Source organism: Meriones unguiculatus, chromosome 3 (genome assembly GCF_030254825.1).
Source record: "Meriones unguiculatus strain TT.TT164.6M chromosome 3, Bangor_MerUng_6.1, whole genome shotgun sequence".
Classification (NCBI taxonomy): Eukaryota; Metazoa; Chordata; class Mammalia; order Rodentia; family Muridae; genus Meriones; species Meriones unguiculatus.
Genome location: NC_083351.1, coordinates 13,079,926 through 13,362,890, shown reverse-complemented (window position 1 = coordinate 13,362,890; position 282,965 = coordinate 13,079,926). Strand labels below are relative to the sequence as shown.

General features: G+C 49.8%; 8 protein-coding genes, 2 long non-coding RNA genes and 1 other non-coding gene across 34 annotated transcripts; 4 read left to right on the top strand and 7 right to left on the bottom strand.

Annotated features, from left to right (window-relative positions):
* Positions 1-7,686: 7,686 nt before the first annotated feature.
* Positions 7,687-54,306, bottom strand: Pla2g5 (phospholipase A2 group V). 4 transcript variants are annotated; one of them, XM_021630751.2, is made up of 6 exons: positions 54,245-54,306; positions 35,106-35,222; positions 20,426-20,475; positions 18,724-18,868; positions 12,300-12,406; positions 7,687-11,662 (listed from the first exon to the last, which is right to left on the bottom strand). In XM_021630751.2, exons 3-6 carry the CDS (start codon positions 20,463-20,465, stop codon positions 11,541-11,543), a joined length of 414 nt encoding a protein of 137 aa, XP_021486426.1. In that variant the 5' UTR covers positions 20,466-20,475; positions 35,106-35,222; positions 54,245-54,306; the 3' UTR covers positions 7,687-11,540. The 4 variants fall into 4 exon arrangements, 3 of the variants coding, with proteins under 3 accessions (XP_021486426.1, XP_060235190.1, XP_060235189.1); XR_009590542.1 differs by lacking the exon at positions 54,245-54,306 and adding an exon at positions 11,852-11,986 and having other exon boundaries at positions 11,526-11,662; positions 35,106-35,333; XM_060379207.1 differs by lacking the exon at positions 35,106-35,222 and having other exon boundaries at positions 54,245-54,296.
* Positions 44,236-44,398, bottom strand: LOC132653292 (U1 spliceosomal RNA). Its single transcript, XR_009591067.1, has one exon. It is a non-coding gene; the product is annotated as a U1 spliceosomal RNA (small nuclear RNA).
* LOC132652959 (uncharacterized) lies at positions 46,917-48,249 on the bottom strand. Its single transcript, XR_009590541.1, has 2 exons — positions 48,016-48,249; positions 46,917-47,790 (listed from the first exon to the last, which is right to left on the bottom strand). It is a non-coding gene; the product is annotated as an uncharacterized LOC132652959 (long non-coding RNA).
* Positions 47,229-51,110, top strand: Pla2g2a (phospholipase A2 group IIA). 4 transcript variants are annotated; one of them, XM_021630750.2, is made up of 5 exons: positions 47,303-47,391; positions 48,561-48,613; positions 48,829-48,973; positions 49,227-49,336; positions 50,670-51,110. In XM_021630750.2, the coding sequence occupies exons 2-5, from the start codon at positions 48,571-48,573 to the stop codon at positions 50,810-50,812; spliced, it is 441 nt and encodes a 146-aa protein (XP_021486425.1). In that variant the 5' UTR covers positions 47,303-47,391; positions 48,561-48,570; the 3' UTR covers positions 50,813-51,110. The 4 variants fall into 4 exon arrangements, with proteins under 4 accessions (XP_060235186.1, XP_021486425.1, XP_060235188.1 ...); XM_060379205.1 differs by lacking the exon at positions 47,303-47,391 and adding an exon at positions 47,395-47,493; XM_060379204.1 differs by lacking the exon at positions 47,303-47,391 and adding an exon at positions 48,328-48,410.
* A 33,540-nt stretch (positions 54,307-87,846) lies between the features above and the next one.
* Pla2g2e (phospholipase A2 group IIE) lies at positions 87,847-91,035 on the top strand. Its single transcript, XM_021630745.2, has 4 exons — positions 87,847-87,886; positions 88,828-88,966; positions 89,155-89,261; positions 90,893-91,035. The coding sequence occupies exons 1-4, from the start codon at positions 87,847-87,849 to the stop codon at positions 91,033-91,035; spliced, it is 429 nt and encodes a 142-aa protein (XP_021486420.2).
* Positions 91,036-98,564: 7,529 nt separating this feature from the next.
* Positions 98,565-120,850, bottom strand: Otud3 (OTU deubiquitinase 3). Of its 5 annotated transcripts, none has more exons than XM_021630754.2 (8): positions 120,512-120,850; positions 116,551-116,699; positions 112,055-112,167; positions 108,828-108,950; positions 105,304-105,435; positions 104,814-104,910; positions 104,001-104,182; positions 98,565-103,248 (listed from the first exon to the last, which is right to left on the bottom strand). In XM_021630754.2, the coding sequence occupies exons 1-8, from the start codon at positions 120,727-120,729 to the stop codon at positions 103,072-103,074; spliced, it is 1,191 nt and encodes a 396-aa protein (XP_021486429.1). In that variant the 5' UTR covers positions 120,730-120,850; the 3' UTR covers positions 98,565-103,071. The 5 variants fall into 5 exon arrangements, with proteins under 5 accessions (XP_021486429.1, XP_060235183.1, XP_060235182.1 ...); XM_060379200.1 differs by having other exon boundaries at positions 120,526-120,650; XM_060379199.1 differs by lacking the exon at positions 105,304-105,435.
* A 42,949-nt stretch (positions 120,851-163,799) lies between these two features.
* LOC132652723 (uncharacterized) lies at positions 163,800-166,884 on the bottom strand. The gene is made up of 3 exons (XR_009590294.1): positions 166,823-166,884; positions 164,279-164,377; positions 163,800-163,968 (listed from the first exon to the last, which is right to left on the bottom strand). It is a non-coding gene; the product is annotated as an uncharacterized LOC132652723 (long non-coding RNA).
* Positions 166,885-167,997: 1,113 nt separating this feature from the next.
* On the top strand, positions 167,998-169,232 carry Rnf186 (ring finger protein 186). The gene has a single exon (XM_021630836.2). The coding sequence runs from the start codon at positions 168,036-168,038 to the stop codon at positions 168,873-168,875; it is 840 nt and encodes a 279-aa protein (XP_021486511.1). The 5' UTR covers positions 167,998-168,035; the 3' UTR covers positions 168,876-169,232.
* Positions 169,233-173,252: 4,020 nt separating this feature from the next.
* Tmco4 (transmembrane and coiled-coil domains 4) lies at positions 173,253-249,321 on the top strand. Of its 12 annotated transcripts, none has more exons than XM_060379192.1 (18): positions 173,253-173,405; positions 182,002-182,142; positions 183,245-183,340; positions 185,138-185,262; positions 189,482-189,659; positions 194,792-194,815; positions 195,158-195,332; positions 196,676-196,703; positions 209,471-209,603; positions 217,642-217,739; positions 218,082-218,225; positions 218,890-219,009; positions 220,314-220,478; positions 221,366-221,502; positions 223,936-224,020; positions 243,286-243,403; positions 244,713-244,830; positions 248,273-249,321. In XM_060379192.1, the coding sequence occupies exons 5-18, from the start codon at positions 189,490-189,492 to the stop codon at positions 248,678-248,680; spliced, it is 1,923 nt and encodes a 640-aa protein (XP_060235175.1). In that variant the 5' UTR covers positions 173,253-173,405; positions 182,002-182,142; positions 183,245-183,340; positions 185,138-185,262; positions 189,482-189,489; the 3' UTR covers positions 248,681-249,321. The 12 variants fall into 12 exon arrangements, with proteins under 12 accessions (XP_060235175.1, XP_060235181.1, XP_060235171.1 ...); XM_060379188.1 differs by lacking the exon at positions 173,253-173,405 and adding an exon at positions 173,758-174,139; XM_060379190.1 differs by lacking the exon at positions 173,253-173,405 and adding an exon at positions 173,758-174,139 and having other exon boundaries at positions 185,135-185,262.
* On the bottom strand, positions 236,834-265,683 carry Htr6 (5-hydroxytryptamine receptor 6). Of its 2 annotated transcripts, XR_009590540.1 has the most exons (4): positions 264,970-265,683; positions 252,172-252,330; positions 251,462-251,977; positions 236,834-237,109 (listed from the first exon to the last, which is right to left on the bottom strand). XR_009590540.1 is itself a non-coding variant. In XM_021630740.2 (3 exons), exons 1-3 carry the CDS (start codon positions 265,681-265,683, stop codon positions 251,534-251,536), a joined length of 1,317 nt encoding a protein of 438 aa, XP_021486415.1. In that variant the 3' UTR covers positions 249,848-251,533. The 2 variants fall into 2 exon arrangements, 1 of the variants encoding a protein (XP_021486415.1); XM_021630740.2 differs by lacking the exon at positions 236,834-237,109 and having other exon boundaries at positions 249,848-251,977.
* A 6,436-nt stretch (positions 265,684-272,119) lies between these two features.
* On the bottom strand, positions 272,120-282,068 carry Nbl1 (NBL1, DAN family BMP antagonist). 2 transcript variants are annotated; one of them, XM_021630833.2, is made up of 5 exons: positions 281,863-282,001; positions 277,783-277,991; positions 274,819-275,013; positions 274,594-274,705; positions 272,120-273,413 (listed from the first exon to the last, which is right to left on the bottom strand). In XM_021630833.2, exons 2-5 carry the CDS (start codon positions 277,806-277,808, stop codon positions 273,156-273,158), a joined length of 591 nt encoding a protein of 196 aa, XP_021486508.1. In that variant the 5' UTR covers positions 277,809-277,991; positions 281,863-282,001; the 3' UTR covers positions 272,120-273,155. The 2 variants fall into 2 exon arrangements, with proteins under 2 accessions (XP_021486508.1, XP_021486510.1); XM_021630835.2 differs by lacking the exon at positions 277,783-277,991 and having other exon boundaries at positions 281,863-282,068.
* Positions 282,069-282,965: the final 897 nt, after the last annotated feature.

The window sequence follows — 282,965 nt, the reverse complement described above, 5'->3', positions numbered from 1 at the left end:
TCCATAACAGGAGAAAGGCCCTGGGTTCCATCCCTGTGTGTCAAACACAAGAGGGGGCTTTCAAATGGAGCCCTGCTTTACCCTGCACTCAGCCCCTTCCCAGCCTTTGGCTGATACAGTCCCCTAATCTTGTGGATTCAGACTCCTACCTCCATGGACCACTCAAAGTGAGGTGATTGGTGATGGCTTTGACCTGTCCCTGCCTGTTTTGTTTTGTTTTGTTTTTGTTTTTTTAAGCTGGATCCTGCCCCAAATACCTGTGCTCCTTCCATCCATCTTCCCCTCTTTATGACATGCTTACGAGTGGCTGGGCTCCTGCTATCACATACTCTGTCACAGTGCTCCCTTGAGGGAGACTGGGGTATAGGAGCATTTGTCACTTGGAATTTTTTCATCCACCTTCATTCCCAAGAGCTGGCAAACAGCCTCAGCACCTAGACTGCCTGCACAGCGTGAGGGCCCGGCTGTAGGGTAGCCCAGCTTTCTTGAGTCCTGCGGGTTGTTCACCTGCTGTTTTCTTTGTGGCAGGGTCGGTCTCAAGGAGCCTCCACTGAGCTTGAAGCTGCTCTGCAGTGGAAGATGACTCTGAACTCTAGATCCTGCCTCCACTTTCTGAGTGCTGGGATTACTGGTGTGTGCTACCATACCAATTTATGCCTAGGGTGATGGGCATCCACCTCAGGCCTCCTGAGCCCTGGGAAATCACTCCGACCTACATCCCCAGCCCTTCCTCTGAGTTTTTTGTTTTTAATTTTATTTTTTTAAATGAAAATAAAGAGGGTATTTTGAGAAAGCTCACAGCTGGCCACAGGCTGAGGCTTCCTCTTGTTTTGTTTTGTATTCCAGTTTCTGCTACCTCTGTGAGGGCTAAAGTTATATTCTAAGTTTAAATTACTGTGCTTAAGAGATCTATAAAACGAAAACGCCTCTAATCTCTAAGCCCCACTTCCCCAAAGACCGATAACTTCCTGGGACGCTGGGGCCGTAGGAAGAGAATGAGCCGAGTGGCTTAGCTTCTGTAAACAAGCTTGGTTGCTCCAACTGCGCAGGATGTACTTGAGCACATGCAGGTGGGCGGTGCTTAGGCAGCAAGTGCGTCAGGATGCATGCTTGCCCCTGATTGGACGAAGGCAGGAAGTGTGCAGCCTCGTGGCTTTTGCCTTTATAAGTCTCTGACTAAGGTTAACCTGGGGCCATACTCTGGGTAGGCTGGTATGGCCCTGCCAGTTCCCATCGTCCTGACAAGTATTTAGTAACGCCTGTTTCAAATTTGGCTAAAAAACTGTGGTAGTTTTTTAGTTATCCTTTCCCCTTGATTAACACCCCATTTCAGGGCCTCTCGGGGAAGTGTTTTCAGCTTAGCCAGCTCATCTCCCATCCCTACCCTTGACCTCCCAGAGATCAGCTGTCCCTCAAATAAAGTAATCAGCCGCCTCCCAGTTCCGGGATGTTTTCCACTCTGTTGGTACTCTGCACTGCACTCTGCTTCCTTCCTACCTTCGTTTCTTCTTTCCTCTTTCTTTCCTTCCCTCCCTCCTTTCATTTATCTTTTCCTTTTCTTTCCCCACCTCTCAATTCTCATCTTTCTTTCATCTTTTAAAATAGGATCTCTTTCTAACCCTAGGTTAGAGAGTCCTGACCTAGAACTTGCCTTGGAACTCAGGCTGACCTTGAACTTGTTGAAACCCTCTTTCTGCTTTGCATTTTCGAACTGTTCTTAATCCCTCACTCAGTCAGCCTCCCTCTTCCCCATGCCCAACTCTCAACTAGAAGGTGTAAAGGCAAGGCAAGGATGGACTGCAACATTCCCAGAGTCCACGCCAGCGCTGGGGGAGGGGGCTGGGGAATTCTTCTAGCCAGATGAACAAGTAAATGAATAAATCCATAAAGCCTGATGGGGAAGCCCGTGCTATTTCTCCCAGCTGGGCCGCTTCCTAAGCTGTGTGGGCTTGAGTTACTGGCCTTACTTCCCCGGTCCTCGGTTGTGTCTAGCTGAGATGGACCTTTTGAGTGAATTTCCACCTCTCTTCTTCGGGTGAGCACGTCCTGCTGATGGGAAGGTAGGATGGTGCTGAGACAAGATTCTGTTCTGAGTTACTCATGTCGCATAAAACAGCGTTTTTTTGTTTTTTGTTTTGTTTTGTTTTTGTTTTTTCAGGCAGACAGGCTGCAGGTAGATCAATGTACTGTTCCCTTAAACACTGAACATGGTGAGTTTTCCCTCTCCTCACAAGGGGAAACTGTTTTGTGTGGGACTTTCAAATTTCCCATACATGGGGCAGGCTCCTGTGGTGGGAACCGGACAGCTTCCCTTTCTTTGTGTAGATCATCCAATCCCCTTTAGTCACCAAACCATTCTGAGGAAGAGAGGGATCCCTTGCTTCCCAAACATGACAGTTTTGGCTTACCAGATGGACTTGGATTCCAGGTCTAGATATACGGACCCCACTGGGGAGTGTGTGTGTGTGTGTGTGTGTGTGTGTGTGTGTGTGTGTGTGTTTTCCACTTTCAATATAACATGGCTGAGTGCTGAGACCTTGTTTTTCCTGCCTTTTTGCTAAGTTGGAGGAGAAAGAATCCACGCCTGCAACCCTAGATAACATCACCCTGATAGCCTCAGTGCCTTGCCCTGAAAGACTCCATTTTGAGGGTGGAGGATGATTTGATTGGGCTTCCTGGGTGGACCAAGTAAACAGCACCATTTCTCTGTCACCACCCCTCTGCAGACTGGTAAGTGGCTTATTCCTGGTAGTAGAAAGGGAGCCACCCTATAAATTTACAGAGCTGAATTGAGATGATAGGGGCACGTGGGTGTATTAAAATCATATCAGAGAAATCAGGTCCAAGAAGTCATTTAACATATCAGACTCCGGGAAGGGTGTAACTCCCTCACCTGTACCCTATAAAGTAGTGGGTACCTGTCTTGTGTGTGTGTGTCAAGGACCAACGGGCAGAGAACTCATTGTTTCTGGAGTTTCAGCTGAGCTCAGCCCTGATCTGACCTCCAAGGTATTGACAAGGCCTGCTCAATTGCACTGGCCACATGCCTGCTTGCCCACCTAGACCTCAACCCTCTGGCCATGCTCCTTTTTCTGTGGCTGCTTTGGGGTTCATTATCTTATCAATACAGGCTCTACTTGAATTTCTGTCAGTCTGCTTCTGAGTCCTCTAAACTCTGTTGTAGCCTCTCAAACTTGTATTCAATCTGTTAACTACATATATCCAGACAGATAGCTAGACAAACAGAAGGACGATAGATAATAGATATAGATAGATAGATAGATAGATAGATAGATAGATACATACATACATACACACACATACATACATTACATACATACATACATATGTAGATAATAGAAAGAGTGCTGTGTGATTTGAGACAAATATTAGTTATTAAAACTGGAGTAAAAGTGGCTGCATTGGCCCCAGCCAAACTCCAGCGTAGGTGGGGATTAGATGACAAATTGCTGTCACTGAAACCTCTGCACCTCATGAATTCATTGTTGATCAACAAATCCCAGGACCCTGGTAAGACACAATTGTGCTCGTCCTGTGTTTCTGGCAAGTGCACTCATGACAGACAGGGTTGCCGAGGTGAGTAGGCCAATTGGAAAGGGATGTGTCTTATCAGCTCCCATGGTCCTCGCTCTGCTGGTGAACAGAGCGGCCACTGCACTACCCCAAAACCCCCGTGAAGCTGGAAGGGAGGCTCAAACCTTCTTTCTCTAGACTTGTTTTCAAAAACGTCTTCGCAGGCTGGTGAGATGGCTCAGCAGGTGAAGGTGTTTGCCTTCAAGCCTGATCCCTTGGACTACAGGAGAGAAAAAGAGAACTGAATTTTGCAAGTTGTCCTATGGCCTCCACAGATGTGCCATGGCATATAGTTGCCATGCCCGACAATCGCTCAATCAATTATTAGCTAACAAAACCTCTTCCCATATTGCTTTTGAGGACTGCCCCCCCCTTTTTTATTTCCACAACCATAGGATCCTTGTTCCCTAAATCTGAAGTAGATGACAAGAAACTCCTTCCCTTCCTCTCTCCCTCTCTCCCTCCCTCCCTTCCCCTGATGTTCCTTCTTCCTCCCCTCCTGGTTTCTGCCTTGCTCTCCTGTACTAGGGATCAAACGTGCCAGACAATTACTTCACTATTGAGTTATGTCACACCCTTCACCTTTGAGGGTGTGTGTGTGTGTGTGTGTGTGTGTGTGAAGACAGGGTTTCAGACAGCCCAAGGCTTGAGTTTGCTATGTAGTTAAGGTAGGACTTGAATTCCTGAACCTTCTACCTGCACCGGCCACGTGCTGAGATTTCAAGCATGTACCATCATGCCGGCTTCCCAGCCCTTCCTGTACGTTTTATTTTGAGTTTTTATTTCATTGTAAGTTTTGCTAAATTGCCCAGCTGTGTCTTGAACGTGGGATCCTCTTGCTGGAGCCTTCCAAATAGCTGGGATCACAGGTACATACCACTGTGCTAAGTCCAAGAAACTGCAGTGTGTGTGTGTGTGTGTGTGTGTTATATGTATATGTGTGGTGATGTGTGTATTCCTGTGTGTGTATACATGTGTGAGTGTGCAAGTGCAGGCACATGTGTGTGCACTCACATGGAGGTCAGAGGTCAGTATTGAGTGTCTTCGTTGGCTGCTCTCTGACTTATCTTTCAGCACAGCCTGTTGCTAACCCTGGAGCTCACCTCTTTGACTAAGCTGGCTGGCCGACAAGCCCCAGAGATCATCCCATCTCTACCTCCTCGATGTTGGGGTTACAGACACTCACTCATTCCTGAGCCTGGCTCTTTATGTGGCTGCTGGGATTCAAACTCTGCTCTTTGGGCTTGGACTGCCTCCCTCCCCCCCCCCCCGCCCCCACACGCGCCTCCAGGGTCAGAGAGCCTGTTTCGAGTCCTGTCTCCATCACAAATCCAAGCACAACCTTCCCCCAGACTCTCTCCTCCCTCAGGTTCCCTCTCAGCCAAGGGGGCTCCTGGGAGATTCAGCCTGAGTCAGAACACTTGGGAAAGAACAGCCTGAAGATCTGAGGCAGTCCACTCTGGAACGAGATTTCAGAATTCCCAACGTTCCACAAGGCGGCAGGCCTATCTAGACCGAGCCGGGGCCTGAAGGTAATGACAGCCTCACAGTTTACAGACCACAGGTTTATGAAAATCTGAGTAAGCTCAGCACCCAGCAGCTGGCTCGCTTTGACTCACAGGGAACCAGTTGTGCAACATTCTGCATTTAGTAGCTCAGCAGTTCAGGACTGATGACTCAATGGATTTTAGACACCGAGCAAAACAATCCTCAGGGTCTCCATGCCGGGCGCTCACACTTGACAAGTAGCTTGGCTCACTCCCAAATTCTGTCTCTGCACAGACAGATATGTGGCTGAAATGCAACCTTTATCTGAGAGTCATCTTATGCTCTCCTAAGCTCCTTGCCAGGCTGGGAAGAGATCAGCAAGTAGGGAGCATGCAGGAGGATTGACCTGACAACCTAGAACCATTTAGAAAGGGTAAGAAAGGGCTGGTGAGACAATTTAGTCTGTAAATCGCCTGCTGCACATGCATGAGGACTTTGTGTGTCCCAGTGATGAGCAGCTGTGACCCCAGCTGAGGAGGTAGGGGTCGGGTAGATAGTGCTGGCTGGCTAGCTGGTACCGCTGAACCGATCAGATCCAGATCCAGAGACAGTCTCGCAGCATCAACCTCCGGCCTCGAATGCATACTCACACATGGGAATATGCACACGTTGGTGCCTTTGAGTGTGCTCGTCCACATCTGAACACAGAGTTCCAAGGCTGTACATCACTTTCTGCCTGTGCACCCCTAGGGCAGCCTTAGAAACTCCCAGGCTCTGCCTGGGCTGAACTTTCTCCTCTCCTCTGGGTCAAGGGGGCTGAGCTGTGTCCCTTGAGCAAGGTGATTTCCCTGACCCAGGGTCACAGGGGCCCTGCTGGAGGCTGGTGCTGAGGAACAGAAACCAGGTCCTTTCATAGTCACTGGATGCAGCTCTGCTTCAGTGGACATGGAGCCCAGTGGTCCTCGGCAGGCCACTGCCTTCCTGCCCAAACAGCCTCTTGGTTCAAGGCAAGTCTTCTTCACTCAACCTCTTGTTTCATCACAAAGGGAGTACTTTTCTGTTGAGAGTGGCTCCCTGCCCTAGCGTGACCCCCCCTGAGGGACTGGCAGGTGTCTGAGTTCAGCCAAGCCTGGCACAGGTAGACTTAGTGGATATGGGATTAACCATGAGTGCTCTGGATGGAGAGAAAGAGAAAGAGTGGGAGACCTGAAGAGGAAGGAGGACCCCTGCTGGGGAGGATGGGGAGGACATCCTTTTTTAGAGGGAGCATTGGAGCCTTGGTGCAGTCAGTGCTGGTGAAGCAGTAAGGCCGAAGCACACTGGCCAAGCGCATTACCACCACAGCCTGCCCAAACAGCCAGGCCCTGCCAAGTGACAGTGCTCCGCTTGCAAACAGGGTCAGCGAGTATCAGCAAGGACAGACCTGGATCTTCTTACACAGTCCAGCGAGCACGCCTTGAGTACTGTGGCAGGTGTGGCGGTCAAGGCTTCTGTGCTCTCTGCCCACACTTCCAGCCCCATGTCCAGTGTGTCACTGCCCTTTGATGGTGGAATTGCGCATGGCTTTATGATCTGGTAGATCACAACACCAGAGCAGCAATGCCTATCAAAAAAGTATATCAGCAGACCCCAGGCCATGAGGCCCCACGAGATACTGCTGAGACAGCAGACTCAGCGTTGCTGTTTTCTAAGGCATCCTTGTGGCTTGAAGTACATTTCAGCTGAATATGGTGGTTCACACCTGTAATCCCAGTCTGGTGAATTCCAGGCCAGCCAGGGCTATATGTATATCAAGACCCTGTCTCCTCTACAATCCCTCAAGGCAGAAAGGATGAGGAATAGAAAGAAGAAAAGACACACAGACAGACAGGCAGACAAAAAGGAGAGGAGGGAGGGAGGGAAACAGGACAAGACAAGACAGGAAGGAAGAGAGAGAGGGAGAAAGAGAGAGGAATAAAGGAAGGACAAAACAGAAAGAAAAGAAAGAAAGGGAGGGAGGGAAGGAGGAAGAAAGGACAAGACAAGACAAAACAGAGAAAGAGAACGTCTCCCAGCCATCAGGTCCGCCCAACACAATGTGACCTGGGGGACAGAGCAGTGTGAAGTCTTGTGGATTGAGAAATGTTACTGTTTGGGTCCCTCCGGTCAGGTCATGACCAGGACGGAGAGTCCCTCTGCTGTGTCATTGAAAAGCAAGGGAGCACTGTGGTTCTGCAGTTTGTGACAATTCCACGACAGTCACAAGCCAAACAAGACCTGAAGCCAGACATCTGTGACACAGGACAGTGTTGATCTGCCCTGACCTCTTCGGAACAGCTGCCCCATCCGGAGGGCCCCGTGCCCTCCAACCCAGCCTCTCTGTGCATGCCTGTGTGCCCTCAGGCAGCAGGAAAATATACGTGTCCCGTGTAGGTCTTGAGGGGGAATTTAAAGCATCAAACTCATGGTTTTTTCCTATAAGATTTATATAAGATCCTATAAGCTCTCCTACCCTGTGTTTTTTTATTTCACTAAAGTGCTCTGTGGCCATCCAAGGACTACGTGCTTGAATGGGGCATGCGTACTAACCGATGAGGTCACTGCTTGAGCCCTGCAAGCTGTGGAAAATGCCACACGTCAGTTAGCAGTGAAATCCAGTTACAGCCAGGAGGTGGTGGTGCACTCATTTAATCCCAGCACTAGGGGGGCAGAGGCAGGCAGATCTTTGAGTTAGAGGCCAGCCTGGTCTACAGAGTGAGTTACAGGATAGCCAGAGCTACACAGAGAAACCCTGTCTTGAAAAACAAAAACAAGAAAGAAATCCAGCCATAAATGTACTTTAGTAATAATAATAATAACAAATCTCAGATAATCCCAAAGTAAGCCAGAAAGCCTTCCTTTGGGTTCTGTTCCTTGGGAACTACAGCTAGCGACAATCCCTATGCCATCCAGGGACCTAACGTGTGCTCGGGGCTAGACAGGACCCTGCAGTGCTTTGTGTGGTAGGGGGAGCCATTTCCTTTGTGCCTGATGCTCTAGCTGGTAGGAGTTAGGAGGGCAGACAGCCCGGGAGGGAAGATGATCGTGAAGTGGATGGAGAGGTCAGACTGGGAGCCAGGAGGGTGAGGGTGAGAGGTGCCCACAGGGAGAACTGGGGCCAGGTAAGTCTCAGCGTCCTCAGGCCAGTATGCCATGTCACATCCTGCAGAAGTCCCCTGCCCCCGTCACAGAAGTAAAAACATGCCTGGGCCCAGTGAGGAAAGAGAGAGCCAGCAGGAGAGACTGGCAAGCCAGTCTGTGAGAGCAGGTCTGAGCTGGGTGCCGATTTGACTTCCTCCCAGGTGCAAAGTGAGAATGTGCCTTCCCTTCTGCTTTCTAGACAGACTACACCAAAACACCCCACACACTCCCTTGCAAACCCAGGGCTCTGAAGGGAAAGGAATTCTGGGAAGCACGGCTTAGCCTCAGTTTCCCACACTCACCCTCCAGACTTGTCGCAAGACCTGGCCCTAGCTCCCAGCGTCTGAGGCAGGCGGATGCCATCTGCTCCAGCTTGAGCAGCCGGCAGCCGGCTGCTTCCTTCCTACTTCCCGGGAACCTGTGTGGCCTCAGGCAAAGCATTCTATCTCCCGAGCCTCTGGTGGCACGCTCACTGTTCCCTGAGACCATCTGCCTAACACATGGGTGCTCGGGGCTAGGCAGCATCCTGCCTAGTGAGTTCCACATACCTGCTAGCACACTAGCTTGGCTCATCTTGGTCCTCCCTGCTCAGTCACCACTAGAAGGCTTCCCCTTTGTCTCCATTTCAATCTGGGGATAGCTATGAGCGTGTGAACACACACACACATAGATACGTGTGTGCACTGGCATCCATGTGTAGATACATTTGGCCTATGTTGGTGTCACATTTGAATCCAAAGCCCAATTTCAGATGCTAGCACAGATCCTGTTGGGTGTGCCTTCATGTTCTCTACTGACTTACACACCCTGCACATATCTCTTACAGGATAGCCATGAGATTTTGGGTACATGACTCCTCTAATGGTGTTTCTGCCAAGGAGTTGGCAGGTCAAGCATGAGGAGGTTTCTTTGCAGCCTTGGGGGTTCACTGAGCTCTCTGCTTCCTCGGAGCTGTTCACGGCAGTGAAGGTGGGCCCAAAGTGGCAAAGACCAGGGGTGCTGCTCCACAGAGGCAGATGAATGCTAGAATCCCGCAGACTAACCAGCTCTGGAATTGGAAGAGGCAGTCTGAGCAGAGAAGAAAAGTGGTTGGCTTATGGTTTAAGCCCAGGGGCGTCTCCCGGAGTGGGGGTGGGCACAGAACTGCACTGCGTTCTGTTCTCTCCCTCAATGAACTGGAGTTGAGGATGGTGTGTGATGGTGGGCAAAGTGAAGGCTTGGACACAGATCCGCAGGTCTAATTCTGTGCTGGTATGGATACGCTGTGTGCTTTGAGATCAGGCTCCTGGCCTCTCCTGGCCCTAGTAAATAAACCAAGTTCCAAATGGTCCCATCTAGCTCAATGCCTCCATGCTTTGTTGCTGTTTTCCTAACCTCACAGCATCCCTGGCCTGGCTGAGCTTCTTTAGACACTGAGGGGTGGGGGTGAGGGCTCCGAGCTAGGAGGCCCAGAGAGAGGGACCTGACCATCTGCCCTTCTGTAGAATTTACCAGCAACACCACACCTAGCCTGCGTGACCCCTGACCCTGACAGGAGAAGCGGAATCCAGGGTCTCTTTATGCAACTGGTGACACCAGGCATCAGGGAGACACTTCAGGGTCCCCCACAAACCCGCTCCAGACCGAGCTTGAAAAACGGCTTGAAAAAAACAAAATTGTGTGTGTGTGTGTGTGTGTGTGTGTGTGTGTGTGTGTAACAACTCCAGGAGTGATTCCTCAGGTGGCCCTCCTTCTTGTTTGGGATTTTCGTTGTTGTTTGTTTGTGACTGGTCTCTCTCGGGCTGGAACTCACTAACTAGGAAGTCTGGCTCACTATTGAGCCCAAGAACCTGCCTGACTCACCTCCCTGCCACTGAGATTACACGCACACACCACCAGGCCCAGCTGTTTTTTTCCTGAGTTCTGGAGATCCAATCCAGGCCCTCATGCACACTCGAAGCAGGCTCTTGACCAACTGAGCCATCTCCCCAGGTCCCCCTGAGTTTGAAATTTTCATGTGTGAAACCAGCCTGTGAAGCCTACTCTGGTATTGTACACCAAAACGTGTGAATTTGGGGTAATCTCATATAATTAACTTTATTTAGAAAATGCTTGAACACTAAAGATCTCTAAATATAGATCTCATGTGTCCTGTGCATATTTTGGAGATGTGCGTGAAGAAGCCTACAGACCCTTCCTCAGGAAGGACACCTCTTTACGGATGAATACATCTTTTCTTCATGTCATGTTGGTGTGAGAAAGCTCTATGTTTTATAGAGTGATAGGTGAGTTGGGATTTTTCAGTGCCCTTAACTTGTTGAAAAAAATAAACAGGCAGTCACTATCTGTACTTCCAGCCCCCTTGAACCTTATTTAAACCATTTTCCCACTCAGCGACCCTGTATCTGTACCGGAGAGCTTCAGAAGCCTCATTTTAGTTAGTTAATCGATCCTTTCAGAGACGTAGTAGGCTACCTTCCTTGTGACGAAGTAGAGGCTGGCCCTCAACTCCTGATCCTCCTGCCTCCACCCTGCAGGTGCTGGAATTAGGGATGTGCACCAATATGCTCCCCCTGTAAGCAGTCTTGTTTTAGGTTTTGAGGAAAGGTAGAGAGGTTCAGTCTGTCCAGAGGTTCAGGGCCACACAGCTGCAGAAGCCAGGGCTGGGAGCTGAACGCTGCCCTCTGTAGCCAGGAGCCCCAGGTGGCTCCAACCTGTTCCTTTAACAGAAGCATGAGCCCCGGGTCTGGCTTAAAGGACCCTAAGGTTTAAGAAAATGAAAGGCATCTAAGAAGCCATGTGGAGGTTTCCTGACCTCCATGCCTGAGGGCTAGAATGCATGCAGATGCCTCAAGGGGGTTAGAGAGGCATGAGCAATCCTATCCCAGCCCTGTCAGAGGAAATGCTGGGGTGGTGTTTTACTAGCCTTGAGAATGGGTTTTATTTAATATCTACATAGCAGATTTATAGAGTTAATTTGGCTTCTTCTCCGGTAAAAGGTCCCTGGAGGGCGGTAATGACAGTTGGGTTCCAGAAACTGAAAGAAAAATCAACACAACGTTGGCCTGGAGCAGGGGGGAGCTCCAGGGCCCAGAGCCAACTTCACAAGTGCAGGCTCAGCCATCCTGGGAGTTTGCCAAGTCTAGACTGGAGTCCCTTCCCTAGGACTCTGAAGAAGAGAGGGTAGCCCTGGGGCTCTGTCCAGCCAAGTGGAACACAGACAAAGACAGATCCAAGATCTTGGGGGGATGCATCAGGGATACAGCAGAGGGGGACCTCCACTGTGGGAGGCACCCACAAGCCAGAGCACACAGAGGGCGTTAGCAGAAGAAGTTGAGGAAATACTGGTACTGAGGGTTGTAGCTCCAGAGGTTTTTCCGTAGGCAGTAGACCAGCTGCCGGTCACAGGCGCATAGCCTCACTGGACAGAAGGACCCGTGTTCTGCAAAAGGGATAGCAAGTGCTGAATGAGCATGGGAAAACTGTGCCCCACCAACACCGACTTGTTCAAAGTCATACTGGAGGATGGCTTCTGGTCTGCGTAGATGTCCCATCTGTGTCCTTCTCCGAGGAATGTGTGGAGGAGGAACCTGACCCAGGGTGATACACAGTAAGAGCTTCAGTTCCTGACCTAGGAAGGTGTGTAATCTGATGGCGGAGGCTTGGCTGCTGAACTAGATGCCCCGTTCTTGATCACGCTGATGTTTCTATTCAGGGAGGCCCCAGTCTAGTGGAGTAGATGCACCTCTTTGGGTAGAGCCAGTTTCTGTGGGAGGCGTTAAATAGAGATGCACCTGGTACCTGGTTTTGAATTCAAGGGCCCAAGCATGAATCCTGCTGCACACTGGCAAACGTTTGAGCTTCCATTGTGCGTGTAAAACAAGGGAGATGAAACCTGCTCTACCCAGGGAGGGGAAGTCTGCAAGCCCACAGTGCCTGGTGAATGCTGGGTCTAAACTATGCCCTCCCTTCCCTGGAAGTCTAAAGAGGCTGCAGCAGTCCCATACCCCTCAGCCTCACTCTCCCTCACAAGATACAGACTGGACCCCCTTCCAGCCCAAATGGGAAGCCACCCTTACCGCAGATGACTAGGCCCAGTGTGACTCTGTAGTCATAGGGCTGGGTCCGGATGTTACAGCCTTTCTCTTCCAGTTGCCCATAGCAACGGTCATGCATCAAACAGCACCTGCCAAAATGAAAAGATGGGGGATGCTGAGTAGAGAGGCACCCTCCTGACCCCATACCTGTGGGAGATTCCAAGGTGACAGAGTTCAAGTCAAATCTAAACAGAATCAGAGCCAAAGGTGACTAAGAGACATTGCTTAGATGTGTAGGTTAAGTTCTCACTAAGGGACTTTCTAACCCCACACCCTGACGAGAAGTTCTCTCCTTGTCCTGCATGGACGCCAAGCCTTATGCAGTTTTGCCTGTGAGCACAGAGGCCTTGGCAAAGATGGGCTTTCTCTAAGACCGTGGCAGTTCAGACAAGGTGCTCTAAATAGGAAGCTTGCCTAGCAACAGCATCCCACCAATGAGCTGACGACAACTCTTGCCTCTAGTCCCCACAACTGAGGAGCTTGGTATCTAAGCAGCTTATGTAAAAGTTTTGGCTCTCCTGCTAATTAAAACTTCTCCCTTAGGTCACCCTCCATGGTTTCCGCGGCATTCCTATTCTCACTGCAATGCACCACTGTCTCCAAATCAATAGCCATTCTTTGGAGAGTCTTTCGGAACGTTATCTAGGCTGACACCCCTAGCAGGTGTGAAACTACAGCCATATCCTTCTGCAGAAGGCTGTGGCAGGTAGATGTGAGCTGTCAGGGATGGTGTCTGGTAAATTAGCTCCTCCCACACACCAGAACTGCCACTACTCAGAAGTTTATTGACCTGTTTTTGCCTCCTAATGGCTAGATGAAGGGTAGGTGTGGTGGTTTGAATGAAAATGGCCCCCATAGGCTCAGAGGGACTGGCACACTTAGGAACTGTGCTCTTCTTGGAGTAGGTGTGGTCTTGGGGAAGGGTGTCATTGAGGGTGGGCTTTGAGGTTTCAGGTGTTTAAGCCAGGCCTGGTGTGGCATTGTTTTCCTGCTGCCTGCTAATCCAGATGTACGCTGCCATTCTTCCCGCCATGACAATAACAGACCAAACCTCTGAACTGTAAGCCAACCCCAACTAAATGTTTTTCTTTATAAGAGTTGCCCTGAGCCACGCTTGGTGGCACAGCAGAGGCAGAGATGGATGGATCTCTGTGAGTTTGAGGCCAGCCTGGTCTACAAAGTGAATCCAGAACAGCCAAAGCTACACACAGAAACCCTGTTGGGGGGGGGACACACAGGGGCAGAGTTGCCGTGGTCACGGTGTCTCTTCAGAGCAATAGAATACTGACTAAGATAGAAGTTGGTACCAGAGACTAGGATATTGCTGTGATAGGCTGGGCTCGTGCTTGGAAGAATATGGAACATTTCGGGACTGGACCTTTAACTGAGGCTTGATGAGCCATACTAGTAAGAACATGAAAGACAGTGGTGCTGAGGGTGATTTGAACTGTGGGGGCCTGGATCAAGAGGTCTCAGAGGAGAATTTTAGTATGTGGCCTAGAGACAGTTCGTGTGACTTTTTTTTTGGGGGGGGATGTGAAAAATATGGGCTGCTTTCTACTCTTGTACAAAAAGATCTGCCTGAAGCTACATTGAAGAGCTATGGATTAACAGCTTTGGCAGGGGACATTTCAAAACATTCCAGCATTGACCTGTGTTGCTTGGTCATTAATGGCCAATCTTATGCAAATCTATAATGAAAAAGGAGCAAGCTGAGCAAGCTCACCAGGCAGACATGGTGCTGGAGAGGTGCAAAACATACAGGTTGAAGAGAAGAGGCCCCAGGAAGCTAACCGAGCTAAGTCTTGTGTTGGAGGAGATAGAAAGATTAAAGAAAAGCCTGATGCTAGATGGGATAAAGGGAGTGGTGACCTCAGGGTAAGACCCCACCCAGCTAAGCTTCCAACTTGAGAAAAGGAATTAAGGAAGAGCTTAGGGCCAGGTGTGGTAGAGCACACCTTTAATCCCAGCACTGGGGAGACAGATGCAGGTGGATTTCAGAGATCAAGGCTAGCCTAGTCTACAGAGCGAGTAACAGGAAAGCCAAGCTTAGGCAGCGAAGGAAAGAAGCAAAAACAGAAAACTGGTGAAAATGTAATTGAATGAGGGGCCATGTTCCAGCCCCAGCAAGCACCAGAACTTGGCAGCTTCGGCCAAATGGTTCTGGCTTTAGAGTTAAGATTACAAGAAAGAGGTTATAGAATATCCCTCCTTGACTAGAAAAGCTGCAGAAGCCAGGTGTGTGTCAGGGGTGTCCCTGCATGGAAGCCTAGATAGATCATTGCCTGAAGCTGTGAAGGTGAAACCTGCATTGCCTTAGAGACCCCAAGATGCTGGAGACGTCAGAGCTGTGGGGTGCCTGCCAAGGAAAGCTGCCAACAGGGAGTGGAGCCAGCCAAAGGGAGAGAAGTGTGTTGCGGTCAACAAAACTGAAAGGAGTTTGAGTTCTGAAGGGCGGTTTGACATCAGACATGGAGATGCAGAGTTTGGAGTTTGTCCATCCAGTCTTCTGTCTTGCTTTGGTCCAGTATTTCCTCACTATTGTCCCTTTCCTCCCTTTTGGAATGGTAATGTATACCCTGTGCCACTGTGTGCCATGCAAGCAGACATGGTGCTGGAGAGGTAGCTGAGAGTTCTACATCTGGATTAGCAGGCAGCAGGAAAACAATGCCACACCAGGCCTGGCTTAAACACCTGAAACCTCAAAGCCCACCCTCAATGACACCCTTCCCCAAGACCACACCTACTCCAAGAAGAGCACAGTTCCTAAGTGTGCCAGTCCCTCTGAGCCTATGGGGGCCATTTTCATTCAAACCACCACACCTACCCTTCATCTAGCCATTAGGAGGCAAAAACAGGTCAAAAAAGTATGTGGTCTGCTTTTTGATTTTGATTTTATATGGGATTACAGTTAGGAGACTGCTTTTAGTCTCAGAAGAGACATTAAACTTTGGACAGTGTTGAAACTTTTAAACAGTGTTTAGACTGTGATAGACTATGGGGGACTTCCAAAACTGGACTGGGGGCTGGAGAGATGGCTCAGAGGTTAAGAGCACTGGCTGGTCTTCCAGAGGTCCTGAGTTCAATTCCCAGCAACCACGTGGTGACTCACAACCATCTATAGTGAGATCTGCTGCCCTCCTGTGGTGTGCATGCACACATGCAGGCAGAACACTATAAATAATGAATGAATGAATAAATAAATAAATCTTAAAAAAAAATCTGGACTGGATGCAGTTTTGCATTAAGATATGGCTATGAGCCTAGGAGAGCCAGGAAATGAAAAGTGGTGGCTTGAATGAAAACGTCCCCCCATCCCAGGGCGTGGGAGTACACACGTATGAAGACCAGAGGTCAGTGTCCTGTGTCTCCATCAACCACTCTCTGCCTTATTCTTTAAGATATGGTCTCTCACTGGAACTTGAGGCTCACTGATTCAGCTAGACTGGTTGACCATCAAGGCCCAGGGATCTGCCTGTCTCCTTCACCTCCAGAAGCATTCAGCCTTTTTTATGTGGATTCTGGAGAACCGAACTCAGGTCCTCATACTTGTACAGCAAGACCTTTATTGACCGAGTCACGACTCTAGCCTTCTATCTATAAATTTCTATATATTGTTGCATATTAAACCAAATAGGAATTTATGATGATGTGTTCAACTACAATCTGTTACCATATAGGTCAGTCTAGCCCTTTCCTTGCTTATTCATAGAGTCCTGCTTCAACTTAACCCCAATTCCCTGCTGTCCATGTGATGCCGCCCTTCATGGCATCCACTAGCATCAGAACTGTTGCCTCTGTGCCCTGAGTTTTCCAAAGAACAACATCTCCTGTCTCACACAGTCTTCTAGAATGGCGACACTCCCCTGTCAGAAGGCAGAATCCGGATCCTCTCTTTCTCTTTGAAAGATGACACACACAGTGAGTAGAGATATTGATGGGTACAGTGAGGTACTATACCTCATACCAGTGAAGTCGTTAATCTTGGCTGTCAACTTGACTGGATTAATAGTTGCCTAAGAAATTACAGAATCCCGCCCTTGGATGTATCTGTGAACTTTCTCCTGATACTAGATCATGAGGGCCAATGAATGGCTTCATGGGTTGATGGATTCATAATATGATGGAGTTATTGGGAAGTGGTAAAGGGTGAAAGAAGGACCTATTTAGAGGAAGTGGGCCACTAAAAATATATCCCTGGCAATGATACTCCTGCCCTGTCATCTTTCTATATCCCTCTCTCTCTGCTTCCTGTTCACCATGCAAGAGTGCCACACACTGCCACCATCATGATATCCTGTCTCAACACAGGCCCAGAAACTTGAACCCAAGTGGCCATAAACTGAGCCCCTTGAAACTGTGAGCCCAAATAACGGATCACTCCTAAGTTGTTCTGACAGTTATTTCATCGCAGTGAGAGAGAGAAAAGTAACTAAGACAACCGTGATAATTATGCAACCATCGCAGGGATGCAAACCCATCGCCTCAAATATGCATTTTGTTGTGGTGAGACCATTAGGGATCTCTCTTGAGATGCCCACTGCACCATTAGCTGCAGTCATCAGAGAACATCAGAGCTTATTACTTCTCTGATGGTAGCTGTGCGCCCTTTGACTAACCTAGATCTCTTCTCTCTTAAGCCTTTGTGGCTGGACCAGCTAAGACTGCATAAGCAACACTGGAGTTCCTGAGGTCTATGATAAAAATACCACCCTTTATTGTTGTTGAGACAAGGTCTTGCCATGCAGCTGAGGCCGCCTGGAACTTGCTATGTAGGCCATATCAACCTCAAACTCTTGATCTTCCTGCCGATACTTCCCCAGTACTGGGAATTTAGGCTTACATTCCTACATCCAACTAGCCATCCTCTTTTGACTGGTAGTCTGGGAATATTTGTGACAACCTGCAAGTGTCACCATGCTGCGAGATAGTCCACACCACCCTGCAAAGGACCCATAGAAAGGGTCAGAGCCTCTACCCACAGACAGTGACAACCTGAGCCACAGCCAGGAGCCACTGGTGTGAATCATCCAACTTCAGCCAGCTTTGCAAAAGGAGACCGAGCAGCTGGGTGTCAGTCTGCCATGGGCTCCCCAGACAGCAGGTTCATGAGCAAAGTGAACAGTCATGGTTGCATTGAGCCAGCACATAAGGATCGCTTGTTATATTTCAGTAAAGCAAGTGGCGTACACTGAGATCCTGGGGTTCTTGGGAGTTACATGGCGTACTCTCAAAAGCTTCCCCCGAGCCTTGGTTTTACTTATTTTAAAGATTTCTTTTCATCGAAAGAGGGAGAAAACAAGGAACAGGACAAGAGCCTACCACAGAGGGCCTCTGAAAGACTCTACCCGGCAGGGTATCAAAATATATGCCGAGATTCATAGCCAAACTTTGGGCAGAGTGCAGGGAATCTCATGAAAGAAGGGAGAGATAGAAAGACCTGAAGGGAACAGGAGCTCCACAAGGAGAGCAACAGAACCAAAAAATCTGGGCCCAGGGTTTTTTTCTGAGACCGATACTTCAAACAAGGACCATGCATGGAGATAACCTAGAACTCCTGCACAGAAGTAGCCCATGGCAGCTCAGTGTCCAAAAGGGTTCCCCAATAATAGGAACAAAGACCGTCTCTGACATGAACTCATGGGCTGGCTCTTTGATCACCTCCACCTGAGGGGGGAGCAGCCTTACCAGTCCACAGAGGAAGACATTGAAGCCAGTCCTGATGAGACCTGATAGGGTCAGATGGAAGGGGAGGAGGTCCTCCCCTATCAATGGACTTGGGGAGGGGCAAAGGAGAAGAAGAGGGAGGGAGGGCAAGATTGGGAGGGGTAAGGGGAGGGGGCTACAGCTGGGATACAAAGTGAATAAGCTGTAATTAATAAAAATAAAGAAAAAAATTTTAAAAAGATTTATTTTAGAAGCCGGACATAGTGGCAAACACCTTTAATCCCAGCACTCAGGGGGCAGAAGCAGGTGAATCTCTGTGAGTTCAAGGCCAGTCTAGTCTACAGAGTGAGTTCCAGGACAGCCAGAGCTACATTGTGAAACCCCGTCTCAAAAAGTTTGAAAATACTTATTTTAGTTTTAATTGCATGTGCTCATGTACATGAATGTACATGTGCCCAAAGCACTCTTTGAGTACTGGTGCCCAGAGAGGCCTGAAGCATCAGGTTCCCTGGAGCTGGAGTTACTGGTGGTTGTGAGCTGACCAACATGGGTGCTGAGAACTCTGGTCCCGTGCAAGAGCAGGGCGCACGCTAACGTCTCTGCATCTCTCTGCTCTCTCCATCTCTCCAGTCCTGAGCAGCCTTAGTTGTAATTGTCATCTTTTAGAACAGACATGGAATCAGAGGAGGTGACGAGGGTAGAGCCCAGAGCATTGAGGGTGGTGATGACGTCAGCTCACCAATCAGTGCCATCCTTGGGGGTCCCTCCGCCGCCCCAGCCACAGTAGCAGCCATAGAAGCCATAGCTCTTTATGGCATTCTTCCCAGTCACCTTCTCAATCATGGACTTCAGTTCTATCAAGCCCCCTGGCACTGCAGGCACACCTGGAAAACACCCCAAGCCCCGGAGGAGTGAAACCGGGCACTCGGCTGCAGACCCTCTGCCTGCCCCTCCCACCCTCTCATTGTCCCAGTTAATGGGAGGAGAGCCAGGCAGATGGCAGTGAGCGACCCAGAACAGAGGTGAACAGTTTGCACTTGGAGCCGAGGAATGTGGCTCAGTTGTCAGAGGGTTCACCTAGCAGGCAGGAAGCCCTGGCTTTGACCATCAGCACTATGTAAAGTGGGTGCGTGGCATGCCTGTAAGCTTAGCACTCAAAAGGCGGAAGCAGGGGGTTAAGAAGGTCATCCTTGGCTATGCAAGTTCAAGACCAGCCGGGGCTACATGAGATGCTTTCTTAAAAAAAAAAAAAAAGTAAAAAAAAAAAAAAAATTAATTTATAAGCAGAGTAGGCCATAGCTTGGAGCCATCTCCCTCATATTACAAATTGGGAAACTGAGGCTCCGGGGTTCATTCCCTGTGTTGGGTCTCAAGTTCCTCCTAGGATCATCAGATAGCTGGTAAGACATCAAAGAGTGGAGTAGGCCACCAGGGGCTTGTGGGGGGAGGGGGGGCTAGAGGGCTGCGGTGAAGCCTAAAGCCAGGTGTATTATATCAGACCTTAGCACAACTCTGTGACGGAAGTACCATTCAGACCATAAAACTCAGCATGTAGACAGCACCACCAGCCAAAACGAAAACAAAGACGTAATCCATCAAATCCTAAGTCTATATCCAAATGTACTAACCTTGCTTCTTAGCTTCTTCTGGCCAACTGTTCTTGTCAACCCAGAACGGTTGTGTGTGTGTGTGTGTGTGTGTGTGTGTGTTTAGGAGCTCACTCTGAGAAAGGCTAAAGGCTACACTGCAATCACCCAGACAGCTAATAAAGACTTTCTGTTGGCTTAAACCCATGTCCACTGTCTTCTCTGGTGACTACTCCACAACGTTTCAGACACCTTCCAGATGGGGTAATATGCAGTACTGAGCAGAGAATGACTCTGGAATCATCAACTAAAGTCCGTCCGTCTGTCTGTCTTTCCATCCGTCTATCTATCTATCTATCTACCATCTATCTATCTATCTATCTATCTATCTATCTATCTATCTATCTCCCCGCTTCCTTGCCTCATTGAACCTCATGCATCACCATGCCGTAACTGCTGAGATGCTCCCTCAGCCCTGAGCTGGGATATTTCCCAAGGGTTTTGTGTTCCACTTTGTTCTCATGGTTTGTCCTTATTCTCTTTTTACATGTCAGGGAAATATCTGCCTCCCACATTCACAAGCTACACATAGTCTGGCTCCTGGCTCTCACACCCTGACCTACAGTATTCAAATCCTGCCAGGGCACCATATCCACCAGCACAAAAGCAGGAGCCCAGGGAGACCAAAGCCTTTGCCACTATCTTTGCCTGCACTGTAAGGGCAGAGCTGAGACTCGGACTCGGGTCTCCCGAACATTGAAGGATGATAATCACCTTTCTTTCTACTACCCAGTCACTCCCAAGGCTGGGGGGTGGGGAGGAGCGGCATTCAGAGGTCAAGGAGGCAACACTTACTGCAAGCCAGGAACCAAGCTAGCACGAGGAGGCCCTTCATCTCTTGGGTTCTGGAAAACAAAACACATCCCATGGCGTCTTTTAAGTCGTCACTGCCAAGGCCTGTTCAGACCCCACCCGACTCCAAACTAGGTCTGCCTGTTCCCTCCCTTGTTGGGTAATCCACCCACTGCTCCGGCCGGAAAAGACAGAGGCGAGAGGCAAAGCCCCCAGAGCCTGAACCACAGAATTCCCTGGGGAGAGTCATTATTGTCTCCACCAGAAGTGGCCGTGACAAGTGCCCCCTACATCTGTCCCCTGGGCAGGTGGGTAAATGGATGTTGCTGGCACAAGATTAAGGGCAGCCAAACATCAGCGTGGAGGGCTGCTGGTGGGATGGCTCAGTGGGTAGAGGTGCCTGCCACCAACCCCGGTGACCCTGAGTTTGATCCTAGGACCTACATGGTAGAAGGAGAGAACTGATCTCCACAAGCTGTCTTCTGATCTTCTGTGCACACCCATACATACACGTAAACACCATTCACAAAATAAAAGGTAAAGGGCCGGGGGAAAGAGAGAGAGAGCACAGCACAGAGAGTCCCGTAACAGAGTGCTGGACACTGAGGCCAGAGAGAGTTGGAGCTTGAATCTCGTTCCTGTCGCTCATGGGGCTGACAGCTTGAGTGCCCTGATAGTGATTTAAGGGCTGTAGCTGTTGGTTTCCCTGCTATTCTTGCACTGAAAATGGTGGCTGCCCAGGAAGGATGTTCTGGAATGGAATCCAGCACCCACAGTGAGTCATGGCCATTGGGGGCTGCACTATGGCTTTGTGGCCCCCAAGGACACTACAGACCTTTTGACAGTCCTACAGGCCACTGTCCCTATTGACCAATGAGAATGGTGAAGCTCAGAAACTGCCCAGGATATGCCAGAGGTCACTCAGCCAATAGCGTGGAATCAGGATGTGAACCCAGGTCTTTGACATCCTCACAGTCCAGTGCCACCCCTCCTAGAGGGAAAAATTCTCTCAACCCTGAGGCTCTGTCTTCCACGAAGTTCATCTTCTAGGGCTCCCACCTTAGTGTCTGTCTTTAGCAAAAACAGGACTTCCAGTTGGAAGCTTGGAAGCAGTGGTGGCCATAGGCAGAGGAAATGCACGGTTTCCAATGTGGCCTCCAGGAGGTTCCTCTGATGGTAGCTGCCTACTCTTCTCCCCTCCCAGGATGCTCAAGTCCCCACACATCCACAGCTGCTTGGCTGGCCTGTGGTCAGCTATGACTTCCTTTCTGGTGCCACTCTGTCTACCAGCCCCCAAGGGGATAGCTCTCCGTTGCCCCGTGCTCTCTGCCCAGGCCCCTGGCACCTTCAAAGGCCTGGCCTCCCAGCACAGCACTCAGACTCCCAGGACTCCTGGCTCCTGAGCTGGCCTTTATCCAGGAGCACCTCTGAGTTCCAAGAACATTCCTGAGAGTTCTGTCCCCACACAGCCTCTGCCCTGAGGGCTCTAAGCACCCAGGTTAAACTGCCCTAGATGCTACTTTCCACACCAGTGTCTCTCTGCTGCTTTCCCGAGACTGTTTGGAAGCAAAGACACACTGGGTGTCTTTGGTGTGCCTGACCCCATCCATGTCACCCTCAAACCACCCACGGCCTTGACAGGTACACACTGGCAAGCCACTGTGGTCCCCTTCAGTGGGGATTTGTGGGATGAATGAACAACAGTTGCTGATTTTACAGACTGAGGAACTGTAAGGCTCAGGCAAGGGGCTGAGGAGGTGGCTCCATGAGTTAAAGCCTCGCTCGTGCAAGCAAGCCTGAGAATCCGAATTGGGGGTTCTAGCGCCCACATAAAGCAAGCTGAGTAAGCTTGCATCGGCCTCTAACCCCAGTGCTGTCAGGCACAGAAAGGAGGGTCCCTGGCCAGGCTGGCTGGCAGCCTCACTCCAGATTCTCCAGATCCAGTGATAGAGCGACCCTCCAATGTTCTTCTCGGGGAGAGAGAGACAGAGACAAAGAGAGACAGAAAGAGAAGAGAGTGCACAAACCCTTGTGGGGGGTGAAATAGTTTTCCAATGGTTTAGCCCATGCTAGTGAGTCCCCTTTTACTGATTCTCACCTCTGCCCTGATCCTCTCTTTCTCTGAGCTACCCTTGTAGATACCTCTGCTCTTCTTTTCCTTTTCATCTTTCTATCCCTCCTTTTTCTTTTCCTTTATTCTCTTGCTTTCTTTCTTTCCTTCCTTCCTTTCTTTTTCGTTTAGACAGGGTGTCATGGAGCGCAGGCAGGTCTTGAACTACGTAGCCAAGGATGACTTTGAATTCCTGATCCTCCTGCCTCCACCCCTCGAGAGCCCAAATTACAGGCATGCAGCACCATGCCCAGTTTATACTGAGCTGGGTGGAACCCAGGACCTCGTGCATGCTGGGTGAGTGCTCTGCCAACTGAATGAACTGCATTCCCAGAGTGTGTATCTTGTTTCCTAAAGCTTTGCCATCTCGAGGAGCTTGGTAAAAGAGAATGTGCCTCTGGCAGGCTAGCCAATTCCTACAGCTTGAACCTGGCCCTCCTCGGGGCATGAGGTTCACATAGCAGTCAGGCAAGGGAAGGCCTTCAATCCCAGCATCCACACAATTAACTCTTTCAGGCCAGGCCAGTCAGTGTTAGCCAAATTGTCCCTCGAGGAAAGCCTAGAGCAGCTGAGGCAAGTCTCCCCAGCCAAGCTGTTCTGCTTCCTTTCTCTCCCTTCGACCCATTCACTCTGGTAACAACCCCCCTTGACAATGTCGACCCTCTTCTCCTGCGGACTCTAAGTAGGGCATTCTTAAACAGTCATCATTTTTCTGGCCTGCTGTCCTCACACAGAGCTCCCCAGTCTGCACTGTTGCCGTTGCTGTGTGCACAGCAGGAATCCCTACAAAAAGAGTTGAAAAGATAAGACAAATTCAGGAGTCAAGATGGCAGTGCCTAGGCCTGGAAACAGCTGCCCAGGAGTCCAGGCCATCGCTGGAGCCCAAGGCAGCCCTGAGACAGGGCTATGGCTTGTCTGTTTTTAATCTACTGACCACAGGGACACTGCTCGATAATTTCAGGGGGTGGGGGGGGAGCAGGACTGCAATAATGAGAGGTAGGGAGGGCCGAGGCAGACAAGATGGAAGCACAGAGGCAGGCACGGAAACAGGGAGCTGCCAAGGCCCTGTGAGGAACAGATCCTTCAAGGCCACATGAGAGATTCCCCGAATGCCCAGGAACCCCTCCCCCATTCCCATCTCTTTCTGCCTAGAAAAGAGCCCAATGGTCCAGTCAGCTTTGAGATATCCGTACCGCTTGCTGACTCTGCCACCCCACAGAGGGGTAGGGCCCCCACTTGCCCCCATTGGGCAGCCCCAAGAAGGAGAGTCTCACCTGAGTGCCCGCCTCTGTCCTCAGCCGGGGAGAAGAGGCAGCAATCTAGTCCTGCTCGGTTTTATACCCGTCCTGTCGCCTCCCACACTGCTGCCTGGGCCAACTCCAAGATTCCTGGGAACTCAGGGAGCCCTACTTCAAGACCCCCTGTTGTTCCCCCCCCCCCGCCCCCAGATTCTTGATACAGGCCTCAGGGCTGGAGAGCTCTCAGGAGAGACATCCAGAAGGGGCTGGCTTGAGCTGACCTGGGTCCGAGATGGAGCCCTGAAATCCCTTCCCAGGCACAGCCTTACTTCCTCTGCCACAGTAGGCCTTTGTGGAATAATCCTTGTGGTTTCCCAGCCCACAGCAACTGCTTCTATTTTGTTCTGTCTTTGGCCTCAGCTCAGGAGCAGCCATGGGACACAGGGTGGTACTCATAATCCTATCTTCTTCCTCCCCTTTCCAACCTCTCAGCCCTAACTTTCTCAGAAGCCTGGAAAGCCCCCTCTGGGGACAATGCAAGATGCCACCTCCCTGTTGACATCTGACTCACTGGATCCCTACACCCAGCTTGTCCCCAGGAGCCACTTAGAAGCTGTGTAACCCTGGGGGAGCAACTCTACCTCTCTGTTTGTTCATGTGAAACGTGAACACAATGACCCCCACAAGCCCCGGTGAGGAGAGTACCAGACAAACTATGTCACACGGAGGAGCGTGTGGCTCAGTGGGTAACATCATTAGTTCTACATCCCTAGAATTAACCTAGGGAACAGGGTTAATAACCTAGACATCCTCCCTAACTGCAAAACTCCCTAACTGAACATCTCAGGTGGCTCACCTGCTTTGAGGAGCTGTTACGAGCCTTAATGAATCAGTGCACGTATCGACACTTCTAACGGTGGGAAAGGCTGAACTAAGATGGAATGTTCTAGAAATAGGACATTGTGTACTCAAGTGGAGCCTCATACCCATGCTTTATAAAGAAGCCTCCGCCTGCCCCTCTTCACATCTCTCTCTCTCCCTCTCCCTCCCCATCTCCCACTTCCCTCTCTCCTCAAGCACTGCTCTCTTTGGTTTTTGGAGTGTTTTTTTGACCTGGTCTGGAGCTCCCAATGCAGCTAAACTGGCTTGCTGGCCATCAAGCCCACAGATACCTAGGGCTATCAATGCACGCCCCTGTGCCTGGCTCTATTTTGATCCTAGGAACCAGAGCCAGGGCCTGTATGGCAAGCACGGTGCTGCCTGAGCTATCTCCCCCCACAGCACTCTCGGCTTTCCATCCCTCCTCCCTCCCATCTCTCCCAGCAGCAACAGCAGCAGCAAGAAGCCCTCATGACTACTTCTTTCCCTAGGACCTAACCACAGAGCCTTTCACACTGAGCCCTGAGAACTCAACTCAGTACAAAAATACTTGTCTGCTGTGTGCCAGACACTGAGGGGGATCCGGCAGTGGACGAGACAGAGCCCCTGCCTTCTGATGAAGAGAGATGGGGCTAGCAAAGGCACAAATACTCTGTCTGCAGTGACAGGTGCTGCAGCCAGAACCATCTTTTCTGCATCCTCCTTTCTCCTTCTTGACCCGTTGTCTTCTCTTCAGGGAAGGGGGGTGGGTGTAGCCATGCAGAGGTCAGAGGGCAGCTCACAGGAGCAGGTTCTCTCCTTTTCCCAGATGTGCTTGGAGATAGAACTCATGCAGTCAGACTCGACAGTGAGTGTCGGGACCTGCGAAGCCAACTTGCCAGCCCCTCAAATTATTTCCTCTGTCACGAACACCTGCCGGCCTTGTCATCTCAAACAGAGCAACACTGATTAAATAATGGGAAACAGGAGGCTGTGACTAGAGGCTCAGTAGAGTGGTTGCCTGGCCTGCAGGAAACTCTAGGTTCAGTCCCCAGCACCAACATAAGTTGGGTGTGGCGGTACTCAGCTATAATCCCAGCATCCAGGAGGCGGAGGCAAGGAGGGCCATCCTCAGCCACATTATCAAGTTCAAGGCCAGCCTGGGACACACAAAACTCTGTCTCAAAAACCGAAAACCAAAAAAACGTACCTACCACCTTTCCTTCTGCCTCCAACGGCCTTCTGTAGCTTTCATTTTCCTCTAAAATCCAAGAGACCTCCATGCCACCTGACTTTCACCCCTCCTGGCCTGCGTTCTGCTGTGCTGCAACCCTGTGCCCTGTGCCCAGCCTGTGCTTGGGGTTCACCCTGCACACACACTAACTTGCCCTCAGGAGTCTTTCTCTCCACCCATCCCCGGGTGAGCCCTTCGGCTCTCCAAGTTCTGAACAGGTGTCTAGGCAGGTGTGGGGGCTGGGCAGCGTTTGGCAGGAGTTTTGACTAGGCAAGACAGGCTTAATGACAAAAAGACAGAATGTGGAGATGAGAAGGCACAGTGCCGGCCCGGGAACGCACACTACCAGTCACACACCCCAATTCAAATGGGCATGTCCTCACCCAGGGGTGGGGGCAGGGACTTCTCAGAATCAAGGCTTCCTTACATCAACTACAGTGATGCTACAGCTGTCTCCAGCAGTGGCAAAAAAAAAAAAAAAAAAAAAGGCCTGGTGAGATAGGCTAGGCTCATGAGGGCAGAATTCCTGTGAGATCATGCCTAATCTCAGTTCCAAGAACAGCTCCACACATTAAAAGGGCCTCAGGAAATCCCCACCGGATAAGTTAAGCATCTCATAAAATATCTGCTCTCTGGAGCTTTCTGGGTGTCAAAGGAGCAGGCTGGTACCTAAGCCAAAGCAAGGATGCCTGGCCTGTTCCTGCCCCCAAGGACCTGAGCTCCCACACAATAACTCTGGCCTTGGAATATGGTTTTGTGGCCCCCAGGAGGCTGGCATCTAGAACAGTTCATCCAGGGATCCCTGGTAGAAAAATCTCCTTGGAGGCTTCCTCCTGCAGGATGTCTTCCTGGATTCCTCCAATAATCGCTCAGGCCATCTTACAGCTCAAATGCTGAGCCTGGTATACAGTGGTTGCTCATAGGGAGGCGTACCCACCCCGGGAGGAAGAGGAGACACCTAGATTGAAACCCACAGGGTGAGTTGGTCAGTTGGCAGAGCTTGCCAGCATGCTTGAAGCCCCGAGTCCAATCGGCAGCACTGCATAAACCAGGCGTAGTGGCACCGGCTTGTATTCCGAGCACTTGAGATGGAACCAGGAAGATCTAAAGTTCAAGGTCCCCCTCATTGTTGTATCAAATAACAGGCTAGCCTGGAATACACGAAGCCCTGTTTCTAAGGGCATGAATTGGGGGTGGAGGACAATTAAATTGAAGGGTACTCGAGGTGGAATGAACAGCCACTGCCAGACTCACGGGCACCTGGAGGAAACTGGAAATAGCTGTGGCAGCCCTGGTGAGTAATGACTAACTGTAAGGAAGAAAACCCTGCTTCAGCATCTTCCAGCTTCTGCAGCCAAGCAGTCCCATGGTGGACCATCCCCTGCTACCAACACCAGGTTCCTGAACACAGAGCTGAGAGGACGTGTAACCTCGGAGAAGCTGCCCAGACTGCCCCAGGTCTCAGTCCACGGTCAGGACTAACGAAGGCTGGTGATTCCTCCCTGTTCTGAGTTGACACAGACCAGGTGTTTAGGCACACGGGAAGGTGTTTGTAAACGTTGACTGTCTCCTCCTCCCCCCCCCCCATTACAGAAAGAAATATCTTTAAGGAGTGAGTCAGGATTCTGGAAGAGATTTGGGAAGGGCAGGCCTAGCACGAAGCTGGGGTGTCGGGACAGAACCGGGCAGAGGAGTTCCTTCTGACTGTCTTTCATTGTGGAAGACCTTGACCAATGTCCCAGGGATCTGAGTCAGTAGGAAGAGCCTTTGATTGTTCTAGGGTGGAAATGCACCAGGAGAGGGAGGTGACACAGCTCAGCCACCACAGGTGTGACACCATCCACCAAGCCAATTTCCACAACATCACCTGCAGGGGGCGCCTTGAACATGGTGGCAGAAGGACATACCTGCAGGGAGCCCAGCAGACCACAGACCTCTCCTGGAGGGCAGGAGGGAACCCAGGACCCAGCCTTAGGCTGAACAGGCTTCTGGAAGAGCAGGGGACATCTGGGTCACAGGACATGGGTTAGAAGAAGTGGCTGACTGGCTTCTGTGAAGGCGGCACAGGGAACCACTGTCCCAAATCTCTGAAGGGCTGAGGGAGTCAAGGAGATGGCAGATACACTGTGGGGCTCAGATGGACAGACCAACACCAGGTCCCCAGATCTTAGCAGCGGGATGGCATTTCTCACATATCCTGGGCAACGAATGAGCTATCGCAGGAAACTTTCTTGTCTCTACACAGCACTTTCTGCTAGTTGTCAGGAAAGGCAACACCTCGTGGAATGTGGGCCTAGAGCAGGTGGGACAAACCCCAGTTCTCCTTTCCAGCAAAGGAAAATTTTCTTTGAGGGTTAGAAACATCGTGCTCCCTCAAATCAACCATTGCAAGACCTCCACGCTACTCTGTATTTCTGTAAAACAAAGACCCAGGGGTGTGGTTCAGCTGGAGGAGGCTCATCTCCCCAGGACCGCATCAATGAGAAGTGGGAGTGCACACCTGTGACCCCAACACTTGCAGGTGGAAGCAGGAGGATTGGGAATTTAAGTTGATTGACAGAGAGACTTCAAGATGAAGTCCAGCCTGGGCTATAGGAGACAGTGTCTCAAACAAACAAACAAAAAATGGGGGTGGGGGATAAAAGGACAACAACAAAAAAACATTTTAGTGTTTTTGTAACTGGTTTCTGTTGGTTTGTTTTGCTTTGGGTGTTTTTTTAATTGTTGTCATTGATGTTTTGGCTTTCGGTTTTTGCTTTTGTGGCCCTGGCTGGCCTACTCACTATGTAGCTCAGGCTGGCACTGAACTCACTGCAATTCTCCTGCATGAGGCTCCTGAGTGTTGGGAGCACTACCACGAGCCACCACACCTGGCACTGGTGTATTATTGTTACTTTATTTTAAAGGCATGGGTGTTTTGCCTGAACATATAGCATGTATAGTGCTCCCCAAGGCCATTAGGAAGGTGTCCCGTCCCCTGAAATTGGCATTACAAATGGTTGTGAGTAACCATGTTGGTGCTGGGAATCAAACTCAGGTCCTCTAGAAGAGCAGTTGGTGCTCTTAACCACTGAGCCATCTCTCCAGCCTCAAGATTTTTTTTGTGGAGGGAAATTTCCCAGACAGGGTTTCTCTATGCTGCCTTGGCTGTCCTGGACTCACTTTGTACACCAGGCTGGCCTTGAACCTACATAAACCCTCTTGCCTCTGCCTCCTCAAGTGCTGGAATTACAGGCATGTGCCACTGTGCTTGGCTAAGATTTCTTTTTTTAAGAAGAAAAATCATGCAGCAGTCAGTAGCCATAAGACCCGGAAGGGGCTGTTAGATGCTTCATTCCCTCTGTGCCCGGGAACTCCTTCCCCACAGAGTCCTGTTTGGTGACATGGCAAAGAGTGACAAAGCAACACCCATGAAGTGAGAGCCAGCCTGGGCAGCAGGTGCCCACCAGGTCTGCTGTTCCACCAGCAGGGCATCCGGTTTGCTCTAGAACCTTCCAGGACTTTCTACTCCGATTTCTTCACAGCCTGCCCTCTAGAATAGTTTACAGTCATGGTGCTCTTGGTTTATTAACGTCTAGGCCTCACCTTCTCTGACTACCTGCCTAAGGTCAGCATGCTTTTTCTTTCCTTCAAAACACTATGCGCTCCTTGGTCGTGACATTGCCAGAGAACCCCTCCCTCCGGAACATGGCCTCAGAGGACAGAGGCATATCTGTCTGCTGTGCTGGATGAGATCTTGGACTCTGGAGGAAACTGGCTCCACCTGGTTGGAGCCCAGTGCCGGCCTGGCAGCTGGTCTTACAGATAAATGCTTCTGGTCCTCCCTTCCCAGCAGCTCACAGGGGCATGTTGTCAAGGCCTCCACTCAGTCTCTTTTGTGACCGGCCTGGGAAGGAATGTGTCACCACTGGTACCCCTTCCCTTTGGCTATCAGACTGCTGAAGCGATGGATCTCACTAAATTAAAGTTTCCTCAGAAATCTTAAGCTAGGTGAAAGAAAAGACTTGGTGGGGGTGAGGGGGGGGGGTTATTGCCTAGCCCTAGCGGAGGAAGAAAGAGGTTTCACAGTTTTGATGCAAGTCCAGACAGTGGTGAGGGGCGGGGACACACCTTGGTCAGGATTGTTTATCTCTGCATTTAAAGCTGCATTTAAAGCTAACCCTCAGGTTGGGACCCTGTGCATGGACACAGAGAGTACTCATTGGATCTCTTTGCTCTTCTCTTACTGATTTCCAATATCAATGCTGTCAGTAACTGGGCCAGTGAGGAGAGATGGCGAAGCTGGCTTGTTGCAGGTGAGGGCTGTCAGGGTCTAGGTTCTGACCCTAAACCCAGTAACTTTCACCCACACCTTGGCCGGAATGGCTGATTTCACCATCAAATTGTGCTTTATCTCTGAGAAGCTTATTAGTGGAAACATCTAAAAGAAATATCCCGGGAATGAGCCCTACTAGCATTTGCTACGTAGCCTCAGCTGCTCCAGAACTCACTGTGAAGCCTAGGCTGGCCTCAGGCTCACAGAGATCTGCCTGCTTCCACCTCCCGAGTGCTGGAATTAAAGGAGTGTGCTGCTACTACCGGATTGTGTTGTTTTATTCTACCAAACGGACAAAGCCCACTTGCTGTCCCCATGCAGAGGAGGGAAAGCCTTGAGAGTGAGCTCTTGCTTTCACTGCTGGAATCCCAGATGGCACCTAGGGCCCCAGATCCCCGAGCCTATGCCCGAAGTACCCACAGCTCCATTTAGCTTCATCTGGTTTGTTTGTTTGTTTGTTTGTTTGGGGCAGCGAGCAGTTCTTGAGAGATCCCCGCCCCCCACCCCCGGAAGCAGCTTCAGCCAAGCCCCGTCCAGACTCAGCAGCCCCGAATCACATGTATAAATGTCCTTGGGAAGAGCAGGGGAGAAGAGCCCTTCAGAATGCCCACAGTGTGGGATGACACTGAGTCCTCCCCAGGGCCCCTGCTCTTCTAATAGTCCCAGATGGCCACCCAAGAGGACCTGATCATCCTTCAAGCTCTCCCACCTCCGTGTCAGCACACAGCATGTCCTGCCCCCATTTTTTTTTCTTTCTCCACTTCTCATCCTTTCTTTTTGCCTCTCTTCCCTTAACCCCTCTTCACACGTTGGATTCTTAGCCATCTTCTCTCCTCCTGCTCCTCCTCATCTTTCTAGACACAACATACGATAATTACTTAGTGAGTGCTTAAACATGGCACTGTGAGGAAGCAGGCATGGGGCTAGCTTAAGAATGCTCCAGGCAGGGAGAACAAGTGCGAAGGCCCTGGGGTAGGAGCCCGCCTGTGAGCTGGAGAAACGAGCAAGCCAGGTCTCCCTTTGCCAAACGCCTTCCACGTGAATCCTTCTTAGCCTTAACTTCAAAGTCCCTAACTCTGAGCCTTCGGAGAATCCTTCAGCCCCATTAGACTCAGCTGTGATATGCCCTCTACCAGAATCCCTAGCGACCAGGATGGTGTGTTGTTTTGACATCTCTGTGGCCAGTGTGAGGCATGTCCTTTTTTTCTATCAGGAAGATTCTGTTGTATTGTTAAATCAAATGTTTTGTCTAATGCCGCCTCCATAAAGGTTGGTTCAAAGACATCTCTGCAAATAGTAAACTAAAGCTTGACTTTACACATAAATAACACAGATCTGCAATGAATAGTAGCCCACCCAACAAGTTATGGAGTCCAGCTAGATGGCCACCAATAGAAGAATGGCAGACATGCACAGTGGAGAATTATTCAGCCACAAAGAAGGATGCTACACTGGGCACAGTTTCGCACACCTTTAATCTCCGTGCTCGGGGAGGCAGAGGCAGAGGCCAGGCAGACCTCTGTGAGTTCGAGGCCGGCCTGGTCTACAGAACAAGTGTGAAGAGACAGCCAAGGCTACACAGGGAAACCCTGTCTTGAAAAACCAAAACAAACTACAAAAATAAAACAAAAAAAGAATGTCATTACATCATCTGCAGGAAAATTGACAGAAGTGGACATAATCATGTTAATTGAAATGTCAGGGACACAAAGATAAATAAAAGATAAATTTTCTCTTGTATATGGAATCTATTTATCCATCTGTCAATCAGTATTTATCAATAATTAGCTATATTACATGGAAGAAAGAGGGAGATTGGACTGAGACAAGATAAAGGACCATAGAGGAGGGAAGAGAAACAGGAACAGCTGATGGGTGGGTGGTGAATATGTGCAGAGTATGTGATACGTATCTATAAAAGTGTCACCATGGGAGCAGGCAGGGTGGCTCAGGGTGTGAAGGGTGCTTGTCACCAAATCTGACGACCTGAGTTCAATCCCCAGGACCCACATGGAGGAAGAAGAGAACTGACTCTCTCTCTCTCTCTCTCTCTCTCTCTCTCTCTCTCTCTCTCTCTCACACACACACACACACTGTAGCTTGTGCGAGTCTCCACACTCCCACAAAATAAATAAATAAGGACATAAATAAATACGTTATTACATAATTCATCACAATGACTACATGATAGTGAAAAATGAAAAAATATTCTCAGTGCAAGAAGCCAAAAGACCTTGCGTCTGTGAACATTTGGGCTGAAGGTTTAGGGTTTTTGTTTGTTCCATTTTGTTTGTTTTGTTTCGTTTTTGATATCCAGCCCCTGGGCCATCACAGGCTCCCTACTGTTCAAACCAGGTGCTCACAACTCAGTGAGCTCCAGCCGATCAGGCTGTCCCCCGTCACTTTCCACACCACTTTCTCTCCTCTGGCTATAAATACGACCTGCCCTTGAGCGGGTGGGGCACTCTGAACCACTTCTGGTCTGGAGGGTTGCCTGACTCAAATCACCACCACAGTGAAGGCCTGTGGCCAGCTGCTAAACCAGTCTTGCAGCCATTTTCTCCCTTAGCGGTAAGGTCCTGGCAGATCAGAACCAGCTCCTCCCAGACACACAGCCCTTGAGCTCTGAGTTGAGCAGTGAGGTCAAGGTCAAGGCCAACTGCCTTGCAGAGAGGAGTGCTCAGGGAACAAAGAGAGAGGTCTGAAGGATGATAGAGGAGAAAGAGCGCCTCCTTTGGGCCAGCAGTGGCATGGCACCCTTCTCTGGACTGCTTGGTTTGTGCTCTAGTAGCTGCTGGCACACAAGAGTTAAGGGGGTCAGTGTCAAGTAGATGTGAATGAACCCTTTCCCCAAAGGGGAATGTTTTCTTGTGGTTTGGATTTAAAAAAAAAAAAAATATCCAGTCTACAGGTTGGGAAAAGATTGCCACCTATCCTACATCCGACAAAGGGTTAATATCCAAAATATATTAAAGAACTCAAGAAATTAAATGCTAACAAACAAAATAATCCAATTTTTAAAAAATGGGGTACAGAGCTAAACAGAGAATTCTCAACAGAGGAATGTCAAACAGCCGAGAAGCACTTAAAGAAATGTTCAACGTCCTTAGTCATCACGGAAATGCAAATCAAAACGACAATAAAATTCCATCTTATACCCATCAGAATGGTTAAGATCAAAATTCAAGTGACAGCACATGCTGGAGAGGATGTGGAGTGAGGGGAACCCTCTTCCATCATGGTGGGAGTGCAAACTTTTACAACCACTTTGGAAATCAATCTGGCACTTTCTCGTAAAATTGGGAATAGTCATACCTCAAGACCCAGCTATACCACTCCTGGTATATACCCAAAAGATGCTCTACCATACAAGGATTTTTGCTCAGCTATGTTCATAGCAGCTTTATTCATAATAGCCAGAAAAACTGGAAACAACCTAGATGTCCCTCAACTGAACAATGGATAAAGAAATTGTGGCACATTTGCACAATGGAATACTAATCAGCTACTAAAAAAACAAGAAAATCATGAAATTTGCAGGCAAATGAATAGAACTAGAAAAGATCAACCTTGTACTCACTTATAAGCAGATTTTAGCCATACACTACAGCATAGACATACTACAGTTCAGACCCAAAGAAGATAAGTAACAAGGAGGACCCGAGGGAGGATGCTTAAATCTCACTCAGAAGCAGAAGTAGAATAGACATCAGAAGTGGTTGAAGAGAGGGAACAAAGCAGGAGCCTGGCATAGCTGTCCTCTGAGAGGCTCCACCCAGAAGCAGATCAAAACAGACTCGGAGACTCACACCAAACACTGGGCAAAATGCAGGGAGTCTTGTGGAAAAGTGGGAGGAAGGGTAGAAAACCTGGTGGTGCCAGGAGCTCCACAAGAAGACCAACAGAGCCAACTATCTAGGGCCCAGAGAGGCTTTCAGACACTGAAGCACCAACCAAGGACCATGCATAGGCTGGACCTAGGCCCCCTACACAGATGTAGCAGATGGGCAGCTCAGGCTTCCTGTGGGTTTCCTAGTAAGGGGAACAGGGTCTGTCTTGGACATAGACTCTGTTGCCTGCTTTCTGGTCACTACCTACCCATTGGTGGGCTGCCTCACCAGGCCACAGGGGAAGAAGATGAGCTCAGTCCTGATTGGACTTAATGAGCTGGGCTTGGTGGGTGGGTGGAGTCTCTCCTTATCTGAGGAATAGGAGAGGGGGGAAGAGGGAGAGAGGGTGGAGAGGAGGGAGAGGGCTATGACCAGAATATAAAGTAAATAAAAAATCCAGGGACTGGGGAGATGGCTTATCCAAACAAGCATGCAGCACACAGAGCTAAGCTTACTCCCCAGAACTCATGCAAATAAAACAAACCAAAACCCAGGCACAGGGTGTGTGTGTGCCTGCCATCCCAGCACAGGGAAGAGAAGCTGCCAGTGCATTAAGTCAGTAACCTGTTCAGTGGAAGCCCCTGCCTCAAATAAGGAGTCAGAGAAGCTGTGAGGTAAGGCCTCTGAGGTAAAAACCTCTGGCCTCCACATGCATGCACATACATATCCATGTATGCCCGTAGACATGTGTATACATACTCACAAACACACACATAAACGTATACATATGAGAAAGCTGGACAAGCCTTTGGATGGATGTGAGCATGAGCCATAACACGCCCTGTTTATAACCCTGCCCTGGTTTTGTTCATCTTAGGAATGACCACGAGTACTCTTCCTTCAGACACGACCTGCCATCAGGATCTGCCCCAGCCCTGATCTGACAAGAGGCTTGTAAGGGATCCCAAAGCCCTAGGAGATCCTAGGGTGTATCCACCTCTCCCCAAGCCCCTCTAGGGTTCTCCAGACCCTACCTGCCAGATTCTCTCTCTCCAGCCCATTGCCCCTCCCTGTTTTGGGCTCTTCCCCGTAACTGACCTCTTTGGCCTGGTCTCAGCTCCTGTTCCCAGGGCCTGTCCCCAAGAGCAGCTTGAGTAGACAGAGTCTGGATCCCCACGTTTTATGGCCCAGAGCCCGTGCACGAAGGACTACAAGCTGCAAAACAGAAGGGACAGATTCTGAGCGGGATGCTGTCTGTGGGAGCCCACAATGGACGGTGGCCTGCAAGCATCCTGCTCAGCCTGCAGCAGGCTTCATGGTGGCAGAAAGTCCAACAAAAGCAGAGACTGGCACGGCACTGGCCCTTCTGCCACAGGGTCCTGGGCAGTTACCCAGCACATTCCAGTGGGGAGGGGAGAGGAAGAGTGGCAAGTTATCCAGGTCACAGCCACAGCCTTATCCACTTCACAAGAATTCACTAATCCCTTCAGCGGCCCTGACTAACCCCCCTGGGGCCTGCATTAGAACTTTCTTAATTATCTGAGAGGCTGCTAAATGTCGTGGCTATCTGAGGACCGATATTGTCCTCAGATATTGTCCCTGCCAGGAGACAAACACAGGGGCAGAGGTTGGGATGGCCCAGGATGGCAGAGACATGGGTGCTGCTGAAGCTCTCCAGATGCTAGGTCTGAGCCCGAGAGCGGTGGCAAAAGAGCGCCAGCTTCAATTATTCTGAACTTCTCTTCTGCATAATGAGGAAAAGCTTCTGTGTGAGTCTTCAGCTGGAAATAAATTCACAAGGCAAAGCCATGGCCCCTGGGGAGCTCGGAGTTCAGTCCTGGGCACGGCACACAAATAAGCATGTCACCAAAAACATAGCCCAAGAGAGTGACAGATAAGCTTAGAGTAATAGAGGAAGCAGACAAACACTCCTTGCCCAGAACAGCAACAAAGAAAGAAAGAAAAAAGAACAAATGAACAATTGGAAATACTGGATCATCAAGTAGTCACATTTCTCCCAAAATTTCATTTTGAAAAATTTGAAATATGTTTATTCATAAATCCTTAATTATTAATATTTTGCTGTTCTCTCTCTCACACACACTTATTTGAGAGCAAACTACAGAAACTTCCCTTAAATCATTCCTGTCTCTCCCCTAATGAGAAAATGATAAAACAGGTAAAATTTAACACTAGGGAAGATACCCAGAGGCCTGCCTACCACGCAACCCAACCCCAGGAGGAGCCTGGGGTGTAGCATGTGTAAGTATGCGCTGGAGAGATGGGAGAGAAAGAGAAGCAAAACAATTTGAGGACTATGAAGAGAGGCAGAACTGGAGAGAATGCAGAGGAATGGCCTGATGCGAGTGGCCTGCCCTGCCACCTGAGGCCATGGTGAAGCCCCGGTCCATGCTGCCACTGAGGCCCATGTCTGGGTTCATGGCCATGAAGCAGCATTGGTCTGTGTCAATGTCTGTAGCTCATATTACTACCAAAGGCCATGTGGATGTCCCTGGTCTGAGCTCGCATCTGGGACCAGGTTGATGTCCAGGGGTGTGCAGAGTTGGCCCCGCCCCTTGCCAGCACTCAGGAGAACAGGACCTGCACCTTGCTGGGGGCAGCACGGTAGAGCTGGCCCTGGTGGTGTGGATGAGAGTGAACCAGCCCTGAGGGCAGGAGGGCAGGAGGGCAGGAGGGCAGGAGGGCAGGAGGGCAGGAGGGCAGGAGGGCAGGAGGGCAGGAGAGCAGGAAAGCTGGTCCTGCCTGTTGCCAACTGTGGCATTGTGTGAGCTAGCTGGGGCAGCGCTGGAGAGCCCACACTGGTGGTACAGATGCAGGAGAGCTGGAAGACTGACCAACTCAGCTACCACCCAGGCCCAGCTCCAGGGCTCTGAGTCGGCCCACCCCAACATCTACCCCATCTGTTGGAGTGCCTAAAGGGGCCAGTCCTGCAGATCTAAAGCCATGGGATGACCATGACACAGGGCAACAGCAGGATATCTCAGAGGAGTCCCTGTGAGGATCCAGTATTGGTGGTGTAGCAGAACCCAGAGGCCTCGAACCAGACCAATGACTCAGAGCAATGAACATTTGCAAGTAAAGATGTGTGGACAAAAGGGTAGACTGTGGGACACCATGACACACCACAGCTTCCGCAAGAAGATGGTTTTTGCTTGTTTATTTTTTAATTTTTGTTTTTATTTTTATTTTCTCAGGGGGGGGGGGAGGTTACAAGGATGAAGGGTGGATACAAAGGGATAGGGAAGTGAGTGAGATTGGGGTGCGTGATGTAAAAGTCAAAAAGAACCATCAAAAAGTTGAAAAAAACTAACATGATATTGTTTTCTGGTATCTATTAAACATCTAACAATCAAAAGTTTCCTGCTGTAAAGGCAGTAACTCCCTTAATATAATTTTCAACCTTGCTAGTCGTGCTTTGTCTTAGTTATGTCTCATCATTGGAATAAAGTGCCCGGCAGAACCCATCGTGGAGGGAGAGCATGGTGGAGCAGCTTCATGGTGGCTGAAGTGCATCTCAGAGGCTTCCTAAGGTCTTGGTGAATGGGGAAGAAAAAGCTCAGACAAGGATCAGGAATCTGCAGCCGTTTCAAGGCCATCCTGAGTGACTACCTTTAACCAGGCTGCTGAATCCCAGAAGCCCCACAAAATCTCCCTAAAGCACCACCAGCTGGAGACCAAGTGTTCAAACACACGAGCCTGTGGGGAACCTTTTAGACTCAACCCAAAATATTCTTCCAGTATTTTTCTCAAGAGACCTGATTCTTTTTTTCTGTTGCTGTGACATAAACACCATGAGCAAAAAGAGACTTGGGGAGGAAAGCGTTTATTTTATCTCACAGCTTATGGTCCATTATGGAGGGAAATGAAGGCGCAAACTCAAGGCAAGAACCTAGAGGCAGGAACTGAAGCAGAGGCCATGGAGGAGTGCTCCCTACTGGCTTCTTCTCATGACTTGTTCAGCTCACTTTCTTCCATTGCCTACCCAAGCCCACCTGTCCAGGATGGCACCATCCGTAGCAGCTGGGCCTCCCGTATCAATCATTTATCAATGCGTAAATATACATACCTATATCTCCCATAAATTTGCTCGTGGCCAATTTGGTGAAGACAGTTCCTCAGCTGACATTCTCTCTTTCCCAGGTGAACTAGTTTGTTGACAAAACTAGCCAGGGCACCATCCACGTTTATACCCCAGCAGCAGTAACTGTAGCAGTCACCCTCCTCAGCGCTGTGACCAAATACTGGCAAAGGCAACGCCATGCGGGAAGGATTTATTTTGGCTTCTGGTTGGATGCCATACAGTGCTACAGACCAGCTCCGGCACACAGAGTAAACCAAGGGGCAGCAGCGTTGGCGATGACCAGCTGGCGGCTCGTGGTTCTCTCTATCCCTTAACTCTTAATCTTCCAGGCTGGTAGCCTTGCTATTTGGGGCTCTTTCTATATATACAGTTTAACTCTATATAGAGTTTAACTCTCAGGAGCCACTGGTCACGACAGCCTCCAAAGGAATAGAGAGGCAGCAGGGAATTGAACCCTGAGCTTTCAGATTCAAGGTCTGAAGCTTTATCAATTGAGCTTTACAATTTACCAGGCCTTCTGGTTTCTCTGCCACCAAAACGGCTCTCCGGCTAAAAACTTTTATTGTTCAACATCAGAGGGTCTTAATCAGTTAAGCCAGGTGGTTCTTTTAACTCGGGCGGTGTACAAGCGGCCAGCCTCAGCCCTGACAGTTTCCTGGTATAAATACAGGGGGTTGTAAAAGGAATGACCTTAGTTCCTTTTACCTTAATGGCTCAGCAGTGAACAGCAGCTTCCCGGATACTAGAGTCTTAATTATGAAGACTGACAAAACACTCCCGACTGCTTATCACTTCCTAAACTTAGAAGCGTGCAAAAACATACACACATTGGGCCGACAAAGCACACACACATGAACGTCACACACACGTGCACACAGACAATCAACAGACAAAGCAAGAGAGCTCCCAAAGACACCATTCATCCACACATACATAAACATACAAATATAAACAGACACACAGACAATACATACTGGCAAATTAGACATAGACAGACACATTTTTGTTGGCCTCAACAACTGTTTAACTCTGTCTTGGGTTTTTATACTATCTAATACAAAGGTTCTCTATGTATGGAAAAAAATGACATCATTCAAAAATAGACACAACCATTACATAAAAGGGGAGTTACAGCAGGACTATTAAGCCTAATACCTAACTAGGTACTTTGTTTATTTTAAGTTTAGAGCAGTGGTTTTATCTATATGCTCTTATGAGTTCAAAGCAGAAGTCTTATCTTTTCATTTCAAATGTACATAATGTGTTCAAAGCAAGTTTTGTCATTTTTTTTTCCTAAGAAACAGGTGTCTGACTTGTCTTGCATGGCTAACCATTTATTCTTTGTTTCCATATTCATATGGTTTTTCTTATCATGGTGTACACCTGGGCTTTATTCTTGGACTAAACCTAGAATGAAGGTATCTCCTTTGATCACTAATTTGTTTCAATCTTCTTTTCCTTCTTGGTGTAATTCACACGGAAGTTCACAGAGATCCTAGCAGTTTTTGCTACACTGCAGGAGGGTTTTTACTTGAAATTACTTGAATCGAGTCAGAAATTCTTTAATATCATCATCAGGGGTTATGAAATCTTTAAGTGGTTTAAACAGCACTATGTCCTGAATAAAAATATCTTCAAGATAATCTGCAGGAAATCTGCCCAACAGAGTGAAGCAATAAGCAGTGAGGGTCTCGGCCATGCCAGAGACAGTATAGCAAAAATAAGCCTCCTTGAGGCAAAACCCTTGCAGCCTTACCCAAACCCAAGATACACCCATTCCGTCAGCTGTGCAAGAGCGAGTGGGCTGCCTCCAGGAGGATCACTTGATCGCTTCTGCCAATCCAGCATGTAATCGTTCCTAGCAATACAGTTCATTATGGGGGGGGGGCAGTGCTGTGCCATGGGGGTCTGATGCTGCCTACTTAGATCTTAGGAGATCAAGAGAGTTGTGTCAACAACTCAGCTGGTTTCCTTCTTTCCCCTTTTCATTCAGTCTGCCCCTCAGTTAGTCCTCTCTTAATTAATTAATTAATACTGTGTGTGTGTGTGTGTGTGTGTGTGTGTGTGTGTGTGTGCCAGGTACCATAGCACACGTGTGGAGGTCAAAGAACAATTTGGCGTTGGCTCTCCTTTCACCATCCTAGGGATTGTAAAGAGCGCTGGAAGGAAGCCCTTAGTGAGTAAAATCCTCAGACCCATGAGGAAATGGCAAAGTTTCCCCTGCCCTACAGGGTGAGGCTCAGAAGGAAATAGCAAAGTCTTCTTCTGGTCCATGACATAACCGGGAAGACAGAATCACAGTTGAGGAATTGCCTCCATCAGATTGGCCTGTGAGCAAGGCTGTGGGGGCATTCCCACGGTGAGTGGTTGACGTGAGAGGGCCCACAGCCCACTGTGGGTGGTGTCACCCCTGGCCTAATGGTCCTGGGTCGTATGAGAAAGCAGGCTAAGCAAGCCATAGAGAGCAAACAAATAAGCAGCCTCCCTCCATGGTTTCTGTTTCAGATCCCGTCGAGGTTCCCGCTTTGAGCCCCAGCTTCCCTCAGTAATGGCCTGTGACTTGTAAACCAAACAAACGCTTTCCTCCTCAAGTTGCTTTTGCTCAGTGTTTTATTGCAGCAACAGAGAAAAAACTAGGCCACTTATATGCACTAAACAGTATTACACTACTGAATATAAAGAGATAGATTAACCCAGATACAATACTATTGGGAGTTTTCATACTCTGCATTCATCAGTGCACAGATCACTCAGGAAAGAGAAAACAACCAAAGAAACTCCAGACTTAACCTGACAAAAGCAATCTCCACCAAAATTCCAGAGGCAGTCTCCATCAAAATAGAAAACATAATTCAGAGCACCATATGGAAGCAACAAGGATCCAAAACTCTCAAGGCCAAAAGGACCACTACAGCATATTAGGTTATGTGACTCCAACAACATGGAAATTCTTTTTTATTATTTTTTTTAAGATTTGTTTATTTATTAATTATACAGTACTCTGCCTGCATGTGTGCCTGGAGGCCAGAAGAGAGCACCAGATCTCATTACAGATGGTGGTGAGCCACCATGTAGCTGCTGGGAATTAAACTCAGGACCTTTGGAAGAACAGCCAGTGCTCTTAACTTCTAGAAATTCTTAATAATCTGGAAAGGTTCTAAAGACAGTGAAAGAGTCTAGTTAGCTAGTATAATGGTTTAGATTGTAATTGTCCCTTAAAAGACGTAATGATAAAGGTTTGGTTCCCAGCCTGTGGCGTATTGAGAAGAGATGGAAACCAGTGGACACAACCAAACACTAGGAGGAACAAGCAGAACCCCGAAGAAGAGAGGGATGAAGGACTGTAGGATCCAGAGGGGTCAGGGACACTATGAGAACACAGCCCACAGAATCGACTAAGCAGGGTTCGTAGGGGCTCACAGAGACTGAGTCAACAAACACGGACCCTGTACGGATCTGAGCTAGGTCCTCTGCATATACATTACAGTTGTATAACTTGGTGTTCTTGGGGGGCTCCTAACAGGGGGAGTGAGGAGTGTCTCTGACTCTTTTGCCTGTTCTTGTGACCCTTCCCCCCCCACATTGGATTGCTTTGCCCAGCCTTGTTATGAAGGTTTGTGCCCAGTCTTATCGGTTGTTTGTTTTTGGAGTGGATCTGGGTCTGGGGGAGAGGAGTGGGCTGGGAGTAATGGAGGGAGGGGAAACTGTGGTGGGGTTGTGACATATGAGAGAAGAATAAAAAGAAGAAGAGAAAGAAAGCTTTTTCAGTCATACATAAAAAGGACCAGTTAAGCGGCTGACGGTTCATCAGTGGGAGGGAGTTAGCCCTGGGTTTGGTCCTCAGCACTAAATTAAATTAAGAAGTGGCTACTCTTAGAATTATTATAACTTAATTGGATTAAAGTATCTTAAGTCGGGCTGGAGAGATGGCTCAGAGGTTAAGAGCACTGGCTGCTCTTCCAGAGGTCCTGAGTTCGATTCCCAGACACCACATGGTGGCTCACAACCACCTGTAATGAGAGCTGGTGCCCTCCTCTGCCCTGCAGGCACACATGCAGGCAGAACATTGTATACATAATCAATAAATAAATGTTTTAAAAAAGAGTATCTCAAGTCATATAAAAATAACACCAAGAAAAAAAAGAAGGTCTTTGACAAAAGGAAAATCCCTGGGATCATATTCTCTCTTTCTCTCCCTCTCCCTCTGCTTTGCACTCTTACTTATCTCTTGTGTTTATGATCTGGGAACGGCAGCCCAGCTTAGCCAGCTGGTGCTGGCAGAGCACTGTCACACTAATACACACATCACCACGTTAAGTGAGTGGTTCCGCATGGCTGCCTGCAGCTGGAGGTGTTCCTTCCTTTCCCCTCAGCGACTTCCACCCAAGTAAAACCCAATTCCTGGAATTTCAGGAAAATGGAATTGGAGTTCATTAAAAGGGCATATGTGATGAGGATTTTAAGCAAAGAGAGGTGCCCAGGGGACAGTGAGATATACCCACATATGGGTGTGTGCTTCTCAAGGGAGAGGCACTCCTTGTCTTGGCAATGGCTGCACAGAGGATCTTGTGGCTTTCTATTCCCATCACTGGGAGAATGTCATTCACAGCAAGTTAAAGAGTTTCCTTTTATAGACAAAGCTGATTTATTAGGGCTGTTGTTGGGAATAAGAAGTGCCAAAAGTCAGGATTAGAAATTCCCTGGGCCCTGAGTAGGCTCATTTACTTTTAGTTTACTTATTATCTTTAATGGTTTTTGTTTTTTTGTTTTTTTTTGTTTGTTTGTTTGTTTTTGAGATATCTTAAAGAAAGCATCCAAGCGTCTATCATCTCCAGAGCAATTCTGGCATTATCGGCAGCGTATGGAACTTCCTGACTCTGCCAGCAGGAAAGACAAACCAACCAGCTCTCAGGATGAAGGGTTTCCTTTCCCTCTCCCACCTTCTCAATTTCCTTTCTGTTCTGCCTCATTGTGAGTGGCAAATCCTTGTCTTAGAAACAGTTTCAAATTCCCTTAGTCAGGACATTGGTGAAGGGTTGTTTTGTTTTGCGGTGTTTGTTTGGTTATTGGTTTTTCAAAACAGGGTTTCTCTGTGTAGTACTGGCTGTCCTGGACTCATTTTGTAGACAAGACTGGCCTGGAATTCACAGCGATCTGCCTGCCTTTGCCTCCCAGTACTGGTATTAAAGGCGTGTGCCACCTGGCTCAGCTAAGGGGTTTTCTACATAGCCTTTAGGATTTTGAGGTATGTTCTTTTAATATCTGATTTGTGAAGAGTTTTCTTAATCATACAAATAGATTGTATCATATGAAATGCCTGCTCTACATCTGTTGAGATGGCTGAATGGCTTTTGCATCACTGTTGGCACACAATATATTCTTCCATCGATTTGCAGATACCAAAACATCCTGGCATTCTGGGAATGGATCCCACTTGATCCTGGTGTGGCCTTCTTAACGTACTGTTGCATCTGTTTGGGGAGGATGTTGCTGAGGGTTTTTGAGTCTGTTTACCAGAGAGCACATTTTGGTCTTCCTCACCTTCAACCAGCATGTGATTCCTGCGTGAGCAGACATCATGTCTTGTTCAATGATGTCCAAGGCCTTAGGTCAGACGACAGTGGGAAAAGCATAACCAAGAAGTTAGAATTTTGAGAGAAAAAAAATTCCTGAAGAAATGAGAGATGAAGAAATCCTGCCTGCTGTCTCCAGGATTCTTAGAATGGATGCAGTCTTAAATCCTGGATCTGGTGTGGTGGCCAGGACGTATGGAGGGAGAGGCAGCTTCTGCCTACTCTACTATGTAGCAAGTACTCCAGAGGCTGAGAGGTTGGACGGAAGGGGATTGGCCCACTGGAGGGGATGAGATCTCCCTGAACCAGCTTCACACCAGCTGCTCAGCAGAGGACCGTGGGCTGAGGGGCATGAGGGGCTCACAGACAGCTTTGGAAGCCCCATCGCTTTGTTGTGGCTTTCTTTTCTTTTCTTTCTTTCTTTCTTTCTTTCTTTCTTTCTTTCTTTCTTTCTTTCTTTCTTTCTTCCTTCCTTCCTTCCTTCCTTCCTTCCTTTCTCTATTTATCTATTTCTCTGTATTTATTTCTCCTTTTTTCTCTTTTTCTTCTTTTAAGGGGGGAGCACACAAATCCCCCCCGCCACTACCACAAATTATAGTCGAGTTCCCCATGTTTGGGTAAATCGCTGAGAACAGCTGGTCCAGAGTGCAATGGATAAGTCTTGCCCAGGGAAAACCATCTTTAAGATCCTGGTATCTCCCCTGCTGGGTAAGTGTTCACTGTGGCTTTCTAATAACAGCAAAGCTCCCCAAAATGAGTAGCCTAAAGGAGGTGAGATAGAAAGACCAAAAACTGGAGTGACACGGTTGGGTTTGTCTTTCCTGCTGGCACAGCCAGGAAGCCCCACACCCTTCTGATAACGCCAGAATTGCCTGCAGAGATGATGGGGTTTTTCCTAACGACATCTCAACTGAAAACATTAAAGACAAACTAAGCCATGCCTAATTAGGGCCAAAATGATTTCTAACCTTTTTTTTTTTTTTTTTTTTTTTTTATTTAGCACTTCTTATTCCCGGTAGTAGCCCTCATAAATCCACTTTACAAGTTTGCTTATAAAAGAAAATCCTTTAACCTCCCAACTTGCTGTGCATTACACCGAGTGATGGAAGTTAGAAAGCCACAGAGCCAAGGAGTGATTCATCCTTGAGAAGCCAGTACCCACACTGGAGGATGTCTCCCTCTTGCCCTGAACGCCTCTCTGTTAAGCTCTGTGCTTAAGATCTATGCTCTAAAAGTTCTTTACTGAGCTCTGCTTCATGCTGGCTTGTCCTCAGATGTTTTCCACAGCAAAGCCAAGAACCCAGCTTTACCTGAGTGCAAACTCTAAGTGGGAAAGGGAACTCTCCAGGCTACACTTCCTGGGGTGCTGGCCCCAGCCCCCTCACTTGGTTGGCTCAAGGCTCTGAGGCAGAGATCAGAAGTGACTATACAGTTGGGTCCTTGTGGGGGCTGAGAGTCTGTCCAGGACTCTCTTGCCTTCTGTACAATGCTGGCGCCTTGGACTCCTTGGGTGTTAGAAATGTTGTCTTGTGAGCACCTCTCTGAAACCACATTTCCCTTTTGTGTAAAGACATCAAGGTATATAGGGTCAGGGTCCTAATGACCTCATCTAACTAGTATCTGCAATGACCCTATTTCCAAATAAGGTCATATTCTAAGTATCCAAGACGTGAACAGGAAGCAAGATTATGAAATATGAAAGGGGGACACAATTCAACCAACAACGTATTGGAAGAAAATCTGCTTTTTTTTTATTATTTGGTTTTTCAAGACAGGGTTTCTCTGCGTGGCCTTGGGCTGTCTTAAAACTTGCTCTGTAGTCCAGGCTGGCCTCGAACTCAGAGATGCACCTGCTGGTATTAAAGGCATGTGCCACCACCTCCCAGCTGAAAATCTGCGTTTTAGCAAATGATGTAAATTTGAATTTTTCAGGAGGACATCTGCTTGAATGACTCACAGTATAAACTGCATAATGCTGCAATGATTACCAATCTCATTTATCAATAGCTTAATATAAAAATATTTCGCTTCTTACTCATACTGGGTTCTCTGAGGGCAGCAGAGTGTTCCAGAATAGCTCTCCTTCATTCCATGACTCAGTGTCCTGGAAGGCTGCTATCACCTTCATGATCTTCCCGAGAGGAACGTAGAAAGGGCACGAGTTGTATCTGGTTTGTGTTCCTCCCTGGATGTGATCCTTTGAACTGACCCTTTGAACCAACGCTTATGTCTGAAGCAGGTTTATGGTAATCATCTGCCATCGGCAAGGAAGAGCGAGGAACAGATGGGGTGTTCAGGCACCCCACAGCCTCTACGATAGAAGCGTTGAAGGATTGCTGTCGGGTAGTTCACTTAAGGCTATGGAGACCAAATTCTTAGCATGGGTTGGAGAGCAGGGAGGAAAGATGTTTCCTTTAGGAAGTAAAGCTACAGTTAATATATTCCTGAAGACTGGAATCACGGGCCCAAGGAAGCATTAACAGGCCCATCGCCAAACAAGCAGAAACGTTGGAGGCAGCAGTTTGGGGGGAAAATGGAGAATAGTTGCCAGATTTTTCCAAGTCTAAAAAACTCTTACGGTAAGATGTCTCAGTCAGTAAAGTGTTCCCAGGTCTAAAAAACTCTTATGGTAAGATGTCTCAGTCAGTAAAGCGCTTGTCTTGCAGTCTTGGACTTGGGTTCAGTCCCCAGAACCCATGTGAAAAAAGCCAGGTGTGATAGCATGCATATCTAACCCCAGTGCTGGCGAGGGATGGGGTCAAGATGGCCAGATGCCTGGGACTTGCTGGGCAGCCAGTTTAGCTTACTTTGTGAACTCCTGGTCAACAAGAGACCTTGTCTCAAAAGACAGAGCAGACCGCTCCTGAAAACAATATCCGAGGTTGCCCTCTGAACTCCACATGCGTGCACACACACATACCTTCACATATGTGCTCCTGTACATGCATGCACCTGCACACACAGGAACAACCACAGACACATAAACACATAGAGAAGGAAATCATGGGATGAGATAGGAGGAGGAGAGTGAAGAGGCGGAAGAAGAAACCTAAAAGTGCTGGCCTTTAGGGGTGACAGAGAATCCACCTCATCGGATCCTTCCCATGCTGGAGTGGACTATGGGGACCCCCAAGAAGTTTGTGCAGCCTTGGAACTTCACAGAGGCTTAGAATGTCCCTTCTGTGATCGAGTGAACCAACGGTGGATAAAATGAACAAACCATACAGAATCAACTTTCCCTTTCCCAAGTGTCGCAATTTATCAGAAGAAAGGAACATTCCAGGCTTACACCCTCATTCCCTCTGCTGTACACAGTCCTTGCCCGCTCTTTGAAGTGGCTGATGGGAGGTGATGGTGGTCACACCCAGATGGGCTTACGGAAACTTTCCGAGTCAGGAGCTCAGCCCTGTTTTTCAGCAGCTGAGCGAGGTTTCAAAATCAGCTGAAATTTATTATGGCATCAACCCATGAAATGAAGGATTTTCCAGGTCTCGAGGCTGTCCTGCCAGATGATGAGGGGAAGAAAGGGGAATTACCCAGGGCGTTTGGGTATGCCCATCTATGAGCCCACTATTTGGCCACGCCTCCTACTCCCTGGCTGGACCTCACCACCCCCAACCCCGAGGAAGGAACAGCTATTTAAGGGCAGTTGGATTTCAGGGAAAACAAGACAGGCCGTTGGAGAAGAAACTGCAGCAGCATCTGAGAGGTAAATGCCCAGAGACTCCTGCCCTTTGGCTGCATCTGAGTGACAATTCGGGTGCATGGGAGCATGTGTATGCATACAGACATGGGTGTGAGCCCCCGTCAGGTAATTCTGTACAAGACAGTATTTATGGGCAAGTATGTTGTATGGGTTTGTGAGGGTACTGAGGGAGGATTCAAAAGCATTTGTGTATGTGTGTAATCATCGGCACAGGGTTAGAAAGGCTTCGCAAAGAGAAGGTGAGGTTTTAGTTGGGGAGGAGAACTTTGGGGACCAGCCTCCACGGACGGGTGCCCAAGCCTTGACTCCAACATGAGGATGGAGATGGGGTATCTAGTGAAAGGAGGCGTTGCCGTCAACTTGCCCATTCTGTGGAACGAGTCTGGTCTCCCTGAAGCGTTGCTGAAAATAAAAGGTATTGGGCTAAATATGTTTATTATTAGCCCTATAATTATTACAGTGGCATTATCCAACCCGCTGTCATCACCAACAGACGACACAGACACCTGCTAGATCTTATAACTGCCTTATTTACCTTGGGCTGGGCAGGTAATTCCACCCACGCTATCTCATACCTTCCATCCCCCACCCCATGCCATCTGTGCTAACCATTCCTCTCTGACCCACCTGCCATCCATAATTCCGTAAATACTGGCTTATTCTTCATCTGGGTTGCTGTCTCTATCTGCGCCATTCTCGGAGCCCTTCCTCCCAGCCCACACGGTTCTCTCTCCACCTAACCCACAGTGGCTTCCTCCTTCCTCCTCTCTTCCTGTCTGTCTCCTCCTTCCCAAGAGCCTTTCTGTCCTCCAAGCCCCCACCCCAGAACCTTAGCTCTGCCCACTTCACCTTTGTCTTGCCCAGGTGTCAGCTTTTTATTGGTCAAACAGAAATGATTTCTTAGGCAAGGTTTACATAAGGACAGGCCTATGTGAGGATGGGCTGATGTGCTCAATAATTAGCATTAAAATGCATAGCACCAGACCAACCCCCAACACAGAAGGAATGAAGACGGTACAAAGGTGGGTCCCATTACTATATCTTTCCTGTATGAGGAATCATTCCACAGAGCTAGGAAGGGACAAGAGATGACACAGAAAGGGGGGCAGCTGGGGCAGAAGCTGAGACATCCTGGGGGGAAAGGCTGGTCCATTGGTACCTGTCCTTCACAGAGCTGACAGCATGAAGGTCCTCCTGCTGCTAGCAATGGTGATCTTGGCCCTTGGTAAGAGTTGATCTTGAACTGGGCATGATGGGGGGCAATCTGAGGAGGGTGGCGCCCTATCCCTCTGCTTTCCTTCCTGTTGCCCTAGTCCTCTCTTGGTGGGAGGAAGAAGGAAGCCAATTGTGGGGAGAGAAGGAAGCAGAGACAGATGCCATGCGAAGATGCCGCATAGGGTTCATCCTGCTTCACCAGGCCGTTTCTCCACTTCCTTTCAGGCCCAATACAGATCCAGGGGAGCATTGTGGATTTCTGGAAAATGATCCTGCTGAAGACGGGGAAGAGAGCGGAGAGTAGCTATGCCTTCTATGGCTGCCACTGTGGTGTGGGTGGCAGAGGATCCCCCAAGGATGCCACAGACCGGTGAGGCCGCCCCCCTCCTCCCTATCCTCTGTCACTCTGGCTGGGATGTGACTAGGTCAGAGCTGGTGCCCACTGCCTCAGTGTCCTGGTGGATCCTGGCCAGCAAAGGTCAGCATACTGGAAACTCTGCTCTGGACCACTCTAAAGTTCTTGAGTCTCTCTGCTCAGGGTCAGAGGTCAAGAGAAATGCTGGGGCCCCAGGACTCCAGGGCTGTGAGAAGGCAGCCTCAATAGGACGTGTCCCCCCGAACAGGTGCTGTGTTGCTCACGACTGTTGCTACTACCGTCTGGAGAAACGTGGATGTGGCACGAAATTTCTGAGCTACAAGTTCTCCTACCGAGGGGGCAAAATCACCTGTGCTGGTAAGAAAGATGCCAGCAGGCTTCCTTCACACATTTGTTGAGCATGCGCCTCCTGGGCCCTTTGCTGGTGTCAGGGTGGGGCGGCAGAGGAGATGGATTTATTAAGAACCTCACAGTTGAGTAGGAAGCAAGAAAGCTGGTGAAGAGGGTGGTGGAGAAGGCAGAAAGCACCGCCCAGCCTGATGCTTGAGGTGGGTCCTGTTAGCGGAGGTATCTAAGCTGAGTCCTAAAAGATTCTGAGAGTCAGTGAAGCACACACCTAAAACAGGGCACACACGGCCATCACCCCCGAACAGGACACAGAATGGCCCCGAAGGGTCCAAGAGGACTGTTGGCCGCGTTGTGCTGCCCAGTGAATGAGTGAGAGGAGGATGAGTCTGAGCAGTGGGGAAAAGGCAGCGACAAGGTTAAGGCAGGTTTTCCTGGCCACTGTCTTGAGGTCTGTGAGCTCCAACAACAGGGACCTATTATTTAGTGCAGCAGCAAGCAGCACATTTGCAAAAAGAGGGCGCGCCCTGGCTGCAGAGGGGATGGGCAGCAGGGTGTAAGACAGCCATGGTCAGATTGGACATATCAGAATTCCAGAGGAGTGTGGTGCCAGGTATGGGCAAGTTCTACAGGGCAGGATGAGCCCGGCTCCTCAGCTCCAGCATGCTGCCAACATCCACGCTTACACCATAAGACCCACTAAGCCTCTAAGAACCCTGGCCTCCAACCACAGGCGGCTTTCCTCTCTAAGATGAGAGGAGAAATGAACACATCCCAGAATGCCCCTGTGGAGTTCCTCTTTGAGCACTTGAGTCAGAATAAAGCTGCATGCTTCCTTAAGACCAGCCAAGGTAAACGGTGGATGGTGCAAGCTTTCACCAAGTCCATCTGCCCTGAGGCTTCTGAGGCTGGGGCTTTACTAACACAAGCAGGCCTATTAGCAAGAAGGCAGGGCCAGAGATAGAGCTCAGCTGACAGGGTGCTAGCCTAGCATAAAGGAGGGCCCGGGTTCCATCCCCAGCAGTGTCTGAACTGGGCCATTTTCAGGAGGATCAGAAGTTCAAGGTCATCCTCAGCTATTTAGAGAGTTCAAGGCCAGCCTATGCTACATGAGACTCTGTCTTGAATGAATGAATGAATGAATGAATGAATGAATGAATGAATAGCGTGGCTAGGAAGTGAGGGAAAACCCTGGCAATGCTGTGTGTCACTGCTGTGTGTTCCCATCAGATGGAGATCTGCTTTTCCAGGCAGATCTAGTGCTTGTCAGAAGAGACAGATCCTCACAAATGGCCATAGGGTATTAACAACCATCAGCTCAGTATCTGTTTTCCCCTAATTCCAGCAAACCAGAACTCCTGTAGGAAACAGCTGTGCCAGTGTGATAAAGTCGCTGCTGAATGTTTTGCCCGGAACCGGAAAAGCTACAGTTTAAAGTATCAATTCTACCCCAACAAGTTTTGCAGTGGGAAGTCACCCAAGTGCTGAGAGAGCCGCCTTCCAGGATACCTCAACACAGGCCTCTTCTAACACCTTTCCCAGCTGAATCAAGTTTCCCAGAGATTAGGAAAACACCCCTCTCCCAACCTAGAGCAAGGTGGGAGCCCTTCTGTCTTCACCCAGAATGAGGCCCAGACTGAGTCAGACTGATCTTTCCCCAACACCTCATACCATGAACCAACAAATTTCCTTCCACCTTCCCCTTTACATCCAACTAACTTCCTGCCTTGTACTACCTAAGAGAGTCCTGGGGACTCTTGAAAATAAAGTAATTCATCAACAATCATGCACGTGTTCTCTTAACTCCAAATGAGACAGATATAAAGTATGCACGATAGAAGTACTGGCCTTGAGGCTGGGGTGGTGCCTCAACCAGGAAAGTGCTTACCGAAAAAGCATAAGGACCTTTGCTCAAGCCCAGAACCCACATACATAAAGCTCACACCTGTTTACAATCCTAGAGTTGGGGGAACTAAGGCAGGTGAAGGCCTGGGGCTCAATGCCAGGCTGGGTGAATCAGCAAGTTCCAGGCCTGTGAGAGACCCTGCCTCCAAAAAAAAAAAAAAAAAACCAAAAACCAAGGTAGATGGTGTCCTGAGAAACAACCCTGAGCTTGATCTATAGCCTCCACACACACACGCCCACATTTGCATGTATGCATGGGCACACATATAGACACACACACATAAACACACGCACACGAGAGAACAAGCCTCTGGGTCAGTCCCTCTGGGTCCAGCCCTCAAGCCTTGATTCTCCAGGTGGAGACGCCTGTCAGAGCCTCTTGCTAAGGCTTGTTTGAGAATCAAGATGGGCAAGAGATGTCAAGCCCTGTCCAGCCTGCCTACAGCCGCCGTCTCTGTGACAGGCAGACCACCCTCTCCCGGCCCCCGAGCCAGAGCCATTCTCCTGGCCTGTTGGAGGATGTGGAAGCCCACAGGAGAAAGTGGAGTTCCTTCTGTCAAGGCTCCAGCACGCTGAACTTAAAGAAAACAGAGACTGTGGAGGATGACATTTGGGCTCACACAACTAACACAGACCCACTCCCGGAGACTGACAGAGCCGTGGTGTGGGCGAAGCTGGCCCCTGAGCAGAAATAGAAACCTGAGCCGGGTGTGCTCGTCAAACTCAGATGCTTTGCAGCAATCCTTAAAATTCCCTGACAGCTCCGAGGATTCTCTATGCCTGTGAAGGAGCAGTCAGAAACCAGTGAGATCATCCCACACTTCTGGGTACGGGCCGTGGGTGCAGGGCCTACGAGGAAATGCTTTCGGTTGGCCAGCTCTGCTGTTTCCCTCTGCCTATTTTGAATCTGTTAACTTTTTCGCTTATGTTAAGATAAAGACAAACTGGAATTAAAAAAAAAAAAAAAAAGCAAAACATGCCAACCCACAGATAAGAATTTTTCTTTTGACATTTTGGCCAATAGAAGAAAAGATTTGTATTTCCTCCCACCCCCGAATAATGATCTCACAACTTACAGAGAGTCTCGGCAACCCCTGTCACCTAAGGCACCCTTCCTGGGAATGAAAACTCGGGATTCGAAGTATGAACTGCGGAGCCTCACGAAGGTGTTCTGCCCTTTCATATCACCCCGATGCCGAAGTCTGAGTCTTATACAATACTAAGGTCTCTGTCTGGCATGAAAAATCAGCTTCATGTACCATACCCCCACAAACACCGCCAAGGACCTCTCAAAACTCATTCCCAAAAGTGCTTCCTGTCCTAACTCATGAGTCAAGTAAACCATCCCAGCAAAAGGAAAAAAAAAAAAGGGATGAGGGAAGGCTCAGGGTTGTTAGCAGGCCAGCAAGATGGCTTGGCTGAGAAGGTAAAATCTTACTAAACAATCCTGCCAACCCATGTTGGATCCCTGGAACCCCCATGGTGGAAGGGGAAAAGTTGTCCTCTGACCCACACATGTGTGTAGTGGCAGGCACCTGTGTGCCCACACTCACATACATTATCTATACATACAAATGCACATACAGAGTTTTTAAAAGGCAATTTCATTGCTATTATTGTAATTAAATTCAGGATGTTTGGGCAGTGTGCTAGCTAACATGGAAACATCTGAGCGTCCTCCCCCCCAAACCCGTTCAGGACTGAACAGGCTCTAGGAAAGGAGACATGCTTTAGCCCCAGCTGTGATGGAATGGCTTTACCCCAAAGTCAGGATCCACAAACAAACACAATACAAATATGGGTGTGCGCACGTGCATATGTGTGTGTGTGTGTGTGTGTGTGCAGCTGTGCTCACCCATGTGTGTACATGTAGAAGTCAGAGGCTGAAGGTCTAAGTCATTCTCCATTTTAGTTTTCTGAGAACTGAGGCTTTCACTGAACCTGGACCTCCGCTGACCTTCAGCTCGACTCGCCAGAGTTCCACAGAAGCTCCTGCCCCTGCACATCCCCCACACTGGAAGTATAGATGTGTGCCATTAGTACCCAGCATTTCCACGGCTGCTAAGGATCTGAACTCGGGTCCTCCAGCTTGCACAGAAAGTCATTTCCCTATCACAGAAACAAGATCTGTGTATGTGTGTTTAGGGCTGTCCACATACATGCATGTTACATGCGTGCTGGGCCTACATAGAGACATCATAACATTCTAGTCGGCTTATAGGTCTGTCATTATTCACTTATGCTGACCAAAATAGTTATCACAATGTTTTTTAACTCACATGACTTTAGCGAATCACTGATAACTAAGAGGGCTTTAAATAGTTTGGTAAAAATAAAAGCATAACCATCTCAGTAGCTGTTCGCATGTATTTTTTGCCCTGGGCTTGCTGGCGGAAATGTTCATGTCTCTGTGGATGCTTAAGATCACAAGCATGGAAGTTGGACCTAAATACAGCAGCTGTTGCTTCCTGCGTGCAAGTCCAGCAATTCAACTTTTCCTGTCTTTCCTTGACACAGGGATACCTGTGAACGGTGCTGCTTGTCTACTGAGTCTTAAAAAAAAAAGCCTAGGCATAACTGTTAAAAAATAAAAACTTAGGCATGGTAGCCCATACTTTAAATCCCAGTGCTCAGGAGGGAGAAGCAGGTGGATCTCTGTGAGTTCAAGGCTGGCCTAGTCTACAGAGTTCCAGGACAGCCAGGGTTATCCAGAGAAACCCTGTCTCAGGGGGTAGGGGCTGGGAAAGGTCATCCTCACTGTGTTAATTGGACAGAATCTAGACTCAGCCTGGCAGCAGGGCCTCTGGACATGTCTGTGTAGATTATCGTGATTCTGTTTACTGGCATGGAAAAAGCCGCCCTCACTGTGGCTGGCACTACTCCCTGGACTAGGGCCCGGGACTCTATAAAACAGAGAAAGTAAACTAAGGACTAGGGTGCATTCTTTACTCTCTTCTTTTGACTGAGGATACAACACGACCAGCCACCTCCCGTTCCCCATCACGACAGGCTTACCTTGAACTGTGAGCCAGGACAAACACTATCTCTTCTCCGTTGCTTCTGCTGAAGTATTTTTTTGTCACTGCAAAAGAAAAAGAAACTAAGACAGCTGCTGAGATGCTAACCCTCTGAGTTCCGTTACCCTGGGACTACAGGCGTGCCCCCTCATGCCCAGTGAGCCGGCCTGTGTCAGTAATTACCTTCTTCGTAATTAGCATTTATACTCTTGGGTTTTCAGGCGGATTCGTGTCCTTGCCTGGTACAGCTGACATCTTCCTGTATCTGGCAGAAATAAATCAGACATTCTTTGCTGTCCAGTAAATGTCCTGTCTTCTGGTATCTGTCACTCTGGGTAGGGGACAGAGAGGTGTCATCGTCCCCTTTGCTGCCACCATAGGCAGGTACTCTGCTCAGCACCTTGTCACCAAGCACCCAAAGAGACAGTACTGGCTGAGATCCTCACCCGGAGGTGTGGCCTGCCATGCCGGGTACAAGGACGCAAGAAGAGAAAGGGCGGGCAAATTTCCGAGGGCAGGAGACTGCCTGCATTGGTTTTCATCATTCCTCACCGGAGGGTGGTTTGGGATGGCCGTGACTGTGGCAGAAATGAAGATCTCTTCCACAGACCCTTGTGCCCCACCCTTCAAAGATGGTCCCAAGAAATTGCAGTTCTCACCGGGAGCCTCACACCGAGAGAAGGAGAAAGCTAAAGCCTGGTGTCAGCCAGTGGAAGCCCCTCACCCTCGGAGGTCTGACAAGCTCAACAGATGAGAGCAGAGGTGGCACCTTGACATGACATGGCTCCTTGACCCGTGCCTCTTGCCCTCTTCGTGTCCAGGAGCCACGTCGTGTCGAGGAGATGGATTCGGGATTCATGGGACCTCTCTGTCTCTTCCCCTCCCCACCGTGGCTATGTTGGACACATAGCTTTTCTGCTTTTCTCTGTTGCTTCCATTTAATTGGCCTGTTGAGCCCTGGAGGCTGAGCCTGGCTTGTTAGGGCTACCAGGGTCCAGCCTCTGACCCTAAGGGCTCTGGTGACATCATCACACCTCTGGAGCTTGGTCATCTCAGGATCAAAGAGCAAGCAGACGAAAAAACACTACCTAGAAAGTCTTCTAGGTAGGTGTAGTAGCTCAAGCCTGTAATTCCAGCATCCTGGAGGCTCAGGAGAGGAGGCTGAATTTGAGACTAGCCTAGGCTACATAATGAGAGAAAAGAAAAGAAAAAAAAAAAGCGCGGTTGCCTCTACCCCCCTCCCCCACTGTCTGACCCCACTCATCCTCTGCTCCAGGACCCACTGGCTCAGCCCCCCACAACTACACCCTCTGGCCCAGGTTGCCCCAGCTTCCTACAAGGCTTGGCATAGACTCTTCTGTTATTTCCTCAGATCCAGGCTTCTCTCTTGGGTCTGTCATTCTGCCAGACTGGGTTTGGCAAAGGAGCCAGGAGCCTCTGCTAATTTGCAGTCTTGGCACAAAAAAAAAAAAAAAAAAAAAAAGGGTAGGGTGGGGGGATGGGAGGGGGAGTGTACCGTGCAGGCTCCTGTGTATAATTTGAAAGCACACGCAGAGTTACATAAACACTGAGTCCTTTTCAAGGAGCCATACATCCAAATAAACAAATAAACCATACATCCAAATAAGCTCCAGCGGTGGACGGAAGAGAGGAAAAGGAATGCAATAACACAAAACAGTGTTTTCCACCCTCGGGTGGGAATGGCATGCTGTGAAGAGAGCGCGCTGGCAGGAGGGCTAAGGACTGGTCAGTTAGAAGGTGCCTAGGGGCCAGCGAGATGGCTCAATAGGTAAAAATGCCGGTTGTCCAGCCTGGACCCAGGCTCGATCCCCAGCACCTCACATGGTAGAAGGAGAGAAACTTTTGCTAACCAGCCTCAGCTTCCACACCCATACCAGGGCTCAGGGACACACTCACCTCAATAATTAATAAATAAATAAATTTAGTAATGATTTTTTTAAAGAAAAGGAAGTCATTTATCCCTGGACTCAGCAACCTTCCTTGTCGAAAATGGCTCTAGATGCGCAGTCACAGGGCACACAAAGACACAGTGATACCCGGCGAGTGTCGGGAAGAGTGAGAGTCAAGACAGGAGCCTTCTAGAGCGATGGCTGGTCTCTGAGTGTCCCCTCCCAAAGCAGCCTGCTGGGCCACTGAGGAGTTCAACCACCTAGCTGGGCGGAGGCCGTTTTCCCACTGTCGTCTCAGCTCTGAGCTCAGTGGTAACACAAGACTCCATTTTATTTCACTCTGGTTTTAGGGCAAAGGCAACTTAGCCACCGGTGGACTCGAGCCTGGCTCATTCATGGTGTCACACAGATGGTTTTCCCCGCCTGACCACTTTCTCTCTAAGTGCTCAGGAGACACGTGAGGCTGAAAGAACCTATGTAACAGACGTGGAAGTTGTACCCAACAGAGACCAGCCTTTAGTCCCTCCGACCCATTCCTGCCCCTCCACTCCACCCAGCACATGCTACATCCAGGGGCGTCTCACTGACTGGCACTGAGGCACTTTATGGTGGTGTACAAATGTGTTGGATTGTGCTTATAGCTCTACTGGGACCTGTGACAGCTTTGCGGTCTCTCAGGATGCTGGGAGGAAGGTGCTAGGCCAAGGGGTAGCACCAAGCCCCAGGCCAGATCTGGAAGAGTTTAAAAATCAGTGTAAAACTTAAAACTCAGATTTAAGCCAGGCAGTGGTGGCCTACTCCTTTAATCCCAGCACTTGGGAGGCAGAGGCAGGCAGATCTCTGAGTTTGAGCCAGCCTGGTCTATAGAACAACTTCCAGTACAGCCAGAACTACACAGAGAAACCCTATCTTGAAAAACAAAAAATAAAATAAAGTCTAGCAAGTTTGATTTGTACACAAACTAAGCAGCTCAAGACTATGAAAGATTTAGAGCATCACTGAAGAGGTGTCTTTGTTAGGGTTTTATTGCTATGAAGGGACATGGTGACCATGGCAGCTCTTATAAAGGAAACCATTTAATTGGGGCTGGCTTACAGTTTTACAGGTTTAGTCCAATATTGCCAGAGAGAGAAACATGGCAGCGTGCAGGCAGACACGGTGCTGGAGAAGGAGTCAGGAGTTCTACATCTTGACAGGCAGCAGAAGGAGGCTGTGTACCACCCTGGGCAGAGCTGGAGCATATGTGATCGCCCCCACCGTGACACACACTTCCTCCAACAAGGCCACACCTCCTACTAGTGCCACTCCCTGGGGGTCTATGGGGACCAAGTACATTCAAACTACCACAGGGTACAAGAGAGGAAAGAGTTTATAAAATATTTGAGGAAGTCAGAAATGAAAATACATAGAAAGCCACAATGAGAGACTGACTAAACTGCAGGGTCTCTTTACTATTTATTACTATTTATTTGGGGCTTTTTTGTTGTTTACAGAGGACCTCAAAGTCCAGGCATTATCTCAGCTTCATTATCATGATTTCAAAAAAACAAGCAAAGCCCTTGGCACTGCTGATCAAATCCAGGCCTTAAGATACACTATCAGCCCCACTTTAAATGTTTTACCTGAGCTGGGGATGTGACTCAGTTGTAGAGTGCTTGCTTCCCATGCACAAAGCCCTGGGTTCAAGATCCAGCACCACATGAAACCTGGCATGGTGGCTCATGTCTATAATCCCAGCATTTGTGAGGTAAAGGCAGCAAGATCAGAAGTTCAAGGTCATCCTCAGCTAAACAGTGAGTTGAGGCTAATCCTGGCTACAGGAGACTCTGTCTCAAAAAATATTATTTTGGCAGACTAAAGTCAAGAAATTCGGTGAACATCACAAGCTAGTTTGGAATGACAGCTGCTTTGCATGTTTATAAAGACAAGGAGAGAAATAAAAGCAGAAAATATACTAATTCTATTGGAAAGTGACACTATTTTCTCTTTTTCACCTATCTTTACAGACATACTCTGTTGCTATCATTCCAAAACAGCTTGTTCTGACCAAAAGAAGCTTTTTTTGCAAGCCTTGTGGTAATAACTGGGTAAAATATATGAAAGGCAAAAACAAAACAATAAGCAAAAAAAAAACATCAAGAGTCACTCAGGTAACTAAGGGGAGCCAAACCAGGACAGAAAAAGTGCGATTGTTAGATTGTCAGAATGAACACGTCACTCTCTTTCAGGAGGGAAACCCCAAAGACTCTACAAAGAAAAAAAAATTTTAATGTGGCAGAATACAAAATTAAGAGAGAAAAAACATAGTTTTAAGAACACCAGCAGTGAGCCTGGCACCTGTAGCCCAGCCGTTGGGGAGGCAAAGGCAGGCAGAGCTCTGTGAGTTCAAGGCCAGCCTGGTTTACAAAGTGAGTCCAGGACAGTCAAGGCTACACAGAGAAACCCTGTCTCAAAACAACAAAACCAGAACTACCAGCGGTGACGTATTTAAACTAGAAACCAAGGAAGCCATCATTCATTGTAGTGACAAAACCTAAATCCCCAGGAATGACTCGGTGAGAGCTCTAAAATGGAAACTATGAAACACAGAAGTCTTGAAGAGAGTGCAGAGGATGAGGGAGCAGGAGAAACCTCGTGCTGCTCACAGACCCGAGCAACCCAAAGTGACCCGCTCATCCTGTGTGGTCACTGGCAGACACCGACTCCAGGGCTGGAGGCTGGCTCCCTGGGCAAAGTGCTGAGTCTGGATGCCCAGCACCCTCGTGAAAATCTAGGCCTGCCTGTAACCCCAACATCTAAGGGTTACGGAGACAGGAGGATCCCAGGGCCAGCCACTCCATCAAGAGGCCCAGACTGAAAAAGCAAAGAAGTAGAGGATAATTGAGGAAAAAGAGCTCATATCAACTTCTAGTCTCTCTTTGCACGTGTGTATACCTATGTACAAACATGCAGAAACACATACAAACACATACAAATACACATGTTCCCCTACATATGCACAAGAAGACAAAACACATAAGTGAGAAGATACAAACACATGTGTCTTAGACACCAACACACATATACATGTACAAACATACCTAAATGTATACACAAACTCACAAGCACAAACACATGGGCATATAAAAACACACACATAGGCATATATATATACACAAGTGTATGCAAAAAACTCACATGTACACACAAGTACAAACACAAAAACACACAAAATATACATGCATAAGCACACACATCAGCACACACATACAAACACATAGAAACCAACATGCAGATGTTAACAAAAACCACAAACATAGATGCATGCAAAAGAAATGCACATATGCACACAAGATACATGCACGTGTGTGCGCATGCCAAGTCCACAAAAGCATACAAGCAAATGTTGTTACATGTGAACACATACATGCATGTATATACACAAACACATGGGCCTACACATATGCACAAGCATAAACTCACACACAAACACATAACTGCACACAGAGACACACACAACACATGAATATAATGTGCACACATGCAAATACAACACACGAAATGTGCATACACGTGTATGCACACACAAAGGCAGAGAGACACCAACCAGACACAGACACACATGAACACACAAGCACAGATGCACAAACACACATACTTATACAAACTTAAGGAAAACATAAACACACAAACACGCACACACATAAAATGCATGGAAATGAAAATGTGCACACAAGCAGAAGCACACACAAACACACAGAGACACACAAGCACAAGTGCACAAACTCAGCAAGTACATACTCAATCACAGACATACACAAACACATGCATGCACACAGGCACACACAACACAGAGACACAGATGTGGATGCACAAACATACACATGCACACATCCATACACAGACACATACACATAGAGAAATGCACATATGTGCACACACGCAAGCACACAAGATGCACACACTAATACCAAACAGCCAAAGTCATCTCAAGCAGAAAGACTGAAGCAGGAGGCGCCGCTGTGCCTCATTAAAAATGCGTTCCAGGGCTGGAATGTGGACATGATGCTGGCAGAAGCCCAGGCACCTGTCAGGGAAGCAGAGCAGACAGCCTACCGTTTGGGAAGGTTTGGGTCTTTCTCACATAAACACCTGCCTTGGACAATCGAGTCCTTTCAGCAATGGTGCTGGGAAGCCTGGCATGTTGGGTCTCAGGGCTGCTGTCCCACGGAGGGGCCCCTCCACCCTTCAGGCTCCACCCCCTCTATTTCAGGGCTCCCAGCGGCGTCTGCCTCGCAACCTTCCCCTCACCACTCACTGGAGTGGACTGCTCCCCTACCATTCTTGAACCGGGGCGCCTGACTCGGGCACACAGCGCTGCTGCCACCAGTCAGCTAGGTCTGCTGCTTCCTGAGGCAGGACCCAAAACCCTGTCTCTCAGGATCCTTTAAGAGTGAGGCCTCACTGTTTCTGAGTGAAGGACCATGCTTGCAGCCTCTCTCTCTCTCTCTCTCTCTCTCTCTCTCTCTCCACACCCTAGCTGCACTAGGGTCCTGTCTGCCTATGGCATTAGTAACTCTCCTAATAAAACTCTCTTGAAGGATAATTCTCCTCTTTATTTGGGGGTGGGAGGTGCTGTAAAATCCCACTGTGTAGTCCAGGTTGGCCTTGATTCTCCTGCCTCAGCCTCCTGAGAGCTGGAATTACAGACTTGAGCCACTCCACCTGGATTTCTATTTCTATTAAGATCAACTTGTGTGTTAAATATTTGGCTTTGGCCTGGTGTGGCCATGTACACTTTCAATCTCAGGGCCCAGGAAGCAGAGGCAGGCAGATGAGAACTGTCTCAACCAGCAAACAGAAGGAGCCAAACGGCATGATAGGAGGTTCCTTTACAAATAAAAACGTTTTGTTTTTCAGTGAGCCGTTTTAGACTGAGGAGGGCTAGGTGCTCTTCTGATCCCTTTATCATGTGCCACTTCCCAAAAGAGAAGTTTCCCGACCTGGAAACTTTGTCTCCTGACGAGGGAGACAAAGATGGCTGTGACCCTCCGACGTCAGCAGACAAGTTACTTTGTGCTGTGGGCAGCAGCTAACACACAAGTTCACGCTGACCGGAGAACACGTGTCTGCTTCCCAGCGGCGTACCAGCACATGCAATCCTGCCTGACTCTCAGGCTTTGGATCTGCTGCGGTGACACGTTGACTATCTGGGGACAGAACCCCCAAGACCACTGCCCTTTCCTTCACAAAATAAGCCTAGTTGCTGAATTGCTTTGTGGTTGAGACAAATTCCTTCTCTTCCTCTCCGCACAGGGGACGAATGACATTGTTATAAAAAAAAAAAGGTTAGCTGTTTTTGATTGGTGCCATGTGTCTGGAAGCGGTAAAGTGCAGCCTGCAGGTTTGCTCTTGAGAAAAGCTGTTTGGTCACCTGCAGCTTTGAACTGTCCCTCTGCTGTTGGCTTGAGTAACTTTAAAAGCAAACAACCAACCTTAGCAACAACAGAAAGGGAGGTGGGGATGAGAGAAAAGCCAACGCCAAAACAGCCCACGATCTTCACCCTCGGACAGAGCCCAAGATTAGATGAGGCTGGCCTCTCCTATGCTGCCATCTACTGGGCTCTGGACATTCCTGCAGCTGGGGGGGGGCTGTGAATTATCTTCCAGGTGTCCCTGAGATTCTCCAAGGACACAAAACATATCATGCTTCCTTCCAGTAATTTCTAGTGCCTGGATTCTGAACTGTGGATGCAAAACCAGTGGGCTGAGGGATACCTGCAGCGAAAGGTTTCACTGGGCCTTTTCAGATGCTAGCCAAGAGAAAAGGACCCAGGTTCTCAACCTGTGGGTCGTGACCCCCTGGGGGGGTTTGAATGGTCCTTTCCTGGGGGTCTCATGTCAGATATCCTGCATACCACATATTTACATTATAATTCATAGCGGCAGCAAAATTACAGTTCTGAGGTAGCAACAAAAGTAGTTTTGTGCTGGGGTCCCTACAACATGAGGAACTGTCCTGAAGGGTCTCAGCACTGAGAGGGTTGAGAAGCACTGAGGCAGAAATCTTTACAAACTAGCATCAGCAGAGAGCTGTCCACAGACCCAGAGCTAAAGGCACGCTGATAGGTTTGGGGTTAAGACGTTTGCAAGGAGCTTGCGTTGACTACAGATAAGAGAGGCAGAGACAGATAAGAGAGGCAGAGACGCCGCTTACCCTCCAAGCCCCAAGTAATCCCAGGATTCGGAGGCTTGTGGGTTGCCAGTCTGAGGCCAGTCTGGGCTACAAAGTGAGCTCTCATTTCAAAGGGTAAATAGAAGAAAGAAGGGAGGGGGATAATGGGAAGGCGGAAACTTTAGTAAGGAAGTGATGGGTCCTGACTGTAGAGGAATTTTGATTCAGAACATGGCTGCTCTGGCAAGAGATCACATCCAAAGACCTTCTCGTGTGATCTGGCTGGAATACAGACACATCTTTAATCCAAGAGACAGAGGCAAGTAGATCTGAGTTCAAGGCCAGCCTTGTATAGAGCAAGTATCCAGTCAGGAAAAGCTTAGATCCAGGTGTGATAGTACAAGCCTTTAATCCCAAACAATGAAGGTAAAGTTATTTTGTAGAAGGAAGCACCCATATTTGAAAGTGATGTCTGAGTAGCAGAAACAGTGACAAATAAGAGAAGACTTGACAGGAGAGGATATGCCCAACTCTCAGGAGAAGAGAGAGGTAAAGGAAGCTACTTAAGGGGCAATGCAGAAAGAGACGGAGGCAGTCTTACCAGGACAGTTATAGAGATCCGGGTTGCAGAGAGAGGGAACTCAGGTGAAGACCAAATGAGCCAGAGAATGAGCCAAAAGGCTGGAGCAGACTTCTGGAATCAGTTTGAAGCCAAGCAGGGCAATTCAGGAAGTGCCAGAGAAGTGGGATTGAATCAGTCAGCTGGGAGAGGAATTTGAGCCAGAACAGCTGAGCTGAATCAACCAGCCTGGAGCTCAGTAAGAACAAGTAAGGGAGAGCTTGCTAAGGAGTAAGTCTCAGAGGCTGAAATGTTCTAGGCCTAAGTTAGATTGTACGGAGGCTAGAAGCTTCCAGGACTAGGCCTGGGTTAGCAGAAGAAGAAGGCGGTAGTCTCTGAGATGACAGCTGACACAGGAGAATAAAGGTTACTTTTACACAGGCCCTACAGTCCCACAGAGGAAGCCACATCCCAGCAGCTGATACAGACAGGTGGCCCTCTGTGACCTTGCACCATGTCCCCCAGAAGCAGAGGTGGCCCGGTTATAAGCGGGTACTCCATGACACGGCATGGAATCTGCCTCTGCTCTCTGAAACCCTAAGAGGGGAACCCCACTTTGCCTTACGGTACCAAACCTTCTCTCTAGAACCCCTGCCATGGTGTTTGTAGCATTACGTAGCTTCTAATAAATCTGTTACCCAGATGAGCAGTCTGGGGCTGGCAAGGTGGCCCAGTGGGTAAGGTGCTTGCCACTAAGCATGACTACCTGAGTTAAATCCTAGGGACCCACAAGATAGGAGAACCGATTCCCACGGTTGTCCCCTGAGTGTTATGTACACACACACACAAAGTTTTTAAGGGTCAGTCTGACTCACTGTCCCTCTTGAACCTGACACCTTCCAAACAGATGGAAAAGCAACTGTCGTTTGTGGACCTGCTGGAGTTCAGAGTTCATAAGCAGACAGGGTTCCGTGGCCCTGGCAGCCAGCCATGATAGGGCTGAAGTCATAATCGTCAATGTACACTCGGAAGCACGAAACTTTTGGTTTTATCTGCACAGTTCACTGGCAAACTTCCCTCCCCTCCTTCCCTCTGACCTCCGGTCCATTAGAATCACATTTGAAATGTCTTGGGATCTTTCCTGTAATCCATACAGAAACAACAGGCTGTTCTTATACTCAAATATTCCCTATTTATTTATTGTGAGTGTGTGTGCGTGTGTGTGTGTGTGTGTGTGCGTGTGTGTGTGTGTGTGTGTGCGTGTGTGTGCAGACCTGTATGGAGGTTAGAGGACAGCCATGGGCATCAGTTCTCTCCTTCCACCATGTGGGTTCCAGGAATCAAACTGAGCTTGTCGGCGACCTTACCCCGTCAGCCATCTTGCCAGCCCCACGGGCTGTTTTAAACAGTGCTAATCTCGCCTTCTCCACACTTATTCATCATTTTTCTGTTTACAGGGTTGGAATTTTTCCACGCCTGAGCTGCCTGGCTTCCATTCTCCTTCTCGTAAGGAATCTTTTAGAGTCAATATTTCCAATCCTGCGATACTTTTAGAAGCTTCTGCGTTCAAAAAAAAATAATAAAAGACATTTTCATTGTTTCTAAGGTGTGGGATTCTCTCCCCCCCAACACACACACCTCCAAAAGTGACACTCTTGCGTGAGTAGTCTGGTCCTTCTGGAATGTTCCAAGTTGCAGCTACGAGAGTCTTGCAACTTGACTCTCTACCTGAATTCACCTGTTTCAGTCATATGCTTTTATCACCAATTTTAGGGTCCCATATTAGGTCTGGGCTAGTGGTGACCTGTGGTGGTCTCTTCCTTTCCTTCCTGCTACAGCGAAGTGGCAGGCTTCCTAGGGAGAGCCCCCCCCCCCCCCCGTGAACTCATCACCCTCTCTTCCCCAGCACATTTATCTAAGCCCCTAAGCAATCAGAAGACAGAGGTGGGACGTATGGCGGACATATATCAACTAAAGGACAATGTGATAGACATACGGTAACTAAAGTACAGTGCGGTAGACATATATTGACTCCACCCCTTGCCCTGTATTCTAATTTCCTTCCTGTTGTCATGATACCACACTCTGACCTAAAATCAACTTGGAGGAGAGAAGGATTTACTTAGCTTACACTTTCACAGCCCCAATCCAATGCCAGGAGAAGTCAGGGCAGGACTCTAGAGGAGCACTGCTTGCTGGCACACTTCCTAGCACACCGGGAAGGCTCGTGCTTGGGTAGCTTTCTTATCACAGTCCAAGACCGTAAGCCTAGGGAATGGTGCCGCCCACACTGGGCTAGGCCCTCCCTCACTAATCAACAGTCAACACACTCTCCTACAGACATGCCCACAGGCTAAATGTGAGCTAAGCGATCTCTCAGTCTAGGCTTTCCTCTCAGTGGCCATCTCCCCTAGACCCTGGTGATCCCTGGATCTGTAGCTTCCTGAGAAGCTGTTGTTGTTGTCACTGTTAGTGTAAGTAAAAGGTAGGTGTATCAGAGAGTAAACCACTGAATTCCTCCGACTTTGGTCGAGTCTTCACTCGCAAGTGGTTGCACTTGTGTTCATCAGTGTGCATTTTGCTTGAGGATGATGGCTAACATGACCACCTGTTCTAAGACTAACTTGACCTAAGAATCTTCTCTAAGTAACCAAGCCTGTCATAGCTTCCACTGTCAATTCGACACAAACCTAGAGTTACCTGGAGAGAAGGAATGTCAGCTGAAAAACTGCCTCCATCATGTTAGGGAGTAAGCATACCTGAAGGGCATTTTCTTGATTGTAAGTTGATACAAGAAGGTCCACCCCTTTGTGGGCCCTGCCATCGCTAGGCAGGTGAGCCTGGGAGATTTTATATACATACATACATATACATACACATACATACACATATACATATACAGCTGTAGTGGGGCTGTGATGGTGCACACCTTTAATCCCAGCATTCAGGAGGCAGAGGCAGGTGAACCTTTGAGTTCCAGGACAGTCAGGGCTACATAAAAAAAAAAATTGTCTCAAACGCACCAAAGAGGAAAGGGAGAGAGAGAGAGAGAAGCAGCTGAGCAAGTCATGAGGAGCAAACTAGCAAGCAATACCCCTCCTACCCTTGAGGGTGGACTGAAACCTGTAAGCTGAAATAAACCCTGACCTTGCCCAAATTGCTTTTGTCGGTGATGGTAATCGCAGTAACGGAAAAGCAAACTAGGACACTCATCCGTGTGACCCAGCACTCAGGAGGTTTGTATCTATGGCTCATAGAGGCTGTGGGGAAGGAGAGGGGTGAGTCAGAAAAGTGGGGAGCTGGCCGCTAGGAGGAAGAGACTGAAGGCCTATATCTGAACTGACCATTTGGGGAACTGGAGGAGGTATTAACTGGAGACTGGCTGTGCCCTGAATCTGCGCAAGTCCAGCTTTAATTTAAAACGGTTGCCAGAGCAACACAAAAGTATAAGATTCTCCCGGAGGCTGCCAGAGCGAAGTACCACAAACTTGAGAGCTTAAGTAACAGAAATAGATCCTATCTGGAAAACAGGAAGGCTGAGTATGGGGTCTGAGACCAATGCACTGGCAAGGGGTGGGCTTCTCCTGAGGGATTTCCGGGGAACTTGCAGATGCCCACCTTCTCTCTCTGTCCTCCCACTGTCCTCCCTCTGCGTCCCGACCTCTTCCTACAAGGACAGCGGCCATGCTGGTAGAGGCTCCCCCTACTGGCCTCATTTTAACTCGATCACTATTTAAATCCCTAACCTCCAAACATGCCGCAGGTTATTTTGATCTCAAGCAGCTCAGTCTGCCCTCGAAGTTGCTGTGTAGAACTCCTGCTCTTCCTGCCTCCGCCTCCCTACTGCTGGGATGTCGTGGGGATAGTTACATCTGAAACAGTAGGGTGAGGACTTGAACATATAAACGGAGGGGGGCACAGGCGCACAGAAAGGCACTATTTCTAGAAAATCCATCCTAGGTTAGTTTGCCACTAATAGACTCTTCACGCCTGAATTCTTCAGAATTTGGGAGAACGGAATTAATATAGGCCCTGTACAAATCAGGAATGTGTTCTGTATGTTGTTTTGAAATGTATTTATTTTCTGTGTATGGTGCTTTGCTCGCATGTATTTATGCATACCACATGGACGCCTAGTGGCCAAGGAGTCCAGAAGAGGGCATCAGAACCCCCCCAGGCCTAGGGTTACAGACAGTCGTGAGCTACCATGTGGCCTGGAAGTTGAAGCTCAGTTCTCTGGAGGGGCAGCCATCTCTCCAGCCCTCTATGTGCTTATAATTCTATAAATTACGAAGGTGGTTACTCAAGTATATGGACCTAACACCGTAACAGTATATTAGCTACTTTGCTGTTATGATGATAAGACATCGTGATAAGAAGCAATTTAAGAACGAAAGACCTTATTTTGATTTGCAGCTCCAGAGTAAAAGAGTCCATCCTGGCAGGAAGGAGAGGGGGAGGGAGGGAGAAGTTGGGTGAGGCCACTTTCGGCGACATACTTCCTCCAGCCAGGCTACACCTCCCAAAGGTTCCATAACCACCCCCAACACACCACCAACTTGGGACCAAGTGTTCAAACACAGGAGCCTAAGAGGGACATTCTTCATTCAAACCGCCACAGAGAGTATGATGTGTATTTTATTGGAGGGGAAAGGTCGCTTGGCATTGGGAGACCAGCTTTCTACCCAGGAGTGGGAGTGGGAGCCCAGTGTCTTTGTATTATTTCCATGTCTCTGAGACAGACTGCCCGACGTGCACAGCTTAAAGGAGGAAAGGCCTATCTTGGCTCACGGTTTTGGATGGTTTGGATCCCTCTGGAGGGAATCTCAGATCGTGATGGCCGGACTGTTAAGGTGAAGGCTGTTCACACCACAGCAGGCCAGGAAGCAGAGGGGGAAGCAAAAGCAGGGCATGGTTGGAGAGATGGGATCTGTCATCAAAGTCCTCCCAACCCCACCCCCAGTGGCTTCTTTCTGTCAGCTAGCCCCTAAAGATCCCGTGCCAAATAGCACTACCAGCTGGGGAAAACATTCAAAACATCAGCCACCTACAGTCTTGTTGTAGGTGTTGATGTTGTCAAGGAAACAGCAAGGCAACATCCCCATCAGGATCCCAGGCTGCCTCCTGGCAGGAGTTGTTGCCCTTTAAAACCACAAAAATAGATACAAGAGAAGCAGAGAGGTGCCTGGCCACAAACGGATACATCTTATAGTAGAGATACAGTGGCTCTTCAGTGGTGCTCCTGCTGCAATGGAAGACAGCCCCTACCCTGACAAAGCCTCTCTTCCTGTTGTCTAAGATGCAGTCCAACACTGAGAATTGTCCTTGAATTGGAGGAGCTCCAGTAAGAGATAGAAAACCTTAAAGACCCCTATATCTTAACTATGCGTTCTATCAACAGGCACTCTCAATTATCTGTCTCAGACTAGCAATAACTTCCCAGCCCCTTCCATGCTCTCTCTTCTACTATTCACAAGAGAACTTCCTCAAAAACAAGTATTTCCGTTCACCATTTACCAGCTCTCTCCCAAGCTCAGCAACCTGGCTTTATCACACCAAGCCACAAACACCACCTTCACCAAGGCTTCTTCAGACTCAGCTCCAGGAGTGGGTTCCCCGAAAGATGGACCCTAGCCCACAGCGACTTCTCACAGTGTCCGTGTGAGTGAAATGGGGTGTTCCTAAGAGGCTGTAGTTGTGCTTGGGGGCTTGAAGCGTGCTTGATCTGTGCTCATTAGAGCTCTGTGACTCGAGAGATCCAGAAGCCAAAGTCGAGAGATGGCTCAGCCAGCCAGGAACACACTGTCCAACCGTGACAACCTGAGTTCAATGCCCAGAACCCTGAGCCACATGATAGATGCTGGGCTGCTGTGGCCGTTGTTTCAGCCACCTCCCCCAGTGCTGAACCTGTGCTCAAAAATAATCTTAAGCTTATCTGTTTGCCTGCGTAGGTCTGCCCACACAATCATCGTCTGGGCTGAGTATATTCTGATTTTAGTTTCCCACGAAACTAAATTAACCTTAAAAAATAAAAAATAAAGACATAGTTGATTTGAGGGATGGGAATCCAGTGTGGTGGCACAAAGCTGTAACCCCAGGCCCAGGGAGGTATAGACAGCCGAAGCCCTGGGGCTTCAGGTCAGTGAAAGACCGTCACAGTGGTGGGCAGTGCCTGAGCAGTGACCCTCGGATCTGGCACACATATGTACTGACATCCACATGCAGCTTCGCCTACATATAACGTGTGTACACACACACACACATACACACTGGCCACTACATACAGTTCTTAGCTTTCAGCAAACCTCAAACTAAGGTGACAACCTGTGGCTTGGCAGAGACTTTCTTGCCTCGGGAGAGATAGCGTGTGGACCAGAAGACTGTCCATTTGCCTCTGCAGTGAGCTCTTTCCTGATCCACCCACTACTGTGCGAGCAGCCAAGCTCAGACAACATGGTCTCCCTGTGGGCAGAAGGGTTTGCCGCTCAGGGTAACTTGCACCTGTGTTCCCAAGGCCATGCTCACTGGTCCGTGACTCAGAAAAGGCCGTTTTATTATTTCTTTAAAAATACAATTTTTATTTTATGCCAGCCACCATCTGGGTCTCTTCATGGTCTCCTAACCTAATTGTAGTCATAGAAGCCTAAAGCCAAACAGCTAACTTGCTTGTTTCTGATGACATTGTAAGACACCTAACAGGTTCCCATGCATTGACCACAGAACTAGAGAAGATTCCTGAAGCCCTGAACCCATCTCCTCAATCACCATCTTACCTCTCCATCACAGCCTCCTAGTGGGAATCCAGATGTGGAGGGAGTCATAGCTCAGTCCTTAACCACAAGTCATGAGCGCTGACCGTAGTGGGAGCACTGTCCTCCTGTCCGGGGCTCTGAGTGCCCCCTTCCTGTGCCAGCCTTGGAGATAGTTTCCCTGAGAGAAGCGTTTGCAGAGGAAGTGAGGTAGATTAAGGGGCCCACCACTCTCTGAGATCTCCAGGCAGAAGGCAAGAGCGCTGAAAATGCTGTTGAACACTGTTAGCGTTAATGATGTCTTTATTGTTAGCACTCCTTTTTTTATGCTTCTTCAAATAAACTACAATTCTGGGGGTTCGGATGATTTGATGCCCTAATTGACAGCTGTTAGACTATTCCCTGGTGCCCTGGCTGCCTTAAGCAATACTCAATGCAAACTTTGAACACCCTACCCAGACCTTGAAGAAGCTACACAGCAAACGCGGCTGCTTGCTGCCAAAGCAGAACTGAGCTCCAGCGCCCTCTTCTGACCTCTGCAAGCGCTGACACACACGTGTGCACCTGCAAAGACACAGATACATGCACATACACACAGAGAAATAAAATAAATCTTTAAAAAATACTGCAGAACAGCTTACTTATCTTCTCTGAGCCTGAGTTCTCAGAAGAAAAGTGTAACAATGCCTCATCAACTTTGAGAGAACCGTCTCCCAGGGCTGGGGCGCCATCAGGAAACAGAGCCTGGAAACTGACTCACAGAGACGGTCTTCTGTGCCCTTCCTCATTTTCCTCCTCCATCAGAGGCTTTATGAGGAAAGAATGTGCAATGGACATCATTTGTGCTAAGAGAGGACGTCAACAGCACGTCAACAGCTCCACGAAGGGGATTTGTACTCTATAACTGCTCCACTCTGAGAGGAGACAGAGGGGACAGGCACAGCCCTCCCAAGATGGCTGCCTTCCTGTGTGGGGCTCCTGAGGAGCCAGGAGTGCATGTGGTGCTTCTGGCCTCCACCACAGGGGCAGCGGAGGGTGGGAGCCGGTATGTGGAAAGGCTGGGGGGAGGTATGCATGAGAGAAGTTGGAAAGGGCTAAACAGACCTCCACCACACTCAAATAGAAAAACACTCCCAGAAATAGGCCAGGGGTTCTCTAATACAGTGACAAGCCTATAAGCACAAGTCCAAGGTGGGCCCCTCCATCAGCTGAGATGCCTTTTCTGTGGGGGCAGAAACAGTGGGGGAGGGGCAGATGTGTGGTGAAGATTTCAAGATAGATGCTTTAACCAACAGGAGCAGAAGCTCTGTCACATGGCTGAACTGATGAAGGTGAAGGCTTTAAGGAGGAAAGTTTATTAAACAGGATGTGGGAGAGGCTCCCACTCCTCAGGAGTCCTGGGGCTCTCAGCCCCTCATAGGAAGACTGGCAGCAAGCACAGCCTTCCGGCACCCCTAGGATCATGAGAGATGTGGGGAAGGGTCAAGGATGTAGAGAAACCTGGTGTCAAAGGCCCTGGAGGAGGTTACGAGGACAGAGGCTGTAGTACTCTGAAGATAGCCAAGTGGTACCCAAGATGTCCAGGACCGGATCCCTGGAACCTGTAAATGTGGCCTCACAGGGAGCAAGGCAGGAGTGAGGAAATTAAGGGAGGCACAATAAAGAGATTATCTGGGATTAGCAGGGTGGGTCCTAAATGGACCACAAGGTGTCTATTATTATAGGATAGAAGCAAAGGGAGGCTTGCCACAGGGGAAGAAAGTGGCGTTTCCACTGAAGCAAGATGCCACATGTCTGGCTCTGAGGATGGAGGATGCCAGAGAGACAAGGGCATGGATTCTTCCCCGAGAACCTCCTGAGGAGGTGGGGCCCTGCCTACACCTTGGTTTGTACACAGCAAAACCGATCTTAGGCTCTGACCTCCACTGCCGTGAGAGAATCAATAGGTGTTATTTCAAGCCATCAAGTTTGTAACAATTTGTTAATGTGTCACAGCAAATGAAGACAGACAGACACAGGGGTAGGTCCAGGAGGCCTGAAAGACCAGGAAGACAGGGATGTGCCCGTACTTGATTGACAGCTGATGCTGGAGCAGGTCCCGGGTAGAAAAGCTTTCGAAGGAGAAGAAGCCGGCCAGTCTCTAACCCCGCCGCATTGAAGGGGCATTGGGGATGAACAGGTAGGAAATGACCAGGGAGGCAAACTGAGATCCCAGGACCCAGAGTGCCCTTAATCCACTCAAAAGAGCGCAGGAGAGCCACGGTTCCTGGAAATCTAAATATTTTGGTAGTTAATATAAGTGAAGGGGAGGAGGAAGAAAAGGAAGAGGAAGAGGAGGAGAAAGGAGAGGAGGAAAGCAGATAAGGGGGCCAATGAGATGGCTCACGGTTAAAAGCACTTGCCGCCGAGTCTGACAACCTGAGTTCAGTCCCAGTACCCACATAGTACAAGGAGAGAAATGACCCCTGAAAGTTGCCCTCTGACCTCCACACGCCCACTGTGCCGCGCACATGTGTTCACGCACAACACATGCACGCATGCAAACAAACAAACAAATAAATAGGGGTAACCTTTGTTTGTTTTGGTTTGTTTTGAGACAAGTACTCGCTATGTAGCTCTGGCTTCAGACCAGGTTGGCCTGGAGCTCAGAGAGAAAATAAATGTAACCTTTTAAAAAGGAAACTGGGGGGGGGGGGGGAGAAGAGTGGCATGGCCCTGGCAAGCACTGTCCAGCTCATCTTTTGAGGCGGAGTTTCTTACCCGGCCTGGACTCCTGATTAGGCTGGCTGGCTAGCAGGCCCTGGGGGTCCCAATGACTTCAGCCCCCAGTCATAGGATTATAAACGTGTCACCACACCCAGCCCGTGTGAACACAGCAGGTACTTTACCATCCACTTATCTCCCAGCCTCACCATTGTTTGATAACCATCTCCACTTCTACTGTGACCCACGTGCCCCAATCATCCTTGCTCTGAGACCACAAAATCTCAAATCCCGGCGGGTGCCCACAGGACTGTGATAGCCACCTCTTGAGCAAGGTGAGACAGTGAGACATAGCTTACACATTAACACAGGGGAATGGCCGTGCAGTTCCAACTCCGTGGCAGCTTAGCATCCTCACCAGTAACAGTGCCGTAGCATTGCCTAGCGTTAACCAACCAACTTTACTCCTGTCATTGTCCTGTCTGGTCCTCTTTCTGCTGTCCAGAACCCTCCTCTGGCTGCAAACCTGGCCTCCTCTGCTCAGCCTGTAAGTCCCTCATTTTATTTTCAGGAACAATCTGGTACCTTTTTCTAGAATCCCTACTAGGGCTTTAAACTAAGACAGAGAGCAGTGGCCAATTTCTGTGCATAATTTGAAAGGAGTGTGTTAAGCTGGGCATGGTGGTGCATGCCTTTAATCCCAGCGTTTGGGAGGCAGAGGCAAGTGGATCCCAGAGTTCAAGGCCAGCCTGGTCTATAGAGCAAGTTTCAAGACAGCCCAGGCTACAGGAGACCCTGTCTCCAAAAACCAAGGGAAGAGAGAAGTAAAGAGTGAGTGTATTAGGTAGAAATCGCAGGCACCATTGTTTAGCCCTAGGTTTCAGCACTGGCCCCAACAGACCAAGTTCAAAACCAGAATGAGATCACCCATGCTGAAGTTCCACAGTGAAATGAGTTATCTGCCCTTCCAAGAAGTGAGGAGAGGGCTGGTGAGGTGGCTCAGAGGGCAAAGGAGCTTGTAGCCAAACCTGCCAAGCTGAGTTCAATCCCTGAGAGAGACCCACATGATAGATGGAGAAAACCAACTTAGTAACTTGTCCTCTGACCTCCATGCATGAATGGTTGCATGCACATACCCACATACATATGTGCATGCATATATAGATGTAATAACAACAATAACCATTTAAAGAACAATAACCGTTTAAGGAGCTAGAGAAATGGCTCAACAATTAGAGAAGTTGCTGTTCTTGCAGAGGACCTGGGTTCAGGTTCCAGCACTTCATAGCAGGTGGCTCAAAGTACCTGTTCACTCCAGCCCCAGGGGATCCTATGCCCTCCTCTGGCCTCCAGTGGCACTGCACTTGTGCATATAAACACAGACACACATGTATACATGATTTTAAAAAACTTTAAATTTAGTGAATTAGTTAAAAAAGACATGAGGCAAATCTCCCAAACAGACCAGTCTAGCCGGCACGCCATACCGTTCCCTCCACTTTCAGCCTTACCAATAAAACTGACTTAACATGGCCTGATGAGAGCAACCAATCAGTTACTTTTCTGTTGTCACCCTGTCCCCTTTCTGTTGTCCCAACCCTCCTCCATCACAGACCTGGCCACCTCAGATCAGCCTGTGAGACCCACATTCTGTCTTCTGGAACAGTCGGGTAGCTGGTTTGAGAATCCCTAGTAGGGCCAATGAAGAGCTTTAGAGTAAGCTGTTGTCCTTTTGACTTTTGACCACACCAGGAGGACCTGCTGACAGATTGGATATGGGGTGTGAGGGTGAGCTGGGTGTTCAGGATGGCTCCAAGGTTTTCAGCCCAAGCCACCGGAAAGTAGGTGGTGCTACCAGCAGGAAGGGTCAGCCTGGCTTAATCTTGTTAAGTGAGATGCTTGCTAGACAGGTTATCTGGGTTGCACGGGAGTTGACAGCTGCCAACCCTCAGGTGGTATTAAAAGCCGTGAGAGATGGCTGCCTCCAAGAGAGTACAGACGAAGAGAGAGGATCCAAAGGGAGCCCAGAGAATCCTCGTGGGGAGTAGCTGGGAAGAGGAGGAAGGCTGCTCGAGGGGCCCGAGCCTGAGCAGCTAGGGCACCAGGAGGGGAGCCCTCGGGGGCGTGGGGAGCGGGAGGTCCTATAAGGAAAGAACTGTAAGGGTGACCGAAAGATCGTTGACCATGTGTGGCCCTCACCACCTTCAAAAGAGCAGCGTGATGGCTTTCCCAGAGCAAGACGGACTGGTTGGTAGGTGGAGATGATTCAAGGTCTCCAGCGAGGAGGAGAGTCCCTTCAAGTCAGGCAGCTGGAGATTCAGTTAAGGTAAGGAGTAAGAATGTGGGTGAGTGCAGGGAATCCCAGGGAGCACGAAACACCGAGACAGCTATTACTCTCACCCAGCCAAAAAAGAAAAAGAGACCCAGAGCCAGCAGTGAGGACAGGGAACCGCAGCTGGGACCCTCTGTGAAGGGCCACAGCTATCCAGTGAGACAGCCTTTCTCTGCAGAAAATAACTGGTCCTCTGGTATCAAGAGCCCTGAAAGTGCAGCCACCTCTGGGGACACAGGTACTTGAGGCAGGACGGACACAGACAAGAGATCGGAGGTCCACTGAAGGACATCGGGCGGCTCCTGAGAGGGAGGTGTGTCTGATGTGTTTGAGGCATATTCCAAGTCCATAGAGCCCGTTTGCACAATGACAACCAAAAGGGAAAAAAGTCCATAGCTGTGACTGAGATGCTAAAAACTGCAGCAGGGTGAATCTTTTAATAGAAATTTTCCAGGGACTAGAGAGATGGATTAACATATCCTGTTCTTGTGCAGGACCTGAGTTCAAATCCTGACACCCACATTAGGCAGCTCACAATAGCCGTTAACTCCGGCTGCATGGGATGTGACGCCCTCTGACCTCTTCAAGCAGAAATGGACAAGTACACATTAACTAACTAACTAACCAACTAACTAATTAACAATTAATTAATTAGTTGTAACATCTTAAAAATAGACTATTTTTAAAGACGAGAAATTGATAGGTTTGGCCCGAGACCCCGGTCTCCCCTCCATCGAGGCTCTCAGCTCCCCCCCCCATCTTTGAGCCAGGGCCCCAGGTAGCTGAGGCTGGCTCAAACCCTCTATGTCGCAGAGGTTGAATTGCAGGCGTGGACTGCAATTACGTGGTGCTGCAGATCGACTGAGGGCCTCATGAATGCCTGGCCAGCAGAGCTACAGCCCCAGGCCCCACCTCCTCCTTTTGAACCAGTCCTTTTCCTACCCCAGTGACCACGATGCCATCTCCACTGAAAGGCTTCCTCCCCTATTCAAGCCCAGTTCCCTTAAGCTTGGCCCCAGATCCTATTCCCTCCCAACATCCTTTCCTAAGACGGAATGTGGACACAATGGCTGGCTCTCAGGCAGCCATACTGAACCATGAGGTATTCGTTGCACTTTCAGCGGCGACAGAGGGGTAAAAGAAAGGACCCTGCCCTTCATGGGTTCTGTGAGCTCACCTTTGTGTGCACGACTTTCTTCCCAGACTTTTCCCTCTCTTTTTTTTAAAATAGTGTTGTATTTATTTTATGTGTATGCAGTGGGCACATGCACAGCACACATATGAAGGCGGGGAGTTGGTTCTCTCCTTTTGCCATGGGTCCTGTGGGTCCCAGGAATCAAACTTGGGTTTTCAGGCTCGGCAACAAGTCCTGTCAGCGACTGAGCCCTCTCCAGGAGGATACATATACTTACAGATTGTTTAGGTCACCGTTACCTGGGCTCTCTCATATTCATAGCTACGTCACCCTAACCCGGAAGCTGTGATGGCAACCCATTTGTTATTTCTAGTTTCTGACCACGTCCTCAGAGTTGACCAGTACGGCCGATTCACGGTCTGCGATCATGTCAAATAACACGAGCAGGCACTCCAGGGGAAAGTCCATCACCAGCGTGTGGCCCTAGTCAGGCCTGATCCCGCTCCCGTTATCCGGGTCTCAACAGGAGAGGGAAGTCTGAAAATCTGCCTAATGCACATAGCATGAACCGAACATCTTCCCCTGGCTCTGACACCTCTACCACCTGGGTGTGTCTTAGAACAGGGTCCTATGACTGTCTGATGTTCACCCATCACCAGGCTGTGTGAAGCCTTCAGATTGTATTTGAAGAGCCAGCAGCTTCTATGCAGTGGTGGGTCACGCCTTTAATCCCAGCACTCGGGAGGCAGAGACAGGTGGACCTCTGTGTTCCAGGCAGCCTGGTCTCCATAGAGAAACCCTGTCATGAAAAATCCAAAACCAATAAAGATAGATAGATAGATAGATAGATAGATAGATAGATAGATAGATAGATAGATAGATAGATAGATAGATAAAAGTAAGATGGCGGAGCAATTGAGGGAGATAGCTCATTATCAAGTCTTGCCTCTATACAGGCCCACAAGGGTGGACACACATGCAACCTCCCTTTCTCTTGTTTCTTGTCACTCCTAGTATATCAGCCTTTCTTTTGACACTTGGATGAGCCTCAGAATTACTGAAAGGAGCCAGCAAACTTTACATCCAGGGCCCCAATCCACACGGCTTCTGATCAGGCAGGTCTGGGTGGGGCCAAAAAAACTACCTTTCTACGAGGTCCCTGGGCGTACTCATCTCGTTGCTGTATCAAAACACCTGACATGAGCAAATTAAGGAAGGGAGAATTTACTCCGGCTCCTAGTTCCAGGGGACGCGGTTCTTCCTGGTGGGGAAAGCATGGACGCTGGAGCGTGACACAGCTGGTCACATGGGGTCCACAGCCAGGAAGCAGAAAGACGAGAGCACTGGTGCTCAGCTGACGCCCTCCTTTGTATTCAGTTTGGACCCCCGGCATAGGGAATGGTGCCTCCCACAAGGAAGGTGCATCCTCTCACCCCAATCAGTGTAAATAATCTCTCACAACATTCCCAAGCATTTGTTTCCATGGTGATGGGGTTGACAGGATGAACCGGCACAGCAGCTGCTGTTGATCCCCACTGGTTGGGGACCATGTGGGTCCCTCTTCCTATCTTCCTGTATTTATCTCATTTTCCTTCATTCACTGTTCCTGCTCAGATTCTTTTTTAGAAAGAAGAAAAAAAAATAAGTATACTGAGTCACACTTCTCAAGTAATTCTGATTTCTTTTTAAGCTCCCCGTGCAATCTGGATCCTGGGGACAGAATATTGTTACATTGGCTGTTTTTACTTCCTGACCCTCAAGTCAATGGGAACCTAAACGTAAGATGACAAACGGCATTTATACAAAGATCATGCCTAACTTTTTTTCTTTAACTTTCCATGGCGGAATCTGGCAATTAGTTGTGCCCTACCTTCTGTAATCAAGCTATCCAGAACTCGCCTTTAAAAAACAATTATTTATGTAGCTGGGTGGTGGCAGCACAAACCTTTAATCCCAGCCTTTGAGAGGCAGAGACAGGAGGATCTCTGTGAGTTTGAGTCCAGCCTGGTCTACAAGAGTGAGTTCAAGGACAACCAGGACTACACAGCAAAACCTTGCCTCAAAAAATAAATATATATAATTATGTATGTACACATAAAATGTAAAAATATAGATAAAATATATGTGTGTGTATGTATGTATGTGTGTGGCCGTATGTACACACTGGGTGACCGAGAAGGGTATAGGAAGGTGCTGTGTGGGTCCCTTGGAACTAGTGCTATGTGACTGAGCAAGCTCTCTGGCCTGCTGAGCCAGCTCTCAGGGCTAGCCTCTGATTCCTAGCAGAATCGATCACAGGCCTAGATGGCTCCATGCATGTGGGTTCATGCCCGCTGTGTTGAGTGGCCTCCAAGATAACGATACTTTAGAACATTGTTCTCAACCAGGGCTGACTGGCTACCCTAGGACACTTGGAAATATCCGGGGACCGTGTATGTGGTGACTGGGAGAATGGTACTGACATGGCTGGGGACAGGCTGGGAGCATTGCTAAGAATCCCATGAAATTCAGGAGCCCCGTGATGAAGTTAGTCAGTGCAAAAGGTCGCTTGGTAGTGAGGATGGAAATCTACCTCAGAGGATCTGACCCTTCCTTGAGGTCTTGCGGGGGATGTGGGGTGTGGGCTGCTCCCTTGGCACACATAGCTTGCTGTACATCTTAGTCTTCAGTTCACACCAAATGGACCAGGAGGGACGTCCTTCACAAGATCTCCACTGCACGTCGGGCAGCGCTGCCTTTTATAAAGCTCTAGGGAATTTAGTTGACTTTGAAGGCCTGTCTGAAGTCATTGCCCCACGCCCAGTGGTGTCTGCAGAGAGAAGGCCAGCTTTCCCCAGAGGCGTTCCTCACACCTCCCTTCTTCAGGTGTCTTCAACTCCAGTTCTCCCCTGGGTTTGTGCTCGGGCCAGCTCCCTGGAGTTCAAGGTCAAGCCACAGTGGCCCGAATATGCGAGCCTGTGGAGTCCATGCGGTGCTTGGGCCCTGGCACTCGCATTTTGCCATGCCCCTTCCCGTGACCCTGCTTTGTCTCTTGAGGTTGTCTGGGAAGCTACCTCAAATGCTACTAGCACTTGGCATATGGAGTCCACCCCTTCATCGGCTCAGGGGTTCAGAGACAAGGTCAGTAAGGAACACCATGCTTCCCTCTCTAGAGTGGGACCAATTAAGGGACAAGTGAGTCACTCAGATAGGGATCAAATTATTCCCAACTTCAAAAAGTATTGACTCAGGTTAAATTGGAGGAGGTAGCTGATGACTGTGGAGGCAGTAAACTTCATAATCCCACTTCCTTAGAATTACATGACTAACCGGCTGGGCTGAGCGAGCAGAGTGTGAGAGCCCTGTCCAGCTGAGCTGGCCACGCAACCCGAAGAGACCCAGAGATGTGCCCTCTGCAGGCAGGCAGCGATGTACCACCAGGGGAGTGGGTGGTGAGCTGGACATATAACCAGGGTCCTCTGCCAAATCCATCCTTCTTGGAAAAATCAGGAAGGAATAAGGGACTGGGTAGCGGGGAACCCGGGGTGTTACACCAATGGATGTTCTACACATCAGAAGGAAACATCATGAGCAGGGCACAAGAATTCCCACATAAGAGCACCTGTCCTCTCAGGCTGGGGATGTGACTCGCTGGTGTGCGCAAAGCCCTTGGTTTGATTCCCAGTGCCTTATAAAATGCGGCATGGTGGCACACAGCTGTGACCCCACAACTCAGGAGGCAGAGGCAGGAGGATCAGAAGTATAAAGTCATCCTTGTTGACATATTGAGTTCTAAGCAGTCTTGGATACATGAGACATGAGACACTAACTCAAAACAATACAAACAAACAATTAAAAAAAAGGGGGGGCTGGAGAGATGGCTCAGTGGTTAACAGCACTGTCTGTTCTTTCAAAGGACCCAGGTTCAATTCCTAGCACCCACATGGCAGCTCACAACTGTCTATACCCCAATTCTGAGGGATCTGACACCTTCACACTAATGCACATAAAACAAAATAAATAAACACCCTTCACTTGCTACAACTTGAACGTTTGCTTCGAGTTTACTTCCCTCCATAATATTTCAGAAAGTCTCCAGTGAAATTATAAGGGCCAAGTGCCTTTTAAAAATAAAAGCACTTGGCAATTTTCTTTTTTTTTCCCCCCTCAGCTAAGGTGTTTGGGATCCCATGCCTATATCTTTTGTGAGGTGTCCTTTCTCCCGTGGTTGTCATTCATAAGCACAGTGAGTTCCTGGGTGCGGGCCACATGTCCTTCACCTTTGCAGACTGACTGTAGTTTGGGGGTTGGTACCTGTGGTGTTTTAACCAATGGGAGCCATCCTGCCATCTCTGTTTGTGGAGGTTTTGTTCATCTCAGGGCACAGCTCTCTATCTGTCAGTGTGATAAGTGTTGACACCTCCTGACTTAAGGAAATTCAGTTTATTTTCAAAGTTGTAGCATAGGAAGCTAAGTTATGCTGCATTGCTTTGGAAACTTAGATTGTGCTTCCTATGTCACGGCCACTTCCAGAGTTTTCTTTACCTTTCCCAGTTATGAAGCTTCTGCAGTGAAGGTCAATCTGTTAACCCAGCTCTGAAAGAGTATATCATCTCTATTTTATATGCATGTGTGTTGCCTGAGTATGTAGGGACATCTATGTGCAGTACCTGAAATGACCAGATGAGGGCATCAGGTCTTCAGGAAACTGAAGTTACAGGCAGTCTAAGCCACTCAGTGTGGGTGCTGGGAACTGAACCCAGGTCCTCTGGAAGAGCAGCCGGTGCTCTTTGCTGCTGAGCCCAGCCTCATCACCCAACTAATTAAAAAAAAAAAAGCGTTTTAACATACAGACTACGAATTTCATTACTACTTCTTCCATGCATCTTATGACTGGGTAGTTGAAAATGAGCAGGGTTGAAGGGCCTTGAGGAAGAACACCTCCTTCACAATCAGCCTCTGCCCCCAACTCCTGTGTCCTGCTGCCGCTCATCTTAAGAGGAAATGCCGTAGTTGCTTCTCCTTAGATGTGAAAGGAGGGAGGGCACATCCCTGCTGTCCTCTGTGGGGACACAGTGGGGTCCTGTTTTAAGTTTCTCCTTATTGGGCGAAAAAGCAGCTCGACAGAGTGTATTTGCCCGGGTGAGTCCCCTCTGCACAGCATTTAGTTTCATTCTGAGTGAGACTGCAGAGACAGGTGAGTGAATCACATGCGTGCTGACACCACCCCATCCGGCGCCACCCAGGAGACACGGACAGATGATAACTTGTTCCAAAAGGTTTTTTTTAAAGTTCCACCTACATATTCACCAAAGTATACTGAGAATGCATCGGTGCACGAATGTAGTAAATCTGTATCAGAAACTGACCAAAAGCACTGGGCTAACAGAGGGCAGGGAACCCTCTTCTGGGCCCCATAAAAAGAACAGCACATACTAAAATATCAATGGCCTGCAAACCTGTCACCCTGCTCCCTAGTGTGTGTGTGTCAAAGGCTCAGCACAAGGAGTGGGCCCTGCCCTGTATGTCCATCCGTCTATCCCTTGACCCACTCAGACAACAGCCATGCTTTCCAGGGAGATCAGGACTACTTGGTAAGCTGCTGCCAGTGAAACAAACACAGCCTGTGAATTTATTGTTACTCAATAACAATACTGTTATCAGTAAATTCAGACACTATGGAAAGACACAGATGTGTCCATCTAGGTTTCTAGTGAACCAGGCTCATGACAGTCATCCTAAAATTTAAATTTAAAATTCTATGTGAAAGGACAGCTTTAGATTACAGACTGAACAAGAGGAAAGAAAATGGAGGCAGCGGGGTTCTTCTGAGATCCATTAAGGGAAGAACAGAGCATCCTAGTAAAGCCTAACTCTGTGTGCATACACACACAACACACTTACACACACATGCACATGCACATACATACACACTTGCACACAAGCTTACCTGTGCTAGCACTCATGGAGGCCAGAGTTGATGTCCTGATGTTTTCTTCAATAGCTCTTCCACCTTAAGTCTTGAGACGGGGTTTCTCACTGAACGTGGAGCTCACCAGTTCAGCTACACTGGCCGTTGAATGATTAATATTTAATATTGATTCATATAATTAGTAAGAGAGCAGTTATTTCATAACCTGCTATTATATAAATAAAAGACACAGAAACCTGTTAGGTTTTTAATAAGCCTTAATGCACTGGGGCTGGGCAGATACTAACCCTCCAAGCTGTCTTGTCTACTTCCCAGCCCAAACCCCCATAAATACTTGCACATTATTTCCTTTTAGGCTGCTTCTCTCCATCACGCCAATCCACAGAGCCAGCTCCTCCCGACCGTATGCTTCTAGTTCCTGCTAACCCATGGCTGCCTGCTCTGTTCTTTCTCATCCTGCTCTCTTCCTCCTCACTCTTTCTCCCACCTCCAAGCTCTTGAACCTTGGCTCCACCTACCTCTCTTCTGCTTAGTCCAGGCCCGCAGGCAACTTTGTTTAGCCAATCAGGGATAATTTGGGAGGCAAAGTTTACACAAGAGCACTTTGAATATGTAAATTGGGGTGCATTAACATTTGAATACATAGTAGCTCCCATTCAACTCAACAACTGGCTACCCAGCCAGCCCTAGAGTCCACCTGCCCCATCCTTAGTTCTGGGATTGCAGACACACTTCCCCACACCTGCTCAGAGGAGAGTGCTGGGGATCCAAGCTCTAGTCTTGCTCAGCCATCAGTTTCCCCATGTCCAGCCCCAAGCATAGCTATTTTTTATGTGCTTATTTAATTTTTGTCTTTCTTTAATTCGCTTAAATCTGTTCTGTGACATGATTTTCTGTTTTTTTAATCAGAAGGATGGGATGTGAGCTGTGTGTATCTCTTGCCCTGGGTGGAGACATGACTTTCTGAGCTGTCAGGAAGATCCTAATATTGCTTCATGGCAGAAGACTTTCAGATTAAGAACAAGGACAGGCTATTATCCCCTCCCTTAAGAGTTAACCCAAATAGGCCTGTCAATCACCAAGAGAGAAAGCACTGCTCAAGAAGCAGGCCTGTGCTAGTGACCTTGGGTCAGAGGTTAAGAGAGTTTGAGTTTGATTCCCAGCACCCACATTCAGCAGCTCACACCTCCCATAATTCTAGCTCCAGGGAATCTGATGCTCTCTTCTGGCCTCCATGGGAACTGCATCCATGTACATAAACCCTGCAGACATACACATAGATATTCGCATAATTAAAAATAAACTCCCTAAGGGGAAAAAAATACCATAAAATCTACCTAAGCACATAGATCAGGACGGTGGTCTCTCTGACCATTGCCCGCTCTCCAGAACAGTGTCAGTTTCTTCAGTGGCCCTTTTGGTCATTGTCCTTTTTTACTTTTTTCCTCAAAGAACTCCTATTCTACTAGGAGAAAGAGAGAGAGAGAGGTGGGGGGGGAGAGAAACCCAGAATGCATATGGTCTTGGTAAAAAAAAGAAAAACTCCCTGTGTAGACCTCAGCCATCTCTAAAGTCGTCCACTTGTAACTACCAAGTCATGCAAGCTTTGGCCCTCGGTAACCAGGTGGCTATTTTGCACCTGTGGGTACCGTTGGTAGCTAAAGTGACAACTATCTCTGCACAGTAACCTATTGTAGGTACGCTATCTCCTTTAGAACCTGTCATCTGCAACCCTCCTCCTGGTACCAATTTCAACATCAACCAGCTTTCATTCTTGGAAAGTTACAGCATCTTATTCTAATTAACTTAGTCTAAAAGAAATTTTGGTGGGATCAAACTGGAAGGAGGAGCTAACCCCCTAAGCCCTGTGAAAGAAGGACCCAGGTAGTCTCTGCCACGTGACTTCAGGGTCAGCCTCATTAGTGAACTGAGGTAGGCTGTGCTCCACCTGCCTTTCAGGAGGCTGCAGAACTGAGAAGGTGGCGCCTACCTGGAGGGAGTGGGTAATGTGGAAGAACAGGATGGTGGGTTATAGCCCAGTCCTGCTTCCAGCCCATTACGCTTGCTTCTCTAGTCATCCACGATGCAACAGGCTACGTGCCAAACTCCCACCATTTCGAACGGAATTGCCCCCACCATTCCTTCCCCGCCTGATGGACTGCGTCCTCCCAAACCATGAGCTAAGATAAATCCTTTCTCCTTCAGGTTGCTTCGTGTCAGACATTTGGTCACGACAGTGAAAAAATTAATAGAGGCTGCATCCAAGGATCATGAATTGTCCCCTTCCTTGTGACTGTCAACGTGATCTGAACCACACCTCTGTCACAGATGCACACTCGTTTCCCTGTCTGTGCCCCCAAGATCACCAGGGAATCTCTAATGTTCTCAACTAACAGTGTCGGAGACATAAACATTTGCTTAAGCAAATGTCTCTTCTCTTTATAAATAAAGGGTTGGTGATCAGGCATTTGAATCCATTCCGAACATCTCCAGGCAACTCTGCAGTTCCTACCGCTCTGGAAACATCTTTATTTATGTTGGAAGCTTTCCTGGACCGGTTGGCTTTCATTCTGAGGTGTGCCTTTTGTATTTCCAGCCTTCTCACACTTACAAAAGATTTACTTTGGTTTATTCGTGCGCACATCTCTGTGTGGGTGTGTCATGTGCGTGCAAGTGCATGTGGGGGCCAGAAGAGGGCGACATATCCCGTGGAGCGGGAGTTGAGATGGTTGTGAGCCACTCAATGTGAGTGTGGGGAGCCAAGTCTGGGTTCTCTCAAAGAGCAGCAAATTCTTTAAGCTGCAGACCCATCTCCCCAGCCCCTCTCACACTGTTTTTGTTTGAGGGCTGTTTACCTGCTATGCAAGTGCTCCCCTACTGAGCTGCATCACTAGCCTGGGCTTTACATCTTCTCTTGCTGGCTTTTCTTCCCATCCTCACCATTTCTCTTCCAATAAAAGAATTCAGGTGTCTGTCGTCAGGTGTTTTGTCACAGTGATCAGAAAAGTGACTAACACGGCCGCTTTGTTCAGAGAGTGCCACAGGGTCCTTAAGACTCTAGGAAACCTCAGAAGCCTGTGACAGAAAGGGAAGGGTGAGCTTGCAGCACAGTGCTCACAGCTCTGTAGGAAACTAGTAAAGCATAGCCTTTGATCTGATGATGATGATTGCATTGACTTCTGAACTAAAAGAGGTGTGTGTGTGTGTGTGTGTGTGTGTGTGTTTGTATGTGGTGTTGTGAACCTGGACTTCTAGGTATTCACAGCCATAAATATGCATGAAGAGACCAGAGAAGGACATCAGGTGTCCTGCTCTGTCATGCTCCACCTTATTCCCCTGAGGCAGGCTCTCTTACTGCACCTGAAGCCAGGCTGGCAGGCAGCAAGTCCAGAGATCCTCCTCTCCCCACCTTCCACAGCTCTGAGGTTACAGGCACCTACAGCCACAGCTGACTTTCCATGTGGATGCTGGGGATTTGAACTCAGGTCCTCAGGCTTATGCAGCAAGCACTCTTCCCAACTGAACCCTAAACCCCCAACTCCTTTTCTTTTAGTTGTTTTTAGACATGTAACCTAAGCTGGCCTTTAACTCCTACACACCCAAAGATGAACTTTAGTTTCTGATCCTCTTGTCTCTGCCTACTGTGTGCTGGTTCCAGATGTACGCCCACCACTGCCCCATACCCAATTCACATGGAGGAGCAAATCCAGAGCACCTAATATGCCAGGCAAGTCTTGCACCAACTAGGCTGCATCCCCACCCTTATCAAAGATAGACGTCTATACCACGAGCAAGAAAATGGTGCCAAGGGTCTGAGCTCTTCATTCCCTCACACATTTCCATCCTGACCTCCATGCGATGCTGTCTTGCCATCACCCAGTATCTCCACCCTTCCCATACTCCAACTGTCAAGTAGGGATGATGGTCCCACAGAAAAGCTGGAAGCACAGGCTGCCAGCATCTCTTCCCCTGTGGAGTGAGTGCCTTTGGCTCCCCACGGCAGCTGCCTCCCCTGGACCCATAGAGGGGTGAGGAAGAGGAAGGGACCAATATTGGTGGGTTCCCTTTGGGGACAAGGCTGCCTACAAAAGACCTTTCCGTCTCGTTTCCATTTCATCTGGTTTATAGCCCCAAAAGATCAGTCTAATTATTTCCATTTTTATAGACGAGGAAGCTAGGCTCCTAGAGGTGACAAAACTGGCCAGTGTCACTAAGCCCCTAAGTGAAGGTGCTAGCATTCAAGTCCTGGGTTGCTGTAATTTCTGCCACATTGCACCAGAGACGTGAAGGCCCTGACACCAGCGCCCTTTCTGGAATGTGTGAACCCCCCACCCAAGTCCAGCCTCCAAAAGCATTGCACAACAAACTTCAATGGGGAGACTCCTCCAGGAAGCTAGTCCAGATTTCCCCCAGCACAGGTACAGACCTATGGGAACTTGCCGGGTCCCCATCCTGGCCAGGCCAAGATTCAAAATGGCGCACAAAAAGCAACTATCTCAGAAGCAGGCTCCTCAGTGCTGCTAAAGAGCATACCTCTCAGGGACTAAAGCCAGGTTGCAGGGCTGTTGGGAGGCAGCTCTTCCTGTGTGACTCATGGTTTGGGGCCTCCTGAGCCAGGCCAGCAGCCAGGGACTGCCAGGGGAGCCCTCATTAAAATCAAAAGAAGACAGCAAGGAAAGGGACCTCTCTAAGTAGACCATGACTCACAGCTGAGGGCTGTATAAGACAGGAGGACTCGTTTCTAGTCTCCATCACCTCTGCAACAGGGTCAGAGCTTACAGTACCCAGAGGCACCCCCCTGGCGTGGCGGGGAGGCGGGGCATAGAAGCTGGAAGTGGATGGGCAGGGCTAGAGGTGGGGCTGAGGCCCTTGTTTACAGGGCTTCCCTCCAGTGTTCAAAACCTTTCATCCCAAGTTATGTAGCCCAGGGAGTCGGGCTACTCGGCTCTCTGTCCTCCCTACTCCATGGAGACATTCCCCCACGAACTGACGCCTCTGTCCAGGGTGTCTGGATTCCTGCTCTTGATGCCCAGCGGGGGCCACCCAAAGAAGACAGACCCCAAGCCCTAAATGAGCAGCTGAGGCTTGAAGCTGGAAGGAGGGGTCATTGATCATGTGCCCTAGGCACTTGCTCCCATGACGGGCTTTTCCCCAGGCTGAAAGAAGAATAGGGAAGTCAGGCTTTATATTTGTGTGAATATAGACATAGCTGGCTGTATTACACTCATTCCTCTGATTTTATAGTGAACTATGACCTGAGAATCACTATGCTCCCGTAAAGGGGCTAAGTTGGTCCTGGGTAAGCCCTTTGGAGCTGCCCAATGTGTGTGTGTGTGTGTATGTGTGTGTGTTCCCTTCTCTGTCACATGGGGATAGTGGAAGCCCAAGAGGGCTTGCCTTGGCTTTGTGTATGAGTGGCCCACCTGTGTCGTTGGTACCTCCCACCCCCTGTCCCCCTGTCCAGTCGCCCATCATCTCTCTCTCTCCACACACACACACACACACATGCTCATTGAGGGCCAGTCCTCTTGAAGGAGGTGAGGCAGGGTGCCTCTGTAACACAGACAGGAAGACTGCCCGTGGCCCCGAGATCCGTGGTGGAACCAGGACTGAGAAGGCCCTGCGTGTGCTGACAGAAGCGGATGGTCAAGTTATCTCAGTCTCGGGTCATGAACAGGGAAGGCTGGGGAGGGGCACTTCTGCCGTGGGAACAGGACAGACTTGGAGCTCGGCCCTGTGGGAGCTTCAGCACTGGGTCTCGAGTTGGTTACAAGGAAGTGAGTGTTACACCAAGCAAGGGGGAAACAGGGCACAGCCACCAGGAGCAAGGTTTACAATTCTGAGACATGGGGGTCAGGGCAGAGAGGGAGGCAGGAGGAAAGAGGGCCGTAAGACTGCCCGGTCCCCATTCCCACACCCGTTTGGAAGCAGAGCCCCTTGGGCACTAGCTGGCCCCTCCCCCTGGGAGCTTAGCCAAAGTGTCAAAGCTGGAAGAATTATTGCATCACTGGGCACTCGAGGGTTAATGATGGGGAGTGGACAGGATCTGTGTATTTAACTAATTGAAAGGTGCCCTGAGATCACAGGCCCCTGCTCACTTCCTCCCACAGCAGCAGGCTCCTCTACCCCCTGCCTACCTCCCCTAGGATGAAACCTCCCCTCGACCTGGCTTTCCTTTGCCTCCTGGGTAAGTGAGCTTCATGACCTCCCCCCCTTCCTGCCCCACTTGGCAATAGGAAGCTTCTGGATGCCTGAGCATGGCTCTGCACAGGGCATCATGGGTACCAAGCACTAGAAACTGCCCACCCACCCCCACCCACCTAGCCATCCTGAGGCTTGTGCTACCCGAGCCAGCACTGACTGGAAGAGAGGGAGGGCAGGGGGAGAGCTGAGAAGAATGCAGTGAGGTGGGGGGGGGCGGTCATGGGATGGATGCCTCCTCACAGATGAATCAGAAGGGTCAGAAGGAGGAATTTAGGGCGGTCCATAAAGGTGGCTAGGAAACAGGCCCAGGGGTGTTGGCAGCAGAGTGCCGCTGGGGAGATAGGGCCTGAGGTCTGGGGAGATTAAGATTTTTTTGAGAGAAATTTAAAGAGTCGGTGGAGAGTGCCGACACAGCATGAGCTAGTGAAGGGGAGCGAGGAACCTGAGGTGGGTGGGAAACTGCAAAGGCAAACAAGAATGAGCACCTGAGTTCAAATCCTCAAGAGCCACGTAAAGAAGCTAGGCGCGTGGCTCCCACCTGAACTCCCCAGTGCTGGGGCCAGAGACGGGCGGATCCTCTCGGCAGGTCTAGGTTCGCTGAGAGATTATGTCTCAAAAAGTAAGGAGGAAAATAATAAAGGAATAAAGGACACTGATACCAACCACTGGCCTCCATGGAGTCACATGTGTGGGTGACACACATACACAGAGAGAGGAGGGAGGGAGGGGGGGAGGGAGACCTAGGAGGTTAAGGCATAAAGGGTGCCATTGCTATCATTGCTATTGACAGCTGGGTGCTTTGGGGAGGAAGCTTAACTGAAGAGTTGGGGAAATGTCAGATCTGAAGGGACTTGATGACGGGGCCCTGGACGGGATGCTCACTGGCACTGAGGGACCCTGTGGCCTGGACCTTCTCTTCTGTAGTGCCCCTGGCTGGCGGGAACTTGGTCCAGTTTGGAGTGATGATTGAGAGGATGACAGGAAAGCCTGCGCTGCAGTACAATGACTACGGCTGCTACTGCGGTATTGGTGGCTCCAACTGGCCAGTGGACCAGACCGACTGGTGAGCAGGAGGACCCACGTGGAGGAGGAAGAGCTGGGGAAGCAGTCTGGGAGGAAGAGGAGCTGGGGGTACCCAGACAGCAGCGATTCGTGCTCCACTTTCATCCTGGGTCCTGGGGCCCCAGCGGCTCCGCTCCAGTCCAGCCCAGCCCGACTCACAGCCCCTCCAGGTTAACTCTGACCCCACAGGTGCTGCCACGCCCACGACTGCTGCTATGACCGCGTGAAGAAGCTGGGCTGTGAGCCGAAGCTGGAAAGGTACCTCTTCTCTGTCAGTCGCGACAACATCTTCTGTGGTAGGTGGCCAACCCCGGAGTGACCCTCCCCCCAGACAGGTGTCCCTCCAGGTGGTGACCTTGGTCCTCATCACAGGGCCAGACCCATTAGCCCTCCCACCCTCCATCATCTCATAAGAGTAGAAACGCATGTCCACCTGTTCCTATTCTTCCTGGGCATCTGGGCTACAGGCCTACTCAGCCTTGTGACCCATCGGTGTAGTTCTTGCTCTGCCCCAGCCTCTGGGGAGTGAACAGAAGGGACTGAGCTGAGTCACACCCAGGGCTGCATCATTCACACGACCCTCCCCTAGGAGGCGCCAGGAGGAGCTGTGACTTGGGATGCGGGGGTCAGGAGGGTGTGGGGGTATTCTCATGAGCTGTTTCTCCCCTCTGGGGCTGCTGGGATAGCCCCACCTCCTCCGCTTTGCCAAGTTTTATGCCTATTTGGCTCTATTGGCTTTCTTCTGGGCCTCATCTAGGGAAACAGCCTAAGTCAAGGATACCCAAGGGGCACTTCGGATCAGAGGATCCAACTCTCTTCCCAGTGTAAACCCAGGTACAGCCTGGAGGAGAGTAAGGCCTAATGGGTGTAGGATGAAAGGAAAGACAGGAAGGACCCAGGCAGTTAGAGGATTAGGCTTATCACAGAACCCAGAGGTCTGAGCCAAAGTGTGAGCCAAGACCAGCATCCCTGGGGCAGAACTGGCTCCAACTGACTGTCCTGCACCTGCAGGGGAGTGCTCAGCAGGGCAGCTGCGTCAGGTCCTGTCACTGAGGGCTCAGGCAAGGTGGGATCGTCCCCAGCTGGGATGGTGCTGAGAGAGGAGTCAGGCAGAAGGGACACAGGCCCTTTGCCTCATGCCCACCGTGACACTTTGAACAAGGCAATGAGCTGTGGAAAACCTGTGTGATTCCTTGCCTGTTATGCTGAGATAGCCACGCCCATCTCCCCAGCTGCCCACTGTTAGGACCTCAAGTCCTGCTGAAATAGCAGGGTGGAATCCCAAAGGGAAATGCTCGTCTTTGAGGGGCAAATGAGGCACCAGACCCTTCTAGACAAGAAGGTGTATTCCTGGGGACAAAAGAGCCAGAGCCACTCTGGACAGAAATGGACAACGGCAGTGGGTTCAAGAATGTCTTCTGGACAGCTGGCACCTACCATGCTAATGCCATCTGGCTCTAGGGAAGGTGGGATGGCATGGAAGGATGCCCAGGCTGGGTGCAGGTTCTGTCTGCTCTGATAGAGACAGGCTGAGGCTCGGAGAGGCCGAAGCACTAGCTTAATAGCCTCCAGCCCGGATACTGGCCATCATATTGTCACCTGGGGGAGAGGGGTTGTTAAGGCCCTGGCATGAGGAAGATGAGAAGTTGTGAAGCCCCTCGTTGACAGGAGAGGGCTAAGACTGTGAGTGAGATTGGAGGGGAAGCAAACACCCAGGGCAACGTTTTGGCTTGCTGAGTGTCCTGGACCGGGCAGGCCAGCCCCAACCCAGCCCTTGATTGGCAAGTATGAAACATCTCCTTGGAGGTGAGCTTTCCTAGGAAGAGGAAAAGGGGTGAAGATGGGGCTGGGAACCTGGACCCACAGAGCAGCCAGAGCCACCCCCAGCCTGCACCCCAGGCCCTGGCTTATTTCCGTTCCCCTCCAGCTGGTAGAACCACTTGCCAGCGGCAGACCTGTGAATGTGACAAGAGGGCCGCACTCTGCTTTCGCCACCACCTGGGGACTTATAACCGGAAGTATGCCCACTACCCCAACAAGCTGTGCACCGGGCCCACCCCACCCTGCTGAGGCCCTGCTCATCTCCGTAGCCACCCCAGGCTGCTGCCGTCCCAGGCCTGGAGAGAAGCACGGAACCCAAATCTCCCCCGCCTCCCCCCCCCCCCCCCCCCCCCGCAAACCCAAACCCATCCCTCCCTTTAGAGATTGTAACCCCGCCCCCAGCCTCCCGGGGCCACACTCAGTCCTCAGTCAGGAGCCCTGGGACTCCTCAGCACTCCCAGGACCCACTAAGTGTCCCCTGATATCTGTTCCCTCTGAAGAAGAAGAGAATTATATTTCCCTATAAGCTCTTCCGTTGTCTTCCCGGAATTTAGATGGGAGTTTCTTTTCATTCGTTCATTCACCCACCCAATCAGTCAGTCCTACTGTACGTCCCTATCCCAAGGCTAAACGCCGCCATACAGTGGGCATACACTGTATGTCGCTGCATACACCATACAGCGCCATGCTGGCTCCCATCGGCAGGGAAACCATGTTTTTTTTTTTTGTTTTCTCAACAGTAAGTTCCCACGCTTTCATGCCTCTCAGTCCACGGCCTGAAACTCACTATGAGCAACAGTCTGAAGGCATCGGAGACCCCACTTGCCTCTGCCTCCAGAGGGCTGAGGTGGGAGGCGTGTGCCACCACGCCTGGGCCATGCTTCTCTTTTTGTCTACATTCTTATCCAAGACTGGTTCTCTCTGGAAGGAACATTTCTGGCCAGATGGCTTACTATGAGGCATAGGAAAAAAAAAAAAAAAAACCTAACCTAAAAATACTGTCCCCATTGTCATCAGACCTCAAAATGCCCTCACTGGTGAGGGCTAATTTAGATGGGAAAGTAGCCTTAGATCCATCTTGTCTATCCCTCACTTTAAAAAACAAAAACAAAAACCAAACAAACAAAAATCCAAGGGGTTTTTGAGGCAGGTTCTCATGCTGCCCAGGCTGGCCTTGAACTTGCTACGTAGCCAACAATACTCATGGACTTCTGATCCTCCTGCCCCCACCCCCTGAGTGCTACGATTGCATGCGTTAACTAGCACAGCTGTTTTCACACAGTGCTGGGGAGAAAACCCGGGCTTCATGTATGCTAGGCAAACACTCTATCAACCGAGGCTCGGCTCTAGTCCAGTCCCCTTTTCTGATAGTCAGGCATCTGAGGGCCAGAGAGGGCAAACTCTTCCCAAGAGGTGTCCTCACTCCAGGTCCTTCCCCGCTTCAAGAAGTGGGCACCAGCTGCTCCATCAGGACAGTCCGGTATGACTGCGTTAGCTGGACCTAACAGATGGAGAGGTGTCCAGGCAGGTCAGCAGCGAGCATACACAGCTGCCTCGGGCTCCTGTCAGAACAAGAAGAGCAGAGCTCCCCCTGGTAGGCCCCTTAAAGGCCTCTCAGTGGGAGAGGCCTGCGGCTACTCCAGGAGTAAAGCTCCTAGGCAGATTTTTCTTCTAACTACAGCTACCACACTTCTGCCATCTGCAGAGTGCCGGCAGCAGCCTAAGGTTCAAGAAGAGCCTGGTGCGTGGCACAAGGCAGCATAAGCATTGCGCAGGGCGAGTCTCGCAGAGGAAACTCCGTAACTGCCCGCTCCCTTTGTCCTTTCCGTGGTACAACATCTCTGCGAGCTTGAAATCAAAGGGATGCGTCACCAGGAACTTTGAGGTGAAGCAAGAGGTGGGCGGCAGGGGCGTCTGTTTTTAACTGACTCAAAGCAGGAAGGCCTGAAAGCAAAAAATGGCTTGTGAGGACACCAGCCTGGCCCTCCTTTGACAGGAAGTATGGTCCTCAGGCGCCCTCTGGTGTCCACCTTTTCAGGCTGTTAGGGAGACTATCAGCTCTGGCTTACGCTTTTGGGTTTCCTAACCTCTGTCAGGCAGGGACACCCTGGGCTAGGGACGCTCTCAAGAGTCCCTAGAGAGACCACCCAGGTGGCCTCACCACCTTCATAGGGTGATGATGGACCCGACGGCAAGGGAAAGTCCAGAAAGTGTGATCTGGGTGGGCAGACCAGAGGTTATTTTTGGGCATGGTTGGTTTTGGGACACTCTTGACAGACTTATAATTGTCTAAGCAGCCAATAAGTGAAAGACTTAAAAACACAACTCCCAAGCAGCCTGCGGGGACCCAGCTCCCATCTCAGACCAGGATGTGAGCCTGGGGACCACAGGGTCTTCTGTTTTCCCAGGTCTCAATAAATACTCAGTGAATGAGTTGAGGAATCTGTCTAGATCATACTTGCATGTGTGTGTCCTCGGTACAAATGCCAGATACTGGATCAAGACTTGGGGAAACGGCTGAGAAGGAAGGAGAACCTGAACTTGGAGTCAGGTGCAGACCTATGTTCTCCCATTTCACAGCAGCAGGTCTGCTCTAGGGCAGGTTCTCATCCTGCTGGTCGTGACCCCCTTGTCATTAAATGACCCTTTCACGGGGGTCACTCAAGACCATCCGAAAGCATGAATATGTACATTATGATTCATAACAGTAGCAGAATTACAGTTATAAAGTAGCAATAAAATAAAATTTTTATGGTTGGGAATCCCCACAGCATGAGGAACTGTGTTAAAGGGTGACAGCACTAGGAAGGCGGAGAACCACTGCTCAGGAGGCTGAGGACAGAGAGCATCAGCAGCCACAGGCAGCAGTGACAGTGGCAGCCATGTTGTTAGAGATTTCACACCTGATGCCGGGCCTGCTGTGGCAGAGTCGATGGATTAACAGGACCCCTGGCTGTGTGGGAAATCTAGGAGATCTGCCAGTTGTCACAGGCTGAGTGTTTGCACAAGTCCGACGGAACAGAGATGGTTTCCACAGCAAACCCATGCTCAGCTTCAGTTAACTATATATAAAGTACATTTATATGCCTGCCACGTGAACAGGTATTTGTGTCCTAAAAAACTGATGGCTGTCAGAGTAGCAATGCTGCGTAACATTGAGCAGTTGCTATTTCCAGAATACTGCCCTCGAGTGCTTTATGTGATTGATGGATGCATGGATGCATGTCGGGGGTAGGTGGGCGGGTGGATGGATGGATACATGCATGCGTGCCTGTGTGTGTGAGGGTAGGAGAGGGTAGGTGTATGTATGCATATATGCAAATGTAAGGGTGATAGATGTGTGCATGCTGGGGGACTGAATGGATGGATAAGTGGATAGATGAATACATGAGTGCCTCTGTGAGGGGAGAGGAGAGCAGATGGATGGGTGAATGGGTGGATGAATGTAAGTAAGGATGGATGGATGGATGGATTTGTACATGTGCACATGTATGTGGGGTAGAATGATGACTGGGATGAATGAGTAGGTAGATGGATGGATGGGTAAATACGTGCATGGTGGGGGTGAGTGGATGGGCGGGCAGATGGGTAGACGCATGTATATGTGGGTGGTGAGTTAATAGATAAATAGATACATGGACAGATGGACATACAGATGTGTGCGTGATGAGTGGGGGTGGGGAGACGGATGCATCCACAGAGGATGGATAGATCCGTGGTAGGGGTCTCTGAGAGCCAGAAAAAAAAAAAAACAAAAAACAGAAAAGAGCCACATTGGCCAGGGAATGTCCTTGAATATGCATACACTCGACATTCCTCCTGCACCCCCCTTCTTGCTTAGTAAGCCTTCCCAGAGACCTTGAAGGAAGGACAGAGAGACTGCCATGTGGTTCAGCCTCTGCCAAAATGCTTATGCTACATCCCCAACCAGCCTCTCCCTTCCTCCACATCTGGGCCATTTTAGAATCCCACCTTAAGGTCAGACCCTGTTTTGCTGTGATCAGTCTCTTGGTTTTTGGTTTTTTGGTTTTTTTTTTTTCAACTGAGACCACTAACGTAATTAAAAGCTGATTTTCTAACGATGCCTCCACGTCCCATCTCTTGATGAGTGAGTGGATACACAGTTGGGGGAAGGATGGATGGGTCTATCACTGATGTGTAGATAGATAAACGGATAGATGAAGGAATGGATGGATAAACGAGTGAATGAAGCAAGGGGCTATATCAAGGCGGGGGAGGGGACATGGATGTTTCATAGCTTTTCTCTCCAATGTGAGCCTTGAGATTGATCTTGCTTTTGTTCTGATTACGCCCCTGATAAAAGCAATGCATAAAGTGTTCCATTAAATAACTTGCTGAATAAGCGATTATAAATCACAACAGGATTCCTGAGTTAACTGAAGAGCCTAACTATGATGTCAGATGAATTCATCTGCTTCTTTGAGGTTCTTTGCAATCGTGACTGGAAGGCTCAATACATCATTAAAGTTTATTCTCTCTTCCCATGATGCTGGAGAGAGAGAGAAGCTAGCTGTGGTCACCTGGCAGGCACCTCCGTCCTCCACAGTCTTCATCCGATCCACTAATACCTTCCTTCATTTCTCCCATGTCACTTCTTGGTTCTCCATAAATCATCAGTGTCTCTCTATTGTCTGATAGCCCCAGCATTCAGGCTTTGGTACTTTCAGGCTTGTCCTTTCAAGACAGAGGTCATTCTAAGATGCCAGATCTCACAACCTAAAGAAAACAGGCCTTGCCCCCACTGCTGAAATCACCCTGGCACAAGAGTTAAGCTGATCTGGGCTATGGTTTTGACAGCTCCTACTTTATGGTCCTACCTGTACCTAGCCCCTCCATTTTCTGGTTATGTAGGCTAACCCCATAAATCATGTAGGCTATATCTGCAAAACATGCAGGCTAACCCAGACTAACTTATGCATGTAAAACTTCCTGCCAGCCCCTGAAAACTTATAAAAGTCATGTATCTCAATTGTGAGTGGATGTCAATCTTGGTCAAACTGCCAAGCTTGTGTCTGGGTCATTCCTAGTACCTCTTACCCCAGATTTTTTGGGATCCTTTCATGGTAGGCAACCTTGGATCTTCATTCTGCCTCTGCTCCTGTCTTTGATCGTGGACCAGTCTATTCCTTTCTGTGTTATTGATCCCAAGAAAAGCAATTGCTGAATAAATGAGATGTCCCAATAGCATCCCTGCTTTAACTGAAGGGCCTAATTATGGGGGGGGGGGGGCAGTTCCATCAGCCTCCTGACAGTTTTAAGGTTTAAATGAGTGCCTGGGGCATAATGGACGTTCCATCTACATTTAATCTACATCCTCTACTACGATCATCACGACAATGATGCTAAAATATCTGCCTAGTTGATTCCAGGGGTGTATGATGTAGCTAGAGCTTAGGGTAAAAGTCTAGCCTGAGCTAGGCTCAGGCACTCAGTACCCTAATTAGATAGAGAATTTTGGAAGCAACGTAGCTCTGTGGGTAGAGCACTTGCCTAGCATACGGATGTCCTGGGTTCAATGCCTGCATTGCATAAATTGGATATGGTAGAGCAAGACTGTATTTCTAACACTCAGAAGATGGAGGCAGGAGGGCCAAGAGTGTAAGGTCACCCTCGGCTACCCAGTGAGCTTGAGGCCAGTCTGGGTTACAAGAGAACCTGTCTGAAAAAAGCAAAGAAGAATGACAAGAGCTGAGAGGTTTAAGCAACAGGCTAGGAAGGGATCCCAAGTCAATCTTGGGGTGCTGATAAGAGCTATAGATTTAATCAGGAAAAATGAAAGCAGGAGGCAAGAGAGAAGGTAAACATCCTGGTTTAGGGTGTGGGCTTGCCTATCGCTGCCTCAGTTCCGGTCCTGAATCGTTAATCTGCCATCACCAAGGGTCCAATCTCGTTTTTACAGGATGATCCGCTTCAGGTGGCAGCCTCCGAGGAGACACTCACTCTCATCCTGTGGGTGGTTCGTCCTGCCCGATTTGTTCTTCCAGGAATCCAGGGTGACTGACTGTAGGTTTAGGACAATGGCTTTTTGTGCTTTCGGTCTTGAAGGGAGATGAGGCAGGTTCAGGCAGACAAACACGCCTTAGAAACGGACTGGCCCACGCAGGCATCTGAGCCAGAGTAAAGGTGACAGACAACAAATGAAGGCAGGAATGCCAGGTTTTCGGTTGCCTGTGAGCTCAAGTTTGGAGTCAGCACCTCTCAGCAAAGGCAGCTTCTATGAAACGCCTGCTTCAGTTGGAACCATCTGAGGGAAGGGGCTCACAGTTGGTAAATACTGCCCTGGTTCACTTGACCAGCCCCTTGGCTCCCTGCCACGTGGTCAAGGGCTTACATGGATGCCTCTTTGAGCTTAATGCCTTTGCGCTGATGTCCCCAGAGGCAAGGAGGTGAAGCTGCCAAAGAGATGCTGTGGAAGTTCTGGAGGGCTGCTACCCGCCACGTCCCCAGGACACAGTGCAGAAGAGACAAGTCCACCCACCCAGCAGCCCAGCTGGACTCCTTTGTGAGGAAGCTCAGCATCACTCTACCAAGAGGCCTTAATGAATGTTTTCAAGTCTCCCTTCCTCCACCCCCCCCCCCCCCCCGTTCTAGGTAAACCCAACCCTAAGGGCAGAGCTTTCCCAACTCAGGGCTGTTTACTCTGGTCCTTTGCTACAGAGCATCTTCCAGAGTGCTGCACCTAACTCCCCTCTCATGCACTGACCACTAAGCTTCCCTTGACTTCTCTGAATTCCTGGGCCATCTGCAAAGCCTTTCTTTAGGTCACTTTTTGTGTGTCTGGGTTCCTTTGTTGCTTCGTTTTTTGAGGCAGGGCCTCATGTAGCCCAGGCAGACCTCAGCTTTCCAATTTAGCCAAGAATACCTCGAATTTCTGCTTTTCCTGGGATGGCTGTATGTACATGACTCTATGTATATGGCGCTGAGGATGGAACCCAGGGCTTTGTGCATTCAAAGCAGGCACACAGCCCACAGAGCCGCCATCTCCGTGTATTCTCTTGGGTCACAGTTATGTATCTGTCTTCATCCCTACACTGGAAGCCTTTGGTAAACAGGGTCCCCAGCTGTATCCAAAGACCTAAGTAGTTGTAAGATGGAATCTCAGATGTTTGGGTGGGTGAACAAACTGCATACAAGCAATACCCAAATCCCTCCGCCACAGATTCAGGCCACTTTCAGACAAGGTGCAAAGCATTTTGTTCGACAGAGCCAGAATCTCTGAAGCAGGTGGCCTGGTCTCCATCCTCTTCAACCAAAAAGTGCTCAGTGTGCATCAGTGCAGCCTGAGGGCATCCACTTCCCAAAGCTGCGCCAGTAAAACTGGATCAGAGTAGGGCAGTGCGTGAGTGTTGACAAGGCAAGTGTTGTAATGCCCTCTAGAGGGAGCCATGCTGGTGGTGCCCTACAGGGGTAATTCTCAAGGTGGCAGATGACAGGAAGACTGCTAGACTCGTTACAAGGTGCCGGGCAGGTCTTAACAATGGTCTGCCTGGTCACGAGACAGCATCCACGTTGCCTCTGCCAGGTCCCAGACGACTACCCAGCCAGAATACTGAGTCTAAGCACCTCTAATCTCCCATAGAAGTCCCTGAAGGGACACATCCAGGCATTCTTTCTCAGTCCCTCTCCCTTTCCCAGGTGGTGGTCAGGTATAGGCGAGAACAATCCGAGCCAACAAAGTAGCTCAGTGGTAGAGTACATGCCTAGAACAATCCACTCCCAGGCAGCAAGCAAGCAAAGAAAAACAAACTGACCTGAACTTTGCTTTTGAACTAGAATTTATTGGTGTATAAAACCCATTTCAAAGATAGAGCGGCTCGTCTTCGCGGCTCCTATTGCACCAAGTGTCGAAGATTAAAAACACAAAAATATTTGGTTCTTAAAACACTGCAAATAGCCAAGTACAGTTCTTTGGTAAATAAAAAATAAAATGACTCAGAAGAACACAATCTGTGAAAAGAGACAGCCTAGGGCAAATGGGCTCAAGACACCTGAAAATGGTTATTTCTCACCACTACGCTCCCTAGCTAAGGCGGACTTGCTAAATCTAGGGGTCATGACCCCACGGAGACCTTAGACGTCTCTAGACTGAAGCTAGAACAAGTACAGTGTAGTTAGAAAGAAGAAGGCAGACACACTGGCCCTCTTTCTAGGGGGACGGACACACCAGCATTGTGACCAAGAAGGGGAGTAGAGTGGTGAGTGCTGAGCCTAACTCAAGGCCCTTATCTCCCCTTGTCTGAGCTTAGTGCAAGTAAGGGAAGCTGGGAAGGTAGCCGCCACGGAAAAAACAAACCACCAAGAATAGGAAGACATGGAGAGCCCCACGCCAGCAGGGCTAAGGTTTCAACAGGCTCTGTCAGGGATCAGAGCAGAGGCAGAAGGCCGATGAGCTTCACTGACTGCCATGGAGGCTGAAACAGGGGCCTGAAGCATGCTCCTGTGCAAGGATCAGAGCGCAGAGGTTTCTGCCTGTGCTCGGGACAGAGCAAAGGAGCCCTGGATCACAGGTATGGCCTGCTTACTGTAAACTCACTGTGCAACTGTGTAACTGTGCAGAGAGCGTCCTCTGCACGGCCACCAGCCTTCTCCAGAAACCGAGAGACTCTAGAAAGAACTGACTGAACGAACTGTCAGAAGTTCCCCTGGGACAGAGGGCCAGGCTATCACAGCACACAGCTCTCAAAGTGCAGGGAGCCACACACCACGCTCCCACTTACGACAGAGGCCTGGCATTGCCTCCATTCAGCAGTCAACTGTTAGAACCCAAACGCGCAGCTCTACCTTCAACTCGAGGATTCCAGGCATTCCAGGCCACGGGAGATGCTCCTGTGGGAGCGCCTCTTGGACTGCTGGGGGCAGCAGGTGTGAGCAGCACTCACCCTTCAAGGAGAAGGAGGCACAGAACAGGCAAAGGAAATGACACAACTGAAGCCCTGCCGCTGGCCAGGCCCAGAGGTAAGGTGAGAAGCTGCGAGCCCACGCAGGGCTCTAGAAGGGATGCGAAGGCCACAACTCTCAGGAGGCTCCTCCTCTTTGTGCTCACACATCCTCTGCTTGAGGGGACAGAGGCCACTATCTGGGGAGCTGGGCTTCCTCTACCCAGCTGGACGTCTGAGCTGAACATTTCAGAGGTAAAATAAGGGCACTCTATGTTGTCCTGGTAAAACCCAGGTGGACAGCAGTTTCTCAGAGTGTGAAATGACTGCAAGGCCTCACTGTGAGCGCGGTCCACTGGCACACTCCGCCCGACTCTACCTGATAACCAGAGCCTGCCGCCAGCCCTGCCGCAGCAGCTCCACTTTGCCGATCCCCAGGGAGGTGGGGCACTGTGCCTGTGCCACAGAAAGGCTCCCCACTGAGCCCACTCCAGCTGCCCTGCAAGGTCAGCCCAATTCACTTCCACAATCAAAACAGGGCCGGAGTGTTTTCAGAGCTCACAGAAGAAACCACAGGCAACCCCGGTTGGCATTTAGAGTCTTCGTGCTGCCACAATTCCTGCCTGACTTTGCTCCCTGAGGGCAAATGTTCTTGTAGAAAACCCAAATGAACATCTGTATTCTCAGCACTGTCTCCTGGTAGGGCTATACCATCTGGAGGTATGGACCATGTTAATTCATCTGCCTACAGTGCAAAAGGGTTGCCATCAATTTTTTTATTTTATTTTAGCCTTAAATTATTCTTAAAATCTAGGAAACCTTTCTATACAGTTTATAAGGCCAGAGAACCGCCATGAAGCTCCGTGGCTTTTCTTTGTGGCCTCATGATGAGCTACCATGCCTAGGCAACAGCCGAGTCTCAGCCAGAAGGCTGACAGGTTCCCTTCCCTTCCCAGGGCAGCTTCTCTGAGTGTACCTGGACTGGAGGAACAGTGTTAACTGTCGTCACCTCAAAGCTCGCGAGCTGGGCCTCACCCTAGCTGCCAATGAGGTAACTGTCAGGTGCCCACTAACGTGGTAATGCCTACAGACCATCCACCTCTCACTCCGTGAACCTGAGGTAGTGAGGTCCACAGCCCGAGACTGAGCTGGGCAACACGCTGAAGCTGGGTGCAGACACCCGACTTCCAATAACCAGCATGTTAAAGAAACACACACCAACTGACACGGGAGAGCTGGATGGTGACAAGAGAAACTTGCTTAGATGAAACTGCTTTGTTCCAGAAGGCAGGAGTTACTGCCAGAGGCAGGTAACTCAGAACTAAATGCAAATTTGTAAAGAAAAGCATTCTGTATGAGCAGCTCTGACACCCAAAAGGCAGGAGGTGCCTTCCTCAGCTAGGTCAACCGCAGCTTTGTGAGTGCCCGTAGGCTGCTGAGAGCTAGCCAGAGCTTGGACTTTTAAGTGCTAGGGATGGACAGAACTTCCCACAGACCAGGCAAGCGCCACTGAACACTCTACCCCAGCCCGCCACCTCTGACTTCCGACCCTGAGGTTTTGGTAAACAACCCTGACCTTTCTGCAAGGTCCTGGCATTCTGTGGTCAAGCAGTACAAAACGGAGAGCAGAGAGCTTTCATTCATGCCCTGCCCTGGTGACCTCAGAGAACACTGGCTCCCAGAGACAGCCCCACTCCTGTCCCTTGGAGCACAGCAGCCACCGCCCTCCCTTACTGAGACTGAAGCCTGAGTCTCTAGCTGAGGAGAAAAAAAAATGCCATGTAGTTTGCAAATCTGCACAACACTGCAATGTCCTGTACGCAGGAAGCAACACAGCGTCCTGGGAGAGATTCCAGGAGACTTCTGTGTTCCAAACACAAAGTCCCAAAGCCAAACTAATGGAAAATTAAAGGACATCATTAAACTGAAGAAGTAAGCAGCCTGCTGATAAGACAACTGGATGAATCTGTGACCTGCCCAAACAGTGGAGTCTGTGTCTAGATATTTTTGTAATTTTTTTTTGCCTCTACTAACAACAAATGATTTATCTTTTGACTCAGAATACAGGATTAGTCAAAATACTGGGTTCCAAGAGGGCAACGATTTTAGTCATGATTGTTCACCCCACACATGACAGTTTAAAGCTAGCATCTACATAACCTGTCTGGGGAACAGAGCCTCTCCTTCCCCTGCCAGCTGGCCAAGCCACAGCCCATCTCCCCAGCCACTGCTGTACTGTTTAAAATACCAAATAAGGCTTAAATTAAAAAAAAAAAAAAAATCAGGAGACATGTTGTAAGCTCCCCCCAACCATAGGTGGGGAGTGAAATGGAGCCTTTTATTCTAACCCTGGCTAACCTGGAACTTACTACATTGCCCAGGCTGACCTCTAGAATCCTGCCTCTGCTTGAGTGCTGGGATTATAGGCTTGGCTCCAGCCACCAGGCCCAGCTATGTTATGGGATTTCATTTCATTTTCACATGTTAAGAAAATGTACAACCTGTACGATCAAACAACCAGATATTTCTCTGTAGGCATCTTCCTGAGTCTAGCATAGCAAAAGAAAAATATAGTTATTTAAAATTCAAGCAAGAAAAACTATTCCTATACACTGCTCCCACAGAAGTCTTTAGATCCTTCCAGGGAAAAACCTAAGAGGCCCCCAGATTCCCGTGCACATCCGGGTTCAGAGGTGTGCCACGAGCAGCACCGTGCCATCTCCTAACTGTCCAGAAAAACATCCTAAACAGCACTGCGCTGTGGGGGCTTCCCAGCAAAACCCAGCCCTCACCCATAGCCAGGCACATCCACCACACACCTGAAGAAGGGAGGGGCAGTCGCACTCTCTGAGACAAAACCAGAGACAGGAGGAAGGGAGATGTACCTGATGTCTCTGACCACCGTGAGCCACCCACCCTGCCATAGCACTGACAGGTCTGAGTGACCTGTACTGGAAGCAAAGCAAATCGTAACACGTTCCTAAGCTGGTTAACCAGGATGTTCATCCCTGCCTGAAAATGAGAGAGAAACAAAGGAAGTTGTCAGTGTGGTTTTCTAATGATTGTGCAAACGACTTCAGGAATGAAAGCAGCAAACCCACCGCACACGGCAAGAGTCCCCTCGATCCGACACGGGGCAAATAAAGCCTCCCTACCCCATGACCTGTCTATGACTCAGTATTTTGTTTGTGCTCCTGAAGGTGAATGGCGTCACCAACTGTCACACAACAAAATACTGACAAAGCTCAGGACAGAAGAGAGGCAGCTTGAGGAACACTGACTCCTGTGGGCTCGTGTGCCGGCGCCGTCAGTTGTCCCATTGTCAGAGGACAGCCGGCCGGGAAGCCTTGTCTGCAGCGTTCGGCCTCCACCTGTCAGGGCCTGGGAGTCAGATGTTCAGAGCAGCAAAGGTCTTTACCAAGGTGACCTGCGTGTTCACCTCTGCTTCGCTTCTGCTGGCGTCCCTGTGGCTGTTTCTGTTCTCCAGGGCTTTGTGGCGGTGCCTCTCCTCCTGCCGTTTCTTCTTCTCTAGTCTCTGCTGCTCCCTCCGCTGCTTGTTTGTAACCTGGAATAGACAGGAGCCATGTGGGTCACTATGGCTGTAAGATTCTGGGCCCAGATGGTTTTCTGCAAGAGGAATCATTTCTTTTCCGTTACTGTTCAAATAGTCTTCCCTTCCTGAATCATCAAATAAAATCAATCCAAATGACCCACAAAGACGGTGGCCCTAGTCCAGCAGCTGACGGATGTCGCAGAGTTCTGGAGATACTTTCCTGTCATTTAAGACTCTAGATGATGGCAATAAAGTTCTCAGATTGTGGCATCATTTTCTGCACTTTAGTGACATATTAGCTCAGAACATGCCTTTAAGACGAGTTCCAAACTGAGTAAGCTGATGACATCATGTGCACTTGGAGTCGGGGCAGGGGTGGAGGTTCACATCCGACAAGTTACCACGAGCCTCACGCACATCTAAAGACACACCCACCCTTCACCTGGAACTTCACTCAAGAAAATCATGCCAAGCGCAAAGATTTACACACAAAGTCCTTTACTACAGACGATGCAAAGACACTCTGCCGCCCTCAACAGTAGCATCGGATGGAAGGAGGCAGCTGTGCATCTGTCCGGAGGCGCTATGAGCAGGTGGCTGCACCCTCCTATTGTGACTGTGGGACAAGCTGCGAATCAGTGTGCTTCTGTGTGCCTGCCCCCAGATGCTCGGCGGTAACCAGAAAAATGCACCCTAGGGTGAAAGTCAGCTTCTCACCCCTGCTACAGAATTCCCACAGGGCCCTTGCTTCCCCACCCCCATACCTTGGGGAACTGGCTTCTGGATGCTTTGTTTTCTTCACTAGGGCTGGCCCGAGCCTTACTGTTTTCCGTCCTGCCTTCATTTCCACCCTGATTTCCAAAGAGTTTGGAGCCGCTGCCTGCCTCCTCACATGAAGGGCCACACTGCTTCACTTGGTCATCAGGCTCAAGGTTCTCCACTTCGTCTTCCAAAAAAAGGCATTTTGTTAAAACCAAGAACCCAGCAGTTACACAGAGCAATTGCAGTTAAGTGACTCCAAGATCACCCAGGTGCCCAGATCCCGGTCATTTTCAAAGCCAGGTTCCTTGAGGTGGAATTCCACTCTCAGGTCAGTGGTCAGGAAGGCTGCAGGAGGAGCGTGAAACCCCTGGCTGGCTGCAAGGCTCACTGCCAACCTTCTGCCAGCAGAGTACTGGGATTACAGGCGGGCACCACCCTGCCCGGCTTAGATGAACTTTTTAAAGATAATTTTTAGGGACAAAGCATTCATTTGTATCCCAAATCTAGAAACAAAACATGACCTAACCCTACACTGTGCGATACAGCGGCTGCTAAGATTTAAGCTAATTTAATTAAAACTCACTTAAAACGCAGGCCCAACCTCATCCCGAATGCGAGCATCCCACTACTCTGCGCAGCACAGGCACTGGGCAGTGCTGCTTGTTGTCCGGACTGGCGGGTGCTTGCAGCACTTGACGGGGACAGATGGACAGAGAGGACACTGCAGCAGTGGCGGAGATCTAGGAACAGCAGCTTGAGGGGAGCCAGTGGCATGACTACTTGAAGCTTATTTAATGTCTGAGGCAGAGACTTACTGTTTCTTTTCCCTTGGTTCATCTGAAGCACAGCGATTACTGCAGATTCGATATTGTAATTTTCAGCTTCCAGGTTCTGAACTATTAAATTAAAATCCTATCAAAGAAACAGAGAAACACTTGAGACGCTGGATGTGTCGTGCTCCTGAGCTCTGATTCATCAGTCTGATATTCACAAACATAGAACACAGGAACTGACAGAGTTCCAAGACCTCATCCACTGAAAACATCAAGTTCAAACAAGGCAGTAGCCATTTCAATGCTTTCTCTTTATAAAACTAGGCCTTTACTAGGGCAAATCCCTCTCAGATTAAACCCACTCTTTAGGATTGTGAGCATTAAAGGGTGAAATCCAGCAAACAAGAGAAATGAATTAACAGCTCTCACTCTCTTGGGCCTCTGGCATGACAGCTCTGGCAGACAGAACCTGCTGTAAGGCATAGCAGTGAGCCTCCAGCTGTGAGCCGTGGCTGCAGGGAAAGATACTAACTGAGCATCCAGTTGCATTGACAACTTTCTGGACAGCATCTTCCACTTCATCTCTCAGGCCATCTTCAAAGTCCACCCTTTTTGTCTTGATTTTTTCTTTTTTACTTGTTCCATCTTGATGAAGCATTTGGAACTAAAAGAAACAGCATAGGAACCATGGCTCCAGCAAATTCCATTTGACTCTCCGACACAGGAAGACAGCTGAACCACAAACCATCCAAACACAGGAGGAAGCATTCTAGAGACAACCGGAAGAGAACAGCGGTGGCTACATTCGTCCACACAATGAGGATGCACACAGGCTGGGAGGAACCACCCAGGAACAGCGGCCCCAAGGCACCCAAGGTCCTTGGACAGCAGTAGCTGGACAGGGACAGCAAAGCCTGACAGCACACATATGTCTCTGCTTGCTGAATACAGAGGACTGTCCCTAAATCCTCGTCTGCTGAGCTCCTGAACTTATAATGCCAGCCTTGAGAAACACATGTACTCAGCTCTCATCTGGCTGCCGCACTCTCTGCTTATCAGCAAGCTCTGAGCCAACAGACACGGTCAGGGAGCCTGGGGTGTCCGACTGCAGCAGATGCAGTGAGTCACTCCATGGTAGGTGGCTCTTAGTGCGTAAGAGAAAGAATTCTACAAGGTCTCTGGGTGTGCCGAGAGCTATCACCCATACGCTAACCAGCTAGGAAACATGAACAGAAAAAGCTCCACTTCTTGTAACAGGAATAAAAATACAAAATATCTAATAATAAAAATCAAGGGGGCTGGAGAGATGGCTCAGTGGTTAAGAGCACTGTCTGCTCTTCCAAATGACCCGGGTTCAATTCCCAGCACCCACATGGTAGCTCATAACTCTCTGTAATGCCAATTCCAAGGGCCCTGACATCTTTACACTAAAACACATAAAATAAAAATTAAATTAAAAAAATTTTTTTTAAAAATCAAGAATAAGCAAGCTGTGCCTGAAGAAACTCCCACGGATCTCACATACGCTGACAAAGCTTACCAGGTCCTAGCTAGGACCATTTAAAATTCATACAGATGGTAATTTTCCTTTAATCTATTAATCTAGCAAGATTCCAATTAAGGGCCTGAGAATGTAGTTCACTTGGTAGAATAGTTGTCCAGCATATACAAAGCCCTGGGTTCAAACCTTAGCACAGCATAGACCAGGTGTGGGGGCATGTGTCTATAACCTGAGCATGTGAGAGGCAGAAGCTGGAGAGTCAGAGGTTCACATCCTCAGCTACATATGAAATTCAAGGTCAGCCTGGGCTACATGATACTGCCTGAAAAAAAAAAAAAAAAAAAAAAAAAGCAGAAGGCTGAACCATTAAGAGCACTGATTGTTCTTCCAGAGGACCCAGATTCAGTTTCCAGCACCCACATGGTAGCTCACAACTATATGTAACTTCCATTCCAGGGAATCAAGGGCACCAGGCATGCACATGGTACAGACATATACACTCAGGCAAAACAGCCATACACACAGAATGAAAACAAAGAAAAAGGGAGAGGTGAGCGGAGCTAGAGAGACGGCTTCACAGGTTCCCAGGATGCACTCTGGATGGCTCACAGTCCAGCTCCCCAGCATGCACTCTGGATGGCTCATAGTCCTGCTCCAGAGGCTCTGACGCCCTCTCTGACCACCTTAAGCACTCTTACTTGGGCATACATACACACACACAGATCCACACACAGCACATAATTTAAGACAAACACTGAATCTTTAAAAAGATTCCAATTAGGAAAAAAAAAAAGCCAGTTTTAAAAGCAAAACAGAGAATCATAAAAACAAAATTAGTAAGTGAAAAATTGCACCAGATTTTACAGCAGACTCGTGCTAATTAAAACAGCAGGACATCAACACACAGAGGCCAGTGGAGCAGAAGCGAGCAGCTAAAGGGAGACACAAACACATATGGGACTAACCAGGAAGGAAACACACACAGCGCAAAGACAGTCTGGCTGCATCTGGTCAGCACATAAATAAGCCGGGCCATCACCCTACACCCTCACCAATATAAATCCCAAACGGAGACTAGATTTCATATAGAAACAAAGAGGCGGCAGGTGTAGGGACCCACATCTGCAGTCCTTGCCAAAGGAGACACGTATGTCTCTACTATACAAGGCAAGAGGATCACAGCAAGTTCAAAGTCAGCCTGGAGCAATCCAGGAAGACCTTGCCTCAAAAAACTAAAAGTGAAAACTAAAGATAAATAAAAACAAAATGTAACTAAGCCAAACATGGTGGAGGAAGCCTTTAATCCCAGCACTTGGCAGGCGCAGGCAGGTGGATCTCTGAGTGTTAGGCCAGTCTGGTCTACACTGTAAATTCCAGGACAGCCAGGACTAAATAGAGAGATTCTGTCTCAAAACACCAAACCAGATCAAAGCAAAATTGTAATTATAAAAGTAACACGTAACAATGGAGCCACATGGCAGAATATCATGCTGCCTTCAAAAAGATGCAGGCAGTCTTTTGTGTACTGCTTTGAATTAAACTCCAAGACACAGTAAATTTAAAGGCCACCACGCATAAAGGATCTGGGTACTTACAAGATGCTACAACTTGGGCTGAAGAAAGTATAAAAATAGCAGACATGGGTTGGAGATGGTGTGGTCACTATGAGTGCTCCCCGTGTAACCAGGAAGACCTGGATTTGGGTCCTAGCAATAATAAGCTAAACGCGGCCTGTGGCACAGCTGCAATGCTGTAGAGGATGGAGACCAGAGGACTGCTGGGTCACACTGGCTACCAGTCAGCCAAAAAATAAGCACACACACAAAAATCCCTCAAAAGTTTCAGAATCAAAGAGAACCTGCCTCAAAAGGGTAAGGCAGGGTTGACAGGAGACCCGATGCCCCCTCCGGCTTCTGTATGCACATACAGACATTGCACCAATATACTCATGAGCACATTAGCCACACTCACAAAGGGGAGGCAGGAAACAAAGCTACATAGATATCACAATCTCCATACATCCTAATGACTAACATGAAATCTACTGAGATGGGAACAAAATTTGCTTTTGTATAGCTGTTTTTATGTGCTTTTTACTTTTCTTTTTAACCTTCTGCATAGTTTCTAAATTTCAGATAATGGGCATGGATTGACTGTTAAACATAAAATTAATTTTTAAAATTCAGACAATATACATCTAGTCACAAATGCCTGCTGGGGGAGAGTAAAGGCACAACAAGCATTTGTCTCTCACCTCACTACAATGTAAGAAATATGTTTAGTTTTTTACACTTGTGTGTGTGCGCACGCTCACATCCATGCCATGACCCTTGTGTGCGCATCAGAAGACATCTTGTGGGAGCTGGCTCTCTCCTTCCACCGTGCAGTTGTTTGTCAGGCTAGGCAGCCAGTGCCTTTGCCGGCTGAAATATTTTAACAATCGGAGCCACAGCTCCCTGACGGCAACCTTTCACTGACGGCAACGGCAGCTCAAGGATGCAGCTCTGCAGCTGCTTCCAACAGGCCTGAAAGCAGAGGAGCTGGGCATCACTCACATCGGTCTGGAGATGAGCTGGCGCTTCTGAGTTGTCATTGATCCTCCGGACGCTGTCATAGTGCTCACCGTACCGGTAGGCGATGTGGAGCTCCCTCACATTGCCTTTGTCCGTACCCCGAATCTGCAGGCACAAAAGAGGATCTGGAGGGTGGGCCTGTGGGGAGTCTGGGGCCTGGCCAGGAAGCCAGGCCAGCTGCCCTACAAAGATAGACTGCGACTCTGGGTAGGGCATGCCCGTCTCTGAGCTCTCGCCTTCCCAGGCTTATAGGCCTCCATGTGCCTATGCAGCATTTGCCAATATGAAAATTAATCCATATGGAAGTGCATAAAAGCCAGGGGCAGGCCTGCAATTAAGTCAGATAAAATTAAGTTCCTGGCCTCTCAAGCGCAGAGACTCATTCCAACGGGAAGACCCAGGCGCACGCCCAGACTTGTTAGGCCTGAAGCTCAAACAGTTTGAGGATTATCCTTGAAAAACAGAAGTAAAATGTCAAGTATAAGATTTCTAGACCCTCTTGAAGACCTTAAAATAGAACCATGCAAACAGGCCTGGCATGGGTCATTAGCTATAATAAACTCACCTCCCCTTCCCGTCAAGCTCAAGGAGACTTGCAAACAGCAACAATCTCAAAACCTGTCACCCGTACCAGTTCCAAGACAAAATGCTACAGAGTGAAACCATGCTGGTCTAACCACATGGTCTGCGCGCTCACCGACAGGCATTACACTTCACCCACACCCTGGGACACGACAAGAACCAAAGCCTAAAATCATGCAAAAAACCAGACAAAACTTTAAGTACCGGGCTTGGTAGTTTCTTCCCACAACACCCAGGCCGAAGAAACAAAAGTGATTCCGATTCTGCCCCTCGGTAACTGTGCTTCCATTAAAACACCAGCTCTCCTGGCTTTTAATAGCAGTCCCAGGAAATTTGAGGTGACCATTAATTTAAACAGTCATCAAGGTCTAAAAGCAGCAAGTCCTTGGGAGCACACAAACCCCGTACAGGAAGAGCACCAGCTTGTGTAGTGGGATGCCGAGCTCGGGAAGGCGGTGAGCCTAGCCGGATACACAACACAGCCGCAGCACCGTGTCTCCCAGAAAGAACGCTGACGGAGGAAGTGCCTCACTCTGTCTTCAGGTGACAAAGTTCCTAAAGCACGTACATTCTTACTAACAACGCATGCGTATTATGAACAGGCGTCAACTAGAAGAATCACCAAAATTATTAGGAGCCACATTCACAGGCAGCTATGTAACAGGCCTGTCACTTGCTGCATTATACATGCAGACCACTCACAGGAGCACACACCAATGCAGGAGACAATGCAGGTTTTGGTCTCCATGCTGAGTCTCAGCCAACTCATCACTAATGCAGGAGCTCAGAACCGTGATGCTCCACCAAGCAGAGAAGAGCTGATGCGAATACATTGAAATACACACTTCCATTGTTTCGAAAGTCACAGACCAGAGCACCGCAGAAACAGACTTGAAGAGATGTGAGAATCAGGTAACTGAGGAATGTCACAGTTATCTCAGGGAAAGCAGTCTCTGGCGTGGGTTTCTCCTAGCTAGCCTCCTCACACCGTGTACTCAAGTGTCCTGACAACTCTGCCTACCAAGTGTGCTAATGACAAACACCAAAACTGGAGGTGACTGTGTTCTCAGCCAGCAGAGCACGCTTACGAGCACCCACCGAAAACAGGGTCCCCTCTCTGCCATCAGGACACCTGGCAACACCGGGCCAAGGACATGGATCCTGGCTCCCTCCTGCTCACAGCATCCCTGACGTGGATGTTCTCACTAGCCCGGCCAGCATCTGCTTTGCTCTGTTCTTGTGTAAATCTGTTCAAAGGACACTGTGCCAGGTACAAAAGGCTCCAGGCTTCACTTGTGACAGAAAGGCACAGCCGTGAGGAAGACAATCGGGCAGTGGCTCCCGGGGGCTGGGAAGGAGATAGAGAGACAGTGACCGCCCAGAGCAGGCACCGACTTCTTGGTGGAGTGGAGCTACCAGATGCTGATGGTGGTGTTCCGCCACAGCACTCAACTACAAGCCAGAAGAGAGTGAATTCTGCTATAAGTAAGTTATATTTCTAGAACCTGGATCCTCTTTCTAAAAGAAAAGAGGACAGGCCACGAATAAGGGAATTACAAAATAGTGCTTGCAGGCAGCACACCTATGAGACAGTAATGTGTGTAGTGGGGTGTGTGTGTGTGTGTGTGGTGAGTGAATTCATGCAGATGTGTTTACCATGTATTGAATGTAAAAACACTGTGACGCACCCTCCAACTACATGCCCACGTGTGGGGGGACTGGCAGACACAGTTAACAGACTGTTAACAGTCACGATTCTGTCAGCGTGACTCTCATGCTCTTACCATAGGGGTTTTCCTGAGTTTCCTGGTTTTCTTCAATTAAAACACCTTACCTTTCCAGTTAAGAAAAGGTTCAAAGTGGTGAAGTAGAGCAGCGGGTCGGTGAGGGCATGTGCCTTGCTGGAGTGATCCACAAATGACACAAACCCTCTGAATTCTGGGAGAATGAATGAGGAGGGGGGTGCGCACTCAGCCAGTGACCTTTGACCGCCCATGCTCTAGAATGTTGAGTTTGATGGGCTGACAGATGAAGTTAATGCAGCATGCAAAGAGAGGGGGAAGGAGCTGAAGGGACCCTTTGCAGCAGAGGGGGTAGCGTGTCTCGGCCTGGAGCAAACATCTGCTATAAAATCTTTATTGTAGAAAAAAACAAAACACAGAAATAAAGATGAATAAAAGCAGCACTCTACCGTTCAGAAAACACTTTTTAGTCATTACGGTGAATATAGTCATTATGATAAATTTTATGACGCTTCTCTACTCCTAAAATACACACACAAATCACAGGGGAGTGGACACACTTCAAAGCTACAATTTGTGTGTTCTAAACATTTATATTCTAAAATAATTTAATAGAATCATCTGAAGGATTTCCAATTAGGTTCCGTCCCCAAATTACCCACTTAGCTGACTGCCAAGTAACATCTCCAGCATCATAAACACTTCGCACTCATTCTCCAGATTCCATTTGCACCCAGCTAGGCGGTAGTTCCAAATACCACAAGATCCCATCTTTGGGCTCACGGCCCAAGCTACTCTCTGGAGTTCAGTATCACAGCTGAACCCGATCATCTAAGGACGTCCCCAAAGCTAACTTACGGGTAAATTCCTACACAGGTGACCTACCTGCCACAAAGGGGCATTAAGCTGATGGATCACCACATTCAACTGATGGTTTCTTGCAAAGGCTACAATTGCATCATTGCCAGCAAAAGTACCAGGCTTTGCCAAACTGGCCACTGCATGGAAACAGGAGAGAAAAATGAAGTGTTTATGATGGAAAGTGCAAATGCAAACATGGTTGGTATTTACGTAGCTGCAAGCAGTGAGAAGCAAGAACGTGCGCCCGCACAGTCCAACTGTCGGTCTAGGAAGTCAGAGGTGAACAAATGCAGGGGTGCTTGCTACAAGAAGGATCTGCTGGCTAATTCCCTCAGGAAACGCTGCGTGCTTCTAATCTGCCCAGCTGTATGAAAGACATGGAGTGTGCGACGACGGAGTAAGGGCAGCGGCTCACGTTAATGGACACTACATGCGCGTGTCAAGCAGGGCTCTGACCATTTCTCAGAACTGTCAGTTAACCATCACAGCAGTGCTCTGGAAGGATTATCACACTTGTCACTAGAAAAATGAACAGACTGAGGTGAGACCACAGAGCCTGACATGGTGAGCTGAGCTTTCATGCCAGCAGCTGACTCCACAGCCCTGGCGTGGGCTACTCTGTCACTCCGCCCTGGAGAAGATTACAATCAGAATAATATGGGCAATGCTGATTACTGATAAATGCTTCAGCAAAGGGCAGCTCTGGCCTTTACCCCAGGCTCCTGCAAAGTAACCTCCAATCCTTGGGAATTTCTAAAAGAGAAAGGCAAGTCTCTCTCTTTTGTGATGGCTCTACACTAAAGCTGCTAAGAAATAATACAGCAGCCATGAGCTACCACTAAAAAAAAAGAAGAAAAAAAAAAAAAAAGAAACCACCTCTGACTCTGAAGCTGGAGTGAGCAGCTTCCCCGCTGACAACACTCTGTGCATGGTAGCTCAGAAATGCCACGAGCATAAAACTTCCCCAGGACAAAGCAGCATTGTGCTTGCACTGGACCCTGATGGACTGAGTCTCCGGCTGGTTCCCTGTGGTCTGTTCCCTTCCCCCACGAAACCATAGCTGGCAGGAGAGCTCCTGCGAATGGGGGGGGAGAGATGAGGGAAACTTTGCACAGCTGTGCTCTCAAACCCTAGCTTCCTGTCAGAAACACGAGCATGCGTGTGTATGTATGCGTGCGTGCGTGTAGGGGGTGGAAGATGATGAGTATTACATCAACTGCTAGCCTGAGACTACTAAACTCATGCTCCAAGGCCAAGCAGGAGTTAAAAGGAGCAATGGATGATATTGCAAACAGAACAAGAGACACTGTGGACAGCACTGAATTTCAGGAAACTGGACTGCAGAGAGAGAGGGAGGAAACATGGTGAGAAATGGAGAGAGGACAGAAATTGAAAAATCACAGGTCCTGCAGGGCTATAAGAGGCTCAGTCCTCAGATAGGTAGGAACCAGAAACAGATTTTGAAGGAAAACAAACTTATATCACAACTCTGACTGTGCTGTAGAACACACTGAAGAGATCCAGGGGCCATAAAGCCAGTCCACACTGCACTGAGGGCACCTGGGAAAATGGCTAGCACACCTGAGTTTCAGAAGCGTGTTCTAGTTTCATTCTGTTGCTGTGACAAACACAGTGGCCAAAAGCAACTTGGAGGAGAAAAGTGCTTATTTCATCTTACCCGTCTAGGTCAATCCATTACTGCAGGAACCTGGAGGCCAGCTCAGGAAAAAAGAAGCTTGCTGGCTCATCTCTGAGCCTATGCTTAGCTAGCTCTTACACAGCTCTGAATCAGCAGCCTAGGGATAGAGCCACCCACAGTGGGCTGGGCCTCCTTTATCAATTAGCAATCAAGACAATCCCCAATAGACATGTGCACAGGCCTGCTGAATAGAGGCAATCTCTCAGCTGAGGTTAGATGGAACATCTGTTCCCAGGTGACACGAGGTTATGTCACGTTGACAATAAAAACTGACCAGCATAGGTGGTAAGAAGAGAAAACCTGCTGAGGAAATGGGGGAAGAGGCAAGGAATAACGAATGGGTAAGTAGGAGGAGGCAGGGAGATGAAGCATCATGAACAGCAAGAGTTCTGATCTGGACATTTGTACAAATGGGGAGAAAGAGTGGTGATTCTGAAAAGCCACAGTCTAGAGGGTGAGAGTAATCCTGAAAATAAAGCCTACTGCCAAGGTCACTAGGTCCTCACCACTTAGGTGACACATGCGCTTATTAATCCAGCAAATACTTCATGAATGCCTCCAAGTGTCAGGTGTGGCTGGATCTGGAACAAAGGCATGACACCATGTCCCTGAGAAACTTAAGGCACACAGACATTAAAGGCCCAAAACTGTGGTTAAGAGAGATAAAGACAATGGGCCTGACCTTCAACACAGAAGAACACAGGCTCCCCACTGTTTTCCCTTTCTGCTCTGGAGTCAAAGCCATTTGTCACCTCTTTGATGCTCACACTTTATAGTGCTCAGCCATGCAGTGACATTTCAAGAAAACATCTTTCCCCTGCTCAACTAAAGTGATTTCACATCAGCAACTGAAGCTTTGCGCTCCCTGTTCTGATCCACTTCTACACCCCAAATCCATTACAAGACCTTCCCTGAGGATGTTCAAGTGGAATTCAGACCAAGTTTCATACAAAGTTACACTGAAAAGTGTTTTACTTATTTAAACAAGGCTGGCTTCAGACTCCTGATCCTCCTGCCTCAGCCTCCTGAGCGCTAGGACACAAATACACCTGCACACCCAGAAACATGATTTGTGTATAAACAACACAAAGCTCCAAAATCTGCCCCCCCCACGCACAAACACACACACACACACACACACACACACACACACAAACCTGTAAATGCTAACGCTGAAACTGCCGGCTTGAAAATCGATCCCAGGAAGAGGGCCACCAGAACTCAGTGACAGGTACGGACTACCTACCCAGAGCTCCATATGCACTGGGGTCACAGACAGTGTCCCCAGACATGCCCTCCCCCTGTCCTCTATGCTTAGAGATATTGTTAAGCAGGAACTTCAACTCCCTGATCTCCTCATGAGTACACTCCTCCAGCTGCTCTGGGACTGGCCCCTTCACATCGATCTCAGAACTGCCAAGATGGAGAGCCTTGCTCCTCACCAGCCTCCGCACCTAGACTTGCTCTCCTCCATTCTCAATGTGGCCCCACACTGTCATCAAAACAGACTATGCTGCCTGCTCCTGGTAAGACACAGATGTAAGCCCGGAGTGGGGTTGCTGGCTGAGGGTGGGGATGCGGCTCAGTTGGTAGAACGCTTGCATGGCGTGCAGGAGGCTGTGAGTCCCATCCATGGCATCCCATAAACTGGGTGTGGTGGAACATTTGGGAGGATCAAAACGTCGGGCTACACACACACTCAAAATTAAAAGAAAAAAGGCATCTATAAAACATACATTTGTCAGTGCCTGGGATAATAACAGATTCTTAGCAATGATTTGTCAAAACTAATATTGGAAGTTTATATATATTTCTGGTAGATTTTTGTCAAATTAAATTACAACTAATTAGAATGATTAAAACTAAAACCAATGACTTGCCTCAAAAAAGGGGCGGGAGAGAGTTGTATTTAGGGTTTTGGTGAGCTGTTAACATGGGCTTTCTGGTTTCATTTCTCTAGTTATAAATACATGATTACTTAAATATAACACTATCCACAGCCCCATCATCCTCAGACAGCTAACTCATGAAGAATTTAATTTTATTATCTAATAATAAAATAATTTAATCTTCACCAAGAAAAAATCCTTTCAGGTGCTTTAATATCTTTTTTACAAAATTTTAAAAGCAGACTAGAGAGATGGCTCAGAGGTTAAGAGCACTGGCTGTACTTCCAAAGGTCCTGAGTTCAATACCCAGCAACCACACGGTGGCTCACAACCATCTAAAATGAGATCTGGTGCCCTCTTCTGGCCTGCAGGCACACATGCAGGTAAAATACAGTAAAAATAATAACTAAATAAAATATTTTTTAAAAAATTTAAAAGCAAGGGGGAAGAAAAGACCCACCAAAAACCGCTAAAGTGCTTTCCATGCCTGCACCTTGTCCGCGAGTGGACTGCTTGAAAGGCAGACTCCATAGTCTGCTTGAAAGGCAGTCTCCACACTAGCTTACAGCCTATCTCCCCACCGGCTGGTAAGAGGTCACAGAGTCTGGTCAATCATCATGGCTCCTGCTTCTTTTTCTTTTCTTCGGGAGGTGATGATGTTGAGTGAGGATCAAGCCCAGGGGAGACAAGCACCCTCCCTGAGCCACACCCCTAACTACCAACACCATCACTTGTATTCAGGGAGACCTACCTCAAAATTTACGTATTCGTTGGCTGCACAGTTTGGGCTTATCAGACTATGCAAATAAGTGTTTGCTGAGTAAATGAATGGCATAATTTACCTAAGCAAACCCTGGCAGTAGGGGCAGGTGCTGGGGGGCTGATTGCCCAGCAGGGCTCCTGAAGGACCCAAGGTCCCACAGTGAACCTACCATGCTTCTCAAAAGGAATGTCATCTTCCACGAAGGGCTCGAAATCTTCGCGCTGCCTTATCATGTAGTCCACCGTCTCCTGCCGGTGCTTGAGATGGTTCCGGGAATGACCCTCCAGCTGATCGCCCAGAGCTCTGAACAGGCAGTTGCTGTCAAAACAAAGATGCTGCTCAAGGTCTGTCAAAAAACAGACTTAGTTCATCTAACATGCCTGGCTGTCCTCAAAGGAGCTCGGGGAGGGGACACCTTGGCTCTTCATAGCAGACGCTGTGGGGAGGGCTCTAGGACAGACCCAGCCAGCCTCATCAGCACACACTTGAGAGGCAGCAAATAGGATTTTTGTCCCGGCTTACCAGCTGACTGGCTCAAAAAAAAAAAAAATCTAATTACTCAGGGCACCTCAGTTGGTTCAGTGGTGGAGTTGATAACCAGCGCCTTAATCCAGGGTACAGGCCTCACAAACCACTCCAGGCCTAACATCAAAAACTCCCTTCCAAAATGATGTCACAGTTACCGATACCTTCCTGGACCAAGCCTCACTAAAACTGCCCAGACAGGACACCACTCATTCAGTACGTAAGCAACAGCGGCTTACGAAGCTGCTAAAACACAGAGAGCTGTGCCACGTCTGAGAGCAGAGGAGGAAGCACCCCGACAGTTATGCCATGGAAAGGCATGAGCCCTTGCCTGCTCACCTTGGCACCAGGGAACAATGCCACTGTTAAGCACTTTGTTTTCTAAAATTAAAATGCTAGAAATATAGCTGGCAAGATGGCCGGTGGGTAAAGCGTTGGGTCCAAGATGCAAACCTGGGCAACCTGGCTCCAGTCATGATTCTTCCAAACATTATCACCAGAATATTAGCTGCAGTTACCCCACGTACAAGTAATATTCTTTTCATTTACCGTACTTTATTTGAGCCCACTAAAAACAAGTCAAAAACAAAAACAAAACAAAAAAAAAACAAAAACAAAAAACAAAAAAAACCCACTGCAATTACTTGATTTTCTGATGGGGCTACAAGGCAATGACACAAGAAACATAACAAACAGTACAGTGGCCTGGGTTCCCTTAGGAAGCCCTGAAAACACTGCAGATGCTACTGAGCACAGCATCACAGCCCTAGGGGCCTCCCAGAGTTCCGGCTGCTCCCCAGAGTTCACGCTCTCACCACTTCAGGGTAGCTGGGCTACTTGGTGCTCACACCATGGACACCCAGGGCCACTCTGTCGGAAGGAATGTCCTGCTCTCTGCCAGTCCTTAGAGCATCCTCAGGCTCTGTCCACCAGATGCCATGAACGCACCACCTCCCTCCTCACCAGCTGTGACAACCAACAATGTCCCCAGACAGTCCCAACTGTCCCCTGGGAGGCAAAACCATCCTGGCTCGAGAACCACTGCACTTTAGGGATGCACAGATGGAAGGTCGTGCATTTGAGTTCAGAAAAACAACCAATTACAGAATGCTACAAGGAGCATGCCCACAGCAAGTCGCCATCTTGGGCCAGAACAGAAACAGTGGAAATGGTAACTATTTTTATATTAGCAAAGCTTCACTATACTTTAACCCACTACTAGTCAACAAATATTAATGCATAAAATAATCTGTTAGCTGGGCAGTGGTGGAGCACGCCCTTAATGCCAGCACTCGGGAAGTAGAAGCAGGTGGATCTCTGAGTTCCAGGCCAGCCTGGTCTACAGAGTGAGTTCCAGAACAACCAGGGCTATATATAAAACCCTCCATCTAATTTAAAAAAGGAAAAAAGGGGGGGAGGAAGAGAAAAAAAGGAAGGAAGGAAGGAAGGAAGGAAGGAAGGAAGGAAGGAAGGAAGGAAGGAAGGAAGACAGACTCTCACAATCTGTGGTACTTCCCAAACCACCACATCCATGGGAAACATCACTCTGCAATGATGGAGGACAGCAGCACAACACTAGAACAGCTGAGCCAGCCCTTCAGATGTCGCCTAAGCAAAGGTTTGTATACGGCAGGAGGCTAGCTTCATGAAGCTGCCAAAGAACAGACTGGGAACTAAGGCGGCCTCTGCCCCTCACTTCCTAGAACTACTCTTTTAAACCGTGCTCCCCTCCCGCTGTACAACTCAAGCTATCGGATTCCGTGTAGTCACCCCACAAACGCAAACTCCTATTGCTCCTTCTTCAAGTGCTCAAGCATGGTTCCTTCTGTGAGGCATCTTGCACATGGAAGATACAGACTCCTTGCTGGCTTCATAAGAAAAGGTCTCCATTTCCCTCTCAACAGCACCACTATAATGAGTTATGAAGATTACATCCAACTGCTTTCCCATATCCGCTTCCCAATAATAGCCCAGAGACAGAGGAAAGTGGGTCTCTGTAAGTTTGAGTCGGTCTACATAGTAATGAGTTCCAGGATAACCAGGGCTACAAAGAGAAACACTGTCAAAAAAAAAAAAAAAAAAAAAAAAAAAAGCATGATGATAACTGACGGGTATGCTTGTGCACTTCTGTTTTAAATTATGAATATAGTAAATATTGAGCTATAGCTCTACAGCACGCATGCATGGGCTTATTCCTTGGCTGTTTGTTTTTCTAGACAGGGTTTCTCTGTGCAGCCTTGGCTGGCTGTCCTGGAACTCACTCTGCACAGCAGGCTGGCCGGAACTCACAGAGATCCACCTTGCCTCCCAAGTGCTGGGATTAAAGGCACCACTACCCCTCGGTGGTTTTTAAGGATATAAAGGGGCCCAAAGACCAAAATATACGTGCCCCACTTTTATACACCTCCCTGCCACGAATCCTTCTACATCTCAATCACCATCCTGTTTCCAGAACTCCATTTTTGGCAATGCCTGAGGATTAACTGAAGAAGTCTGCTGTCTTAGGGAAGGAAGGAAAAAGGAAGTACTCCCAAAGGTGCCCAGAACCTCTTGAAAGTCCTCTCACTCTGCACTGCTGTTCATGAGCAACTGTGGAGTACCTATCCCCCCCCCCCCAATGTATTTAGGACATACAGAAACCATGCCCAGTCTGACAGATACAACCCAACCATTTTCAGAACAGCCACACGCCTGGGTCCACTGCATTCAACGGATGCTTTTTGTTTGTTTGTTTGCTGAGACCAGATTTCTTTGTATAATAACTTTGGCCCTATTTGTAAGCCAGGTTGGCCTTGAACTCAGAGAGATCAGCCTGCCTCAGCCTCCCAGTGCTGAGACTAGGGATTAAAGGGCGATGGCAGTACACCTTTAATCCCAGGAGACAGCTGTAGTTGAAGGACAAATTCAAACTAAGGCTGTCCAGGTTTCTTTGGCTTTCTTGTTTGTTTGAAATCCTCTCACTCTATTGGCCAGGCTGGCCTCAACCTCAGAGCAATCCCCCGGCCTCAGTGCTAGCATTACAAACAGGAGTCACCACATCTAGCTTTGTCTACTCCTTAGCTGTAGCCTATTTACTCTTCTGCAGCTCAACCTGACCACTCATGGTGAGCACACTTGGAACACTACACCTAGAAGTTGGGCTCCCTTGGACCTGCTAATCCATTCCTCTCCCCGCCTCTTTACCCTCTTCCTTCTCTCTCCCCTCGCTCCTGGACGCACGTCCCCTTTCCGTAAATCCTTTCCCTCACCTTCCTACATCCCTCTTTCCAGCTGTCACCCTTGTTTCGGGTTCCCCAAAGCAGCTGGCCGGGGATTTTCATGTCTTTTGCTTGGGGAACCCAAAGCGTGGGGAGCAAGAAGTGGGGAAGCTGCCTTCAGCTCTCCGTCCGCGTCACCCCTGTGCAGAAGGGGTGGCCCAGCATGACATCGAGAGGAACCTAGGTCCCTTGCCATTCGGCTTCATGACAGCTGCACCTCTTAGACCTGCCCCGGACCCTCGGGGAACCTGAGACAGCGTTCCACCGGGCTCAGCCCCAGCATCCCTCTCTCGAAGGCTGACCCTACGCATCCCCAGCGCCGCTCCCCGCACCCCCGACCCGTCTCACCCGTCCCCCGGCACCTCCCGCAGCTTCAGCCCCAGGGCCTGCAGCTGGTTGGCGAAGCTCACAAACTCTTCTTCGCAGCCGCTGCCGCCAGGCTCCGGCCGGTTCCGCCGCTCCTTGGCCAGCGCCCGGCGCGCCGCCCGCTCGTCCCGCTTGCGCTCCGCCTCCGCACGGCGGCCACCGCTGCCCGGCCGGCCCTTCGCCGCTTGCTTCCGGGACATGGCAGCGGCTCACGGCCCGCCGCGGAAGGAGCCGGAGCCGCAGAGCGCGGGGCCGGAGTCTCAGCCGCCGGAATCAAAGCGGACGACAGCAGGCGACAGCGGCGCGGCCACTGCGCCGGCGCGGTCGCCTGGCATCTGGGTCACGTGTCGGTAACCCCGCCCTCTCCCCCCCTCCCCGGAGGACTGGGGAGGCAGACACCATAGAGAGAGAACTGGGCGAGCTAGAGGAGCACCTGTCTTGGTTGGGTCTCTTCCGCCCCCTCGTGGTGGGTAGTGCCCAGTGAGGAGCTGTGGGACCAGACAGGGAACATCAAGGGGCTAAGGATGTCAGAAGAGATAGAGTCAAAAGCAGGTGCAAAAATTCGAAAAAGGAAGGAAATTAAGACGGGTGGCGTGGGGATGTGCTTGCCTAAAATGTGCAAATCCGAGTTCGATTCCACACGTGCGCATGCGTGCACAACCACTTAGGAAGATAGTTCAGTCCATACAGCGCCTGCCCGACAAGCATGAGGACCTGAGTTCGGATCTCATCATTCACTTTAAGAAGGACGGGCTTGTCAGTGAGCCCCAACACCGAGGAAGCGGAGACAGTCCAGGGCAGCCACTGGCCAGCCAGTTCAGCCAATCCGTGAGCTCCAAGTTCAACGAGAGACCCCGTCACAAGAAATAAGGTAGGCCACGATCTCACTATGGCTATGGTGAGATCAAGTCGACGAGGCCAGTCAACATTCCAACAGGAAGCACTGATTCAGAGTGGGAGGGAGGAGTTGGTGGCCTATAGGATTAAATGCATTATTTACGTGTATGAAATTGTCAAAGAATGAATAAAAGACGCTCTATTTTAGAAGTGAGTGGGAGGTTGGAGAGGTGGCACAGTGGTTAGGGGCACTGTGATTCTTACCAGGGACCCGGGTTCAGTTCCCAGAACCCACAGTGTGGTTTACAGCTCTTGGTAACCCCAGTTCCAGGAGATCTGGTGCTCTCTTACAACCTCAGCAAGCACTGCATGCGTCTGGTGTATACACCACACACACACACACACACACACACACACACGAGCAAAACACTCACACGCAGGCAAAACACTCATACACATCAAATAAAAATGGGTAAATCTAAAAAAAGAAAAAACTTAGGTAAATCTTTTTTAAAAAAGAAATTAAGATGCAGAGCAAAAGAGGGAAACACTAGATGCTGACCTCTGGTCTCCACCTGCATTCACACACAGGTGCACACACATACACACAAATGTGAGCCCTCATTGAAAGAGACACTTCCATGTGGCTCATTTCCCACCCCACCCCCACTCCTCCCCGGATTACAGGAACCTCAACCCAAAAGGTTAAGTAACTGTAAGGGCCACACAGTTGAGAAGAAAGGCTTTGCCCTGACTCGAGAGCTCAGACGTTTCATTACTCCTGTCCTTCCCCGGTAATCCAAAGCGGAGCAAGCCTTCCTGTCCAATAATCTGGATTCCAACCCAGGCTGGCCAATCTAGGTCTGCCTGGACTGAAGCTGTTCCTGGGATGCGCAACTTTCTGTTTCAAACTGATAGTGCTGGGAAATCCAGGACAGTAGTTTGCCCTATGCCATTCCCACTTGATCTGAGAGCTAGTACCATCAGTAACATGTCTCTCTCATCCTGGCCCCTCTCATCTTGCCCTCTCTCCACCATAATGTCACTAGCTTCTCTTTTGGACCTTCTATCCCAAGTGAGATCTTCTGTTACCTATCCTGGGACCACTAGGCAGGCATGGGAGCTCGGGCTTTGAGCCACCAAAGTGGGAGGCTACGGCAGGGGAGTTCCATGAAGTCGAAGCCAGCCTGGGCTACAGGGTAATACTGGGCTAAGCTAGAGTAGGACCTTTTCTCATAAAAATCAATGATAAGATTCTACTGAAGGCCAGCTTGGTGAACCAACAAGTTTATCGGGGACTTACAGGAGTATAAATGAGGAGTTGCTTACAGAAGCAGGGATGGCTCAGAGGCAGCTACAGCACCAAAAGCCTGGCCCGGCCTAGATGCCCCAGTTCAGAAAAGCTACATTCCCTGGGTTTCTCTGAGTGGCTTGCAGGCAGCTTACCAGGTTGGAGAATCTCCTCCATCTGCTTCCTTAAACTGGTCTTGTTAGCTTCAGGAACTTCCTGTGACTTATAAGTTGTTCACTTCTTGAGTCTCATGAGCCTCCTTTTTGGAAAGAATGTTTCAATTCAGAGGAGATTGCTGCACAGCACAAATAAATTACAGATTTAGAGAGACATGGACCTAGACTACAGGGAGCCAAAAATCCAAAGGTTTTATTATAAGCAAGGACGCAGTGATGACAATGCTGTATGACAGATGGTATTAGGAAAATGTGTATGAGGTATCAGGGAGAAAGAAGTTGTTAAAAATGCAAAATGACTTTTCAGAGGAGAAGATTCTCAGTTGAAGCTTAAAGGGTGAGTAGAAGTGGTCCAGAGTAGGGGGTATTGAGTCTCCAGAACCACACCCAGGCTTTGAGGAACTGAAGGAATGTGAAGCTTGAGCCCTGAGGTGGGAGATGGAAGGAAACCCATCCAGTGGTTTAGATAGGTTCATCCTCCAAACGTCATGAATCAGAAACTCGGTGTCTAGTGTTATAGTGTTGAAGTAGTGAGACCTTTAAGAAGTGGGGTCTGGGACTGGAGAGTTGGGTCAGTGTTTAAGAGTACTTGCTACTCTTTCAGAAGATAGGGGTCTGGTTCCCAGCACCCACATGAGGCATCTCCTAAGCTGGGACTCCAGTTCTAGAAGATCTGATGCCCTCTTATGACCTCCACAGGTACTGCACTCATGTGCACATGCACACTCATAAATAAATAAAAATTAAATCTTTTTTAAGAGAAGTTGAGTCCATGAAAGCTCCCTGTTGAAAGATGAATGCTGTATTTCCAGAATGAGTTCTTACAAAGAGATGTCCCCCGTCTTTGGTCTCTTCTGCTCCCTGCCATGGTATGTTGGAAATATACAACTTCTTTTCCTCTTTACAGTTGCTCACAGTTAAGAGACTTTGGACTTTCAAAGTGTTACACTTTTCAAAGACTTGGGGACTTTTAAAAGTTGGGCTATGTTTTATACTAAACATGAGACCTTGAGAACAAAGGATAGAGGATTGTGGCTTAGTGATGTGTCTGTGTGTCAAGTTGACCAGGAATAGAACTGATGATTAGTTTTGTCAAGCTGACACAATCTAGGCTGTCCTGGGAGGAGTGTCTCCATGGGGATTGTCTAGGTCAGGTTGGCCTGCAGGCGTGTCTGTAGGAACTGTCTTGATTATGTTAATCGATATGCCAGGACTCCGCCTGGAAGCGGACAACATCATGACCTGTTTGGGGGCTCTGAACTGCTAAGGCTAGGGAAAGCTAGCTGTGCACTGAACATGGGTGCATTCATTTTCCTCTGTTTGTGGCTGTGGAGTGACCAGCTGCTGGAGTTCATTGTCTTGACTTCCCTGCGATGAAAGACTGTCACCTAGAATTGTGATGCGCTGTAACATTTTCCTCCATAGGTTGCTTTTTGTTGGGGCGTTTTATCACAGCCACAGAAATGAAGTTGGACTCTGTGGATGGAGGAGTATGTCTGTCCCATACACCTCGTTGTCCCTCCTAAACAAAACCTAAAGACAAACTCACGTGGGAAGCTCTCCTGGGCACAGCGTATGGCAGAATGAGCCATTCTGTGTCGCCTTTATGTAAACTACAGAGTCACCGCCATAAAGCAAACAGAAGAGACACCCTTGATCCAACATCCCAGGCAGAATTTGTCTGACTGTGTGAGGCTGTGTATCTCCCTCTGTCTAGTGGGCACAGGGATCAAATTAAGGATCACTAATCAGCCAGGACATGGAGCACCCCTTGCCCAGACCTCGGCACAGGACAGCACCCTGCCTGGCTGCCTGGCAGTCTCTGAGGCTGTAAAGGTCATGGTACCATTATAGATAAGATTTTACTTTCAGTAATTGTACCTGATGCTGCAAATATGGAACACACAATATCTGTGACAGTCTTCTAGTGGGCCATAGCGAAGCATGACATTCAGCAAAAGACACATGTGTGTCTGTTTCTATTTTGGTAGAGATGTTTGCATGTTTGTACATATATATACAGCATGCAATTTGTGATTCCTTTTTATCTTTTTATTTTTTATACACACATGTTGTGCGCATACTTGTTCCTTTGTGTAGCGGTCAGAAGTCAACGTCAGGAGTCTCCCCCGACTGCTCTCTCTCCGCCTTACATTTTGAGACAGGGTCTGTCACCGAACCTGGAGGCCACAGACTCAACTAAGCTGTCTGACCCTTGATCCCCACCTCCCCCATGCTTGGACTGCACATTTAGCAACAGTGCCCAGCTTTACACGGATGCTGAGGGCAGACCTCCAGAACCATGCTTACACCACAAGCCCTGCGCCATCTGAGCCGTCCCCAGTCCCCAGCCCCTCCTCTCTCTCCTCTGCTTCTGGTGGCGCTGGCCACCCTCGGGCCTGTCAGGCCCACTTTTACCCGCCATGACTTTGTCCTCTTTCTCGGGATTCCTAGAGCCCCTTTCCTCACCGCACTCAACACACAGAGGCTCTAAAGGGAGTTCTGCCTGTACACGGTAGCATGAAATCGGGGCCTTTCCCACTCCTGCCTCTCACAAGCTGTGCTGCCACCCAGCTCCGCCGTCAACAGCTCTGCTTTCCTATAAACCCGATAGTCCCTACAGTAAATTATTTATCTATGCAAACGAAGACTTTAATATCCATTACTGCTTTCTCTACCGAACTGCTACCAGGGGAAATAAGTTTCTGTTTGCAGGTGACCCACCCATAATCTCACCACTCCATCTCTTGGAAAAATGGGGGAAAATGAGCAAAGGGTGGGGTTGGGGGGTGTTCATGCTTCTCGTGAACTCGCTGACCCCTGAGCCGCTGGCTTATCTTTTACAACTCCGGAGCAATTTCCTTGTTTGGCATCCCTGTGCCAGGATCTAATTGCCCACAGAATTTGCTGTAATCCTTACGCTACATAAACTCATTACTTGCGACTGCTTCATCCGTCCCTGTGCCTGGCACCAGGACCTCACCCACCCTGCTGCATCAGGAGCCAGCGAGGCCCGCAGAGAGCGATGCTTGTCGTTCCCGAAGAGCCCACAAGGGGGTAACAGTGAGACGTGCTGTGATTGAAGCCATCCAGGGAGCGTTCCAGCTAGCTGAATCCAAGGCCTACAAAAAGTGCTGCTGTTTCTCAGACCAGAAGACCTCAGCTCTGAAAAGTTGAGTTGGGCATGTGAGTCGCTTTGCTGGTAAGCGGCAAAGCAGCAGCCTACGACCTCCCATCTCCCTCACCCTAGTAGTCCCTGGGGTCTGCAATCACGAACACCTGTTATGGGTTCAGGACCAGCCGCACACTGGCCACTCGGACACCAGATTCAGATTGATGGGAGTTTACTGAACGCTGAACAAAAACTGACTGGCCAGGGACATAATCTGATCTTAGGACCAGACTGTGATGTCGGTATTTCTAAGGCAGGTTTTTTTGTTTGTTTGTTTGTTTGTTTATAGAAAACGCCGTAACCAGATAACAACCAGGAAACCAGGTGTAGGAAGTGAAAGGGGTGGTATTACGTCATTTTGACTAGCTAAACATAATCAATTTTGTTCCATGCATATTGTGTTGTATGTAGGTAGCTAGACAAAGCACTTCGAGCTTATTGGCTGGGGTTTAGGGAAGGGGAGCTCTTGGGGGCTTTCCAGCTTTCTGGGAATAAGGAATATAGCAGGTTGTTTTCATCTTTAACTCAAGCAGAACATGCATTTATCATCTATTGTTTTATTCTAAGCAGCAAGTGTCGAACTATTGAATGTAGGGCCTGAGAACCTGAACTCTGTTTCAGCTTATAACCAAAACGGAGACTTGGAAGCAAAATGGCTTCTGATATGCTAAAGGCGACGGCAGGTGTTAACAGAGGAGCCACAGTTACGCTAGGAACTAAAGCGGGTCTCCACAGAGGGGCCATAGAGTTTAAGCAGGTTGCAACACACTGAGGTTTCTCAAACATGAAAAAAGACGTAACATGTTCGTGGTATAAAACCTTCAAAATGACATTAAGGACGGGTCTCCACAGAGGGGCCATAGAGTTTAAGCAGGTTGCAACACACTGAGGTTTCTCAAACATAAAAAAAGACGTAACATGTTCGTGGTATAAAACCTTCAAAATGACATTAAGGACTAAAAGTACAAAGACGTGGCTGTATTCACACTCTCAGAGACGACCATTGCTGCTCTTCGCTGTGGTAGGCTCAGCCCTAAGATTTGATAGGAACATATCAACACTTAGCCCAAAGTGTTGACCTTTGACACACACGTCCTTCTATCACGGTTTCTCCTTGTAGCTCAGGCTGACCACAAACTCACTATATAGCCTGCAATGGCCTCAAATTCATGGGCAATCCTCCTGCCTCAACCTCCAGAGTGCTGGAATTACAGACATGACCCACCATGCCCAGCCTGAACTGACCATTTGTACCCTGCACAAATCACAGTTTTAGGTGCTCTAACCTTCCACCTTTTCTCCATGTCAAATGTTAAAAAACAGAGTGAAGACAGTACTCTGCATGTGTATGTGTGTTTAAAGCCTGAAGTGTCAAATGTGTCCAGAAGTGCTTGGGAAATGTGACGTCACACGGTCAGTGAAATCCCTATGTACTCTCATCATCAGAAACCCCCTCTCTCCCTCCCAAACGTGGGATTGTCTGTGGCTGGGTTTGTGTCCCCAGATAACATGTACTGTTTCCTACCATGGCCAACTTCATATAAAGGAGACCAAATTGGATGTTATCTTCTGTGACCTTCATTGTTGTCTAAACAGTGTGCAGATACTTTAATTTTTTTATCTCTGTTGACACATGTGACTTGTGTCCATTCATTTGATTTTATGTCCTTGAGGCAGAGTTTCACTGTATTTCCCTGGCTAGCCTGGAACTCACAGAGATCCTCCTGCAGCCATCTCCTGAGAACTGGGATTAAAGGCAGACTCCACATGGCCCAGCTTGTTTGCTTTTATTTGTTTGTTTGTTTGTTTGTTTGTTTGTTTTTTCCATTAAGTCTTCTGACTTAGTCAAGACTCTATTGGTCTTAGCTCTCTATGGTGCTCCAGAGGCCCAACAATCAGGTTTAGAGTAGAATGGTCAAAGGTCAGAAGGAAAAGCTGAAATCTGGTGTGTTAAAAAAAAAAAAGAAGAAGAAGAAGAAGAAGAAGAAGAAAGAAAAATAGCTGCCATGTGCATGCCTGTACTCCCAGAAGTCAGGAGGTAATGGCAGGGGGAGGACCAGAAATTCAAGGCCAGCCTCAGCTACACAGGAATTCAAAGCCAACTGAGCTACATGATACCTTATACAAAAAAAAAAAAAAAAAAAAAAAAAAAAAAAACTCTGACTGCTTGTTGCTTGTTGGATGCTCAGGCAAGCAATCCTGACAGTAACCTTGGGGGAGGGGGACCTTTAAACTGGGACAGGCTCATGATGAAGTCGCCTCTAGTCACAGGATACTAAGGGACCCTGTCCATACCACGTTGAAGAAGAGAGAGAGCCCACAGGGAGAAGTCTCCAGAGCACCAAAATTCTCCTAAAATGGGAGCGTAGGGGCCTCCCCATTTATAGCAGGTATGTGGGGTCTGGAGGAGGCCCGAGACGGCAGACAGTGCGGAGCCCTGCGTTCATGGTGCATCTTCCTGATGCCCTGGCCGTGCTCGCCCCTGGGGCCGTTATTACATAAAATAAGGGCTAGCTGGGTGCAAGTCCCGAGGTATCTCAAGAGTTGATCTGATAACCCAGAGGACGACTGAGTGACAGCTGGGTGGGGAGCGTTATGTAAGCCAGACACACCAGGCAGAGGCATGATTCACGCCTGGGAGGGATGGAGCAGGATGGCACGAGCTTTTATTACACTGCTCAGGTAGGTGCGGAATTGGAAATTTACACATTGTTCATTTCTGGAATTTTTTTCCCTTCATATTTTCAGACTGTGACTATCCAAAAACAAGTGGGCATTGTCTTTGAAGTTTCCAGATACAAAAAACCCTAAACTCTCAAACAGTCATCCCAAGAGGAAGGAAAATATGAGAATTCCATCACCTAGTAACCCAAAGATAACCCTCTCACTAGGTACATATAGATTAGATACAGATACAGACAGCTGCAATGAAGCTACGGCATGCAGTTCACGAAGGTCATATGCTTGTGGAGTTTTCTTAGAAGAATATTATCATGGTCAAAGGGATTCTTTTGAAATAGATCAGGTAAAAAAGAAACATTTAATTTTTAGTCACAAAATCACACACACACAGGGCTGGAGTGATGGCTTGGTTAAGAGTTAAGAGGACTTGCTGCTATTCCAGAGGATCAGAGTTTCGTTCCCAGCAGCCACAGTTCACAAATACCAATAACTTCAGCTCTAGGACATTCAACACCTTCTTCTGGCCTCCCCGGACATTTACAGTCATCTGCATCCACACACACGCACACACATACACACACACATGCTTGCACAGGCACATACATACTGGCACACCTTTGATCCTAGCTCTCAGAATGCAGAAGCAGGAGGATCTCTGTGAGTTTGAGACCAGCCTGATCTACAGAGCAAGTTCCAGGAAGCCAGGGCTACACAAAAAACCCTGTCTCAAAACAACAACAAAAAGAAAGAAAGAAAGAAAGAAAGAAAGAAAGAAAGAAAGAAAGAAAGAAAGAAAGACCACACACACATTAAATTTCTTTAATTAAACTCATAACATTAGCCTTTTCACAGCTAGATCTGCTGGGATTTTTCCACTTTTCTGCAAGAAAATGCATCTTACTTGAAAGGGGCCGTTATATGCCATACAACTCAATAGCTAGTTCCAAAGCCATCATCAAAGTGCTTAGGATCATGGGAAATGTTGAAAACAAGATAAATGTCTACCATTGGGGAATTTTCAAATAAACTATGTTCTGTCTGCCGAAGAACCATTCAAGCCAAGCATGGTAACTCACACATATGATTCCAGCACTCAGGAACAGAGAGAGGGGGCTTCCAGGAACCTGAAGCCATCCTGGGTGACATTATGAGTTCCAGGTCAGCTAGAGATACATACAAGATCCTATCTTAAAGGAGGGGGTATGCACAGAGGAGACAGGGAGAGAGAGAAAGAGGAGGCGCCATGTGGGGAGTCTCCTTAAAGACAGCAGCTAGCCTAGAATGGAATGATGTGTGCAGTGCGTTGTTGGATGGGAAAAAAATAAGAGCTTTGCAAAAGAAAAAGGCAGAGAGAAACAGAGAGACAACAGAGGCAGATTTTCCCCCCACAATGCACCTCTAGGCTCTCATTTCACTTCATTTGCACGAGTTGTGTGTTTATATTTTTCTAAACGTCAGACCTCACAGATTTCTTACTGGTGTTCCTAAGAAAAACATTTGAAAGGGCGGGAAGCCCCTGGCACACCTGGCCCTCTGCTCTCAGCCCACTCCCCAGCTTCACTTGGCACCAGACTGTGCAAGCCCTTTGGGGAACAGATCAAATCCCTCATCCTCCAGCTGCTGGTCGCTCTTGACTTTGACTCATGCAGATGTGTCGCTGTGCCGGCCTCTAAGCAAGAGCATTCATTCAAAGACTCATCATAGCTGCCAGTCATTGTTTCAGAGAGTGGCGGGCCGCCAACATGGCTGCTGAAAACTGAACTCTACTGGACTGGAAGAGCAGGAAGCTCTCTTAACTACTGGGACATTGCTCCAGCCCCTGCACTGAGACATGTTTGCAGGGAGGAGGGACAGGGACCACATTCATATAACTTTTATTATAATATGTTACCACTGCTCTAGTTCTCAGTTACTACGATTAATCTCTACTGTGCCTAATTTATACGTTAAACTTTATTGTAAGTATAGGAAGCATCGCGCGCGCGCACACACACACACACACACACACACACACAAATCTGGTATCATGTGCACTTACAGTTTCGTGCATCCATTAAGGGGCTCTGGAACATTCTCCTCAGAGGATGAGGCTGGGTTGCTGTAGTGCGGCATGACTGTGTAATATGATAATTTGATCCACACATTATGTCACATATAACCAAAGGGAGTGCGTGAGATGGTCCTCATCTCCTCTATTTGGGATGAGGAAAGTGAAGCGCCAATAATTCTAGCAGCTTTTGTCCTTTGGCTCAGCCCTCTCGTGGGGATGGAGAGTGATACAAACATACCCTTTCCCTCCTGGAACTCTTCTGGCGGAGAAAAAGAAAGGTAAAGAAGAATAGACTCTGTAGGTGGGCTGGAGGCAGGGGGGATGGGAACAGGATGGGAGGTCGGGCAGGGAGAGAGTACAGGGAGAAAAGACTGGAACAGGCGGGTATGTAAGGGGCAATGTGGAAGCCTAGTGGAGTGGAAACTTCCTGGAACTTCCTAGCACGTCCTATCAAGGACTCCCAGGAATGGAGGGTATGGAGCCCCAAATGGCCATCTTCTGTAACCTCGCAGAGGTGGGACTGGGACACCAACCCAGCCACAAAACCTACAAACTGTCCTGCCTGCAAGATGCACTGGGGAACCGGTGGCTCAGAGCTTGTGGGAGTGGCCAGCCAATGACTAGTCTAACTGGAGCCCCAAACCCTGAGAAGGAGCCCATGCCTGACACTTGCCTGATTGGCCAGGAACCGGAAGCTGGGTGTTTGAGACCTAGGATGGAACCAAACACAACTAATTAAAAAAAAAAAAAAAAAGTCAATGAAACGATTCCTAGTGATATTCTGCTATCCTCACAGATCAGTGCCTGGCACGGTAGTCAGAGAGGCTCCTCCTGCAGCTGATGGAAGCAGATGCAGATACCTAGAGCCAGACATTAGGTGGAGCTCAGAGAACCCCACAGAAAATGGGGAGGAAGGATTGTAGGAGCCAGGGGGGTCGGGGACACGTGGAGAACACGGCCCAGCAAATCATCTAAGCTGGGCTCATAAAGACTGAAGCAGCAACCACGGAGCCAGCATGGTTCTGCACTAGGCCCTCTTGCACACATGCTGTGGTAGTTTAGCTTGGGGGTTTTGTGGACAACTAACAGTGGGAGTGGGGATGTCTCTGACTCTTTTGCCTGCCCATGGGACGCTTTTTCTCCTACGGGGTTGCCTTGGCTAGCCTTAAAATGAGGTTTTATGCCTAACCTTACCACATGTTGTTATGCTGGGTTCACTGGGAGGCCTGCTCTTTTCTGAAAGGAGAAAGAGGGGTAGTGGATTTGGGGGAGAGGAAGAGGGAGTAAAGGAGGGAGCGGAGGCTGTGGTTGGGATATATTATATAAGGGGAGGGGAGAAAAGGGAGGGGAAGATAAGAAATCACTGCAAGGCATAAGAGTGGAAAAACTAAATCTCAAGGGAACCAAGAGATTGCCTCCTCGCTCAGGGGTGGGAGGGGGAAGAGAAGGGACCAGAAATATGGTGACACTTATCAGACCCAAAGGACGTTTCAAATTGTGGATAACATTTGCCCACAAATGTGGGCGCTGTGGAAGGATATTCCAAGAATATGGAGCCATCAGAGTGGATCCATCATTAAATATCCAAGTATGATTCCTTTCTATTCATGCTGTCTGGTAGTGGTTGTATTAGTTCATTAACACACACATACACACACACACACACACACACACACACACACACACTCGAGCGCACACACACACGTTTTTTACAAAAGCCAAGGGCTAGAGAACCATCTGACCTACCACATGGATTCAGACTCGGATATCAATGCAAGGACTGTTGGTTCTCCAGCACGGACCCCCATACTTTTGCCTGAATGTGCATGAATCTAGGCTCAGCAAAGTCCTCGGTTCCAGGAATGGGGAGGGATTTCTCTGAAGCTCTGTGTTGAGTTCCGCAAACTGCAACATCCTTGCCACTGCCTGTGGCTATCTTCCTGTGAGATCAGAACACCTCAGAGACCCAGCAGTCTCCTTGCCAGCCCCATAAATCAGGAGGGAAGGGTGGGGCAGTTAAGAGCAACACTTCATTCCGCCCGCTCTGCCAGTTCTCAGCCCAAGCGTGTGAATCATCCTTAGAGATCAGAAGCCAGCACCTGCCCCCAACCCTGGAAGCCTTCCCGCAGCGGGGGACTCTTCCAGAGGACACCACTGCTAAGCAAAACCTGAAGACCAGGGAACCAGCGGGAAGAAAAAAGCGCATCCTAAATTTGTTGGATAACAACCCACGGTGCCTCCACCTGCATTCATGACCTCATTCAGGTGGTCTCCTGCATTCTTTCCTGTAACCCACCTCAATCCTCTAAAGACTGGGACTAACTCACTCCCAGACTAGGAACCAAGGCTCGGAAGCAAAACTCTGAGGTATCCACCTTGTTAGGAAACAGCAGGTACTTTGAAGTCTGAGATCCTCCATTGTCTTCCTTGCCCACCTTGAAATGTGCTTCTAAAATCCTCAAAGAGGGCCACGCATGGTGGCACATGTCTTTAATCCCAACACTCAGGAGGCAGAGGCAGGCAGATCTCTGTGAGTTCGAGGCCAGCCTGGTCTACAAAGCAAGTCCAGAACAGCCAGGGCTCTGTTACACAGAGAAGCTCTGTCTTGGAAAAAACAACAACAACAGAATAAATAAGATTAAATCCTCGAGATGGCTCAGCGGATAAAAGCTTCTGCCAAGATTCACGACCTGAATTTGATTCCCGGAACCCATAGGATGGGAAGGAGAGAGCTGACTGCTGAAAGTTGTGATCTGAGCTCCTCACAAGGGCCGTGGCAAGTGTGGGCGTGTGTGCGTGAAAACATACATATCGTTTCAAAACGTGCTACTAAACATTCTGAGGGCTTCCACAAAGAGTGGAAGGTGCCTGGCGAGCAGTCTCTGTTGCCTCTAACACCTACACAAACACACAAGAATCTCCCCAGATTTCGGGAAATACATACATGAGCAGAAGCACATCTGCACATACATGTATACCCCATACGTGAACATGTGCACATAAAGGACAGAAAAACAGTTATGGCCATGAAGCTGGATCCCAGATCAAAGGACACTAGGAAGAGCAGAGGATTTCTCTGGAAACAGCAGGCCAGTGCAGACTGATTGATTGATTTGCAGGTTGACGTGACAACCAGGACACACCTGGGAACACCCATTTCACCACCCAGACAGCTAAGAGTGAGGCACATGTCCCAGATCATTCTGCTGTTCTTCCCTTTTCAACCTTGCATGAAGTTCAGTTGCTGCCGAGGGCCACCTCTGGGGAAGCCGGGTCCCCGTCTTAGCTCAGGATGACACAGAGGCCCACCCTTTGACACGGTCTCTGTGGGACACGAAGGCAGCCTCAGTGACGTGGCTGCTGGGGCATCCCTGATCATTCTTTTCTGGCATGGCACACTGGCTGAAACCCTGGTTAGAGCTGTCGAATGAAGCCAACCCTGCTTTCCTGAGGTAAAGGCTTCTAAGAGGATGCTCAAAGGCAAACAGTTGTACTTCTTTCACATAAGTACGCTTTTATCCCTCGATTTTGGAGGATCTCACAGCACTCCCTGCTGTTTGCTTGCTTATACCTTAACTCATAAGAGCCCCCCCCCAATACAGTATCAAACATTATCTGTTGAGCACTTAAACATGAAGAAGCAAACAAGTAGTTACCTAAACTTAGGAAGAAGGGACAGGAGCTGCACTGAGCTAGTGAGTTTGGTTTTGGTCAATGTGACATAACTAGAGTCTGGGATGAGGGAACCGCAACTGGGGAATTCGCTCCCCAGATTGGACCCCTGGGCGAGTTTCTAAGACACTTTTTTAAATTAATAACCAATGTGGAAAGAAACAGCTCACTGTGTGTGGTGCCCTGGGAGGTGGTCCTGGATGCTGTAAGAAAGCAGGTTGATTGAGCCATGGGGAGCAAGCCAGTAAGCAGCTCTTCTCCACGGCTTCCCCTTCAGTTCCTGCTTCCAGGGTCCTGCTTGAGTTCCTGTCTTGACTTCCCTCGGTGCCAGACATGGAGGTGAAAGCCAAGCAAACCCTTTTCTTTCCCTCATTTCTTTTGCTCAGTGTTTTATTGCCCTTGTGTGCACAGTCCTGTGTATGACTGCAGTTTGCTTAACCACAGACCCTCTGCCCTCCAGGCCTGGGGAGTCCCAGTGCCCACGATCGCGCACAACCCATAATCCTTGATGAGAATAAGTGCCTAGGCTGCTGATTTGAGCGCTTTCTACATTATGTTTTTGTTGGTATATCCTTTTACTTATTAAAAACTACAGGAAGCCAGGACTGTAGCTTGGTAGAGAGTGCTGCTCACCTCACTTGCAGGCCTGGGCTGGCTCTCCTGCAGCAGATAAACTTGCTGTGGCGGTGCACACCTGTAACCCTAGCACGAGGGCAACAGAGCTTCAGAAATTCAAGGTCATGTTATGCTACAGCTAAAGATGCAGTTTGAGGCCATCCTGGGCTATATGAGAGCCTGTCTCAAAACAAAACAACAACCAGCTATGATAATGGATTGGCCTAGTCTTTTGTTAAATGAAACAATCAAACAAATATCACGGAAAAGCCTCAAGTGGGTTCTTCAGGGTGTACTCCAAAAGTCTTCATTGTTACCAGAGGAGGTGACAGGAGGCCAAAAGCCATCCAGAGGAACAAGACTGTGACAAGCAGCATTCATGGTCCTGACTGGATAGGTCTGGGATGCTGTCTGTATCTTATTTTTGTTATTTGTTTGGTTTTTAATTTTTATTTATGTGTATGTGTTTGCTACTCATTTGTGTGTGCACAATGGTGGAAGAGTCAGATCTCCAGGAATCGGGATTACAGGTAGTTGTGAGTGTCCCAGTGTGGATGCTGAAAACCAATCTCAGGTCCTCTGCAAGGACAGCCATGCCCTTAACCACTGAGTCATCTCTCCATCTCTCCTTGTTGAGACTGGGTCTCATGTAGTCTAGTCTGGCCTCGATTTAGCTATTTAGTCAGCATTAAGGAGGTCAGAAGACATTTCAGAGCCTCTTCTCCTCTTCTACCATGTGAATCCTGGGACCAAACTCTGGTTTGGCAACAGGTCCTTATGCTGAAGGTGTCATCTTGCTGGTCTAGTTTTATTTTTTTATCTATCTATCTATCTATCTATCTATCTATCTATCATTTATTATTGTGTGTGCAGTGTACATGTATGTGCACATTAAGAGGCTAGAGGAGGGCTCTGGTCTGCTCTTACCACTCCCTGCCTTGATTCTTTGAAGCAGAGTCTCTCCCTAAAGCCAGAGCTCAAGGCTTTTCAGCAAGGCTGGGGTCACAGGTGTGTGCAGAGCCAGCCTCAGCTTGTTAGTGGTGACTGTTAGATCTGAATAATGATTGGGTTGCTGATTATCAGCACTACATGATCAATTTCTTTTAGCATTTACCTAGCCACTGTCCTTTTTCTGTGGTTTTCTATACCTGATGATATGTATTTTCAGTAGCTGCACAGTGCCCTGCACTTGACCTCCTTTTCCTCCTCTCCTCCTCTCTCACTATGATCCTTTCGAGGGATCTGGTTTGTTTGTTTTCTCTCTCTCTCCCACTTCTATTAATGAAAACCCCAAAGGCTCAGAAGGCAAGCAACCACCAAACCCCAGAACCGAGACGTAGTTAAGGTTGAGGTTTTGAAACCCAGTCTTGTAAAGCAAGCTGACCCCAAGTTCATGGTCCTCCTGCTTCAGTCTCCTGTGTGCTGTGATTCCAAGCACACCAAGGTTGGGAGGGCAATCACACTCGTGATTTCCCCCATTGCTTGATCCCTGCTTCTCAGTTATTCTCCGCTGGTGATGAGAGGAACGGTGGCCAGAACATTCTCAGGATGCTCCCAAGAACAGAACTTTAACATTGCCCGGGTTAAACACGCATCAGGAACAGTTATTGCTAGAAAGTGCTGGAGAGACCCTTAGCACTTACAGGCCTGCTGAGGACAGAGCCTCAGTGATATCTACTGACACAGATAAAGTTAGTGCCAGGGTTCACGTGGAAACGTCATAGAAGGAAACAGGGACCTAGTTACCAACAATGGTAACCTGATAAACTTTACAACTAGGCATTTCTCAGAAATGGAAATCTAACTGGGATATTTGATATGCTCATACAAAATGTTGCTCACCTATAATTCACATTTAATCAGGTGGCCTCTATTATTGGTGGTTAAGTAGGACAACTGGAGGAAAAGGCAGTTCTTTGTTTTTCTTTTGTTATTTGATTACGTTGTTCTATTCTACCGTCATTTTCTCCCTTCCCTCCATCATCCCAGTATGTTTCTGTTCCTGTCTTTCCATCAGCGCCAGCGCTAACAGTTAATGCAAATGCATCTAATTAGCCTTCCTTGTTTGCTTTGATGTAGGTGGGAAGTTGGAAATGGCATCCTGTTGATTTGTTTTGTGTTGTTTTTAAATTCACACTAAGGGAATTATACTGTGAGTCTCATTCCATTCATTCCTCCTTCCCACTTATTTCTTGAGACGTTATCTACTTTACAACATATAAATCTGGGTTATTAGCTACAGAGCTGTGTGTGTGTGTGTGTGTGTGTGAGAGAGAGAGAGAGAGAGAGAGAGAGAGAGCGAGAGAGAGAGAGAGCACCCACTGTCTGCCTTCTTTCTGAGGCAGGTTCTCTCACTGTGTGGAGCCTGTCAGTCAGGCTGATTGGAGAGCCAGCCAGCCCCAGGGACCCGCCTGTCTCTGGATCCTCAGTGTTGGGATTACAACCATGCCCCCATACTCAGTTTTTCACAGTTTCAAATGCAGGTGCCCACGCTTGCCCGCCAAGCCATCTCTCCCCGGCCCCAATCACAGGCTCTACAGTTCATCGAAGACTTAGACTAGATTTTACCTAAGAGCCCCACACCCAGCCAGCTTCCGCTCTTCAATTCTGCCAACGGGAAGTAGATGAATTGTGCCCGGGTTTGATGGGTATTAAATCAGAGTCATTCTTGTGTTCATCTGTCTCCTCTGGTTATTAGTAAGGCATACACTTAGCATGGGGGTCCCTTTCTGTGAATTCTTTTTTTAACATTAAAATCCTGGGATGTTTATTACAAAGGTGACCCCTGATTCTTGAGATGGGCTTATTGGTAGGTAGGATTTCTGGTGTGGAGAAAGGGCACCAGTACCTCCAAACTGTGTTCACAGCAACAGGGTCAGCTACAAGCAGAGTCCATCACACTGGATGGGTATCTTTGATCTTCTTAGAGGCGTATCTACTTACTTTTGGTAATAAGCCATCAGAAATGGGCTATTAGATGGCATAAACGGGGCTACCACCCTTCACACAGACACAGATACCCACACCAGCAAATTGTGCCTTGCCTAAAAGCAGGACGGGGTCTGGGAACTTGCACTACAACACACGTGGCTCTGTCATTTCCGAGGATGTCTGTTCACCTCGATGAGCCCCTTCCGGCTTGCAGAGCACCACGGCAGCCTGTCTTCTTTTGTCTGAAGACCTGTACGGGCTGCAGCAGAGCCCTGGACAGCATACTGCGAGCGTGAACACGAACTCCTCACTGCGCATGGTCACAGCTTTGGCTCACTTGTCATCTTGAGCATTCCATTTCTTATCCTTGCACATGTTGTATAGGAATGTCTTGTACAATCTAGAATGGTGATACCTAGTAGAAACGGAATGTTAATACATACAAATGCAAATTCTTTCTTTTAAAAACTTTTTAAAATTTTTTTTTCATGTGATTGGTACTTTGATTGCATGTATATGTAGCACATGAGTGTAGTACCCAAAGAGGCTGGAAGAGGGCATCATAAAGCCTGTAATTGAAGTTACAGATGGTTGTGAGCTGCCATGTGGGTCCAAACCCAGGGTCTCTAGAAGAGTATCCAGTGTCTTAACCACTGAGCCATCTCTTTAGGCCCTCAATTTCTTTTTTAATCAATAGTCACATTTGAGAAGGAAAAACACCTGGGCTTGGTGGTGCACATCTGTAATCCCGGCATTCAGGGAGGCAGAGGCAGGCAGATGCCCGTGAGTTTGAGGCCAGTCTGGTCTACAAGTGAGTCCAGGACAGCCAGGGCTACACAGAGAAACCCTATCTCAAAAAAAAAAAAAAAAAAAAAAAGAAAGAAAGAAAGAAAAAAAAAAGAAAAAGAAAAGAAAAAGAAAAAACAAAACAAACAAACAAAAAACATAAAAAGTAAAAACAAACAGGCAAAATTAACTTTAGCAGAGTTTTCATGATCAAATCAGCGTGTCATGGTATAAAATCATGGAGATGCCCTTTGAAAATGCTAAGACTTTGAAAGCTGATGTGTATCTTACACTTATGTCTCAATCCGGGCTATGTTCTAAGACCAAGTAAGTGGCTAGTGACAGCCACTACTTGGCTGTTGGACAGTTCGGAACCAGAATAGAAAAATACATATGTTTACAGTGTTGAGGATCAAGCCCAGGACCTCGTGTGTGTTGACAGCGTCACTGAGCTGCACCCTAACCCCAAGCCTCTCCATGTTAAAGATTCTTAATAGTAAAGCCAGCCCCTGATCTGTTAGTTTTGTTAATGGCATCCTTTGTTTAAATAATATTCTAAGCAGGGCACAGTAGTTCATGCTTTTAATCCTAGCACTTGAGAAGCAGAAACACGTAGATAGATCTCTGAGTCTGAGGCCAGCCTGGTCATGTAGCAAGTTCCAGGACAGCCAGGGCTATGTAGAGAGATGCTATCTCCCAAACAAAAAACAAAAATAAACTAAAATAATATACTAATTTTTATACAACTGAGTCCATTATTTACTTTTCTAAAATCTGTCATTCGGGGGACTGGGATGCAGCTCAGTTTGTTTGAATTTTTTTTTTTAAATATCTTTCTTGGGTATGTCTTCAGTCTATTGGAGTATTATTTTTTCATGAGGTAGAATATAGGGATCTAACTTTACTTTCCTCTTATAGGATAGATCAGCATCCCTAACACTGCCTACTAAACACTGACATCATCTATCAAACACCAGCACCACAAACTAAACACCAACATCACCCAACCTACTAAACATCAGCACTGCCTACTAGATAACCTGTCCCCCCGCTGGTTTGTGGAGCCGCTTCTGTTACACACTGGCTCCCATGGACACAGTGTGTCTACAGAATTTCTGTCACAGATATGATCATCAAATTTCAGAGAATTTGAATGCAAAAATATTATCAGAGTCAGAATTAGAACCCATGTTATGTCTGGTGCTGGTCCAACTAAAGAAAGCCAGACTGGGTGTCTAGAATCAAAGGATTTCCTTTTCACACCTAAGAATTCTAGGAAGAGACAATCCAGAACAACCACACTGGCTCAACGTTACCTCCAGGCTCATCCAGGCATTTTCCATCTTTCTCTTCAGCCGTGTAACTTGTAGCTTTGTTCCCTTGGTGGCAAGATGGCTGCCACATCTTCTAGCTAGCGTCCTGGTTTCAAGAAAGAAGAGAAAAGGAACAGAACAAAGGAAAAAGAATGCTCCAGGTGAGGCCATGACCTTTTGTTCTGTTTTGCTTCTCTTTGCTGTTTCTGAGACAGGGCTATATGTAGCCAAGGCTGGCCCTGAACTTACACAGCCAACAGTAACCTTGAATTCCTAGTTCTCTGAAGCTGTCGCCTCAGCCAGAATTAGGTCTCACAGCTGTGCCTTGCTGTAAGAGAGCATAGGATAGTAAACTCTCTGTTAGTTTTAAAGCTAGAAATACTGCCACCAAAAGAAAGCTAGTCCTGTTCAAAGTTAAGAATGGATACGAGGCAGGCATCTCTGTAGGTTAGAGAACTAAGGAAGCCCACCTGCTGGCCATGTTTTGGGTGGGCCCCTTCCAACGCCCTCTTTGTAGTGATTTTTCTATTCTCTCTCTTAACCCTCTTGCCACCCGGTTGCATGGCCTGGGCCTCCCTGGTAGGTGTCTGGCACTGTTGCTTTGCTTGCCTGAGCCCACAGCACTTCATGATTTCAATCTTTCTGGCTGTGACGGTGGGGGGCGGGAGGGAGAGTGTATGGTGAGGTGTCCTGAGTACTCAGGTCCAACTGATTCCCCCCAGGATCATCATGTATGCTTTCTCCTCAGGACAGGCCCCTGAGAAAGGGCTGATTTAGGGAAATTACGCTAATGTAGTAACTGGTGTTGTTTGAGGGGCCAGTTACATCCGAGGCTTGTGCCACTCACTTTCCCGGAAGCAAGCTCTTGAGTAAATTTGAATACAGCGCTCCTTGGCACCGAAAGGTTAAGTAATTTGTCCAAGGTCACAAAGTCTGTGAACAGCCAAATTAGGATCTTAACCTATTGTCAAAGACCCTTCCATGCTTCCTCCTGGGACCTTGGGTCCCAGGACTTTGGACCCATGTAAGAGTTACTAGTTAATGGTCAAAAAATACAAATCAGTGATAGGTAGGTTTATTATTTCTTCTTTTTTTTAGTAGAATATTGTCTGTTGGTTTCTGAAATTCCTATGCTGCCGGCCATCTTGGCTATGTCCTGGCAGTTTTGCTTTTTATGGTTATTACGGCTATGAAATCAAAAGCACATAGGCTCGGTGCACACACATTCCTTTAAAGTTAAACAGGATAAAACAGATGATGTTTCTGAAGCTTGGTGAGGTTTAACCCCTTTGGTGCCAAGCACAAGGAATCTGGGACTGGAGTCCTGGCTAGGTGGCTAGGGTAGGACTCTTCTCTCTCTGGACACAGCTGCCCTTGGGAAGGTGGGGGTGCTGCTTCCGGCATCACGTGGCCCCTAGAACGTGCCTGTCAGTTCCGTGTCCTTCTGCCAGGGATAGGCACATCGGTGCAGAGTTTCCTTTGACCCTCTGCTTTGGTGATTGTCAGGGGCGACGGAGAAACACTGAAATGCTTTGAACTGTTGGGAAAAACCATCGCCGAGTCTGAAAGCTTCCTCCTGCTTCCATGCAGCTGCGGAAGGTGTCGCAGGGTATGCTTTAAATGGGAACATCCCCCAGAGACTTCTGTGTTGAATGCGTGGTCACCGGGACAGTGGTTTTCAGAAATGGGAGCACAGTGAACTGATTGGATCAGGATGGCTCTGATCTCATCAGTAGACTAATTTGTGAGCTCATACTGTTCGGCGCTACCCATAGGTGGGGCCTGCTTTGAGAAGGCAAGTCGTGGGGACATGACACCAAAGGCTGTATCTTTTTCGACAGCCCCTTTATTTTCTCTCTCTTTTTGCCTCCTGAGTATCATAATGTGGGCAGTTTCGATCCTCCACGCCCCATCTGCCACCATGCTCTGCTTCACTGAAACTCCCTGGTGTCAATCAATGAAGACTGAAACTTCAGGGACCCTGAGCCAAATTAACTCTTTCCTCCCTTTCACTTGTTTATCTTTTATCCGAGCAAGGGGAAGCTGACTTGCAGACTCCTCTTAAAAGAAGCCAAAGACACAATCAAAAAGCTTTGGGAGAGACTCTTAGATACATGTATTGTATGCGTGTGGGAGCACATCCCTCTGCCATTCAACCAAATGTTCATGTGGCCTGTTTAACTGTGCTGTCGGGTCCCTCTCTACACTTTGCAGGTGGCCTCTCTTGACCACAAAAACACCCAGTGCAACAGCTGTTTGTTCCATGAAATTTACTTGGGGACATGAAGGCCCAAGAATCAGGGCTGCCACTGTGACCACGTGTCTAACATAACACTCAAAACGGGAGTGCCCACACCTTGGGCAACCTCGGAACAGGGTATCTAAGCCCCTCTCTCTCTGTCTTCCTCTCTCCGACGAGGTCTTACGTGGTTCAGTCTGACCTTAAACTTGCTAAGTAGCCGAGAATTTAAACTTCTGATTACCTGCCCCCACCTTTCAAGTGCTGGGATGCACATCACCACCTCCATTTTATGCTGCACTGGGGATCACACCCAGGGCTTCCTGCATGCTAGGTTAATGCTCTACCAACTGAGCCCCAGCCCCAGCCCCTCAGCCTTGCTTTCTCTTTGAAACTAGCTAGAGAACTTGGGAACTCACAAACCCAAGGCTTGAACTCAGAGAAGGAAGGGGTGGGGGTCAACTCTCTGTCATACCATTTCCTATCAGGTTGGCCTTGAATGACCTTCTGAATGTCCCTCCTGAGCTTCAGATTCTGCATCTAAACTTCAGGCAGTTTCGGGTACTTTTCTGTAGCTCTGATCGTAAACCATGACCGGAAGCAACCTATGGAAGAAAAGGTTTATTTTCGATTTCGGGTTCCAAAGAGGTTAGAGCCCTTCATAGTGGGGAGGCATGGCAGCATGTGGCATGCATGGTGCATGCATGGGAACCGGAAGCTGAGAGATCCCATCTTCCGCTGCAAGCACAAAGCAGAGCCAGCGAGCAAGCCGGAAGTGCCCCCAGCTAGTGACAAACTTCCTCCAGCAAGGCTGGAGCTCATCATAACCTCCCCCGAACACCACCACCAACCAGAGAACCAAGCGTTCAAACGATTGAGCCTATGGGGGCATTTCTCATCAAACCTCTACAGCAAGTGAGGGGCCCTCTGAGACAGCCTTGCCCATAACTGGCAGCAGGAAGTGCCCACAGCGGGTGTAATCATCTGAACAGGGTGAAACCGCAAATGGGAATCATCCCCATGTGGAGATTAGGATTTACCAGCATCATAGCCAGGCACAAGGGACACACACAGGATGTCCTCATACGCACAGGGCACAGGCCAACAGGGGAATGAGAGTTAAGCAAGCAAATTTTTGGAGACTTGTGAGACCAGAGGGCTCAAGAGCGATACCTGAGCAAGGCCTCCCAGACCGATGCGGGGTGGATCAAGTTTCTCCCCCAAGCTTCAACAAACAAGGCAACACCTGCCTTCTTCGCTGCCAAAGACACGCAATGTGAGACTCTCGTGAACTATTAAATGGAATCCACCCCTACAGATCAAATTCAAGGTACCAGGATGGAGGCGTTCTGCGCCTCAGAGTCAGTATTTATATAGTGGGTGTGTGTCAAGCTCCCTAACCATCTTGTATAAAATGTCCCTTTCTGGGACATGAGCCCCACCTCCCTGGCTTCTGGAAAATTCCATCTCGGCCGTGGTCTTTTAGGCCCTCTCTTTTTTCAGGGGTTGTGCAAATGTCCTGAGGAACCTGTGCCATCTGGAAGATTCGGGGAGGGGATCTTTGATCACCAGCCAGGCTCTGTCAGGTCCGTCATCTTCGAGGTGACATCTCTGCTGCCTTGGAACCAAATCCAGGCCAGGGGGTCTCTGTGCCTGGAGACCAGAGCCTCCCAGCACAGCCTGTGACTGACCAGGCTCAGCAGGGCTTCTGCCAGCCCCACCTCCCAGCTCCTACTCAAAATTGTCCTCCTGTGCCTCCTTGCAGCGGGTCTCTGGGGCACTCTCTGGTAGAGAGCTCCTGGAACCCCAGCATTTGAGCGGGGAGGCAGGAAGATCAGGAGTTCAAGGCCTGCCCGGTGCACGTATACATAGAGACCAGCCCCAGCTACAGGACTTCCTATTTTCCTTCTTACTCGTATCTGCCTGCTGTTGTTGATTCTTGTTGCTCTGGAGTCCCACACAATCTGACTTTGGCCACCCAAATCCAAGACACGGGTAGAGGGGACCTGTGATTGGAGAGGGCCTGGAAATCTCTGCTCCTGGCTATCTCCTTAAGGTCGAAATATAAACGAAGATCAAACCGAAGCATCGCACATGCCCGCAGTGTGCATTTCATTCTCCTCACACTGAGCATGCGTCAAGGATGAGTTCTGGTTGGGAGGGGAGGCTTGACCCTGAAGAAGGAGGGCCTGAACCCCTGTCCTGTCTAGAGTGGCCTTTGCAGCACTTCCCTCGACCCTCCTGACACCTCCCACAGGAGGGCAGATGAGCTTGAAAGACCGTCCCATACATTTACTGTTGTATTATTTTCCGAGAGCTCTGTTTGCCCTTAGAACCGCGTTCTTTCTTTCGAGCACACAGAACCTTGGGCAGCGTTCAGTCCGGTTTTCCTACTGCTAAAATAAGCTAGCATGACCAAAAGCAACTCAAGACAGAGGGTTTTCTTGTTGGCTTGTTTTATCCAGGGAGGTTCCAGAGGGCTGCACGTCCCAGTGGCAGGGACGGCACGGTGGCAGGAGCAAGCTGAAAACCTCCATCTTTCCACAGGAACCAGAGAGCAAACTGACGGTGGGGGAGGGTGTAAGCTCCAAGCCTGCTCCCAGTGACCCACTTCCTCCAGCAAGACTCCACTCCTGAAGGTTCCATGGCCTCCCAAGGAACTCGGCCAACAGTGGATCCAAGTGCTTAAAGACAAGCATATGGGGGACATTCCCAGTTCAAAACTACAGCGACAGGAAGCTGACTTTGCTAGCCCCTGCTGTCTGTCCTAGGGACAAAGCTGTCCTCAGCTGCCAGCTCAGTCCATTTCGTGAAGGCTCCTGGGTAACACTGACTCTTAAGATCTCCACGTACAGCTGCGGGCGAACAGGCCACCACCCTTCACCCACCTTCCTTCTCTTTTTAAATGTAAGATAGTCTGTCTGCATTCCCTCTTTTCTGCAGTCACAGCTGTTTAAAGGGTGTGAGACCTCTGTTGAGGAACAAAGCCACAGCCCTGGCCACAGCTTTTCCTGTGACTCGGGTCTAGGCCTACAGAGTAGAACTTCACTCTAAGATGGAAATAAATTCCCCGGGCTCAGTGAAGACTTTCAATTTTTTTTTTTTTTAAGTTCTGGAAACAAAACCCAGGGCCTCACACATTCAAGGTAAATACTCTGCTCCTAGCGCTGACTTTTTGTCATGAAAGAGTGAAGGAAAATCAAAGTCGACGACTGAGAATAGCTGAGAGGAAGAATGTGAGAGAGATTACTCCGGGGAAACAGAGCAATGTGCCTAGAGCCGCAGTACTGGAGGCAGGCAGAGACAGGCTAGCCCAGACGGCCAGGTTCTCTCTCAGTGAGAGACCCTGCCTCAAGGAATAGGGCGGAGAATGATGGAGGAGGACACGTAGCATCCTATCCTGCTCTGGCTCCATATATGTGTGCTTCTTCAGCTACATCAACACACTGCTGTGCATGCGACGCATGCACACATATGTACATCCATAAACATACATACACAGGCATACACAAAGATACACACACGTATGCACACATGCTCCCACACATATATGCATGCTCACGTATGTGTACACATACACATGAATACACAGAGATACACACATATGTAATATACACACACGAGAACACATATACACATACATACACAGACAAACACACATACATCCACACTGTACCGATACACACATATACATATGCCTACACACATGTACACATAATCATGCATCTATCTACACATACACACAAACCAAAAAGAAGGTCCCCAAGGACAGGATGAAGAATGTGCAGTCACCAGCTCAGGGTGAGTAAGGTGGGTGGAATGGAGAACAAAAGAACAAAGAGCCTGGTCAGAACTGCTCTTTACCTAAGCACAGTTGGCCTTTGTTTCTCCGGGTTCTGTTGAATTTGTGAATTCAACCACTGGAAGACAAAAATCTTTGAGAACAACCCTTGACACATGCATTCCTTCTTGTTATTCACTAAGCCCCGCCCACGGCCGTTACTCAGCACTCGGAGCCTTGGGCTCAGCAAAGTATCTGAGAGATGATCTACTCTGATCTACACCGAGGACGGCATAAGATGTGTGCAGACACCCTCCTGGTTGCTTAAGGGACTTGAGCGCCTACCCATTGGCTTGGGTTTCTTGGGGGTGTCCTGAAGCCAGTGTCCTGGGGAAAGTGAGGTACTCCAATGACAGGCAACACGAGTCACTGAAGAGAGCTGAGAAGGTACCACAGACACAAAGACCTTTTATCCTATATGTGAGCATACAGGCAGCCTGCTTCCGGATTGCCTAGTAACCTGTGATGTCATCACTTGTCGCCCACCAGGTGTGTGGCAGGCATGGTTCAGCTGTGCATGCACAAGCTATAAAAGGACCAACCCACCACTTTGCCTCTCTCTTACCTTCCTCGCTTGCTCTCCTCTCTTGCTCTCTCTGCCTCACTTTCTTTCCCACCGCGTCTCTCTCTTTCCTTTTCCTCTCTATCTCTCCACCTCCATCCAATAAATCGCTTTCATATAATATCTGCTGTGTGCGTGGCATCATTTTTAAATACTAAACACTGTACTTTTACTTATTTTACTTAGAGTGTGTGTTGTGTGTGCCTGTGTATGTGTGTATGCACACGCATGTGTGTTGTATGTGTGTCCGTGTACATACACATAGTATAGCTATGGATGCCGGGTGTCCAGGAAGAAGCCAGAGGTCCACACCAGGTGTCTTTTTTTTTTTTTTTTCTCTACACCTTGCTTTTTGAGTTGGGTTTCTCATTGTCCTGCAGCTCCCTAGTTCAGCTAGACTGGCTGGCCAGCAAGCCCCCGGGGTCCTTCTGTCTCCCCAGTGCTAAGATCCCAGGTGTGGCCACATAGCCTGGCTTCCAATTGCCTGCTGAGGATGTAGACTCAGGCGTCGGCCGGCTTGTACAGAAAGCACTTACCAACTGTGCCATCCCCCAGGCCCCTACCTGCTCACATTTTTTTATGATTGCATGTCAGTTGTTCTAGAAAATGCTCTAAAATGTGGGGTTGACTGCTGCTTCTTCACAGTTCTACTAAGGTAGTATAAAATCAGGGGTCCCACATGCAGAAGCAATGCTGAGTTTCTCTCCATGCATCCTCTCAGGCAGCAATTTGCAGACACATCCCATTATCAGCGGCATTCATTCCAACCAACACAATGTCTGCTCTCTTGCTAAGAAATGACGCTCCTGTAATTGGTGCGGATGCTCCTCCATCTTCTCCACTATTGACTTTCGTCTGGCGGCAATTCTGCCATCCTTCCTGACTTTGAATCTAAATCCACTGTTACCATGACTTCCTCGGATGCCGTGACTGCCCCTGCCCTACACAGAGGGGCACAGTGCTTTGAGTGCATTCTCGATTTCTGACACGAGCCTCCCACCCATCAAGTTCCATCTCCACTCCAGTCTTGGTGTCATTTTCCCTAGGTGCCCCATTCCTTAGGACTCCTTAATAGAATCCTGGGTGGGAACATTAGTGAGAACCCAAGGTCTGGCTTAGGTATTTGTGCTCATTGCCATGGAGATGTCACTGCTCCCAGGTCCCAAAAGGGCCCAGATGAAGAACGTGTGCACTCATGTGTGCATATATGGTCACACACACACACTTATGATCTCTCTTCCTCTGTCTCTCTTCTCTCTGCTTCTGTCTCTCTGCCTCTTTCTCTCTCATGTCTCATCTCCCTCTCTCCCTCCCCCTCTCCAAGGGTCCAGTTTCAAAACAGCCACAGACCCACCGGCTTTGACTTTTCTCCCTCACTCACCTGCATCATCCTTCTCCATAATGAAGCCTTGGACTCACTTTGTTTACTGAAACATAATTATCAAAACACAAAATTTCTCCTAGTTAAAGTGTGCGTTTCCACAGTATTTCTTGTATTTGCAATATTTTATAGCCATCACCAGTATCTCATTTTAGGGCTTGTTTGACATCCTCGAAATAAGCCCTGTATCCATGACTCCCCCTCAATAACGCTGTGATCCCAGTGGCCACTACAAATGACAGAATGTCCAGCATTTTGTGACTGCCTTCTTTGACTTAGTAAACAATTATTATTGTTGTTGTTGTTCTTTTACTTTCTGTGATTGTGACAGGCTTTGCTTAATGTATTTTGGGACTCTTGCTCTTCCATGCACATCTATAATAGTTCTGTATTCTTGATAGATAACTGCCTGTCACAACAGCATTAGACTGTACTAGGAAGCCCCTGCTGGCTTGCGCTTTGGTTACGACTTCACGCTGTGTCTTTTTCTATTCTTTTACTTTCAGCCCTTTTTGTTGTTGAACTTAAATTTTATCTCTTTTAGACAGGAAATTGTATTCTAGTATCTTCTTTGGCTTAATTGTGTGTGTGTGTGTGTGATTACACACGTGTGCAGTGCATGTGGATGCTACAGGTGACATTAAGTGTTGAGTCCTTTATGGCTCTTCACCTGTCTCTTTTGAGGCAGAGTCTCTCATTGAACCCAGAGCTCACCCACTGGCTGGACTGGCTGGGCAGTGAGCTATGGCAACCTGTCTCCACCTCCCATCTTATCATCGCCTGCTGCTGGGATTACGAATGTGGGCAACCATGCCGGGCTCTTTAAGTGGTGCCAGGGATCCAAACTCAGATCCTCATGCTTGTACGAGCCATCCGCTCGGCCCAGACCATCTGCTTCCAGCTGTAGCATTTGATTAGCTTACAGATAAGACAGACACCAACAACACGAGATTTACCTTTGACAGTTTGCCGTCTGTTTTCTCATGTCTTGTCTTTGTTGTTTCTGTTTCTCTGTGGCTGCCCTCTTTTGTGTCAAGTAGTGATGTTCTCCTGTGCTGTTTTAATTTCGTTTTCCTGGGGCTGGGGAGGCTGCTCAGGGGCGAGGAGCATGTACTCCTCTTGTAAAGGACCCGAGTTCGGTTCCCAGCATCCATTCCAGAAAGCTCACAACCACCCTGAGATCTAATGCCCTCTTCTGGGCTCCACGGGCAACTGCATTCACATGTGCATGCGCACACATGCACAGTTAAACTTTTTAAAAATATATTGATTTCCATGTCCTTTGTTTCATAACATACATTTCCGTTGTTTCGTTTTTTTAACATGTAAAACTTTAATTTTTTGTTTTATGTTCATTGGTGTTTGCCTGCATGTATGTGTGTGTGAGGGTGTGAGAAGCTCTGGAACTGGAGTTACAGTCAGGTATGAGCTGCTATGTGGGTCCTGGGAACTGAAACGGGGTCCTTTGGAAGAGCAGCCAGTGCTCTAAACCACTGAGCCATCTCTTCAGGCATTGGGTTAGTTGTTTTCTTAGTGGTTGCTCTGCGGATTACATTGCCACCTCAATTCATCATCATCACGTTCAGATTGCTACAGTGAGCCTATCTCCTTCCCCCTTTCTGCTCTTATTGCCATATAAACTACACCTGCATGCATTTTATGTCCATCAATATGTATTTCAGTTGGTTCTATATAGCTGTACTATGAATCATATAGGGCCAAAAGTATTATGAAAATACAGCTATCTGATCTTTTATATTGCTTATAAAGCTACCTTTACAGCCCTAAAGGGTAGTAGTTGACATTGGTAAAGTGCTTGCCTAGCATACATGAAGGCCTGTGTTCAATTCCCAGCATTGCATAAAATTGGGTGTGGTGGTGCACACCTGTAACTTTGACACTGGAGAAGCAGAAGCAGGAGGATCAGGAATTCAAGGTTATCTTTGGCTACATAGCAACTTTGGAGCTAGCTTAAGCCACCTCTCCAGCCCTAGAATATATTTTAAATAGTTCATTTAAAGCCTTTGCCTATTAAACCCAATAACCATTACTTCCTTGGTCTATTGATTGCCCTGCCCCACATGTGTATCATATTTTCTTATTTCTTTGAGTGTCCCTTAAATCTTCATTGAAAACTAGACAGTTTAAGAAACACGTTGCAGCAATACTGGAAACCAAACTCCTTCCTCTTCCCAAGGGATCGTTGCTGTCATTTGTTGTAACTGTTTGTCGCTTTGTGTGGTTTGTTTTCGTGGCTTTTATAAACTACACAGAAGGTTTGTATTCTGGACCATGAATGACTTCCGAAGTCTGGTCAGCTTACTAGACAGTCAACAACTAGATGGAAAGTTCCCGAGATGCCAGGAATTTGTCTGTGCCCCGCTCTTTGCCACGGGACTCCATGTTGTTCTTAACGTTCAGTCCGACGGTTGGAGCACCCGTAGGCCAGCTCTGCCTTAGTCCTCACTTCCTGCTTCTGCAGAACTTCAGAACTACACAGAGATAACAGCCTCTGGTTTGCCGCGTTTTGACTGAGCACATCCACAGCCCTCCTCATTCTCAGGGCCCTACACATCCCGTCTGGTTTTCTAAATTCCTGGGACTAGGGGCCAGTGAGACAGCTCAGTGAGTGGAGATGCCTGCCACAAAGTGTCATGACAATGACCATAGTTCAGCCCTTGCAATTCCTATGATGGAAGGAAAGGACGGTTCCTAGGAGTTGTCCTCTGACCTCCACATACATGCCATGGCAAGCATGTACCTATGCATGTGCATGCATGTACACACACACACACACACACACACACACACACACACACTGATTAAATGTGAATGTACGGTACTGTATCACAGTTGTTCAAATCCCCTATGACCACTCGATTTGTCAGCCTTTCCTTTTAAGGTTAGCCTGGTGAGCCTCTTGTTTGTATCAACAGCATCTGTTATCTTTGGCCCAGTTAAAAGAATGCCCAGTGCTCCTGACAGTCCGGGTGAGCCTCCAACACAGGAAAATGGAGGCAGCTTTGCAGGTCAGGTCAATGTCAGGCCTCCCGGTGAGACTGCAGACAAGTTGAATGAGGACAGCCCTGTGAGGAACACCCCGTGGAGCCGTTTCAGCCCCACTGTTCCTCTTGGTGGCCTAGCTGTTGGTTTTCACTGTGACCATGCTGAATTTCCTGAATCCCTTGGGAATGTGTAACAGGAGTTATGTGAATGAAAACGTGGTTCAGTTTGCTGTTCCCACGACAGTCCAGCTGTTTTCCTTCTTGAAAAATGCTTCTCACATTGCAGCAAGCACTTGAAGTTATTTTCAGAGTTCTGACCAACTGGCTTTGCCTGCTCTCCTCTGTTTTCCTATCCCGTTCACAGAGGGCAGGGGTTACAGTCTGAATGTGTGAGTATTGCTACCACAGAGGCTAGAAGAGGGCACCAGATGCCCTGGAGCTGGAGTTGCACGTGGTTGTGAACCACCCAGTTAGTGGTCAGCTGTCCAGTGTGGATTCTGGGGAAACGTTGGTCCTCTGCTCGTCACACTGGGCCGTGTCTCCATCCAGATCTCATGCCTTCTGATACAGTCAATTATTTGGTTGATTTAAATCCGCCACAAGCCTCCCGTGTCTGTCCTGAGCACTTGACTCTCCGCCGTTCCTCCGTGTCCCACTCGGGCTCTGACTCCCCATGTTGGAATGTCTTATTTTCTCTGCCTGGACTGACACCAGTCCCCAGGTCACCCCAACATAGATACCTCCTAACCCTGCTTGGACACTCACAACACTTACCAGGCCCCGATCCAGGTCAGCAGCTCCCTGCAGGTAGTCACTAATTTTATCACCTCTGATAAAATACACCCAACAACCCAACAGATGTAGCATTAGGAAGGAAGGATTATTTAGGCTTGAGGCTCGAGGGTGCAGTCCATCCTGCGGGGAAAGCACGGCGGCAGGAGTGTGAGGCAGCAGGTCACTCGCATCCTCAGTCTCACTTCCTCACTTTTCATTCAGCCCAGGACCCCAGCCCACAGGATGACACCATCCATGGTCTTCCCACCTCTTCCTAATCTCACATCTCCCTAGTGGGCGTGTCCAGAGCCCGTCACGTCAACAATCGGTTTTAACCACCACACCACCCCATGGACACCAGATGGACACCTGCCTTTCTCCAGTAGTTTTTATCTTCCCTGTCTAGGATTAAGCTCTTCAGGGAAAGAAAGGAGACAGAAGGAGTTTTCTTTAAGAGACAAGAAAACTAAGAACTGGAGCAATTAAGCTTGATGTTCAAGAGCACAGAGCAAGGGTAGGCAAGAACAGACCCAAGCCATTTAGTTTTGTTTTTGTTTTTTGCTTTTTCACAGATGAAAACAATGGCTCCTTATGGTTGAACACTCACTCAGAACGTGGCTCATTACTTCCTGCCTCTCAATCTAAATATTTCCCCAGTGACATGGGGCCTTGTCACCTGGTGGCAGTTCTCTCTCTTGCCCTTCTTTACAGATACTTTTCTTTATTTGCTGTTGGTTTATTTCTTCCCAGATTCCTTAAGCAGGGACTGTCTGTCATGTTCTCCAGCCACTCTATCCTCAGTGCCCACCTCCCTGACTGCTTCGTAGTTGGTATGAGAGCCTGCCCCCCAAGAATGCAAACAACTGTAAAAGAAAAACAGCTGTGACTATTCCCATCCTTGAATTAAAGCCAGAGGCATGGAGCTCTCGAACTGTAGGATGAACTGCTCCAAGATAGCCTTGAATTGAAACCAGAGGCAGATAGCTCTCAAAGGGCAGGATGAACTGCTCCAAGATACTTATTTAAAAAAATAAGGGCAGGGTGAATTGTTCTGAGAAAACTCACAAACAGCCAAAAACTGCAAACAACTAGCTGTAAACTATCTTCATGCTATTCTTGCTGACCAATCAATGTATAGAGCAAAAGTGGCCAGATTTTTAAGTATAAAAACCCTGTGCTTTGCATGCTCAGGGTCGTCTCCTGCCTTTGGAGGGGCAACCCTATTGAGATTGGAATAAAAAAACCTCTTGCTTTGGCATCGAGTTGTGGTCTGTGGGAATTCCTGGAAAGGGCACAAGCTTGAACTCCTGAGCTGTGAGACCCCAGGTTTTATAGGTATTGGCCCTGGTTTCTTTTTATTGTCAACTTGAGTTGCCTAGGAAGAGAAAACCTCATTTGAGAGATTTCCCAGATCAGATTGGCCCGTGGACACATCTATGGGAAATTGTCAAGGATGATGACGGATACGTGAGGGCCCAGCCCAGCCTACCGTGAGTGGTGCCATCCCTAGGCAGTGGGGTCTGAGCTGTACAAGAGCAGACTGAGCATGAGCTGGACAGTGGGCGAGGAAGCAGCCTTCCTCCAAGGCTTTTGCCTGAGCTTCTTCCCCGACTTCCTTCTGTGATGGATTGTGACCTGGAAGTATACAAACCCTTTCGTCTCCACGTTGCTTTTAGTCATGGTGTTTTTTTCAACAGAAAAGTAAAACAGAACAGCACTTAATGTCATTTGTTGGCTAAATGAATGAACCCTTTGCCAGGCCTGGGCTACTTTCTCTTACAGCTATGAGACTGACTCAAAGTGCTCAAGTGACTTCCCAAGGTTCCCTGCTGACCGTGACTGTTAAGTCGGGTTTCTGCAAGCGATAGTGGTAGAGTCTCAGATCCTAACCGGGCACTGGGCTTCCTAAATAAAGACTACACACACCATCCCTCCCCCACCCCCTTTACAGAGAAGTGGAGTCATGTGATTAAGTTTTGGCCAATAAGATAAAAATGCGGCTTCTGAGACGTGTCCTTGAAGTGGGCTGGAGTTGCTGGTTGCTTCCTTCTCCTTTCCACAGGCTAGAATGCAGATTTGACCAGCTATCCTGCAGAATAACAGTTCATCAAAGTTGGAAGCCTAGATCCCTGATAGAGTGGAATGCCATACCAGCTCTTCCCCCTCCCTTTTCCGCAGCTCCTCCAACACCCCCATCAACCAACAGAGTCTTCGGAAGATAGAATAATAAATGCCTACTGTTCTTGTTAGTTTTCATTGTCAACAGTCACCTGGGAGGAGGGAACCTCAGCTAAAGAATTGCCTAGATCAGATTGGGGACCAGACTGACAATCGGGAGATTGTTCTGCTTGATGGCTGGTGTAGGAGAGCACAGCCCTCTGTGGGCAGCTTCTGTAGGCAGGCGGGCTTGAGCTCTGTTAGAAAGCCAGCAAAGTGTGAGCCAGAGAGTGGGCCAGTGAGCAGCCTTGCCCAACAGTCTCTGCTGCAGGTTCCTGCCTTGAGTTCCTGATCTGACTTCCCTCTACAATGCAATGTTTTCTGAAGCAGAAGCTGGAAGAAACCTTTTCCTCCCCCGAGTTGCTTTTGGCCTAATTGCTTCATCACAGAACGGAAGTACAAACCAGAACACCCCCTGTGGACTGAATTGCATCCCATCAAACCTACACGTTGAAGTCCAGTCCTTGGTGTGAACTTGTTTAGAGATGGAGTCTTTATGAGTGTAATTAAGCTTAAGTGAGGTCACATAGGTGAGTTCTGATCCTAGATTATTTTTTCTTAGCATTGTGATTTAAAAAATGAAAACAAAAAAAAAACAACCAAACAAACCAAAAACAAAACCTCTGACAAATGCCACTTAAGGGAGAAAGGGCTTATTCCGGCTCATAGTTCCAGGGCATAGTCCATTATGATGGGGAAGTTGAGGCAGCAGGAGCTCCAAGCAGGTGGTTACATAACATGCTCAATCAGGAAGAAGAGAGCCATGAACCTGCTGCTCAGCTCCCCTTCTTTATTTACAGTTATAAATCTATATCCGGGATCCTCTGCTTCAGGAATGGTGCGGGGATGACAGGCTGGCTGTCCTGTTCACCTGTTGACCTGAACTCTGCTCCTCAGGTTGGTGCAGCAAGTGTTTTAAGTACTAAACCATCTCCCCAGCCGTGTACTACTCTTAATTTTGCTGTGAATTTAAACTTGCTCTGAAAATGTAAAAACACAACCAAAAACAACACCTTTTTTTTTTTGTTTGTTTTTAAGGCAGGAGGAAGATGCAAATAGCCTAGACCTTCTGGAATGAAGGGGAGGGAAGTTTGGTTAGGGATCAGTGGAGGCTCAGGTGCCAGTTATGTAAAAGCAGATGTAGGCTGTTGAATATGCAAAGCCGGAGTTCAGAGACAAGCTTCAGGCATGAGCCTAGGAGTTGGTGGTGATGTATAGCTGTGCTGGTTCGTTTTATGTCAATTTGATACAAGCTAGTCATCTGAGAGAAGGAAGTCTCAGTTGAGAAACTCCATCTAGGCTGTAGGCAATCCCGTAGATCATTTTCCTAATTAGCGACTGATGGGGGAGGGTCCAGCCCATTGTGGGTGGTGCCATCCCTTGGCTGGTGGTCTTGGGTTGCATAAGAAAGCAGGCTGAGCAACATGAGGAGCAAGCCAGTAAGCAGCACCCATCCACGGCCTCTGCATCAGCTCCTGCCTCCAGGTTCCCGCGTGTTTGGGTTCCTGTCCTGACTTGCTTTGATGAACAGTGATTTGGAAGCATAAGCCAAACAAACCTTCTCCTCCCCACTTGCTTGGGTCACAGCTTCATGGAAGCAACAGCAACCCTAAGACAACAAGCTATATCTAAAAGGAAAGATAAGTGAAATTCATCAGCAAGTGGATGTGGAAGCGAAGAGGATGGAGGCCTGGGTTCTGGGGCCCTCCAACAGAACCATGACGGAGACATAAGAAGATGAGCAGGGGAGACAAGGAAGTGACTAGGGTGGGTGAGATAAAAACAGATAGCCTGGGGAAGCCCGGTAACAGGAAGGCAGAGAGCAGCGCTTTCCCGAGTAGGTAAATGAAAGAGCGGGGACTGCACACTGAATCTGGAGGCCCAGAGGCCGTGAGGAATGAAAGCAGCCTTCATCTGACCTGAAAGAGAACTATACCCACCCAGGCATGGGGGAAGCCCTCCTGGCACTGAGGAGGCTGCAGCTGGAGGATCACAAGGCCCAGGACAATCTGGGTTACGTTGTGAACTCATGGCCAGCCTGGAATATGTAGTAAGACGCTATATTAGAAAAGAAAACTGGGGCTGGAGAGATTTCTCAGTGGTTAGAGCACCAGCTGCTCTTGCATAGGACCCAGGTTCCGGTGCTAGCATCCACATGGTGGCTCACAGCCATCTACAACTCCAGTTCCAGGGCATCTGATACCCTCTTCTGGCCTTTTCAGGCCCCAGGCACACACACATGACGTGTGTACATACATGCAGGCAAAACACCCCATAACATGAAATTTAAAAACAAACAAACAAATCCTTACCAAAAAGAACCCTATACAAGTAGAAGATGACATCACTCATATTATTTAAAGAATAACATTTAAGGGGAACCAACAGGCTGATGTCTAAGGTTAGCCTGGACTGTGTAAGATAGGATGGATTTGAAGGTGGTTAGGATGACAGACAGAGATATGATAAAGCAGGTTCACCAAACCCCGGTAGAACGATCCCCACAGCAGATCCACTGGTGTTCATTGAGTTTTGTTCAACTTTATGGCACTGTCCACCTTTATTGTTGTAAAGTACATATCATGTACATTTCATTGCTTTAACTATTTCAAGTGTGGCTTTTAATGGCATCGGACACTTTCATAACATGTGCAGCTGTCATCAACCTTTTGTCTTGTAAAACTGAAACTCTCTAAATATTACACAATCATTCTCCGTTCCCCCTTCCCCCAGTCCCTGGCGATGAGCACTTGGCTTTCTGTCTTTATGTTTTGATGGCTCTAAGTGCCTCACATAAATAGAATTATAGACTCTATTTTATGACCAGCTTATTTCACTTAGCATGCTGTCCTCAAAGCACATCAGTGGAGGCTGAGTAATACTGCATTGGGTGGTTCTAGCTCAGTCTGCTCATCTGTCTTTCACCGATGGCCACCTTGGTGAAGACCCTGGAAATATGAGTGGACAGATAGCTGAGACCCCGTTTTCAATTCTGCTGGGTGTCCACCTGGTTCAGAATTGCTGAGTCGCTGCGGGTATGGTTTGAATATGTCCCCCAGTGTCTCTAGTGTTAGAAGCTTGGTCTCCAGGGTGTCAGTGTGGAAGAGGGTGGAACCCTTAAGCAAGCTGTGATTAGGTGATCGAAGATATTGTCCTTGGGAGAAACGGATGTACTTCTCATGGGACCTTGGTTTGTTCTCGCAAGAGGGTTGTTATAAAATAACAAGGCTTGCCCATCCCCAGGGCTCTGAATTCCTGTGTCATCTCATGAACTCTCCCTCTCACACAAGCTTCATCTGTGACTGAATAGTACACATTCACTCAGGACTTCATCTCTGTCCTTACACCTTCATTCAAGGCCTCCCTGGCTCCCCACAGCTGATCCTCTTCCCAGCTAGCCCTTCTGTTTGCGTGTGGGATGTGTGTATGTAAGAGAGAGAAAGAGAGAATGAAAGACAGAGAATAAGAGAAATGGAGAAGGAAAAGAGAGAGAATAAGAGAAAGAATGAAAGAGGGAAAGAGAGAATGAGAGAAAAAAACAAAAAGAATGAGAGAAGAGGAATGAAAGAGAATGAGAGAGACTGAGAGAAAGAGAGAAAATGAGTTTCATTAAGATTGCTTACAGGAACATGCTCACCTTGTCAGTGACTACACTACTGAAAAAAATGTCTCTCCCTTCCCCAGCAACTGTGAACAGATCCCCAGGGAGGGGTGGGGCCTCGTAAGTCCTAACCTCGTGCAGGTAATCACAGCCACTGGGGGTTCAAGAGCACAGTGGCCATGTCCTTCCTGGAACACAGTGTTCTTCACCACTTATTCTCAGCACCATCACCAACTATGACTCTGCGGTGTGGGGCTCGCTGGATAAGGCTGAAGTAGGTTATCTCCGGATAGCCAGTTATTTGTGCTCTGTCTATAAAGATAGACTCCCTTTTCTCAGCAGGGTTTTAAAAGTCTCCCCTGATCTGTGTGACCCCAGGTCTTCTAAGGAGGTCATATAACCCTCATGGAAGAGTACAGGTCAGATCCTTCTCCTGATAAGGAAACTGCTCTAGCAAGCACCTAGGAATTCCTAGAAATGCCCCACCCTGCTAAGGATCTTAGTCCAGCAGTGACCTTCAATTGTTCTTGGAGACTGTCCCCCCTTTAAAGGATAATTAAGTACTGTATTTTTCTTCTTGGGATAAGTATCCCTGACCCCCTGACCCTCTGATCCCAGCAAATCAAACACATTCACACTGGAAATCCCTCCCTCTGTCCCGAGTTTTTATTGCCCTTGATTTCACACAAATAGAGGCACATACTTTCCCACTTCAAGACCTTCTGAGATTTGTCATTTATCCTCTGTTGGGGCTCATCTCACTGTGACTGCCCTCTGGCCCACTGTGCCTGGACCTCGATGGGCCTGTGTTTTGGCTGCAAGCTGAGCAGGCATGGGCTTTGGCCCATACCTCTTCAGCACAGCAGCTTGACCAAGAGCTGTAACACTTTGGTATCGCCATATGCTTTGAAACGCCTGAACTTCTATTGCCACTGGTGACCTCATGCTAAAAGAGCCAAACTGTAACACTGTGGAAAAGCTTTCCACACCCCGGCTTAGTGCACGAGGGCCTCACCGTAAGGTGCTCTAGCTGTCCCTGGAAGAAACAGAATCCCTGTTCTCCATCTGGAAGCTGAGCTCCAGGACCCCAGCCAAGATCCAGGCCCCTGCTGAACAGAGAACAGCACTGCAGCATCTGTTGCCTGATGTAAAAAGAAGCATCTCTGACAAGAGCTGACAGCAGCACTAAGCTGCAGGCATAACACAAGTATTTAGAAGGCAGATTGACAAGGTTAACAAGCCCATTTAGTAAAACAGCAGTAGCAACTTCCTCACTAGAGCTGACAATCTCCCCAGGCTTTTGACAAGAATCCTCCCTAGACCCCAGGAAGGGCTCAAGTCCAGTCAGAAAGCAGTTGCTTGCCACCTTAATAATCATGCCACTATCGTACAAGTGGTCACATTTTTACCTAGCAGAGTGGTACTCTAGCTCACAGAACCCATAGCAGAGTAAGACCGCTAATGACTTTCCTCCCCTGAACAGCACCTTCCAGCATCATGAGAGCTAACCAGTAGAAAATAAGTTTCTCAGCCTAGCATGTTTAGTGAGCCCCAAGCCCAGGAGAGACTCAGTCTCAAAACAAACAAACAAACAAACAAACAAACCCAACTCATGTCGGGTACAGTAAACCTAGCTAGGATTCTGTGGCTGGGAAGGTCATAGGCCCTACAAGAGATCTACGGTAGCCATTTTCCTAAACCAATAGAATAATTTATCCTTATATCCATAAGGATATCCATATAAGAGGTGTTTGTCACCTCTTATCAAAGAAGCTTCTATTGGCAGCAGATGAAGACCACTGCAAAGCTCTACAACTGGCTAACATGCAGTGAATAAGAGACCATAGGCACCAACTCCAATTAATAACACAACTCCTACACATAAAGCTTAGAGAGCATAGCAGAAGAGGTAACAGAAAGACTGTGAAAGCCACAGGACCAAGATACCTGCTGTAAGACAGTGTCTTCTTAGCCAGTTGCTGTGGCCCACACCTTTAATCCCAGCACTCAGGGAGGCAGAGGCAGGCAGATCTCTGAGTTTGAAGCCAGTCTGGTCTACAGAGCAAGTCCAGGACATCCAAGGCTAGACATAGAAACCCTGTCTCAAACAAAACAACACAACAACAACAACAACAAAAAGATAGTATCTTCTTGACATGACAGGGCTGCTGCACTCATAAAATTTCAGCAGTATGGTCACCTGCAGAAGGCCTGTGCTCTGAACACATGAGTCAGCAAGTCTCAGGGGACAGGGAAAAATATCTCAGGGCCCCATCACTAGAAAAACTAAGCAGTTGGCAGCTGTGGAGAGAAGGAAAGTTTTCTCTGGGGAGGAGGCCCCCAGTAAGTTATCTAGCGTCAAGTAGCCAGCCCTAAACACATGTACACAAGAGCAATGCTAAATAGACTGGGTAGGCTCTATGTGTCTATGTGGAAAGCATTAATAATTGTAGAAGGAGCGGGGGAAGGGAACACAGGAGGAGCCGTGGGGGAGTAGCTGGTGTGGGAATGATGTAAATACAGTATGCATGTGTCCTGGTTTGCTTTCTCTTGTTGTAATAAAACGATGACCAAATGCAACTTAGGGAAGAAAGGGATTATTTCTGAGTAGAGGCCACACTCCATAATTAGGGGAAGCCAGGGCCAGGGCTCAAGGCAGGAGCTGAAGCAGAGACTGTAGTGGAATGCTGTTTACTGGCTTGTCCCCTTTGGCTTACACAGCTACTTTTCCTGTATATCCATGACCACCTGCCTAGCAATGCTGCCACCCACGGTGGACTGGGCCCTTCCACGTCAATTAACAATCATGAAAATGCCTCACCGGTATGCCCATGGGCCAGTCTGATGGAGGCAATTCCTCAGGTGAGCTTCCCTCTTCCCAAGTGACTCCGCTTTGTGCCGGGTTGACAGGAATCAACCAGCACAATTCCCTTGTGAAACGTTGATTGAAGAATGACACTGGAGGTTCTCCTTTGACCTCCATGTGTGCATGCACACACGTGGATATGCATAGTCACACAAACATGCACATATGCTCACAAAAGAACCCATTTTAGGTGAGGAAACTGAGGGCAGGAAGGAGGACTACCCACAGCCTCTTGGAAGAGCCTCAGCGAGGAGGCAACGGTGTGGTCCTCAGAGCACCGGCTTGGTAGTAAGACTCTGGACTGTGTCCCAGGAGCCATTCCAACCGTGAGCTGTGTAATCTGACTTAATCTCTCTGTGACCCAGTTTCCTCACGTGCAGAGAAGAAACGGTACTTACTTCTTAGGTGTGTTACAGATGACTACACCAAAGACAACAGTTACCTAATGTTAGCTCTCAAGAGCCATGTGGTCGAAATATAACACACTCCCTCGGGAATTCTGTCACACGAACCGAACCAAAAAGTGTCCCCAGTCTTTGTGAGTTACCACAGCTTGAGGTGAATTTTTTTTTCAACTCTTAGAACCAAACGATTTGGAACAAAAACACCATTTTCATCTCCATTAAGAAGATGAAAGCCGGGCGGTGGTGGCGCGTGCCTTTAATACCAGCATTCAGAAGGCAGATCTCTGTGAGTTCAAGGCCAGCCTGGTCTACAAAGTAAGTTCCAGCACAGTCAGAGCTGTTACAGAGAGAGAGATTGAGATCTTGTCCGAAACAAACAAATAAACAAAAAGCAACAACGACAACAACAAAAAGGATGAGTAAAACTCAGGTTAAATCGGCTATCCAAGGATGCACAGCCTGAGTTTGAACATAGGGTCTATTTGACCTGCCAATCAACTCAGAAAAGCAGCTGTTACACCTTCCACTCAAAGCCCGTGTGCTCAGGACACCAGTCCTAGTCAAATATTCCAGGAAGGTGAGACGTGACATTTGGAGAGAAAATTGGGGTCGGTGAGACAGCCTCCCCAGCTCAGGCCAAACACCCTGGACCAGGGTTCAGTGGATCACAAACTGTGCTTTGGCAGGTAACTTTCACATGGTCCAGTGAACCACATCCCCATCTCTGCTCCCTGGAATGTGCGTAGGAACAGGCAGAGAAATGTTCTCACTGAGACAGGAACACACAGACTCCAGCCTTCTGTGTCCAAGACAGCATGAGTGGAAGGAGGTAGGTGGAAGGAGGTAGGGCTCCCCCAGCCCTGGAGGTCTGCCAAGTAGTGCCCACTCTCCCTGCCCTCTCTTCTTCTAGCCTATATTTGCCGAATTTCCCTCTACTTTTCTCCTCCTCCCCCTTCTCCTCCTTTCTTCTTTCTTCTTTTCTTCTATCCATAATCAGAAAGCACTAGAATTACTCAATGGCTACAAATGAAATATAAACACAAAAGTCAAAATTCCAGTCACCAAAACCATGTAGATCAGACACTGGCATGGAAGTTTGGCCTGAGAGAGTGGGGCAGGATATAACAAAGGTGGTATTTTACTGGTACTGTTATCATGGCTGAGCTTCCCGGCGGCCAAAGCAGAACCGGGAAGCAGGCAACTATTGAGTTCAGAATACCTGAGTAGTGTGGACAGACCGAACCTGCCGTTGGGAAAGCCAAGTGTTGATTCAAGCTTGTCCTCCCTGGAGGGGTTTCCCATGTCGTGTGCAGAGAACACTAAAGACTGTCATGTCCAGTGTCCCTGGCCTGACCTCAAGATACAGTAACAGGTTTCATAATCGTTGAAGAAAGCTACCAGAGTGAACCCCCAGAATACAGCTCCACCAGAGCCTTCAGAGAGCACAGCCTTCTAATGGGCACACCTGAGCCAGTGGCATTTCCCAAACCATGGCTCAGACCCAGAGTCAGACACAGTGTGAACACGCTTTGTAAGCTTGGCCTCGTGAGGAATGCTCATGATCTCAGCACAGGATGGCAGGAAATCCAGGTGTGAGGCCAGCCTGGGCCAGATTGTCTATAAAAAGAAAAAGGGAGAAGAGTGGTAGGAGGCAAGGGGAGGGAAAAAGGAAAGGCGAAGGAAGGGGACAGGAGAGAGGACAGGACAGGACAGGACAGGACAGGACAGTTGAAGAGAGGAGAGGAAAGAAAGGGAAGGGAGGGAAGAAGAGGGGGAGAGGAGAGGACAGCAGAGGAAAAGACAGGAGAGGAGAGGAAGTTGAGGAGAGGACAAGACAGGAGAGGACAGTTGAGAGGAGAGGAAGAGAGGGGAGGGGAGAAAAGGGGAAGAGAGGAGAGGAAAGGAGAGAAGGATGAAGGGAAAGTTATAGAGAGAAGGAGAAGAAAATGAAAGGGAGGAAAAAAAAAAAAAAACCAAGGACCCAGAGGAGAGAGAAGGTTGTGTGAAAATGGGTTTCTGGAGCCGGAGAGATGGCTTAGTGGTGAGGAGCACTTGCTGCTCTTGGAGGCTTGATTCGCAGCACCTACATGGCAGCTCCCAACCATTTATAACTCCACTTCCAGGAAATCCCATGTCTTCCGAACTCTGCAAACCCTCATATGTGAAACATAAAAGAAATAAATCTGAAAAAGAAATAAGGTTTCTGAGACTGGAAGGGAGGGTAGCTCAGTGATGGAGCAAGTTCCTGGATTTGATTCCCAGCACTGCCCAAAATGGGGGTCAGGGCAGGGGCTGGCAGCCACAAGTACGCCTTTAATTCTGTTAACCCTAACTTTCACCGTTAGTGGTAGAAGTCAGGATTAACAGGATTAAGTTTGTTTGTTTAGTGTTTAGTTTTTACTGTCGCTAAGCTCTAAAAGCCCAGACCAGAGAATTCTGGGATAAGAACAGAAGAGGAGGCTGCAGGTGGCCAGTCGTGGAGGATAAGGAAAGTGTGAGACAGTGAGCAGTTGCTACCCACGTGGGTAGCTGGCATCTGGACACGTGCAGTTAACCCAAAGCAATGCACCTCGATAGCAGGATTTCTTAAATTTGTTTGTTTGTTTGTTTGTTTGTTTGAGACAGGTTTCTCTGTGTAGCCCTGGCTGTCCTGGACTCACTTTGTAGACCAGGCTTGTCTCGAGCTCACAGAAACCCACCTGCCTCTGCCTCCCCATGTGCTGGGGTCATAGGTGTGCGCCACCATGCCCAGCTTCTTAAAGTTACTTTTACTTTGAGTCCTTTCACCCAAGAAATTTGTATGTAACCCCAATTTGATAGGTATTTAAGATAGGTATACAAATGAAGCATTGGAAGCAAATCAACTGAATTTATTTTAGGGACTTGGAGAGATAGCTCGGGGTTAAGGGCACATATTGCTCTTTCAGAGGACCAGCTGGTTCCCGACACCTGCATTAGGCAGCTGCAGTCCGCTATACCTCCAGTCTAAGGGGATCCGATGCTCTCTTCTGTCCTCATGGGTACCTGCACACACACACCAAGTTTACTTAACAGCTTTCGTTAGGCTTAAAATTTTACCATTTATTAAAGGTGAAAGCATAGAAAGGAGTGCGTGCGTGCGTGTCTGTCTGTCTGTCTAGGGTAGGGCTCTCTGCATCCCCCAAGGTGAGCTGGCCCCAAGAGGGACAGGTGTGGACTGGAAGGCCTAATTTACTCATTGCCGCATCAAATCCTCTCCCACAGGACCTGAGGGTTAGGTGGAAGTATCTTGGCCATCAGCCGTGTGACTTCCAGGGAGTCCCCCTTTAACTGCTGGCTCTTGGTTTGCACTCACTTTGAGGCAGAACATTCTACCCTCACTCAAGTCTGTACCACACCCAGGTTGCGGGAAGCCTCAAGATGGAAGAGTCTACAGCTCCGAGCAAAAAAAAATCTGGAACAGAAAACAAGCTTTACTGAAAATTAATGTCTGTAGCTGTACAGCAATTAAAAAAAAAAAAAAGTTTGGCTTGGCGAGCCGGAAGGGTGCCAACATGTGGCAGGCACGCCCACAGGGCAGAATGAGAAATCCAAATGCGTGGGCCTGTTCGGTCTGCAGAACCATCTGTACTTTCCATGGGATGGATGGCTTCAGGCCATGCCCAAACCCTGACGGAGCCACTTCTCTTTCAGAAGTCCTAGCTGATAGCTCGGGTCTTCTTAAGGTCCTGGGAGAGACTCAGGAGAGCTACACCCAGCTCGCCAGAGTGAGCTGGTTCCTGAGCCTCCTCTGGGTGGGTTCTAAAAGGACAGGGGACTTCCATAACTTTCTCAAGTGTTGTTGCCCTCTCTGTAACACTTGGTGAGTGCTGGGGGCAATTGCATGCTGGTCTGGCAGACGAAAGCAAGCGAGCTTCCTGGAGGCAGCCCACTCGTTTTGCATGGCTGACTAATAGGTGTACAGGCAAGGCCCCAGGGGTTTTGCCCCTCCAGACTGCTTATTGTTGCTATACTGCCTTCCCATGCTTGTCTCACATATCTGGCATGGCCGAGACCCTCACTGCTTATTGCTTCACTCTGTTAGACAGATTTCCTGCAGATTATCTTGACATATGACATAGTGCCCTTTAAACAAACTGATGATTTCATAACCCTTGATGATGATTTTAAAGGATTTCTGACTCGATTCAAGTAATTTTAAAACCCTCCCGCAGTGTAGCAAAAACTGCTAGGATCCCTGTGGACTTCCGTGTGAATTACACCAAGAAGGAAAACAAGATTGAAACAAATTAGTGATCAAGGAGATACATTCATTCTAGGTTTAGTCCGAGGATAAGGCCCAGGTGTACACCATGATAAGAAAGGCCATATGAATATGGAAATAAAGAATAAATGGTTAGCCATGCAAGACAAGTCAGACACCTGTTTCTTAGCAAAACAACATAAAAAGTCTTGCTTTGAACACATAATGTACATTTGAAATGAAAAGATAAAACTTCTGCTTCGAACTCATAAGAGCATATAGATAAAACCATTGCTCTAAACTTACAATAAACAAAGTAACTAGTTAGGTATTAGGATCAATAGTCCTACTCTAACTCCCCTTTATGTAATGATTGTGTCTATTTTTGAATGATGTAAATTTTTCCATACATAGACAACCTTTGTATTAGGTAGTATAAAAACCCAAGACAGAGTGAAACAGTTGTTAAGGCCACCTGCTTCATCCAAAAATGTGTCTGTCTGTTTGTATATCTAATTGTCTGCATATATTGTCTACACGTATGCAATAAATATATAACAAAATTGAAAATAAGAAAAATCAGCTGAACCGTAGAGGGACATGGGATGGTGGATGTCAGGCTTGTACGGCGAGCCCTTTTACCCACCGAGCTGTGTCTCTGCCTTCCCTCATATTCTGAGGAAGAATATATATCTTACGTGGCCCAGGTGGCAAGGATGGCCTTAACTCCTGATCCTCCAGCCTCTACCTCCCAAATGCTGCAACTATAGGTCCAGTGCCACCACCATGCCTGCTTTATGCTCTGCTGAAGATCGAACCCAGGGCTTCATGCATGCTGGGCAAACACTCTGTCAACTGAGCTGCACCCCTAGCTCCTCCTTTAGTGACCTTCTGGTGATCTGACTTCCCATGAGTGGGTAGGAGGAAGAGAAGGCTCCTGCCATCCCATGTCCCTCTACAGTTCAGCTGATCTTTCTTATTTTTAATTTTATTATATATTTATTACATAACAAATTAATGTGGCTGAACAAATTCCTCCTCTCCTCAGTCCTTCCTAGACCCAGCAAACAGAAAAGCTCATTACATGAGGCTAAAGCAAGGAAATCAATCCATGACATTAGCCGGTCTCCACCCTGAATCCCGTGATGTGCCCCCGATTGCCCCCCAACTCCCGTCTCCCACAGAGCCACACAAGAGGACTGTGGGGCAGCAGCGATAACCCGAAGTGAAGACAGGCCACTGTCAGTCAGAAAACATACTGGGCACAGACACCGAGTGCTGGAGCCAAGGAGCCTTTGAATGAACCTGGTAGAAAAGATGGTAGAAAAAAAAAATCCCTGCTTACCCAGCCTAAGGCAGAACACAATGGAAATTGGGGCTGAGATTCAGAGTGAGAGGGCCCTGAGGGGGAGACAAACCTCTGCCTTTTGAGAGCTCTGCACACAGAGGCTGAGCCTGCAGCACTGCCCCTGCGGTGGAAGGAAGGGCTTCATCCAAAGGGTTAGCCACCACTGGCCATCACTGCCTTCACTGTGGTGGCATATTTTGAGAGAAAGGACACCCATCCCAGCTTCCAGCATTCCAGGCGTGGTAAGGGGCGACAGGGCTTCCTAACTGCCACGCTGTGTCCTATCTGCTATCCCACGTGAGTCTTACCGGCTCAAGCCAGCTGCCGAGAGGCCAATCGAATCTGCACTGATTGACATGGCTGAGTTCCACGAGACTGGGAACCAGACCTTGGACACGGCTGGGTCCTGCCCCCGTGGTAGGCCCCTTGGCAGGCAGCCAGCAAGCCAACACCCTGCCCCTGTACCCAGACCTTCCTTATAGAGCTGAAATTCCGGGAGACCACAGATGAGGACCCAGGCCGGAGAGATTGCTGTGAGGAGGTTCAAATAGACAGCAGCTTATGCTCATGTCTCCCAAGGACACAGCCAGTGGCGCCCTTTCTTAAGGTGTCTGCTCGTGCGGTGCACTGATGAGATGCCTGGGGACCAGAAGCTGCTAATCAGACTCCCAGGATGACAAAAAACTGAAGGGCCAATGGACACTTTGATACTTGTGTTTTTCTGTTCAGACTTCCCTGTTCTCCTCTGCTCCGAACACTTTTCCCACCACATCTCTCGTTTTTATAATGCCACCCATCTGCCCGTGTTTTCAAGGCACAAACACTCTTCCCTCCCTCTCATCCTGGCATTGATTCCGAAACCCAGAAGGTCTGGTCAGAAACCCACCCCCGGAGGCCGTTCTCAAAGCAGTGTTCCCAGTCACACTCATCAGCATCACGTGGATGCTGGTGACCTTTCCAGCTGTTTAGACCTCATCCAAGCCAAATACATCTACCTCTCTGTGCCCTGAAGCCTGACATGTTGAATCTTTAAAGGATGGTGAGATGGCTCAGCAAGTAAAGGCACCTGCCAGCAGCCCTGAGGACCCCAGTTCTATCCCTAAAACCCACACAATGGAAGGAGAGAATCAGCTCTCACAAGCCCTTTGACCTCCACAAGTGTATCATGGCATGTACACATCTCTCACATGTGTATACTGACACACACACTTTTTAAAGGTTGTGGGGAGTCCCCTCATCTGCCCTGACCAGCGGACTTGATGAGGGGTCGCTGGTGCACTCGGGAGGGACCTCTGTCATCACATCGCCCTCTTAGTTGGTTATCACGTAGACACTCTCCAGGCCCCAACAGGAAAGTCCTGATTCATGAGACTCCACCCCCTCTGGCCCTTCTATCAGGTAATTCAAAGTCTCCAGCAGGTTCCTAAGTTACTGATTAACCCTGGGTTTCGAGTAAAGAAATAATAACAACGGGAGGGACAGCGTAAGCCGAGAAACAAGCTGGGAGAGCAAGAGAGGAAGATGCAAGACATCCGCTGTCAGCAGGAACCTGGAGAGAGCAGAAAGGAGGCTGACAGTGTCCCCATGGGACCAGAACCCGTGCAAGTCCTGGCAGCACCAGTGGACACTCCTTGCGGATGCCCCTGCTCGGAACAGACTCATCCCACCAACTCGGTGCCCAGAATGTCCTGCACCGAGGCTCCACAGCCTATCCCAGCAGGCGCCACCACCACAACCACCATCATTGCCTTGGGGCCCCCTGGGCGTCTCAGCATCTCTATGGAGGGCGACCTGGAATGCTTGGTGTGCCGAGAGCCCTACAACTGTGCCCGCTCTCCCAAGCTGCTGAGCTGTCAGCACACCTTCTGTGCCGTATGCTTGAAGCTTCTGCTCTACGTGCAGGAAGACACCTGGTCCATCCCCTGCCCACTGTGCCGAAAGGTCACTGCCGTCCCAGGAGGCCTCATCTGCAGTCTGCGAGACCAGGAGGCGATGGTGGGACGGCTGGCCCTGCCGTGCCCAGAGGTGCGCCTCTGTCCCCAGGGGCTGGTGGGTTCTGCCACTTCAGCAGCTCGGCCAGCCAGCTGTCCAGGAGATGAGCAGGACACAGTGAGTGTCAACCGCGTAGCTGCCCGGCGCCTGGCTGTGCACCTGCTCCTGTTGGCGCTCCTCATCATCCTCATCCTGCCTTTCATCTACCCAGGCGTCATCCGGTGGGTGCTGGCCTTTGTCATCGCCCTGGCACTGCTGATGTCCACCCTGTTCTGCTGCCATCCCCAGAGCCAGAGCGGCAACTGGACTTGCCCCAGGACTCTGTTCTGCAGAGAGCAAAAGCAAACCCAGATCGCTTCTATCGCCTGAGAGCTCTGATCTCTGCGGGCCCTGACGTCACCATGGCTCTCCTCCCCCCCAGATCTCACAACCCATGAGGGTAAGGGGCCAGGAGCCTCCCTTCAAAAAAAAATCACATGCGAACTGGACTTGCATGCCAAAGTCAGACTGTGTGCTGGAACAATGGGTTTGCACCTGCCTGCCCTTGTGTAGCACAGCTAAACTTTTAAGGGGAAAGGAAGGAGAGTTACCCCCCTGAATGAGTGACTTTGAGAGTGGAGGGGTCCCTGTCCTTCCAGAACTCCTGGCGTTTGTATATTTCACTGTGTAGACATAATGGGACACTGACCTTACTACAAAGCAAATAGAACCAGGGTTCTTTTGTAATCTGTGTAGCTGGCTTCATTATCTTGTCTGGGTTTTGATGTTTTGCTTGCCGGGAAGTTTGTGGCCATTTCTAGCCATTGTGCATTTTCCCTGCTGGGATGCCAGAGTCCATGAAAACACTGGCAGGTTTTCTTCTGTGTTGCTTGCTTCAGCTATCCCAAACCCACAACTCCAAAAGTCTCTGCAGGGTTCCCCACAGGGTCCGCCCCAGGGTGGGAGTATGCATGGAGTTGTGCCTGTACCAGTGGGAAGGGAGACAGAGACAGGGAGGTATGGAGACAGTGAATCCTGGAATTGTCCCCAGACTCCACTCTGAGATCACCAGTTGTGTACCACGAGGCCTTGACTAGGAGAATCTCAGGGTTATAAGGATGAACACACACACACACACACACACACACACACACACACACACACACACACGAAATGGATCCAGCTCTCTATCAGACTCCCAGACCCACACGGCGGAATGAAAGCAATGAAAGCATTCCAGTTGGTGCCACCCTTCTTATCACGTCTGCCGTCCTGTTTGCTACTTTGTCATAAAGATAAAACATCTCATAAATGCAACGGTCCTTCGGTCCTCTGCAGTGACACCCCCACCTCAGCCTCATAGTGAGAGCCACTAGAAAGGTCCCTGGGTCGTCTCTTCAAGGCCATTTGGGCTCCTTCTTGCAGGCAGGCATCTGCCCTCAGAAATGAGCTCTGATGGGTTCTGGGTTCAGAGCTCAGCCAAGGTGGTGGTGGCAGGGAAAGGTGCCCAGCTTGGGAGCTTGAGGCACAGTTTAAAAAGTCCCCATGGTCAGACTTAAGACTCTGGAGGGACTTTCCCAGGCCCCTTGCACGGTCCTTTCCCAGTTACCCCATTTCCTGAGTTCTTGAGGTAGGAGAATAACAGGTAGGGAGGACACAGTTCACGGTGACTGGACCTTTGTCAGGAGTAATGACAGAGCTCTGCCACCAGGTCCTGGCTGCTCGGCCCTGGTCAGTGGTCACATGCTGTTGAGCAAGGGCTTTGGCTCTCAGCTTCCCTTTCCCCAGGCTGAGGAACTCTGACTCAATCAGTCCTAAAATACCCTGGATATCCCAACTGCTCAGGGCATGGCTCCAGCCACAGGCCAGTGTTTTGGTCACATCCTTTTGAATGCCTGCTAGGAGATCACAACAAGGGCTCCTCCTGTCTCACTGGGTGGCAGGCTGACGGCGGAGCTCAGTGGTAAAGTGCGTTTACTGCAATGTGTAAAGCCCTAAGTTCCATCCATCCTGGACACCAGAAAAAAAAAAAATACCCAAGCAAACAAAAAAAATGTGTACACTGCCCTAAAAACCACAGTGCCTTATTTTTCTTAGAAGGTCAGGCAATTCCCAGGGCATAAACTCAGGCTCTTACAGCCAGCCAGCGTGGGCCTGAAGAACACCCATTCTCAGAGGCAGAGCAGGTGGAGAGGGCCTCCAAGCATCTCCCCCATTGACCTTGGGTGTGAGAAGTTTGGGACAGCTGCCAGACAGACCGCAAAAGAACGTTTTCTCTCCACCTAAGCCTCCAACTTCCTGGAGGCAAAATCCACCTCCTCCCAAGTCTTCAGTTGGTCAAGGATATACCATTTGTTGCCATTTGGTGGGAACGTGTTTGCCCAGTAGCCATAAGCTAAGCAGGCGTTTCCCCTATCAGACAAGTTTTGCCTTTCTGACAGCCTCGTGAAGCTCAACCACTGTGTTCCCTCTCACGCAGAGGAAGACGCTGAGATCAGAAAGGTCAATTTGCCTGCTTGAGGTTGCACAGCCAGTCTATGCTGGAGAGTTTAGGAACTAGCCCAGAGTTTTGTCTCAACGTGACACCTCCTTCATATATAGAAGGAACGTAGAAACTGTGGGTTCCCCACCTTTGGGCTTGGGAGAAGTGTCATAGAAAATCTGAGACAAACTACTGGAGCCGTGAGATCCAGAATCAGCAGGTTTCAGAAGAATGATAAATCTGTATGAGCCTCTGACCACCTCACTCCAGCCTTTCTTGCTGGGAACCCTGCGGGTGGGAGTAATGGAATCCCAGGCCTCATCTGATTAAATGACTACTGTCCTGAGCCTGGGCCTGGGCCCTCTACCCACAGGCCCCCTGTTGTCACTCCTCCTGGCTTATGGTGGGCCCCAGCCAAGATATCTCTGGGATCCCTGGGCAAAGATGTTCTTACACTACCAACCTCAGGCCCTTTGCAGGCTGACTTGGCCCCAACCATCACCTGGAACCTGAAAACTTGTGGCTGAGGCCAGTGCTGCCCCCTGGAGCTGGGGGAGGAGTCAGGCAGTGCTACAAAGGCATGTGAGTGGATGGAACCAGAGAAAAGGCCCTAGGCTCAGGGCCAGGCTCTGGCCCACATTGAAGGAAGTCACAGAATGTACCTGTCCCCTTGGGAATGGGAGGGCGGCTCTAGGTTCACTGAGAGACCCGGCCTTTAAAGAAACAGATGAAGGATGACAGAGCAAGACACCTGATATCCTCCTTTGACCTAAAAAGAGGGATGGAGCTATACCTCAGTCATCCAGCACTTGCTCAGAGCCTGGGTCCAACCTCTAATAAAGAGAAGTGAATCCTTGACATTTGTCCCTTAATCTGATACATTTTTAATGTCTGAGACATATATACTGGCCATACACAATACATTTTTAGCCAGTATGTGAACATATGTTAAAAGGCCTCAAGCCGTACACGGAGACCACCACACCACATCTCTCAGTTCTTTTCCATGGAGAAGCGGTTTGCTGCCCTCACATTCTAAAAAGGCGACCCAGCAGCCAGGAACACTCCTTTCTTATGGATACGGAGGGGCAGAACCTGGCCAGCCACTGAGCTTACTGAACTGTGGCCCTCCTTCTCACCTGTTTACTTTGGAGACATGGCCTCACTAAATTACTTAGGATGACCTCTGACTCATAGTAAAGGCCAGGAAGACCTTAGGCCTGTGATCCCCCTGCCTCAGCCTCAGCACTGCCCCACACCAAACATGTAGCTGTGATTTCAGCCCTTCACCATAGGGCCCTGATAATCTTTTTAAACAAAGGCAAAGCAGGGCCTCACTCAGAGGTGACCTGTAACTACACGAAGGACTCAATCTTCCTGTTACTTACTTAGCAAACGTTGTGTGTTGGAGTTTTAGATTGACAGGAAAGTTGAAGAGACAGTGCAGAGTTCTTAGCAAGAATTCATGTGCCCTTCGCCCTAATTTCCAATCCTAACACTGATACGTTTGTCAGCATTTTTTTTTAAAAAACAGTATTGATATGTGGCTATTGACGAAAGCATAGGCCAACTGATCCACTGACCAGTTATGTCTTTACTGTCCTAAAACCCAATCTAGGGCAGCACTTTATATTGAGTATAACTTCTTTTCTAAAATTATTTTCCATATTGATTTCATTTATCTACTGTTATTCCTTTCTCCATTAGCAAATTATACTAGTTGGTTTTTTGGTTGTTGTTTTTTTTTTTTTTTTTTTTTTTTACTTTCAGAATTACATTTATTTATTTTCTTTATATCAAGAATTTACCAAATCAGCTTACTCGGAAATAGGAAAGGCAGTTGTCCCACACCTGAAAGGCTGAGAAGAAACCAGCTCAGGTTGAGGCCAGCTCCTTAGGCCTGGAATCTCTTAATTGGTGGCCTCTGGCCACTCCTGTGAGGCGTTCTTCAGGGCCAACAATAGGATCTTTTAAAATTCCTGGTTTATTGGGGGGCAGGGATGCCACTTTGGCATGGTTATTGTTATTGCCCCTCCTTAGTGATGCCCAGAATCTCAGCTAGAACCCTTCAGTCCTCCTCAATTGATCCTTCTGCCCTACAAGCACCCTCTCGCTGTTCTTCGTCCTGACTGGCCGCTAGGGAGGCCTGCCGCATTCCAATAGGACCCTGAGTCACCGGCTTCTGGAATGCCACAGGTCTGACCAGCCGGCTTGTGTACATTTTCCCCACTTCCAACTTCAGCCTGTCTTCTCCAGGAGAAAGAGCAACGACATTAGAGGTCATGGTGACTCATGTTCCTTCCCTGAATAGGATGGCTGCCTACTTCCTCGCCTGTAGACTAGGTGTGATGAAAATTCACAGGTTGCCGGGGCAACAAGAGCCATCTCCCAAGTGCTGTGCCACCAACCCTGAGGCTGGGCACACAGCAGCGGATGAGGTAATACAGACCTCCATTCCTGAGACTTTTAAGTTCTTGTGCGGGATACGCATTGGTTAATTGGCAAAAGAGGAAACCAATCTATGATTGTTACTACGATTAAAATATTAGGGGGCTGAAAGCCTGGTGTGCCAATCCATGGCCTGAGAACAGGACCTGGCACGTAGTAGGAGCTCAAATATTTGTTCAATGTTTAAAGCTGAGCGGTGGTTAGGAAGTCTCACAGGAACGGAACCCCAAATCGGAGGTCTCCGGGATGTAAGAACCTCGGATGCAAAGACTGGCGAGCATTAGAGAAAGTGAAAGAAGGCGTGGATGTTGCAAACTTCACAGAGTAGTGTACCCAGGAGGGGGAGGCTGCTTCTGGAACAGGCTCTTTCAAAGTGTGGCGGCCTAGTTTTGAAGCTTCCCCTCCACGTGTCTGGACTCACTCCCCTCCTACCACCCGAGCCCCTGGCGAGCACTTTCTGCAGAGCCCTCCGGCGCCCCGTGCTCTCATTTCCTGGGCTGCAGATCCGTGGGTCCCTTCCCGAGGCCGGCCCCCGGGTGGCGGCTTTGGTGGCTCAGGTGGCGAGGCGCCCGACCCAGGCCGGAAGGCCGGGGCTCTGGGGCTGCGCAGGCGGGACCGGCCGGGGCCGGTGTAGGGCGGCGAGGACAGGCGGGGAGCGCCGGGCCGGGAGCAGTGGGGCCGCCAGGATCCCGGTCGTCGTCCCACCGGTCGCTGCCTTCTCCAGGTAAGCCTGCCTGCGGGGAACCGGGAGCGTCCCCAGACCGCGGCCGCTGCGATTTCGGAGCCGGCAGTGCTCTCAGCTGGGCGGCTGGAGGGGACACTGATGCCTGCGGAGCACGCCGGCGGGCCCTGCCTGCCAGCACAGTCCAGGGCACCAAACCACTCCCCTGAAAGATGAGTGGCTGGGCTGGAAGGGAAGAAAGGGTCTTACCCAAGGTCATTCAGGGTCACTGGACGCCCCTTGCGTACAGGGCGCTCCAGGTACCCGCTCCCACCCTCTGGTCTCCAGACTCAATTCCGGGAGGCCTGGAAAGCCCCTAAGCCCGGGAAAGGCCCGGCCCCTTCCTGCTGTGATAGGGGCGTGGCTTCTCGCCTAGCTGTTGGTATTTACAGAATGGGAAAATTTTCCCCCGATTCCCCGATAATGACGCAACTGACGCGGGCGCAGATTTTACAGCTGGGAAAACTGAGGCTGGGAACAATGGGGTGATTTTGGCCAGGACCAGGCAATCAGAGGAAAGAGGAAAACAACGGTGAGCTTGTTTGACCCTGTTTTAGGTTCAGAGTTGGCCCCCTTGCCGTTGTCGCCCTTGCCTTTCCCCCGGGTGACCCAGAGTAAAAGCAGCTCTATCTGCAGGTTTGATCCAGAGGCCCCTCCTGCCTATCTATGAGGCTTCCCAGGCCTTCAAACGCTCACTGTGTATCATTGAGCACCTGCTGTGTGTCAGTGTGTACACTGGTTAGGCTGTGAAGACACAGCAGGAAACAGTCATCCCTCAGGAGCACTCCGCAGAGGGTGAATCAGCTGGAGACTGGGCAGAGAGGCAACACCACCAAAATGTGGAGAAGCCAGGGTCCCAGGGCCCCTTCCTCGTAGTTAGAACAGTGCCAAACTTTCTGAACCTCTGGGCCTCACCGAAGATGCTTCTCCCAGCCTGAGTTTCCCATTCCGCCAAGACCTGGGGAATAGAACAGTGAGCAGAGTCCGACGGACCTAAGAGATGCCCTCAATGAACCCAGGAGCCTGGCAAAGCCTGGCACTGCCACTTCCTCTCTGTGTTACCTTGGGTGTCTCCCTGGTAATGACTTCCATTTCCTTATAACACAAGGGGATCATAATTCCTCCTGGTACTAAATATCCTTCGGGAATTCGAAAGCATAGTACAGAGAGTCTTTGCCAAATCAAAAGTAAATAGAAAGCCAGGCAGGGTGGCAAATGTCTTTAATCCTGGCACTCAGGATTTAATCTCAAACTGTGAGTTTGGGACTGGCCCGGTCTACATAGTGAGTTCCAAGACAGCCAGGGCTATGTAGATGCCCTGTCTCAAAAAAAAATAAAAGAGTAAATTAAAAATGGGCAATAGTGGCATACACCTTTAATTCTAGCATTCAGGAGGCAGAAGCAGGTGGATCTCTGTGAGTGTGAGGCCATCCTGGTCTACAGAGCAAGTTCCAGGACAGCCAGGGCCACATAGAGAAACCCTATCTTGAAAACAAAAATGAAAAAAAAAATTGCTTTGGGGACCAAACTCAGGCCCTCATGTGTTCTCTACCACTGAGCTGCACCTCAGACAGGCAAAAATGCCTTTCTTCAGAGGTCTAGTGACTTGATAACGTGTTCTTGCTCTCGGTAGAGAAACCTTAGAAGCAGAGTTGAGTTCCAGGTGAAGAGGCTGAGACTCCCTCTGGGCTGGAAACGTAATGCCCACCTCACACTCTCGATTTCCGGTGTGTGCACTCCTACAGGCTCACAGCAAGTCGGACAGTCAGGCTGTGGTCCTCAGCTTCTTGAGGGCCCCCCAACAAGCCCTGACCTCTCAGGAACACCTTGGCTTCGTTTACAGAGTAAATGTCTGCAAGCTAAACAGAGGACTGAAGAAGCAGAACAGGGTGATGTCTGGCAACCTTCGAACCTTTGTAGGCCCAGGCTTCAATGTGGCCAGGAGGTCACAGCTGTCAGGTATCGGTTCCTGTGGCTCAGCCTGAACCTGGATACCATGGGACTGGGAAGGCTAGACCAGAGGCTGGCCTGGCCGCTGCAGGATCTGAAGATGGTCGTTACATTAGGCAGTTAATAGTCCTCTCATATGCTTTCAGTAGTTTTTGTGAGGTGTTTTTTTTTGGGGGGGGAGCAGGAGGTTGGCTGTTTTGAGACAAAGTCTCATGTAGCCCAGGCTAGCCTTAAACACACTCTGTAGCCAAGGATGACCACCTAGATCTTCTGATCCTCCTGCCTCCACCTCCTGAGTGCTGGGATAAGATGCGTGTGTCTTCAGGCCTAGCTATGTGATGCTGAAAATGGGACACAGTGCTTTGTGTGTGCTGGACAAGTGCTCTCTCAATGGAGACCCCTGGGGCTCTGAACTACATTCAGTATAGCCAAGGGGTGCAGAGGAGTGGACAGCAGCAGAGCGTGTTACGGCAAGCAGAATTCGGTCTCCTTTGCATTTGACCTCCCCACTCCTGGCAGCTGGATCTCTGCCATGGTGCTGCCCTCTCCTCAACCCCGCCTGGCTCCTGTTTTCTTAGGGTAAAGAACAAAATCCTGTGTCGTGGACTCTGAGGTCCTTCACCCGTGCCTGCTCTAGCCTCCGGGGCACCTCAGAGGGCTTCATCAACAGTTCTCTACCTCACCTCCTCTCTACCTCACCTCCTCCCTACCTCACCCCCTGATAAACATCTCACTCATCAGATCTTACCCAGCCCAGCTCTGCATTCCAGATGCCCAGGCCACCTGGGTGAGAGGTTAAGCCCAGGTGGAAAAGAACTCTCGTGGCCAGCCCACTCATGCCAGCCAGCCCAGGACTTCTAGGATCCCGCCGGAGGCTGCTTGCTAGATGTTCAGCAATGAAAGCTACCTGCAGACACAGCCTCTCTCAGCTGTATGCAGAACTCGTTGCTGATGGGCAGTGGCGGTGCACGCCTTTAATCCCAGCACTCAGGAGGCAGAGGCAGCTGGATCTCTGTGAGTTCGAGGCCAGCCTGGTTTACAGAGTGAGTTCCAGGACAGCCAAGGCTGCACAGAGAAACCCTGTCTCAAAAAACAAAACTCATTGCCTCTGGCAAAGATACACTGAAGTCATTTCTCAGTTGTAGAGAGAGGCGTTCATTCATTCATTCATTCATTCAGCTCCATCTGTGCCACATGCTATCACAGGGTACCTCAAGCAACATAACCAGAGTGCCACTTTGTTGTCAGACATCATCTTGAGCAAACAAATCAGGACAGAAGAGTTACCCAGCACTGGGGTGAGGGGATTAGTGTGATCCTAGAGCTCTCCTGGGGACATGGGATACTGGGGTAGAGATACAGGGACACAAGGACATTATTACATTGGAAGAGGTACAACTCAGACTGGCTTCAGAGACAGGGGCCCAGCATTAGCTCTACAAATCCAGGAAGGCCGGTGTCAGCTGGGTCCACTTAGTAAAATAACAGAGGGAAAATTGCCTGGGGTTCTTTTTTTATTTGGTTTTATCTTACTGTATTTTGCCAGTGCTGGGAGCCCTAGTGTGTGTGCTAGACAAACACCCGGGCGCAGAGCTTAGGATCTGCAGTCACACCAGCCTAGGGTGCATGGTGGGGCTGCTGCACGCCGGTGATGTGACCTCCACTTTTGGTGACATTGGCTTCCTCAGCTCAGGTGGGGATAGGGATGGTGTCTTCCCCACAAAGCTGCTGTGGAGCAGAATAGGTCATGACAGTCTGCCCCAGGGAACCTCAGTGATGTCGCTGGCATGGTTTGTTATATATAAAGGGCCCCACTTGGACATGGGGTCCCAGACCAAGGGAACTGCGGAAGTTAGGGCTGGAGGCAGAGTAGCTTCAGTGAGGGAGTCACTTGCCACTCCCAGCCCTCAGCCCTCTTGGTCATCTTGGGAAAAGAGCATTTCAGTGAAGGGACAGACAGCGCAAAGGCCATGGTCCCACTAAGTGTAGGGGACCTAGGAACATCAGGGCAGTGTGGCAGCAGCAGAGTCGGGGAGAAGGAAAGAAGCAGGGGAAAGGGGGGTGTTAGCAGGGCCTTAGGACAGGATTACCTATGGCCCTGTCACCTCTGTGAAGGCCTTGGCTGGGTGGGAAAGACTTCTTCCAGAGCTTTGGAGCAGGGGAGGGCAGTGTGGCTTGGGCAGCAGGACACTGTTGTCTTCGTGATGTGGGATGGATGGCGATAAGTGCCACGGGGGACTGGTGAGGAGGCTCGTCTGTGACCCTGTGAGGACTGTGGGTGGCATGTGCCGGGGCCCCAGCAGGAAGGAAGGGAGCAATGGCAACTGTGGACACAGACCGCTGAGCCTGCCCTGCACCCATCCTCCCTTCCTGCCCACCCTCCAGGCTGCTGGAGCAGGGACCATGGTACCTTTCCTTCCATCTTCTCCTTCTGCTATGTAAAGTAGTTGTCCCAGACCCTCTGGGTTCTTCTGGGTTGCAAGTGTTGCTATGGAGATCTCCCACCTCATTTATCTCTAGCTTCCAGTTAGACTTTGAAGTAGAGGTATAGAGTGAATGAGGTAGGCGACAATTAGGAGGAGCTATCCTTGCTTCTCAAAGCAGCTTATGCTTACTTATCTGTCTGTGTCTGTGTCTATGTGTGTGAGAAAGAGAAACAGAGAGGGAACTTTCAATTATACTCTTTAGTAATTAAAACTTTTTTCAAATTTACTTATTTTTATTTTGTGTGCTCTGGTGTTTTGCCTGCGTGTCTGTGTGTCTGTGTGAGGGTGTCAGATCTTGGAGTTATAAACAGTTGTGAGCTTCCATGCTGGGATTTGAACTCTGGTTCTCAAGAAGAACACTTGGTGCTCTTAACTACTGAGCCATCTCTCCAATGCCTCAGTTATACTCTTAAAGGTTTATAGTTTAAAGAGGCCACTGTGGTTCTGTGTTGGGATGGACTTTCTTGGCCCTGTGCTCAGAGTTTCCAGCCCTCCCTAGACACTGTAAACAGCTCTCTATTAATTGTCTGGTAGCACTGTAGAATCATCTAAAATTTCACTCATGACCAGAACAAAAGAGAGAAAACACCAGAGACACACATGTGTACAGTCATAGACACACATGCACACACATGTAGACATACACACACAGAGACATGCAGGCACACACACATACAGAGACACACATGCACAGACAGACCCAGAAACACACATGCACACACAGAGAGACACAGACACACATGTACATACACAGAGAGACACACACACACACATTCCTCTCATATCCGACCTTAGCTTTCACAGACTGCTCCAGAGGAGAGAAAAGCTGGAAAAACAAAAGTTCATTCTTGTATGGGGTCTTATGAAGGCCTGGGTCATGCAGTGTTTGGGTGATTTAAAACATGATATTGATCATGCTTAATGTCCTTTTCCATGCTGGCTTTGAGAGTTTTCTTTTCCTCTAAGGAGACATTACACTGGCTTGTATTTGGTTGGTACCAAGTACATTCAACAAGTGCCCACAGGGCCTAGGGCTGCTCTTATGGAATGACTGGCTGTCAGTCCCACGAGCGACAGAAGTCACTTGACTAGCATTTTCTGTAGTGAAAGATAATGTGCTTGGCTGGCTAAAAGTTACAATTATCTTGGATCAGAATGAGGTCTTTCCAGTACCAACCCTGTCCGTCACGAGTCTGGACACACAGCCTCACCGTGGGTGTGGTGGCTCTCGGGCTGTAAAAGTTGTTTCCCTGGCAGATGGTGTTCTTCTAGATCAAACATGGACCTTGCTTGGAGTCCCTGAATGTCTTTACAGTACCTGGAAAGGGACACGTTCTCCAGGAGGCTCTAGGAAATGGCGGCTACTCCCTCCATCATGACCTCTTGCCCCTGGTGCTGCTGGGATACTCAGGACACAGAGGGCTTCCTAGCATCAGTGTCTCCTTACACACACTTGAGTTAGCTTTGGGCTGGGTGCTGATGTGGACCTATAGCAAGGGATGGAGGCTCCCTGAACCGGTGCACACAAGTGGCATCACTTCCCCTCGCCCACAGCTGCCACCACAGATAGAGGATAGGGAACAACCTAACAGATCACATAACCCAGCGCTGGAACCACAGTCTCCTCCATCTCCACACTGTACGTGGCTAAGATCACCTCTGCTGTTTTACTGGCCCATCTGTTTTGCTACTAACAGGACCTGTTGGTCAAGCAATTGAACATTTCACTGGCCTACGCTCTACTTAGTTGGTTGGGCCACATGGAGCCGGTGTTCTAACCAAAAACACCCCCCTTCCAAGGAGAAAGTAATAGAACTGCTTTTTTTGTTTGGTTGGTTTGGTTTGGTTTGGTTTTTCGAGACAGGGTTTCTCTGTATAGTCTTGGCTGTCCTGGACTTGCCTTGTAGACCAGGCTGGCCTTGAACTCAGAGACCCACCTGCCTCTGCCACCCTGAGTGCTGGGATTACATGGTGTGCGTCACCATGCCCAGCCCAGGACTGATCTTTTTCTGGTTCAGGGAGGTGGATCAGCAGGTATAGGAGCCTACTGCCAAGCCTGAGGACCTGAGTTTGATTCTGGGCCTCCTAATTAGTAGGAGAGAGCCATAATCCACCAATTGTTCTCAGACTTTCACATGTGCACATGCGCGCGCGCACACACACACACACACACACACACACATGCACAGTGTAATTTTAAGTTAATTGATTTATCTCTTTATTATAATAATATCAATAAATTCAGGACAGAATATAAAAGAAAAATAAAACCCAGGAACCTCTGGCCAGGAACCTTGGCCAAGAGACGAGCGTCATGAACATTCAGTGAGGTCCCTTCAGATCGTTTTATTCTGAAAACATTTTGTGAAGCGTAACTAGAAGCCCAGAGAAACGGCTCAGCAGCTAAGAACACTTGCTGTACTTCTAGAGGGCCCAAGCTTGGTTCCCAGCACCCACATCAGGTTACTCACTATTGATAATTCACAAAACAGAAACAGAAGGAAAATAGGAAAATCGCCCTGAATCCAGCCTCTCTCGCCCTGGAGTGGGCCGTGGTTGGCTGGCATCCTGATGCGTGTTTCAGGGCCTCCCTTTCCAGGTAGAGACAGACACACACATGACACCTTAAGGAGGCAAAAGTAATACTCCTGGCCAGGTGTGCGTGCTGGCTAGTTCTATGTCATCTTGACACAAGCTGCAGTCATCTGAGAGGAGGGAGCCTGAATTGAGAAAATGCCCCTATGAGATTGGGCTGTAGGCAAGCCTGTAAGTCATTTTCTTAATTAGTGGTTGATGGGGGAGGACCCAGCCTGTTGTGAGTGGTGCCATCCCTGGGTTGGTGGTCCTGGGTCGCATAAGGAAGCAGGCTGAGCAAGCCAGTAAGCAGCACCCTTCCATGGCCTCTGTGTCAGTTCCTGCCTCCAGGTTTTTGCTGCATTTGGGTTTCTGCTGTGCTTGAGTTTCTGCCTTATCTGCTTTCCATAATGGACTGTGATACAGGAACTGTGGGTGAAATAAACACTTTCTTCTCCAAGTTGATTTTGATCATGATATTACATCACAGCAGTAGAAACACTGACTAAACAGAAATTGGTACCAGGATGGGACATTCCTGTGACAGATCTGACCACGTTTTTGTGGAGGATTGTAGAAGGACTTTGGAACTTTGGGCTAAAAAAGCTATCAAGTATTATAACCTTACTAGGCTGTTCTATGGGCTCTTGGAAGATGAGAGTATCAGGAGAAATGCAGACGACAGAGCCTGGCTTCTGAAATTCCAGAGGGAAGTCTGAGAGTCCCTTGAAGTCTTGATTGGGGCCGTTGCATATTTTGAAATATAAGTCTGTGGTTCTGGTTAGCTAGGGCTGAAGAATCAGCTGTGATTAATAAGGGACCAGAACCACTAAAGTGAAACCTTTGCTTTGCTAGGGTAATTGATGCTGGTCAGTTGGCGCTTAGAAGTTGGCGGTGATTAAGAAGAGACCGGCATCTTGGAAGTGTTTCCTGAGAGTCAGCACATACAAGCACATACGAGGCCAAGATTGTACCTCGTGCTGACAGCTGAATTTGGTAAAACCTCCCAGGCAGTATGGGTTTTGAAGTATGAAGGGGTCATGGAGAGCAGCTGAGGCTTGGCACCGTGAGGAACCAGTGGTGCAGGCATGGACACAGTGGCAGTTGAAGACCTAGGACAGGAGCGAAATTAAGGCTTTGACACCGTGAAGAGAGCCCAGGAGAGACCATTGGTGAAAGTACAGGCCAGCTGTAGTAGAAGACCCCGGCATTTGAAGATTGCTGTATCATGGTACACAATAATTTTTCAAGTGCTTTCAGGGCTTCTAAAGCTACACTAAGGCACAAAAGATAGACAAACAGATCACCAGACAAAACAGGGCTACAAGACACCCAGACATATGGACAGCTGACTCCCACAAAAGTGTAAAAGCCACTGGCCAGTACCTCGTGTCTGTAATCCTTAGCTGTCGGGAGGCAGAGGCAGGTGGATCTCTGCGTTTGGGCCTAGCTTGGTGTACATAGTGAGCTCCAGGCCAGTTAGAGCTACAGAAAGGAGAACTCAAGTTTGAGACAGGCCAAGCAACTTAGTGGACTCTGTCTCGTGTGTGTGTGTGTGTGTGTGTGTGTGTGTGTGTGTGTGTGTGTGTCACACATGAGCCAATGCTGCTAACAAATGGACAGAGACTAGAGTTCCAATTGGTTGAAGGTTGGGGTGCCCTTGCTTGGGACCATCCCTGCGTGATTTCATACACTTAGCCCCATCTCCCTTCTCGCCTGGTGCCCAGCTGCAGTGTGAAAAGTTCCCCATTTACACCTAGCTCGTTAGCTTGTTCACTAGTAGTCTTTTCTGTGCAACTGCTGCGCCGGACGCCTCATGGACCCAGGGAGCTTGGTGCAATACAGAGTGATAACTCCTGCCTGTGGAGCCAAGGCTAACCCAGGGCCCAGGTGTAATCACAGCTGGAGGCATAAGGACACCCATGAGACAGTTGGAGCTGGGCCTGGCATGCAGTGACCACTCAGTGGGGGCTGCCTACTGCTCTACTGGGACAGGCACCTGAGTGAGTCAAGGGGCACAGTTTGAATTAGCTGCTCCTTCTCCCCCGGGGTACACACCCTCAGGACCCATGGCTGGTTTTTCTGGTTTGGTCTCTAGAGCAATTTGCATATTTCCCCGAAGAACCCTCTGAAGCTGAACAGCCTGTCCTTGGACTTAGAGAAAGGGACGCCCACGCTGCTTCTCCAGAATTGGGTAAGGACTGTTGGGGTCCCCTTTGCTGCAGATCTGTGCCATTGCTTTAAAGAGTCTTTCTCTAGCCTACAGCCCCCATTAGGGGAGCTGTTGTCTCTCTGGCATGGCATGGCTACCCCATGTCCCCACCAAACAGCCAGTCTGGTACCCAGCAAGTGCCAGTACATGCTCCTGAAATCAACAGCTGGTTAGTTTGTTGTGAGGATGGATAGTTAGGGTTGACTTGGGATGTAAGAAAAGACCTTTACGTTTCCCCACATCTTCCTAATGGAATCCTTTTTTAAATTCATTTATTTTTTTATTGTCTGTACATTGGTGTTTTGCCTATATGTGTAAGTCAGGAGTCAGATCCCCTGGAACAGGAGCTGGACAGTTGTGAGCTGCCATGTAGGTGCTGGGAATTGAACCCAGGTCCTCTTAACCGTTGAGCCCCTTCCTAATACAATTCTTTTGATTTCTATTTCAAAATTATGTCAGATAGCAGGAAAGTCACAGTCACATACTGGAAGGTCCCATATCCTCTCATCCACCAGCACCACCCCCGCCTGCCCCATGTAGCCCCTGCCTTTGCACACGAGAAAAGCCTTCCCTGGTCCACTGGGCCTGGTCACCATGACAGCTCCCCCGAGAGGTTCATCAGCTGGCCTGTCCTCCATGCCCAGGCATTAGTCTTGGCTACTCTGGACATCTGATTTCTCAAAATCCTAGTCTCTCTTCTGCCTCATCCTGTCCTCTCTGCCCAGGACATGCCCTTCCAGCCTACCCACACCTATGTGATTTGCTCCTGTCTGTTCTTCAGGTCTCATCCTGGCCCTTCTCCTTTCTACCTCCGGCTTCCTTTTGGTAGCCCTCCATCTCTCATGTCACCTGTACAGTGTTTATCCAGCCCTCTGTTGCATCTGTTTTCTTGTCATTTCACCCCTCCCCAACCCTCTGTGGGAGAAGCCTCCCTCCTATCCATCCATATAGGTCCCCTTGATCCCTCTCCCTCCCACCTACCCCACATGTTTGATTGTGCTGTTCCACTCACACCAATCATACATTCTGTTTCCCGACTTCTTCAGTGAAGTGTTAAGGGTATAGACTCCACAGAGAGAGATGAATATGAATTTTGATTCCTCCTTATTCACATTCATTTCTTTTCCCTTTTTATTTCTTTTTTAAAAGATTTATTTACTTATTATTTATACAGCATTCTGTATGCATGTATCCTTACACACCAGAAGAACACACCATTATAGATGGTTGTGAGCCACCGTGTGGGTGCTGGGAATTGAACTCAGGACCTTTGGAAAGGCAGTCAGTGTTCTTAACCTCTGAGCTATCTCTCCAGCCCCTTTCCTTTCCTTTTCTTTCCTGAGATATGGTTTCTTTATGTAAAAAGACCTGGACTCCCTTTGTAGACCAAGCAAACCTCAAACTCACAGAGCTCTGCCTGCCTCTGCCTCCTGAGTGCTGGGATTAAAGGCCTGTGCCACCATGCCTGGCTGTTCATTTCTTTAAGATTTAGATTTTTAAAATTTATATGTGTACCTGAATGTATATGTACCATATGTGTGCAGTGCCCACAGGGGCCAGAATAGGGCACCAGACATCCTGGGTCTGGATATTAGTGGTTGTGAGCTGCCATGTCAGTGCAAGGAATAGAACCTGGGTCCCCGGCAAGAGCAGCAAGTACTCTTAACCCCCTGAGCCATCCCGCCAGCCCCTCTCCCCTTCTCACTTCTGTGACTTTGACCAAGTCACTTGATGATTATGTCACTGTGTGTCAGTATGTTATTATCTGTGTCCCAGCAGAATGAACGCATCTTCATTCTTCAGCAAGTGTGTTTGATGCCTGCAGTATTCTAAAGCAGAGAGAGTGAGGGGGAGAAGCAAGGGCATCGTCTGCTCTGAGGCTTACATTCCGTGTGTACACACAGGTAAGGCAATCTGGGAAAATACACTCTTTCGGTTATTAACGAGCAATATTAAGCGAGAGCAGGGTGCTGGAAGGGGGAAGCAAAGACACTTTTAGATGGTCAGCGAAGGCTTCCCAGAGGAGGTGACATTTAGACTGAGGCCAGGTGTGATGGAAGGAGAAGGAAGTTTCAGACAGGGGGCAGGGCAGGTGTAAAGGCTCAGAGAACAGTGAGCAGATGTGAGAGCAGGAAGGCAGCCAGTGTGGCTAGGGAGTGAGGGGCAAGACAGGCACCAGGCCGTAAGATAGGGTTCCTGCAGCAGACGGCATCAAGATGGAGCTTGTAGGCCAGTGTTTCTCAACCTGTGAGTTAGCCACAGATCAGATACACTGATCAGATATTTTCATTACACTTTGTAACAGTAGCAAAATTACAGTTATGAAAGAGCAATAAAATAAATTTTATGGTTGAGGGGGGGTCACCACAGCATAAGGAACTATATTAAACATTCTTGGCACTAGAAAGGTTGAGAACCACTGATGTAGGCCATTGTTGGGAAGCTTTTAAACAGGGGAGTGACAGGACCAGGCATGACACAAAGGCCACTAGGCCACGATGTAGAGAAAGCTCTGCACAGCAGGGCGCTGTGGAGAATGAGCCGGTGAGTTTGGCCTGAGCAGAGCTTTCACTGCACCTTGCACACTCCTCCCCCGGAGTGGTTAGGAGCAAGCAGGCACATGCTCGCCTGGTCACAGGCGGTTTTTCCTTCCCCAGGGAGCTAACGAGGGCTCCCCAGATGCCAGCCCAGTACAGTGCCATCTTGGGCTCTCCAGGATAATAGGTGCAATTACCACTGCCTGCAAATGGCACACAGCAGAGATTGCTGAAGCTGCTGACAGTGGGGCCCTCTGATCCCTCATCCCGCCACCATGTTGGCAGCTGGTCCTCAGGACTGGGGCCGACCCACTTCCAGGAACCACTGGAGGCCAGTCTTACTGGGGGGCTTTGGTTAAGGTCTTAACCTCTGTGGGCTTCAGTTTTTTCATCCGAAAGAAGGGAAGGAAGATTCAGAATGCTGGGGCAGAGGAGAGAAATAGAGGTTGGAAATCAAAAGTCTGGGTCGTGAGCCCATCCCTTAGCTGAAAGAGGGAATCCTGCTTCTTCCCTCCCCGCTTAACCTTACATGGTACTCGTGAGGATTAAATAGATCAGAAAGTTTTTACAAACTTTGATTCAGTGTTCAAAAATATAGATATTACAGAGACTAGTCAGAGTCCAATTTACCCTAAATAAAGTTGATACTTGAGTGTACCCTTAAAAAAAAAAGTCTGTTGCTTTTAACTATGTTTTGAAAACTAATACATCGTTATGTTTTAAAAACTAATTATTATTGGACAGATAGGTAACAGTTATGTACATATAGATATATAGTTATACATATACATATATATTATCACTCAGCTGTAAAGGAACAAATTTAGGGGCCAAGGATAGTGTGGAGTTAGCTAATAAAACTCAGAAATTCTTAGTATTGTGACCATTATTCAGAACAGAGGCAATGGCCCAGACCTTAGCCTGGGTTCTCTCGGTCTGTCTTTTGCTGGCTGTGTGACCCGGGTCTAGTGGCCTCCCCTCTGAGGCCGTTTGCAGATGTGCAAACTGTGCATGTGACCCTTCTTACCACCTGGAGCCAGAGTCACAGCCTGGGCGCCCAGGGACAGACAGCTTAGTCTTCAAGACAAGGTCCCACACCTGGTTTATTCAGTACTGGGGATGGATCCAGGGTGAAGTGCATACAGGGCAGGCGCTCAGCGTATCTCCATTCCTTATATAGTTTATTATGTCTGCGCTCTGTTCCGGGGAGCGCAGCATTTCTTTGTTGAGTGGCCTGGGTGTTCTTTCTTTTCATTTCTTTTCCGTCAGAGTCTCACTGATTAGCCCTGGCTAGCCTAGATCAGGCTGGCCTGGAACTCGTAGAGAACTCTGCCTACCTGTGCCTCCCAAGTGCTGTGAGTAGAGGCATGTGCCACCTTGCCCAGCAGCATTCATTTCTTTAACAAGTAATATGTGGTGTGAGCCCCAGGCCCAGCTTTGCTCACACATGGGCTCTGTTGGTGACTGAGGAGTGGCTTCCCTGGGCAGCTACATAGTCATTTGTCAGTGAAGAACATCGAAGCATGGTGAGGCTGAATTACCAGGGTCTCCTCCCTCCCTCCCTCCCTCCTTCTCCTTTCCTTTCTTCCTCTCCTTCCTCCCCCTCCTCCTCTTCCACCTCCTTCTCCTTCGTCTCCTTCTAGGTTTCTTGAGACAGGGTTTCTCTGTTGGCTGACTTGGAACTAGATTTGTAGACCAGGCTTGCCTCAAATTCACAGAGGAGACACACCTGCCTCTGCCTCTGCCTCTTGGGTGCTGGGATTAAAGTGTGTGCCACCACAGCCAGCCACTAGGGTCTCCTTTTGATCAGGTGGAGGGGGCTGGATGTCCATCAGGGTCTGTACCTGTTCTTATCCCAGATGCTTGGATGTCTGCGGTGCATCTTTCCCTGAATCCTCCTCCTCCTCACTTGGACACCTGGCTGGGCTTGGCTTGCCCCTTTCTCTTCCCTGCTTGTCTCTGCCTCCCCTGTCCCCAAGGAATGAGGGAGAACTCCCCTCTCTACCTTCCTACCTTCACTCACCCAGGTGTAGTATACGCCAGGTGCACAGATCTGAAGTGCACACCTCGTGATTGTTGATCATATTTACACACATGTAACCACCACCCAGGTCAAGATGGGGAATGTCTCCATCACCCGGAAGCCTCCACATGCCCTTTAGAGATACTGTTCACTGTTTTTATCTATGTCCTGTGCATGGTACTCAGCCACATACAGTCTCCCATGTGCAGCTTTCTGCTAACTGTAGGCTGTTTGTGGGATGTGTCTATTTAATGGGTCTCTCATTCTTTTTCATTGCTGTGTAGTGTTTGATGGTCATTGACTCACTCTACACCTTCTGCTATGAGTGGTCCTTTGGGCTGTTTCCGTTTTGGGACTATGGTCACCTTTTGGTGTCATGTAGGGATTGATTTTAGAACCACTCTCAGTCACCTCAATGTGAAAATGCTCAAGTGTTGGTTGTTTTTTTTTTTTTTTCCTAAAGCAGCATCGTATTCACACATAAGCAGAACAACACATCCAAGGGAGACTTGGAGTCATCTCTAAATAGCCTGTATGTGTAGTTGTTACTCCGTGCACTGCTGGGGGACGATGACAAGGACACACGCATATATCTCAGTACAGAACCGACTATTCTGTGTGTGCATTGGTCTGTGTGTAGGAGGTTTATAATGTATATATACTGCTATATATTTGTCTACATATATACAGACACGTATATATGTATACGTATATACTTATATATGTATTCCTGTGTGTGCACATGTGAACACTTGTATGTGGAGACCAGAGGTCAACCTCAGGTCTTAACCTCAGTGGTTTCCTCAATCCCTCTCCACCTCATTCTTTTGAGACAATCTCTCTCTCTCACTGAACCCCAACCTCAGCAGCTTAGAATTAGGATGGTTGGCCAGCAAACTCTAGGGACCTGCCTGTCTCTGTCTCCCAAGTGCTGGCATTAAAGGTGTGCACCACCACACCTGGCCTGAATGTGAACAGAGCTGATCATAGTGGCCTAGGTAATCCCAGCATGGGAAGCAGAGGCAGGAAGCATGAGTTCAAGATCATCTTCAGCTATGTAGCAAGTTTTAGCTCAGCTACATGAGACCCATCTCAAAACAAAACAAAATAAAACAAGGCACTGAGGGCTGGAGAGATGGCTCACTGGTTAAGAGCACTGCCTGCTCTTCCAAAGGACCTGGGTTCAATTCCCAGCACCCACATGGCAGCTCAAAACTGTCTGTAATACCAATTCCAAGGGATCTGACACCTTCACACTAATGTACATAAAATAAAAGTTAAATAAAAAAATAAAATATTAAAAACAAAAAAACAAGGCACTGAATAGAAATCCATCATTCTAGCAGCACTAATACGTTAGTCTTATCATTTAGGGTTGTTGTTTTGTGATCTCACTGTGTAGCCTTGCTGACTGGGAACTTCCAGCCCGTCTGCCTCAGCCTTCCTAGTTCTGGGATGACAGGCAAGGGCCACCACGGTTAGTTTATGAAAGACGGTTTTTGTGTCCCTTCTGATAGGCAATACCTTCTCCTGGAAGCATCTCACTGGGACTGTGTTTTGCAGGGCTGGGAATGGCCACATGGAAAAGGCCACATCTCAGGCAGCCTCCGGCAGCAGAGTCAGCTACAGAAGGGGAGTCCCAGCAGCCCCTGGGCCAAGAGCTGACGGAGGCCAACCGCTTCACCTATGCTGCCCTCTGTGGCATCTCCTTGTCACAGTTGTTTCCAGAACCTGAGCAAAGGTGAGCTTTTCTGTCTCTCAGAGGGAAGGCCAGGCCTTTTCAGGGAGGTGACTCCCAATAGCCAGTCAGCTGTCGAGTCCCATAGGCAACCACAACCACAAGCCTCAGAGGGGGATGAGGTAACCTCTTGCTCAGTTATCTCTCAGGTATGCTACCCTTAAGCATCTTTTGAGCTCCAACTGGATGCCAGACACAATTTTCTGTTCATGGAAGATTTTGTGTATGTGATAAATGAGCCTGATCTCATCCCTTCCCTCAAGTGGGTCTCTGTCCACAGAGGACAAGGGAGGTATTCGTTCATAAAATGTATGTTTATTGAGCACTTACCATGTGCTTGGGAGGGTGACTTGAGCCTGATGGGGAGCAGCAGTCTGGCTGTGCATCTGTAGGATAAGCAGCACAGTGCCTAGCACACAGTAGGTGCTCATTACACAGTAATGGGTGTGGCTAACGTGACACCTTACTTCCTTTGCCCCTCATAGAATGAGGATAACAGTGGAATCTGTTCCTGAAGTCAGGGTACTTTGGAGTACAAGTCATAAAACACAGGACTAAAGGAGTGAGTGGTAGATTTCTTTTCCTTATGTGCTATGATGATGATGATGAGGAGGAGGAGGAGGAGGAGGAGGAGGAGGAGGAGGAGGAGGAGGAGGAGGAGGAGGAGGATAGATAATCCCTGGGTTGATGGGCCAATAGCTGCTTCAGTTCCATGTATCACATCTCCAGAGGACCAGGCCCAAAGCAGGAGAAATACGGACAGAAAATCTGTCCACAACACCCCACAGGGCTTCCTTTTTGTGTCATTGGTTAGATCCAGTCACATGGCCAAGGCACAGCTGCCAAGGAGCCTGGGGGAAAGGGAAGTGTTTGACAGCTCTCGCCATCATCAGAGAAACAGCTGGCCCTGCACTGGTGTCACAGCGGGCAGCAGGAGCTGTGTGTTGATGGCTTCTGCAGAACCTGGCTGAGAACTACAGCCTGAGCCCCACATCAAACCGGGCGCGGCGGCACAGGATTGACATCCTGCCACTTGTGATGTGAAGGCAGGAAGTTTGGGAGTTCAAGGTCATCCTCACCCACTAGTAAATTGGAAGCCAGCCTATAGAAGACACTATTTCAGATGATGATGATGATGATGGTGATGTCATCAATCTCGTGGCCTCCATCTAGCAGTGAGAAACATCTTGGATATTCTGTTCCCGGGTGGCTTAGTTACTTTCCTTATTGCTGTGACAAAACATCATGACCAAGGCAGCTTCTAAAAGAAAACGTTAAACTGCCCTGCAGTTTCAGAAGGTTAGTTCTGTAAAGTAAAGGCATGGCAGCAGGAACAGCTGAGAACTCCCATCTCAAACCCCAAACAGGAGGCAGAGAGTACACTGGGGTGACAAGAGGCTTTGAGACCTCACAGCCCACCCCCAGTGACACACCTCCTCCAACAAGGCCAGGCCTCCCAATCTTTCCCACACAGCCACCAAATGGGGACCAAGTGTTCAGATACTTAGAGAGACTTACAAGGGACACCTCATTCAAACCTCCACACCGGGCAAGCCTGTGTCTCCCACAAGAGTTCAGCTCAACGTCTGCTCTGTCCCTTACTTGTACCAAGCACAGGAAGCCACCATCTTCCCAAAAGCTCTTCTAAACAGATAATCTGGCACCACCTACTAAACTGAGCACAGCCTGAGGAGGACCTTCTGTAAGCAGGTCCTGATGAAGCCAAGTGCAAGCCTGACCTGGGCACATCTAAGAGGGCACTAGGAGTGTGAGTTCTGTTCCTGTGTCCCCCAGAATTCTCCTTGGGCTCCCCGGTTCCTCACTGTTCCCCGTGCTGTGCTCCAGTCACTGCCCATCTGAATTTTAAGGCAGAACACATTTTTCTTTTCTGAACTCTCTGTCTTTTTAAAGCCCAGATTGGCTGCTGTTGGTTTCTGTTTTCTTTAAAAAGCAGTTTGGTGTCCTCAAGGGACATCAAAGCAAATATCTTGAATAGTTATTTCTTATCTGTCCTGTGAGCATCCTAGATGCTCTTTCTTACAATTGATTTGATTTATTCAAAATGCAGAGCTGGGCAGCAGTAGAGTGCCTGCCTAGCATGCATGAGGCTCAGTCCCAGCACCACAAAAAAAAAAGAGAAATGAAAAAAGACAAAAGTAGAGCCAAAGAAGCAATGTAGAGCCAGGTGCAGCAGCTCCAGGCCTAGATATGTGTCCTGCTGCACACTCATGATTTTTAACATCAGTGCTCAGGAGGCTGAGGCCGGAAAATCACAAATTCAAAACCAACCTGGGCCATATGCTGAGACCACTTCTCATAAAAAGTCAAGACCACTTGGATAGACAAAGCTGGGCACAAACTTCTACCAAGGCTCGGATATTTTTTCTCAGGCTGTGGTGTGTGTCAGTTACTGAACCTCTCTGTCGTAGGCCCACAGTGGCTGCAGCAAGAGCATGGCTATGTGTCAATAAAGCTTTATTCACAAAAGCAAGCTAGGGGCCAGATTCCTGAAGGCTATAGTTTGTGGTCCATGGGAGAAGCAACTTTGGAGGAAGAATGAGGAAGCCAAGATTCTAAGGAATCTTTGCCTTTGTTTCCCTTTGGGACTCCGGAGAGCTTGAACCCTAGAAGCCAGAGTGTCCTACCTTTAAGGACACTCTTAGTGAGTGACAAGCCTGACGTGATGACCCTGGGTGGTACAGTGGCTAGAGCGGGGCTGGCTCCATAGTGGGTAAGCATGGCACCTGGCATTGCAAGATGGATGGACTTGCACTCTATGCACAAAACCCCAGGCTTATTTTCATGTATTTCAACCCAACTACCAACCAGTTAACAGCAATACCAAGGCCCTGCCCATCTGACCTATAACTTGTTGAGTTGATATGCTGAATAACACACACACACGCACACACACACACACGGAAGGGGGGGTGGCTTCTACCAGACCACTGGGCTGTTTAGTTTTAACTGTCAACTGACACAACTTAGAATCACCTACGGAGAGTCTTAATGAGGAACTATCTAGATCACATTGGCTTGTGGGGCTGTCTGTGGAGGACTCTTTCCACGGTTGGTTGATGTGGGAAGACCCAGCCCACTCTGGGCAGCGCCATTCCCTCGGCAGGGGGGTCCTGAATAGTACAAGAGAGGTGTACTGTATTGCTGGGAGCAAGGAGATAAGCCAAGCTCCGTGGGCTTGTTCCATCTGTGGATACGATGTTTTTAAGTTCCTGTCTTGACTGCCCTGCAATGGTGGACCATAACCTGGAACAGGAAGCCAAAAAAACCAACTAAACTTTTTCTCCCCTAAGCTGCTTTTTTCAAGTGTTTTTATCACAGCAACAGAAGTGAAACTAGGGCAACCGTTACAGACATCTGTCAGTAGGTAGTGCCTTACATGTGCCACTCTTTGCCCAGGCCAGATATTAACTTGTTAATCTTTCCAACACCCTATGAACTAGGGTTCATCCTTATCACAACTATTTTACATACTCAGAATCCAAGGTCTAGAGAGGTGGAGTGATGAAGCCCAGGACCTCAAAGCGGGGGGCAGCATCTGTGCTGTGCTCTCTAACCCTGTGCTTTTATGACAACATGATCCTTTAGGTCTAAGACTCTCCTGACAGACAGACATCAGGCTAGACTACTCCCTTGGCCCTGAGCCATCCCTGTACAATACATTGATGGCTCTGTCTGTTCACCCACTTAATCATTTCTGCAGCCATCCCCATCCACACCCACCTGCTACCCTAGGTCAGTCCCCTGGGATGATCCTCTGGGAAGTGAGTTATCTGTCACAAGGCTATCACAAGAGATAACGTTTACTGCAGGTCTGCAGATGGCTTGTACTGCTGCTATCATTTTATCTTTTACATAACTCCAGGGATGGGTCCTGATGCCACCTACATTTTACAGCCTTAGAAAAAAAAGAGAAGTGAATCGGGGACTCCAAGGATTCCCCAGGGTGGCTGGATGCCACGATCAAACTCTGGATGCCACGGTCAAACTCTGGATGCCACGGTCAAACTCTCACCCTTTTCTCCGTTGTCTCCCTTAGTCACCTGTCAATCAGTTACAACGCCACTAGCCTTACTCAAGCGTTGGCTGCACGCTGTGTTCTGCCTTATGAAGCTGGTCTCTTGATCCCATTTTTACAGAGAAGGACTCAGAGGCACAGAGTGGACCTTCCCAAGCTGCTAAGGTGCTCTGTTCTCCTTACAGGAATGAAGGAGGGGCTGTCCGCCCGGCCCTGTGCCGTCTGTCACCTTTGAGGCCTGCCCCAGCTACACAAGACCACATTTCTAAGATGTCACCTCATTCCCCGAGATAGCTGGCACAGAGTCACCACTTGAGGCCACTGGGGCACCCATCTTCATAACTTCCCTCAAGCTCGGTAGCAATGTCTTGAGGTGTGCCCCCGAGATGGCAACATACAGCTCAGCTGTGCGCCACCATCCCCACCCAGCCCTGTGCTCAGCTCTGCTTCCTCCTTCCCTTCTGTAGGTGCTAGTTCCCGGAGGAGCCCCAATAATTTCTATTATTGGGTGACAAGTTTCTGGTGACAGCGAAGCCAGGATCTACACCCTAGCTCCCATATCACCCCGCAATAGCCCCAGCCTTAGAGACCTCTCCGCTCCTCAGCAGCTGTGAGGAATGAGAGGGGTGGGCGGTGTGGTGCAAGATGGAGGGCTCCTTAGTTTCCTTCACCACCAGGGAGTTCTAAATTTACCCAGGAGTCCACCCCAGTCTGGCCAGTTTCCCTGCAGGGAGCAGACCCCAGGCCTGCAAGCCCAGGGCAGTGCATGAGGATGGGACTCCACTTTAGGAGTTTAAATGGGACATCTGGGCTTTCCCTTCTCTTTACTTCCTGGTTAATTCTCCTGTTTCCCATGCCCCACCATTGCTTGCCCACAGACGGCAGCCTGCACCCAAAGTTGGTGTGGACTCTGCCACGGTCCCCAAGATACGGTACACTTCTATCTCAGATCATGAGGCTCCCAACTCTCCACAGTGGCCCCGTTGTCCCTCTAGCACGCACCGTGACAGCCCGCCAGCTGGAGTGAGGACTCCACCTTTACCATAACTATCTTCCCAGAAATGAGTCCTTGATGACATCTGTTCTCCTGCTTTCCCAGGGTTGCTGCTGTCCAGCTGAGCAGGTGAATCTGGGGCTACTTAGGACTTGGACTCTCCCCCTCTTCTCTCACATCCCACCACTCTGGGGTGACTCCTGTTCCCTGATTCCCAGTTCCCCAGCATGGCTCAGGTCCAGGTCACACAGGCAGCAGCTGCTGGCTTGCCTTCCTATCTGTGGTTCTCGTGCCCCTTGGTAAAAAGCCTCGGTGGGAACTGAAGGGAGGAGCTGCATCGCTTAAGGCCCTGCCTGGGCCATCTCCGTGTTTCCTCGTCACAGGCTGACATGGGTGACCCTGTCCGTCCACCATTGGCCTTGGCAGGTCGTGTTCTCCAGAAGGTCAGGATCTAACTACACCTCTTTTCAGCCCCTTCTGCACAGAATTTGTGACAGGCCTGGTAAAATGGCTGCATTTGTCTGAAGCTGTCCTCCCCACCATGACTGCCTTTGCCAGTGGCCTGGGAGGTGAAGAGGCTGACATCTTCGCTCAGACGTTATTGAAGGACCCCATCCTGAAAGGTGACCCGTCAGCAATCACTCAGGTATGGGGCGGTTCACAACCATCTACAATTCCAGTTCCAGGGGATCTGGTGCCATCTTCTGGGTTCTGCAGGCCCTGTACACGTGTGCACAGACACATGCCTCCGAAACACCCGTACACATGAAATAAAAATAAATCTTAAAAAATATTCCAACCTCCCCCTCCCAGCTGGAAGTGTTGACGGCAACCCTGGTTGCAAGCATTTTGGACGTGGGGCACTCAGCTTGTGTCCCCTACCCCAGGAGGTTGTTTGAGGAGGTTGTTAAGTTCTGTAGAGCCAAGACCTAATTATAAGTACTCTCTGCGCATTAAATGAGGAGTGAAGGTTTCTACCATGGTAATTCAGCAGCAACTAAATTGTGATCACCACTGTAATATATGATGACGGTGCATTGGACTATGCTGCCATCCCAGCCCGCATGACTTACTTGGAAGGGAAATGACTCATTCTCTCCCCAGAAACCCCAAGGCTGGAACGCTTACATACACACATAAGGTGTTTTTAGATGGGACACGGACTCTGCACACAAAATTGATATTTGTTTCCTGTGCCTCTTACATACGTAGTCTGAAGGTAATTTCATATGTTTTTAATACTTTTGTTCGTGGAACCACAGTTCACAGTATGGAATTTTTTCGCTTGAAATATTTTTGGAACTGGGAGTGGGGTTATTAAGAGCCCTTGCTGCTCTTGTAAGTCCAGTTCTGGGGAGTGCAGTGCCCTCTTCTGGCCTTCTCAGGTTCCTGCACACACATGTGCACATAAACTTGCAGGTGCTCACACGCACCCACATAAATAAATCTGTTAATATATATACACATATGTGTATATGTATAAATACATATATGTGTGCATATTACATATATATATAGCTTTGGAATTGGGATTTTTTTAATTAGGGATGTTTAAACCTATATAATCATCCCTATTTTATAGTTGATATGACTATGGCACAGACAGATTAAGTTCCTTGCCCAAGGTCACACCGCTGAAAAGTAGCCAAGGCAGGATTTGAACCTTGGTGGTCTGACCCCACAGCCCATTCTTTCAAGCTACAGTGACTCTTCTTCTGAAGCAGCAGCTTTGCTGTGTGGCCGTGAGCACGTCACCCTTTCTGAGTGCAGCTTAAGTAGGCAGAAGCTTGTGGGGTTGCTGGTAGCACAGGCAGAAAGCAGGGCCTTCCTGTCCTCACATTGGCCTGCTTATTCACACTGCCTAGCTCCCCGGTGGACTGCAGGGTGCAGGGCTTTCACGGTCTCCGCTCGATAGGAGTCACTACTTGTCATGTAAGCTGGCTGGTGGCCTGTCAGCACGTCACTGATTTCTGTCTCCTTTTCCCGTAGGACCTGCTGAGCTTCTCACTCAAGGATGGTGAGTGGACTTGCTGCCTTTGTGATGTGGTGTGCATACGGGAGGCCGGGGACCATGCTGCGCTGGTGTCTGGCCCAGTGTCTTTGATGAGCACCATGTGATACTGATGGGCCTTATTTAACTTCTGCCTCTTAACCCTCAAATCTGTCCCCTCCCCACCTCCCAGCAGCCTGGGGCTTAGCACCGTCATGGCCTCCTAGGTGACAGCTGGGGTCTTGCTGCTCTGTGTCCACATCTCCCCCTCGGGGTATCCAGGCCTTTTGCCCACCAGGCTGGGCTGGAGGGAGGGAAGCTTAGCTGTGAGGGATGGGTGCAGGCAGGATCTTGGTTGGCATTGTTTGAGTAAAGAACACACTCCCAGGAACAGCTTCAGAGAACTGGTTCATTTATTTGGGCGGGGGAGAGGTATTATGACACTGGGGGGTGGCCAGAGTCTCTGGGGCAAGGTTTGTGTGGTTGTGTACAATTGGCCAGGACAGGGATATTAGAAGATGCTTCATTTGCATACTCAGGAGCTGTAGGGTCTTGGGTGGAAGTGCGGGGGGGGGGGATCTTAGAAGGTCAAACAGGGAATGAAGTCTGATAACTGTCAAGGTAATAAATTCTTACTAGGGTTGATGGTGGGGCAATCAGCTTTATGTCACCAGGTTGGTAGGGGGAGGGAGCCAATGCCTGCTATCCTCATCTGAGGTGTCTAAGGTTGAAGCTCTTCTGACCCTTGCTTCATTAACCGTGGGCCATTATAGTCCCACAGGGCCTTCTAACTGGCACTCCAGCCCATACCCATCTCTCCACTCATGTCTCAATGCTGTTTCTAGAGGCCTGTTTGGCCACCATTGTCTCCCTGCGTCATACCCATCAAGGGATTCAGCACCTCCAATGTGGCCCCGAGGCCCTAGCGGGTGCTCATGCCTCCTGCCTCCTCATTCGATATAGTGAAGTCTCAGCCCTGAGTGGTGGCTTCTACTAGCTGTGGATCTTGTGGCTCCCTGGGTGTCCAGCGCTTGCCTGCATCGTGGAGTCCTTGCACACAGTCTCCAGGCTGGGCACCATAACTCGCTGTCCTTAGATCACCGGCTCTGTCCTTACCTCCTCCCACTCAGCCTCCAGTTGCTGGGTGTGTTGGTTGCTTTTCTCACTTCTGTGACAAAATGCCTGACAAGAGAAACTTTTAAGGAAGGCACAGCCCATTCTGGTGGGGAAGGCAGAGAGCAGGAGATTAGGGTGGTTGGACACATTGCATCCAGAGAGATGAATGCTGGTTCCCCGTTTGTGTCCTTCTTTTTATTCCAAGCCCTCAGCCCACGTGCTACGAATGCAGGGCAAGTCCCTTCCTCATTTAATCTGTCTGGGAACACCCTCACAGACACGCGCAGTGAAGATTAATCGTCATCACCACCCTGTGTCCATGTGATACCCTAACATATCATTTTCATCATTCTACCCGTCGACCTCGACGCCATAGCATGTATGTAATTCACCTTAACAGTTCTAACATCGTTCAGAAGCCCCAAGTCTTTTCTGACACTCAGGGTGATCTTTTAACGATAAGTCTGTAAAATCAGGAATATAAGTTATACAATCCCAGTATCCAAAGGCACAGAGTAAGCACCCCCATTCCAAAAGGAAAGAGTTGGGACAAAGAAAGGACAGAATGAGCTCAGACAAGCCGGAAGTCCAGGAGGACAGGGAACATATCCTTCAACCCTCACCTGACATCCGGAGCTCTTGGTGGTCCCGACTCAAGTGCTGGCCTCCTGTGCCCCGGCAGGCTTCGGCCCCACAGCACAGAGCCCTCTTTAGGGCCTCTTCACTAGGTGTTTGCAGCTTTTCTTGGTGTATGGTCCATGGTCTAGGTTTCTCAGCCTTCTTGGGGTCTCCAATGCATTTTAGGCTTCACCCCCACGGCTTCTTCCAGTGGTCTCTTAGGACCTCCTTGAAGGGAATCTAACTCTGCTGCATATCACCTACAGTTCCCAGCTCTCTCGAACGTCGGCGCAAGCTTCTGTGACCCTATAACTCATGCATTGTGCATACCTGCTCTCTCATTCAGGGTTTCTATTGCTATGATGAACCACCATGACCAAAAAGCAAATTGGGGCAGAAAGGGTTTATCTGGCTTACACTTCCATAATCATAATTCATTGTTGAAGGGGGTCAGGACAGGAACTCAAACAGGCAAGAACCTGGAGGCAGGAGCTGATACAGAAGCCATGGAGGGGTGCTACTTACTGGCTAGCTCCCCATGGCTTTCTTGTAGAACCCAGGACCACCAGCCTAGGGATGACATCACCCACAATGGGCTGGGCACTTCCCCATCAGTCACTAATTAAGAAAATGCCCTACGACTGGATATTATGGGGTCCTTTTCTTAACTGAAGTTCTTTCCTCTCAGATGACTTGTGTCAAGCCAACATAAAACTATCCAGCACACTCACTAAACACCTATACTCTCCCCTGTACTTCTTAGGGACTGAACCTGGGAAGATGCTTCTCCAGGAAACTGAGCTCAAGCAGACAAAGCTTCATGGCTTTCACTTTTTTTTTTTTTAATAAATTTGTGTTTTCATAAGTTGGAGCCTTCTATGGGTGGCTCTCTAGAATGGCCCATTAAGCTCTGCATACAGCATTCTAGAATTCTCTAGCTTTCAGCTCAGACTCTTTCACACCGGTCCTGCCAAGCCTTCCAAAGGCCTATGAACCACACTGTCAGGCTCAGCAGTGTCCCTCCTTACCAGTATTTGTTTCTTGCATCAGTTACTTTTACTGCTGTGACAAAGGACCTGACAAAAACACTTAAGGATACCTTCTGACAAGAAGGTGGTTTTCCTAGGGGGAGGCTCATCCTTTGCGCCACAGGTGTTCTGAACCCTGGGGTTCCCCAACTGTGGGAAACACGACTGCATAATTTATGGTAATGAAGGACTGCTTTCCCCTGCTGTTTTGTTTGCTTCTTTGTTTTTAGTTTAAAATTAGACTGTTGGGGCTGGCAAGAGACGGCTCAGAGCTTAGGAGCACTTGTTGCTCTTCCAGAAGACCTGGCTTCAATTCTCAGTACCCACATGGTGGCTCGCAACCATTTATAACTCAAGTCCCAGGTAATCTGGTACCTCTCTGTCCTCTGGACACTGCACACACATGGCACACAGACACACATACAGGCAAAACACCTACCCATATAAAAGTGTTTTTAAAAACCCACCAGCTTAAGGAAGAAAGGATTTATATTTGGATGGAAAAAATAGAAATAAAAGGGAGAACATGACAGCTCTTAGGTGTGGTAGAGATGTTTATTGTAGATAAAGGGGAGAGCATAGCTAGAGGCAGGTATATCTGGGAGAGTCCAGAGCAAACATGACCCTGAGCCAGGCCCTGTGAGGAGCTAGGTGAGGAGAGAGATGGACCAGGAGACCAGGAGAGTAAAGAGTAGACAAAAGGACCTGGTAACAAAAATGGCTGGATTCTATAGGGAAGGGCATCTGGGGAAGGGCAGCCCAGGCCCTGGGCTGGAGACCTTTAGGGCAGAGGGCAGGATAGGCCAGCCAAACCCTTTCACAGGTAGAAACTGAGGGAGAACCTAGTGGCCAGGTCCGCTTCCATATGCTAAATAGACACCTCAGCCATTTGTCCTGGGTTTGAGAACTAACCATTTTGGCGTATAGTTTCAGGGTACCATCCACCATGGAGGGGACAGCATGGTGGCAAAAGCCTTTCTGGCTGTAGTGGGAGGAGCAAGAGGCAAAGTCACATGGCATGTACAGCCAGAAGCAGAGAAAGGCGGATGCTCACTCAGGCATAGCTGGCTTTCTCTTTTCTCCCCTTTCATTCAGGCTTGGTCCCCAGTCCTTGAAACGCCACTGCTCCCATTCATGTCCTACTTCTTCAGTTAAAGCTTGTACGGAACAACCTTACAGTGATTCCAAATCTGGTCAGATTGACAAAGAAGTGGAACTGTCACCTGAGGAGATGCCATCGGTCCTCCCAGTGTGGACCACAAAAATGGCTTTGTACTTTCTCTTGTGACTTCTTTATAACCACTTCCTCACTCCTAGGAAGCTTTGGGTAAGTCAAGCTTAACACCAGGCACTTAGAAAACGCCTGTTGAGTGAGTTCAGAGATAGATCTGCTGCCTCTTAATGGAGGATGGCAGTTTAACTGTTTTATCTGACAGAGTTAGGGGTGGGGCAGTTAGGTAAGGGGCAGGGCTGGATCTGCCTGTGTTAGTTTCCTGGGCCTCCTGTGACACAGTGTTTCCTCTGTGTGAAGCCAGGAGTCTGAAATGCAGACAGCAGGGTAGTGCTCCCTCTGGAGGCTCTAGCGGGATCCTTCATGTGTCTTTCAGTTTCTGCTTGTTTTCAGAGCACCTTGGCCTGGATCCTAATCCCTTCCAGGCCTTCCCAAGGACCTTGCCTTTTCCCTCCCTTCCCTTCTGTGAATCTCCTAGAAAAACACTTCATCAGGAAAACCTTATCTTGAGAGCTTTGCTTTGATATCTGAACAAGTTTTTTTTTTTCCCTGACATAAAGTCAATCATATCTTAATGAGAGAGAGGGAGTGGGGAACACTGCTAAGCAGCCCCAACTGCCTCAGATGCACCTGCTCCCCCATAGCTGCTGTCCACTGTCTTCCACCAACCCCAATAGGTATTATCTATTCCCTAATCTGAGCTTTTAGCCCCTAACCAGTGGGAAAGGACAAAAAAATTTGATAATCACCTGGCCAGGTGATTAATGCTGGATGTGATGGCACCATGCCTTTATTCACAGAATTGAAGAAGCAAGACTCATGCGGATCTGGAGTTCAAGGCCAACCTAGGCTATATGAGACCCAGCCTTAAAACAAAACAAACAAAAAACACCCGAGAAACAAAAAAAAAAAAACACCTGGGAAACTGGAGGGGGTGAACAGGAGGCATAGCAGTTCAAGGGCAAGAACAGGCAAGGAGTCGTCCTGGGTCGGGCAGTCAGTGAGGCAGCACATGTGGGTGAGCAAGGAGCCAGCAAGATGGGTGATCAGGCTGGGCAGAGAGGGCTGTGGAGAAAGCCCCCTGTGACAGATCCTGCAGAATTGCTGAGAGGTGTGCAACGGAAGAGAGAAAGTCCCAGAAGTGCTGCCTCCGCTGGGATTCTGGTTTTCTGGGACCTGTGGCCAGGGTATCTTGTAAATACTGACATTTGGCTCTGGTGACCCTTTTACGCAAGGTGGTGTTTAGAGACCCTCGAAGAGTGGAAAGCCAGGGCTTCCTCAGGCAACGCACAGGCTGAGTCGGCCACCTTCTCATGGGTGTCCACTAAGGATGGCCTGTGTGGTGCGGTTACTATCCAACAGGATGGCAGAGCTCGTAGGTCACCCATATGGGGGCTGCTGCTTAGAAGGACAATGTACTCCATGTTGCTGGAAAAGATCTCTGAGCCTGCTGCTCCCAATGTGGTCCACACACGACCAACACCTGCACTAGCATCCCACAGAGCTTTGCTGGAAGTGTGGAGTCCAGCTTTATGTGGGTTTGGGGGATCTGTACTAAGGGTGCCACACTCGCACAGCAAGCATTTACCCACTGAGTGAACTTCCTAGCTCCGGGTCCTGTTCTTAAACTGTGTTGTACTTTGACAGAAAGCCTGGGTCTGGGTATCTTGCATAGAACAAAGATCAATTTCTTATAGTTCTGAAGGTCAGGTCTAATATCAAGGGACCTGCATCTGGCATGGGCCTTCATGTTGAAGTTCCCATGGCAGAACACAGAAGAGCAAGGGAGGGGAGGAAAGAGAATGAGAGAAAGCAAGACGGGGCTGGGACACACTCTGGCAATGCTGGCTTCCATCTCTCCGGGCTTAATCTTCTCTTAAGGGTCCCACCACTTACCACTTGCATTGGGACTGACTTTCCAGCACTTGCGTTTGATGGACATAGTTAACCCAGACCTGCTAGCGTAATCTCAAGATAAGAAAGCTACTGTGCGTTGGGCACCTGCTCTGTACCAAGTGTGGATGTAGGTGCTCACACAGCCACCTGACTCTCCTGCCCCAGTGAAGCACTTCAGACACTTGTCTCAGCTTGCAGACCTGAAACTCAACCATCAAGGTCGGTTTGGGCGATCTCCTTCCCACAGGAGAGACCAAAGTCAAGAAAGAAAAGGAGGCCATTTGATTCCTTGCCCCTCCCCCTCACCTCACCAGCAAACCACGAGCCGTCATGAGCACCTGTGTGCTCTAACATATGCCACTCTGCAGTGAGCAGCCTTGGAGCTGACTCTTCACCTGAGTTTAAAATGGCTTTCCTCCCTCTTAGGGTCATCTTCTTTGAATGCAGTGTCCCAACCAGCACTGCGGATGTCTTTGTATTAAAAAACCTACCACTTACCAAGCACCCTTACTAAGGATGGAAGATGGATGGATGGATGGATGGATGGATGGATGGATGGATGGATAGATGATGGATGGATGGATGGATGATGGATGGATAATGGCTGGATGGGTGAGTGAAAGAATAAATATATGGAGGGTGGATGAATGGATAGGTGGGTGCCTAAATGGATAGATGGATGGATGAAAGCAGGTAGCCAGGCAGGATATCATATATGTATGTATATATGGATGGATGAATGGATGGACGGATGGATGGATGAATGAGAGGGAGAAGGAGCAAAGAAAGCAGCAGAATGGTAGGCAGATGGTCTTTCTTCAAAGAACAAGCCTAGATCAGAGCTGGGCAGTCCCTCAGAACATCCTTCTCCTCTAGAGTTTGCCTAGGGTTGCCCAGTGGGGAGGCTACATTGCTTCCTGTATGAGGCCGGATGAGAACTCAGAATCAGCCCAGGAAATCACTATGAAAAGCCTCATTCCTCAGAACTTCTTAGAAGACTGACCTTTATTGACAGTCTGGGGATGATAGTTATAAAGCAATGCAATCTTGGCAACTGGGTGGGCTGCCAATAATTTTCCTTTATCTTGTAGCAACCCACAAAGCTGTTTGCCTGCCAGCCATGCAGTGCACGTAAATCAGCCTGAGCTGGCAGCTCTCACACAGCTTGCTCTGTGGATGTCGGGGACTACAGGAGCCTCTGTGAAGATGCATTCTATCTGCTGTTGGATGTCAATCAGCCTCCCTGGCCTCTAGCCATTATATGTCAATAGCACATGTCATGTGGTAATCAACAGTGTCTTCAGGGCTGGGGAGATAGCTCACTGCACAAGTGTGAAGATCTGAGTTCAAATCCCCAGCACCCACATAAAAGCCAAGCACTGCAGCAATCCTCTATAATTCAGGCACTGAGGACATGGAGACCGGCAGATCCTTGGAGCTCACTGGCCAGCCAGCATAGCCGAATCAATGGGCTTTAGCTCCAGTGAGAGGACAACTGAAGAAGTTGCCTACCTCGGTGCCTACCTCTGACCTTGTATATGTGCTCCTGTGCCTACTCACACACAAATATCAATGCAAAATCAAAATGTTGCTATCACAGGTGAGACCTGTTTATTTGCACTCGGTAATCCTTATAAGTCATTCAAGTTGCTCTTTGGGCCCTTTATATAGATCGTGAGCTATTGCATAGTATGTAACCTCATACTAAAATGCATGTTGTCGCCACTTACGGGGAGGAAATCAGGGCCCCCGAGGTTAAGCAAGTAGCCCAGGGTTACATTTCAAAGTTCTATTTAAGGCAGTGTGAACCTCTGTGATCTCTGAATCAAAGCCAGAGCAACTGAACCCTGAGTTTTGCCCTGTGCACTCTTTGCCCTGATCACGGGTCCCCCGCAGATCAATAGGAAGCCAGGGTCCCAGCACGTGCGTGCACATGAGCCTCAGTGGCATGTGCCTCGCACTTGACTCTGCTTTCCAAGAGAAGTCTTTCTGGAGGGCTTATGCCGCTGCCCCCTAATAATCCAGGCTTTGTGAAACAAGGATAACCTGGCAGGACTGTCCCTCCTGTGGCCCAGTTGCTGAGTTCCCTGGCTGCGCCCTTGAGATTCGGGCATCCTGCTTCCTCCATTCAGCAAATAAGATCTGAACGGCTGCTGTATGCACTGGCCCTGCACTAGGCCCCGGGCATGGTTCTGGCTCCCAGCTGAGCGCTTCCTTTCCAAGCACTCCGTGGTGAAAGCAATGGAATCCCCCTAGAGACAGATGCAATGACTGTCCCCATCAAAGAGGACATGGCACAGTGACTACCATAACCTGTCTGTGGTCACATAGCCAGAAGCCCCGTAGTGGGGTTCTAATCCTGAAGCATCACCCACAATCCACTCCTAACTACTGTGCTTCCCCCCGATCTCAATGACATAGGCATGTGTGCAGCCACATGGCTAGCACTGCTTCTGAGGAGGCAGATAGGAGGCAGCCTCTGAGGTAGATCTCTGTGCCCTCTGCCCTAGTCTCAGGCGAGCCACGAAGGGGATGGAAATATGATGTGGCTTCCCTCTCATGGGAGATTTTTCGCTTCACGTAAGAACAGGGATAAATAATAATTACTCCCGGAAATGCATAATCGGGAAAGCTGCTGAGCAGAGAGCTGACAGGGCAGTGGGCAGGCTGGCACTGGTGTGGCCTGTGAGGGGTGTCCCCAGACCCTGGCCAGGCTCACAGTACCCTCCTCTTACATCTCAATAAAGCCAGACTTAAAACACATTCTTGGGGCCGGGATAGAGCCCTTGCCTAGCGTGCCCAGGACCCTGGGTTCCATCCTGGTGCACATGCACAACACAGACACACACATCACAGTTGGGTTCAAGAGCATGGCCCACTTTTCTACCAAGGGGATAATGGTCCTGGGCACCTGACCCAGCCCAGTGCCGTTTCCTCTGACACGATGGTGTGAGCAGCTGTGCCTGCCGCCTCAGGAAGCTGAGAAGGTTCGAGAAAGCAAGGGTAGAACCAAAGCATAGCTCAGAATGTGGCCCGGCGTTGGTGGTGGAGAGCTGAAACTTCTAGGTTGGTGTGATTACGAATCATAGGCTGTTTGCTTTGATTTTTTTTCCATGTATTTACTGGGGGAAGAGAACAGCGCCTGTGTGAAGGTCAAAGAACAGCTTGTGGCAGTCGGTTCCTCCCTCCACCATAGGTGTTTAAGAGATTGAATGAAGATTGTCAGGCTGGTAGCAAGCCCCTTTACCCACTGAACCACCCCACCGGCCCATGAATCAGAGTCTCTCTGCCAGAAGGGAGCAACGAATCCACTCAGTCTAACTAACCCTGTCCAATACTGGTCCATCTATCCGCTCCCCCAGGGAGTCCTTCCTTCACCCGGGCGGATCACAACCCTCTCTTTCTTTCAAACTACCAATATGTTTGTTTGCTTGAGACGGGGTCCCAAGATGATCTCCTGCCTCGACCTCCCAAGTGCTGGAATTACAGGTGTGCACCACCGTGCCTGGTTTATGCAGTGCTGGGGATGGAAGCCAGGGCAACTGAGCCGCCACATCCCCAGCTCCAAAGCTGCCGGTCCAAATGGTGACCGGCAGGAATCGCTGCTGACGAGGGGACAGAGACAGCGGTGTGGCAGCCACAAGAGCATCCCCCAAGGATCTGAGCTCTGAGAAGGAACTGAGCCATTCGATTCATAACCCTCAGAGAGAATGCTCTAGGTTTGGGGGAGGGGCTTAACCAGTTATCCTCTCTGGCCCCCATGTCTCCTGGGAAGAAAAGACTCCGAGTTCCTGAAACCAGATACCTCACGAAGAGATGACAGAGGGCCTTTGAGCAGTGCAGAGCTGTGGACACAGCAGAGAGCCTGGTGGGCCAGGACTGTGGTTATCAGCCGATGCACCTACTAAGCACGGCTATGAAGAGACAGCCAGGAGCAGGCCAGGAGCTCTGCCCTGTGGGAAACAGAGTGACTGAGGCTGGGCTGCTCTTGGTGAGGAGCTGGTAGCCTTTCCAAGGAATTGATATTTAAGTTGAAGCATGATTGGTGGACGTGGCTCAGCCTGGCAGCACCCTGGGGGAGGAGCTTCCTAGGCGCAAGCATGCTAGTGCAAAGGCTAGCTTCTAGAAGAGGCAGGAGAGGATATCCTGTCAGGAAGGGTCCTGGAAATGGGCAGGCTTGCAGGCCATGGCAAGATGTGCTGGTTTTAATCTAAAGACGTTGGGATCTGTCGGAGTTTTAAGCCGATATGAAAAATGATCTGATGGAGGGTTTTAATGGATCTCTCTGGCTACCACAGGGCCAATGGAGTGCATGGGGCCAAAATGAAAGAGGAGGGACCAGCGGGGCGACTAGAGGTGAGAGAGCAATGGTAGCTACGGAGGGGGAGCAAAGTGCTCAAACCCTGTCTGTTCTTAGGAGACGAGGCTCCGGCCTTAGCCGATGGCCTTACATATTGGGCTGAACCAGAAGGCTCTAGAACCAGAAGCTCTCAACGTTCCTAACGCTGCGACCCTTTAACACAATTCCTCCCATTGTGGTGACCCCCAACCGTAAAATTGGTTTTAATACTACTTCATCATGGTAATTTTGCTACTGTCATGAATGGTAATGTAAGTATCTGTGTTTTCTAATGGTCTTAGACGACTTCTGTGAAAGGGTCATTCAACCCCCAAGGGGTCACAACCCCTGGTTGAGAACCACTGCTCTAGACCAGTGCCCAGAGTCTTGGTCTAAGTCTCAAAGTGGATAATGACTGGACCACCTCTTACAAGTGAATTGGTCACCTGGTTAGCTGGCAGGAGAGCTGAGCCTGAGATGTCCGAGATAGCCCAGGACTCAGGACCCGCCTCAAACAGAAGCTGGCTCCCAGTCCAGTAGCCCAGCCCCACCCCAGACCCCACCCTCGCAGCCTTTGAAATGACCCTTCCCAAAGACTGCAGGAAGGAGCCTTATGCCTGATCTTACCCCTGAATGTTAATCACCCATGCACGTGGCAGCCTGAATCACTGCAGCCTTGACCGATGGAGTATTATTCACAGCTAATTACAATCGCCACCCATTAATCACCCTGGCCAACCCTTTTCCACAACCTCATTATCACTTGGGCGTCACGAGCTTCTCTTCAAAGAAAAAGGAGTGCCTTTGTCTGTGTTAACCCAGTGACCCCAAGATGGGACAAATACTTGTCTGTCCCCAAGCACGTAGGCAGCTCCCATCATAGCATGTGGTCTGTGAGCCCTGAGGACCCCGCCCCCAACCTCACCAGTCAAGGCAAGAATTGATGTGTGTGTGCGTGTGTGTGTGTGTGTGTGTGTGTGTGTGTGTGTGCTTGCTGTTTCTAAAGATGAGCCCAGTGTATGTTAGGCCAGCTCTGCCACTAATCTATATCCCCAGTTAGGAATCCTCATCCCTGCCATGTGCCATGTTCCTCAAACAACACAGATGGGCAGTGGGAACCAAGAACCACACTTCTGACAACTCAGGGCCTGTGAGACTAGAGAGCAGCTGCATGCCAAATCCTGTGACTTTCTCTCTGCCAAAAAAAAAAAAAAAAAATATTTTAAGCTCTTCTGCTGCACCTCACTGAAGGCAGGTGCTGGGATGGGGTGTTCAGATGAGTCAGCTTGTCATCTAGTCTGACACAGGCAAGCCTGTCACACGGAGGAATGCCAGGAGAGGGGCTGTCTGCAGGCCCACAGGCCCCGGCGCAGGATGAGTCTGGAGAGGGTCGGACACAAGATGGCAAACCAGCTTCCTCTTGGGGGAAAACAAGGGTCCAGAGCTTGATAGAATCTGGGCCCCTCATAGGTATCAACCCTCAGTTCTGGAGAGCCCCTAGCTTTGCTCCCCTATTTGACAAGACTTTGGAGCTGTGTCCAGGTGAAGCATCTCGGGATGAGGAGGTGGTTCTGGGCCATCCAGGTGGCTTGATAGAGTGCCAGGTTCCCAGAGGAGGAAGAAAGGAGACCCAATAAGCAGTAGAGGTTGGAGTCATGTGGCCAGGAGCCAAGGACTGTGGGCAGCCTCTAGAAACTGGGGAAAGAGTTGGGTGCGGTGGCTGAAGGAAGTAGAAGAATTGAAGTTCAAAGCTAGCTTCATCTACTTAGTGAGTTCAAGGCCAGGCAGGGATACATAACAAAACCTTATATGAAGACAGGATCGGGCATGTGTGTGAGAGAACCTGCTGATTGGGAGATGGTCTGCCTCTAAAGTGCTTACCATAAGAGTATAACAGTGAGGACTTGAATTCAGTCCTCAGTATTTGCATAGAAGCCATGCCCAGGGGCACTTGTAATCCCAGCGCTGGGGAGACAGAAACAGGAGCATCCCTGGAACTTGATGGTCAAACAGCCAAACTGGCATATTCTTGTATGTATTTGTATGTGTATATATATGTGTATATATATATGTAATGTATATATATGTACATTCCTCCCTCCATCTGTTATAAACACACAATTCTTTAAAAAGATTATGCCTGGGCAGTTCATTGCAGCAACAAAAACAAATTAATAGAGCTTAGCCTTCTGAAGCCTGCTGTGGGAGACTGATATTTGTTATCTAAGAATCAGAGGTTGAAGCTGGGGGAGGGGGAGCTCATGCTTTTAATCTCTGAGTTCAAGGCCAACCAAGTCTACACAGAGAAACCCTGCCTCAGGAAAAAAAAAAAAATCCTATGATCCAAGGCCACTGGACAGAAAATGGAGACTCTCCACTTGGATGTGTGGTGTGGCATGCTTGAGTCAGGATGATGCTGAGGATGGGGGGAGCTGCCCCCGAGGCTGGCTTCCCTGGGGCTTGTTTCTTTTGCCCCCAGGATTGGACTCTGCTGTTTGCACCACTGCTTGAGCATCTCTGGCTTGAAACCTGAGCTTATTCTTTGGGTGTTCTGTTTCCTTTGAAGGTCGCTACGATGCCCGGGCCAGAGTCCTTGTTTGTCATGTGACTTCCCTGCTCCAGGTGCCTATGGAGGAGCTTGATACACTAGAAGAAGCATTCCTGGAGAGCCTGAAGGACACCGGAGAGGAGGAGTCTGAGTAAGACAGCCCTGCGGCCCCTGAATTCCGCTTGAGGGCTCTTTGCCCAACTCAGGCCCCCTTCCCATGTAGAGGCCGTACAGTGAGATAGAAAGAACACTAGACAAGGAGTCCACTGTGTGTGACCTGAGAGATTCACTTGCCACCCCCTCTGGGCTTGGCTGTGTTTTCAAGAGATGCTTGTTAAAGGCCCTGGATGTGTGACCACCTCCGATGGCCCCTGGTGCCCTGCTCCATCCCCAGCTTCTGTGACACTTTGTGGGCCCAACTGAGGTATCCGCTACTTATCCTTGAAAAGGTGGCTTTTTTTTTTTCTCTAAACCTAGAATCCCTGAATATAAGACAGCCATAAGGACAGTGCTCTCCCAAGGTTGTTGGAGAAAAGAATGTGATTGTGTCAAAATATGCTCGGCCTAGGCTGGCGTGTGGCAAGGGCTTGACAGATGTGAACCCTCCTCTCATAACCCCCCTGTTATGTGTGTGGTCAGGGGTGTGAGGGGACGTGGGGAGATAGCTCAGCCAGCAGAGTGCTCACTCTGGAAGCCCTGGACTTGTGCTTGATCCCAGAACCAGGAAAGGCCTATGGTGGCATATACTTGTAATCACAGCAATCAGGAGGCAGAGATAGATCCCTGAGACTTGCTGGTCAGCCAGCCTAGCCAAAGCAGTGAGTCTCAGGCCACTGGGAGAACTTGACTCAAAATTAATGCTAATAAATAGTGGGTGGTGTCCGAGAGATGCCAAGTAGACCTTGTCCTCTGACCCACGTGTATGTGCCTGAAGGCACCCCCCCCACACACACACATCATGCACCCTGCTGCTGCCACCTAAATACACATTAAGAATGTGGAGAGGAAAAACCATCCTTGTGACTTGGCTGGAGCCCAGTTCCAGGCGTCATCTAATCCTAGTATCATAAATCAACTCCAGCCCCATCCTGATCCTGCCATGCTGCGCCAGGCACCGGGCACGCCTGCCCAGCACAGGCACTGGGCACCAGGCACGCCTGCCCAGCACAGGCTTCTCTTCATCCCCCATAGCTGTCTCTGAAAAGCCCAGTTACAGCAGTTCTACCAGTGGGAGATAGGAATGTGAAGCCCAGTTCAGAGACAGGACTGTCTTCATTCAGATCTTATGGGCAAAAGGCTGGGAGACAGTGGCAAGGGTGGGTTTGGAGGTTTTCTGGTTTTGTTTTGAGGCAGGGTCTCTCCGTGTAGCCCTGGCTATCCTGGAACTCACTCTGTAGACCAGGCTGGCCTCGACTCACAGAAATCTGCCTGCCTCTGCCTCCTGAGTGTTGGGGTTGATTCTGGTAGTTTGTTAAAATCACCTAAAGGGGGGGTGGAGAGAGTTTGCCCTGAAAGCATGAGGACCTGAATGTAGGCCTCTAGCACCCATGTGAGCTGGGCACAGCAGGGGGCACCTGTCACCCTGGCATGGAGACAAGAAAGTCCCCAGTGCCAGTGGGCTCCAGCTTCAAGTGAAAGAGCCTGTCTCAAAAAAATCAAATGGAGAGTGATTGATGCTAATCCCTGGTCTTCAGTGTACACACACACACACACACACAAGAAATAATCTGAAAATATTTCATTTTGATGCTCAGAACCATGCCAGGGAGCAAACAGATGGGCCTGTAAACCAATGGCCTTAATCACAAGAGCTGCCATGTTCTTCTAAAGTTCCAGCACAGCCCAACTCCTAACTTCCTGGGCTTTATGCTCTTGAGGAAGTTACTGAGGTTTCTCTGGGTCTCCCTTTCCTTACCTGTAAAACAGGGATAGCAAATAAAGACCTAGGTTCATCTGGGTGTCTTGTGGGACAGAAAGGAAGCTGACAGTGATGGGTCCAATTATCTCATCATTGCTTTCTTACCAGCAAGATTCCAATTGTGTTATTATGCCTTGAATGTAGAGTTTTAAGGACTATGGAGAACTCCTGAGATTCTCCAGAGGGACCTGAGACTAATGGAAAGTGACTGTTCAGACCAGGCTCTCCATTGATTCTGCTGTGGCCTTGGACAGGTTCCTTGCCTTCTTTGGGCAGCAGGACCAGTTTGTCACCTCTGTGTTAAGGGATCAGGCTCTATAGACATTTCTCTTAACGCTAAAGCTTTTTAGCGGGCTTATCTGTGGGGCTTCTTTGTAGGTGAGTTTTAGAATGTGGCATGCCACCCCCTGTGCTTGGTCCTCACCTGAATGCCACACCAGCCTCCCTGTTAAGTGACCTCACCTCTCCATACCTTAGTTTTGTCAGCTCTGGCATGGCGTTAGTGGAAGTTCTACATCAGAGGGCTGCAGGAGGATTACATTAATTACCTCACATTAAAAAACCCGGACAGTGCCTGCTCTGCAGCAGGCTGACACAAGGCTGTATTTCATAGCTCCTGTAAGGATGTGGTCAATGTTTAACTCCTGCCACGTGCTTTCTGAAGCAAGCCCAGGGGCTGCCCCGCTAACTCCCGTACCATCCTTGTGGAGAGTCAGCTGGGTGTTTAGCCCAGGTCACATAGCTCTTCAATGGCATCCTGATTCAACCATCATGTCTAGTTTGTATGGGTTTTTTTTTTTTTTTTTTGGTTGTTGTTGTTATTTTGTTTTGATTTTTCAAGGCAGGGTCTCGTATATAGCTCTGGCTGTCCTCTAGATCATGCTGGACTCAAACTCACGGAGATCCACCTGCCTCTGTCTCCTGGGTGCTGGGATTAAAAGCATGTGCTGCCACCACCTAGCTAGTGTGTTATTTTCTTGAGGCCCAATTTGAAATCCCATGTTCCCCCTTTCCCAGCTTTAACTAGGAAAAGCTCAGGGTGGGCCAGAGGTAGAGTGCTCACTTGTTTGCAGGTAAATCACTCATACATATGTACCTGAGGACAGACAAGGACACTGGTCCTGCTCTCTCCCTGCCTTATTCCCTTGAAATAGGGTCTCTCGCTGAGCCTGGAGCTAAGCTGATGGCCAGCAAACGTAGAGGTAGGATACTTGCCCAGCATATGTGGGGCCCTGAGTTCCACTGGAAACAAGGGGGGGGGAGACAGAGCTAGAGAGAATACCCTCCCACAGGAGATCAGATGCCTGTGATTGGTGGCTCCACACTATGAACAATGTTGGTGTCTTGCTCTCCTCAAGCTATTTTTATGGCCAGCATGGGGTCTGACCTAGGCTGACATGGAAACGCCATCTCAGCTTCATGCCTTGCAATCTAGAACGTGAGTGTGGCCAGTGACTGGCTGTCTGAAGGTACGGGCTGCCATTGTGTCTAATCAGATGGCAAAGTCCATGGCAGGAGAGACGCCATCATTTAGATTTAGAGTTCCCAGAATTTCAATGTCCAAGGCAAAGGAAAGAAGCACCCTAGCTGTGACTCAGTGTGCCTCCTCTTGGGCTTTCAATGTTGAAATTCAACCAGACAACCGAAATAATTGCAAGAGTAAAATGCTGTGATTAATCAGCCAAGATAAGAAGCCTACTCACTTTCCAAGGAAAGCAGTTATTAAGATGGGTACACACACGGAAATCAGTGAAATCAGTAGGTCATGCACGGGAATGTCAAAGAGAGGGTCTCCTTGAGGGCTGCCAAGATGGCTCAGCATGCAAAGGCACTTGACGCCAAGCCTAATAGTCTGAGTTCAATCCCCAGGACCCACATGGTGGAAGCAGAGAACTGATTGCCACAAGTTACCCTCCGGCCTCCACATGTACACATGTATAAATGGACATCACACAAAAATGTAATGAAAACTTGAAAAAGTAAAATAACATTTCATTTTTTTAAATCAACAAAAGGCACCTGGAGAGGTGTCTCAGTGGTTAAGAGCACTGGCTGCTCTTCCAAAGGACCCAGGGTTAGTTCCCAGCACACACACACACACACACACACACACACACACACACACGTGAGTGTATACAAATAAAATAATAAAGCATTTTTTTAAAGAAAGGAATAAAAATCTCACCTTTTCCAGTCCAAAAAAAAAAAAAGTTTGCAAAGATGAAGGAAACTGCTAAGGGTCAGAGCACCTTGTGTGTGTGGTCTCTGCAGAACTGCTCTGATGTTCTAGCTTCATGTACTTGAGTCACACAGGCCTCAGGGGCCCTACTGGTTTTGTTGTCATTCTACTCCATCAAGCTCAGCTAAGCCTACTCACTATTATTATATTGATGTCACTGTGAGAACAATCTAGAAGCTGGCAGCAGCCAGTCTCATCAGTAGCACTAACCTGGAAACCTTATTAGATTCTTAGTAAAATGCATTAATAATTATGAACATCTGATTTATTTACTTGAGTCAGTGTCTCACTATGTAGCCCTGGCTGACCCGGAACTTGCCACGTAGACCAGTCTGGCCTCAAACTCACAGACACTTCCTGACACTCCCCATTCGTTCTCTTACTCTCAAAGTTCCTAACCTCACAGTGACTGGCCTGCACTTCACTCACATCTTTTCATTTAGCCTGTGTCCATTCTGTGTCACTCTGGTTTGAGAAAATTGTCCTGGGGCAGAGGGTAAAATGTCTGTTGTGCAAACATGAGGCTCAGAGTTAGATTTCTTTTTTTTTTTTTGTTTTTCAATGCAGTTTACAGAGTTAGATTTCTAGCACCCATGTTAAAAAAAAATGCAGATGTGGCAGCATGAACTAACAGCCCTGGTGCTTGGGCTGGGGATGGGTGGAGACAGGCAGATCCTTGAAACTCACCAGCCAGCTATTGTAACTGAATCAGTGAGCTGCAGGTTCGTGGAGAGACCCTGACTCAAAAAATAAAGTGAAGAGCAGTTGAGAGAGACAGTTGTTGGTAACCTCCGACCTTCAAACATGCACTCAGTGGGTACATGCTCTTGAACACATATGTGCTCATACCCAAAAAAGAAACCTGCCCTGAACACCGCCCAGACCCAGGGCAAACTGCAGAGGGTGAAGAGGTAGGAATGGTTGAGCCAGAAGGGCTGGACCCCTGCACCTCTTCCCTCGGCTCCTGGCTGCTTCCTAGTCCGTGGCTGCTGTGTGGAGGTGTGCCGCTGACTCCAAGCCCACTGCCAGTCCCCACTGTGTGCCGTCAGCCACTAGGATGCTTCACTCTGGCCTTCTGTTGAGAAGCTGGTCTCCTGCTTGAACCAGTGGATAGGTCATTAATGAAGGGTCAAAGCCATTAAGGGTCAAAGTGTATCACTGCCTCTATATGGGAGGAAATGATCATAGCAGCGAGACGAATGGTAACAGCAACAAACATTGAACGGAGACAATAAGCCTTTGGCAGAGTCACCTCATGCAGGCCTCCAAACCCTCCCCCCCACCCCACCCCACCCCACCCACACAGGGTGTTTACTGGCTCAGAAGGTTCAGATGTAATCTGTACAAAGTCACAGGTTCTGTGACTGGCACTGTCCCTGAGGCAGGGAGGTTTTGCTGCTGTAACAGGTAGCCCCCCCCCCCAATCCTGTGGCCTGCCACACCAAGGGCTTATTTCTTGCTCTTCTGCACCCACTGAAGATCAGATGTGGTCTTATCCACGTTGCCCTGGTTCTGAGCTCCAGGCTGATGAGTCGGTGGCTGCCTGGAATGCTGTCGGTCTCAGGTTAGAGCAAAGGAAACCCGTCGCCCTCCTGCAATGGCTTTTAAAGACTTTGCCAGAAATGGCAGCATCACACCACCCTCGTGTTTTCACTGCGGAAAACTGGCCAGCAGCTGGCAGCTGGCAGCACAGGGGTGAACAGTCTTCAACTATGACATTTCTGAGGCCCTCCAAGTCAACCAACCAGGGATCATGAATAGTATATTCATATACTATGTATATTCATATACACATACATACATATTTGAAACAAGGTGCCTCCTCATCCTCATTAGTGGGGATTCAGATATGCTCTATCATTCCTAAAATAATTACTATTTTTAAAATAAGTTCTGTACTAGATGAACTTTATTTCCCTTGTCATTTTACCCAAACAGAGTGAATACCATGACACATGCCTTGCTATATTGTGTGATATATATGAAATCTAAACATCTTTAGAGCATTCAAGAAGACAGGCAAAAGCTATATGCAAATGTATGTGGATATAAGGGACATGGGTCACTGTGGATTCTGGTGCCCTTTGGGACACCTAGAATCAACCCCCACCAATACTGAGGAGCTCCTGTCGGGTCTTACAGTTTAGCTTCTGACCCCAGACTCCTTCACTCTTAGTCACTTCTCGCCTTCCACCTGCCGGGTGCGTGTTCCACCTCCTCACGGAAACCTGCACCCATGGCAGGCCGAGACTCTTATCTTTGGTTTCAGGGAAGCAGCGGAGAGTAGCAGCTTTCCACACAGGGGCCTCAGGAGAAAAGCGTGTTGAAATGAGCTGGCACTGGTGAGAAGCCAAACATTCACCAGCTCCTTGGTGCCTGCGGCAAATCCATGTCTTGGTTCCACTCATGAGGAAGGGTATGAGCACATTGGTTGAGCATGGATGGGGACGAGGAATTCCAGCCCACAGATATGCAGACTCCAGGGGGGTGGGCCAGGGCCTTGTCCATTTGCGGGGTAGATGACCCGGGTTCTAACACTGGGACCTACATGGTGGCAGGAGAGAGCCAACTCCCATGTTCTTCTCAAACCTACACATATACACTCACACACACAATGAATTTATGTAGTAAAAATGTCTCTTTTAAAAGATATGTATTATTGTCCTCATTTTGTAGAAGACTGAGGCTCAGCCTATCTTATATGGCAGCAATGGCCACTGTTACTACCAAGGATCATACTTTATAAGGATTTTAAGCATTCTCTTAGCTCTCTGTCTCTCTTCTCTGTCTCTATCTCTTTCTCTCTCATACAGCCCCTCTGGAAGAACCACTGTTATCCCTTCTGAGGGGCATGGGGAGGTAACGCTTCTCTGTGTAACCCCACCCGCGCCTCCACTCTGCCTTGGCTCTCAGAGACCCACCTACCTCTGCTTTACTTACTGGATAAAAGGCATTCAACACCACACCCCCGCTGTACCACTGTACTCTTAAAGCCTCGGACCGTGGGACTACAATCAACTGCCCCTTGGCCAAAGAATGGGAAGCGCACAGTGTGGAGGCTTGCTGTAGAGGAAGCACTCACTAAATATTAACTGTTTCTCGTCATTTATGGTCACTCTGCGTTCAGTGGTCCAAATTCCAGCTTCAGTTCAGAGTTCTCTGTTAATGGCCTCTCCACCCACCCTCTACCTCTCTTCTTGTCTCCGATCACCTTAAAGCAGCCAAGGGCTAAAGGTCCATCAGAAAAACTGCTCATCTTGACCCTGAGCACCAAGACAGCCATTCACGGAGGGGCTGGTGAAGGCTGCGCAGCCAGTGGTACGCTCACCGAACGTTCTCAGAGCCCTGGGCTGCATGCCTGTGACACATAAACTGAGCGTGGTGATGCATGCCTGTAATTCCAGCGCTTGGAAAATAGAGGCAGGAGGATCCCAAGTTCGAGGTTGTCCTCAGCTACAGAGAGAATTAGAGGCCTACCTGGCCTTTGAGACCCTCTCTCAAAGACCTAAGACAGAAATTACAAAACCCCAGCTGTTCTCACTGCAAGCGCCCCTCCTAACCTTTGGCTGGGTTTGTAGTATCTGAGTTTAGAGTCTGGACCAATTCAGCCGTGGCCACAAGGCCGCCATCTCCCATACCAATGTTTCCCTAGCCCATCGCACAAGTAATTTCTCCGGAGGAAACCCCCAGGGGAGGTGGAATCTGCTGACAAGATAGGAGCACATCTGTACTCCTTCTAGGTCCATTTGTTCTGTGAAAGCTATTCTTTGCTTTGTTTGCTTTTGTTGCTGTTTATATTATTATTATTATTATTATTATTATTACTATTATTGTCTTTCCATTATTAAATTGCACCCATTAGGATGGATCTGCTGGGTAAGTAGTGTGCTCCATTCACTGAGATTTTTTTCCCCAGGCACTGATGGGCTCAGGGCCTACCTATCATTGATCTCTGGTTTAGGGGTTGGTGAGGTGGGAGGCCTCAAGGGATTCTGGCCCAGAGCTATTCATAGACCAGCCTCTTCTCTCCAGGACCGCAGAGGCATCCCGGAAGAAAAAGGAAAAACGGAGGAAGTGGAAACGCTATCTCCTGATAGGCCTGGCTACCGTTGGAGGCGGGACAGTGATCGGTGAGGCCCGCAGCAGGGGATAGATAGCCTGTGGTCTGCATATCAGTGGGGAGGTGGCCCCAGCACGTGACAGGCGCCCAGGCCAGTAGTAAATGTACTCATTAATGGGATAGACGCTGCCCCAGTGTGGTGCCGCTTGCCTCTAATCCCAGCTCTTAGGAAATAGAGGTAGAAGGGTCAGGAGTTCAGGGTCAGCCTTTGCTCCTTGAGACAGTCTCTAAAAAAAAAGAAAAGAAAAATAAATTAGAGGCATTGCTGGAAACATCATAGAAGGCAGGCAGTGGGCAGCACGTGGAAAAAGATCCCATTAAGCCGTGTCCTGACTGAGCTTTTACCCTGCAGGTGTGACTGGGGGCCTAGCTGCCCCCCTCGTCGCTGCGGGAGCCGCAACAATCATTGGCAGTGCTGGGGCAGCCGCACTGGGCTCGGTGGCTGGCATAGCTGTTATGACCTCACTGTTCGGTGCGGCTGGAGCCGGCCTGACAGGTAAGGTTAAATAAAAATGAGGACCTCGAAAGGATTTTTATCCATCATGACTCAGCCAAAAGGTGGCTTCTTGCTGGGGATGAGGAAATGTGGCTCTGTCCCTTCCGGGTCCTATCAAAGCCAGACTTGGAGTTGATATCAGAAGTTGCTGGACTTGTAATCAGCAGAGCCAGGATCAGGACAAAATTTGACAAACTGATTTTTCCCGTGTGAAAGCCGTGAGTACTTGCTGAGAAAGAGTCCAGCCAAGTCTGTCACTATTACCCAGGAAATACCCAGGCACTCTTCCTTGGAGGCATGAAGTTTCCTTGTGTCCTTGCCTTGGCTCTCCAGCCTCACCTGTGCCAGTGGCCCCTAGTGGCACACAGACGTGTGATGCCAATAATCATGGTTGGCATCACCTACAGTAAAGGCTAAGGCCCAGCAGGAAGTGCAAGAATACAGACATGAGCAGATGCAGACAGACAGGGTGATGATTCAGAGGCTGAGTTCAGACCCAGGTCTATGGCTCTGGTGGCCTTGGGCAGTGTCTTCCTGTCCCCTAATAAGGGACAACAGTGGTACCTGTCTTAAAGAGTGAAATGCATTTGTCCAGGAGCAGAGCACATAGGCAGTGCTCTGCATGTGAACACATGAATGCAGTTGCTCGTTTCTGTGTCCTTAGGGTACAAGATGAAGAAGCGGGTCGGGGCCATTGAGGAGTTCATGTTTCTGCCTCTGACGGAAGGCAGGCGGCTACACATCACCATCGCCATCACTGGCTGGCTCGGGTCCGGCAGATACCGTGAGGACCGGGGTGGGGAGGGACTCAGTTGAGCCAGATCTTCTCTGTCTGTTGGTCAGACAGAACCTGGACTAGTTATTTCTATGTGTCTTTTGGGTGTAGGTATGGGAGGTTCATTTCACAGAGTGGGGGATAGACCAAGACAGGAGAGAAGACCATCTTTTATCTATATACCCGTGTATCCAACCATTCATCCAAATAAGAGTTCACCCATCCATCCATCCATCCATCCATCCATCCATCCATCCATCCATCCATCCATCCACCCATCCATCCATCCATGCAGCCAGCCAGTCAGTCAGTGATCTTTATAGACTGACTATTCCCCATCCACCTATCATCCATAACCCACCATCATTCAGTCACCCAACTGTATTTTGAGTATCAGCCTTACCACATACTCCACAGCAAGCCAAGCCCTCAATAGTCAGTGGTACGCAACAGAGCCATTTTCTGACTTCTTATGAAATTCATAAAATAGCAGAAACACCAAATGACAAGAACTTGGAGGCCAGGGGAATACAGGTGTCTTTCATCTGTCAGAAGGGCCATGGAAGATGCATGGACCCCAAGGACCAGGGGAAGAAAGTAAGGAGCTAATAGAAATAATGCCATTTAAGCATCTGTACCAGATCTGTGTCCTGCCACAGGCAGAAGCAGGTAGGACCAGATCGGGTGCCAGAATGGGCTCTGAAGACAGAGGGCTGTAGGGAGAGGAGGATGGAACAGCTGTACCTTGGTCTCTGTGGGAATACTGTCTCCTCGTCCTCATTCAGGGTCATTTCCCATTGATGTCCCAGGTAAGGAAACGGAGGCTGGGAACAGTGGGGTGACCCTGCCTCTTCCCACCCAGACCTCCAAATCTGACTGTTTCCCAGTTGGCGTTTCTGCAGTCTAGGTGCTGTCGGCTCACAGGGCCTCCGTGCTAGACCCCTGTGTATTGACAGGTCGGTGCTGGAATGCCTCCTGGTTGAGGGAAAGGAATAATTTACCTCGGAGTAATTCAAACACTTACCTGACATCTTCCCACTTCCTAGCTGAGCAAAGTGAGGTTCAAGGTCAGGTGGTGATGTTCCCAAGGTCACTGAGCTCTTAAAGCAAGGAAGGATTGGAAGCCATCTCTGAACAGACTGACAGGGCAGTAGTGTTTTCATCTGCCATGCTGACTGCAGTTGATGGAGTCCTGAGGGGTGAACCCTCAGGAGAAAGAGGCCCCTGTTGCTGTCTGTCTGAGTCAGTGTCTGGGGCATCCTCTGTCACAGGCAGTAGAGGATGCTGCCTACACCTATCTGTGTTCTCTTCAGGCACATTCAGCGCCCCGTGGACGGCCCTAGCCCGCAGTCAGGAGCAGTACTGCCTGGCCTGGGAAGCCAAGTACCTGATGGAGCTGGGCAATGCCCTGGAGACCATCCTCAGTGGCCTTGCTAACATGGTGGCCCAGGAGGCTCTCAAGTATACCATGCTCTCTGGTAAGCACCCCTCCCTGACCAGCCATGGCATGACACAGTGGCACCAAATCCTTGCATGTCTGTGACCCAAGGGAGCCTGGCTCTGTGCCAGAGACAGAGGGTGTAGATCAAACCTAGGGCCTCAGGCACACCAAGCAAGCATTCCACAGGTTAGCACATCTCCAACGCTGCTGCGTTTACTTTTTTGTTGTTTTTGTTTTGGTGGAGAAGGAAAAAAATGTTTTATTATACATTTGGAGATAAGATAAATGGCTTAATCTTTAACTTGAGTATTTTTATTGTTATTTAAAACAATTTTTAGATATATTTTGATCATATCCTTCCTCTTCCCCAAGACAGTTTGTGTTTACTTTTTGTCTCGAGGCAGGGTTTCATTAATTTGCCCAGGCTGACCTTGAACTTGCTCAGTAGCCTAGGCGGACATTCAACTTACAATTCTCCTGTCTCAGCTTCCTTTGTGAAAAGTTTGTGACTTTTGTGCCAAGACACAAGGCAACAGCCAATCATATAATGTATCCATTGTCTACTGCTGCATGACAAGTTACCCCAGACTCATGGCATAATAATTCTTTATTCTAATAGCCCAGGAGCAGCAAGGCTGGGGTTGGCTTGTCTAAACTGGGCCCGTTCATGGATCTGTGGGTCATTCAGCTGTCCCCTGAATCAGGCCAGCTTATCTGAGGCAACCTGAAGGGCCTGGCTCTTAAGAGGAGAGCCCCATGTGTCTCTCCTCTTAAAGGCACCAAGCTGATGGATACCCATGAGAAAAATGAAACCTTTCAGATCCCTGGCTCTACAGACTCCACCCATGTTTTTTACCCATCCATCAACCACACTACCGTAAGCAAGGCTGTCCCCAATTCATCTCTGGACTCCTGTCTCCTCAGGTATCGTGGCTGCCCTCACCTGGCCGGCCTCCCTCCTCAGTGTGGCCAACGTCATCGACAATCCCTGGGGGGTGTGTCTCCATCGCTCCGCAGAGGTTGGCAAGCACCTGGCACACATCCTCCTCTCGAGGCAGCAGGTAACTGAGAATGGTTGGGGTGGAAGGGGAGGGCAGACAGGGCAAGCTTGTATGCGGATGTACACAGTGTGTATGCTGATGGCAACTCCAACAGTAGGTTTGTTGGAAGAAGCCCAGGAGCTTTGGGGGAGAAGGTAGTCTTCACTGCCACTCAGGTTCAAATCAGGAAAGTATCCGAGGTTACTCAGAACCATCCATAATTGCAGCTGGGGAAACTGACTCCTTCTTCCAGCTTCCTTGGGCACCTGCATATTATGTATGTGGTATACATACACAGACACACATAAACAAACAAACAAACAAACAAAGCTTTTTTAAAAAAATAGCTTTAAAATAAAATTTGGATCCAGAGCCAGAGAGATTTGATAAAATGCCTGTCCCAAGAACCTACATTTCAAAACAAAAAAGTGTAATCCCAGAGCTCAGGGAGGCAGAGGCAAAGCCGATCTCTGTGAGTTCAAGGTCAGCCTGGTCTACAAAGTGAGTCCAGGACAGCCAAGGCTACACAGAGAAACCCTGTCTCAAAGAGACAGGGTAAGAGAGACAGAGAGAGAGAGAGAGTTCAAGGCTATCGTGGTCTACAGACCAATTTCCAGGAGAGCCAGGGCTACACAGAGAAATTCTGTGGGGTGGAGGGACACATGACCGATGTGGGCATGTGCTACACACCTTTAATCTCGTCTCTGGGGGGGTGGAGACAAGTAGATTCCTGGGCCCCGGGCCAGTGAGAGACACTGCTTCATAACACAAGATAGGCAGCTTCTCAGTGTTGATCTGTGCGAGAGTACTGGCACACACACACACACACACACAGGCACACGGAGTGTATACATGTACATCCATATACACCACACATATACAAGCATACATATGCACACATACATGAACACACACCCATACACACACACAGAAACATACACACATACATACACACTCTCAAGGTGGAAGTTTATTTTCACTGGAGAAGCCTAGCATAACTGTCAGGTACTCTGATGGTATGTGCCATGGGAAAGAGGCTTCTCTCCTTGGGCAGAAAGTCAAAGCCACACCATTGTTCCCTGGGTATGGCCTTGATTCCCTGCTCCAAGAAGGCAGTATTTGGGCACCAGGAGGCAAGAGAAAGGAAGACCTGAGGAGTCAAAGCAGGCACCACACAGCCTCCCAGTCGCCATCTCCCTAGCCAGAGACTAGTCACATGATCACACTTCACTGTCCAAAACGCCAGGAGATTCAGTCTTTATTCTGAAAAGGCATGCAGCCAGCTGAAATTCAATGACTGCGGACAAAGGGGAGTGGAGATGCTGAGAGGCCCAGCAGTTTCTGTCAACGAGGGGATGTTGCCTGGGAAACCACTAACTCCAGCCAATCCCTGCGTCTCACCCTCCCCAAGTGAAAAGGAAAACCAGAGTAGCCCTTTGGCAGATCCGGCTGGAAGGCAAAGACAGAAGTGGCATGGGCTAAACGGGGTGAAACCTATCGCCTCCCACATAGCGGCGTGGGTGTCAGTGACCAAGGAAGATGATGGAAGTTACCTCATGCACACTCTCCTCACAGTATGGAGAGCAGGAATCGGACATGCCTGCACAGCTGCCTTCCTTGTGGAGACTGGAAGAAGGCATCCACTTCCTAGCCTTCTCCAGCTCCCAGAGGCCTCTGTCCTCTGCCAGTCGCCCCTCCTCCATCTTCAAAGTGTCTGGAGTATCCTCAGGCTTCTTTCTCCCTGCTCCTCCTCCCTTCCGTGTACATATGTATGTTTGTAAATATAGAAATGAAAGGCATTCCTGGAAGTCGTGGCTGTCCCTGGTCTTCCGTCACCCAGCCAGGACTCCCACCCTGGGAACACCCTTCACTACAAAGGACTTCCAGAAGCTTCCTCTCTGTGTGCCTCAGGACAGAGAGGGAAAGGACGCTAGGATGGTCAGCAGCTTTGACTGTTATGTGGAGCAGACAGACCTTACTCCCCACACAATTTTCTTTTTCTTCAGCATGTCCCATAATGCCTCGGCTTTCCTCCAGGCTCCCCCATCACTGTCTTGTCATGAAGTTCCTCCCATGCCTTTACACCCATCACATTACACCTTGTGTCTAATCTCTCCATCCCCAGAGGAAGCCTGCATCACTGCCATCCTTTGCCATAGGCAGAGGGAGGGAATCCTTGTAATTGATGTATTCTGCCTCCCTGGGAAGAGCTGTGACTGATAATGGTTTGAGATGAAAGGGAATTAGGCCAGCCAGAGGCCACCTGCTCTTGAGGAAACCAACCCCAGAGCTGCTAACTCCTGCATATGCAAGGGCCCTGAGACCACCGATTGACTTCAGGGGACCGTAATGTGCACACAAGCAAGTGCTGATGAGCTCAAGGTCTGCTCAAGGACTGAGACATTCAAACTTGCTTGTAACCTCTTCATACACCTGTGTCCTGTGTCTCCTCAGGGCCAGAGACCTGTCACCTTGGTTGGCTTCAGCCTTGGAGCCAGAGTCATCTACTTCTGCCTGCAAGAGATGGCTCAGGAGCAAAGTAAGTTCACTCATTACCACAAACAAAAAAGCTCTTCTCAGGTTGGTCCCCAGAACACTGGCTCTGGGCCGAGGGTCATGAGTTTCACAAAGTACATTCCCAGTCCTTAAAATAATAGTTTACGTGAATCATTTTAAATGGAAAGAAGGCTAGTTCTGTATACAGATTAGAGTACATGAATGGCAGATTGTCCCCTCACGATGACAAGGGTCCTTGTGCTCTGATGCGTGTTCTTGGGTGGGAGTGACAGAGTAAGAAGTGCAAAGTCACGGACTGCAGGATTGTGTCACCATGAAGCCCAGGGAGAAGGAGCCCCCATACAGTGTTGTGGCCAACCTTCAAACCAGTCAGTGCAAGGATGTCATGGGAAGCCTCTACCCTTCAATTTCTGCTCATCCAGAGCTGCCCCTTTCCCTAGGCATCCCAAGTGTGTGACAAAATTGCTTCGCAACCAGCAATAGCAAGGAAAGATGGGATGTCTGCCATCAGCTAGACCAGAAAAGGCCAGGATCCATTTCATCGCTGGCATTGCCAGACAGCCCTGGAAAAGTCCCTGAGTTCAGGAGTATGGTTGGTCCATTTGTGTTCTTTGACTGTGACCAAAATACCCCCCTGCCATCAGACTGACAGTAGGGGCTGTTTTCCTGGTTACAGACAACATGGATATACCACCCTTGGCATTGGCCATAGAATGTCCACACCTGGGCCCCTCCTCCCACCCCACTCCCAGTCTCCTTTCGCTTGCAGCAACCTTTCTTCCTTTGCTTGTATCTAGTCAGTGCAAGCAATGGGAAAGCACTATTTCAAGTAGCTCTTGTTTACCTGCAACCACTAGGTAAAAGGGCCTGGCAGCCAGCTCTAGGTTATACTCACCAGGGAAATCAAGCTGAGTCAGAGGGCAGGCAAGAGCCAGCAAGGAAGTAGGGAGGAAAATTAAATTAAAGGTGGAAGACATTGGACATCTCTTTCTGTATATTTTTCCCCATGTTGAGTACCACAGATAGATAGATAGATAGATAGATAGATAGATAGATAGATAGATAGGCAGATTTGGGGTACTCTGGACTGCTGGATAAACCCCCACAGGATCATCCTTTCCTTAGCTCTTTGCCAACCCCGCCTCCTGCCATGCTACTTTATACAAATGATCACTGCACTGCCTGTCTCTCTCAGGAAAAACCAGGGGAGAATTATCAAGTGGTGAAGTTGTCTGTATAAAAACATATGTTCTAAAGAGGCGGGAGGGATGTATCAGTCAGCTGTGGTTGCGGTAGCATTGTGTAACAACACAAACAGCTCAGGAGCTGACGGCTGGCTGTGGTTTGACTGATCTGACATGGGGCTTTGCTCTCGCTGTGAAGTCAGTGGACTGGCCAGATTTAGGTCATTTCTGTGTTTATTTGTCCTTAGAAGGCTGCAGGGACAGTGGCCACTTGGGATGTCCTCTGCTTCTGGTAGCTCCCTAGGGTGCCAACACCAGGCAAACAGGCAGACACACATAAGACACCCTCCTCTTGTATCCCTGAACCCAGCATCCTGTCTGTGGTTAGAGACTGCTATAAAAACCACCTCTCCAAACACCAGGGCTTGAGACAGCAAAGCCCGACCACTTCCCAGGATTCCTTGGCAGGCTAATAAGCTCTCCATCTCCGCTGCTCCCCTCATGGACCCGGTCACAGTTGGAACCCTGGGCAGTCCTATGGCCTCACCTGTGTATCTCTCTGTTGATGCTGGCTGCCGGCCACCCAGGCTCCTTCCTGCTCCTCGAGAGGCCTCTGGAACACTGCCATCCCTTGTACAGTTCCCCACCCCCTGCACAAACCGTGCACCTGGCTCTTGGAGCGACTCGTCCTTATCTATAGAAGCAATTATTCACAGAGACAAAAAAAAAAGAGGCAGCTCCTGCCTCCAGATAGTGTAAATTATACCTGAAGACCCGTCTAATGCAGAGCCTAACGCTGCAACCCTTCAGCAGGGCTCCGCAAGCTGCGGCGACCTCCAGCCATAGAATTATTTCCTTGCTACTTCGTAACTGCAGTTTTGCTACTGTGATGAATTGTTAATGTAAATATCTGATATGCAGGATATATGATCTCAAACCTCCAGAGGGGTCGCGACCCACAGGTTGAGAACCACTGGTCTAATGCAAGCCAGGCTTTAGTTCCCCCGCTGGGTCACCTTTTAACATGGTTGCAGGGAATGAGACTGTCCAGCAGCTGCCTCCTCTGTGTTGATGATGGGGAGGGAGGATTGGGGAGGGGGAACAGGCAGGTGGCTTCTCAGGAATGGGCCAGGACAGCATAATCCTTGGGTGGCCTTGTGTATAGCTTTTGATAGTAATGGCGCCCAAAGCAACTTTCTCTCTGACTCTGTCCCACCTTTCCTGGCCTGCTGTTAACTATGCTAAGCACACTCCAGTCATAGACGGGCGACGGGCATGGGACTGGCGGGCACTTACCTAATCCCTCCACACCTCTGTGCCTTCACCTGAATATGAGACTTTGTATACTTACCCCAAAGGGTGATAGGGATTAAAATGAGATCACAAGTATGGAAGTAGCTGGCTTTGATGAGTGTACTCAGCAAAGATTTTTTTCCGTAAGCTCTAACATGAGACTATACAGGACACCAGAATGAAGGGAAGTGCTCTGTCTATGGAGACCTTATTCTCTGTGTCCTTGAACTTCAGAGTGTCCCCTTCCCAGCATCACAATGGATATGAACTCCAGATGGGTGGGGTCTGGCCCATACCCTACTGTCATCCCACTGCCTGGCATATTGGGGTGTACAGGACAGGCAGGAGCCTGACTTGGGGCAAGAGAAGAAATAGCCACGCTCCAAGCTTGTGCGAGTATTTCCTCGTTTCCGACTCCACCCACCCACCCACACACAGCAGCAGCAGCAGCCCCAGGGGAGTTGGTGTGGCCGCTCTCTCTCTGCCTCACAGATGAGAAACTGTGAGAGGGTCTTCCTCGAGGATCTCACGGCAGAGGCAGCGCGCTTCCTCATAACTGCAGCGCTGTCTAGAGAGGACGCAGACCGCAGACAATGGTAGGCAGCGGGCAGTAGGCACTTGCAGAGAGGTTTTCTGGGGTAGACCTCAGCACAGACAAAGTGTCTATGCTCCAGTGCCTGGAAGTGGTGGTGCCTGGGGATTCCGCAGCCCACAGAAGAAGCCTGATGTGGATGGGGGGAGATGCTGGCGCTCGGGATGTGGGTGGACCAGGAGCTAACTAGTTGAATGCTGGGGAACCCTCAAGCCTCTGACTCATGGAACAAATGAACAGCTGAGTCAGTCCCACAAATGAGTTGCTGGAGAGGTGGGCCCTGGGTAGCCCGCCCACACATGCTTACTCCCTCACCTGTACACACACAGCAACTCCTCAGATCCCAGCGGATGCCTCTCAGTGCTCTCCCATCTCTGCTTGGAACATCCCCCCGCCCCCACCCTCACTCCCACCCTTAGCCCAACCCTTACCCCAGGGCAGGCCTTGCACCTTCCAGACGGTTCTCTGCAACAATTACATTTACATTAACTATCTTTTCTTGTCCCTAGAAGCGCTGAACTCAGCACATACAGTAGCTGTGTAGCCTATGAGGGAGAGCTCCGACTAGTGTGGCCTTTCCACAGAGGAAGCTGTCACTGAAGCACGCAGCTTTCTGGGGAGCCAGATGGCAGGCCAGCAGGTGGCAGAGCAGGCAGCTTGGCAGAGGCCATGTGGCATGCTAGGCTGCAGCTCCGGGCTACTCTCCACTCTGCCCAGGTGCCCTCCCAAGCACTTGCTCCTTTGCACAGCTGTCTTACAGGCCCATGAGTAACCGTGACCTAGGACCCCTCAGAGACACCTGGGCGCAGGGTCAGCAGGCTAGCTCAGTGGCTAGAGTGTCTGTCACCAAGGCCTGAGTTCATTCCCCAGAGCTCAGTAGTGGAAGGTGAGGACAAACACCTGCTTGTTGTCCTGTGAGAATGCTCCTGGGGCCTGTGTGACTTCCGGGGGTGGGGGATGCTGTGTTCACGTGTTCCCATCTGTATTCTCGGGCTTTCTCCCTAGAGAGAGGAGGGGCCCTCTGGGCAGGGGCTGCCCGGCTGTATGTCACACTGCCTGACTTCTCAGAGATGCCTAGCAGTACCCACATCTCTCCTGCTAGACCTGAGAGCCACCTGAACTTCCATTCTGCCCCCCCCACCCCCTTGGCAGAACCTAATCCAGAGACTCCTGAGAACTTGAAAATAAAACACCACTCAGCAAGGAGGGGAGCTGAGGCTCCCAGTCCCCAGAGCCCAGCCTTTATGTCCCACCTCCACGGTGGCTCTTTAGGGACAAAAGCGGGATGTTTCTTTGCTAAACTGCGTTGACCCACCCCCCCAAAAAAAGCAAAATGAGTGAGCACAAGTCTCTTCACGAGCTCAAACACCCATGCTCACCCTTGGGCCTAGCCTGTGCCCAGCAGTAGCAGAATGGCAGGATTTGGATGTCACTAGGTGGGGTCTTCCAGTGGTGAAGCCGCTGGCAAGTGCATCCGCTCTGGAGTCCAGCTACCACTGCGCAAGGCCATGGTGAGGTTGTATTCCGTGCAGCCATTCAGCTTTCAGTCAGCGTGACAAAATTCCTGAGGTAATCAGCTTCTGAGAAGGAAAGACAATTTGGCCCAGGATTTGGAAGGTTTCAGTCTGCCGTTGATTGGCTGGTTGTTTTAGGGCCTGTGGCAAGGCAGTATATCATGGCTGGAACACGAGGCAGAGAAAGCTCTCACCTCACAGTCGACAAGAAGGAAAGAAAGAGAGGAGGGGGGTGGGCCCCAGTAACACTCCCAGGATCTAAATGAAATTCCTCCCACTAGCCTCTACTTCCTGAAGGTCCCACCGTGTGTCGGTCACACCACAGGCTGGGGAATCAAGCCTTCAGATAGGCCTGCAGAAAACGTCTATGGAAAGTGCTGACAATACACAGTGGTGCGGGTCCGTAAGAGAGGTGAGCGAGACTGTTTAGAATACGCTGAATGGTTCAGTGGGGAAAGGACATGAGTTCTGTCCCCAGGACCCACATGGTAGGACAGGACCATTCTACACATTGTCCTCTGACCTCCACACACGCAGCAAGTCACACACATGCACACACACGGAAGTAAATAAATTTATAGAATGTGCTGAGTTTATAGATTTGAGCTGGCAGTAGATGGCATCACCTGTAATCCTCACTGGAGAAAACTTAGCCTTTCCTAAGGGTCACAGGGACGGCAGGTCCTGTTCCTTCCTGTTGGCCACCCTGAGCAGTTACTTTCCTTGTAAGTTCCAGCAGTCTAGTGGGCCACCATCTTAAATGGATTCCTCACCCTCTTTCCTGTTCCAGCTCCCTGTCTGGGTCCAGGCAGCCCTGATTATTTAGCATCCAATTAATCTGCATTCAGGGAGACCCTCTGCCATGATCTGAGGGGCGGAGAGAAGGATTTGCTCTAGTAAATCAGAATCCACCCACTGTTTTCTGGAATCCTCACACCCCACCTTACCCAGCAAGTAAATGCTGTAGCTGTAAATCCCAGTGTCTCCCAGAGCCTGTAAGGCTTGTAAGCCTCTGCCAAGAACCCTTCACCCTCACAACAACGGCTCATCCTTCCTTCCCTCTCCCCAGGGCACTGGGGTATCAGGGGCCACAGTGGGGGCCACTGCCTTCATGTTTCATGTTCCCTGTGAAGGGTTGCTGTGGGCCTTGGGTGTTGCTACTCTGAGGATTCAGCTCCAGCTCACAGGGGCCCCTCCCAGCCTGACCTGCTCTTCCCTCAGGCTCGGGGTACTAATCCTCCTTTCAGATAAGTGTCCCCTGCAAGCCACTTGGGCACTGGGATCTGTCTCAATGACTTCTGTGTCCCTCGTACCTGGGATGAATCTATCAGCAGATGGGCTCTAGGAGTGATTTGAACTTGAGGTCTACCAAGCCGTCACAGTGTATCAGTCAGCACAGACCAGGTTATAGGGTAGTGACAAACATCCCCAATTCTCTCTCTCTCTCTCTCTCTCTCTCTCTCTCTCTCTCTCTTCCTTTATGTTTTTCATGTGTGGTATGTACATGTATTCATGTTTTCATGTATGTGGGCACATGCTTGTGTATCCATGTGTGCATAGGCCAACTGATGGAGCCATTGTCCAAGCCTCCCAGTGACCCTGTCACACCACGATGCTCTGCCCTAGACTGCCCGGCAGTCCACCTGTCCCACCCCCCCTGACCCCACCCGACCCCACCTGACCCGCCCTTCCAAAACCCAGACAGGAGGCACACCTGCCAAGAGAGCAGGAAATGAACAGAGCAGGAACTACCCAAGATAAACAGCCCCCCTCCACAACAATAGTCTGTCTCCCAGCCAAGGGCATCAGTTTGCTTTGGGAGTGGTGCCAGCTGGTGGCAGGGGTAAGGGTGATGGTGCCTGTGGCCAAGAAAAGCCTCTATTGGAGCACTCACTAAGAGACCCCGGGCCCTGGTTCATAATAGACTGTTTCTTCATTTTTTTTCTATGTATTTCCTTTGAAAAGATTTTTTTAAAATTGCACAGTTGGAGAGGGAGTTCAGTTCAGACTGACTCATACTCTCTGGCTCAGCCAGGAAAAAGCCCTGTGAACCAAGAAATCAATTCCTGCTTCAGCATTTATGCATTTATTCTCCTCTTCATTCCAGCGGGACTAGAAGAAAATTAATTAAGGGCACTACATATTGTCTCTGCCCGGCGGCCCAGTCCATGAAGCCAGGGCTGAGCCAGCACGCCTCAGGATATATTTGCTAAGCAATTACAAAGCCTGCTCCTGCTGGGCCCTGGGGTCCCTCACTTCTGACCTCCCAGCTGGTTCCCAATCCCTTCCTCATCTACAGACTCCTTTTGTCACTTTTCCAAGTGTCTTCAGGACAACAGGGGAGAGTAACAGGTTTAAGAGCTCTGGGTACAGATCTGAATTCAAGTCCAGATGCTGCCGGTTCCTGTGTGGGTGACCTTGGGCAAGTCACCTCAGCCTCCAGACTTGAAGCTGATTAGTAAAAGAATACCAGCGTCTGTCATAGTTATTCCTGTGATGTCACAGTTGCTGCTTGCTGGCTGTGGACTGTGTGACAGGCCACGTACCAAGGGCTTTGCCTGTTTTCTCTCATTGAGTAGAACCAACAGCACTGAGAGGTAGGCATTGCTATCCTCATCTTGCCTCTGAGGCGGAGAAGGCCAGAAAATACCTCAATGTGAGTAGCCGAGCTGGGGCGTGACATGGTGGTAAAGTGCCTGCCTAGCATGCAGAAGGCCCTAGTTCAATCCCCAATACCACAGAGACAAGGGTTGGGAGATATAGGAGCTATAAAGCCATTGGGAAGTTTCCAGGCAAGAGAGCTGAGCCTGGATCCAGCAGAAGTGCCCACAGCTAAGCCTGCATCCAAACCCAACTGTGCTAGTTCCAGCTGAGTAAGCACATTCCACGTGTTTGGTACATAAGCAGGCTGGCCTCAAAATCAAAGCGTTCCACCTGCTTCTGCCTCTGCTTTAGGGTGCTGGGATTAAAGGCATGTACCACCACCACCAGCCTCTACCTGCCTTCTTCTACAACTCCGAACCACCTACCCAGGGGTGGTACCATCCACAGTGGGCTGAGCCCTGTCACATCATTATCAAGAAGATGCCCCACAGACTTTCCTACAGGCCAATAATCATGTTATTTTCTCAATTGAGGTTCTTTCCAGATGCCTCTAGCTTGTGTCAAGTTGGAAGAAAAAAGGGGGGGGGGCAGGACACCGTGTATTCCTCAGTTATTAGCTTGTGCAGTAATTAAGATATGAATTTAGCTATTAGCTTCCTCTTAGTCAAAGCAAAAACAAAAAGTACTGACCAGGGGACATGTGGGGACACAGATGCCAGCTCCACAGGGAACAAGGCCTCCCATTTCCACCTGACACTTGCGGTCTGCATTGGGTTGTTTCCTTAAAGGGCCTAGGTGCTTTGATTGGACTTAATTAGCCAGCCCAGCTTCATCATCGGCTCAGCTCTTTGCTCATTAAAAGGTCAGGCCGGAGGCTCCGCACCAAGAGCTGCGGGCAGAATGTCAGGCTGGAAAGATCTTTATCAGCTTGAACTGAACTAAAGAGAAGGCTCTAGGGAACTGCAGTAGGGACTTCTTCAGATAATTACCGCTGTGACTTTGGTGAGCGCCTGGGAACTCACCAAAGACTTAATTAGGCCACAAGTCTGGAGTCTTCCTCCGGGTAGTTTTGCATTTTGTAATCTGGTGGCTGTCAGCTGATGCAGCTTTGTGGGTCTCCCAGACCCGGAGAGCGATCCCAGGGTGGTGGCACTGGTCTGTCCTGCCTGGTCTCTGCAGAACTCTGATGGCGAGTACTGGCCCCTCTTCAGTGCGCCAAGGAGGGGAAGAGGCTGGTGTGCCTGGGGCACAGAACCGCAGGGGACAGCCATCCTCCAGCGGCCTCCCTCCCTTCCGGCAGTATCTCTTACAGTAACTTCCTCTCCCCCTCCCCTTCCCCACTCTCCTCCCTTTCCCTCATTCTCTCTCCCTCCCCACCAACCTCCCACCATTATCCCTGTTTTCTAGAGAATAGCATCAGAGAACTCAAGGGCCCTGGCACCTATGTTCGGTCTAGCAGGCCCAGCAGGTCCACCCCCTGCTGACACCGGCATCAGGGTTCTTCCTAGTGTCCCATGAGGGACCACATCCAGGATGTGCTCCGCTTTGCAGAATGTACCTTTCCAGTAGTCTCCTAAGGTCCTGCCCTACTTTGAGACACCCTCAGCGCTGTGGTCAGCACAGCTCCATCTTGGTGTGGCTCTGAGGAGGGGGGGCACACTTTACAGAAGAGGGCCCAGGAGCCACTTGCTGTGGCCCAGCCCCTGAGGCCAGCTTCTAGAGCAGTGTTCTCAACCTTCCTAAAGCTGTGACCCTTTAATACAGCTCCTCATGCTGTGCTGACCCCCAAACAAAAATTTTGTTGTTGTTGTTGCTACTTCATAACTGTAATTTTGCTACTGTTACGAATTGTAATGTGGGTATCTGATATGCAGGATATCTGATATGTGACCCCTGTAAGATGCACAGGTTGAGAAGCGCCTGCTGGAGAGCCTGCCGTGCATTGAGAGCCGTGCAGAACTCACTCAGCAGCTGTGCAGGGTCCCTGAGAAATGGCCACCAGTGGTGTCCATGCCCTCATTTCACTGACAGACATTTGTTAGGCACAACTTCTACAAAGCAGGGAAGGGACTGATATTTACCTGTTTGATAGCTGTTTCCTGACAGCCTCTCGTAGAAGCGTCCCCACAGCCTGCGATTTCCGGGCTCTCTGGACATTTCCTAGATGAGGGTATGGCAGAATGTGGTGTCGGTCTCTTCTCATCGCTGTGACCAAATCCCTGACAAGCGGTGGTTTGCGGGAGGAAGGCATATTTTTGGCTCATGGGATGAGGACACAATCCAGTCAGAGAAGAGGAAATGTAGGATTGCTTTCTCTAGACTTATGGTGTGCCACCAGTCACTGGGGACTCTTCTGTGATGGGGACCAAGGCTTAGGAGGTCCATGGGCACATGCCATATTCCAGAGACACCGGTTGTGCTGGTTCTCGGTCACTCCACTAGCGTCCAGAGCACCACAGACACAAGGCTGTTCAGGCAAGGAGGCAGCATCGCTCATCATGACAAGCCTTGCTCTCCGCAGCATCCACGCTGGCTACTCCAGAAATGGAGGAAGAATTGCCAAGCTTCTGCCTTGTGCAGTCCCAGCTGTTCAGGCAGGAAGGCTGAGGCGAGAGGAGTATTTGGGTCCAGGAGTTCAAGGCCAAAGTGGACAACAAAGTGAGACCCCGCCTTCTTTAAAAAGGGGAGGAGAGCTAGACATGATGGTGCACACCTTTAATCCCAGCACTTGGGAGGTAGGGGCGGGTGGCTCTCTATGACTTTGAGGCCAGCCTGATCTACATAGTGTGGTCCAGGCCAGCCATGGCTACATAGTGAGATCCTGTCTCAAAAAATAAATAAATAAATAATAAAAATAAATAAATGAAAATAAAATATAAGGGAAGAGGCTGTATGTATTTCAGTGGTAGAGAATTCGCACAGCGTGTGTGAGGTGTTGGGTTCAAGCCTCAGCACTGCCAAAATGAAATAAACAAAGATGGATGGATGGATAGATAGATAGATAGATAGGTGATAGATAGATAGATAGGTGATAGATAGTTGGATACTGGGTGGTGTGATAGCTCACACTTGCACTCAGGGGGAAGAATTACCACAAATCCAAGGTCAGCCTGAGCTACACAAGAAGTTCCAGGCCAGCCTGGGCTACAGATGAGCTGCTGTCTTAAAGAGAGAAAGAGCCAGAAATGGAGGGAGCAGGCAGAAATAGGACTATATTAGCATCTTTCTAGAGCAGCAATTGTGTAGACTAATGAGCTTCCCCACTCATTAGCAGTGCAAATTCTCCCATTACAAATAACCCATAAATGCTAATTAAGTTGCAGCAGATACTCCTTGAAGTGCTGAGCTGAGCTTCCAAGAAGTAAAGAAACAAGAAAGGAAAAGAAGTGTTGGGAGGGTGTGAGGACACAGGCCTGTAACTCAGCGATTAGGAGGCGAAGGCAGAGGAAAACAAGCATCAGGCTCAGACATCGCACTTTAAAAACCAGCACGTTACAGTTGGTAAAGACATAAGTTGAAAACTGAAGATAAGAAGGAAAGGGCTGGAGGTGTGGTGGCACGCACCTTTAACCCCAGCACCTGGGAGACAAAGGCAGGCAGCGCTTCATGAGGCCAGCCTGTTCTACAAGTCAAGTTCCAGGTCAACCAGGTCTACATAGTGAAACTCTGTCTAAAAAATAAAAAAAAAAAAAAAATTTAAAAATTTTAAAAAGTAGAAAAAGGCCAGAGAGGTGGTATTGCAGCACCTAAGAGGCTGAAGCAGGAGGACCATGAGTTCCAGGCCAGCCTAGGTTTCATGTAGAGATTCTGCATGGAAAGAAAAAAAGATAGAAGAAAACCAGCAGATTAACATGACACTAGAAAAATAAAAAATAATGAACCTGACAGTCGTAGCATACACCTTTAATCCTAGCACTTGGGAAGCAAAGGCAGGTGGATCTCTGAGTTCAAGACTGGCCTGGTCAACAGAGCGAGTTCTAGGACAGCCAGAGCTACACAGAGAAGCCCTGTCTTGAAAAGCCAAAAGTGGATGGATGGATGGATGGATGGATGGATGGATGGACAGACGGATGGATGGATAGAATAACGAGATGTTTGAAAATCAAATGATGGGCTGGAGAGATGGCTCAGAGGATAAGAGAACTGTCTGCTCTTCCAGAGGTCCTGAGTTCAATTCCCAGCATCCACATGGTGGCTCACAACCATCTATAATGAGATCTGGCGCCCTCCTTCGTTGTGCAGGCACACATGCAGGCAGAACATTGTAAACATAATAAATAAATAAATCTTAAAAAAAAAGAAAAGAAAAGAAAGAAAATCAAACGAAATTTCTGGAAAGGAGAAAGCAGGATGAAAATGATGTTGGTGTTCCAGTAGCCCGTTAGACAGAGAAACAGAAAGTACTGCAAGATCCATTTGTAGAAATTACCCACAATGCATCATGGGGGTAAGGAAGTAGAAAAAAGGAAAGAGGAAGTTCCTTGGTCACCTGATACAAAATCTGAAAGAAGAGGGGAGGGGAGAGAGGGAGTTCAATGCCGGAGAATTTTCCAGAAGTGGGTCCTGGGCTTCAGGGAGCTGCTGTGCCTTGTTAGTAGACTCTTGGAAATAAACACTGCTCGTGGAGAGCCACCGAGCAGGGATGGTTTGCTGCAGAGCAATGACTTCCACCTTTACTTTATATGCGCATGCACATAAGCAGCCCACCCATTCCCAACTAGATTGCAACCTTCAGTTTACCAGAAATCATATTTCCAAATTATACACACTCAATTAAGGGACATTATGGTGCCTGCCTAGAATCCCAGCATCTGAGAGGTGGAGGCCAGCCTCAGCTACATAGTGAGATTGGGGCCATCCTGGCTATGTGAGACCTTATCTATAAATAAATAACCTTTTTGATGGGAAAGCCAAGATCCTGTGTGTCAGCAAAAGGCCACATTCTTTTTTTTTATATATATATATTCACTTTACATCCCTATTGTAGCTCCCTCCTTCCTCTCCTCCCAATTCCACCCTCGTTTCCCTATCCCCCCTCCTTTCCTCAGAAAAGGGGAGCTGCTCCACCAACCCTCCCCAGCACACCAAGTTTAATCAGGGCTGAGCTCATCCTCATCCACTGAAGCCAGGCAAGGCAGCCCCATTAGAGGGAAGTGATTGAAAAGCAGGCAACAAAGTCCACGTCAGAGGCAGCACCAATCCACTTAGTAGGGGACCGACATGAAGATCAAACTGCCCATCAGCAACATATGTGTAGGAGGCCTAGGCCCAGTCCATTCATGCTCTCTGGTTGGTGCCTCCATCTCTGTGAGGCCCCATGGGCCCAAGTTAGTTGACTCTGTTGGTCTTCTTGTGACATTCTTGTCTTCTCCGGGTCCTTCTATCCTACACACGCACATGCACACACACACACTCTTCCACAGGGAAATATCTCTGTGGCAGAGAGACAAAGCCCTGGGTCCCATCCCTAGTAATAAAAAATAACAAATAGAAACTGTGTAGTAAGTCGTGGGCATCTCTTTCTCTTTCTTAGCCCTATCCGTTAACCCATGTTTGACACGAGAGGTTCAGATGTATCCCCAGACCACCAGGGACCAGTCTTCTTGGAATATTTAGGCTGCCAGGGTGTCTCTTACAACCACCAAACTGGAAGTGGCCATCTTTGTGGGTACCTGTGATCTGTTTGTAATAACTCAATTTCAGAAGACATCACAGTTGTCAAAACATATTTAATTCAAAATTGCATCAAATCACAAAGGGAAGTGAGGTAGGCAAGAGAGAGATGAAATGTAGAAATAGCCAAATCCTGGATGGTGCTTGCTGTGTGACCCAGGACAACTTTTGTAGGTCTCTGAGGCTGAATGTCCCATGGTAGAATGGAGGTGGCCTGCTCACCTTCCAGGATCACTTGCTCCCAAACTTTCCTAAAGTAAGAGGTGATGATGGTAAATAAATAAATATAACCAAGCATAGTGAGGTATGGTAGCACACACCTGTAATCCTAGCACTCAGGGAGGCAGAGGCAGGCTGATCTCTGTTAGTTTGAGGCCAGCCTGGTGTATAGAGCAAGCTCCAGGTCAGCCTGGAGTGCTGTTATACAGTGCTGTTATACAGTGCTGTTATACAGAGAAAAAGAGAGAGACAGAGACAGACAGACAGACATACACACACACACAGAGAGAGAGAGAGAGAGAGAGAGAAGAACCAGGCATGGTGGTATCCCAGCACTCAGGAGACTGAGGAGGATTACAAATTCAAGACCAGTTTGTACTATATATTGAGACTCTGTCTCACAGGGGGAAAAAATGTTTACAAAGGGTGTAGTAGGGATAGTGAGATGGCTCAGTCAGTAAAGTGCCTGCAGCTGCAAACATGAGGACCTGAGGATTCCCGTAAGACAGCCAGGCATGGCTGTGAACATCGGCTACTGGGGACAAGAGAAAGACAAGTAGAGCCTCAGAGTTTGCTGACCAGTCAGTCTAGCCAATTAGTAAGCACCAGATTCAGTGGCAGATCCTATCTGCAAAGACAAGGGAGACAGTAATGAAGGAAGACAGCCAGCGTCAACCTCTGGCCTCCACCCACATGCTATGTGCATACACTATACAGGGAGCCAGACGTGGTGGCGCCTGCCTTTATTCCCGGCACTCTGGAGGCAGAGGCGGGTGGGTCTCAATGAGTCCTAGGCCTGTCTGTCTACACAATGAGTTCCAAGCCAACAGAGGGCTATATAGTGAGACCCAGTCTCAATAAAGGGTGAGGGGACCGAAGAGGTGGCTTAGTGGTTCAGAGCATGTGATGCTCTTTCAGAGGACCCAAATTTGATTCCCAGGACCCATGTCCAGCCTCTCATGATCACCTGTAACTCTGGCTCCAGGTGACCCAGCCCCCTCTGGGAATCCACTGGGCAGCTGCACTCATGCGCACATATACCTGGACATACATATAATATATACTTAATCATAATTTTTTAAATAAAGTATTTTTAAAATAGTTATTTTAACAGCCCAACCCTAGCGTCCCTATACTCCCAGCTGGCTGAAAATTAGCTGGGCCGTCACCAGACACCAGCAGAAGTAGCCAGCAGACAGTGGCTCAGCCAGATGGTCCTCTCATCTCCACCATAGCACACAATCACATTTGATGTGATTTATTTCCCAGCCATGAAACTATACCCACTGGTTGCTTAAACCAACTCAAAGCTAGCTTGAGCCTGCCTGGGGTGGAGCAGCCAGGAAGGCCAGGTGGGACAGATTGATTTTGAAGTTCCTGGGGTGTGGTAATAGCCATCTCCCTCTGTGTGGGTATCAGAGAACAGAAAGGAAGGCTTAGTTGTCCGCTGGAAGAAGTCATCCTAAGTCCTGATCAGATGGCCAAACAGGTTCCTAGGTATTTCCTGCTGGGGGTGGAGGGTCGCAGGCATGGACCTCTAACCACTGCAGTCAGAGCCCCCGCCTTCTCCAACTCATCTCTCTTTCTTTATCGTTTTCCTCTCCCTTTATGGAGCGCATGTGTGAATACCTTTTCAGTGGACTTGGTATGTGTTAGACACAGCTCATATCATCTCCTTCAAGAGCCTTTCCTGCAGATCTGCAGCCCGCCAATGCTGCCCCACTCCCACCTTCTCACTCTGCACACATGAACCCCTGATGGGAGGGAGAGGATCCATCCACTTTGGTGCTTCGCTTCTCTGGCCATTTGGGGAGACGTTAAAAGCCCTGTGCGCACTGGCCTCCCTTTAACTGGGGCTGCTGTGAGGGAAGGGAGACTAGCAGAGGTCAGCCAGCTGTGCTGGTGTCCGTGGGTGAAGCTGGCTCCTGTGACGTGCTCTTTAAAAGGTTTGGTTTTAGAGTTTATACACACGTGGTTTTCAAGGCTGTTACTGAGAAGAGGATGTCCCTTCTGGATCAGGAATGGGTTTTAGAAAAACTGAAGCCATCTCTAGACCTCTAGGAATGCCAGGTGGTAAAAATGCCACCCCAAGACTCCAGGGTGAGCCTCCAGGAACACCAGAGGGGCAGCTGACAGGTATAAGCTGATGTCCAAATGCTGACAGAAGCAGAACTCTGAGCAACAGCATGAGTGTTCTTGAGGCTACTGAGCAAACACTTCATTTTTTAAGACTTCTTTTTCCTTTTCATTATATGTAGGGGTGTGAGTGCAGTTGCCCACGCAAGCCAAAAGAAGCTGCCAGGTCCCCTAAAGCTGGAAGTTTAGGTGTTCATGAATTGCCCAGGATGGGTGCTGGGAACCGAACCAGGGTCCTCCATAAGAACAGCAAGAGCACTCTTAACCACTGAGCCATCTTTCTGGTCCTCTGAACTGAGATGTGGCTCAGTGGATAGAGTGCTTGCCTAGCGTACACGAAGCCCCGAGTTTCATCCCCAGCGCCTCATAAACTCAGAGTGTTGGCCCAGACCTGTAACCCCCATCGTGGGGGAGTAAAAGGAAGGTCAAAAGTTCAAGACAATCCTCAGCTAGTTCTAAGCTAACCTAGGATATACGTATGCGATCCTGTCTCAAAACAAACAAAAACAACAAGATGAGAATGTTATGTTGTGGTATGTGTATTTTCCCAGAATTAAATTTTTTAAGGCCAGGGATGGAGGATGGCTGTGGCAGAGCATCTGCTTAATACACACTTGAAATTTTAAAACTGGTGCTGGCGTGTTGGCTCTGTGTGTAAGAGCTCCCACTGTGCTTGCAGAGGACTCGGGTTCAGTTCCCAGCGCCCTCATCAGACAACTCACAACTTCCTATAACTCCACAAGATCCAGTGAGCCCTCTTCTGGCCTCCACAGCCACCTGTACTCTCATGTGCATACTCACATACAAAACACATAAATAAAAATAAAATATCTTTTAAGAGAAGATGTAGGAACACTGACAGTTAAATGTTCTTGCAAGCTTTGTCTGCAGTTACCATTATTTAATCTCTTTTGGGGGACTTGGTTTTGTTTTTGAAATAGGGTTTTGTGTATCTCAGGCTGGCCTGGAAATAGCAATACAGCCAAGGGTGGCCTTTGTCTTAATTACTGGTTCATTGCTATGAGGAGACACCATGACCAAGACAACCTATTAAAGAAAGCATTTAATTGGGGGCCCGCTTGTAGTTTCAGAGGATGAGTCCATGATCACTGTAGCAGGGAGCATGGCGGCGGGCAGACATGGTGCTGGGAAAATAGCTGCCAGCTACATCTTGATCTGCAGGCAGAAGGCAGAGAAATAGAGGGAGCTGGAAGCCCACCCCAGTGACACACCTCCTCCAGCACGGCCAAGCCTCCTAATCCTTCCTAAACAGTCCACCGGTTAGGAACCAAACATTCTAGTATATGGGTCTGTGAGGGCCATTCTCACCAAACCACAAAAACCGTGAACTTTTGATCCTCTTGCCTCTACCTCTCAGATCCTGGGCTTACAGACAGCTGCTACCGTAGCCACCTAGTGTGTGGATGGAACCCAGGGCTTTGTGCAGGAGAGACAAGCACTCTACCAACCGGGCCTCATCCCAGCTTTGTCTTCCACTTCAAACAGATCACTCCTGGGCTAGAGAGTAACTGAATCACTGAATGCAAAGAGAACTGTGGAAGGAAGGGTGCCTGACCATGCATAGAAAGTCCCGATAGGGGAGGGCGAAGGCTTGACTGACAAGCTTTCCTTTTCAACCAGAGCATGACGCCTCCTTAGTGCCAAAGTTATACCAGGATGGAGGACCACCCACGCCCAAGGTAGAAGCAGAAGGTGAATAAAACCTAAGGAGCTGCTTCAAAATAAGAAATACAAGCACAAAAGCTGCCCGTGTCTGTGACTTTTGAACTTGAAGATAATCTCAACTCTCTTCCATAAGAATATGAATATTTATGAACCTGTGCGGGCGGGGGATGAAAGGCACAGGCCAGGCAAGTGCTCTACTATTGAGCTGCATTCTCAGCCCTGTGGGCTGCATTCTCAGCCCTATCTCCAAGACCTTGAGCTTTTACAGGAGGGAAAGCCGGAACCAGGCAATGACCTTTGGTGGATACTGTCCCCACAGCAAAAGAACACCAGGGCCATTAAATGTTCATCTCCCTGGCATCTTTCTAATTTTACACTTATTTAGCGCATGCATGCATGTGTTTGTGTGTGTATGTGTGTGTGTGTTGTGTGTGTATATGTATGTATATGTATATATGTATATGTGTGTATGCATTTACATGCTTCTGTGTGTATGTGTGTACATGCATGCCTCTGTTTCCATGTGGAGGTCAGAAGACCACGTGAGTTGGTCTGTCCTTCCACCGTGTGGGTTTCTGGGATCAACTCAGGCACCTTTACCCACTGAGCTATGTCATCAGCCCTCTGGCATCTTTCATTGGTCTTGAACAGTGGGTGCATTCAATACTGGCTCCACATCCTGGGGGCTGCTGGGCACTGAAGGCGCAACCTGGTAAGAAGTTTTTCTTTCCAATATAGGCCTTGCGCAAACTACTGAGAGCAAATCTTCTTCAAACCCCATGCATCGAGCAAATCTTTTGAATGAAGCTCGTCTGATAGTGGAAAGAATGGGCTCAGTGAGGCAGCTGCTGGCCATGCTTCAGCAGCGTGAAATGAGTGTCCAGCCCAGCCTGGTTTCCTCTCACTCTGGACTGTCACAGGAGGCTCAGTGGTCCGTCTCAGTTCAGGGACAAAGCAACTGCCTCTTTAGGCTTCTCTCCCTGACTCTCCCTGAGCTAAAAGTTTGCTCAGAGACCCTGCAGTTGTCCTCGCTGGCTACAAGGAGAAAGGGCAAACAGAAGCACCTTAGTTAGAGGGGTCCAAAGAGGACACCACCTGCCCTGTGTCACCCAGCAAGAGGTTGGCAGAGCTAGGGGAAGCTGCCCTCCTAGCACGTTTTCCAGGACCGAGATGAATGCGCAGCTTCTGGAGCGCACAGGAGTTAGATTGCTGAGGCAGAGCTACGGGTGCAGCATGGGGACAGGTAGGCAATCAGGCCTTCGCACTGCGTGCTCACATAGAAGGCCTATTCCTGGGCCTTGATCTGATCCCCAGCCCAGCCTATCACCATCAATTTTCTCTTTTAGGCTCGGAGATGTTAAGTATCTTGATTTAAGTCACAGAGCCCGGAAGTGGCTATGTTGGGATTTGAACCCAGTGTCAAACCCCAAATACTAGCTGTCCTATTCACTCATTCATTCATTCATCTTGAGTGTGTGCTGCAGTAGGCCCAACCACACAGCTGTGACAGGCTCATCAAACCCTGGTGTTAGAAGAGGAACAGAGTAGTGAGCTCTGTGTGACAAAAAGAAAACAGGAAGGGCCAGGCGGCGGCGGCAGCAGCAGCAGCAGCAGCAGCAGCAGCAGCAGTTTACGAATGCTTTTCATCCCAGCACTCAGGGAGGCAGAGGCAGGTGGATGTCTATGAGTAGTTCAAGGCCAGCCTGGTCTACAGGACAGCCAGGATAACACAGAGAAACCCTGTCTTGAAAAACAAAAAGGAAAAAAAATAAAAATAAAAAAGACAGACAACAGGAAGAGACAGTACCAGAGTGAGGGGGTATCTGCCTCCACTCGCCACAGTAGTTCTCAGAGAGTGACCTGTGTGTCCATCTGCAGACTGCCAGTCTCCAGTGTGCATAAGCTCCAAGCAAGGCCGCCTACAGGACACCCGAAACTTCTGGTAGACCAGGCCTAAAATATTCTTGAACCATTATGTCAGAGTGGCTGATAACTGTACTCCCCTACACTCCAGAAGCCATCACCCCATCTCTCCAGGCTGCTCAGCTGCCAGGAAGCTGCTCTTGGAAGGCTTCAGTGTCTCCCCTCCTGGTCTGCAGTGGTGCAGGGCCCAGTGGTCTCTCTGAAGGGGGACAGGTCATCCGATGTTCTCAGTGGGTGTGAGATTCTGGGTGGTGGAAGGACGCCCTGTTTCCTACTGGGGCTGTGTCACTCGCTGTCTATGTGGCTGTGTGGTGTTTACCCTGATTATGACAGTGACGCTCTGCAGGGATAGATCAGGCAGGTGAGGGGTTGACTCAGGGCCCGGAACCGGGTAAGGATCAGTCCCCATCAAGACCCACTGCATCCCGGAACACTGACAGACTCCTCTGTGATCTCTCACCAGATTGCCAAGGCATCATTGAGGATGTGGTCCTTCTGGGTGCACCGGTAGAAGGGGACCCCAAGTACTGGGAACCGTTCCGGAAGGTGGTGTCTGGGAGAATTGTCAACGGCTACTGCAGGTCTGTCTCAACCTCATGCTACGGGGAGGGGGGGGGGGTTCCTAGTGTGTCTTTTTTACTCCTTCTGGAGAAAAGACGTCTCTATGCTAGAAGGTGCCAGAAGCTGGTCACAGGCATGTCAGCAGTGTGGCCAGGGTCGGGAGCTCAGATCTGGGAGGCATCCTACCCTACAGGGTAGCTGTTGGCAGGGGAGGCCCTTGCAGCACTTACCCTATGTCAGGCCCAAGGTCACCTGCCGGGTGACTGCAGATTGGAGATGGAGGAAGAAGAATGGGGGTGGCACCTGAGACCCAGAAACAAAAAGGGTCCAAGTGGAAGCCCTCCAAGGCTAAGGCGTGCGCTTGTGTGCCATTGGCAGTGGAGGTGTCTAGGCTCTGTTTTTTGAACATGATTTCTGAGCAGGGGCGGGAGGATGGAAGAAGCTGGCAACGCAGAGAGCCAGCACCCTGGGCAACAGGCCTTCTGGCAAGTGGTGGAACCTGGGGGTGGGGGAGGAAGTGGGGGAGCAGCCGTTTGGAGTCTGAGGAGAGGCCCTCGGAGCTTCATTCTGAGTTGAGAACTCAAGCTCCAAAGGAGCAGGCCCCACCCTAAGCCGTGCAAGTGTGTCCTGTGTTATATAGGCTACAGGCTGATTGGCTATAAAAATCCCACACCTCATGAATTCTGAACACCACTGGTCCTTACAGTTTTGGATAAAGGACCTGCAGTAAAAACATAGGATGGTGACCAAGTAACCTGCAGAAAGTGACACTCTAAGCTCAAAATCAAATGAGGGAGGCTCTCATATAGCTCAGGCTGGCTTTGAACTCCCTGTAGAGACAATGATTCTCCTGCCTCCACCTCCCAAGCGTTATGATGCACAGACGTGCACCACCGATCCTAGTTTATACAGCGCTAAGGACCAAAAGCAGTGTCTGTGCATGCAAGGCAAGCTCTCTGCAGGGTTCAGGGGTCAGAACCTGAGGGGCAGGTGACCCAGAAACTCCAGGTGCCAGCGGAAGGCAGAGCGGATAGCGGAAGAGGGCCTGTGATGGATGAGCCTACAGGAAAACGTGAGATTCCCATTTCAAGGGGTTCATCTCAGGAGGGGAAGGCAGAGGCGCCAGCTGGAGGTCAGAGTCCCTCAGAGCATCCAACAGACCACCCTGGCGCCCACATGCCCCCTCAGCCCTTGGAGGCTGAAGTGGAAGGATTGTGGGTTTGAGGCCAACCCAGGCTGCGTAGTAACTGTGCCCAGGGGTCAGTTGCCCGGGGGTCAGAGGCCCAGCCTGCCCAGGCTCGCGCTGATGGCACCTGTCTCTGCCGGCAGGGGAGACTGGCTGCTGAGCTTTGTATACCGAACATCGTCTGTGCAGCTCCGGGTCGCAGGCCTACAGCCTGTTCTGCTGCAGGACCGGAGGATGGAGAATGTGGACCTGTCCTCCGTGGTGAGTACTGGCCTGGCCCTCCAACGGCCCCCCGTCGGCCTGTGTAGGAGGACACCAGGCCACTCCAGCACTTGGAGATTGTACCTGCCTCCTGCTGGCTCTGTCCCAGCCTTTCACCATCCTGTAATCGTCAAACTGCTGCCAGGCAGGAACTGTTGTGCCCCATTTACAGATGAGGACCTCAAAGCTTAGAAAAATTCCTGTCTCCCCAACTAGCGCTTCGCAGGGCTGGATCCAAACCCCTAGAGTCCTCAAATCACCACCCCTAACCCCAACACCTTCACTCCAGATGACCAGGCAGAGCTGTCCTCCCTCTAGAGATAACTAGAGCAAGCAGAGGACTCAGGTTCAGGGCATGGGCTAGACCCAAAGCAGCAGACACTCGTGCCCGGCAAGCCAGAACATAAGCCAGGACTGAGCCCATCATGTGGGATGCAGGGCCCAGGGTTCTGGGCTCATGAGTGCTCCCTAACAGTCGCCCCCTCCTCTTCAGCCACCCCACCACCCTCACTTCTCCACCTTGGAGACTAGTTGCTCCCAGACCGCTCCCTCCTTAAACACCTTAGCTTTGGCTTGGCTTCCTGGCTTCTGCCTAATAATAGCTCTTTATCACATTAGGGGCCTCGGCAAAGCAAAGCGCCGCTTTCCTCCTCCGACTAATTAGAGGTAATTAGCATTGCCTTTGTGTCCCTGGCTTTCCTTGGCAGCTCACTGGAGGAGGGGTTGGCAGGGCTCCCTCTGTAGGACCTGCCAGGCAGCTCCCCTTGCATCAGCAACTACAGACTTGTCCTTCCCTCCTCCCTGTGGCTGGCAGGGATGGCTAAAGGAACCCTGGCTGGGATGCCTCTTTGCCCTTCAGGCTCTCCCACTCTAGGATTTTACCACCCCAGGGTTCACCATGTGAAGCTGTCCAGGACAACCCTCTCCGTGTTCCAGAGGGTGTCCCCGGTTTCTAGGACTTAACAAAGGGTCTGCCACAGGATACGCAGTCGGTAACAGCACCAGTAGTGACAAGTGCCACCATGTGTCAGGTGACCTACAGAAGGTCCCAGGAGGGACTTATTTGTGCTCACGGTTTAGACAGGTTTCAGTCCCCCAGGGCCGGGAAGGCCCAGCGGGAAGCTGTTCACAGAGGGCTGGATTGGAAGCAAAGGGTAGGGAGGAGTCAGGAGCTGGGTGTCACATTCAAAGCCCTCTTCCAGTGACCACTTCCACCAACTGGACAGTCCCTCCTAAAGCTTCCACAACCTCCCAGCACCCCCATCTGGGAAATGAATGGTCAAGAACCTGAGCCTGAGATTGCAGATTCAAGCCGGAAACCCAGGGAAGCTGCCTCAGAGCCTAGGCCCTCAGCCACGCATTTGTGCCATTTGTGTTCCTAAACCTCCAGAGCCTCGGCAGCAATTTGCAGTCCTGCCAGCACGCCTGTACCCACACGGTCTCCTGCCCATGCCAGCCCACACGATACTGGGGTTATTGTCAGTTTCATTTTACAGAAATGTGACACCAGGAAACTCTAATGGGTTTGTCCTAATGGGCACAGAAGGGGTCCTCCGGACAGGCAGGTGGGGCAGTGGCAGCCAGGCCAGGTCTCTTGCAAGGCAGCAAAGGGGAAGTGCTAGGGTCCATTCCTGCTCACATGGACCTGGTGACTGGAGTGCATACTTTCAGCCAGTAGTCTAACGAGACTGTGATGATTGACAGTATGTGCTGGGAGCGGCACTGTGTGTTCTAAGGCCACAACTTCTACCCGGCATCACTCAGGGAAGATGGCTGCTTTGTGTTAGTGATGCCTGACCCTACAGGGCAAGGCTCGGCCAGACAGCTGGGGAGATGGTCATGAGCTGAAAACCTCAGTCAGCACTAACTGTGTCGCACCCAATCCTGACCCACCTTGCCCCTGTATGGCCTCCCCTCTGCTGGCGGTAGACATGGAGTGCCAGCAACAATGACCCCATCTTGGGTCTCTATAGAATTAGCAGCTGAGGGACTGTGCTTGAGAGGCCTGGACTAGTCTGTGGCAGAGGAGGCTAGAACTGAGGGCTGTAGGTACTGTGGCCCAGTGGAGTCAGCTGTAGCGACAACACTGGTGCTGCCCTTCCTACCTGCCTGTTCCCATGCAGCCCAGACACCAGTCCCACCCCAGGATCCAAAAAGGCTCAGGGAAGCAGCTCCTTTTTGTCCATAGAGAAATGGTTAGTGCTTGCCCCTATGGGTCTGAAGGTCCTGTTAGCTGCAATTCAGATGTGATAGCTAGAGCTGAAGCAGCCTTCTTGGGCTCCCAGATGGATCAGGCCAGCTAGCTCCCATCTTCATCTCCCCTTTGAGAAAATCTAAAGTAAGAGAACACATGTTTATGCAGCACGCACTATTTGCAACTTCCGGTACTCTCCGGCCCCGTTGAGAGGCGATGCCTTGGCTCAGTCAGCCAAGAATTTCCACAAAAGCATGAGGGTCTGAAGCATGAGTTCAGAACCCAGGTGAAAATCAGTCAGATAAGGCAGTGTTTTGGATGGAGGGCAGAGACAGGAGGATCCCTGGTGCTTGCTGGCTCCAGGCTTGGTGAGAGACCCTATAATCAAAAAATAAGGTGCAGAGTGATTGAGGAAGACACCTGACCTTTCACACACACACACACACACACACACACACACACACACACACACACACGGGGAGTGCCGATTAGGAAAAGACACTCATACTCTTACAAAGAACCCAAGATGCATCAGGAAGCACCACTACTTCCTCCCTGCCTTGGCCCACCTGAACTGCTATACTCCAGTGCCTGGGCCTAGATGATGTGCCATGAACTGACAGTTATTTTGCTTATAGTGGTGGCGTCTGAGATCCAAGGCCGTGGCACTGGTGTCTGATGGCAGCTTCTGGCTGCATTGTCTCATAGTGGAATGACAAGCCAGCCTTGTAACAAATCTGCCCTCAGGGAGACACCACTGTCCAAGCTTGAGGCAGAGTCCTGAGCTCTGACCATCTGCCCAAAGCTCTTCTTCTCAACACCATTGTTTTGGGAGTTAAGTTCTCAGCACAGATGGGCAAGGAGGGGGCGAAAGGGGGTAGAGAGGTGGTGGAGGTCAGTGAGCTGTGAAGAAACAGAACCTTACGGGCTGTGACAAAGCTTTATTTCCAACTTGGGACGTTTCCTGGGGAGTTACTCCCAATGTTGAAGACAGAAAGACCACCTTAGGTCCCATGGCTACTGCGAGCAAACACTGAACCCCTCCTCTGCCTGCTAACCAGCAGTATGGGCCTTCATGCCCCAGAGTACCCACATACTTGGAAAGCCAAACCCCGTACTCCAGTGTGCTCTGGATTTGAGAACCATTGCTAATTGGGGTCCTGGGGTGCTGAGGGTGGAGCTTAGCCTGGATCCCAGGGGAAGGGTGGGCCCTGCACACCATGGTCCTCACTCATGGTCTCCCTGCAGGTCAATGGCCACTTGGACTATGCCAAACAAATGGATGTCATCCTGAAGGCTGTGGGCATCCGCACCAAGCCAGGATGGGGTGAGAAGGGCCTCCCGCTGGCCCCTGGCAGCCTGCCCCAAGAAGAACCTCTCCCGATAGCCACAGTCTCTACAGATGAGACCATCCACCAGGACGGGCAAACTCAGGAACCTGTACCAGGAGAAGACAGTCTCAAAACCACCATACCTTCCAGTGCCAGCCAAGCCCAGGTGCCAACAAGGCTGGACCAATCCACAGAGTCCTTGCTCCCTACTCCTGCCACCCCGGCAGAGGAAACCCTGATCTGCAGCCACGGTGTGGGTCCCAATCCACTGGGCTGCCCTGACTGTTCCCATGGGACCCAGGAATCCTGTGCAGAGCTGGACTGACCCCAGCAGGAGCCTGAACTACCCCTCCAGACTTCTTCTGTATGCAACGTCCTCTAAGCTTTCAGGCTCCCAGAGAGTTCTGGAGGTGGGGAACTTCCACAAGTGCCTTTCTTAAACTGGAGGGTCTAGGGAGAAAACACTGGCTCCCTGAGCAAACACTGGCAATAGAACCTGCCAGGTCAACCCAGCTCTAGATCAGTATAGGCTCCTGCCCTCCATGTCCCACCCACCCAGAGGCCCAGAAGTCACTGTGGGACTGGAGGTCCCCATGCTCTCTTTTCTCCAATCTCAGTGGAACCAAAGTTCTGCTTGCTTCTATCCCCAGGGCTGCCCACCAGCCCCAGACTCCCCCAGTGGGGCATGTCGGGGTGCCAATGAGAAAGTTTCTTCTCTCAGCCCTTGGAAGGTCCAGTCAGCTTTGTCCAGGACAGATGTGCAGGCTATGCATAACTGTGGAAGTAAGTGAGACATAGATGTGACACGTGGCGCCCCATCCTGAACTTGATAAACACGGTGATCCTGGATAGAACCATATCAAGAGGAATAAAGGCAGAATTCGCAGTCAGCACAGTGAGAATGGAGCCTGGTGGTTGGTGAGGATTACACAGGGAGGGAACAATAAACACTGAGTATTTATCACACCTAAGGGTTTTTCTCTTGACCTTCATGACTACCCTTAATTCCATGCCGGGGAAACTGAGCCTCTGTGTAATTAGGAAACCTGTTGAAGGCCACATCAGTGAGGGAGTCACCGTCAAGTCTATCCAGTGAGACTGATGACCTAGCTCCAAGGCCCTGCCATCTACATCCTTGAGGACCCCCCTCTGTGTTTCTCCCACCTCCTCTGGGTGGCACGGACAGAGGTGAGCTGCCCCCATTGAGCATGTGGAGAAATGAGCCGTGTAAGGCTGTGGGTGTCACAGTTCAGAAACTGGGTGCTCCTCCAGTGTGTGTCACTTACTCACTTTGTATAAACACCTACCCAACACATGCCGCCTTCAGTACAAACTGTCATGCCCGCTTGGAAAAGTGACAGTGATTTGTTGGGGGCCACAGGGCATGCTAGGCACAGAGCCAGATCAGAGTCCAGGACACTTGGGCGGAGACCCTTACAAAGCTGTCAGCCCAGCACCCAGGGCTTACAGGACACAGTCCACACACAGCCACTTCCTTCAGCTGGTTTTTATTGAGTCCCTCAGGCAGGCCTAGAGGCGAAGGAGAAAGCCTTGGAAGCACCAAAGCCCTGCTGCCAGGGCCCAGTTGAATATGATCAGCACCAAGGAGAGCTCCTGGTCACACTGGGAGAGCCTGGGAGCCTGGGTTGATGAACACTGGGGCCTAGCTCTGCTGAAGAGAAACTCGGTGCAGAGAAGCATGGAGAGTCCCCTGCCCTTACCCATGAATGCACGCCCTGTGCCAGAGCCCACATGCATGCCTGTGGCTTCACCCCCAAGCCAGGGACATCCCACTTCAGCTGTGTCTGCCCCTCCCCCCCAAGCAGCTGTCCTTTTTTTCAGTGACCCTAAGGAGAACCAAAAGAGGCAGGATGAAGGGCTATTCTGCCTCCATCAGCTGCTTCCTCTCAGGGAAGCCCGGGGTGGGCGAAGCCCACCCTTGAGGTTGCACAAGATCAGTCACCAGCTCCTGGGCCTCTAGAGGCAAAACAGCAGGATGGGACTGGAATAAGTCCCTGAGTGGTAGGGTCCCCACCCAGCAAAACAAGAATGCTGGGAGAACGAATTAGGGTATGGGAGTCTAGGCTGGAGGAAGACAGTGGGGCTGAGATGTGACTCAGTGAAGAGCACTTGCCTAGCGCAAGGCTGCCCTAACAGAAAACAAGGAGCCCTGGGGACACGGTTGATAGAGTGGTTTCCTAGATTGCAGGAAGCCCTGAGTTCCACCCCTGGCACCACATAAACCTGCGGTGTGGTGCATGGCGCATGCCTGTGATCCCAGTACTTGGGAGGTAGAGGCAAGAGGATTAGAAGTTCAGGGTCATCCTCGGTCACATAGGAAGCTTGAGGGAACATGAATTACACGAGACCCTAGAACAAGTGAGAAATAAAAGCAAGAAAGGAGAGATAAGAAAAAAGAGGGAGAGAGAAAGAGAGGGAAGAGAGGGAAGAATAGAGGCCGGGAGTGAAGAACACTTGGCCTTCTACCAGAGCCAGGACCCGGCTGACCAGGTCCTGACCTGGCAACCGAATTTGCCACCTACTGACCATTCACATTGTCTTACAAGTTGGCGTCATTGCTCTCCCTTGAGACCTGTGCCACGCCCCAGAACTTCAGCATACAGTTGAGGAAAGGGTCGTGTTTCTGGCTGCCCAGCTGCCAGCCTAAGGCGCTCATTAGTGTTGCCCCTGGGGGGACTGAAGGTCCGGCAAATGCAGGTGTGAGGAAGCTCACGAACAGACAGTTTTGATTGAGCACATCTGCAGAGGGGTGGGTACTTTGAACAAACTCCCCAGGGCCTATGAGAACCCCAATAGCCCAAAGATGGCACTTCGGATAGCAGGGGATTGGGCCCAGTCAGGAACTGGGTGTCTAGGTGGACACATTCCTCCCACACACCATGAGAGAAAGGGCCGAGGATAGATTGCTTTCCTACTGACCTGAACCAAGCGGCCCCAGCCACACTACACAAACCACTAACGACACTGCACTGGAGCACCCTACAGAGATGTTTCTGATCACCCCTCATGTCAAGGGGCCTGCAGCAAGAGGTGGGGGCTAGCTGAGGATACCTCATGGAGCTCAGCAGACTCACGGAAGACCTACCATATCCCAGTGTTAGGGAGAGTGGGCTGAGGCCCCCTGGCTGTGGCTCTCCTCCGGCCAGCTCTTGACTGGTCAGTTCCTGGGGGGACTGAGCGGGAGCTGCTTTATCTCAGGCTCCACAGAGTCCTTGACGAAGAAGTTGACCACAGTCGTGGCCCTGGTGGGTGGCGGAGGGTCCCGGGTTGCCTCTCCAGGCAGCAGAAGCTGGGCTGTGAGCTGCAGGCCCGAGGTGACCCCTGAAGCTGAGTCTGAATCGGAGTTCGGTGGCAGAGGCAGAGGCAGCACCTGCTGCAGGCTAAGGCCTGGTCTCGCACCACTGTGAGAGGTCCACATGGAGGGGGAGGCAGGGCTGGCCCGGTGCTCCGGGGGACAGTGGATGCAGGGCAGGAGCCTGCCCAGGGCCCTCTTGAAGTCCCGCATGAAGAGAGGGTAGATGATAGGGTTCATGGTGCTGTTGCAGTACCCCAGCCACGTGAGGACATCGAAGAGGCCTGGGGAGATGCAGTCACACACGGCCTGTGGGGGAGAGGACTCATCACACCGTGTCCAGGGCCGGGGCCCAGGCTACCCCACCCAGCAGGCATGGGGCAGACACACAGACACAGGCACCACACAGGAGCCATCCTTCTCCCTCCCACCTTTGCACAGTGAGGCGTGGTGTCTTCTTCGGCCAGGCCTAGACTCACTCCACCCTCACGGTCATTTTTTACCTGAGCTATGTTGGCCACAAAGAAGGGCAACCAGGTGATAAAGAACATGCCCAGCAGGACACCCAGGGTCAGGCTGGCCTTCAAGGCCTTCCTGCTATGCTTGGTGGCCAGACGCCTACTGTCAGCGGACTCCATCCCTGGGCGTGGGGTCCTGGGCACCTGTGGAAAGGAAGGCCGCATATGTTGGCTGACCTTAGTCACAGACTGGACCTCAACCCTAATACTAGACCGAGTCCTAGTAGGCCAGCAGTTCAATGAACCCTGATCCTTAATTAATCCCCAACTGAAGCACTAAGCCTGACTCCAGTTCCTTACTGAACTGGCTGCAGACTGAGTCTGACATGAATGCTAAGAACAGTGCAGCCCCAGACTGAACTCTAGCACTGCCCACAGATCCTTGTGCTACCACAGTCCCAGGCTGAGCCTCCACTGTGAACCTCTACAGAGCCCTGATCCCGGTCCCACACTGCACCTTGTCCATGCAGCACTTCACAAGTCTGAGGCAGTTCAGATACAGGGGTTGAGAGCTCTGAGTGAGCCTCCTGCAAGGCGACGTGCGTCACAGTGTCGCTCGGTTGGTAGAAAGCTTGCCTAGATGCAGGAAGCAAGCCTCGGACTCCATTTCTGCTACCTCACAAACTAGGTGTACAGGCACGTGCTTGGAATCCAAGCAAGCTCAGAAGTTGAAGGCTACCCTCAGCTTCAAAATGGCATGAGACCAGCCTGGGCTAGAGGAGACTCAGTCTCAAAAATTGATAGATGGAAGCCAAGCAGTGGAGGAGACAGGAGAGCAGTACATGCCTTTAATTCCAGCACTTGGGAGGCAGAGGCAGGTGGATCTCTGCCAGTTTTCAAGGCTAGCGGGGTCTAGAGGAGGCATTTCAGGACAGCCAAAGACAGAGAAACCCTGTCTCAAAAAAAAAAAAAAAAAAAAAAAGCAGTAACAATTAAAAGAAAAGAAAATATATATAGATAGATGATAGATACATAGATATATAGAGACAAATACATAGATAATAGAAGATAGATAGATGGATAGATAGATAGATAGATAGATAGATAGATGATAGACAGACAGGTGACAGGTAGCTGACATTCAACACAGACAGGCATCGAGCACAGTAAACCCCATCACCTCAACACTTCAAGACCCGGTTGCACTTGAGAAGAACACCCACGGCCGAAAAGCAACTGTTTTGTACAGCCCACAGATTCTCTGTACGTTTTGAAATTACGTTTTTACCATCATGCTCCACAAAACAGAAGTGTCTCTTGTCGCTATGTGCCCGAAGCAAACGGTTGTGATGAAACCTCGTTCTAGTAGAGGGGTAGAAATGCTGGATGCTGACCTTGGCGCTCCACACCTCCTTTCCATCCTCTTGATGGATGCCGGTGGGAACCAGGGGAGGAGGAAGGTGCCACTCACCCGGAAACCACAAGCACATGGAGAGGTCTAAGCTCGACGCTTCCACCTGTAACCAACTGTGCCAGATTGTTATGAGGCATGGAGTGAGCCTGTGGCGCCTTGAACTCTGTGACCCCTTTGAAAATAGAAGAAACCTCCCCAGAAAAGAATACTCATAAAATGTTTATTTTTGACACGTACAAAAAAAACAAAACAAAAAAAAAAAACAACACAGGGACTGCCACCAAGCCTGACAATCTGTTTTCGAGCCCTAGGGGTAAACTTGACCTCCCAGTTTTCCAAGCTCTACCTCCTAAATGTTGGGGTTACAATGTCCTGCCACAGGTGGTTTATGTGGTGCTGGGGACTGAACCCAGGCCTCCACACGCAGGAGGGAAGCACTTGCCTAACTAACCCACGTCTCCAGCCATCTTCTTGCCTTACATACTCAGGTTTTGGATCCAAAGATTTGTCCCAGCTTCATTCTTTTTTTTAATTAATTATTTTTATTAATTATAGTTATTCACTTTGTATGCCCCCTGTACCTCCCTCCATCTTCCCAATCCTACCCTCCCTCTTCCCCACCCGTGTCCCTCTCCCAGTCCACTGAAAAGGGAGGTCCTCCTCCCCTTTCCTCTGATCCTAGTCTATCAGGTCTCATCAGGAGTGGCTGCAACTGTCTTCTTCTGTGGCCTGGTAAGGCTGCTCCCCCCTCAGGGGGAGGTGATTAAAGAGCAGGCCAATCAGTTCATGTCTGAGACAGTCCCTGTCCCCATTACTATGGAGGCTACTTGGATACTGAACTGACATAGGCTACTTCTGTGCAGGGGTTCCAGGCCATCTCCATGAGTGGTCCTTGGCTGGAGGATCAGTCTCAGAAAAGACCCCTGTGCCCAGACTTTTTGGATATGTTGCTGTCCTTGTGGCACTCCTGTCATCTCCAGATCTTTCTATCTCCCCCTTCTTTCATAAGATTCCCTGTACTCTAATCAAGAAGGAGGACTCTGGCTAAGATGCTCAATCTCCATTCAGAAAGGCAAAGAGGATGGACATTGGAGGAAGGAGAAAACAGGGAACAGGACAGGAGCCTGCCACAGAGGGCCTCTGAAAGGCTCTACCCTGCAGGGTATTGAGGCAGATGCTGAGACTCATAGCCAAGCTTCGGGCCCAGCTTCATTCTTTTTCTTTTAATTTCTTTTCAGACATGTAGCCCTGGGCATGTATGTATTCCAGGCTAGCCTCAAGCTGGAAATACCCCTGCCTCAGTCTCACTAGTGTGCTGGCATAACAATCAAGTTTCAACATGCCAAGCTGGGTTCTGGAGGCCACCAGTGGTGTGATGGCTGTGGGGAGATGCAAAGATCATGGGGAGGCAGGAAGGGAAACAGACTCCCAGGCAGTCCTCCACAGATGGAGAGTGGGTGGAGGAGGCAAAAGCCCGGGTCTGTCAGAGCCAGGGAGCTTCAAAGCCAGAGTAATGTGCTCTCTCACACAGGAGCCCTCCTATGCCTAGCTCCCTGCCAACTGTGCTGGCAGAGCTGAGGCCTGTGTACAGTGCTAGGACCTCAGCTCTGAGCTGCCCTCCTGCAGGACTCAGGAATGGGAGTTGAAGGACAAAGAACATAGTAACGGATTTTTCAGGTGAAATCCTATGATATTACTATCAGGGGCAAATTCACAAAAAAAAAAAAAAAAAAAAAAAAAAAAAGAAAAGAAAGAAAGAAAGAAAGAAAGAAAGAAAGAAAGAAAGAAAGAAAGAAAGAAAGAAAGAATAGCCACCTCAGAGAGGCCCGGATCTCCTCCCCTTGGCCTTGAAAGGGTAGCAGAGGAAAAGCTGGACCTTTAAGATGGGCAGCCTGCTGCACCTCACAGCCCCATCCCACACCGGCTCTATGTACTTGAGAAAAAGCCCCTTGCCTACCACTGTAAATTGAGAGAGAGAGAGAGGATTCTTAGCCGCTGAGAGAGTGCAGACTGTTTGTGCATGCACAGAACTGATGCCAACAGCTCTGACTCTTCCCAGTAGCCATGCCCACCCTTGCTAGGCCTCACTCTGTTATCTGTATGTCCCTTTTATATGTCTGTGGCACGCACCAGGAACAGAGGGTGGCTTGTCCAGGGCAACCTGGCATTGCCCTCTCAGCCAGCAACCCCACATGGACACTCCTGTTCAGCTAACAACTGTATGCATGGCATAGGCAAGAATGAGTGTAACAGCCAGGAGGTGGTGGCACACACCTTTGATCCCAGCACTTGGGAGGCAAACTCACAGGTGGATCTCTGTGAGTTCCAGGCCAGCCTGGTCTACATAGGGAAAGGTCCAGGACAGCCAGAACTGTATAGTGAGACCCGGTCTTGAAAAAAAGCAAAAAAGACAAAACAAACAAAAACAGAAAGACAGAACTGACTCCTACAAGTTGTCCTCTGACCTCCACAGGCATGCTATGGCATACATACCCTAACACACACACACATACACAAAATGAATACACACACAGTGAATAAATCATTAAAATGTTAATGTACTTGGCTAGGGGTTGGGGATGTACCTCAGTTGGCACAGTGCTTTCCTAGCATACAGGTCAGCCTGGGTTCCATCGCCAGCACTGCCAGGAGTGGTGGTGCATTCCTATAATCTAGCTCCAAAAGGTGGAGGCAGGAGGATTAGGAATTCAAGACCCTCCTCTGCTACATAAGTTCGATGACAGCCTAGGCTACGAGACCTTATCTCAAAAATAAGTGAATAGGCAAGCATTCTATCAACTGAGTCACATACTCACCACTAGTATCCATTCATTCATTCACTCACTCACTCACTCATTCATTCATTATCTTCTTCAGACAGGAGGTCAGTGGCTAAGAGCATTTGCTACTCTTGCAGAGAACCGAGGTTCAGTTCCCAGCACCCACATAGCTGTTCACATCCATCAGTAACTCAACCTCCAGGGCATCCAATGCCCCCTTCAGGCCTCTCCAGGCACCAGGCATGCATGTGGTACACATACATACGTGTAAGCAAAATACTAAAGTACATAAAATAAATACAACCTTTTAAAAATTAAAGTACATAAGTAAATGAGGAACATGGTGGCGTGTAGGGGGGAGGGGGTGTTATAAAGTGAGAGCGACAGCCAACCCAGCAGCACAGACAACAGCCCAGCAGTACAGACAGACAGCCCAGCAGTACAGACAGACAGCTCAGCAGCACAGACAGACAGCCCAGCAGTACAGACAGACAGCCCAGCAGCACAGACAACAGCCCAGCAGTACAGACAGACAGCCCAGCAGTACAGACAACAGCCCAGCAGTACAGACAGACAGCCCAGCAGTACAAACAACAGCCCAGCAGCACAGACAACAGCCCAGCAGCACAGACAACAGCCCAGCAGTACAGACAGACAGCCCAGCAGTACAGACAGACAGCCCAGCAGCACAGACAACAGCCCAGCAGTACAGACAGACAGCCCAGCAGCACAGACAGACAGCCCAGCAGTACAGACAGACAGCCCAGCAGCACAGACAACAGCCCAGCAGCACAGACAACAGCCCAGCAGTACAGACAGACAGCCCAGCAGTACAGACAGACAGACAGCCCAGCAGTACAGACAGACAGCCCAGCAGTACAGACAGCCCAGCAGCACAGACAACAGCCCAGCAGCACAGACAACAGCCCAGCAGTACAGACAGACAGCCCAGCAGTACAGACAGACAGACAGCCCAGCAGTACAGACAGACAGCCCAGCAGTACAGACAGACAGCCCAGCAGCACAGACAGACAGCCCAGCAGCACAGACAACAGCCCAGCAGTACAGCCAGCGTGCCTCCATTGTGTAAAAGGCACTAAAGCCAATCGCTGATTCTTGAGGGCCTGGCACAAATACATAAGTACATGAAATGATGGCAGGAAATGTGCCATAAGTACTGGAGCGTGGTGGTGCAAGGCTGCAATCCCAGTATTCGGGGAGGCAGAGGCAGGCGGATCTCTGTGAGTTCAAGGTCAGCCTGGCCTGGAGAGTGAGCTCCAGGACAGACAGGGCTACACAGAGAAACCCTGTCTCAAAAACAAAAAGGGCACTGTTGATCTCATCCATCTCATAGGCAAGTGCTGAGGGTTAAATATCAGGTAACACAAACGGACGGCACAGCTCCTCCCGTGAGCGCCTTGTAGGTTAGCTGCCATCCTTGTAGGTTAGCTGCCGTTGGTGAGCACCGTGGCAATTCTTTCCTTGAAAGACTGGAAGACAGAGCTCCCCAAAGCCATCTGTCTGCCACCAACAGGAGAGGAGGGGGACCTGTTGTGCACCTACTAGGCGCCAGGGCCTCTGCATATCACCTCCCTGCCTCATGAACATGCCCCACTGTGTATCACCTCCCTGCCTCTCTTCGGCCCTGAGATTCAGGGAGGCAACAGGATTTCTCCAGGGTCATTCATCTGTGACAGGAGCAGGCAGGACTGAAAGGTGGAGACACTGAATCTCTACTCCAAGTCCCCAGGTCAGCACAGCCACTCTGCAGCCACCTCCCCCAGCAGGTATTTCTGTGACTGTCACCTCTGAGGAGGAGGAGGAGAGATGGGGGTGAAGTGAAGACTTGTCACTTAGAGGGATGTGCAGTTGGGAGGAAAGGGCAGAGGTGGGAGGAAGACGGGGAGGAGGCAGAGGAGGGTGAAATCAGGGAGGCAGAGGGGAGATGACAGGGAGAGGAGCACCAAGGGGGGAAGGAGGAGGAGGAGAGCCGGTTAGAAGCTGGGGATGAGAGAGCAAGATGAGGAGGAGAGGAGCGCCTGGCCCACCTTCCTGTCTCCCTCTGTGAGGCTGTGCACCCCCACTGCTGCCCAGTACTGCCCAGCAATGGTCTTGACCCTCTGGGATCACCCAAGGATATCCCCCTCTATCCAGTTCTCTCTCTCTCCTGCTCTCCCTCCTTCCCTTTTTCCCCCCTCCCTGTTTCCTCTGTGTGTGTGTGTGTGTGTGTGTGTGTGTGTGTGTGTGTGTGTGTGTAGACAGGGCCTCACTCAGTAGCCCAGACTGTCCTGGAACACACTAAGTCAATCAAACTCGAGCTGGCCTCAAACTCGAGCAATCCTGCCTCAGCCTTTCTCCCTGCTGAAATAACAGGCCTACACTACCAAAGCCCTATTTTTTTCTCTCTCTCTCTCTTCCCTCCTCACAACTCTGTGCTTGGCATTATCTCCCTGAGATACCTTATCCCCATAAATCTCCCTGATACCCCAATTCTAAGCATAACTCCTCTCTCCCGGCCCCTGGGAATGCTGGGAAGGCCTAGTGGGAACCACTGTATGATCCAGGGGTTTGTTTTGTTTTGTTTTGTTTTGTTTTGTTTTTAAATCCGGTTTTCACACAGAGGCATATGTGAATCAGCAGAGTGATATCATGCTGGTCAGCTCCCATGCTGTCCATGCTGGGGTCTGGGGGCCTGCTCCCACCTCCCCTCCATCTGCAGGGAACTAGGAGGTGTGCTGGTGAGGGAAGAGAAGAGAGAGAAGAGGCTGATCCTAGAAAGAGCCCACACAGCCCTCTCTGCATCCATCCACTCCAGTCCTGTGGATCTGAGCTCTGAGACCATCTCCACCTCCAGGCTGCAAATTCCCTCTCTGCCTGTCTGTTCATTTCATGCAGAATCTCACTGCATAGCTCTGGATGGCCTGGAACTCACTCTATTAATCAGGCTGGCCTTAAACTCACAGAGACCTATCTATCTCTGCCTCCCAAGTTTGAGTGCTGGCGTTAAAGGTGTGCACCAGCCTGCCTGGCAAGCTACCTCATTAGGCAGGCCAGCTCAGGAGGAACAGAAGCAAGCCCCAAGAGGACAGACAAGGAGTGCCAGACCACACACAAGCCCCCACAGGCGGGCAGTCTCCAGTCCCTCAGGAAGCAGGCCCACAGAGGGCTTGCTCTGAGCCAAGTGGCTTCGAAAGTGGGGTAGTGGTGGGTCTGGTACTGCTTCAGCAGCCAAGAGAACAAGCTTGGGACTAGACAGATGGCACAGAAGTTAAAAGCATGCACTGCTCTTTGCAGAGGACCCCAGTTCAGTTCCCAGCACCCATATCTGGTGGCTCCCAACTGCTTGTAACTCCAGAATCAGAAGATCAAACACCTCTGGTCCCCAAAGACCCATGTGGCAACACACATACACACACACAATTAAAAATAAAATAACAGTGTTTTAGAAAGAGAATGAGGCTGGACATAGTGGCACATGCTTATGATCCCAGCACTTGGGAGGCAGAGGCAGGTGGATCTCTGTGAGTTCCAGGCCAGCCTGGTCTACATAGAAAGACTATCCCAACTTTCCCCCCTCCTCCCAAAAAATAGAGAGAGAATGAAGAAGCTTTATAGCAGGATTTTAGTGGAAGGAGGGGGAAGGAATAGACAGGCCTCTGGCTTGAGAGCTGGGTGGATTATACTATCTCTGAGGTATGATGATGGCTTTGGGGACAGAAGGGACATCCTCCAGCCTTCAGCTGTAGGGTTTGCTATAGCAGCTCTGCCTAGGCCTTCAGCTACACACAGAACATGGCTTTGGGAACTCTCCCCTGATCTAAGCTCCACCCTCTTCCCCTCCTGCTAGTGCGTAAGGTCAAAGCCTAGGCCTTCAGCTACACACAGAACATGGCTTTGGGAACTCTCCCCTGATCCAAGCTCCACCCTCTTCCCCTCCTGCTAGTGCGTAAGGTCAAAGCCCATCTCCCCCAACCAGTATAAATTCAAGCAGGGCAGGACTGCTCCACAGGAGAGAAAAAAAAAAAAAAAAAAAACAGCAAAACACAGCTCCCGTACACACCAGATACTCATGCCATTGATTGGGCTAACAAATTTATGTTACAAACAGCTTAAGGACTCAATCCATAATTGAACGAGCCCACAGCATGTGAGCGTAGGTAGCCGTGTAAGCTACGGTGGAACCCCAGGCCCCCTCTGCAGCTCTGTGTCCATTTCCTCCCAGCTCAGCACTGTTCCGGGTGCTGAAAATACAGCTCCTGCCCTCTTAAAGCTCCCTTCCTACCCAGGAGAAGCCATCAGTCAATCATCTGTCAGCTGGCATGATGTTTGCAGGTGCTGGTGAAAGAGAGCAGCAGGCCTGGAGAGGACCAGGGGAGAGTAGCAGTCCCTACTCAGAAGCATGACAGTGGAAACTGGAAGACGGGACAGAAGTTGAGGGAGGACCATGTGGAAAGGAAAGAGGGAACAGCCTGTGCAAAGATCCTGGGGCAGGAAAGAGCTCAGTGATCAAGGCATAGGAAGGAGGCCAGAGTGGCTGAAAGAGAAAAAGCAATCAAGGGGAAAAGGAGGGAATATAGATAAGAATCAGGGAGTCTTGGGACAAGAAATGTAAGGCCAACAGAGCATAGCTACATGATGGGACTGGTCAGTTAAATGGTTGCTATAGTAACTCAGGCATCGATAAAGGGACTCAACCCTAGAACAGCATGAGATGCAAGATGCCCAGAGCCCGGACATGTGTCACAGGTCCAGAGGACTGGGTATACAATGTGAGGGGCAAAGAGGCATCCAAGCAGCTTACAGAGCTCCTGGCCCACAAGACAGGAAGAGAGATCACCATTCACTGACATGGAGAAGACCCTGGGGCCAAGCCTGGAGTCTGGAAAGTGTGGAGTTCTGTCTGTACTTGGGCAGGGCTTGGCCTAGCAGCACCTAGGTGGTTTTTCCAGGCCCGAGACAACTACAGAGACCACTACAGAGGGAACGAGGGAAAAGAGCAAGAGGGAGCCAGGTCGGAGCCCCATGGGGTAGAGAGCCCTGGCAGCTCAAGGCTCAGGGAGGACCCGGAAGCAGTCAAGAGGGGGACATGGTATAATGTCACTGATCATTCTGAGCTCTCTGAGCAAGTATCACGTAGCCATATCTGCTCTTTCCGAGCCTCGTTTCCCCTATTGTCCAGCAGGGCTGAGGGAGTTCTCAGCACAGGTGCCTGACAGAGTGTGCTCAAGCCAATAGTGTGGCCACAGGAGGCTCCTGCGCGGGTCCTGAGGTGACCAGGTGCCATCCTACTACCGGCTGACTCACCTCACCAAAAGAACGTCTGTGTGTGGGCCCTGCTGGGTCCAGGGAGCCCAGTGGACCAACTTCCGACATCCCGGATCTCTGGTACAGAGCGTCCTCAAGGATTTTTCAGCTACAGGTGAACATTTCAAAGCTCACAGAGCCAGCAAGAGGTGCAGCAGGTGGAGGCACCTGCACAGAGCCTGGCTCTGCCGCTGGCTCCCACGTGGTGAGAGAAGAGAACAAACTTCTGAAGATTGTCCATTGTCCTCCTCACCCCTATCATGGCATACACATGTAATGATAATAATAATAATAATAATAATAATAATAATAATAATAATAATAATAATAAATCAAAGCCAGGAGGTGGTAGCACACATATTTAATACCACAGCTGGGGCCCCTCTGACATCTGCGACTGCCCATGCAAGGGGTACTGGTTCTCCATATCTGGAAGAGACAGGAAGTTTCCTTTCTAAACACATTCATGAAAGTAAAAAGACAAATGAGAGGGTATGAGGAAAACACCAGCTAGAGACGACTCGAGAGACTTGAGATGGGGTTTAGGGATGGGAGAGACAGGAGGTCAGACTGACCCCCCCACCCCAGGTGATTCCCTTTCCTTTACAAAATCTCCCTGAACAAGGGTGGAGCTCAGCAGCAGACCACAGAGGAGCCTGGGCCACAGTCAATCAGTATCTTCAAGAAGCTTCCGTTTATATTTTTAATACTGTTTTCGTGTGTGTGTGTGTGTGTGTGTGTGTGTGTGTGTGTGTGTGTGTGTGTTTGTACAAGCCATCTTTCATGGAGGGGGTCTCTGTGGGGTGGCCGAGGAGCAGCTCTGCAGCCCTCATGCAAAGGGCATGACACACAGGTAGAGGTCAGAGGTCAACAATAGAAGTGGGTTCTTTCCTTCCACTGTGTGGGTTCCAGGGATAAAACTTGGGTCCTCGGGTTTGGTGGCAAGTGCCTTTACCTGCCGAGCCTCCTGGCCAGTCCCTTATCTGTTCTAAAAGGAGATTTGTGTGTTTGTGCTTCCTTGCTCACTCTCTCTCACACAGAATCCAAGAGGCAGCACCAAATGCCTCGGACTTAGGACTGTCTGTGGGATTCCTGGCTTGTTATGTGGGTACTGGGACCCAAGCTCTAGTCTTCATGATTCTGCAGCAAGCTCCCTTAACCGCTGGGCCATCTGACATCTTTGCTGAGTGTAGAGACGTCATCTGTTATCACATATTTGCACCAGAAACACTGACTGTAGCTCAGTCACTTCCAGGATTCCTCGGGAGAAGCCCCCTGCCTTTGAGGGCAGAAAATTCACACAGGTGTTGTCACCTCTTAGCCTCAGGTCGACAAATGGGAAAGTCAGTGACATCATGACAAGGCAGGAACGAATCACCAGGCAAGAATGAAGTAAGCCAAACAAACAAACAAAAAACAAGGAAAACATCAAAGTTCCATTCTGCCTGCATCAGGACCACAGACAGCTGAAGGGACTCTAGAAAGTTCTCAGAACATGGAGGAAGACAGAAAGGGCTGCAGCCAGGACTCCTGCCCACCCCAGACACCACTGCCCTAGATGACAGGACCTTGGAAGATCAGGTCTCCCTCACAGCATTGCAGCCTAGCTGCTCTGCAGGGCTGCCTAGAGGCTGATACCTTCCCCCCTCAGCCTAGTCTCTTGCTGTTCTGTGACCCCAAGGGTACCCCCCTCCAAGAACCTCCCTCACCTGAGGCTACAAGACACCCATGCAGAGCCCATCTGGGACCTTTGCCAGGGGCTTCGATTTAGAGACCTAAGTCTCAGGAGCTCAAGCCTGGTGAGTCTACATCTCAGGGTGAACATTAGCCTGGAGCCCAGTGTGGCCTGGATGGCAAGAGCAGCCATCCTTGCTTGAGCTAAAGGCCCTGCCCCAGCTGGGCATGGTGGCACACACCTTTCATCCTAGCACTTGGGGAGGCAGAAGCAGGCGGATCTCTGTGAGTTGGAGGCCAGCCTGGTCTACAAAGTGAGTCCAGGATAGCCAAGGCTACACAGAGAAACCCTGTCTTGAAAAAAACAAACAGGGGGCTGGAGAGATGGCTCAGAGGTTAAGAGCACTGCTTGATCTTCCAGAGGTCCTGAGTTCAATTCCCAGCAACCATATGGTGGCTCACAACCATCTATAATGAAATTTGGTGCCCTCTTCTGGCATGCAGGTGTACATGCATGCAGAACATTGTATGCATAATTAAATAAATCTTTTAAAAAAGAAAAAAACAAACAAAACCACAGAATAAATAAATAAAGGTCAGCCCTGCCCCCTCAGCCCTGCCCCCTTTATAGGTAGTTATTAGCTATGTGTACGGGGGGTGGGGGTGGGGGGGTCAAAACTGACCTAGCCGCCTACAGCCCTCAATTCAGGGAGCCAGCATGGCTAAATCAAATAATTTTGGGGCTGTGGTGGCAATAGCAGCACGGAGGCAATGGACCTGCAGGGTCAGCCTGGGGCGAGGAGGGCTGAAAAGGAGTTAGGCAAGAGAAGCTGCAGGAAGAAGCATTCAGGCAGAGGGAATGGCAAAGGCAAAGACCTTGAGCCAGGAATGGTGGTGCACGCCTATAGATAGTCCCAGCACTTGGGAGGCAGAGGCAGGAAGATCCCAAGTTCAAGTTCACCCTCAGCTACATCGAGAGTTTGAAGTCAGCCAAGGCTACATGAGACCCTCCCTCAAAGTAAAGCCCGAAATCTTGGCATAGGATGAGGTTCGGCAACTTTGAGGACCGTGATCAGGGCCCTGAGGCTGGTACAAGCAGAGGGGGAGAGAGGGAGGGAGGAGAAAGGGAAGGTGGAATTTGGCCTGGAAGGACCCTCAGGCCATATCCTGAGATGGGCTCTCACCTTTCGGTGAGCTAGGTGAGGTTTGGAGCAGGAAAGCAGCATGACCAACTTTCATTTCGGTCACCCGAGCTCCAGTTGGGAAAGTGGGAGCCAGTAAAAGTCTATCGAAGGTTCCCTGCTGAGAGGTGACAGTGGCTTAAACTAGGGACATGGCAGCGAAGGTGTGCTTGCTTATTTAAAAGGCAGAGCCAACAGGCCCCAAGAAAGGAGTGTGAATATGAGGGAGAGAGAATGCTTTCTAAGTTTCCCACATGTGACACAGGATGGGGCCTGTCATGGAGAGGCATGCCAACCTCCTCCTCCGTATCCATATATAGCAGCTACCCCACCACAGTCAGAGTTTGAAACTCATTAGAAAGGCAGAGCTAGAGGCCTTGCAGGATCAGCAGCAAGCGCTTACAGTGAAGCAGTGACCCCGTGGCCTCCCCCACGGTTGTGCATTCCTCCCCAGCCCGAAAGCCATGCCTCCCAAACGCACCCCGGGTACCTGCAAGGTTTCCGAGGCCTGGCCACCCATGCCCGTGGTGAGCGAGGCCACCTGCACCGCCTGCTTGCGGGCAGCCAGCAGGATCCTGCAGTAGGTGAAGCAGATGGCTCCCGAAGGCAGGAAGAAGGTGACACCGGACGCCACCAGGACAAAAGGCAGGCTGGCCAATAGGCGGCACTGGCCGGGGGCAGGTGTCCGAGCGTCGCCCAGTTCGTGCCAGCCCAGCAAGAGGGGCAGGAAGGAGGCAAGCGCCGCGAGGCTCCAGGCCCCCAGGATGAGCGCCAGGGCCCGGGGGGCCGTCATGCGCAGCTTGTAGCGCAGCGGCGAGAGGATGAGCAGGTAGCGGTCCAGGCTGATGAGGCAGAGGTTGAGGATAGAAGCGCTGCAGCACATGACGTCGAAGGCGGTCCAGAGCAGGCAGAGGCCGCGCGCGAGCACCCAGCGCCCGTACAGCGCGTTCAGCATGGCCGGGGGCATCACCACCAGCCCCACCATCAGGTCCGACGTGAAGAGCGACACCAGGAAGAAGTTAGACGTGTTGCGCAGCGCGGGCTGCGTGCAGATGAGCGCGATAAGCAGCGAATTGGCGGCCGCCGTCAGCACGATGACCACGCAGAGCGCGGCGGCCACCCAGCCGCTGCCCCCTGGGGCAGGCGGTGGCCCGGGGCTCCAGGCCGGGGTGCTACTGTTGACAGGGCCGGGCTCTGGAACCATGGGGACTCAGGGTTGAGGCCCAGGACGGGATGTGGTGACTATGGGGACAGCCAAAGGAAGAGGAAGGAAGCTGGGTGAAAAACAGCACCTCAGAGAAGTAGGTGACAAAACGGGGTCCTCAGGCCGCCGAGCAACGATTAAAAGAGGTCAGGGGGGGACTATAGGGGCCACCTGGAGCACTCGGGTAAAAAGTTTGGGGAGGGGTACCCGATGCGCCAAGTCAATCAAAGTTAGGTCGGGGTTAGATGAGAGTCCTAGGGTGGACTAGAACCAGCCAGGATGGCATACAGTGGGGGTGGGGCTCCCGGCCAGAGGCACAGTTGGGGAGGTGGGAGCAGGAAGCAGACTCGCTCCCTCCGGCGGGGGGCAAGCTCCCTGGAGAGGGTGGGCGTGTGCGTATGCTAGATGACAAGCTGCCGCGCCGCGCCGCGCGTGGGGGTGGCAATAGGGTGGCCCAGGAGCAGGAGCGCCGCGCGGGGACGGACAGCAGGTCTCCTTTCGCCGGGAGGCACCGCGGGATCCGGGGTACCGGAGGCCGCGGACCGGGGCCGGGCCAGATCTGGCCGGGGAAAGCGGCTTGGCAGTCGAGCCCACGGCGGCGCTCCGCCCTCCCGGCCGCGCCGGCTCCTCCCGCCCGCGCTCCCTACCTGGGCGCTCACGGGCGATCCGCTGCCGGCGACTGCGGCAAAGGCGCCGCGGGGCCGGAGGGTACGGGCGGCGGCGGGCGGCTCGGCGGCCAGAAGGCTCCCGAGCCGGGGGGGACGGCGCGCAGGAGCCCGCGACGCTTCAGCCGCGCGCGGTCCCCGAGCCTCCGAGCGTGCGCCCCGCCCCGCCCCGCGGTGGGCGGGCAGAGCCGAGCCCCTCGGCCGGGAGAGCCGGGTCGCGGTACCCTAGGCCTGGGGAAGGATGCTCGGAGCGCTCCCGCGCGCCCGCAGCCTCCACACCTCCGCCTGCGGCTCCCCTGCCCACACGTGGAGATGACGGCGCAGGCAGAACTCAAGGAAGGGGGACGGGGACGTGACCTGTCTGTACCCGGAGGCTGCTCCCTAGAGGGGTCGAGCCACTCACTGTGAGAGTCACCACGCTTTCAGAAGGAAATACAGAGCAAGCCGTTGGATAACCCCCTGAGCCTCTGTTGCTGGGTCTATGCAATGGGTAAATAATTTCTGCCGTTCACCTTTAAGTCACGGCATCCGGTGCCCCAACAGCATGAAGGTCCCTCCCTGACCTGTTGGTGAGGGCTTTAGAAATCTCCAAGCCATAGGAAGGGTAGTCACCGCAAGCAGAGGGGCAGGGCATAGGAGCTCCTAGCGATGACCAAATTTCCTTGGCACCTAATAGGTACCAGGTACCGCTCTGGCCAATGAGACACTACGTCAGATGTTGCTGCCCATTTGCAAACTTCCATTCTAGCAGAAGGAAACAGGCAAGAAACGGGGAAAGGGAACAAAAAGTGGTCATTTCTACACAGGAGAGAGAGAGGGAGAACAGCAATATGAAGAGAAGCTGGTGGGTGTCTTTTCCGAAATAGAAACACCTCCCACTTAGAAGGGCTCATTACGTTCATGGCCTCTGTTTGTCCCGGAATAACTCAGCTCAGATTCCTACCCAAACCACAATGCCAAAGAGAAGGTGTTAAGCTGAGGCTCAGAGAGGTCAAAAGAGCCTCTGCGGAGGTTACCAGCACCAAGCAGTCAAGTGGGAAGTGGAGCTGAAATCCGCCAGGTGCCCAAGGCAGAAGGAGCCCAACGCAGGCGGTCATGCTGCCTCCTGCCCAAACCCTCAGAGGGAGAGTACCCGCTCACCCCTTAGCCGCTATGGAACTTCGAGCCCACAGGTGGGTGGGGCCGGCGGGCAGCAGGCGAAGGCCTGTCCCCATCCCCCACTCCATACTGCATGGCCTGGGGAACAGAATGGTACCCCCGGCTGGAGAGTCAGAGACGCCGGCGCCGCTGCTCAGTCGCCCTGCACATTTGGGCCAGCAGCACCTGATCCTTCAACCCCTTTTTCTCTTCAGCCGCAGTTAGCTGAATGCCGAGTCTGAGTCACGTGGTGTCCAGGGAGATTAAAGGAGCTCGGTGTGATCTGACCGCTTGACTGTGCGTGCTGTGTCGACGGTAGCTGTTGGCTTCTGCGTTCCCCCATTGGGGTTCCAGCCTGAGGTGCCTCTCGTAGCCCAGGGACGCCTAACCTGAGCAGCGGTAGATACATTCCGAGCTCAGAAATCTGCGTTTGTAATCACGATCCGTTACTTGATCTAAAAAGCTGGCAAAGGTTCTTTTTACTTTCTCTACTTGGTTGTGAGCTGCCAAGTGGGGGCTGGGAATCAAAGGCAGGTCCTCTGCAAAGAGGAGCCGGTGTTCTTAACCACTGAGCCAGCTCTCCAGCCCCTAGCAAAGGGTTTGCTTTGTTTGGGAATTTTATTATGTTTAGTTAGTGTGTGGGTGTGAGTGTGTGTGTGTGTGTGTGTGTGTGTGTGCCTACGTGTATGTGTGTGGAAGAGGGTAGAGTTCTCCTCTACCTTGTGGGACCCAGGGATGGAGCCCAAACACCGGTCATCAGGCTTAACTGCAGGCCCCTTCGTGCCCAGCTGTCTTCTCTGCATGGGTTTCGTTTGTGTGTGTTTTGTTTGTTTGTTCGCTTGCTCGCTTGCTTGTTTTTTGAGGTAAGAGCCTCATTATATAGCCCAGGTTAGCCTCAGAGTTTCCATCTTCCTGCTCAGTTTTCTGAGTGTTGGATGACAGGCGTGACCACCATGCCTGGCTGCAAAAGGCCCTTCGGTTCTCCATGCTGTGATATCAGGTAGCAGAAGAGGAACCTGGCAAGTTTTAGCTGCATAAGCAGGGAGATAGAATATGTCCCTTGCTTTGTTTTTTCTTTTCTCTGATGGGTTATGTTCTTCACATTTGACAAAGAAGACACAATCGTTTTATTTGTCTGTTTGTTAACTTGCTTGCTTATTTTTCTTTTATTTGTGTGGCTGTTTTGCCGGTAGGAATATATGTGCACCACCTACTGTAGTACCTAGGAAGGCCAGAAGAGGGTGTCGGAGCTCCTGACAGACTGTTTTCAGCCACAATGTGGGCGCTGGGAACTGAACCTGGGTCCTCTGCAAGAGCAGCCAGTTCTCTTAACTACTGAGCCACCTCTCCAGCCCTGAACACATGATCATGTTAATGCATGTTGCTCATTTTAGGTGACCAGTTTTTCATGACTGTTTGTTACATATTGATCTACACCATGCCATAATTAAAACCTTTCTTTTTTGGCTCTGCAGTAGTGCACATGCCTTTAATCTCCCAGCACTCAGGAGGCAGAGGCAGGTGGATGTCGGAGTTTGAGGCCATCTTGGTCTCCAACCAGAGACAGAGAAATCCTGTTTTGAAAACAAAAAGTTTATATTTAAGACTGGGCCTGGGATGGTGCCCCCTTGTGCTCACACTGTTAATACCTGAGTTCTTTCATCCCTGGTGTCTTGGAGGGAATGGTAGAGCCTCCTCACCATCACAGGTACAGAGGGGCTTTTGAGAATTTTCAACCCTTTCTTGGTTGCTCTGGGCCACTGTGAGCTGCCTCTCTGTAGGAGGCAGGCAAGGACGACAGGACAATGACTCAGGAGTTCAGACCCCTGCTCCAACCTTCATGCTAAGAGACATAGAAGACTAAGACAACTCCCCACTCCACAGAGGGACAAGCCAGGGTGGGGGGTTGTGAGTCCTGCTGGAAGCTGCTCTTGAAGGAAGTGCTGTGAGGGTCACCTCCACACAGGCAGGTCTGGTGTTTTGTTCACTGCTAAACCGTGAGCGTGGTCTGGGTTCGTAATAGATACCTGTCTAATAAGCGAATGAACAAATGGACAAACCATCCATCCAGCTGCCTGCAGAGTGGGCCAGTGACTCACTCTCCCTGATCAGAGCCACTGATACTCTCTGCGGTAAGACCTAATGCCAGGCGCTGGTCCCAGCTTGCCGTGTGCACTGACTCATGGCACCCTCACCCTCACCCTGAGACCGCACCTGACTGTGAACTATTGTTCCCACTCTACGTGCAGGAAAACGGAACCTCGGAGACTTTGGGATCTCTCAAGATCGCAGTTAGGAAGTGATCTTGCCAGGATTTGAACCTGGGCAGTGCAGACCTCCCCAGAGGCCTGGAGCAGGAGGAGAAGCAGTTGCTGCCCTCCCCCAAAACTGGGAAGCCATGTTGCCTAAGTTACTAATCTTTAGAGGTGCAAAAGTTCTCACTGCAAAGGGCGAAGGGCTGCAACTTTGTTCCTGGGTTCTCTTGGTGGCTCAGTGCTTGGTGCTTGGTGAAGGCAAAACTCTGAAATACCTACCCCCTATACATATACATACATTATATATATATATGTACACACACATGCATTTGCACACATAATCAAAGTGAACACGGCCCACGAGACTTCTCAGGTTCTGTTTTCTGCTGAGGGTGATGGCACATACCTGCAAGCCAGCACTCTTGAGCCTGAGGCAGGAGGACCATGAGTTCAAACCAACTCTAAGTGGCTACAGAACAACACTCCCCACAGGCAGGGAACGGGATGCACCTCGGCTGGTAGAGGGCTTTGCCTTGCATGCAGGAAGCCTTGGATTTCAGCCCCAGCACCATGTAAATCAGGCACAGCTATAGTCTCAGCGCTCAGGAGGTAGAGGCAAGAGAATCAGAAGTTCATGGTGGTAAGCCAGCCTAGGCTGAGACCTGATCACAAAAACAAAAAAACAACGTTTTGTTCTATGCAAGCGTGAGGCAATAGGCTGGATCCCTAGAACCTATGTTTTAAAAATAAAAAAGGTACTGGGGGCTGGAGAGATGGCTCAGAGGTTAAGAACAAAGAACACTGGCTGTTCTTCCTGAGGACCTGCATTCAATTCCCAGCAACCACATGTTGGCTCACAACCATCTATAATGAGGTCTGGTGCCCTCTTGTGGCCTGCTGGCTCACATTCAGGCAGAATACTGTATTAATAAATAAATAAATCTTTTTTTTTTTTTTTAGAAATTCTTAACAGCAGCTACAAAGTAATTGTGGTTAAAAAAAATATGGGGGAGGGAAGCAAGATGTCAGTTAAGGGTGCTTCCTACCAAGCCTGATGGCCTTTCAACATCTTGTACCCACATGATGGAGAGAACCACCTGCCAAAAGTTTGTTTTCTGACTTCTACATGGACATCATGGCATACGCCTGCCTGCACACGCATGCGCGCACGCACGCGCGCGCGCGCGCGCGCGCACACACACACACACACACACACACACACACACACGTGCGTGCGCACCCTCGTTTTCAGCTACTCTCCCTAGAAGACTTACATACCCCACCAGACGCTGCTCTTCCTGGGTCCCTGCCTCTCTCAGGGGCCTGGCCTCTCCAATATAATATCACTGTCCCTAGAAAACGCCGGCACTCAGTCTCCATTCACCTAACTCTCTGACACCTAGATTGGCAGATCCCATGCTTCTGCTCTAGCTGCCATTCAGGGCCTTCCAGAAGCCTGTCCGCCATCTTTCCACCTTACGTCTATCCAGTGCCTCCCTGAATTTTGTGTTCACAAGCTAAGAAGCTACCTAGAGAAAGACAGTTCTCAGGCCTGAGGCACTGGGGCTTCAGAGGTACAGTGCCAGGGACCTCTAGGAACACATTTATTGCCAGGCTTTTGTTTTGTTTTGTTTTGGTTTTTGTTTTGTTTTGGTTTGGTTTGGTTTTCTGCCTTGTTGAAATAACATCAGGCGATCTGCCCAGTAGACAACCATAGTGTAAGTGGCCCACTCTGAAGAGAAAATGCCCCCCCCACACACACAGGCTGATGAATGGTCATGCCACCAAACTTGGCATGGATTCTGGCCTGGGTTGTCTGGGTTTGATTCTTGGTGGCAATATAACAAGATGGCCCCGGAGAGATGACTAACTTCTCTGCACCTAAGAAGCATAAAATAATAATAATAATAATAATAATAATGAGAAGATTCAAATGGGATGGAGGGTAAGGCAAGATGACTATGCAAATGGGCCTAACCCAGGGCCCAGCCTTATATTCATTTGTACCCTTCGATTTGGGAGTTCATCTGTTTCATCATCTTCCAGGCCTTGGACCAGGCTGGCGACGTGTACCATGCTGGATCATGTACACGTTGGGTCACTGAGAGTAGAGATGGCAAGAGAGATCTCAAAGGATCAAGCGTCCAGATCTAGTTGTCTAGGCCCCGCCACATGTAAGCAAGGCAGAAGTGCACACCCAAGCCCAAGAGAACACATGAGCCAGCCAGTGGTGGTGCCAAGGCAGGAAAGTGAGAGGGCAACCTCTCCCGGAGGAGGAACTACAGGGATACTGAAGGTCAGCCCTACACTGCCAGACCAACTCCCATCCCCTGCCCACAACCCGCCTGGATCAACAGAGCCAGTCCACAGGAAACAGGATAGGCACTGAAGGCATTTATTCATGAGAACACTGGGGTTCGGGGAAATGGCTACAGGTTACAAGCTCTAAGGCTCTCGTCAGACATCCATGAGCTGGGTCACCCCTGGGCAGGGGGTGAGCTGGCAACCCCCTGGACACAAAGATGCCAGCCTGTCCCCTGATAAGCCCTTCCTCACCACCTGCCCCGCCCTAGGGTTAAAGTGCAGCTGGGAAGGAGGAGCGGGTAGAATAGGGAGCTAGAGAAAGCCGAGAAGATCAGCAGGGGCCCTACGCAGGGGCCTCCTGTCCACTATGGTCCCAGGTGACGGAAATAAACCATCACCTCATTCAGAAAGACCCGCCCCAGAGACAGCGGGGCTGGCTGCGGCTGCTTCCCGAAGGCTCTAGGACCTGAGGAGCAGAGAGCAAAGATCCCTGCTTCTAGAGGCAGGAGGGATGTTCTTTCTTCTTCAGTGATAGCCAGCAGGGCCCTGCCCCAGCCTGACTCCTACGCCACCCCATTTAAGGAGTTGCTTCCCTGGAGGTGGGGAGTGAGGGAGGCCCTTAGAGAAACCTATGAGGCTAGAGCTTCCGGCTTCTGGCAGCAGTCTCCCCAGACCAAACCCTCCTGCAAAGAGGATGCTGTCCTGATACCCTCTACCCATCCCTAGGGATCCTGCCCCATCAGTTGTGTGGGTCCTGACCTGGGCCTGCCCTCTATGAGGGTCTCACTCATCCTCAGCAGCCCAGCCCACTTCCTCTCCATCCCAAGGGCTCCTCTCTAGAAGGCAGAAAGGAAAGACCACATTTCACCTTCCAAAGAAAAAGTCCCGAGGATGACTGCCTCCTCCCCCCACCCCTCTCCATCTTGCATATATTAAATCGTGCAGCTTGGCTCTAGCCCCTCCCTTCAGATCTCCATGGCAACCGGGCAGCATTCCAAGTCCATCCAGTGCCAAAGGGGTGGGGGGGCTTCCGCCTCTCCCCTTCCTCTTCCCTGGAGGGTGGGACCCAACATTCCACAGGGGACAAGAGGGGAGGAAGAGTTGGGGGCCCTCAGTCCTCAGCCCCTTCTTCCTCCACCTGGGGGGCTCCGGGAGGTTCTTCAGGCTCAGGGGTCTGGCCACCCAGATGGGGGTGGGGGTGGGGGTGGGGTCCAGGCTGGGCACCCGGCCCGTCTTCGCCCTGCACGTAGACACTCAGGCCCTCGTGACTGGGCTCCTTGCCGCAGGCCTGACAGCTGCAATGTACAATCTTCTCCACCAGCTTATCCACCCTGGGCACCTCCTCATGGCCGGGGCACTCCAGGGTCACCTGGGTGGGGGAGGAAGAAGGGAAGGGGTGTTTCCTGAGGCTTGGACAAGTGGGGAGACCCCAATAATAACACATCTTCGGAGACCAGGAATCCAAAAGTCCACCTGCGTTCTATGGACCCATGGAGGGAGGGCTGCAGGAGACCAATCCCATTGTCTTACGCTCAGCCCTGCCCCTCCTACCCATTCCCCCGGGAAAGGGGGTTAGGGTAAATCCCTGTTTAGAACCCCCCCCAACTGTGATCCCAGTGAACTTGGAGACAAATCCTGACCCCTTCCTCGGGTCTTCAGGACCTTCAGGCTGGCCCTGGCTGACCTCACCATGCCAGACCCTGCTGTTCTTTCGCCAACTCTCACTGCCTGACCTGACCCCAAAGCCTTTGCTAATGTCCTTCCTCTGCCAGGAAGGTTCTGGCCCACCAACCCACCCTCCCGCTGGTCAGTGGGCAACCTTTGTGTCAAAGCTCCACCCCACACCCCCAACGCAGCAAAGTTCATTCCACAGCAACCCCACTCTTGCTTTCTAGTCATGCTTCTAGCTGGCCTCCCTCCTGTCCCCTCCTCCCTCCCTCCCTCTCTCCTACCCCCCTCCTTTCTACTCCATGACAGCTCTGGGGCACAGATGCACACAAGGTCCTTCAAGGAAGGGAACTCAGTTGCCCTAATCACCCTGACGTTGGAAAAGCTGTAGGTGTGAAAGCTACCCAAAGCAGAGGTGCACAGTGCTAAGGGCTTTGACTGGGCCAGAGGGTCTGGAACAACACCCTCAAGGAAAATGCTTGAGCCAAGAGCTAAAGAACTAGGAAAAGAACTAGCTGAGGAAGTGGGGGAGGGGAATGGGGGGCAGGGAAGGCTTAGAGCAAAGCAATGAGCACATGCAAAGATCCTGGGGCGGAAAGGAACAGAACAAGTAGGAAGGGCTGACGAGGGGGGTGGTAAAGTATCTTCAGGTTACTGAAGAAGGAGGGAGGGTTTAAGACAGTGTAGGGAGACGGTTGAGCCGGACAGCAGGCCTGTGTCTAGCAGAGCAGGGTGTTGGCCTGTATCGGTGAGAGAAGGCGGAAGGGCTGCCATGTCCGAGGAGCGTGGACCCCATGTGCAGCCCACACACATAACGAGGCCTCAGTGAGCACCCAAGCCGGCCTCCTGCTGCAGCTCAGGGGTGGGGCAGCCATACTCACAATCTCCCACATGGACTGGGCCGGCATGCAGGAGTCACAGTGCACCAGGGACTCTGTGGACTGCGGGAAGGTATTGGGAACGCTGTAACTGAAGCATTGTCCCAGGCACGCCCTGTGGGAGGAGATGTCACTGATGGGGGGATCTCCGGGGGAAAGCAGGGATGGGCACCCTTGACCCCCTCCCTGGGTCCATGTCCTCACCCTCCGCCTCCCCCAGAATCCCACCTGTTCTGTATGGACTTGGCCTCACAGCCGCTGTGGCCCACAATCTGCGTGATGTTCTTGGCCTCACACCAGGCACTCTTGTCCGGAAATAGGGCCAGCTTGTTGATGGGTGGCGGGGCGGCCAGCAACAGGACAGGGAGGACGGCCCCCACCAGGACCCAAAGCATTGTGCCCGTGACCTCCAGAGCCCTGGAACTGAGCACAGATGCCAAGTGAGGTGCAGTCAACCCTGGGAGGCTGGGGTGGGGTGGGGTGGGCAGGAGTGTGTTCCAAGCAAAGGTTCAAGGCTGGCTCTCCACAGACAAACCTATAACTTTTAATTTCTTTTTCTTTTCTTTTCTTTTCTTTTTTTAAATAGGGTCTCAGATAGCCCAGGCTGGCCTCAAACTAGGTCTGAATCGAAGGATGACTTTGAACTCTTGATCTTCCTGATCCCACCTCCCCATTGTTGGGATGACAGGCAGGTAGCACCATGCTCAGTTCCAAATATATCTTGGATGAGGTATTTCTCTCTAAACCATAAAAGCAGCTGTATGCAGCACCGCATCCAATAGCCCTGAGGAGGCTGAAAGGTCATCAGTGAGATAGTTACTAGCGTCAGGCTGGTACTGCACCTCAGTGATACAGTGTGTACCTAGCTTGTACAAGGGCTCTGGGATCCCTCATACCATAAACCCAAAGTGACCTTTGGTCACAGCCTCAGAGAAGGCTAGCTGTTGTCCAGGCCTCCTGAAAAGACATTGCTACTCAACCATATGCTGCACGGGTAGATATGTTTCTTCTGAGGATTGCCCACCAGAGTGTCCAGCCACCAGAGATGCCCACACATCATCACTGGCAGGATCCTAACCAGAGTCAAGCAGTGTGTGTGTGGGGGGGGGGGGGTTGAGACACCGGACCATTTACAAAGTTCTCTGCTTCAGGAGCAAGACACTGAATTCCAGAATCAGCCACAAGATGGCACTCCAGGACCAAATCTGTGTCTACAGGAGCCACTTAGAGGGGGACTTCTACTACCTCCCCCGACTTTATCTTTGGTAGACTTCACCACTCTCCACTCCCCCATCCGTGCCCCCCCTCCTCAGAAATAGTTAGCGGGTTTCAGAGAGACCTGAACAAAGGGAAGTGCTTTCAAAGGCAGGATGTCCCCAAATGCCTCTGAGACAACACACTAGGGAAAGGAATCCATCCATCCATCTATCATCTACCCATCCATCCACCCACCCACCCACCCACCCACCCATCCATCCATCCATCCATCCATCCATCTATCATCTACCCACCTACCCATCAACCCATCCATCCATCCATCCATCCATCCATCCATCCATCCTTCTATCTAATGCTTTGTGACCCTGGATCTTCAAGCCTGGGTTTCGTCACATTACCGAATAAGTGTATCAGAATTCCCTGGGGACTTTTAGTGTGAAAGCTCACAGCTGGGATGGGATTCACACTTTCCCAGGGTGGTTCTGATAGGCCCAGACGGGGAATATCTCCAGCTCAGACAGTTAGAAATTGTGTCTTAGCTCAATCCCCAGAGGGGTCTCGGTGAGCTTGAAGAGGGGAGAAGAGGAGCAGGGACATAGCCCACTAGTTTTCTGGAAGCCAGGTACCTGGAGTGAGGAAGACTGAATCCTCTGTATGACAGCCATGCCCTCGACCTACCTTCCCCAGAAAGTGATGGAGGTGGCAAGGACAGGTGTTTTACAAAGTATCCAGGGAGGTGACATGACGGGGGTGGGGTGGGGTGGGGGAGTAGCAGTTTCTAGAGTGAGAATCCAGGTGGGCTGAGGGAATGGGGTGTCTGAGAGGGTGGAACAGCCTTCAGACTTACCAGGAAGCCCTCACCCCACCCCCACCCCAGCTCTTGCCCCTCTCTCTGCAGAGGTCTTGGTCTCTGAAGATGACCCCTGCCACTGGCTTGACAGGGATAGGGACAAGATAGGGATGAGGCTGGGCAGTGTGCCCCTATCCCAATAACTCCCTGCTGTGGTCCACACATCCTAGACTCACCCAAAAGATCTACAGCAAACCCCACATTGTTTTAGGACAAGCACACACCCAAATGCAACCATCTGGAACCTTCCTAACTGCTACTCAACAGCTTCAGTATCTAGGAGGCCTCCTGCTCCTGACAGGCCCTCAGCCTTCCCCCAATGAGCCAATGTATGACCGTGACCTTCTAAAGAGTTCCAAGGCCCATAGAAGGCCAGCTGAGCTGGACTAGCTCCTCTGGGCATCAGAGAAGATCCTGACTCTGACATTGGCAACGACAGGCAAGGAGTGAATGAGACCCAGGTAGGAAGTGAAGCAGGGATTGAGGTCTGAGCTGTGGTGGCAGCAGTCTGGAGAGGGGCATGTGAGTCTGACTTGAACCCAGGAACTAAGGGAGATGAGGACTGAGGCCGCCAAGGTCAGGACTGGCTAAAGTGGAGACTAGCCCAGAGGTTAACCATAAGGCTACCTGGAGACGGGATAAGGGGACAATTTTGCAAAGGGTCACGGGCCCAGAGTCCGGACCTGGCAGCAGTTGAGGAGAAACAAGATGGACTTAATTAGAAAGCCACCTCCTATAGTGTCCTTCTCAGGTGCCCAGTGTGGAATGAGCACAGGAGTTAGCCATGCCTCTCAGAAGAGTACTGTACCCCAACCCACCACACCCTCTCCAGTACCTGGGAGCAAAATACTAGGATACCCTTGACACCCCCCAGGTCAGCAGTTGGAGCATTAGTAGACCGGCCCTCTGACCCTGGCATCCCTGGTGTTAGAATTTTGCAATGGAGGACTTGTGCAGCTGTAAGAAAGAGTTTATCTCTCACAGCCTACTTCCCGTGGCTGTAAAGGAGGAACACAGCTCTCTCCTAAAACTGAGAGGTTCCTATGACAGCACCCAGCATCCAGCACTCAGCATTCGATACCCAGCACTCAGCACCCAGCCAGTAGTATCAAGCAGGTACCCACCAACACCTCTTTCCTGGAGGGATCATGAGTGAAATTGGGCAGTGTCAGAAGGGAGCATCCATGGGTGCCCTCCTTACAGGTTTAATCTTCTGGTGATTGCTCTTTTTGTGTGTTCTCAGCCAGCAACTCCGTTCATTTCTGTCTAAGCAGCAGTTGGCCTTTCCTTGCTGGGCCTTCAGAGCATCACCCAGCTTCTCATAGCTTCCACTCTGAAGGCAACATAGAGTGCCAGGGCAGCACCGTCAGTCACCTGTCTGAGCAACAGCCAGGCTCTGCAGAGGTTGTCCTGAGACACCTCCAGCAACAGAAAAGAGTCATGCAAATATAGATGCCCACCCTGGCCACAGCTCAGACCTAGGGGTGGGTGGGACATTTCTGGTGGGCCTCTTAGGGCAACTGCTAGCTTCTGACAGGTGTAGACCATCTTTCCAGTCCCCCAGGCCTCCTGCGCCTTGCCTTTCCTGAATTGCCACTTACACAGGAAGGAAGCCCCCACAGGTGATCTGTGTCATCACACGCGCCCATCTCTCCTGGCCCTTGACTCAAAGGCCCTCCAGGAATGCCAGGGGGTGGGGCTGTGAACACGCAAGGCTTGGCTCATTAGCCCACCTGCCAGACTCCAGCAGCTGCCCTGAGACGCTCACCAGAAATGTGGAAGAGAAGCCTTGGGCCCAGCCTGCAAAACCAAACCGCCAAAGACCAATCAAATGGACGAATACCATTCAACCTGTTCAGGGGTGTGGCCTTAATGTCATGGCTGACGGCTCCCCTTGGTCATACCATTGCGTTCTAATATCTATAGCGGGTGTTCTAAATCCTGGATGGACTCAGCTCTCAAGGTTAGCTACCACCAACCCCACCCACTAAAGCTTAAAGCCCTTGACACAGGAACGTGGTGACTCCGTGTGTGGAGGGACCAGCTGCCCCCCATTTTCTACTTATTTAATTTTATTTTCAGGACAAGGTCCCACTCTGTAGCTCTGGCTGTCTTAGAACACACTCTGTAGACCAGGCTGGCCTTGAACTCACAGAGAACCATCTGCCTCTGCCTCCTCGGTGCCAGAATCAGAGGCATGCAACACTGCACCTGGTTTCCCATTTCCTCTTTTGCTAAATCTAGAAAGTCAGGATCGGTCAATCCCCACCAGGATTTATCTTCTTCTTCTTCTTCTTCTTCTTCTTCCTTTTAATATATTTATTTCTTTATGCATATGAGAGCTTTAGCTGCATGTACATGTGCATGGCGGAACACAGCACCAGATCCCATTATAGACGGCTGTGGAACCGCTGAGCCATCTCTCCAGCCCCCCACCCCAAGGATTTTCAATGTAAGCTGTTCTCTCTCTCTCTCTCTCTCTCTCTCTCTCTCTCTCTCTCTCTCTCTCTCTCTCTCTCCACTCCCCACAACTACCACTGGCTCCGGTTCAAATCTTAGTTCAGCCACCTGAAGATTTCTGTGGCCCAATTCTCTCATCTGCGATGTGGGAAGAGCAGAGGCCACGCCCCTAGGCAGCTGTGAGCTGAAGAGTGTGTGGAAGGTTGTCACTGCGGGGGGGGGGGGGGGGGTTACAGCTTCAGGAAGTCACCAGGACCACAGGCTTGGAGCCATCCCGGGCCTCTTATCCATCTTAGCCACTGTTCCTCCCTCCGGATCCAGCTTAATCCTTAGTGTTTCTCAATCCGGGATGTCTCTGCTAAGTGATAGGGATTTAGGGGGAACACCTTGAGTTGAAACTTAAGCAAGTAACAAGATGGCTGGGAATGGTTTCACAAGCTGCCAAGTCTCACTAACACACCCAACTGCCAGGGCAGGAGCTGAGGGCAAGACCTCACCAAGCTCTACCCCTTTGGAAGATAGGGGTCCTAGGAGTGCCGCCCCTCTCGGTACTGCTACCCAGAGAACAGGCTCTGCCTGGTGCCCACTGCGCATGCGGCTGGTGGGGAGGGTGTGGTGCTTGCAGCCGCTGCCCTGGGCTTGGGGATCAGCAGGGTGGGGCAGTCCTCCAGGTCTTGGAATGAGTACAGGGACTTCCTCGAATGGAGCAACTGAAAAACGTTGCTGGGGAAGGGGCGAAGCAGTGTCAGGCCCGGGGTCCAGCTCAGCCAGGCCCGGCTCTGGATTCCTGGGTGCTAAGGGAGAGGGATGTCTCAGAATCGGTGTCTTCGGGACAGGGCTGTTCCTCTAGACCGTGTCAGTGACCTGTACTTCACCTCTGCGAGCCTCACACGTACCACCTGTGAAAAAGACGTCGGCGTAGCCTGGGAACATCTGGCTTAGCAGAGTCCCTTGGGGAGAGTCTGGCTCCAGTGTGCCGCTCGGGGCCACAAGGATTCCATGACCCCAGGAGCACCACAGGGTGGCTCGCCTTTCTTCTGCTCCAGGCCAAAGCATGAACCAACTGTGCGGAGGGCTGACGCCCCGGGCCTGTCCCCTGTCACCCAGGTCTAGCTCTTAGGGCCAGGCAGCTCCACCTTCCAGCCCTGGGCATTTCTATGCAAGCAGTCGGGCCCCACAGACCCTTCTGCCCGCAGACCGAAAAAAAAAAAAAAAAAAAAAAACGTCTCCAAAACAAATGTATGCTAACTAGTGGCTGCAGGGCAAGCTACACATCTGCTCAACAGAAGTTTCCCTCAGACCTCACCAACAACCCTGCCCACCCCACAGCCTCCGACCCCTGGGGTTGCCAGGAGGAGGAAGGGTCTGAAATTTCACTTTAAGGGGGCTGTCCTCCTGGCCAATACACAGCATCCCCTCCAAACACAGGCCCAGGAGAGAGGTCTGGCTTTCAGAGAAGGGTGGAGAGGGGCGGGGGTCACCAAGGAAACGCCCCGGCCTTGTCTCTTCTTTGGCTCTAAGTCAAGGTAAACCAGCCCAAGCAGCTCCAGCATCCGTGGGAGTCTCGGGGGGGGGGGCGAGGGGGGAGGGAGGCCGGCCGCTCAGTGACAAAGAGTTGGGGGGCTGCCCGTTGACAACTTACTTCCCCCGCTCTCAGCCTGTGCCAGCGGGCTGTTTTCCTGGGGCTGCTGGCTGGTGGCGTCCAGCTGGGCAAGGGCCTCGGAAAGCCTGGAAATGTGGCCTTCTCCCTTGATGCCCGCCCCCCACCCCCCAACCCCCCCCCCAGCCAGGCCAAAGCAAGCAGCTGCCCCTTTTGGTGACGCTTGTAAAAGATCATCGCCTGGCCCGGGAGCCGAGCCGGCTGGAGGGCAGGTGGCCGGCAGCAGAGCCCTGCGGTGAACAGTGTCTCACTAGGGTGGAATGCTTCCAAGCTCTAGCCCCTGGAAAGGCTAGCTAGCCTGGGCAGGCGCTCATGCTTGCTCTCCCTCGCCTCCTCTGCCCCTGCGGGGAGGGGGGAGGTTGTGAGGGGCGGGGGCATGACACCAGCCAGACTTCGGGGCAGAAAAGAGGAGGATTTGGGGGTCTTTTAGAGAGCCAGAGGAACTCTCCACCAGCCCAGCTGGGGCACTACGCTTAGGAAGTTGGGACAGGATGCTTCGATTTGGAAAACGAAGGTCAGGGAGGCTCCCAGTGACCAAGAGAAAACCGAGAGACAACACGAAAGCAGAGACACAAGCTCACAGAAAGTGAAAATCGAGGCAAGAGGGGGACAGCGGGAGGGACAGAACTCCTGAGAGAGCACGGGAGCGGAAATGGAGCGATGGAGAGCCAGAGACCTGCGGATGGGAGTCCGGGACCGAATGGGCAGCGGCTGGGAAGGGACCAGGGTAGAGCCAGGAGACACGCGAGCCCAGAGTCCCAGCGCTGCACGGCGCCCGCCGGGCGACGGTCTCCCTCCCACTCTCAGTCCTGGCGGTGAAACTCCTACGAGAAACGGAGCCCCGGGCGCGGCTGGCGACCGGCTCGGGACGCCGCCGGTGCCCCTGGCCACCCGGGAGCCGCGCCCACGTCCCCAGCTCGGGCGATCGGAGGCGCCGGGCCGGCCGCTGGGCTGCGCGGCGCGGGGGGCGCGGGCTGGCGGAGCGCGGAGAGGAGCCGCCGGGCTCGGGGGGACGCCGCGGGGCGCGGGAGCAAGGGGACCCCGGCCGTCCCGCTCCGGCGGTGCCGACCCGGGCGAGACTTACCGCGCGCAGCGGCAGGGGGGAGCGCGGCGCGTCCTCCTGGGGGTCCTGGGAGGGGGGGTTGCGGGCCGCGGGGGTCGCAGGCCCGGAGTCCTCGGGCTGGAGCGGCCCCGCGAGGCTCGGCTGGGCTGCGCGGCTGGCCGTCTGCGGCCCCGGGCGGGCGCGAGGCGCGGGGGAGCGGCGGGCCGAGCGCCTCCGACGTCAGGGTGTCTCAGCTCCAAATAGGGAGCGAGGGCGGGGGCAGCGGCGGCGAGGGGAGGGACGCGCGGGCAGGGCGGGCGGGCGGGCGAGGGCCGCTCCCTCCGCGCTCTAGCAGGGGCGCCCAGGCCGCGGGCCCCCGCTCCCCCGACGGCCCGGACAGAGATGAAAGGGCGCGAGCCAGGAGCGCGGCCGCTTCCCTGGCTTTGATTCCCCTCCGCCTGGCTTTTCTTCGCTGCCTAGGCTGGCCAGGCCTCGGAGGGACAATAGTGGGACCGTGGCCTCGGCCACTCGCTGAGTGTGGCGCTCCAACCTATTGGGGTGCCAGCACCAAGAGCCCATCCGAAGCTGTGTCCAGTCTTCCCTCGGGAGGCTGGTTTCCGATCTGTGCTGTGTCCTTGCCGTTTGACCTGCAGTTGCCTCCAAATAACTTAGCTGGAGCATCCAGAGAAAGCTCTCAGAGGCCAAAACCATCTCACGCTGGCTCCTTGATGAGGGGAAAGGCTAGCTACTTAAATCCACGAAGGTGGATTGCGCTGGTGTAGCCTGTTCCCACGGAATAAGAAGAGAGCTCTGGCCTGGGGCTGTGGATCAGTTGGCAACGCGCTTAGCTACCATGCAGGAAACCCAGGCTTCTATCCCCAGAACCCCATAAACTGGGCCCAGCAGTGTCCACCCAAGGCCCAGGGTCAACTAAACAGCAAGTTCCAGGCCACCCTACAAAGACGAGGAAGAAGGTAGTGCCCTTTTTGTGTTCCTTGGAGGTGGTAGCCCAGGGCACCGTCAAACAGAATGAGGAGACTTGGGAATCTACTTGTATCAGTTATATATGACCGTGAATTTAAGCCATTCGGCTGCACCCAGCCCTGCTCATCTGCTGTCTCTAGGTTGCCAAGCATTATGAGTTT

Excerpts from the sequence above, each read along its gene's own strand:
- Pla2g2e (XM_021630745.2), top strand. The coding sequence starts at position 87,847 with ATGAAACCTCCCCTCGACCTGGCTTTCCTTTGCCTCCTGG. Across the intron at positions 87,887-88,827 it reads GGCTTTCCTTTGCCTCCTGG|TGCCCCTGGCTGGCGGGAAC; the intron begins GTAAGTGAGCTT and ends TCTCTTCTGTAG. Across the intron at positions 89,262-90,892 it reads TCGCGACAACATCTTCTGTG|CTGGTAGAACCACTTGCCAG; the intron begins GTAGGTGGCCAA and ends GTTCCCCTCCAG.
- Htr6 (XM_021630740.2), bottom strand. The coding sequence starts at position 265,683 with ATGGTTCCAGAGCCCGGCCCTGTCAACAGTAGCACCCCGGCCTGGAGC. Across the intron at positions 252,331-264,969 it reads AGGCCTCGGAAACCTTGCAG|GTGCCCAGGACCCCACGCCC; the intron begins GTACCCGGGGTG and ends TCCTTTCCACAG. Across the intron at positions 251,978-252,171 it reads TTGTGGCCAACATAGCTCAG|GCCGTGTGTGACTGCATCTC; the intron begins GTAAAAAATGAC and ends TCTCCCCCACAG.
- Rnf186 (XM_021630836.2), top strand. The coding sequence starts at position 168,036 with ATGCAAGACATCCGCTGTCAGCAGGAACCTGGAGAGAGCAGAAAGGAG.
- Nbl1 (XM_021630833.2), bottom strand. The coding sequence starts at position 277,808 with ATGATCCCTCCAGGAAAGAGGTGTTG. Across the intron at positions 275,014-277,782 it reads CCTCCAGGAAAGAGGTGTTG|TTCCAGGGCTCTGGAGGTCA; the intron begins GTGGGTACCTGC and ends ATCTGTGCTCAG. Across the intron at positions 273,414-274,593 it reads CCCAGTCCATGTGGGAGATT|GTGACCCTGGAGTGCCCCGG; the intron begins GTGAGTATGGCT and ends TCCCCCACCCAG.
- Otud3 (XM_021630754.2), bottom strand. The coding sequence starts at position 120,729 with ATGTCCCGGAAGCAAGCGGCGAAGGGCCGGCCGGGCAGCGGTGGCCGC. Across the intron at positions 104,183-104,813 it reads GAACCAAGGGAAAAGAAACA|ACGAAGTGGAGAACCTTGAG; the intron begins GTAAGTCTCTGC and ends TTTTTTTGGAAG. Across the intron at positions 103,249-104,000 it reads CCAGAAGCCAGTTCCCCAAG|GTTACAAACAAGCAGCGGAG; the intron begins GTATGGGGGTGG and ends TGTCTATTCCAG.
- Tmco4 (XM_060379192.1), top strand. The coding sequence starts at position 189,490 with ATGGCCACATGGAAAAGGCCACATCTCAGGCAGCCTCCGGCAGCAGAG. Across the intron at positions 189,660-194,791 it reads TTTCCAGAACCTGAGCAAAG|GGTTGCTGCTGTCCAGCTGA; the intron begins GTGAGCTTTTCT and ends CTGCTTTCCCAG. Across the intron at positions 219,010-220,313 it reads GCTCGGGTCCGGCAGATACC|GCACATTCAGCGCCCCGTGG; the intron begins GTGAGGACCGGG and ends TGTTCTCTTCAG.
- Pla2g5 (XM_021630751.2), bottom strand. The coding sequence starts at position 20,465 with ATGAAGGGCCTCCTCGTGCTAGCTTGGTTCCTGGCTTGCA. Across the intron at positions 12,407-18,723 it reads CCCAAGGATGGCACTGATTG|GTGCTGTTTGATGCATGACC; the intron begins GTGAGCTGACGT and ends TCATTTTGGCAG. Across the intron at positions 11,663-12,299 it reads ACTGGGCCTAGTCATCTGCG|AACACGGGTCCTTCTGTCCA; the intron begins GTAAGGGTGGCT and ends TCCCTTTTGCAG.
- Pla2g2a (XM_060379203.1), top strand. The coding sequence starts at position 47,244 with ATGAGCCCACTATTTGGCCACGCCTCCTACTCCCTGGCTGGACCTCAC. Across the intron at positions 48,974-49,226 it reads CCCAAGGATGCCACAGACCG|GTGCTGTGTTGCTCACGACT; the intron begins GTGAGGCCGCCC and ends CCCCCCGAACAG. Across the intron at positions 49,337-50,669 it reads GGGCAAAATCACCTGTGCTG|CAAACCAGAACTCCTGTAGG; the intron begins GTAAGAAAGATG and ends CCCTAATTCCAG.